Raw genomic sequence first — 271,289 nt, forward strand, 5'->3', positions numbered from 1 at the left:
CTCAACTTGCCTACCTGGTTAAATAAAGGTGAAATAAATAAAAATACATACTACGAGACAACCTCCTGCACTTTAGTCAGGCTTCTGGCTCCACCTCATGGTGGACATGGTCTCTACAACATACTGCTTACTGATGGGAGATACTTTATAAAAAAAAGACTGATAAAGTAACTAGATAATACTTGGGAAAGACTGGCATAATATTTCTGTATCCAATCTATCATCTTTTCCTTTGGATAGAAACAGGATCAACACAAGATCAACTCGATATTTGCGGTATGAAAACATCTCAGAATTATTTTTTTGTGGTTAGTGGACGTTCTCTCTAATGTGATGAGGCACAGTAAGTATCGATGAGAGAGCTGTGACTGAGGAATAGGGTTACAAAACTCTAGAAACTTTCCCGGAAAGTTCGGCAAACCACCAAACTGAGTTTTATTTAAACCCGGGAACTTTGGAAAGGTTTCCGAAATGTTGAAATCCTGCTGAGGATGAGGAGGTAGGATGAAGGTGAGGAGAGAGGATAAAGATGCGTGTGATGCCCTGCTCACCTGGGAACCGCTTGGAGGCCAGTTGACGCAGCGAGCGGAACACGTCACACATGAGCGGGGGACAGCTGGAGCTGGACTGGGTGATGGACGAGAACACCTTCTGAACGTACCCCTGCAGGTTCTCCTGGAGAGAGGACGGACACACATGTTGTGAACACACACGTCGCTTATTAACACTTCATTCTGTATACCAGCCCACCACTACACAATACACTGATAGCAAGCTCGCGATGCACCGGACAAATGTATACTGTACCTTGTTGACCTCAACGTTATCTCCCTCTTTCAGTTTGATCGGGTCAATCTCACAGGTTTTGTTTGATTCACAAATCTACAAAAGAAACTGAAGATGTTATGCTGAGTTTTGAATGCATTTTCAAACATGTTGTTCCTAGGTTAATGATCTTTTATGATGTGGTTCATAGCACGGCTTACTTCTTAGGATCGGTGTTAATCTATGATATAATCAATTTGCTCACATCATTACCTAGGTAATATATGATGTACATTACCTCATCCAATACAGGCTTCAGGGTAACCGTCAAGTAGCTCCGCCCTACAATCTTCATCATTTCGTCGATGCAGCGTGTTGCCAGGGAGTTGCCACGGAAAATGGTGTTGGCCTCCCTAGACAGACAAGACCGGGTTCAGAGGTCAGGATACCTATTCACTATATAGAGCACTACTTTTGTCAAGAGCCCATAGGGCCTAGGAGAAGTGTGTACTACCGTAAATTCCCGGACCATAAGCCGCAACTTTTTTCCCACGCTTTGAACCTCGCGGCTTAAACAATGACGCAGCTAATATATGGATTTTTCCCGCTTACATTTTTTTTTTCTCCAAAAAAACACATTCTGTGACGTGCTCAGTTTTTTGGCGGCATGAAGCTTTCATTAGACCAATGAAATTGCCGAACGGGTTAAGGTAAAACAACTTTTTTATTTACTGTTTAGATTAAATCGAGCGCTCTCAAACTTCCCATCATTCTGATTACAGTAGTCATTTTGTCACCCTCATCATGGCAAAGACACGGAGAAATGCCTATGATGCAGCTTTCAAGTTGAAGGCGATTGATCTGGCTGTTGGAAAAGGAAATAGAGCTGCTGCACGGGAGCTTGGTCTTAATGAGTCGATGATAAGACGTTGGAAACAGCAGCGTGAGGAATTGACTCAGTGCAAAAAGACAACTAAAGCTTACTGCTCATTTTTTATTTTTTGTTAGAAGCCGTGTTTCGTTAAAGCCTGTGTAAAATTAATTTGTTTCAATGTACCGGTAGGCACCTGCGGCTTATAGACATGTGCGGCTTATTTATGTTCAAAATAATAATTGTTTAAAAATTCAGGCTTATATTCAGGTGCGTTCAATAGTCCGGAAATTACGGTACTCACTGAGTGTTCTCCAGCTCCAGGGCAGCGATGGCGGAGACGAAGGACACCAGGCGGCTGTGGTGGAGTAGCAGGCGGACCACGGGCAGCACCGCCTCATACCTCTCCCTGCAGATGTCCCCCAGAATGTGGGCCGCTGACGCCGAGATGGGCTGAGAGGGAGAAGAGAGATAAAGAGAGACAGAGATAAAGGCACCGTACTGTGAGCGATGATTGGTCATCCACTAATGGTTATTGGTTGACTGCAATTCCACTCACGACAAACTACTGGCAACGGTGTGGAATACAATGTGGGGACTGTGGGCAATGTTTGGCCACTGACAGTTTTCACCGATTGACGGCCCTATGCGTCCTCGATTGTACACTCACAACTTTCTTCCTTTAAGGGATACTTCGGGATTTTGGCAATGATGCCCTTTATCTACTTCCCCAGAGTCAGATGAACTTGTGGATAACATTTTTATGTCCAGTATGAAGGAAGTTAGAGGCAGTTTCACGAGCCAATGCTAACTAGCGTTAGTGCAATGACTGGAAGCCTATCAGCTAGCAATTCCTTTAAGTTCCTTAATGAGCATAATGTAACAGACAGACAGACAGACAGACAGACAGACAGACAGACAGACAGACAGACAGACAGACAGACAGACAGACAGACAGACAGACAGACAGGTCTGAGGTTAGTACCTTAATGTCTGGGGACTTGAGCAGCAGCGTGCGGAGCGGTGTGTAGCAGGCGGATGGCAGCACATTGTCCTCTGTGTAGGTTACGTTGAGCCTCAGAGAGCCCAGGTCGTCTGTCTTGGACTTCCCGTTCCCTTTGGGCTGGAGGAGATACCTGTGGACCAGGGGAAAGACACCCAACAAAAACACACCCAGTCATCTATACAGAGTGATGGCCAACCGAAACATTTGTTTTTGACAGTGGTGATTAGGGTTGCACATTTGGGCAAAGTTACCATAATATCACAACCCTAGTGATGCTACACTCATTTCATATGTATATACTGTATTCTAGTCAATGCCACTCCGACATTACTTATCCTAATATTTATACATTTCTTAATTCCATTCTTTTACTTTTAGATGTGTGTATTTTTGTGAATTGTTAGATACTACTGCACTTTTGGAGCTAGGAACACAAGCATTTCACTACACCCGGAATAACATCTGCTAAATATTTGTATAGTTGTGGGTCTGTATGTTACAGTGTGCATGTAACAATCATCCCTCCCCTTCTCTCCCTCGCTCTATACACTAGTCAAGGCCCTCGTGCCAAATGCATAGATCGGTATCTGCATAATCCCTTATCACCTAGATGCGCGCACACACACTGTTTACGGAACACCACCATCGCAGTGTTCAAAGCAGTCTGAGGACACAAAGGAAGGAACCGGTCAGAAAAGTTAACACAGATGTATAGTTGCTAGCCCGGGGGATAGGATCTGGCACAGGTTCATCTCCAGGTGCTACACGGAATTGTTTATCATTTTGAAAACAGCTGTTTGAAACCACTGTTTAAAGCTGGTGGACCAAAACCGAAAGCAACTTTCGGTTTTGGTCTACCAGCTTCAAACAGCTGTAAAAACTATATTTGTTGTGTTACAATTTAGATGGTACAATGATTCCCTACACTATTCAGTGCTTGTTTTCTCAAATAAAATGAAATTGAGCTAACAGTATCGAATTTTAGCAACCAGGGAATGACAGAGCGATTTCCACTAGTTTATTTATTTATTTATTTATTTATTTAACCAGGTAGGTTAGTTGAGAACAAGTTCTCATTTGCAACTGCGACCTGGCCAAGATAAAGCAAAGCAATTCGACACATACAACAACACAGAGTTACACATTGAATAAACAAAACATACAGTCAATAACAGTAGAACAAAAGAAAACAAAAAGTCTATTTACAGTGAGTGCAAATGAGGTAAGTTAAGGCAATAAATAGGCCATGGTGGCAAAGTAATTACAATATAGCAATTAAACACTGGAATGGTAGATGTGCAGAAGATGAATGTGCAAGTAGAGATACTGGGGTGCAAAGGAGCAAGATAAATAAATAAATACAGTATGGGGACGAGGTAGGTAGATAGATGGGCTATGTACAGGTGCAGTGATCTGTGAGCTGCTCTGAGATTTTTGCAGTTCGTTCCAGTCATTGGCAGCAGAGAACTGGAAGGAAAGGCGGCCAAAGGAGGAATTGGCTTTGGGGGTGACCAGTAAGATATACCTGCTGGAGCGTGTGCTGCGGGTGGGTGCTGCTATGGTGACCAGTGAGCTGAGAAAAGGCGGGGCTTTACCTAGCAGAGACTTGTAGATAACCTGTAACCAGTGGGTTTGGCGATGAGTATGAAGCGAGGGCCAACCAACAAGAGCGTACACGTCGCAATGGTGGGTAGCGTATGGGGCTTTGGTGACAAAACGGATGGCACTGTGATAGACTGCATCCAATTTGTTGAGTAGAGTGTTGAAGGCTATTTTATAGATGACATCACCGAAGTCGAGGATCGGTAGGATGGTCAGTTTTACGAGAATATGTTTGGCAGCATGAGTGAAGGATGCTTTGTTGCGATATAGGAAGCCGATTCTAGATTTGATTTTGGATTGGAGATGCTTAATGTGAGTCTGGAAGGAGAGTTTACAGTCTAACCAGACAGCCAGGTATTTGTAGTTGTCCACTAGATAACAAAGCCAGAACAGTTTTCCCAGTTTGACAACAGATTCCGCTCCGGCAGGAGAAATCAATAGGAGAATTTTACAGCCATTCAGTGCTGAGGAGTATTTCTGTCTGTAATAAAGCACTTTAGTGGGGGAAAACTCGTTCTGATTGGCTGGGCCTGGCTCCCCCGTGGGTGGGCCTATGCCCCCCAGTCATGTGAAAGCCATAGATTAGGGACTAATTTATTTATTTTTATATTAATTTCCTTATATGAACTGTAACCAAGTCAAATCTTTGAAATTGTTGCATTTATATTTTTGATCAGTTTAATAATGAATAAGATTATATGGACGGGGGGGGACCTGATCAGCAGTACTCCTACCCAGATTATTTCTGAGTATTGGCCCAGCTCTTTAACAGCCGCCCCACAATGTGCAGATCTGATCTAGCATCCATGGATTAACGCGGAAAGAAACTCAGCACTGTGAGGGGTGTGACGTAGGAGCGTCGGATTCTGGCGGCTGATAAAACGCGGCGAGCAGCAGCGGAGTACGTAAGAGCCTCTGTGTCACGTCCCAGTATCTGTCCTTGTCATCTGCTAATCAGTCCATTCATGTCAGATAGCTAGCTAGCGCTGCAGTCAGATTACATTCTTCAGGTTGGGATCAGCAGCAGCAACAGGCGTGTGGCTGCGTGCAGTGAGTGCACAACGTGTCCATGTGAGAGAAAAGTGTGTAAATTCACCCAATTTTCCTAGCAAACTATGTGGCCCTGGTACAAAGTAGTGCGGTACATAAGGAATAGGGTGCCATTTAGGATGCAATCAGTGCGTTTGAGTGTGTAGTTAGAAGTTAGAGCGGTGGGCTCCTATGGGCACGCAAATGCTACGTGCACCTTTGCATATTGGTGTGTCAGTATGTGAAATCTCCCAAGCTGGTGTGAGAAACCTGGCGCGGAAGCATCAGGAAGACAAATGTGCGAGGTGAACCTGCGATGTCACTGTTCTTACCAGGCCCTGTGAATGTGGTCATTTCGCAGGATCTTGACAGATACCCGCGTCTCCCCAAGAAAAACATCCTGTGCCAAATTCCCATTGTTCCACAAGTCAACTCTGCAGAAGAACACACAGAGAGAGAGAGAGAGAGAGAGATTCAAAATCACACATTCTAATTGAATGTGATATTTGCAAATACACCTAAAAAAAAAAATTAAACAAATTAATAAAAATAAATAAATAAATCTACAAATAAGGGACCAATGCCCCTTCCCTTTCCAAACACACCACTTCACCATTGGCTGACTGACACACTCATGGAAAACACAACCCCATATATATCTTAACACAAACACAAAATACACTGAAGTGTTGGTCTTTACCTGTGTGAAGTATACAAATTGCAGTACACTTGAAAAATACACATGCGATTAAAATCACCTCAAATCCAACCCTGAAAGTCATGCATGCGTGTTTACCTCTCTGCCCAGCCTAGTCTTACCCCACTGTAAACCCAGTGAGCTATGTGTCAGTCCGCTGTGAGTGATGCAAACAGAGACACAGACCCCACAGATCCTTAACCACCATCTTTGCATTACACACTACACCTGTTGTGACAAACACAATTACAATCAAATCTGGTTAAATTCAAAACACACTGAAAACCCTCTCCCGACTACCGATGAGAAGTCGCTCCAGAGAGATGGAGGTATGGTGGTCTGTTTGTCAGTGTGGGGAAAAACCAACCCACAGATGTTCTGTCAAAAGGTCGGAAGGAAAATGGAGGAAAAAAGAGAAGAAAAAGAAAGAAGAGAACAGGGGAAAAAAAGAAAAGAGCGAACATAGCGGAAAGATGAGGGGAAAAAGAAGAGAAAATTGGAGAAAGGAAGAAAGAGGAAAGAGAAGAGAGAAAACAAGAGATGAAGGAAAAGAGGAAACAAGAAGAGACGGCACACTCACTTGATCTCCAGCTTTTCAATGTCTTCCTCCTCTACTTGGAAATGAGACTTTTTTGTGTAACTGTTGGGCCTTGTGACCTGGTGACAACAACAAGATGGAATTTACATCAGTCCTCTCCAGCAAATAACAACTCATGAACCGTCAAAAATCAGCCAGACACGTAAGTTGCGTTCATTAAGGAATGCAACGGAAAATGGTTGAAATGTTTTTGGAATGGAAAACTAATGTGAGCATTTCTTATTGGACAAGTCCTGGTAGTCCCTTCCCATTTTCAGTCAGTTTTCTTCAATTTGGAAGAAAACTGAGATGCCATGAGCTGCCAGATGTAAATTACATTTACCTCAAAGTAAAAAGTTTCTTCAAACTGAGGGTCACTGGTCTTCTTTTTCACCTTTGTTTTCTTCTGGTCAAACCTAAGGAGACAGAAGAGTCAGAAATATACTCAAACCTTTCTCACGGGGGTCTATATGAAAGAATAAAAAATAAAATAATGCCTCAAATTGAAGTGAGCCCATAATAATGTTCCACTGCAGAGGATGGTAGTCGAGTCTTACCTGGCAGGCCCAACGAGCGAGACAGTGGCATACGGGTCACAGTTCTGTCCACTGATCAGAGGCAAGCCCTGGCATTCTATTATCCTGGGGGAGACAAAAGCAACAGAAGATTGACATTAGTGTTTCTCATATCAATATACGGTGTTCTGACTATCTGACCTACCACTCACAATGTGCCACATAGATGAAATATGCATGCTACAGAAACTGTAAACACGCACATGACATTTTTGTATATTCATTAAAAAGGGAAATGTCACAATTTTTAAACTTCCTATTTATCACCTCCAGCACCACCCCAAAAGCAACATGTGAAAATGGCACATTTCTGTGTTTGGTAGTAAAAAAAGATACATTTCCAATGCATCGTGTGATTTCAACCAATTATGAGTAGTCATTATCTATTAATGATCTAATACATCGGTTGAGGAAGTCATTGGAAACACTTATCTTCCTCAATCTTTTTAACTACAAAACATAGAAACGTGCAATTTTCACTTACACTACATGACCAAAAGTATGTGGGCACCTGCTCATTCCAAAATCTGCTCATTCCAAAATCATGGGAATGAATATGGAGTTGGTCCCCCCCTTTGGTGCTATAACAGCCTCCACTCTTCTGGGAAGGCTTTCCACTAGATGTTAAAACATTGCAGCAGGGACTTCCATTCAGCCCCACAAGAGCATTAGTGAGGTCGGGCACTGATTTTGGGCGATCAGGCCTGGCTCGCAGTCGCCGTTCCAATTCATCAAAAACGTGTTTGATGGGGTTGAGGTCAGAGCTCTGTGTAGGCCAGTCAAGTTCTTACACACCGATCTCGACAAATCATTTCCGCATGGACCTCGCTTTGTGCATGGGGGCATTGTCATGCTGAAACAGGAAAAGGCCTTTCCCAAACTGTTGCCACAAAGTTGGAAGCCAGAATCATCTAGAATGTCATTGTATGCTATAGCGTTAAGATTTCCCTTTACTGGAACTAAGGGGCCCGGATCATGAAAAACAGCTCAGACCATTATTCTTCCTCCACCAAACTTTACAGTTGGCACTATGCATTCAGGGAGGTAGCGTTCTCCTTGCATTTGCCAAACCTAGATTGGTCCGTCGGACTGCCAGATGGTGAAGCGTGACTCATCACTCCAGAGAACGTGTTAAAACTGGTCCAGAGTTCAATGGCAGTAAGCTTTACACCACTTCAGCAAATGCTTGGCATTGCGCATTAGGCTTGTGTGCGGCTGCTCGGTCATGGAAACCCATTTCATGAAGCTCTCGACGAACAGTTCTTGTGCTGACGTTGCTTCCAGAGGCAGTTTGGAACTCGGTAGTGAGTGTTGCAACCGAGGACAGATTTTTACAGCACTCAGGGGTCCTGTTCTGTGAGCTTGTGTCGCCTACCACTTTGCAGCTGAGCCGTTGTTGCTCCTAGACGTTTCCACTTCACAATGATAGAACATACAGTCGACCATGGCAGCTCTAGCAGGGCAGAAATTTGACGAACTGACTTGTTGACAAGGTGGCATCCTATGATGGTGCCACATTGAAAAGGTCACTGAGCTCTTCAGTACGGGCCACTCTACTGCCAATGTATGGAGATTGCATGGCTGTGCGCTCGATTTTATACACCTGTCAGCAACAGGTGTTGCTGAAATAGCCAAATCCACTAATTTGAAGGCGAGAGGACAAGTACATTAGAGTGTCTAGTTTGAGAAACAGACGCCTCACAAGTCCTCAACTGGCAGCTTTATTAAATAGTACCCGCAAAACACCAGTCTCAACGTCAACAGTAAGTCCCTCTGTGTTCCTTTGCCCATCTTAATATTTTCTTTTTATTGACCAGTCTGAGATATGGCTTTTTCTTTGCAACTCTGCCATGAAGGCCAGCATCCAAGAGTCACCTCTTCACTGTTGACGTTGAGACTGGTGTTTTGCGAGTACTATTTAATGAAGCTGCCAGTTGGGGACTTGTGAGGCATCTGTTTCTCAAACTAGACACTAATGAACTTGTCCTCTTGCTCAGTTGTGCACCGGTGCCTCCCACTCTTTTTTTCTATTCTGGTTAGAGCCAGTTTGCGCTGTTCTGTGAAGGGAGTAGTACACAGCCTTGTACAAGATCTTCAGTTCCTTGGCAACTTCTCACATGGAATAGCCTTCGTTTCTCAGAACAAGAATAGACTGATGAGTTTCAGATGAAAGTGCATTGTTTCTGGTCATTTTGACCCGGTAATCGATCCCACAAATGCTGATGCTCCAGATGCTCAACTAGTCTAAAGTTTTATTGCTTCTTTAAAATCAGAACAACAGTTTTCAGCTGTGCTAACATAATTGCAAAAGGGTTTCTAATGATCAGTTAGCTAATCCAAGTTTATCATTTTAAAAGGCTAACACCACGTGCCATTGGAACACAGGAGTGATGGTTGCTGATAATGGGCCTCTGTACGCCGATGTAGATATTTAAAAAACATTTTTATATATATATATATATATATATATATATATATATATATATATATATATATATATATATATATATATATATATATATATATATATATATATTTTTTTAATCAGCTGTTTCCAGCTACAATAGTCATTTACAACGTCTACACTGCATTTCTGATCAATTTGATAGAGAGAGAAAAAAAAGTGCTTTTCTTTCAAAAACAAGGACATTTCTAAATGACCCCAAACCTTTGAACGGTAGTGTAAATATTCTGACCCTTTGCTTTGAGACTAGAAATCAGTGATGTAAAGTACCTAAGTAAAAATACTAAGTACTACTTAAATAGTTGTTTAGGTCTGTACTTTACCATTTATTTTTGACAACTTTTACTTTACTACATTCCTAAAGAAACTAAATGTACTTTTTACTCCTTACATTTTCCCCTCACACCCAAAAGTACTCCTTACATTTTGAATACTTGCAAGGACAGAAATGGTCTAATTCACGCACTTATCAAGAGAACACCCCTGATCATCCCTACAGACTCTGATCTGGCAGACTGTTGAACTGTGCCCCTGGCTCTCAAAAAAGTGTTGTCTGGTTTGCTTAATATAAGACATTTTAAATGATTTATACTTTTACACATAAGTACATTTAAAACCAAATACTTTTACTCAAGTAGTATTTTACTGGATGACTTTCACTTGAGTCATTTTCTTTTAAAAAGCTGTTTACTTTTACTCAAGTATGAAAATTGGGTACTTTTCCCACCACTGCTCGAAATTGATCTTAGGCTCATCCTGTTGCCATTGATCATCATTAAGATGTTTCTACAACTTGATTGGAGTCCACCTGTGGTAAATTCAATTGACTGGACATGATTTGGAAAGGCACACACCGGTCTATATAAGATCCCAGTTGACAATGCACGTCAGAGCAAAAACCAAGCCATGAGTTCAAAGGAATTGTCCGTAGAGCTCCGAGACAGGATTTGGTCGAGGCACAGATCTGGGGAAGGGTAACATAAAATGTCTGCACTATTGAAGGTCCCCCAAAACACAGTGGCTTCCATTCTTAAATGGAATAAGTTTGGAACCACCAAGACTCTTCCTAGAGCTGGCCGACCGGCCAAACTGAGCAATCGGGGGAGAAGGGCCTTGTTCAGGGAGGTGACCAAGAACCCGATGGTCACTCTGACAGAGCTCTGGAGTTCCTCTGTGGAGATGGGAGAATCTTCCAGAAGGACAACCATCTCTGCAGCACTCCATCAATCAGGCCTTTATGGTAAAGTGGACAGGCAGAAGCCACGCCACAGTAAAAATAGACATGACAGCCCAGTTGGAGTTTACCAAAAGGCACCTCAGACCATGAGAAACAAGGTTATCTGGTCTGATGAAACCAAGAACTCTTTGGCCTGAATGTAAGTGTCACGTCCGGTGGAAACCTGGCACCATCCCTAGGGTGAAGCATGGTGGTGGCAGCACCATGTGGGGATGTTTTTCAGAGGCAGGGACTGGGAGACTAGTCAGGATCGAGGATACGATGAACGGACCAAAGTACAGAGAGATCCTTGATGAAAACCTGCTCCAGAGTGCTCAGGTCCTCAGACTGGGGTGAAGGTTCACCTTCCAACAGAACAACGTCCCTAAGCACACAGCCAAGACAACTCAGGAGTGGCTTCGGGACAAGTCTCCGAATGTCCATAGCCCGGACTTGAACCAGATCGAACATCTCTGAAGAGACTTAAAAAATAGCTGTGCAGTGACGCTCCCCATCCAACCTGACAGAGCTTGAGAGGATCTGCAGAGAAGAATGGGAGGAACTCCCCAATTACAGGCATGCCAAGCTTGTAGCGTCATACCCAAGAAGACTCGAGGCAGTTACAGCTGCCAAAGATGCTTCAACAAAGTCCAGAGTAAAAGGTCTGAATACTTATGTAAACGTGATCAGTTTATTTTTTATACATTTGTAAAAATTTCTAAAAACATGTTTCTGCTTTACCATTATGGGGTATTGTGTGTAGATTGATGAAGGGGTATTTAATTCATTTTAGAATAAGGCTGTAACGTAGCAAAATGTGGAAAAGGTCAAGGGGTCTGAATGCACTGTATATAGTGTATGTTGATGTTCTGCTGGTGCAGGAGATGTTTAGTTGTCAAGTTATCCCTATTGTTTTTTTATTTTTTAAGTAAGGCTAGTACACTTTTACAACAAGTATCCAACTGACAAAACAAATCTCGATTGAGGGTAGCAGCACATCCTGACTTGGCAGGTCATATTTCCAGAATAAGGGCTAGGTAAACACTAGACAGGATGCAATGCAAATTAGTAGCACAGGACGCAACCAAAAGTGTGAATGAATGAACAAATGAATAACAAATTAGGCAACTGTCAGAGAAGAGACAGGCAGAAAGGCAGGAAGTGTAGGAATGGTTTGTCTAGGGTGTCATGACGATATTCCCTACCCACTCACTCAGCCATGAGACTAATGAACAGCTCTCTATGATGCTGTAAGAATGACGTCGCCATAGCCCAGTCAGTGTGTGTAGCAGTGACACAGACAACAACAGTGCACAAAGTGACGCCAGTGTGTGTGTGTGTGTGTGTCCTCCCTAGGGTTGCAAAGGGAGGGTATATTACTGTAAACTTTCTAAGTTTACCAGTAAACTACCAGAATTTTGTTAACTTGAAAGTTTTGGGGGGGAATTTTATAAAATGACATTTAGTGGCGTTTTTGGGTACTTCAGATTATCACACGTGTGTAATTATCTCTGGCCCTGTGTGGCCTTATCACATGTAAAACAATTAAATAATAAACCCCAAAAAATTGAATGACAATCCTGTAAAACATTCATCCTAAATAAACCATAACCTTTAATAGCATTGGTGTTTAATATATAAAATATATACACTGCTCAAAAAAATAAAGGGAACACTTAAACAACACAATGTAACTCCAAGTCAATCACACTTCTGTGAAATCAAACTGTCCACTTAGGAAGCAACACTGATTGACAATAACTTTCACATGCTGTTGTGCAAATGGAATAGACAACAGGTGGAAATTATAGGCAATTAGCAAGACACCCCCAATAAAGGAGTGGTTCTGCAGGTGGGGACCACAGACCACTTCTCAGTTCCTATGCTTCCTGGCTGATGTTTTGGTCACTTTTGAATGCTGGCGGTGCTTTCACTCTAGTGGTAGCATGATACGGAGTCTACAACCCACACAAGTGGCTCAGGTAGTGCAGCTCATCCAGGATGGCACATCAATGCGAGCTGTGGCAAGAAGGTTTGCAGTGTCTGTCAGCGTAGTGTCCAGAGCATGGAGGCGCTACCAGGAGACAGGCCAGTACATCAGGAGACGTGGAGGAGGCCGTAGGAGGGCAACAACCCAGCAGCAGGACCGCTACCGCCGCCTTTGTGCAAGGAGGAGCAGGAGGAGCACTGCCAGAGCCCTGCAAAATGACCTCCAGCAGGCCACAAATGTGCATGCGTCTGCTCAAACGGTCAGAAACAGACTCCATGAGGGTGGTATGAGGGCCCGATGTCCACAGGTGGGGGTTGTGCTTACAGCCCAACACCGTGCAGGACGTTTGGCATTTGCCAGAGAACACTAAGATTGGCAAATTCGCCACTGGCGCCCTGTGCTCTTCACAGATGAAAGCAGGTTCACACTGAGCACGTGACAGACGTGACAGAGTCTGGAGACGCCGTGGAGAACGTTCTGCTGCCTGCAACATCCTCCAGCATGACCGGTTTGGCGGTGGGTCAGTCATGGTGTGGGGTGGCATTTCTTTGGGGGGCCGCACAGCCCTCCATGTGCTCGCCAGAGGTAGCCTGACTGCCATTAGGTACCAAGATGAGATCCTCAGACCCCTTGTGAGACCATATGCTGGTGCGGTTGGCCCTGGGTTCCTCCTAATGCAAGACAATGCTAGACCTCATGTGGCTGGAGTGTGTCAGCAGTTCCTGCAAGAGGAAGGCATTGATGCCATGGACTGGCCCGCCCGTTCCCCAGACCTGAATCCAATTGAGCACATCTGGGACATCATGTCTCGCTCCATCCACCAACGCCACGTTGCACCACAGACTGTCCAGGAGTTGGCGGATGCTTTAGTCCAGGTCTGGGAGGAGATCCCTCAGGAGACCATCCGCCACCTCATCAGGAGCATGCCCAGGCGTTGTAGGGAGGTCATACAGGCACGTGGAGGCCACACACACTACTGAGCCTCATTTTGACTTGTTTTAAGGACATTACATCAAAGTGGAATCAGCCTGTAGTGTGGTTTTCCACTTTAATTTTGAGTGCGACTCCAAATCCAGACCTCCATGGGTTGATAAATTGGATTTCCATTGATTATTTTTGTGTGATTTTGTTGTCAGCACATTCAACTATGTAAAGAAAAAAGTATTTAATAAGATTATTTCTTTCATTCAGATCTAGGATGTGTTGTTTAAGTGTTCCCTTTATTTTTTTGAGCAGTATATTTTACACACTTATTTCACTATGTCAATATGTATTTGTTTAGTACATTTTTTGCCATCAAACTGGTGGCAGTTGTGAAAAAAGTCAAAAGCTGGAAGAGTTGCAGAGTACATTGAAAATAATGCCATAGTTGATTAGATGCTTTTCAGTGATTAGGCAATATTCTCTTGAACCATGTGGTCTATCCACTAGAAACTCATGGACACACACGGAGTGTAAAAACGTTAAAAACACCTTCCTAATATTGAGTTGCACCCCCCCCCCTCAATTCGTCAGTGAATGGACTCTACAAGGTGCTAAAAAGCATTCCACAGGGATGCTTCCCACAGTTGTGTGAAGTTGGGTGGATGTCCTTTGGATGGTGGACCATTCTTGATACACACAGGAAACTGTTGAGCGTGAAAAACCCAGCAGCGTTGCAGTTCTTGACACAAACCCATGCGCCCTGGCACCAAATACCATACCCCGCTCAAAGTATAGGAGGTTGTTGTCTCATCTTAATTGAGGAGGACGGGCTCGTGGTAATGGCTGGAGGGGAATATGTGGAATGGTATCAAATACATCAAACACAATGGTTTCCATGTGTTTGACGCCATTCCATTCTCACCGTACCAACACTGCTGGGAAAAATTAGAATGGCGCCGAAGGAGATGGCTGCCATTTTGCGATCCTGTAACCAATTGTGCATGTTTTTTTTTGCATTATTTGTAACTTATTTTGAACATAATGTTTCTGCCACTGTGTCTTATGACTGAAAAGAGCTTCTAGATATCAGGACAGTGATTATTCACACCGTACTGGAGGAACACCTTTTCTTCAACGAGTCAGACGGGAAGGACTTACTTCAGATGTACGACAAGGCCCTCATCCAAGTCATTCGCAGGAGAAAGAGGTATCGAGGATGAAGGTCCGGGTGCCTTGTAAGGATCCGTCGCCGAGAGGGTAGTCTACCTCTACCATTCACATGTGACAAATACAATTTGATTTGATCGTTATGAGCCGTCCTCCCCTTCACAACCTCCACTGATTCAAAGGCACTTAAATATTTTGTCTTGACCATTCACCCTCTGAATGGCACACATACACAATCCATGTCTCAATTGTTTCAAGGCTTAAAAATCCTTATTTAACCCGTCTCCTCCCCTTCATCTACACTGATTTAAGTGGATTTAACAAGTGACATCAATAAAGGATTATAGCTTTCACCTGGATTCACCTGGTCAGTCTGTCATGGAAAGAGCAGGTATTCTGAATGTTTTGTACACTCAGTGTATATTAGCAATGAATACTTAAAAATAAAAAGTTATTCAAGTATAAATTGCCCAAGTTACCATAGATTAACAGAAAATACATGGCAATTACCAAAGATTCTGGTAACTTTGGTAAATGAGCGTTAGCTTTGCAACCCTAATCCTCCCACAGTGACAGGGCAGGGTAGAGAGGGCCATTAACAGTGAAGAGGTATCGGTGACACACCGTGGTTCTGAGACACCAGCGGCCACAGAGGTGGGAGCAGTGCTAGAGCAGTTTCCTGTCGAGATGCCATCACTTCCTCCTCATTAACCTGCTCACCGCGGTTTGAATGAGTGCCGACGAGCAACAACATCATCCACTGTCACACACACACACACACACACACACACACACACACACACACACACACACACACCAGATGACGATCTCTTGGAAATGCACAAACATACACGCAATGCCAAAGGTAGTGCTCAGGGACAGCACTACAGTAGGATGCAGCGTCAAACTCCGACAGAGGAGACACAGGTTGTTTGTGAGAGCTGTGGGTCTGTACAGTGTGTGTATGTGTGGACTGGAGGATGTTGGAAATGAACACAGCAGAGGTGAATTCCAGAGTAGGAGAAAACAGCTGCGGTAAGGGAAGGGAAGAGAGGGTAAACCGTGGTTGGGTCTCTGGGCTCTGGCTCCTTAGAGCCTGTTGGTGCCTGACTGGGAGGCTTTATGGCGTTGGGTGATCTAGCCCAGACAAAGCCAGAAACAAAAGGCTATATTGACAGCAAATAAGACTGCATAGAGAAAGTCCACATATGTTTATGTACTTGGGTTAAAGTCCTCCAATGCTTCTTGAGGTAGTAGGTGCCCCTAACCACAGATCTAGGATCAGATTATATTACCCCCCCCATCCTAACCTTACCCACTAGGGAGAAGAAACCAATCTGACCCTGGATCAGTATACTCACCGGACCAGTAGCTGCTGGCACATGGAGCCGTTCTCTATGATCAGTTCATTCAGACGCATCTCCAGGTGGACCTTTCCCTAGGAGAGGAGAGACGTCACGATATCAGAGCATACTAAAAGTCAACAGGATTTCGTCAGTGTTTCTCCTATCAACATTGGTGATAAATGCCAGATCCTATGCAAATGAGTACTGTATGAAAAAAATAAATAAAAAAATATTTAAAGAAAATGGGGAAAAAAAGGTGAGTAGGTGTGTCCCATTCCTTCATTCACTCACAGAGGGAGAGGTACAGGTGGAGCACAGTATTTTGCAAGTCAAAGTTACCAAATGAGTAAAATTAATCTATTATATTAATCTATTCACAAGACATTCTAAATAAGCCATGGCTGCTGTAACAACGGGTACTACAAAAGAGAGGCCTGGTTTAAAGGTGTCCTCTCTGAACATATGTTTAGAATTGACTTTTAGAGGTTAGGTTACATTCATAGTGCAGCCTACTCTATGAATGAGTTAAACGTTCATTCTAAAGTGGTGGATATGAGTAAGGCTGACTCCTCTAACCTCCCCAGTGTTTCTCTATGGTGGCTTCAGGTTAGTAGTGGTTGTGTGTGCATCAGGGTGTGTGATAAGCCACAGCTTGCTGTCATGTGAACCAACGCTCAAAGTCTTTATCAGGTCGGATGTGGTGAAGGCTGCTGCCTAGCCTTCGGAAGTGTCAGAGAGAGGCAGAGAGAACAAAAACAAACAAAAAAATACCAGCGAGCACTCACTCTCCCCTCCGCAGTACATTACGAGTTGAGCTCAGATAGTGATTGTTGTCGCTTACGTGGTCGCTAATGGAAGATAAGCCTTGGCCAACATGGTGAGAATTACCCTGGCATGCCTGCTGAGCTAATGTCACCAGGGTCATGTTTATTAGACACCAAAACGAAGGAACTGTAACAGGGAAGAACTACCTGGACTAAGAACTATCTGGACAAAGGGGTTTTTCACACATGCCCTAATGAAAGCAACCAAAATCACTGCCACTCACCTTCAAAACATGTCTTGGCCTGTATTGTACTGTACTATCAGGTCCACGTACAAGTAGCCACTTGGCTCAGATCTAGGAACAGATTACCCTCCCCAAGCCCTAAACTTAAGCATTAGGCCGGGAAACCCATAAACGGGCGACTTCTACATACTCCAATCTGTACCAACAACCGCACAGGAGATACCAGCTCTAACCCACTCCTGCTCTTCTCACTGATTGCCAACTGCACTCACAGTTGCTGCATCAATTTCAACCCCTTTCTCAGAGAGAGAACACAAGCGCACACACATTGCAGTCCATCACTGATGTAACAAGACTTAGAACACCTACTTCGGAGTGAGTCACTGTAGCAAACACTCATGACAGCCTAGACTAGGGCCACTCCACTACAATTGTTTTCACACATGACAACTTTGTACAACGTGACAGCGGCAGGAGGTAACAACCTTGGGATTCTGCAGAGAGAGAGAAAGACCAGTTAGAGAGAGAGAGATAAAGAGAAAAGTAAAGAAAGGGGTAGAGAGCGAATGAGAGAGAGCAAAAGAATGAGAGACAGGGGAGAGTGTGGGAGGATACACTTCCTTAGACACTGTAAAAGGAGCCCTTTGAACGGCGGGTTTGCAACAGTAAATAAAAATGCTGTGCGTTGTGAAATACCTAGAGAAGACGAGCACCGTGTTTACAGTGAGATGAGCGAGACTGGAACCAGAAACATTAGGTTCTACCCATGTCCATCTCTCCCACACATCTCTCTGAATGGGGAGCTTGTAAGCAGCATAGTTCATTTCAAATCAAATATGGCTGCTCTCTTTGTAGAGGATTTAGCCTAGCTAACAGTGTCCTCGTCTGGTGTTGCCCAACTGACACTACGCCCACAGACACACACAGCCAACTCGGCTCAGTGTCCTTCCGTTCTTCCTGGACTCAAGCTGTGTCTCTAGTTGGGGAGGCAGCCCTGGTCATCTTCAGAGTGAGTTACTGTAGAAAAACACTCCTCAGAATAGCCCAGACTAGGACACCCGCTATGAAATGCTACAACTGGAGTGAAATAGGGTTACATGGAAGTGTCCTATACAGCCTACAGTGATTGGGTAACATGTCTGCTGGCTTAGGTCAGTTCAGGATGCTGTGGCAGTAGGACACAGGGTTATTTCAGCCCGTTCTCCGACAGATTTCAGTGTCCTAAAATCTTCTCATTACTCAAGAACAAAAAAACAACAAAAAAAAAACACTCACCACCAGGTTAAAAGACACCATTATGTAACCGAGAGGCATCTGTAGCTTTTCAGCCAGGGCAGACGCTTAAAGAGAGCCTCAGATCAAGTCAATTTGAGTGTAAGAAGACCAGCAAATGGATACATCTCGGAGAGCAGAAGTCCTATTTTTTTTCAGTCTTTCCGTATCCCCCCCAACCCTCACTTTGAGCCAGAAGTCCTGACATCAGAAAAACTTTTTCTCAATTTTCTAAAAAGTTCATCCTCATCACTGATATCAAAGAACTGACTAGGTGAAAGCCAAACAACGAGCTTCCACCATATTGTTTTCACCAGTCAAGTATTTTCTAATCAGTGCAGATGAAGGGGAGGAGATGATGTGAGAACTGATTTTTAAATCAATTGAGCTAGAGCCTCAGTGAGCCTTCCTCCAAGAGAGATATATATATATATTTTCTTCGCATATCTTTTTATACATTTTCTTTCTAAAAACTCAACTTCAAAACACTCTCCTGCAACCCGCCTCACCAATTGTTTTAAAAAAGTATTATTCACCTCAAATCTGAAATCCACAACAGAAGCTAGCCAGTTCACTGGCTAGCGTTGGAGTTCAGCTAGCCACGTTAGTATACAGCTAACCCGAGGGAGTTATCCAACTGGCCCCTCCGTCGCAACATAACCTGAACGCCCATCTGCGGCCCGCTAATCGTTAGCTGTCTTATTGGCTACTATCTGAATAGGTCTAATCGGACAATTTTCTTGGGCCACTAACTATTTTGCCAATTGGATTGGTCCCCTCTACCACACGGAACCCCACTAATCTACCGACGGAAACGCACGAGGTGGCTAAAAACAGACCATCTTCTGCCAGCTTGCTACCCATGGCCCGGCTAGCTGTCTGAATCGCTGTGGCCCCAACCAACCTCACTATTCAATGGACCCTTATGATCACTCGGCTAAGCATGCCTCTCCTTAATGTCAATATGCCTTGTCCATTTCTGTTCTGGTTAGTGTTTATTGGCTTATTTCACTGTAGAGCCTATTGCCCTGCTCATTATCCCTTATCCAACCTTTAGTTCCACCACCCACACATGCGATGACATCACCTGGTTTCAATGATGTTTCTAGAGACAATATCTCTCTCATCATCACTCAATGCCTAGGTTTACCTCCACTGTATTCACATCCTACCATACCTTTGTCTGTACATTATACCTTAAAGCAATTTTATCACCCCCAGAAATCTGCTCCTTTTACTCTCTGTTCCGGACGTCCTAGACGACCAATTCTCATAGCTTTTAGCCGTACCCTTATCCTACTCCTCCTTTGTTCCTCTGGCGATGTAGAGGTGAATCCAGGCCCTGCTGTGCCTAGCTCCACTCCTATTCCCCAGGCGCTCTCTTTTGATGACTTCTGTAACCGTAACAGCCTTGGTTTCATGCATGTTAACCTGTTGGGGCTAGGGGGCAGTATTTGCACGGCCGGATAAAAATGTACCCGATTTAAACTGGTTACTACTCTTGCCCAGAAACGAGAATATGCATATAATTAGTAGATTTGGATAGAAAACACTCTAAAGTTTCTAAAACTGTTTGAATGGTGTCTGTGAGTATAACAGAACTCATATGGCAGGCCAAAACCTGAGAAGATTCCATACAGGAAGTGCCCTGTCTGACAATTTGTTGTCCTTCAGTTCCATCTCTATCGAAAATACAGCATCTCTGCTGTAACGTGACATTTTCTAAGGCTTCCATTGGCTCTCAGAAGGCGCCAGAAAGTGTAATGGGGTGTCTGCTGTCTCTGGGTGAAGAAGAGCATGAGAATTTGTGAGTGGTCAGCCTGGGAACAGTGACACTGGAGATGCGTGTTCATGAGAATTCTCAATTTTTTTCTTTCAGCCTTTGAATGAATATAACGTCGCCCGGTTGGAATATTATCGCTATTTTACGAGAAAAATAGCATAAAAATTGATTTTAAACAGCGTTTGACATGCTTCGAAGTACGGTAATGGAATATTTTGAAATTTTTTGTCACGAAATGCGCTCGCGCGTCACCCTTCGGATAGTGACCTGAACGCACGAACAAAACGGAGGTATTTGGATATAACTATGGATTATTTGGAACCAAAACAACATTTGTTGTTGAAGTAGAAGTCCTGGGAGTGCATTCTGACAAAGAACAGCAAAGGTAATCCAATTTTTCTAATAGTAATTCTGAGTTTGGTGAGGGCAAAACTTGGTGGGTGTCAAAATAGCTAGCCGTGATGGCCGGGCTATGTACTCAGAATATTGCAAAATGTGCTTTCACCGAAAAGCCATTTTAAAATCTGACACCGCGATTGCATAAAGGAGTTCTGTATTTATAATTCTTAAAATAATTGTTATGTATTTTGTGAACGTTAATCATGAGTAATTTAGTAAATTCACTGGAAGTTTGCGGTGGGTATGCTAGTTCTGAACATCACATGCTAATGTAAAAAGCTGTTTTTTGATATAAATATGAACTTGATTGAACAAAACATGCATGTATTGTATAACATAATGTCCTAGGAGTGTCATCTGATGAAGATCAAAGGTTAGTGCTGCATTTAGCTGTGGTTTTGGTTTTTGTGACATATATGCTTGCTTTGAAAATGGCTGTGTGATTATTTTTGGCAGGGTACTCTCCTGACATAATCTAATGTTTTGCTTTCGCTGTAAAGCCTTTTTGAAATCGGACAATGTGGTTAGATTAACGAGAGTCTTGTCTTTAAAATGGTGTAAAATTGTCATATGTTGAGAAATTGAAGTCATAGCATTTTTGAGGTATTTGTATTTCGCGCCACGCGAAATGGCTGTTGACTAGCGTCCCATCCTGGCTGTTGACTAGGGTGGGATGCAAGCGTCCCACCTAGCCCAGGGAAGTTAACATTAGAACCCTCCTCCCTAAGTTTGTTTTATTCACTGCTTTAGCACACTCTGCCAACCCGGATGTCCTAGCTGTGTCTGAATGCTGGCTTAGGAAGACCACCAAAAACTCTGAAATCTCCATCCCTAACTACAACATTTTTCTGACAAGATAGAATGGCCAAAGGGGGCGGTGTTGCAATCTACTGCAGAGATAGCCTGCAGAGTTCTGTCCTACTATCCAGGTCTGTACCCAAACAATTTGAACTTCTACTTTTAAAAATCAACCTCTCTAAAAACCAAGTCTCTCACCGTTGCCGCCTGCTATAGACCGCCCCCAGCTGTGCTCTGGACACCATATGTGAACTGATTGCCCCCCCATCTATCTTCAGAGCTCGTGCTGCTAGGTGACCTAAACTGGGACATGCTTAACACCGCAGCCATCCTACAATCTAAGCTTGATGCCCTCAATCTCACACAAATTATCAATGAACCTACCAGGTACCACCCCAAAGCCGTAAACACGGGCACCCTCATAGATATCATCCTAATCAACTTGCCCTCTAAATACACCTCTGCTGTTTTCAACCAAGATCTCAGCGATCACTGCCTCATTGCCTGCATCTGTAATGAGTCAGCGGTCAAATGACCTCCACTCATCACTGTCAAACGCTCCCTGAAACACTTCAGCGAGCAGGCCTTTCTAGTCGACCTGGCCCGGGTATCCTGGAAGGATATTGACCTCATCCCGTCAGTAGAGGATGCCTGGTTATTTTTTTTAAATGCCTTCCTCACCATCTTAAATAAGTATGCCCCATTCAAGAAATTTAGAACCAGGAACAGATATAGCCCTTGGTTCTCTCCAGACCTGACTGCCCTTAACCAACACAAAAACATCCTGTGGCATTCTGCATTAGCATCGAACAGCCCCCGTGATATGCAACTTTTCAGGGAAGTTAGAAACCAATATACACAGGCAGTTAGAAAAGCCAAAGCTAGCTTTTTCAAGCAGAAATTTGCTTCCTGCAACACAAACTCAAAAAAGTTCTGGGACGCTGTAAAGTCCATGGAGAATAAGAGCACCTCCTCCCAGCTGCCCACTGCACTGAGGATAGGAAACTCTGTCACGACCGATAAATCCACTCTATAATTGAGAATTTCAATAAGCATTTTTCTACGGCTGGCCATGCTTTCTACCTGGCTACCCCTACCCCGGTCAACAGCAACTCACCCAAGCCTTCCCCATTTCTCCTTCTCCCAAATCCAGTCAGCTGATGTTCTGAAAGAGCTGCAAAATCTGGACCCCTACAAATCAGCCGGGCTAGACAATCTGGACCCTTTCTTTCTAAAATTATCAGCCGAAATTGTTGCAACCCCTATTACTAGCCTGTTCAACCTCTCTTTCGTGTCATCTGAGATTCCCAAAGATTGGAAAGTAGCTGCAGTCATCCCCCCAAACTGCTACAGACCTATATCTATCCTACCCTGCCTTTCTAAGGTCTTCGAAAGCCAAGTCAACAAACAGATTACCGACCATTTCGAACCCCACCGCACCTTCTCCGCTATGCAATCTGGTTTCAGAGCTGGTCATGGGTGCACCTCAGCCACGCTCAAGGTCCTAAACGATATCTTAACCGCCATCGATAAGAAAAAAATACTGTGCAGCCGTATTCATTGACCTGGCCAAGTCTTTCGACTCTGTCAATCACCACATCCTCATCGGCAGACTCAATAGTCTTGGTTTCTCAAATGATTGCCTCGCCTGGTTCACCAACTACTTCTCTGATAGAGTTCAGTGTGTCAAATCGGAGGGCCTGTTGTCTGGACCTCTGGCAGTCTCTATGGGGGTGCCACAGGGTTCAATTCCTGGGCCGACTCTCTTCTCTGTATACTTCAATGATGTCGCTCTTGCTCCTGGTAAGTCTCTGATCCACCTCTACGCAGACGACACCATTCTGTATACTTCTGGCCCTTCTTTGGACACTGTGCTAACTAACCTCCAGGCGAGTTTCAATGCTATACAACTCTCCTTCCGTGGCCTCCAACTGCTCTTAAATACAAGAAAAACTAAATGCATGCTCTTCAACCGATCGCTGCCCGCACCTGCCCGCCCGTCCAGCATCACTACTTTGGACGGTTCTGTCTTAGGTATTTGTAGTTGTCCACATATTCCTAGGTGTCTGGTTAGACTGTAAACTCTCCTTCCAGACTCACATCAAACATCTCCAATCCAAAGTTAAATCTAGAATTGGCTTCCTATTTCGCAACAAAGCATCCTTCACTCATGCTGCCAAACATACCCTCGTAAAACTGACCATCCTACCGATCCTCGACGATGTCATTTACAAAATAGCCTCCAACACCCTACTCAATAAATTGGATGCAGTCTATCACAGTGCCATCTGTTTTGTCACCAAAGCCCCATACACTACCCACCACTGCGACCTGTACGCTCTCGTTGGCTGGCCCTCGCTTCATACTCGTCGCCAAACCCACTGGCTCCAGGTCATCTACAAGACCCTGCTAGGTAAAGTCCCCCCTTATCTCAACCATAGCAGCACCCACCTGTAGCACGCGCTCCCACAGGTATATCTCACTGGTCACCCCCAAAGCCAATTCCTACTTCGGCCGCCTCTCTTTCCAGTTCTCTGCTGCCAATGACGAACGAACTACAAAAATCTCTGAAACTGGAAACACTTATCTCCCTCACTAGCTTTAAGCACCAGCTGTCAGAGCAGCTCACAGATTACTGCACCTGTACACAGCCCATCTATAATTTAGCACAAATAACTACCTCTTCCCCTACTGCATTTATTTATTTTGCTCCTTTGCACCCCATTATTTCTATTTCTACTTCGCACTTTCTACCATTCCAGTGTTTTACTTTTATTGTATGTACTTCGCCACCATGGCCTTTTTTTTGCCTTTACCTCCCTCATGTCACCTCATTTGATCACACTGTATATAGACTTATTTTCTACTGTATGTTTGTTTTACTCCATGTGTAACTCTGTGTTGTTGTATGTGTCAAACTGCTTTGCCTTATCTTGGCCAGGTCGCAATTGTAAATGAGAACTTGTTCTCAACTTGCCTACCTGGTTAAATAAAGTAGATTTTTTTTTTTTAATAAACAAAAAAGTATCAGCCCGGTTACCAAGCCTCTCAGCATAGAGAGAATACAACAACAGGATGTGAGGAGGTGGTGTCTGCTGCAGAGACAGTTGGATCAAGCCAAAATGTCTGACTGGTGACTAACTACAATCAATACCATTGGACAGCCTTATGGTGGCTGAATGACCGCATACAAGAACTAGCACAATGACTAGAAGGTGAACTTTTCTCCCCAGACCAACTGGGTACACATAAAGATGTCTGAACACTGTCTGACTGACACCCACCTGGACTTCAGAGTTAGGGTCCACGGGCTGCAGGCCAAACCAGTGCTCCTTCCCACTGAATTTACACAGTTCCTCCTTCCGGATGGACACTTTCCCTGAAACCACACATGGACAGACAGACGTCAACTTACTTGGAAATCATCCAGCTGAAAGCACAGGGTAGCTGTGTGTGTGTGTGATATATATATAAGTGTGTCAGTTCCTACTCACCGACAGGCAGGTCCCTTTGAAAAACACCCTTGGCGAATACGTAGAAGGACAAACACTGAAATGGTCGTGGGATCTCAAAGTAGAAGTCCTCGCCGTAGAAAGGGCTGAAAAACAACCACACAGGAAATCGTTTTAGTGAAGCGCAAAACGCCATCTTTAGGCTACGTTCAGAGAACACGCTGACCTCTGTGGAAAGGGAACACTTACTGAAAACTTTGTTGGCTTTTGATTGAGAAGGGTTTATGACTGATTAGCATGATCCTAGAGCTGTTATTGCAGTCTTGCCAAACAACTCGTGACAAGGAGCTGGCAAGACAAAAAGATCTGGGACCAGGCTACTATTTGAAGGGCCAGAAGACAACACACCGATGACAACACAAACCAGCACAAACCTTATGCATAGACCGCCCTCCATCAGCAATCATTAAACAGCAGGTGCTAAATATAGCCTAGCGCTGTGATGGCCAGGCCTCCTAGGACTGACTGACCAGCATACAAGTGGCTTGGAAGAGCAGACCGAGATGGAGAGGGTGCCAAGCAGCTGTACCATCCAGCTCTGACCGGGGTCATTTGTGTTCAGTACAAGGCATGGGCTGACAGGAGAGAATATTTTGAAAAGGAGCTGTTGCAACCTAACCTTGTCCAATTAGATTTTATTTTTTAGATTGGGTTAAGTGTCTCGCTTTCAGACCTGAGCCCAATCTCAACTACTTAAATCTATTCTCTCCTCCCCATCAATTTCACAGATGGGAAAAGAGTTGCTAGGTGAAAACAATATGGTGGAAGTGCATCACTAGGCTGGCTTCACCTGGTCAGTTCTTTCAGATACTTACAATGAAGGAGGCGAGGACAGATGTTTTAAGACAATTGAGCGAGAGCCCTTCTGAGCCTAACAGACAGTTACATACTTGCCACTTATATTTTCCAAGAAAATACAATTATGGTAATGTACCATAACTGCATAGTTACTAGCCTGTTACATAGTTATTATGCTACATTGTTACCTTGGTATGAGGCCTATTTTATGTAAAGCCAGAATGGCTGTTAGCTACACCATTATGCAGCCTTCTAAAAACAGTAGAAGCTAAGCAGGTTTAAGTGTCGCTAGCAGGTGTAAGAGACTAGTATGAAAACAGGACAACTGACAGACATTTGTTACATTATCTTAATAAAGTGAAACGGTGCTAATAACATTATGATCTGTTCATAAAAGCAGTGTTCAAGTAAGGCTACCCTCTATGCAGTATTGCATTGTTGGTGAAATGTTTTGCCTGTCATTTCCACAGTGAGGGTTTGGCAACACTTCCAGGCTGCAGACACCCACGCATCCTCCAGTTTGTGCACATAATCACATGGAATTACGCACTTGTAGCCTCCACACACATACACAGTACCTCCTCTTTCGATCACACACACACTCTCCTCTTTCGATCTCCCGTTCCGTCCCTCTCAGACAGAACACGGGTGTAAGCATTAGTCCAAACAGTTGGGTTTTTCAAAGAAAATGAGTTTTCTATTGGACAAATTCAGGTAGGTAGGTCCCTCCCCATTTTGCTTAGTTTGCTTTCATTTAAGAAACGTTTTGCAACAGAATTGGCATAATGAATAAGCCCTAGATTCAACAGAACACATCCTATCCTTAAAGAAAAATTCCACTCAAAATATTTTGGTATTTTCTTCATTAGTCCACTTTTGATATAGTCCCAAATGATTTGCTTTTCAGCAATCAAGATCTAGAACTTCCAAAATGCAGAAAGTGTCATAGTATCATCGTACAGTCCCTCTTTCTGTATTTTGAAAAGTTTGATATAGTTTGGGTGGTATTTTCCTTTAACCTCCCCATAAATATAGAGTAATGTGGTACCGGTATAGCCACTCCACTACAATTGTTTTCACATGACAACTTTGTGCAACATGACAGTGGCAGGAGGCAACATCCTTGGGATTCTGCAAAGAGAGAAAGAAAGAGATTCTACAAGTCTTAAAGCCATATGAAAGGCCATGCATCGAGAGAGAGAGAGAGAGAGGAGAGCGTGGGAGGATACACTTCCTTAGACACTGTAAAAGGAGCCCTTTGAACGGCGGGTTCGCAACGGTAGAGGAAAGAAAAAACGCTGTCCGTTGTGAAATACCTAGAGAAGACGAGCACCGTGTGTTTACAGTGAGATGAAGGAGACTGGAAGTAGAAACATTAGGGTTCTACCCGTGTCCATCTCTCCCACACACCTCTCTGAATTAGGAGCTTGTAAGCAGCATAGTTCATTTCAAATCAAATATGGCTGCTCTCTTCGTAGAGGACTTAGCCTAGCTAATATTGTCCTCGCCTGGTGTTGCCCAACTGACACTACGCCCACACAAACAACTCAGTCCTTCTGTTCTTCCTGGACTCAAGCTGTGTCTCTAGTTGGGGAGGCAGTCCTGGTCGTCGCCAGGTTACAATAAACATATTGGCTAAAGTGTTAAGTTTTCAATGGTGTTACATGACACCACATCGATCGTGAAGAACATTTCAACGTAAGGAGAGATGGTAAGGAAAGGATACTGTTATTGCCCTGCCTGATGACATCTGACACAAAATGATCAAAGCAAAAAGATCTGGGCCCTGCAGGAAGAGGATGTTACACATCAAATGATATCACCTCATGCCAGCAACCATGACAGTAGTGCAACATAGGCAAACATGACAAGAGCAACATCTTCACTGCCCTGTTCTTGCAGGGTGTGCTGTGAGGTACTTTTGAACATAGTGTTCAGAAAGTATTCAGACCCTTTGACTTTTTAAACATTTTGTTACATTACAGCCCTATTCTAAAATTGATTAAATAAATTGTTTTCCTCATCAATCCACACACAATACCCCATAATGACAAAACAAAAACAGGTTTTTAGAAATCTTTGCAAATGTATTAACATGTAAAAAACAGAAATACCTTATTTACATAAGTATTCAGACCCTTTGCTATGAGACTCGAAATTCAGCTCGGTGTATCCTGTTTTCATTGATCATCATTGAGATGTTTCTACAACTTGATTGGAGTCAACCTGTGGTAAATTCAATTGATTGGACATGATTTGGAAAGGCACACACACACACACCAGTCTATATAAGATCCCAGTTGACAGTGCATGTCAGAGCAAAAACCAAGCCATGAGGTCGAAGGAATTGTCCGTAGAGCTCCGTGAAAGGATTGTGTCGAGGCACAGATCTGGGAAAGTGTACCAAAACATTTCTGGAGCATTGAAGGTTCAAGAACAAAGTGGCCTCCATCATTCTTAAATGGAAGAAGTTTGGGACCACCAAGACTCTTCCTTGAGCTGGCCACCCGGCCAAACTGAGCAATCGAGGGAGAAGGGCCTTGGTCAGGGAGGTGACCAAAAACCCGATAGTCACTCTGACAGAGCTCCAGAGTTCCTCTGTGGAGATGGGAGAACCTTCCAGAACAACAACCATCTCTGCAGCACTCCACCAATCAAGCCTTTATGGTAGTGGCCAAGCGGAAGCCACTCCTCAGTAAAAGGCACATGACAGTCTGCTTGGAGTCTGCCAAAAAGCACCTAAATGACTCTCAGACCATGACAAACAAGATTCTCTGGTCTGATGAAACCAAGATTCAACTCTTTGGCCTGAACGCCAAGCGTCACGTCTGGAGGAAACCTGGCCATCATGCTGTGGGGATGTTTTTCAGTGGCAGGGACTGGGAGACAAGTCAGGATCAAAGGAAAGATGAATGGAGCAAAGTACAGAGAGATCCTTGATGAAAACCTGCTCCAGAGCGCTCAGGACCTCAGACTGGGGTGAAGGTTCACCTTCCAACAGGACAACGTCCCTAAGCACACAGCCAAGACAACGCAGGAGTGGCTTCGGGACAAGCCTCTGAATGTCCTTGAGTGTCCTTGCCAGAGCCCGGACTTGAACCCGAACGAACATCTCAAGAGACCTGAAAATAGCAATACAATGATGCTCCCCATCCAACCTGACAGAGCTTGAGAGGATCTGCAGAGAAGAATGGGAGAAACTCCCCAAATACAGGTGAGCCAAGCTTCTAGCGTAATACCCAAGAAGACTTGAGGCTGTAAACGGTGCCAAAGGTTCTTCAACAAAGTACTGAGTAAAGGGTCTAAATACTTATGTACATTTTAGAATAAGGCTGTAACATAACAAAATGTGTAAAAATTGAGAGGTTTTGAATACTTAACGAATGCACTGTATGAAGGTAGCCTACATGTGCCCTTTAAAGAGATCACTAGATGGCCATGCTAGAAAGAATCAAAAATTGGCTAGATTATTGGTACTAATAAGCAAGTACATGAATAGTTTATTCTTTATTTAGGTGTAAGGTTAAGGGTTATGGGTTAAAAATCAGATTTTATGAGAGAAAGTCATACTTCAGAGTTCTGACCCTTTATAACATGGCCAGATAGTTACTACCTTCAGTCTGAGGATGATGATGGAGGGAGATTGTGGCTCAGTTGGTAGAGCATCGCCATAGCAACGCCAGGGTTGTGGGTTTGATCCCTGGGCGACCCATACGTAACATGTATACACACGGCTGTGTCGCTTTGGAAAAAAGAATCTGCTAAATGGCATAGGCTATATAATACTACTATACGGTTGTTACCTGAGGCTCTTGTCAAACACCTTGGTCCGGAACACCTCCTCCTGGTCCAGGCTGATGGTGCAGAAGGTGCAGAGGTCCCGCTGTCGGTTGGGCCCTGAACACGGACCCAGGTTCTTGCCTTCACCTGCAGGATATGGAGGAGAGGGTCAGAGAGGCAGGTGGGGCTAACGTGGAAAACAGACTTATGAGACCTTGGCAATTATGTATATTTCTATCAACCTGCTGTTACTATGGTTGATAATACTAAATGTGAACATTTAAAATCAGGACTGTTCAATTCCAGTCCTGGAAGGCCTAACACTTCTGGATTTTGTTTTTCTACCTGGTAGTTCATTGCACTCACCTGGTGTCCCAGGTCTGAAATAGTCCCTTATTAGGAGAGGATGAAAACCAGAAGTGTTTTTTATGTCTCTCCAGGGCTGACATTGAACAGCCCTGATTTAAATAATAAAAAACACCCTAATGTTTCAACTGAAGTGTGTTCAGTTAGGCCTTCTTTGAGGATTTGTTTTTTGATTTCAACAACTTCATGATGTGGCATGTAGAGGCCTAGTAATTTCATTTATGTATTCAGCCAGGATACTGAGGATAATCCACTCAGGGAGTCCTGGGTTCCATAAAATCGATTGTGTCAGTGACAGTAAGCCTGGTTGGGGTGGCAAGGTGCGGGGCGCACAGGGCGGATGTGGCCTAAATTGAGAGTTGAGCATCACGTAAGATGTGGTCAAAGACACATCACATCAACTTCCTCCCAGCATGCTCCTGGCTCTGACAGTGGAGTACTGATTCACAAATGTGAAACACCTCAGAAATCTCCTGCCAGGTAAACTGCTTGCACCTGGATCAACAGCACAGCAGCAAATGCCCTCTAAAATGGATATCCTACAGCACCATGAGGACTGCACACTATCTGTAATAGAGCTCTGTGTCTACATCTGCTCTATAGAGCACTACCAGGTTCATGTTTGCATGAATTTACAATAACACGGTACTTTCATTCAACTCCAAAAAGACTATGACATACAGTAATAAATAGTTTCACACATTAAATGACTAAATCAAAACAATATTAGCTTGTCTCTCACAACTTTCACTGAGTCCAATGTGTGAAGTTCTGAACCACAAGATTATTCAGTGTGAAGTGGTTGACAGCAGTCTAAATTTGTCTGTGAGGTCGGGAGGGATATGTAAGGGTGAGCAAACTTTAATGGGGAAAAGCCAGAGTCAGGGATCAGGCTCTTTAACAGGCTATTAATATGTCTAATCCCAGAAAAGGGCTGTGAAAACCTACAGCAGAGCCCTGAGCTTCCACTAAGCCCCGGTGAGCCCGACATGCAGGGGAGTTCAAGCCCTCGCTAACCCCCATCCTCCTCAATGCCATCCTCACAAAAAAAAGCACTGGTCGCCGTGGAAACGGAGGCAAGAGGTCAAAGAGCAAACGCCACGCTACTACAAACTTCTGTTTGTACTGACTAGACTACAACTTCCATTGACACTTTTTTGTTTAAGACAAACAGACACCCAAAGAGGAAGAAGAAAGGTTTCGTAAGATGGCAAACAGTTTCTTACCAAGGGTAGTTCCTCAATTTTTTTGTATTTTTTTTATCTTGCTTCCTGGGTGCTCATCAATGCATGGTAGTGAATCTTTAATTTGTTTTGCAGCCGTTGTGTGTGCACACGCGAGTGCATAATGCGTTCATTTATTTTGCTTATATGCACACCTATGATGACTTTATGCTGGTGTGCATGTCAATGTGCGTGCTTGTTTGTACATGCATGATAGCATCTGCAGAAGTGAGCATCAAATCCAGAGAGAGGGGGAGTAGTGGTGCTGGTACAGTAGTCTATAACCAATGGCTTCTCATGATACAGGTACTACGATTAGTGCTTTTTAAAATTGTCCAAGTGAGAACACTGATCAAATGAAAAGAGACATCTATCAGACCATTGAGATAACCTCAGATATGTTTGCAAAATTCATACTTTACTAGACTTCCTGAAATCAAGATAGGTTTATGTATGCAATGCTTAGTGTGTTTTCTCATTTTGCAGTAGATGGACAGTGTGAATGGTCTTGTTCTCTCTCACAGCTACCCTTACAAAGCTGACAGTATTGTTTGTGTGCCAGTAACATTCCATCAAAAGATCCTGTTGCGGTACTGTGCTTATTCAAAACTAACAAACTGCCTGCATAAAAGCCAGGTGCGTGTTTAGGAACTCAAGCAAATTCTTTTCAAATGGACTTTGACAAAGTTACTTAAATATTATCTGCCTATAGGCTAGCTGTTAATCACAGATGCAAGTCATGAAATTACATCCTTTACAGAGGATAATGATGGATGACCATTTGGAATTGTGTTTAGGACCTCAAGAAGTCTCTTAATTGCAACAAAAATGCATGCACCCGACTTTCATGTGAAAGAAGCCATTTCAGTTATCCATCTGTCTTTATGATTATTACTTTTTGCACAGAACTCAAGAAATTACTAAGGAACTTTTATTAATTCATTGAAATTAATGTTATTTTCCTGCTAAAAGAATGATGGACGAGGATATTTGTGACCAAATATATCCTGAAAGTGTAAAAGTTCCACTCGAAGTAATTTTTTAAAATTCTGTGTAAATTAATGTTTTTTCTTAGAAATATGAAAGCAACACAAACCAGCAATTAGCTAGTTAGCTAACCCTGCTGGAGAATAGTGTGGCTTAAAATTCTAAAATGATTTATCAAGTGATGATTAATCTGGAAGAGTGTAATTTCGAAACTAGTTAGCTATTTCAACACAATTAATTTCAGCAGCTAACCAACACACGGAGACAACTTCCTGCCACGAGCGTTTCGCAAAATGAGAACAGAGACGCAAGGTAACTAACGTTAACTAGCTAGTGTGGACTAGCTATGAATTACACATTCTGATTCGATAGCTATCTAGGTAAAATAGAAACAAATTATCTGTATAGGGAGTGGCACAATTTCACTGAAAGCACTTTACGTTTGCTAGTAATATACACAGCTAGCTTAGCTATGTAGCTAACACTTATCTAGCCAGTTCATGTGTTTTGATGCGTGTATATGGAGAGCTAGCCACTGACTGTACTAGCTAGCCCGTCTTTGCCTATGCTTTTGTCTGGAGCTGGCCTAGCTCTATCAAAGATGACGTCGGATGAGGAACTGATTAAAATAACTAGCTACATTGCGACAGCGTTTTCTGCAAATATAAAACACGTTTGATAGAGGCCCGGGCAACATTCATTCACAACAATGTCTCATATCTTCATGAAGTGCCTGTGTTGATTGTACCGCGCCCCTTTTTTTCCCCCACGTCGTTCACTTTGTTAGCCCCCCTCAATTGAAGAATGCTGATACAATAAAGACATTGTTCGCACTTACATATCTTTCCCCGCAGGCTTTGTAAAATCCGAATTCTCGTGTCGGCTTCTTCCGCCATGGTCCGACTTGACTGTGTATATGTAGCTACAGTAGTACATTCAACGCTTAGCTATCATATCCGTTTATGAATGCAAGCGAAGGGCCAACCTACTGCAGCGTCACTACGAGCGCTATTGGCCGTATGCTGACATTAGAATTGCTGGAGAGACTTGTGAATATTCTTCACTGCACGGGCTCTTACAGTTGGTAAAACAAACGGAAGCTCTGTGCAGGATTTACAAAAAAATATATAAAGGATGAGAGGATGCTCCTCTTTCTCTCCTGTCTCTGATGCTAATATTTTGGTACCTGACCTTCAGACAGACAGCTTGCACAGACAATTTAAATGTTTATGCTTGCACTAGGAGCATTTCTTGATATTTTGTTATTTGAAAGTTAAAAATGTTCAGGCCTGCTGCTGATATAGTTTTGTAAAGTCGGATTGTTTTTTTCTTCTCAGTAATACAGGGAACTGGCTATGTTCACTTCTCATCTTTCTTATTTCAAGGTAGTCACAGTTTGGATGGTGGATTGCTTATCCAAGACTATTGAGGACATTCACAGGGACAGAGGGAATACAGGTATGCACATCTGCCTGTCCAAGGCAAGCATAAATTAAGGTGCCTTGTGCCTGTCTATTCGGGTGCCAATCTTCTTTACAACACAGGAACAGCACCCTAGACCCAACCTTATACTAACTTTAGAAAACCATAGCCCCAGCCTGATCTTCACCCATTTTTTTAAAACTGTAACCCATGTCCTTATAACCCCTAACCATAATCCTAACCCTGACCTTATTTCCATACGTGTTGTCTTGATGTAAACAAAGTCCGATCCGCGGTCCTGCTGGGAAGTCTCTCACTGTCTGTGAGTTTTGCGGTAGGATTGGATAGAGTGCCATTGAAATTGAAATCACCGCAGCTGGTGAGCATTGTCGAAATCAAAACCCTACGCTCAGTTAAGTTATGACGAACTTACTTACAGGACTGACTTTATAACCAAAATTATCCTATTTACACCTTGTAGTCAATTTTGACACTAGAATACATTTTTCTGACTAATGTTGATGCCACAGGCCTGTTTTCTATCAGAGAAGTTGTCTATTGCCTTCAGTTGTACTTTAAAGCATAATTGAGAAATAATTAAAGTTGGAACATTTGTGACATTTTGTCCTTACCCAGGCCTCCTTTAAGGCTCCATAATGTTTCATATCTGGGTGCTACAAAGCAAAAATGTGTCATTTGAAGCTTTACCGCTTGCTCTGTAATATTAGTATTTTCATTAACAATTGTCTTATTACAGAGCAAGCGGTTTCATATGACAATTTCTGCTTTGTAGCACCCACATATTAAACATTATGGAGTCTTAAAGGAGGCCTGGGTAAATGTCACATTCCAGGTTCAATGAATTATTTCTCAATTATGCTTTTAAGATACAAATGTCAAGTATGTCAACAATCCTTCCACCAAAGGACTCTTATATAGACGACATTTTGTGGAAATCCCTCAAATCTGGTCATTTTGTTTTGTTCTAGTTTTGTGAGGAATCACCCATATGGATGTTTTATCTGTGACCACTTACCACATTGAAGGAAGTAGATTAGATGACCAGATGCTTGTCAGGAGAGGAGACCAGTGTGATTCAATATGCCGTTTTTATAAACCAGAGAAGTTTCAATGTATAAACCTAACCTCCTTTGCATTTGGTTATAGGTATACATGTGTTCCTTATAGGTATCAGCCATGATGACTATGCTTTGAATTGTCAAATATGTGTTATTCATCAATAACTATTTAGACTGTGTAGCTAATTGTAAATAGTCAAACTCTCATGGCCTGTGACTAACAGCTACCTCAATGGTTTATCTTCATTAACACAGTAAACTTACTAATTGAAGGAGCAGAGAGTAGTAGTTAAGGTTTATCCAGAAGCTGGTAGCATTGGGTAACAAGGGGGTTGTGGAGGATAAGGTAAGTACCCTAGTACCTAATAAAACTGTTACCAGATCAGAGCCAGTCCCGACTCCAGGGGCATGGAGAGAGGGGAACATCTGGATATTGTGTCATGTGGGCCAGACTAAAATGTTGAGGGATGATGGGAAAGGAATTAACTTCTCAGATTGGCTGACCCCGAGGCCACCAAGTGACTGTCCAACAGAGCACCAGAGTAAACAGACAGTCAAGATTTACTAAGCATTTGCACTTTTGCAAAGTCTACACACTCTTTATTTACCAAAGGTAATACAACTGAGAAGTTAGGTAAAACATTTAACACAAAGGTAAAAAGAAGCATTCAGTAAAGAAAACCGTAAAAATATTTGATGGCTTAGATTTGTTTTTATTTCTAATTGCCTTATGCAAGTAACAGCTGCAAACTCTGCATCAGTGCAAGGACTTACCAATTATGGCCTCCTGTTATGGAGCCAGATAGCTGCCAAAAGGTTGAATGTATGTATAATTAGGATCATAAGAAAATCCATACGTAAATTGTTAGGATCAAAAGAAAAGCCATGCGTGAAACATGAAACCTAACCGTTAGAATTTGTACATTTACAGATCTAATTTATGTTACGACTATGAATTAACATTTATACGTTCAATTCTTACTTTAAGTCTCCCTTTACTCGGTTACAGATATTTTTTTATACCTATTAACTTTTGTCAGGAATGTGGCATCTGCAAAGGACATGAACCGAACGTAGCTAGTCGAAGTTAGCTAGTCAATCATGCAACTCTAGCCCAGACGTTAGAGTTGCTTTACAGCTTCCGGTTTCATTTCCAAAGTCTAAAGCTTGTTTTAGAACAGCATTCGATAACGACGTTATACCAGTAGATGGCGTCGTATAGGCTTGGGCCTTCAGCAAAGGACTTGTGTGAGAAGGATACTATAAAGATGCAGAAGAGCCTTGTCTAGAATAACCACATGAGCTGCAAAATAGAAAGTAAATATGATTTGGGCTAAGCCTATTCCGCTATCTAAATATGCCATGCTGTTGTGTGTTATTTAATGGCCTTATAATTGCATAATTTATTTTTATAGCCATGTGCGGCTACTGTGGTGATCATTTAACCTAATGAATCAGACTTTTTCCACTATTTGGGAGCACGGACTGTAGGCCTTAGGCGATTCCACTATTTTATTTAACATTTATTTAGTGGCCTGTGAGTTAGTGTCTGATCTTAAGGGGAGGCCTATAATTAAAAACAGTTATAAAATTCTAATAGTTCTACAATTATTCCACAAGACACCAGTACCTGAAATGATAGCCTAAATTGCAATGCCTTCAAGTTGAAGGCCTATTTTAATATATATATATTTTTTTTTTGTGTGGATTGGCCTAAATTTAAGCATTGAATTATTAAAGTGATAGGGTAAATAACTTTTGGAGAATTTAGATCATTTTGAATACACACATGGATTTCAATAAACAAATGGATAAGACTGTTCTATTCTCTTTGATTTAGTTCCTATTGGAACTCAGACAAATGACTGAATGGATGACATATTGACTGAATGAAATGATTTAAGGTGAATGAAGGATAACTTAAATGTTCAAATATGTTGGCATTTAACATATGCTCTGGCTACTAGGCAAATAGGCCTACATTAGAGTATAATGACTATGGCTGCATGCCTCCAGAAGGGCATCTCCTGAGGTTGAGGGGTGCTTTTCTGAAGGTGCATGGTGCTGCATGGAGATCACAAGCTCTTCAACTGGGCAGCAGTGTTGTGATGGAGGGAATAGCCTATAAGGAGACTATCTAAGACCACTGCAACAGAGTTATTGTAAAGTGTGGGAATAAGCTTATGCCAGACTCCGCCTACGTTTAACCTCTCCCTTGTTCATTTCAAAGTCCATATGTCCATGACCCGATTCATATAAATCATGTCAAATTATAAACCCTTCCTACAGAATACGCTTTGGCAAGATTTTGAGTGAAATACATTTCATAATACCACTCCAGTGATCATATATAATTAATAGATTCACCAAACAGCTATTATTATTCTGTGTTTCATTATTCCTGGTATATACTACTGGTTATGATTTCAGACAGAGCCCAGAGAATTGCATGGTGCAATATTGTATTAGTCATATGTTGATAAGGTGCATGCATGGGGATGTCCACGTCACCCAGAGATATGTCCATGCTGTAGAGATACACCTAGCGGACTGAAACTTCACTGTTGTAGGAATAATACAGCTAGTGCTATCTAGACTTGCGCTGGCAAACAAATCCATTACATTAGCTACATAAATGTGAACTCAACTGAGGAGTAATAGAGAATGGATACTTTTAACTTGAAATCGTGCAGGATACCTCTTTCCTGTTTCTCTGACTTACGTTTTTTTTATACTGTGTTATACTTGTTCGCGTAGCACTTCTTACAAGCCGTGAGATGAAACTTCCAAAACTCTGAAAGATATTATTGTATGTCAGAATTACAACACAAGATTTGTTCAAGCCTAAAATGTTAGTCCATAATTAACATAGTATTTTGTATGTTCACAGATTAAATTTCACGTTTGCGTTTCACGCATGGCTTTTCTTACGATCCGAACAAATTCCGTCTGGATTTTGTCACGATCCTAACGATACGTACGTTCAACCTTTTGGCAGCTATCTGGCTCCATATCCTGTGTACGTATATAATCCAACAACAGGAGGGTCTGTGTGTGCCATGCAATAATTTGTCCTCTTAATTCCAGAATGTAGCATAACAGCTCTTCTTTGCAATTCCAGACAGGTTGATTGTTTATTTATCTAAATAACCCAAGACCCATGAATATCAAAACAGGCATGTGTGTTCTCCTCTTGTCATCATCTACTAGTTCATTAATTAGTTATTCCCTCTGACACACAAACTGCATTTTGTCAACTTTGTATCACGTCATGTATATTATTTTAAAAGACACATTCATTTTGATGGTGCACGTGGTGCTGTCAGTGGTAATGACACTACCAAAGTGGTGGACAGTCTATTTATATGAATGGTAGCCTATACAGTCAAAAATTCTAATTATTATAAAGTGCAAATAACTATGCACAGTTAGCATATGTATAGAATATGGACAGCACAATAATTATGAAATAGCCTCAAAAAGCAAAGAAAAAAAGTACAAAAATAAATCCCCTTTTTTAAAAAGATTTGTGTTATAAGAATGAAGAAAATGCAATTTACATAGATGTCAGTTAGGTCTTCATATTCAATATCTGCTGTTCATTGGCAACTTATTATATCTGTTTTCCAGACCCGGGTCAAAAACATAATAATCCAATGATGTTTTCAAAGTACTTGAGGAGCCCTTGATTTAGTTTGGGTCCATTATTTCGGGCAAACGAACCTATATCAAGCACAGCATATTGACATATGTATTTTACTGTTGGTCTGCAACTTACTGCATAGGCATATAGTCACTTAAAAGTATTTCCCTCCTGAATGATAAGTATTATCTTTGTAAAGAGGACTCCTCTTTACACTGTGTGTACACTTCTCTGACTTTGGCGAGGAGCGAGTGGTTCCCCTAGTGACTGAATCTCGTTTCAGATGTGTAGAAGAAGACTGCCCATAGCTAAAATGACTGTCTTCTCCTGGTGTGGTCAGAGGGGCCTTATGACTGGGTGTTTCTCTATCCATAAAGTCTACTTGCTTCTGCCTTTTGGAAGTGAGGCTTTTCTGATGTTGCTGTTTGTGTTCAAAACGCTTTTTAGACTTTCTATACTGCTTTTCTGAAGGGGAAAGCTTTCTATACTGCATCTCTGAAGGGGAAAGAGAAAAGGTGTCAGTGCAGGAGGGTGACATTGGAGTTTTCATGTTGGAGTTTCTCTCTTTCTGATAGTGTCCATCACTGTTTATTCTAAATGGATGCTCTCTTTTGTGCGCCACTGACATGTAGTCACCTGTGTCCTCCCATTCCTTGTGCTTAGGCTCTATCTTCTCTGTTGAAAAACTGCCTAGTGATCCCGCTGGCACTTTGCTCTCCTTGTCGATGCTATATTGATCCTCCCCTTCCTCTGTTTTGATGACAAGCCTTTTCAGATTTAGGCCTAAGTCCAAAGTTGCTGGCCGTTTTGGGACTGTGGGGTAGTCGTCGTTGCTGTACCCCTTTCCTGCTGTCTCCTTGTGTTTTTTTTCATGGCTCTTCTTGGTTGCGAGGTAGAGGAAGCGCTGTGGGCAGAAGGAGCAGCGATACCGCTTCTCTGTGCTGGGGCTGCGGGCACAATTGTCAAAGCAGGAGCCATTTTCCATACAGCTCTTGCATATGTAATCCCTGCTGTCCTCAGCGGTCTCGCAGCTGGCACTGGAGGTTTCCCTGGGGGGACACTGCTTTGCACAGGTTCGACAGAAAGTTGGGTGGCAGCCAATGACATGTGCTCTCAGACCCGATGCCGTTATGAAGGTGCTTGCACAGATGTCACAGGTGTACGTCGTCTTTGGGCTGGTGTTTCTGAGACGTTGTTTCAGCTCTGTGCCCTCGATGGAGATGCTATCTTCAGCGCTTCTGCATCCTTTATCCAGGTAGTCTTTTCTGGCCCTGGGCACTATTGAGGATGTCATGGAATAGCGTAGACGACGTCTCTCTTTTCTGTGTTTGGATCTCAGTTTCTTACTCTTCTTCTTGGGTTTGTAAGAGTAATAGGGACGCCAGAGCTTGTCAGCTGTGTCACGGTCAGTGTGGTCATCGCATGGCTCTGGCTCTATGACAGAAGTGACCTCTGTCCTGAAGCGGAGGCTGGAGCTCTCCATGCTGCCCTCTGCAGGCCGGCCCTGGTCCCGACACCTCTCCTCTACCTGGCTCCCGCTGCTTCTTTTCCTCTTCCTGGGGAACAGCTTAGAGCCCTTGATTCTCCGGCGAATAATGGCCTCGTTGCCAATTTTCACTGTGATCTGGCAGAGTGGCAGAACGTGACCATCCACGGAGGGACCTGGACACGCAGGTGTGGCAATGTACGTTTCAGTTTCCCCCCCTGCAGTCTTGCTAGGCGCCAGGCTCTCAGCCCCTGGCATAAAAAGCTGACTGGTCATGGCTTCAATTCTCTGTGCTGCAGCTGAGAGCTCACATAGCCTGTTCAGAGAGCTGGATGGGTTGATTTTTAGGAACGGTATATTATGACTGTTGCCCTCCAGGTTCTTAATCCCTTGGAATGCGGCACCATCTCCATAGTCCAGTGCAGGGGACTCCCCACCTGCCTGCATTATGGCCAAGGGGGTTGTATAGCTATATGGAGGCCCATTAAGTTCGGAGTGAGAGGCCTGTTTTCCTGTGCCTGCATCTTGGTCTACATCTTGGTCACAGGGCTGATCAAAACTGATGCGTGGCATTACTGATGCTACCACTTTTGGAGTGGCCATGAATGTCACAGGCATTGAGAATAAAGCAGCATCTTGCTTACCCATAGCGCCAACATCTTCAAATGGAAGGATGGGAGAGCTGCAGCCCAACGGGGCCTGCTCGCTGCCCTCCAGCTCCTCTGAATAGGTCTGACTGTAAGTCTTATAGCGTCTCTTTCTAAACTTCATAGGCAGAAGCCTGTAGAGTTTAATGGGGTAAACGCTGCCCTTAAATCCACCATTTGCTGACTTCTTACTCACAGACAATCTGGGATCGATTCCGTGGAAGGCCTTCTGGTGGTTCTTTAGGATGTAGTAGGTCATGAAGGTCTCTAAGCAGAAGATGCACTGGTAGCGGCGCTCACCTGTGTGCCAGATCTCGTGTTTGGTGCGATACTCGGCTAGGGCAAACACTTTATTGCAGTAGTGACAGGGGTACGCCCTCTGCCAGGAGTGCACATTCTCGTGGCGCTTCAGACTGGAGACGGTCACATATGCCCGTTTACACACACTGCAGTTATAGACCCTCTGGCCTCTACTAGGTTTCACTAACCTATCTAAAGCCTGCAGTGTTTTTGAGGTGGGGTTCATTTGGAGGCTGGTTGGAAGGAAAGGGTCAGGGAGTTCAGGAGGAGATAACTGGACATCAGTTGCTGTATTGTCCATGCTTGGCATGCTGTCTGAATAATGGTCTGCCCCGTCCTCTTTGCCTTGGGGCTCGTGTTCAGGCGAGCCCCTCTGTGCTTTCGGGCACACCGTCTCGTGGTTCCGCAACCGCTTCAAATGCATGAACTTCCTGCGACAAAACTTGCAAAACAAATGACTGACAAACCTTTTTTTGTGTATTTCTGTATGTACGGTGAGAAGTGCTTTATTGGTGAATATCTCTGGACAGTGCTCACAGCCATAGATTGATATGCTATCTTCCGTGTGGGGTGAAAGTGGAGGTGGGTCCAGCTCCCTGTAGCCATTATCCATGGCTAGAGGAAGCTCATTGGCCCTGCTTGTATGCACATCTGTCTGCGGGTATAATGACGGGGGTGACGTTCCCACAGGTTGTACAGTGGGCTTTATTAATGCCGGGCTGCTTCCAGTAGGATGCACAGGTTCAAGTGCTACAGCCAGTGTTGGAGGTGTGCTTTTACTCAAGGCGGCTCGCAGTCTGTGGCGCTTTTTGAGTGGGCCACTGTTCCTGTTGGCCAGTTGCCTTGATTGGGACTGTGTGGGTTTGGTGCCCTTCTTGTTGTCCTCCTGGTTGCCAGCCCTGTGCTCAGGGGCCCTGGGTCCCTGGCTGATGACTGCGTAGGAGTGCTCTGACAGCGCCTGCATGGGCTCATTGTCCATCGCGAGGGGGCAGGGGGCAGGGCAGGCTGCTGGGGTCTGTCCAAGGTCAGGTGACTGCCTCTCCCCACTGTGCAGGTCTAGTGGGGTGAAAAGGTTATTCCCGGGACCCACCTCAGTGATAGAGAAAGCATTGGTGATCCGCGGGCCTCTTGCACTGTCTGGCTGATCTGGCCTGGAGGTCTCCTTCTTCGCTTTACGGGGCCCACAGACCTTACTACGGCCTGTGGTCTTAGCAGGGTTGGTTGAGGTCTGGATCTTTGGTCCACCTGAGCCCTGCCTGTCTTGTTCCACCAGTTTCTCTAAGAAGGGAATGCCCAGTCTTTTTCCAGCTGCCATCAGGCATCTAGTGTTCTCTGTGCTAGGTGAGGATGTGATCTTGGAACAGTAGATGAGGTTGAGGATGCTGGCGAACACCTCAGACCTCAGGTCCATGAGCTCCAGCACCTGGCTGGAAGTCCACACCTCAGGGGAGGTGAAGGCGCTGCGGAAGTATCCGCTGCAGGCAGCCAGGATGTTCCGGTGGGCCCGGAACTTGACATCCTCCACCACGATGGTGACATCACAGAAGAGGCCCTGGGAGCGCTGCTCGTTGAGCCTGCTGAGGAGCGCCTGGGGATGGGAGCTGTCCACCAGGCCCTGGGTGCAGGGAGACGCCACCGTCATCTGCAGAGAGGACATAAAGGAAACAGCCATTCTAATTGGCTTCAAAACATTGATAGTCAATTGCTAATGCACGTTGCTTATATTCACAATATAAAATATGAACACATTCATTACATTTAGATGGCACTTGCAACGTCAGGGTTGTGGGCTCGATTCCCACGGGCGAGAAGTATGCACTTACAGTACTACTGTAAGTCGCTTTGGGTAAGAGTGTCTGCTAAATAACTAAAATGTAAAAAATATGAAATGACTTTCTGGAATATAAAAAGAAAAAAACATGAAAGGTGTGCATACATTCTCTTATGTGGAATTGAAAATGGTGTTATTCTGCATTTTGATTCTTTGGTATTTCAAATAATTTAGGCTATAGTTGTGCAAACAGTAACAATTCCTTCCATACAGAGATAATCTAAGGAATATGATTTAATAAATTACTTTGATTAAGCATGGGCTGGATTTGGCAGTAATGGCCTTATGGAAATCAAGTGGAATGTGTCAGTTTTATAGGAAAGCAATCCAGCTGTTCTTACTTTGTCACACTAGATGGCAGTAAAGTTTAAGGAGATGATGCTGGCATACCATATCTTGAAGAACTGTGGGCCATATGTTGCTTTCCACAAGCCTATTCAAATAGATTAACCAGAACAATATCTAGTTCTCATGAGAATATACTAATGTAATACTTCTGTAAAAAGTTACAACAGCACAAAGATGTCCTCTTGACATTACCTTTAAATGTTTACAGTGCTTGGAATAACCATTGTACATGAAGAATTTATGATGATTCTCTTTTGTAAAAATAAAAAAACGCCTGGAAATAAGCACTCACCATTGTTTGAAAACCAATTCAATTAAACTCCTTGCTTACAGACACTTCTATTTTACATTTTGAATAATTGCCTCGAATGTGATAGAAATATATATTTGTAACCTATTCCTGAAGACTTATTGCTTCCTGGTGACTCTTGTTTTGTTGTTGCCCAAGCTGATGAGGCACATTAGGCTACTTAATGCAGAATGACTACAGTCTGGAGGCTTAATAAACCCTGACTAAACGTGCACTAGTGAAGTGCCTGAAGCAAAATGTCTTGTACCTGGCAAGTGTTACAGCTGGTGGAGTAGAAACTACAGTGAGGGCAAACATGTTGTGATTCAGCCAGGATGTGGACTCGTTCTATCTACTTCAGTCAGTCGTTTAATGCGGTTCCAGGTGACCAGCCATGCTAGAGTCATTGCCCTCACTGGCTGGCAGGTACATCAGCATATTTCATAAGGAGAAGCACACTGGGTTCAGGTTGATGGCAGTATATGAGATGGGAAGATTGTCTCCCCTGACTCATTTGTCCTTTCTGCCCCTAGCATTAGTTAATTATTCGTAAGCACTGGAGGAATGTTTTGACCCACACACAGCTTAGTCAGAGCTAATACAGGGATACGTAACCAACACCTTATAATTGAGACGGGGTAGCTGCACTGGGCTATAGAGCCACTGTAGAGGAACGACCACCATGTTGACTCCTGCTGAGACCATTTAGCTCTTTTTAGAGCAGAATTCAGTTGCTAATCCAGTCACGGCTCGCACATGCAGCTTACACAAAACGCCATCTGTTTCACTATATGCATCTATAGACATCTGTAGAGCATTCCCACTGGGCTCACGCTCGTTGCTTCCACGTTGTTTCCACATTGTTTCCACGTCATTTCAATGAAATTACATTGAACCAAATGTGGAATAGATGTTGAATTGGCATCTGCTTCCAGGGGGGTTGTTTTATGTTTGTGTGTAAAGGCAATAATATCCTGAGTCTTCCGACGCTGTTGCATGTGGTTCAATGGGATTTCCATGTCTCTTATCGTTCTGTCTAACCTGAGAGAAAATGTAAAGAGCACAGCACTTCCTGTGTATTCCTCCCAGGGGTGTGCATAAGTCACTGTGTGAACTGGTCTGAGGCAACACCTCTGTCAGACTCTCACACAGGATGATGCTTAGGTTACACGCAAAGGCAAGTAGCTTCTGCAGTTAGCCTAAATGTAGCCTAATGGTATCAGCATTTCATTATTTTTTTTGCTTTCTGTTTGCATGACTTATTAACATGATTCTGCTGAAGCATAGGCGACATAGTTCTATTTTTATGAGCATCCTGTGATTTTTGTCCCTGACTTCTATCCAAAGAGGTCTCTGGACACTTCTTTATTTTAAGATCAGCGTCATAACATACTTCCTAATGCAACATTTCTTCTTTCCATGTCAGACATCAAAGATGTAATCCACAAGCACTTTGGACAGCACCACAGCTTTGCTTACAGAGAGAACAAGGCTATCTGATGGTATAGGTCGGCTCTGCAATTGTGGCATTGTTGTTATGCATATATTACGACTGGTTATACATATGTGCAACAAAATGCTGTTACTGTAATTTTCCATGGCATGGTGGCCATTTTCTATTTTCTTCTTTATCCTCGTTGTTGGTGAGCTGTTGGGGTAGGTTAAAATGGCTGCCCGTTTATGGGGTACCGTTTGTCCCTGCTCCAGATTGCCATTAGACCATGATGTTGAGATGAGACCCCTTCTTCTTAACAAAAAGATCACTTTCCATATACCCTCGGTTGAGTACTTCCCGAGAGGCATTCTTATTGCACCCAGTTGCTTGTTTACATACATTACACCTATGTGTGTAATAATATCATTGAAACTGTTCTCATTTTCAGGTCTCTGTTTCAACTGACTGTCCTAAGCATTACGTGCTACATATTATTCAGAAGAGGCAGGGAAGAATGAATAACCTAATGACAGATTTACATAATTGCACAGCAATAAACCATACATTCAGCCCCAGGCCATAAACACTTTAATTAGACTTAACATGTCCGTATTGAAACATAAAAATTGAGGGGTTTTTTTGTAACTTAACTTATTAAAGTGATCACGCAACCATGTTTGAAATAAAAAATAAAAAAAATCTTAATAAAATACATATTTTTGCTAATGTTTTCTCTAGGTGCCACGATTACAATATGGCTGGCAGCTGACCGAGAGAAGAACCCTCGCCGTATCGTTGGGAAACAGCCTCCTGCCTCCCCGTCTGACAGGCCTCTGTTGTCACGGCAACATGCTGTGGCGCAGCGCTTATTGGGATTCAGATTCAGATGGATGGCGGGGCAGGCGGGTGACTGCATTAGCTGTCTGGGGATTTGGTTTGGTCCTTCCTCACAGCGAGCCGTGCCTGTCTGAGAGCCCCAGCACTGCAGATCTCTCATGCTCCAACGCCACCGCAATGGAGGCTTTCCGCCCTTTGTTTCCACTCTGGATATGTGTCGGTCGGTGTGTGTGAGAGTCTGCAGCAGAAATGCAGCAGTCCGATGGACTTTCTCTCTCTTCCGCTTACGGCAGGCGATGTGCTTCAGCCTTGATGCTGATTTCCCCTGGTTTGTGTCGCTTTCCATGCATTTTCATCTGGAAATTGCCTGCATGTCTGCGGTTTCAGTTGATTCTTTTCAATAAGGGCTGATATGACCAATTCTCTCATCTTGATGTGGTTTACTCTGTTCACATATTGAGCGGAAATGTTGAATTAGTCAAAGGATGTCTCTTTGCCACACCCTAGTTCACTGTGCCTTAGAATATCATTCGATGTGCATTTCAAAACCTGAAAAATGTAAATACCCTAATTGCTGTGAACCACAAGGCGAGAAAAAAACAGTCTCGAATGCAAGCTGTCTAGTCAAACAAAGAGCGAAAATGTCATAGCCTTACCCACACTCAAGCCACCCCGTGCAATATGTGTATTTCTGTTAAAAAGCGGTTGTAGATTGGGTGGAAACGTGCAGAACATACCTTTGCGAATCAGAGAAAATGACACAGAAGGCGAACAGCTGACACAGAAGACGAACAGCCAAAAACATTACACAGTGTCCCCTCTACTGTACAGAAGAATTAAAAAAAACTTTGAAAGGAAGGCGAAAGTATACACTTTTTTTTTCTAGACTTGTCGCTGCCCAGTGGTGCCGTTAGAGGCAGAGCTTTCGCTGTTGTCTTTCTTGCCTCTCCCTCTCTCACTCCCTCCCTCTCTCTTTCTACGCTGCTCACTCCAGCTCCAACGTCCACGTCCTTTGCCTAGGTCCTGGTTGAGTACTCCGCTCTCTCCTATTCCACCCAGTCCTTTCCTGGCTTGCCCCAGCTCTCAGACCATTGACCACAGGATTCCCACATTAACGTTTAAAAATAGCTAGATTGGACTATGGGTCTGTCTGCTGCCTCTGTGCTGCCCGGGCAACTTGAGTCCAGCGGCATCTACTCTGCAGTCGCCAAGCAGGAAACGGCAACTTTATTAAGCATGGCTGAGGACGGTAAGACAGAGCGGCTCAGTGCTACATCACACACTCCTACGCCGTGCTGCACAGATCAGAGAAAACGCCGAGGCTGCATGCCTGCTAGCGCGGTTACGGCGATACAACTTCAACCATACTACAAAGCACACCCACAATCACATTTCTGCTCGACCTCCACACCGACACCATTCATACTGTATCTTACAGGGAAGCTGGATCTGTAGCTCACTTTCAAACACGTCATATCACACTTGCCATCTATCTCATGCCTATGCACACAGGCGCTTTGTGCTACTGTGTACACTCAAACCCTCTCTCGCTCTTTGTCAGCACATCTGTGTACGTTGCCTCATGAACACAATTAGCCTGCTTTGCTCTTGTTTGTATATAGCAGCATGATCAATGAGATATCGGCGACTATTTTTTAAAATTTTATTTTACCTTTATTTAACTAGGTAAGTCAGTTAAGAATAAATTCTTATTTTCAATGACGGCCTAGGAACAGTGGGTTAACTGCCTTGTTCAGGGGCAGAACGACAGATTTGTACCTTGTCAGCTCGGGGATTCGAACTTGCAACCTTTCGGGTTACTAGTCCAACGCTCTAACCACTAGGCTATGCTGCCAACTATATATAGCTTATTTATCTCGCCTGCTTCTGTGCACTTTCAAAGTAAGAAAAAAGGACTGAGGAGAGAGCTGGAGGACAGTGGGTTCGTCTTTGTAGAGGCTGCTGATGGATGGGAACACAGAGGGATGCCTCAGCACTGCAAAGTGCAGGGGGGAGGGGCTAAACCAGGCAGGCAGGGCACTGCTAGCCCCTCCAGCTGCTGTAGACGCAGACAGTCGCTTTATACGTATGAAGACCGAGGTTTTATCACAAGTGTTTTTGAATTTGTATAACGTGTCTCCGCTATCTTTCCGGGCTTAGGGATACAGCTTCTGCACCCGAATGTGAAAACCATGCACATTTTATATTTGACTTGGTGTCAGAACAGATTGGCCTCATGAAACAAATGGGAGACATTCGCTGTGCAAGTCCTGCCAGTGTTAGTTCAGCTTATCATGACAATCCCCATGCCTCTGTCCCCTTCTGCTCTCTGTGCTTTCTCTGTCTGCTCAGCCGTCTGCCAGCTATTTCTGGTGCAGGCCTACCCGGCTTGATTGTTGACGTTACCTGAGTGCAATCAAGGCCCCTGTCTGCTTGCGTTGGCCTGGGGAAGCAGTACACCAGCCTGGCACCACGCCAGCCTTCACACTTCTGTAAGCTGCTACACTTTGGCATGACCTTGTTGCTATGGCAACCGTCTAAGAAAACAGTGCTACCTTAAAAGCATGCTGTTATGGAACATTAAAGGTTGCAAACCTTACAAGGTCTGGGAGGGAGCCTCGTAAAGCCAGAGGAAATATGATTTGCCATGTTTGGGTTGCCACTATCATGCCTCCATATTGCAATTTCTATTTATCTCAGTTTTTCCTCTGGTGTCTTTCCGTTCTCTTCCTCCATGCCTGCTATGTATGGTTAATGGTCTTGCCTGCTTCCTCACCCTTTCCTGTATTCGTAGTCTTGCCTGCACAAATCGATTTCCACTGGTACACTGCAGGCGAACACGACATCCCAAAACAAATAAGCCTAGCTCTCCTTTACCATCCATGCTCTTTGTTCTTTACAGTTTTGAGAATTGCAAATGAAGTGTCTGCAGTACCTACCGTTTGTCTTGCTCACTACAACCCCTCTCCCACATTATTTGTTAGTACTTCAAATGTTTTGCAAACTAAGAGTACAGAAAGAGCAGTTGAAATTTGAACAAATCATTTTGACAAATTATATTGCTATGAACAGATTTATTATTTGTGGAAATTGGAGAAATTAAAAGGATCCAACCTGCTGATTCATTGTTGCCATTTTCTGTGACGAATTCTTCTTTCACTCTTGAATAATTGCTTGGAGATTCTTCCCTGTCAGACAGATCACATATCAACAATGTTTGATGTGACTTTACCATTTACTTTTCACATTTCATTTAGTTTTAATAGAAATTGTGTATTTGTTTTCCTTTATTCTGACATCCTCGATTTGTTTGGCACACCCATCCATTAAATGCATTACAGCTGGGATATTTTCAAAACCACAACAAAAGAAGGCATGCCTTTACTGCCTCAGTCTGTCTGTAGCCACTTGCTGGGGCCTAGACTAGAGGAACATTGATCGTCAGGGAAACCAAGCCCAGCTGGGGCCTAGATGAGAGGAACATTGATCGGCAGGGAAACAGAGCCCATAGTGCAAGCCTGACTAGGCCTTGTTTTCTCTCTTTCAAAACACACACACTGCGTACATAAACACCATGATCCTCATAACTGTTGCGCTTGCATATCCAACTCACACTTGCTCAGATGCCGACCAACATTTTTCCTCCCGGATGGTCCTACATGCCCGTTCGCTGTCGCTATGGAAGTGAGCAGTCCCTCTGTGGAGTGTGTGTGTGTGTGTGGGGGAAAGAGAGCTCTAGCTAGCCAGCTCCAGGCCCGCTCTCTGGGCCTAGTCATGTAATTTACCTTCCGCCTTCTCCTCTGTTGACTGGTGTCTGGCTGCTGGTGTGTGTCTGGGCCCAGCCTGGGCACACTGATTCTCTCTCCAGTCCACTCCTGAGACGCTGCCCGTCTGGAGGCTGATGAGGCCCTGACACTGCTGCGTCACTCCTGCTGCATCACTGACCCAAAAAGAAGAATTGAGGAGGAGGAGGGGTAGTGGGAATGTGTTGCAAGGGATAAACGAAAGAGGGTGAGCTCTGCCCGAACACACAAATAGAGAGTGAGGCTTCCGGGCTGGTCGGCTGTCGCAGGCCTAGCCACTGTGGTATTCAGGAAGTGGAGCCAGAGACCGATCTCTTATTGTTACGTAATGAATATTTTTCCTCCCAGACCCAGCTGAGGAGGCGGTGTTTAGCGACTGACTCAGGCTAATAATAGAGCTCAGTACCATTCAGCGCTGTGTGTGTGAGGGAGACTGATCCATTTCGCTCCCCTAGGTGAGGTATTTGGACACAGTTGGTTGATTGAATGATTGGTTGATTTTTATAACTTAAAGACACACGTTTTGAAACAACAATACATGCATTAAAAACTATCTCCATCGTCTCCTTTGTGACGTTGCAATGTAAAGAGACAGATTTTTTTTTTTTATCAATAAACATGTTCTCTGTTTTACATTACTCTCCCCTTATAATGTAAAGGGCGAATATTAGTTATTTTATTTAAACAAATTAAGTGGGGTTAATGGCATATCTTATTGATTTATACTACAAACATTTTTTACAAATCCCCAGACAATCTTACCTTGCAGTCAGAGGGTTCACACCCTTTTCTGTGACACATGCTAAGTAGGCCTACCTTCGATGACATTCAAACTCATGCCAGTGTGGTTACAGTTCAACAGTAACGATTACGTTTGTCTGACTGGTAGCGGTTGTTTTGCACACGTGACCTTTGTTTTATTCAATCCACCTCCTGACGTAAGGATGTGCATATCTCTGCCACTTTGCTCCCTCTGCTGGCTACAGGGTTTCTATCAGACTCTCCTCCTCACACAGCTCCTTCAGTACAGCTGGTTTTCAGCAGAGGGCATAAGAATGCTAAATCGTTTCTCTCAAACAGGAAATGCATCTCCAGCATTATCTCTGACCCATGATCTCATAAGTAGCTGAATCTGTTTTAGGCCTAGTCTTTTTTATAACAGGCATGCATGTAACAATATGTTTAACACAATTGAAAACACCATACCAATGTGTTCTTACTGTTATTGAGTGGGATTGAACACTACCAAGTATCATTTCAACTGAAAAACATCATCCACAGTCACACCCAGAGAGTAGCATACTTATTTGTGTTTGGCAAATAAACTCATTTAATAAACACCTCAACAATTCCTTCGGAACATGCATTAATTCAGTAATATTATGGCTTTACTTGTAAATAGTACATACAACATACTGGATTAGAAATCAAATGCAATGACAGAAACCAACATTTGGCACTTTTTGTTTTTGCAGAGAGAATTAAAAAAGCCCTGAAATACACATTCACATAACATAGATCAATTGATAGTGCATTTTAAACACAGAGACAATACACTATTCAAATAAATAACTCTCTTGTGCTACTGGCAGAGAAAGTTACATTTCCTCAAATCTTTATTATGAGAGGAGTAACACTGTCTTGTTTAAGTGTCTAGCTACCTCCCTGTGCATACTGCTGGTGCTCTTTGGTGTTGAAGAAGGCAAAGAATATCTTCCTCCAGCCCATGGCGTTGGCTAGGGCCTCCATGTCAGGTGTGAGCTCATCACAGCGACCCCTCACAGTCTGTTCCCAGAACTCTGGCGAGTTGCAGAGCTGGGATAACCCATTCCGTATTGAAATACAACACACACACACACACACACACACACACAGAGAAACACTAGCTCACTAACTAAACCCAGATTATATTTTCCTGACCGTGTTGTAGCCTAACTAGGGCCCTGAGGTTTTCCTTGTCCGTTCAAAAAACTCAGGGCCCTTAATGAAATAATGTGCATATGAAAGAAATGTGCTTTTGCAAATGATTTGGCTACACACTATGCACTGGTTTCCTGGACACATATTACACCTAGTCCTGGATTTAAAAGCAATTTCAATGGAAATTCTCCTTAGATTACACTTTTTAGTCCAGGAGCAGATTACATTTGTATCTGGGAAACTTGCCCTTTGGGTTTGTAAAGCCCAGGCTCACCTTGTGGAACCTCTTTGTGGTCTGTGCCAGCTGTGCTACGTCTTCCAGTTCCAGGAAGGCCAGGATTTGGAACAGTAGGTCATTGGGCAGGCGCTCCAGGTAGTCAAAGTTCCCTTGGCACAGTGCTTGGGTGTACTGTAGGATCTGCTGGCCAAACACCACACCTACTTGTTCTAGAGATGGGGAGTACACACCTACTCAGGGCAGTGCACTTTTCAAGACCCCCAACAGAACCATGTGCATCTACACCAAAACAAATAGAGTAGGTGATGTAGGCTTAATATTTCATGGCAGAGACTTGTAATGGAAACCTTACGCTGCATGCGGGCATCATGCAAAAAGTCATCGTGGGTCATCTTATTTTCTCCAGGTGCAGCACCCTTGAATTCAATCCGTAAAGAAATCTTCCACGATCTCCATATCACCTGAAGAGAAATTCAAAAATACATAGGCCTGTTATACAACTCAGTTCTCTCAAATCATCAGAGCCTTGTAATTAAACTATATCCAAAGCATGTTGAAAGAGAAAAGTTACTTGCAGAAACAAATGTCTGATACATGAGGTTGATATGTAGCACTTTAAAGTACAATCATGTCAATGGAGAGCAACACTACCAAATCCAGTGCTGTCTACCATGCCTGCTGTGCTAATGTGTAGCCTTTATCCACAGCCACAGTCCAGCATTGTGCACTTTATCCGTTTTTAACTCCCTGCAATCCGAAGATACATATCAGATGGATGATCAAATATAAGAATTTACCTCAGTTTTAGTGACAGTAAGCTGAAAAAAGTCTTTTGTCGGAGGGGGACCCTGACCATTTATTTCAAACACTTTCTTCCCAAGTAGAGACGCCATTTTAGACGCTAAATAGTTACCATGACAACGGAGAGAACAGCGAAATATTTTGTGTGATAATGAGAGCGATTATGTTCGCAATTGTATACATTGAGTGATTGCTAATAATTTAAGTATATAAATAAAATAATTATCAACCCACAATGTCATGTATATTTTCGAGAAACAGCTGTTGGATTAGGGGGTCACGACCCAGCGGATTAATATTTCGCAGCTATCCTACTGTGAGATATATCATTTTAAATTCTCTAAACACAACTGTAGACAATATTAAATACATTCGCTAAATTGTTATTGAATACATGCATTTATTTGGATCAGGTTCTGTTCAGTGTCGACTTTAACAACTCGAAAGTAGTTCCTAGCGGAAGAATGGGGCACTTTAGAGCGGAGGTATATTGCAGTTGCAGGTCCCTCAGCTGATGTGAAGGCTGAGAGAGTGAAGCTGGTGCACTGTCTGTTACAACTACAACACTGGAACAAATAGGTAATAACATAATATATATAACGTTCAGTGGCATCTTATTCAATAGTTTGAGGGGCTCATTGAGCATTTAAGACTGAAATACTTGTGAGGAATGGAGAATCCGTCTCGCGAAAAAAATATGGTTTCCAATTGTCATCTCTCGAATCCTGTTCCTGCTTTCCTGTTTTTTTGTGTCTGTGTGTGATGCAAGCAGCAAAGAAGGTTCAGAGGCCATTTCGTTTTGTAACTTGTTTTGCCATAAACATACATTAGGTAGCTAGCGAAACAAAATAAGCTCGCTAACCAAACAACTCTTGAATTGGAAATCGCATAAGGTTAGCCTGTCGGCGAAACAAACATTTTAGCTAGTTAGTTGACTACCAGCTAGCTAACGTTAGCTAGCTCGCTATGTAGCTAACGTTAGCAATTATCTTAGTTAGCAGACTGCTTTCAGTTAGCGACATTTGTTAGCCGGTTAACACTCTTTTTAGCTACATAACCCGAATCATATCGGGTTAAGGTCAACATGTAACGTTAGCTACCTAGCTAATATTAAAAAGCGGCTAACTAACGTCAGCTGCCTACCACCTTTTAAAAAGTTAAGAACGTGTAATTTAATATTGCATTCTCCATTAATAAATCTAACGTTCTAACAACTATGGTTGTTTGCCAACACTGTTAGCCAGCCAGCTAACGTTAGATAGCTAGGTAACATCACGTCAGGCTAGAGAGAACCGTAAGCAGCCAACTAACTTAACAAAGCTAACTAGCAGCAAGAAAAACGTTAGCTTCCTATTTGGCTAGGATAGCTAATCAAGTAAACGTTTGTTTAGCTAGCTAACTTAGGTAGCTAACGTTACTTTGTTAAATCTTGCGTTTATTACACGTCGACAGCTGTTAAATTACTGAGGCGATACAATAATTATCAACTAGCCAGCGAACTACCGTTAGCTATTTAGCTAGATTATGGAAACGTTCGTTTTGTAATTAGTTACTGTTCGCTAGTTAACGTTAACATATTGGATAATGCCGTGTGAATGTCGTTGGTTGAGGTTTCCGACATTCCCTTTGAATACACTATTGCATTAGCGTAGCTATCCTGTCCTAACAAGAAAGCTTGCTAGCTAAAGGTTAGCAAGCTTGTTAGCTAGTACAGCTGAATCCTCTGGTGCGAAGTTAATAATAGTCCGACCGATGCTGTCATTTTCGATGGATAGCTCAGGTAATTGTTATTTAGAGGACATTTGCCTGCCAATCCATTTGAGGTGATTTCCATGCAAAATGTTTTATTTAGCTACACATTTTTGTGCTGTTGTCTTGATAACGTTCGTTGAACGTTTTTACGACAACAGACCACCAACTACGCATTTTCATGCCACATAGCTAACGTTACATTCATACATAGCTAGCTGATATGTTATTTGCGGACTAGTCCGCATTTTTACATTAATAACCAGACATCTTAAGTAATTGTAACGCGATAACGTTTGAATCTGAAAGGTACCATACTAGGTTCTTTGTCTATTGCTAGCTAGCTAACGTTACTGTCAAATTGAAATTCCGGGACCGGGTTTGCTAACCACCTAGCTGGTGCTAACTACGTCAGATGAAGGCCTGTTTGTAAAACGAGATCGAAATAAATTAGTGTAGGCTAATAAAAGCTGGTTATAGTGAAAGTTATTATATTAACCCAAGTAGTGAACTGTGGATTGTACAGGACTACAGTGGAACATGGTAAAACACCAATTGTCAGTGTTGGGACGAATAAATAAACAAAGACTAGGATGTACAGTCAGAGAAGGCCTGGCTAAAATGGCCTTGCAAGCTTGCCAATTGTTCTTATTTTGTGATCAATATCGCAGTTCATTGGGTCTTAACATGAGTGATGGCATGAAGAATATGTAGCTAGTTTATCAGATTTTAAATGTTTTAACACGTGCATCATAATGAACTCCCTAAATGTTCACATACCACCTTTGAGACCCTTCGACTCTTAACATGAGCATTTTTGCAATGCGTAATTAAAGATCATACCTCTTCATCATGATAATCTGATCATACATATCGGACTAATATTTACATAAACTCGCGTGTTTATTATAGTTTAGCTACTGTAACGTTACATGGTGAAGGCCCTTTACTGTTATGTAGCATAGGATTTTGACTTGCTGTATTTTGAGTGCTAGGCCTGAAATATTAATTTGTCTTTGTGCCATATTTCACTGGATATTACTGAAGTGGATTTGCACAGGAACTTTAGTGATTTAATTGATGGGGATATTTTTCTTAAAGAAATGCATAGCTAATTAATGGCAGAAATGTAGATTTCTTTGCAAATCATCTTGTTTGTTTACCTACCAACTTACTGTGTTGACTCTAGGGCTGGGATTTGCCACGGACCTGATGATATTATCATGATACTTATATGATATGTATTGCGACTCTAACAATTCTATGTGTTGTGATTCGATACTGAGATTTTATTGCGATTTGATCTTCCAAAAATGTTGGTCACTATATGTCTGCTGCAGAGTGACAAGAGATGCATGAGAACGGGTTTTGGTCAGTCATGGAAATAAGTGTTAAACTAATTGGCTCCCTATTTAAAAAGATGGAGAACAAGCTATGATGGAAAAATACTGGAGTTTTGGTGTGGGTACAGCAAACAAGCACTAAAATAATGCGATATATAATTTGTCCTGCATATTTTTTGTACATCAATTAAACAAGAGTCAGCTTTTAAGTTATTTCACTACATAGCCTATTTGTTTGATAAAATACACGTTAGAAAAATATAAACGCAACACCCAACAATTTAAAAGATTCTGAGTTACAGGTCATAAGGAAATCAGTCAATAGAAATAAATTAATTAGGCCCTAATCTATGGATTTCACATGAATGGTCTTTACCTTTTAGAAAAATCTACAGGTGTGGATCAGAAAACCAGTCAGTATGTGGTGTGACCATCATTTGCCTCATGCAGCGCGACACATCTCCTTCGCATAGAATTGATCAGACTGTTGATTGTGGCCTGTGGAATGTTGTTCCACTCCTCTTCAATGGCTGTGCAAAGTTGCTGGATATTGGCAGGAACTGGAACATGGTGTGGTATATGTTGATCCAGAGCATCCCAAACATGCTCGGTGGGTGAAATGTCTGAGTATGCAGGCCATGGAAGAACTGGGACATTTTCAGCGTACAGGAATTGTGTACAGATCCTTGCATTTGCGACATGATTGGCACGACAATGGGCCTCAGGATCTCGTCACGGTATCTATGTGCATTGAAATTGCCATCGATAAAATGCAGTTGTTTGTTGTCCTTATCTTATGCCTGCCCATACCATAATCCCACCACTACAACGGGGCAATCTGTTCACAATGTTGACATCAGCAAACCGCTCGCCCACACGATGACATGTCTGCCATCTGCCTTGTACAGTTGAAACCGGGATTAATCCATGAAGAGCATCCTTCCCCAGCGTGCCGGGGGCCATCAAAGGTGAGCATTTGCCCACTCAAGTCAGTTACAATGCCGAACCACTGTCATGTCAAGACCCTGGTGTGGATGACAAGCAAACCGATCTTCCCTGAGACGGTTTCTTACAGTTTGTGCAGAAATTCTTCAGTTGTGCAAACCCACAGTTTCATCAGCTGTCCGCTGGACTCGGACGTACCCACAGATGAAGAAGTCGGATGTGGAGGTCCTGGGCTGGCGTGGTTACATGTGGTCTGCAGTTGTGAGGCCAATTGGACTTACTGCCAAATTCTCTGAAACTGCATTGGAGGTGGCTTATTGGTGGCCAATTGTGCTCTCCCTCAACTTGAGACATCTGTGGCATTGTGTTGTCTGTCAACTGCATATTTTTGTGACTTTTTATTGTCCACAGCACAAGGTGCAACTGTAATAATGATGCTGTTTAATCAGCTTCTTGATATGCCACACCTGTCAGGTGGATGCATTATATTGGCAAAGGAGAAATGCTCACTAACAGGGATGTAAACAAATTTGTGCACTGAGGCACTTTTTGTGCATATGGAACATTTCTGGGATCTTTTGATTTCAGCTCATGATACATGGGATTAACACTTAAATGTTGCATTTATATTTTTGTTCACTATAGAATAGGGAATCTTGAAGTTGCCTGTTGCAGAAACAATTTTTTTTTGTGTGCACATGATCATCACACACCATATCACGTGCATTATTGAATGTCAGCCATAATATAAGACATTGTCTTGTATCCTGATTTTTACTTGATGTAGACCCTATTTCCCAATGTGATTGTCTCCCTTTCCTTCCAATTAGGACTTTTACTCGAGGCTGTTAAGTTCCCCTGTAATATGTTTCAGTGGAAGTAGGCCTACATTGCATTGTCAAAATAAAGGTTAAATAAATTAAATTGGGAACTCCGCTAACCTGTTACTTTGAGCCTCTGGCATTCTCACCTCCATTCTGTCTGGTAGAAGACAAATGGGAATTTCTAGTTTTCCAAATAATATCATTTGGTGAATTTATTCATTTCAAACTGCACCATTTATCTTATGAAATCTAGCGTTTTTAAAATTCTATTCTGGGTTGAATTGAGTCTTGCGCAACAAAGAACACGCCATTGGTATCTCAATAATATCAAGGTTGTAGGGAACTGTCAGTTATCCTACCCATGATTTGAATTCATGCCCTGTACGATATCACAATCATTCTCCTCCAATATAACTTGGCTGTAGATGCGTGGGTTGTTTAGTAACAAAATCGATGCATGCGCATCTTCTGGGCAAACAAAAGTCAATTCCAAAGGATTAATGAGGTGAAATGTATATTTTTTTATATAACCTTTATTTAACTAGGCAAGTCCAGCTAAGAACATTCTTATTTACAATGACTCAATGTTCATTTGAAAACATAGCTAACCAAAAACTATAGATGTAGTTATCTAGTGAATTTTAGCTATATTATCATAGAGGTCAAATAAGTCCAAATATGACATGCTATCAAGTAGAGGTCGACTGATTTAATCGGAATGGCCGATTTAATTAGGGCCGAGTTCAAGTTTTAATAACAATTGCCGACTATGGCCGATTTACATTGCATTCCACGAGGAGACTGTGGCAGGCTGACCACCTTGATACGCGAGTGCAGCAAGGAGCCAAGGTAAGTTGCTAGCTAGCATTAAACTTATCTTATAAAAAAACAATCAATCTTCACATAACTAGTGATTTAACTACACATGTTTGATGTTTACTAGTTTAACTAGCTTGTCCTGCGTTGCATATAATCAATGCGGTGTCTGTTAATTTATCATCGAATCACAGCCTACTTCGCCAAATGGGTGATGATTTAACAAAAGCGCATACGCGAAAAAAGCACAATCGTAGCAAATCAAATGTATTTATATAGCCCTTCTTACATCAGCTGATATACCAAAGTGCTTCTGGCTGTGCCGGGTAGCACCAATGTACCTAACATAAACATCAATGCCTTTATTAAAATCAATACACAAGTATATTTTTTAAAACCTGCATATTTAGTTAACATTAATTTATTTTACCAGGCATTATTAACTAGGGAAATTGTGTCACTTCTCTTGCGTTCAGTGCAAGCAGAGTCAGGGTATATGCAGCAGTTTGGGCCGCCTGGCTCGTTGCGAACTGTGAAGACCATTTCTTCCTAACAAAGACCGTAATTAATTTGCCAGAATTTTACATAATTATGACATAACATTGAAGGTTGTGCAATGTAACAGCAACATTTAGACTTAGGGTTGCGACCCGTTCGATAAAATACGGAACGCTTCCATATTTCACTGAAAGAATAAACGTTTTTGAAATGATTGTTTCCGGATTTGACCATATTAATGACCAAAGGCTCGTATTTCTGTGTGTTTATTATAATTAAGTCTACGATTTGATAGAGCAGTCTGACTGAGCTTTGGTAGGCAGCACCAGGCTCGTAATCATTCATTCAAACAACACTTTCCTGCATTTGCCAGCAGCTCTTCGCAATGCTTGAAGCACGGCGCTGTTTATGACTTCAAGCCTATCGACTCCCGAGATTAGGCTGGCAATACTAAAGTGCCTATAAGAACATCTAATAGTCAAAGGTATATGAAATACAAATCGTATAGAGAGAAATAGTCCTATAATTCCTACAACCTAAAACTTCTTACCTGGGAATATTGAAGACTCATGTTAAAAGGAACCACCAGCTTTCATTTGTTCTGAGCAAGGAACTTAAACGTTAGCTTTTTTTACATGCCACATATTGCACTTTTACTTTCTTGTGATTTTGCATTATTTAAACGAAATTGAACGTTTCATTTTATTTGAGTCTAAATAGATTTTATGTCTTACATTTTAAAATAAGTGATCATTCAGTATTGTTGTAATTGTCATTATTACAAATATAAAAATCGGCCTATATAAATGTTTTTAAATCTGTATCGGATTTTTTTGGTCCTCCAATAATCGGTATCGGCATTAAAATCATAATCGGTTGACCTCTACTATCAAGAACAAGACACAACTAGCTGAAACAAGCCACCTACATTTCCCCACATGGCACATTCTTGCTATTGAACGGTCCAATATCCAGAAACCATTGTCAAACAGTCTTTTCCCCATAGATGTGCATTTTCATGACGCTGTCAGGCAACACGTCTACAGCTGGTCATATTCACCACTGCAGGGGGGAGGGCGAAAGTATGCTTATTTTTGTGTAATAGTATTAGTGTAATGGTATATGCACCCACTCCATTGTGTATTGTTACCCTCGTATTTCATGACCCTAGTCAACACACCAACCCCACTTTTGTCGAGAAAGCAAATGGTGGCAGTAGGTGCATGGAACACCCTCTGAGTTGGTTCTCCAAAGACTCTGTATGCTTTCTTCAGTGATTGATTGGCTATGACAAGCAAACCCGCAGACTCTTAGTAATGGGTTATCCCCCAGTGACCTGGAGACGATGTAGACTAAAGACAATTGGTGGCTGTTCTCTCTGTTCTAATCTACTGAACAAAAATATAAATGCAACATGCAACAATTTCAAAGTTCTTATAAGGAAGTCAGTCAATTGAAATAAATTAATATGGGTCTAATCTATGGATTTCACATGACTGGGCAGGGGCGCAGGGCGCGGTCAATCAGAATTAGTTTTTCCCCACAAAAGGGCTTTATTGCAGACAAATACTCCTCTGCACCTCTCCTGACAAACCTGTAGGTGAAGGAGCCAGATAAGGAGGTCTTGGGCTGGCGTGGTTACATGTGGTCTGCGGTTGTGAGGCTGGTTGTACGTACTGCCAAATTCTCTAAAATGTTGGAGGCAGCTTATGGTAGAGAAATGGTCATTAAATTCTGTGACACAACTGCACATTTTAGTGGCATATTATTGTCCCCAGCACAAGGTGCACCTCTGCAATGATCATGCTTTTTAATCAGTTAATTTGTCACCCCTGTCTGGATTATCTTGACAAAGGATAAAATGCTCACTAACAGGGATGTAAACAAAATAGTGCACAACATTTTAGAGAAATAAGCTTTTTCTGCATATGGAACATTTCTGGCATCTTTTATTTTAGCTCATGAAACCTGAGACCAGCACTTTACATGTTGCGTTTTATATTTTTGTTCAGTGTAGGTCTCTTCATGTTCCCAGGATAATACTTAGCCTAGATGTGTTGGTTTATGTGATCTTGCGATTTTTAAATCTATCTGCGTCGTTTAGTTTGTTGTGGACAGTCATTTTGGGCCTGTCGTCATTGTCTCTGTTTGGATCAATCCGCCCTCTATATTTGGGCTGATTAGATTTCAGAGCTGTATGTAGCCGTGTGATGCGTTTTGGCTTGAGGCTCATTGATCTCGCTGGCTGCCCTGTGCTGCCTCCAAACAAATGGTAATGTGTAACGTGAGTAATACGATTTTCCACTAATTGGTCTTTTGACTAATCACATGAGATATTTTTCTGATCTGATTGATCCAAAATGATTGGAAAAAAAGATCGGAGTTGGGCTACCTTTTAAATGCAGCCAATGTGGTTTTGAGTGATAATGTGGGGTTGAGGGGCTACTTTAAAAAATATGTATATATTTTTTCCCCCCCAAACTGCAGCATTGATGGCATCAACAGCCACCACCAACACGTTAATTGTATTTTACTTGGTTTTGGAACATGTCACTCACATCCTGATGTCTCACCCACGATCTGATGTGTTTTTGTTTTCTCTCCTCCTCGGTCTAGTGAATGGTAGTGTCTAGAAAGGGTATGTCCCTTCAGGAGAGAGGTGCCAATGTCCAACCGGCCTAATTCCAATCCAGGGGGGTCACTGCGCCGTTCACAGAGGAACACTGCTGCGGCCCAGCCACAAGACCATACAGTCGCGGGAAGGTAAGCCACCCAGCACATTTTAATATCTTTCTCGTTTGTTTGTGTTATGTATTGGAGTCTGCCTGTATGTTTGAACATGTGAGGGCATGCTTGAAGCTGTTCTCTACTGTATAGTCTTCTACTTTTCTCAAAATGGCTGCCATTATTCCTGTTCACCATTGATATTAGAACTTTAAGGGCCTAAACCTTATCAGAGCTGGAGCTGATAACGTTCATTCTGTTTCAAAATATTTCTTAAGCTTTTCCAATGTGTTTAAGTGAAAGGAAAAGCCTTGTGCGGTATTTTAAATTAATCTACCAGTTCACCCACATTTAGGTTGTTTTTGCACAGTGTTGTACAGAGGCATTCCTTGGAGCAGTACAGGATGGGTGAACGATGATAGGGGAATGACTAAGTATTTTATTAATGATATGGAGTGATTTACTCAAAACCCACACTTACTTGCCCTTTAATTCCCAACCTTACAGGTTGCAGTCAGAGCAGGTAAAACATAAAACAAATTCCCCTCCTGAAAGTAGAAGACCTAAATCTAAGGCTTCCAAAGCCGCACCCAGCTCAGCCTCTGGCCAGTCCAGGGGGCACAGCTCAAGAAGGTACCCCTCTCTCCTTAGCACTCACTGTGTGTTTGTGGGGTCTGCTTTTGACAATAGACTATTGCGCTTAAATAAAAATGTGTTTTAAATATGGTTTGTTTTCTATCTATTGCGCCCTTGCCTATTCATTCTAGGCCTAAATTAATTGAATGGAAGCATTGTACTTGATCGCTTTGTCTTTCCAGTTTGGAAACTGCTAAAAGGTTCTCTCTTTCTCCTCTCCTCCACCATCCTGGCAGTAGCAGTCTGTCACTGTCTGTGGCTTCATTTGTGCTGCAAGACGACCCAGAGGCCGCAGGGACATCAGAGCGAGAGCCAACAGGCCACCAATCCAAGAGTGAAGGCACCACCCGAGGGTTGAAGAGAAGTTCTGCACCTGACCTCACCAACATCTACACCCCCACCCCAGCCAAGAAGTCCAAATCCCACCCTCCACCCAGAGACCATACCACTGAGGCCAAGAAAGGCCCTGCCAAGTCCTCCAAGAAGAGACCCCTGGCTCCAGAGTTGCCTGCGCCCACAGGCCGCGGCCAGAGCAGCAAGTGCGGGGCCTCTGGGGCCTCACCGACCCAGAAACGGAAGAAGGCTGACTCCCTCCCCGGTCTGAGCAGCACTGCTGGGTCCCTCCCCAACCGTACCGACGGCAGATCTGCAAAACCCACCAAGCTGGCGTCGAAATCGGCCGCCTCAGCCAAAGCTGGGTGTAGCACCGTGACTGACTCCTCCTCTTCTGCCTCCACCTCTTCCTCCTCCTCCACCGGCGCCAACAGTGCCACCGCCACGCAGGGCGCCAGGCTCAAGCAGGGCAAAGACCAGAACAAGGCACGTCGCTCCCGCTCCGCCTCCAGCCCTTCCCCACGCCGAAGCACCCGCGACAGGGAGCAGGCCAAAGCCGCAGTCTCGTCCAAGTTTGAGTGGGCCTCCCGCTTCAGTCCCAAAGTCAACCTGCCAAAGCCCAAACTGTCCCTACCTGGCTCCTCCAAGACCGAGAGCACCTCCAAACCTGGGCCCTCAGGACTACAAGCCAAACTAGCAAGTGAGTCTGTCCCGCCCTCTCCTCATACCTGTGTACCGTTTCCCTTCAACCAAGGGGGAGTTGTTTGGGGTGCTCATATTTGTAATGGTCAGCCAGCCAGGGTTCGGCATGGGGCTCTGGTAGAGGTTACTCTTCGGGATTAAATGTCACAGGGACAGGACCCCTGTTGCGGCGTCTGTTACAGAAACTCACTCTGTACTGGGACCTGCTGCTGCCGGGATGACTGCTTCTCACGCCAGGCACACTCCACTCCACCACACACACACACACACACACACACACTCTCCAAGCGGGGATTAACCCTGCACAGACAGTTAGTGCTCATAAACATGCATGACATTACCTTGCGGATAAACTCCCACGGACACAAGTGTAACTGATATAGGCAGTCCCAATTCTCTTCTTTGTTCCCTTTTGGCCCTAACCCTTCAATGTTTAGTGTCTGGATTAGCATCACAGGGTAGTGGCTCAACTGTAGCCTGTTGGACTGTGGTGCAAATGGATATTTTGTAAAGGAAGGACACTGATTCACTAGGTGTTGGGTAGGTGGTGAGGGCTAGCTAATGTGCTCGGAGGCATTTAAAATACTTTTGCTGTCAGATCAGACACAATCATCCCTGAGGTTACGGATGTCACACCACAGCGATGCGTTGTGGGAGTTGTAGTGTAGGATGGTCAGACCGCTGCTGTGGTGTGTTTTGAAGAAGTGAATGACTGCATGGCTCCAAATGTCAAGTCTCAAACAGGTTGAGTTTAAAGCTCATAGGTTGGTTCTGGTGAGGTGTCACGAATGTAGTGCATGCGGGCGAGTGGAAGATGATCAGTGTGTTCTGGGTTGGGGATTCTAAGATGGTAACCGAGGCTAGGCACGCTGCCACAGGGCCCAGCTCCAAACATGTGCCCGCTCTGAGAGGTCCTGACCAGACCGCCCTGCCTGCCTGCCTGCCGGTTGACTAGCAAGCATCAGGTTCTCACTGGGGAGGGGAGCAGAGAGTGATTCACCCACTTTTATTAAGTAGGGAGGGGCACAGATTGTCACTTCTAGTGCACGCTGTCACACACACACTCAACATCTATTCTCAGTCTTTGTGGACTCTGCTATAATGGTGAGTAAGCCAGATTGCATTGTGGGGTACGAGGTGTAGCTGTGATGGCGCAACAGGCTTTCTGCTGTAGCAACAATACATTGCCATTTGGATTCTTCTGTTGGGTAACTGGTGGTGTTACTTGGGTTAATGAGTGAGGGGCGTGTGTGATTGCGTTTGTGACTACTTGTCTGCTGACAGCCCCTGTATTGTATGTGTGTTGGGAAAAGGTCAGTCGTCTTCATATCTTTGCACTCTGTGTTGGGATCCTCAGGTTTAGCATGAAGGTTGTTCTGTTCTAGGTCTGTACTAGTGAGAGAGGCTATTTATACTCTCCCAGCGTCTGGCACTGGGCTCTCGACTGAGAAACACCAGAGCTGTCAGTGTTTGACTGTCCTCCCTGGGTGGCTCTTACTGTTATGAGTGACTGGTGCCGACCCCCTCTGAACCAGTCCTTGCTTTTGACCGTTATGTCACTTGTCAAACACTAACTGTATTTAGCCAAGGTGGCTGGCTTCAGTTAAAACCAGGTTTGGGGTAAAAAATAAATAAAAAATGGAGGTATTAAACTGAAATTCCAGTTTATCTACTGGGAAAACACTGGTTATCACTGTCCAAACAGTTCAGTTTGGGTGGAATATCTAAGCCACCAGTTGGTTAGTAATGGTTGTAGACCAAACCAACATTATAGAAAGGTGCGTCTGCGTAGCTTAATCATTTGCAAACAAGTAATTCCTTTTAACTGATGGAAATGGATAAACTGGTTATCCTGATAGCGCAATCTAACACCTCGAGTGGCCCACTATCACTGTGGTTTATCCTCTTTTGTCTTGGCTGTTTACTCATTGGCTCCTTGTTTCTCTCATCAGGTTTGAGGAAGTCCACTAAGAAGCGCAGCGAGTCTCCTCCAGCAGAGCTCCCCAGCTTTCGGCGGAGCACACGTCAGAAGACCACGGGCTCCTGCGCCAGCACCAGGTACTACAGCCTCAAACTGCTCTTAACCTCTATGGGCTAGGTGGGACACTAGCGTCCCCCCCGTGGTGCACTCCATCAACAGCAGGTGCATTTCAAGAGCGGCAAATTTGAATCCAAATAAATGTCAAAATTCAAATTTTTCAAACATACAACTATTTTACACCCTTTGAAAGATAAACATCTCCTTAATCTAACCACGTTTTACGATTTCAAAAAGGTTTTACGGCGAAAGCATAAATTTAGAGTATGTTAGGACAGTACATTTACAAGAGTTGTGTGTAATGTTTTGTCAATTCAAAGACAGGGTCACCAAAACCATAAAACCAGCTAAAATGATGCACTAACCTTTTACAATCTCCATCAGATGACACTCCTAGGACATTATGTTAGACAATGCATGCATTTTTAGTTCTATCAAGTTCATATTTATATCCAAAAACAGCGTTTTACTATGGCATTGATGTTGAGGAAATCGTTTCCCTCCAATAACCGGCAGTCAAGTCAGTACCACAAATTAAATAATTAAAATTAGAAAACATTGGTAAAATATTATATTGTCATTTAAAGAATTACAGATTTACATCTCTTGAACGCAATCAACTTGCCAGATTTAAAAATAACCTTACTGGGAAATCACACTTTGCAATAATCTGAGCACTGCGCCCAGAAAAATACGCGTTGCGATACAGACCAGCCGTCATGTTGGGGAGATCTAAAATCGAAAATACTATGTAAATAATCCATTACCTTTGATTCTCTTCATCAGATGTCACTTCCAGGTATCACAGGTCCATAACGAATGTAGTTTTGTTCAAAAAAGCTCATCATTTATGTCCAAAAATCTCCGTCTTGTTAGCACATGATCTAAGCCCGCCGGACTTCACTTCATGAAAAAATATATTTACGTTCGTTCAAACATGTCAAACGTTGTATAGCATAAATCATTAGGGCCTTTTTTAACCAGAACATGAATCATATTCAAGGTGGACGAATGCATACTCTTTTATAACGTATTGGACCGAGGGTACCCAACGTGAACTCACGCGCCAGGTGTCTAATGGGCCATCATCGTTCCATGGCTCTTGTTCGGTCAGATCTCCCTCCAGAAGACTCAAAACACTTTGTAAAGGCTGGTGACATCTAGTGGAAGCAATAGGAAGTGCCAAAATATTCCTCAGCCCCTGTTTTTCAATGGCATAGGTTTAAAGGTAATACAACACATCAGGTATCCACTTCCTGTCAGAAAATGTCTCAGGGTTTTGCCTGCCAAATGAGTTCTGTTATACTCACAGACACCATTCAAACAGTTTTAGAAAATTTAGGGTGTTTTCTATCCATATATAATAAGTATATGCATATTCTAGTTACTGGGTAGGATTAGTAACCAGATTAAATCGGGTACATTTTTTTATCCAGCCGTGCAAATACTGCCCCCTAGCCCCAACAGGTTAATGTCATCTCTCAACTTCTCCAGTCTAAAGACCCAAGTCAATTGTAGTCGGTTGTATTTCGGTGTGCACAAAAAGTATTTAACAATACATCCAATATTTTATGGAAGTAGGTGGCTTCCTTGGCAATACCTAATGAAATTGTCCCCAAGATGTCAATCTTTCAGTGCATTACGGAAGTGTGTTGTCAGTCATAACATGTTTAAAAGGGAAAATCCACGGCAGACATGAAACACCTGTCAATTTGGCTATAGTCTATGTTCTATGAGTGGGTAAAATAACTATTTTCACCATGTCAACTTAGAAGTGTGAAATCGTGTTGTAATGCATTATCATAAGGTTCTCATCCAGTGCAGATGGGGAATAACACATTTCACAACGCTTTTAAAACAATTACCTGTGCTCCAGATCGCACAATGCACGTTTCTCCGCTCCCTCCTCGCCCATGTCTGTGGGAAAGCGTAGATTCGGTAATGAATCTATGGAATTCGACCAAACCATGGAAATTCTATGTAAACACCACACATGCGTACTTCCCTGGGGAAAAGATTCAGAATCCTCTTATTGCTGCCCTTCAAAATTAGCCTACTTTTAGGCTATTGTTTGTATTTTACACAGTGTTGGGGGAAAAATCTGAGTATAATGCTTGAGTGGATGTCAACACAAATGCATCTTAACGTCATCACCAATCAACTGCATCACAATTAAAACGTCTTCAACTACCACCACCAATTCTATATGGCTAGCTATGCTACCAACTTACACAAATGGGAGTTAGCATTTAGCAGACATTTTTCCAAACCCGAAAATTGTGACCACGTTGTGAGCCTATTAGAACTCCTAAATTGGGACGAATATCCACTTTGTTACACCAGATTCTTTGAATGTTCTCCAAAGACGACATCCTTGCGCTTTCCTCCGTACTACGTTCCATTTACCTTTTCACCACATAGTGCCTTGAAAGAGTAATCATCCCCCTTGGTGTTTTTCCTATTTTGTTGCATTACAACCTGTAATTTAAATATATTTTTATTTGGATTTCATGTAATGGACATAAACAAAATAGTCCAAATTAGTGAAGTGAAATTTCTTTAACTTAAAATTATGTTTAAAAAAAAGAAAAAGTAAAACCTGAATAGTGGTGTGTGCATATGTACACCCCCTTTGCTATGAAGCCCCAAAATAAGATATGGTGCAACCAATTGCCTTCAGTCACATAATTAGTTAGATCGCACACAGGTGGACTTTATATAAGTGTCACATGATCTGTGTGTGTGTAAACTCAGTTTTTCACAATTCCTAACATTTAATCCTAGTAAAAATTCCCTGTCTTAAGTCAGTTAGGATCACTTTATTTTAAGAATGTGAAATCTCAGAATAATAGTGATTTATTTCAGATTTGATTTCTTTCATCACATTCCCAGTGGGTCAGAAGTTTACATGCTACCAAATACTAATTGAGTGTATTGCCTTTAACTTCTCTAGGGTCGGCGGGACGAAATCGTCCCACCTACGTAACAGCCAGTGGAATCCTGTGGCGCGTTATTCAAATGCCTTAGAAATGCTATTACTTCAATTTCTCAAACATATGACTATTTTACACCATTTTAAAGACAAGACTCTCGTTAATCTAACCACACTGTCCGACTTCAAAAAGGCTTTACAACGAAAGCAAAACATTAGATTATGTCAGCAGAGTACCCAGCCAGAAATAATCAGACACCCATTTTTCAAGCTAGCATATAATGTCACAAAAACCCAGAAGACAGCTAAATGCAGCACTAACCTTTGATCTTCATCAGATGACAACCCTAGGACATTATGTTATACAATACATGCATGTTTTGTTCAATCAAGTTCATATTTATATCAATAACCAGCTTTTTACATTAGCATGTGACTAGCATGTGACTAGCATTCCCACCGAACACTGCCGGTGAATTTACTAAATTACTCACGATAAACGTTCACAAAAAGCATAACAATTATTAAGAATTATAGATCCAGAACTCCTCTATGCACTTGATATGTCCGATTTTAAAATAGCTTTTCGGTGAAAGCACATTTTGCAATATTCTGAGTAGATAGCCCGGCATCACAGGGCTAGCTATTTAGACACCCAGCAAGTTTAGCACTCACCAAAGTCAGATTTACTATAAGAAAAATTTTATTACCTTTGGTGTTCTTCGTCAGAATGCACTCCCAGGACTTCTACTTCAATAACAAATGTTGGTTTGGTCCCAAATAATCCATTGTTATATCCAAATAGCGGCGTTTTGTTCGTGCGTTCAAGACTCTATCCGAAAGGGTAAATAAGGGTGACGAGCACGGCGCATTTCGTGACAAAAAAATTCTAAATATTCCATTACCGTACTTCGAAGCATGTCAACCGCTGTTTAAAATCAATTTTTATGCCGTTTTTCTCGTAAAAAAGCGATAATATTCCGACCGGGAAAGCGTGTATACGTACAAAGAGAGAGAAAATAAAAACATCTCGTGCACGAGCCTGAATCTCAGAGTACTCTGACCGGCCACTATCCAAACGCGATAATGTGTTTCAGCCTGGGGCTGCCTCGATATCATTCAGCTTTTTCCCGGGCTCTGAGAGCCTATGGGAGCCGTAGGAAGTGTCACGTTACAGCAAAGATCCTCAGTCTTCAATAAACAGAGACAAGAAGAACAAGATCTTGTCAGAGAGGGCACTTCCTGTAAGGAATCTTCTCAGGTTTTTGCCTGCCATATGAGTTCTGTTATACTCAGACACCATTCAAACAGTTTTAGAAACTTCAGGGTGTTTTCTATCCAAAGCCAATAATTATATGCATATTCTAGTTACTGGGCAGGAGTAGTAACCAGATTAAATCGGGTACGTTTTTTATCCGGCCGTGTCAATACTGCCCCCTAGTCCTAACAGGTTAATGCAACCGCTCTGTCAGATTTCAAAAATACTTTACAGCGAAAGCACACTTTGCAATAATCTGAGTACGGCGCTCAGTCACAAAACCAAACCTGCCATTTTGTGGAGTCAACAAAACTCAGAAATAGCATTATAAATATTCACTTACCTTTGATCTTCATCGGAATGCACTCCCAGGAATCCCAGTTCCACAAATGTTCATTTGTTTCGATAAAGTCCATCCTTTATTTCCAAATACCTCCATTTTGTTCGTGCGTTTAGTCGAGTAATCCAAATCCACTGTGCTCGCTCAGTAAATTCAAAGTCAAAAAATGTATATTACAGTTCGTAGAAACATGTCAAACGATGTATAGAATCAATCTTTAAAATGTTTTTATCATAAATCTTCCATAATATTCCAACCGGACGATTCCTTTGTCTTCAAAAAAGCAAAGGAACACAGCTAACTCTCACGGGAGCGCATGCCAGTGAGCTCATGTCATTTTCTCAGTCATCTGATTCCAAGACCTCTTATTCTCTTCCCATTCACTGTAGAAGCATAAAACAACGTTCTAAAGACTTGACATCTAGTGGAAGCCTTAGGAAGTGCAAAATGACCCCACAGACACTGTATATTGGATAGGGAATCACTTGGAAAAACTACAAACCTCAGATTTCCACACTTCCTGGTGGGATTTTTTCTTGCCTGCCATATGAGTTCTGTTATACTCAGACACCATTCAAACAGTTTTATAAACTTTGGTGTTTTCTATCCAAATCTACTAATAATATGCATATCTTAGCTTCTGGGACTGAGTAGCAGGCAGTTTACTCTGGGCACCTTCTTCATCCAGATGTCAAAATACTGCCCCTTACCCAAGAGAGGTTAACTTCTTGGGGCTATGTGGGACGCTAGCGTGCCACCCGTGGTGCACCCTATCAACAGCAGGTGCATTTCAAGAGCGGCAAATTTGAAACCAAATAAATGTCAAAATTCAAATTTTTCAAACATACAACTATCTTACACCCTTTGAAAGATAAACATCTCCTTAATCTAACCACGTTGTCCGATTTCAAAAAGGTTTTACGGCGAAAGCATAAAGTTAGATTATGTTAGGAGAGTACATTGACAATAGCTGTGTGTAATGTTTTGTCAATTCAAAGACAGGGTCACCAAAACCATAAAACCAGCTAAAATGATGCACTAACCTCTTACAATCTCCATCAGATGACACTCCTAGGACATTATGTTAGACAATGCATGCATTTTTAGTTCTATCAAGTTCATATTTATATCCAAAAACAGCGTTTTACTATGGCATTGATGTTGAGGAAATCGTTTCCCTCCAATAACCGGCAGTCATGTCAGCACCACAAATTAAATAATTAAAATTAGAAAACATTGGTAAAATATTATATTGTCATTTAAAGAATTATAGATTTACATCTCTTGAACGCAATCAACTTGCCAGATTTAAAAATAACCTTACTGGGAAATCACACTTTGCAATAATCTGAGCACTGCGCCCAGAAAAATATGCTTTGCTATACAGACAAACGGCCATGTTGGAGAGATCTAAAATTGAAAATACTATGTAAATAATCCATTACCTTTGATTCTCTTCATCAGATGTCACTTCCCGGTTTCCCAGGTCCATAACGAATGTAGTTTTGTTCAAAAAAGCTCATCATTTATATCCAAAAAGATCCGTGTTGTTAGCACATGATCTAAGCCAGCCGGACTTCTCGTCATGAACGAGGGGAAAAAATATATTTACGTTCGTTCAAACATGTCAAACGTTGTATAGCATAAATCATTAGGGCCTTTTTTAACCAGAACATGAATAATATTCAAGGTGGACGAATGCATTCTCTTTTAAAACGTTTTGGAACGAGGGTACCCAACATGACCTCGCGCCAGAGTCTAATCGGCCATCACCGTTCCAAGGCTCTTGTTCGGTCAGATCTCATAGTAGAAGATTCAAAACACTTTGTAAAGGCTGGTGACATCTAGTGGAAGCAATAGGAAGTGCCAAAACATTAATCAGCCCCTGTGTGTTTCAATGGCATAGGCTTAAAGGTAATTCAACACATCAGGTATCCACTTCCTGTCAGAAAATGTCTCAGGGTTTTGCCTGCCAAATGAGTTCTGTTATACTCACAGACACCATTCAAACAGTTTTAGAAACTTTAGGGTGTTTTCTATCCATATATAAAAGTATATGCATATTCTAGTTACTGGGTAGGATTAGTAACCAGATTAAATCGGGTACGTTTTTTTATCCAGCCGTGAAAATACTGCCCCCTAGCCCCAACAGGTTAAGGTGTATGTAAACTTCTGACTTCAACTGTGTGTGTATATTTCTACACCTAGATAGTGTGTATGTGTGTGTATATACCTGTTCTGAAAGGCCCCAGAGTCTGCAACACCACCAAGCAAGCAGCACCATAAAGACCAAGGAGCTCTCCAAACAGGTCATGGACAAAGTTGTTAAGTACAGATCAGGGTTGGGTTATAAAAAAACATCTGAAACTTTGAACATCCCACAGATCACCATTAAATCCATTATTAAAAAATTGAATGAATATGGCACCACAACAAAACTGCCAAGAGAGGGCCGCCCACCAAAACTCACGGACCAGGCAAGGACGACATTAATCAGAGGCAACAAAGAGACCAAAGATAACCCTGAAGAAGCTGCAAAGCTCCACAGCAGAGATTGGAGTATCTGTCCATAAGACCAAGTACACTCCACAGAGCTGGACTTTACGGAAGAGTAGACAGAAAAAGCCATTGCTTAAAGAAGCAATGGTGTTTGTCATAAGGCATTTCCCGTCGGAGAAGAATGTACTCTGGTCAGATTAGACTAAAATGGAGCTTTTTGGCCATCAAGGAAAACTATGTCTGGCGCAAACCCAACACATCTCATCTCCCGAGAACACCATTCCTACAGTGAATCATGGTGGTGGCAGCATCATGCTGTGGGATGTTTTTCATCGGCAGGGACTGGGAAACTGGTCAGAATTGAAGGAATGATGGATGGTGCTAAATACAGGGCAATTCTTGAGGGAAACCTGTTTCAGTCTTCCAGAGATTTGAGACTGGGATGGAGGTTCACCTTCCAGCAGGACAATGACCCTAAGCTTACTGCTAAAGCAACACGAGTGGTATAAGGGGAACATTTAAATGTCTTGGAATGGCCTAGTCAAAGCCCAGACCTCAATCCAATTGAGAATCTGTGGTATGACTTAAAGATTGCTGTACACCAGCAGAACCCATCCAACTTGAATGAGTTGGAGCAGTTTTGCCTTGAAGAATGGGCAAAAGTCCCAGTGGCTAGATGTGCCAAGCTTCTAGAGACATACCCCAAGAGACTTGCAGCTGGAATTGCTGCAAAAGGTGGCTCTACAATACTCAATACTGACTTTGGGGGGGGTGAATAGTTATGCACACTAAAAAAAAACAATGTTTGTCTTATTTCTTGTTTCACAAGGAAAAATATTTTGCATCTTCAAAGTGGTAGGCATGTTGTGTAAATCAAATGATAGAAACCCCCCAAAAATCTATGTTAATTCCAGATTGTAAGGCAACAAAATAGGGAAAATGTCAAGAGGGTGAATACTTTCGCAAGCCACTGTATACGGGTACATGCCGTTGCGTAGTAACTTCATCCCCCCTCCTTGAAGCAGACGATCTGCAGGTTGAACATGGTAAGAGAGTGCAGTTTGTCAATTTTACAGCTGGCTAGCTACTTCACATGCTAATATTAGCTTTGGTATTATCATGTTTAGCTACATTTGCTTGCTAGCTACATAGACAGCCAAGAGAGAGCGTTGCATTGTGGATTTTGTAGTCGACTTGCGGTACAACAGATTCCTACAACATTTTTTACATGTTGCCCTCATCCAGGCCAAGGTGGCGAGACACGGTAGTGATGACACCATAGGCCTTGTTGATCTCTGCACCAGACAGGATGCTCTTGCCAGCATACTTGGGGTTCAACATGTATGCTGCAGTGTGTATGGGCTTCAGGCAGAAGTCTTCACGCTTTTTGATGTATTTCAGAACTGCAGTTTCCTCTGCCTGGAGCAACAGTGAAGTGGGCAGGACAGTACAGATTTCTTCTCTTACATCTGCAAGCAGAGTCTGAACATCAGACAGGATGGTATTCTCCCTCAATCCGTGCAATGGCTACTGCTATAGGTTTCAGGAGTTTCAGGCTGCTTACCACTCTCTCCCAAAATACATAATCCAGCAGGATCCTATTGATGGGGCTGTCCATATCGGCAGACTGAATATATAGCCATTTCTGGGAGAGACTCCTTCCCCTCCAGGAGACTGTCAAACATGACAACACCACCCCAATGTGTGTGGCTGGGCAGCTTCAATGTAGTGCTCTTCTCGCTTTGTGAGGTAGATTGCTGCTTTAACTTGATGACACTTCACATACCTAACCATTTCCTTGGCTCTCTTGTAGAGTGTATCCATTGTTTTCAGTGCCACGATGTCCTTGACGAGCAGGTTGAATGCATGAGCAGCACAGCCAATGGGTGTGATGTGAGGGTAGGACTCCTCCACTTTAGACCAAGCAGCCTTCATGTTCGCAGCGCTATCTGTCACCAGTGCAAATACTTTCTGTTGTCCAAGGTCATTGATGACTGCCTTCAGCTCTTCTGCAATGTAGAGACCGGTGTGTCTGTTGTCCCTTGTGTCTAGGCTCCTGTAGAATACTGGTTGAGGGGTGGAGATTGTCGTTTTATTCCTTGCCCACCAACATTCGATCACCCATCAGAGATGATTGCAATACAGTCCGCTTTCTCTATGGTTTTCTTGACCTTCACTTGAAATCTGCATCCAGCAAATGCTTAGATGGGGGGTGTATGCTGGGCGAAGAACATTCATAAATCTCTTCCAATACACATTGCCTGTAAGCATCAGAGGTGAACCAGTTGCAAACACAGCTTGAGCAAGACATTCATCAGCATTTCTCGGACTACATTCCTCCATTCAGTCCCAAAAAAATCTGATTCCAGGATGGCCATTAGCTGTTGCTGTCTATAAGGTGTCTGATTCATCATTTTCACCTCGAATAGAAGTAGAGGGACAGAGGTTGCTTGTTGTGAGCGCTGAGGGAACTTTATGCACTTGGCCAGATGATTCTGCATCTTTGTTGCATTCTTCACATATGATTTGGCACAGTATTTGCAAATGTACATGCCTTTTCCTTCTACATTAGCTGTAGTGAAATGTCTCCACACATCAGATAGTGCCCGTGGCATTTTCCTGTAAAGATGAGAAAAGAATGAGAGAACAAAATACAATTCTATGTACAGATAAAAAGTTAAGCAGTTAGATTAAACAACTTCTTTAAGATATTTTAAAATGAAACATGTATGTAAACAAGTGAGTTAACACATCAGTTAGCAGGCTCACGCAAGCTAAAACCCACATGGTAGCAAAAACTAACTAGCAGAAATTGTTAACAAGTTAGAAATGATTTAAACACACCTTGCTGTAGGTTACTATTTACTAGCTAACAAAAAATGTGTTTCATATAAAATATACTGCTCAAAAAAAGAAAGGGAACACTAAAATAACACATCCTAGATCTGAATGAATGAAATAATCTTATTAAATACTTTTTTTCTTTACATAGTTGAATGTGCTGACAACAAAATCACACAAAAATAATCAATGGAAATCCAATTTATCAACCCATGGAGGTCTGGATTTGGAGTCACACTCAAAATTAAAGTGGAAAACCACACTACAGGCTGATCCAACTTTGTAATGTCCTTAAAACAAGTCAAAATGAGCTCAGTAGTGTGTGTGGCCTCCACGTGCCTGTATGACCTCCCTACAATGCCTGGGCATGCTCCTGATGAGGTGGCGGATGGTCTCCTGAGGGATCTCCTCCCAGACCTGGACTATAGCATCCACCAACTCCTGGACAGTCTGTGGCGCAACGTGGTGTTGGTGGATGGAGCGAGACATGATGTCCCAGATGTGCTCAATTGCATGCAGGTCTGGGGAACGGGCGGGCCAGTCCATAGCATCAATGCCTTCCTCTTGCAGGAACTGCTGACACACTCCAGCCACATGAGGTCTAGCATTGTCTTGCATTAGGAGGAACCCAGGGCCAACTGCACCAGCATATGGTCTCACAAGGGGTCTGAGGATCTCATCTCAGTACCTAATGGCAGTCAGGCTACCTCTGGCGAGCACATGGAGGGCTGTGCAGCCCCCCCCAAAAATGCCACCCCACACCATGAATGACCCACCGCCAAACCGGTCATGCTGGAGGATGTTGCAGGCAGCAGAACGTTCTCCACGGCGTCTCCAGACTCTGTCACGTCTGTCACGTGCTCAGTGTGAACCTGCTTTCATCTGTGAAGAGCACAGGGCGCGGCGCCAGTGGCAAATTTGCCAATCTTGGTGTTCTCTGGCAAATGCCAAACGTCCTGCACGGTGTTGGGCTGTAAGCACAACCCCCACCTGTGGACGTCGGGCCCTCATACCACCCTCATGGAGTCTGTTTCTGACCGTTTGAGCAGACGCATGCACATTTGTGGCCTGCTGGAGGTAATTTTGCAGGGCTCTGGCAGTGCTCCTCCTGCTCCTCCTTGCACAAAGGCGGAGGTAGCGGTCCTGCAGCTGGGTTGTTGCTTTCCTACGGCCTCCTCCACGTCTCCTGATGTACTGGCCTGTCTCTTGGTAGCGCCTCCATGCTCTGGACACTATGCTGACAGACACAGCAAACCTTCTTGCCACAGCTCGCATTGATGTGCCATCCTGGATGAGCTGCACTACCTGAGCCACTTGTGTGGGTTGTAGACTCCGTCTCATGCTACCACTAGAGTGAAAGCACCACCAGCATTCAAAAGTGACCAAAACATCAGCCAGGAAGCATAGGAACTGAGAAGTGGTCTGTGGTCCCCACGTGCAGAACCACTCCTTTATTGGGGGTGTCTTGCTAATTGCCTATAATTTCCACCTGTTGTCTATTCCATTTGCAGAACAGCATGTGAAATTTATTGTCAATCAGTGTTGCTTCCTAAGTGAACAGTTTGATTTCACAGAAGTGTGATTGACTTGGAGTTACATTGTGTTGTTTAAGTGTTCCCTTTATTTTTTTGAGCAGGGTATATTCACCCCACCCAGTATTGTAATCAAAACTTACCAGAAAGCATGTAGTCCTTGGCTCAGACAGTGTAGTAGTGTGGGCTCAATAGCATCTCATTAGTGTGCAAGATCTTGAGAATCAGCTGTACATGTGATGGAAGAGTTAGTTTTACCAAAATATGCCACAAGACCTAGAATTGCCTTGTGTATCCCACAAAGAAGATTCACTGTTGTAAGCTAACTATCTTTAAAAAAAAAATGAATTTAAGCAAAATTCCCGTGCTTAACTTCCCATGGAAACTTTCCGGGACAAATTTCCCGAATTTATTGGAAATTTTCCGACACTTTGCAACCCTAGTAGACTTATGTTCACATTGTGAGAGAGCAAGTGTGAGTCAGTGGTGCCTTATGACCAGGAATGTCAGTTGTGTGCTGTCTCGTGTTTGACCGTGGGCTCTGTGTGATCTAGTTTGCTGCGCCGTCACTCACTGTCCCCCTCTGCCTTTTTCTCCCCCCCTGTCTGTGCAGTCGGCGAGGCTCAGGCCTGGGCAAGCGCGGGGCAGCCGACGCTCGCCGACAAGAGAAGATGGCCGACTCGGACAACAACCAGGACGGGGCCAACTCCTCGGCCGCCCGCAATGACGAGGCCCCGCAGGGGGCTTCAGGTACAGGTACCTACTGCTGCTAGGACAGAGTTTTTCCTTCTCACATACACATGGTTAGCAGATTGCGAGTGTAGCGAAATGCTTGTGCTTATGTTTTTGACAGTGCTGCAATATCTAACAAGTAGTCTAACAATTCCACAACTACCTATTACACACATCTAAGTAAAGGAATGGAATAATAATTGTGTGTGTGTGTGTGTGTGTGTGTGTGTGTGTGTGTGTGTGTGTGTGTGTGTGTGTGTGTATACGTGTGTGTGTGTGTATACACGTGTGTGTATACGTGTGTGTGTGTGTGTATACGTGTGTGTGTGTGTGTATACGTGTGTGTATACGTGTGTGTGTATACGTATGTATACGTATGTATGTATACGTATGTATGTATACGTATGTATACGTATGTATGTATATGTACGTATACGTACGTATGTATATGTACGTATACGTACGTATGTATGTATACGTATGTATACGTATGTATATGTACGTATGTATGTATATGTACGTGTACGTATGTATGTATATGTACGTATACGTATGTATATGTATGTATATGTACGTATACGTATGTATATGTATGTATATGTACGTATACGTATGTATATGTATGTATATGTATGTATATATATATATATATATATATATATATATATATATATATATATATATATATATATATATATATATATATATATATATATATATATATATATATATATATATACGTATATGTACATATACATACATATATATACATGTATATATGTACATATATGTGTATGTATCTATATATGTACATATATGTGTATGTATCTATATATGTACATATATGTGTGTGTGTGTGGATGAGCAGTGACTGAGTGGCGTAGGCAAGATATGTAAACATTATTAAAGTGGCATTATTTTAAGTGACTAGTAATCCATTTGTTAAAGTGGCCAGTGATTTCAAGTCTGTGGGCAGCAGCCTCTCTGTGTTAGTGATGGCTGTTTAACACTCTGATGGCCTTGATATAGAAGCTGTTTTTCAGTCTCTCGGTCCCAGCTTTGTTGCACCTGTACTGACCTGGCCTACCTTATGAGAGAAATCGGTTGTTATTCTGATAATGAAAATGGTGATGTAACAGTTATTTTCTCTCTCCAGCTTCTAGTTCAGTGGCCGGCGCTGTAGGGATGACCACATCCGGTGAGAGTGAGTCCGATGACTCTGAAATGGGCAGACTCCAAGGTATGACGATCACAGTTTTCCTTAGATACAGGTTCCAGGGGCCTCCTGAGCGGTGCGGTGTTCTAAGGTACTGCATCGCAGTTGCTAGCTGTGCCACTAGAGATCCTGGTTCAAGTCCAGGCTCTGTCGCAGCTGGCAGCGACCGGGAGACCAATGGGCGGCTCACAATTGGCCCAGCGTCGTCCGGGTTAGGGGAGGGTTTGGCCGGCAGGGATGTCCTTGTCCCATCGCGCTCTAGCGACTCCTGTGGCGGCCGGGCTGACACGGTCACCAGGTTTACGTTGTTTCCTCTGTCACATTGGTGTGGCTGATTTCCGGTTTAAGCAGGCATTGTGTCAGGAAGTAGTGCGGCTTGGTTGGGTCGTGTTTCGGAGGACGCATGGCTCTCGACCTTCGCCTCTCCCGAGTCCGTATGGGAGTTGCAGTGATGCGACACAAGACTGTAACTACCAATTGGATACCATGAAATTTGGGAGAAAAAGGGGTGAAAGTAAACAAATATATATACACACAAATTGATACAGGTGCCAATGTTCCTGTCGAAGTTCCCTGTCAGCCCCTGTTGGTGTTGCTGGGTCTTTGGTTGTTGTCTAACCTGGCTGTTTTCTCCCCACAGCCCTGTTGGAGGCCAGGGGTCTACCCCCACACCTCTTTGGGCCCCTGGGACCCCGTATGTCCCAGCTGTTTCACAGAACCATAGGCAGTGGAGCCAGTAAGTACTACACTTTCCGTGTCCAGAATCCATTTTATTACCACTTAACATCTGTGATCAAGATGTTTATATTCTCTCTCAGGGGAGGTGTTGAGTTCACTTATGTCTGTCTTTATTCTTCTAACCCGCTATTGACTCAACTGTAATCCAAGTGTATGCTTACTGCACTCCTGGCAGGGCCCATATTAAAAACATTTCTCAGAGGAGGAGTGCTGATCTAGGGTCTGATCCCCTCGCCATATAATCTTATTCAGTTTGATTTTAAAGGCTAAACTGATCCTATATCAGCACTCTTGTGAATACTGACCCTGCTGTTTAGTCTCTACTCTGACCTGCTTTATCCCTCTTCTCCCAGGCTCCAAGGCTCAGCAGCTGCTGCAGGGCCTGCAGGCCACCGGTGACGAGTCCCAGCAGCTCCAGGCCGCCATCGAGATGTGCCAGCTACTGGTGATGGGCAACGAGGAGACGCTAGGAGGCTTCCCTGTGAAGAGCGTGGTGCCCGCGCTGGTGAGTCACTCAATGCTTTGTCCACCTTTTTTTGTTTTCAGTCATTTTACACGGTCTTGATTTGCTAAGTCTGTTATTCCCCTCTTCTCTTCCTCACAGATCACGTTGTTGCAGATGGAGCATAATTTTGACATTGTGAGTATCCTGAGCTTCTATCTTTGGGGGGGGGAGTGATAATTGATTTTCACCATGACATTAGGCCTACATTGCAGGTGCTGAAATGTTTCGCAAAGAATGTGCAACACTGCACTCTGTCTCCTAGTTACATTTGGTTGCCTAAAACCATACCTGAGCAGTGTTAACTGTATGGTTCCAGCCAACATGATTGATTTGTGGTTATGCTTGTGACAACTGTATCTTACCCCGTGACTCTGCTCAGATGAACCACGCCTCCCGTGCTCTCACTTACATGATGGAGGCGCTGCCTCGGTCCTCTGCTGTGGTCGTGGACGCCATCCCCGTCTTCCTGGAAAAGGTAGGATGACCCCCTCTGCTCAGGTTCAGAAGGCACTAAACACACGCTTTGAAACGGAAACGTTCTCCTTAAATTTTAAGTACTACCTAGTCCTTTGAAAACATGTTCCACCAATTCATGCCTACTGAATGCACCCCAAGTATTTCTAACCCACACGTTGTTCTTCTCTTGTCTTCCATTTCTGTCATTCTCTCATGTTCTTGTTCCCTCTTCATTCATATGCGGTCATAAACCGGTGGTGGATATGCTAATGCATCTCTCTCGCTCTCTCTCTCTCTCTCTTTGCCTGCAGCTTCAGGTGATCCAATTCATTGATGTGGCGGAGCAGGCCCTGACAGCCTTGGAGATGTTGTCAAGGCGTCACAGCAAAGCCATCCTGCAGGCTGTAAGTGTTTCTCCCTCTCTCCCACCTGTGGCTCAGCTCTCTCTCTCACTCTCTCACTCTCTCACATCATCTCTGCTCCCTACCCAGGTCTCATGGGCTCACCTTAAAATAAGTGTTAACAGTGGTGGCTGTATGATAGCTGCGCAGCAGGTTAGCCGGAAATAGACGGCTTTTAAAAACGACAAATTAAAAATAGTCAATAAATAAAACTGTTGCTGGCCAAAAAGACCGGGAGTAAAAAAATCCCATTGAAAAAGAATGCTTTTTATTAATTGATTGACATACAGTTGACTGTCACGCTAGGTTAACCTCTGTGCTAGGTGGGACGTTTGCGTCGCACCCTAGTCAACAGCCAGTGGAATCGCGTGGCGCGAAATACAAATACTTAAAAAATGCTGTAACTTCAATTTCTCAAACATATGACTATTTTACACCATTTGAAAGATAAGACTCTCGTTAATCCAATCACGTCTGATTTCAAAAAGGCTTTATAGCGAAAGCAAAACATTAGATTATGTCAGGAGAGTACTGTTATTACAGCTGTCATTCACAAGGGAGAATTGTAACTCATGTCTACATTTACATGGTGTTAGGTAAAATTTTTATTGTGATTATGAATAGTCTTATGACGGGGGAGAGCAGTTGTTGTGAAAGAGCTCTTTGTTTTATTGTTGTGATTTTAAATTGTTTTGTAAGAAAGTACTTATATTATTTTTCTTACCAACACAATTGATTTATTGCATGCAGGTCTCAATATGACTGCTTTTATAAGGTTTAGAGCAAAAAAAGTATTTTCAATTTCTTCATCAGATAACACTCCTAGGACATTATGTTATACAATACATGCATGTTTTGTTCAATCAAGTTCATATTTATATCAAAAAACAGCTTTTTACATTAGCATGTGATGTTCAGAACTAGCATACCCACCGCAAACTTCCGGTGAATTTACTAAATTACTCATGATAAACGTTGACAAAATACATAATTATTTTAAGAATTATAGATACCGAACTCCTTTATGCAAACGCTATGTCAGATTTTAAAATAGCTTTTCGGCAAAAGCACATTTTGCAATATTCTGAGTACATAGCTCGGCCATCACAGGCTAGCTAATTTGACACCCACCAAGTTTGGGGCTCACTATACTCAGAATTACTACTAGAAAAATGTGATTACCTTTGCTGTTCTTCATCAGAATGCACTCACAGGACTTCTACTTCAACAACAAATGTTGTTTTGGTTCCAAATAATCCATAGTTATATCCAAATACCTCAGTTTTGTTCGTGCGTTCAGGTCACTATCCGAAGGGTAACGTGCGAGCGCATTTCGTGACAAAAATTTTCGAAATATTCCATTACCGTACTTCGAAGCATGTCAAACGCTGTTTAAAATCTATTTTTATGCTATTTTTCTCGTAAATAGCGATAATATTCCAACCGGGCAACGTTGTATTCATTCAAAGGCTGAAAGAAAAAAATGTAGAAGTCTCGTGTACGCGCATCTCAGTCTCACTGTCCCCAGGCTGACCACTTACAAACTCTGCTGCTGTACTTTTCCCAGAGACAGCAGACACCCATTTTGAACATTTTTGAAACCTGTATGTTTTAGTTCATGAGACATGTCTTACCTGGCTTCAAAGTAGCCTATAGGCAAAATCTGACCGTGGAGGCAATTATTTTCTATAGACTTTATAGGCGGTGTGTGAGTTTCAAGTTTGGGGAGTTTGTATCCTACCGTTCTGCATGCCAGTTATGTTCATATGTGCATTTTTGTGGAACAGTCATGTAAAGAAAAAATGTTTGTTTCTCAATCATTGTCACGTGGTTACTCATAAAAATCTGAATGAATCATTAAGTCAACTAATGCGAGATCACCAGGCTCTACCTTATGAACACTTTGGCTACCACGTGATCCGTCGACAGCTAAAGAACTCATAGCCTAAAGGCCAATGCAGCAGTAGGCCTATAACTTCCATTGTTCTTTCACACAGGGGATTGGTGATTATTGAAGGGGAGATTGTTGGAAAGATTTTTCAAATAGCTTGCTGTGAGGAGAATGAGAATGGTAAATGACTAATACATGCATTTGGAAAGAAGTAGAATGTGCTCAACCAACGTAAGCAGAGGTGCAACCTAAAAATGTCTCGACATCATTGGACAGGAAAAGGCACAATGCTTGCTCACCATAAAAATAAATAAAACAATTTTTTTTTTTTTTTTAGACAAGGTTAAAAGATTGACGTTTCGGTCTTCAATGGCGTGCATTAACAGGAATGTATGGCGACGTAAACTACAAGACCGCGTATGTGGACACCTGCTCGTCGACCATCTCATTCCAAAATCATGGCATTAATATGGAGTTGATTTCCCCTTTGCTCCATCTTTAGATTCCCCCTCTAAGTTTCTAACAGATTTTCCTCTGTCCCATATGGAACTGCTATCAGGGGTGCTTTTTAGAATTGTGTTTGGAAACGTTGTAGTGGCTGCTTCATTACATGAGTTGCATGTTCTGTTAATATGCATTACCATAATGTAAATGAGATTTCTGTCATTCTGAGCAGTGTGGAGGGGTAGCCCTGATGGGTTATGCACCCAATGCATATAGGTCTAGTAAATTCTCAAATGGATGTTTAATTAAAATCGTCACATTGTCCGGTGCCAGATCTTAACTTAACAGAAACCCTGTTGTGTAGTAATTTAAATGTTATGTACAGGGATGGAAAGATGAACGGAAGCCATTTTGAATTCAACAATTTGGTCAGAGATCCCTCAGTGTTGACGGCCAACTTTGTGTCTGAATGATAGTTGTGCAGAATAGGAATATCGCTTTAAGAAATGAAACGGAGTAGAATGGAAGCCATTTTTGTATTCACACATTTTATGGGACCCCTCCGTTTCAATTTATTTTTGAAAGATCTAAATCTGTCCCCATATGTGCCATCTATCCCTATCCTTGTGTATAACTGTGGGGTATTTCCTGTGTCATGCAGGGTGGCCTCGCTGACTGTCTGCTGTACCTGGAGTTCTTTAGCATCAACGCCCAGAGGAACGCCCTGGCCATTGCCGCCAACTGCTGCCAGAGCATCACCCCTGACGAGTTCCACTTTGTCTCTGACTCTCTGCCACTGCTGACCCAGAGACTCACACACCAGGTACACACACGTTCACCTTTTACATGCTCTATGTTGCAGGTGAGGTTGGTGTTGTCTGTGGCATGTTACCTGTGAAGACGCGTCAATTGTCTAATGTGGTTATTCCCCCCCCGTACAGGATAAGAAATCTGTCGAAAGCACTTGTCTCTGTTTTGCCAGACTGGTGGATAACTTTCAACACGAGGAGGTGAGTGAGGCGGTTCTACTCGACACATTTCTATGGCTCTAACATCTCTCACCCTCCCGAGCAGACCCATGATGACGTCATCACTATGACTGACCCTTGACCTCTGTATGGCCATTGTCCACAGAACCTTCTGCAGCAGGTGGCCTCGCGGGATCTGCTGACCAACATCCAGCAGCTGCTGGTGGTCACCCCGCCTGTGCTCAGCTCGGGCATGTTCATCATGGTGGTGCGCATGTTCTCCCTCATGTGCTCCAACTGCCCCTGTCTGGCCGTGCAGCTCATGAAGCAGAGTGAGTGGCTCACAGACCGACCGACACACACACACACACGCGCTTTCTATCGGTGCGTATTTACACTTTTCACTTGAATAAAGCCTAACAATGCAGTTTACAAAATCTTGGGGAAGTGAAATATATAATGGCAGTCTAAATGCCTCCAAGGCTAAAGTAACTGACTGTGTCTAAGCCAGTTTCCTGTGGAAAGAGTGAACTAAGGATGTTGTCTTTGTTCAGATATTGCAGAGACTCTGCGCTTCCTTCTGTGCGGCGCGGCCAACGGTAGCTGCCAGGAGCAGATTGACCTGGTGCCCCGGAGCCCACAGGAGCTCTATGAACTTACCTCACTCATCTGGTAAGGAATCCCCTCTGCTGCTGCTTTCAACGTTACAACAACCTTTTCTGTCCCAATGGTGGACGTACATAAAGATGGCGGCCTCCATGCACTTACCACATGCCTTGTTTGCGAAGTTCACTATTGCACTTTGCTAACTGTCTTTTTGTTGTCCCCACCACCAGCGAGCTAATGCCCTGCCTTCCTAGAGAGGGCATCTTTGCTGTGGACCTCATGCTGAAGAAGGGCAGTGCCCAGGCCACAGAGGGTGCCATCTGGCAGTGGAGGGACGACCGGGGCCTGTGGCACCCCTACAACCGCATCGACAGTCGCATCATTGAGGTAAAGAACAGACATGCTGCTCCATTATAGGGACTTTCTTTTCATCCAGACTTGGGGCCCCGAGTTTTTCCTCTTCAGGTTGTCTGGGAAAACTCTTGGCCCTACCTATACTACAACAAAGTAGACCTTCTTTGTATGTTGTGAGCTGTGTGAATCCCCTGTGCAGCCCAGTGTTACACTAACGTCTGGGGGTGTCTGGTTCTCTCTTCCTCTCCAGACGGCCCACCAGAACGGAGAGGACGAGATCAGCCTGTCCACCCTGGGCCGCGTCTACACAATCGACTTCAACTCTATGCAGCAGATCAACGAGGACACTGGCACAGCACGGGGTATCCAGAGGAAACCCAACCCCTTAGCCAACCCCACTACTGGTGAGAGACACACCACCATTACTTCCAGTGATAGATTATCCCCAAACTGGTGTCAGTTGTATGTAGTATAATGCCCTGATTGGTTCTGAGACTAGCTCTATTCACCTAAATTTATAGCTTGGTCCCAGCCCCAAGTTATTGGTCCTTTGAACAAAGTAGTCCCATTGAGGAAAGATGACCTCTTTCCCAATGGAGAAATGCTCAAGAGAGGCAGCTCTTGAAGCGTCTCTTTGTAAACTTTTGTGAAATTGAACAAGCTACTTAGTTTTTTTTCCTGCGCTAGCTGATGGAATCCAATTTCTCCTTTTGAGTCAAAAGAACTATCAAATCTTACATGAGTTTTCCCCTTTCTGTCCCCCAGGGGGTCACCAGGAGGTGAGGCGGGAGGATGCACGGGCCCAGCTGATGAAGGAGGACCCTGAGCTGGCCAAGTGCTTCATCAAGACCCTGTTCGGGGTGCTGTACGAGGTGTACAGCTCGTCGGCCGGCCCAGCCGTCAGACATAAGTGCCTCCGAGCCATCCTCAGGATCATCTTCTTCGCCGATGCCGAGCTCCTCAAGGACGTGCTGAGGAACCACGCTGTGTCCAGGTGAACTTTTGCCCACAACCTTGGGGTGCTCTTGAGTCAAGATGTCTGTCTCCATGGACACAAAGCAATAGCCAGTACAGCATGTGTCTTTACACTACACCTGAACCTCAGCATTTGTCTGTTTCCTTCTCCCAGTCACATTGCCTCCATGCTGTCCAGCCAAGACCTGAAGATTGTAGTTGGCTCTCTGCAGATGGCTGAGATCCTCATGCAGAAGCTGCCCGACGTATTCAGTGTCTTCTTCAGAAGAGAAGGTAATGGATCCTGTCTACGTCTCCTCCCCAGAGGAGCTGACCTGTAATGATCCAAAACACCGCTGAAACGCAGCTCTTTTCTAGCACCAGGAGAGGACCTGTTATGATGGATCCTCCACTGCTATTTGAGCTTCAATGAATTTTAGCAAAGTCAGAAAATTAATGTCACACCGCAATGTACTTTGTCATGGACCATAGAAAGCTGTTTATCCAGCTAAATGTCATAGATTTTCCATGATTTATTGAATCACAATTTCTTACACCATCCTCTTCAATATCAGAGAATCGTGAAAAGAGGAATTTCAATGTATTCCATCTCCCCTCTCCAGGTGTGATGCACCAGGTGAAGAACCTGGCTGAGTCAGAGGCCTTCCTCACCAGTCCCCCAAAGGCGTGTACCAGCGGCACAGCTAGCTTGTGTACCACCACCATCAGCACTGCGACCACTACGGCGGCCTCCAACGCCACCCCAGACCTGGGCTCGCCTAGCTTCCAGCACAGCATGGACGACTCACTAGACCTCAGTCCACAGGGGTGAGAACGAGTACTAAATACATGTGAATGTGCACGTATGATAGGTCAGATATACCACACAGAAGTACACTCTCACACTCCTCCATAGAACAACATTAATCTGTCCTTCTCTCCTAGGCGATTAAGTGATGTGCTGAAGAGAAAACGTCTGCCTAAGAGAGGGCCCAGAAGGCCCAAGTACTCTCCTCCCAGGGACGACGACAAAGTAGACAATCAGGGTAATTGTTATTGGAACTCTCCTACAATCTCTAAGACTGGATGCAAATGGATCTCACAGGTGACACTAAAGCTAAATGTCACTGATACATTTGTAGCACTAAAGGTAAAATTCCTTGACCAAAAGTATGTGGACACCTGAACACCTCATTCTAAAATCATGGGCATTCATGTGGAGTTGGTCCCCCCTTTGCTGCTATAACAGCCTCCACTCTTTTGGGAAGGCTTCCCGCTAGATGTTGGAACATCCATTCAGCCACGAGCATTGGTGAGGCCGGGCACTGATGTTGGTCGGTTAGGCCCTGGCTCACATTCGGCGTTCCAATTCATCCCAAAGGTGTTTGATGGGGTTGAGGTCGGGGCTCTGTGCAGGCCAGTCAAGTATGGACCTCGTTTTGTGCACGGGGGCATTGTCATGCTGAGACAGGAAAGGGCCTTCCACAAAGTTGAAAGCGCAGAATCGTCTAGAATGTCATTGTATGCTTTAGTGTTAAGATCTCCCTTTACTGGAACTAAGGGGCCTAGCCTGTACCAGGAATAACAGCCCCAGACCATTACTCCTCCACCAAACTTTACAGTTGGCACTAGGCATTGGGGCAGGTAGCGTTGCATCTCCTTGCATCCGCCAAACCCAGATATTGGTCCGTCGGACTGCCAGATGGTGAAGTGTGATTCGTCACTCCAGAGAACGCATTTCCACTGCTCCAATGGTGGCGAGCTTTACGCCACTCCAGCCGACGGTTGGCATAGGGCATGGTGATCTTAGGCTGTTGTGCGGCTGCTCGGCCATGGAAACCCATTTCATGAAGCTCCCGACGAACACTTCTTGTGCTGACGTTGCTTCCAAAGGCAGTTTGCCACCGAGGACAGACTATTTTTACGCGCTTCAGCACTCGACGGTCCGTTTTGTGAGTTTGTGTGGCTTACCACTTCGCGGCTAAGCCGTTGTTACTCTTAGACATTTACACTTTACAATAATAGCACTTACACTTGACTGGGGCAGCTCTAGCAGGGCAGAAGTTTGACGAATTGACTTGTTGAGAAGTTGGCATCCTATGACGGTGCCACGTTGAAAGTCTCTGAGCTCTTCAGTAAGGCCATTCTACTGTCAATGCTTGTCTATGTAGATTGCATGGCTGTGTGCTCGATTTTATACACCTGTTAGCAACGGGTATGGCTGAAATGGACAAATCCACTAATTTTAAGGGATGTCCACACACTTTTTTGTGTAATATGTGTGTACTGAACCAAAATATAAACGCAACATGTAAAGTGTTGGTCCCGTGTTTCATGAGCTGAAATAAAAGATCCCAGAAATAAATAAAAGCTTATTTCTCTCAAATTGAGCACAAATTTGTTTACATCCCTGTTAGTGAACATTTCTCCTTTGCCAAGATAATTCATCCACCTGACAAGTGTGGCATATCAAGAAGCTGATTAAACAGCATGATCATTACACAGGTGGACCTGTGCTGAGGACAATAAAAGGCCACTCTAAAATGTGCAGTTGTCGCAACACAATTAAAAATATATATATTTTACCTTTATTTAAACTAGGCAAGTCGGTTAAGAACAAATTCTTATTTTCAATGACGGCCTAGGAACAGTGGGTTAACTGCCTTGTTCAGGGGCAGAACGACAGATTTGTACCTTGTTAGCTCGGGGATTTGAACTTGCAACCTTTTGGTTACTAGTCCAACGCTCTAACCACTAGGCTACGCTGCCGCCCCGGTCCGTCGGACAATACCACCAATGTTTTGAGGGGGTGTGCAATTAGCATGCTGACTACAGGAATGTCCACCAGAGCTGAATTTAGTGTTCATTCTCTACCGTAAGCCACCTCCAACATCGTTTTAGAGAATGTGGCAGTACATCCAACCAGCCTCACAACCGCAGACCACGTGGAATCACAGCTACCCAGGATCTACACATCCAGGTGGTGGGGGGGGGTGCTGAGGAGTATTTCTGTCTGTAATAAAGCCCTTTTGTGGGGAGAAACTCATTCTGATTGGCTGTCCCTGGCTCCCCAGTGTGTGGCCCTATGCCCTCCTAAGCCCACCCATTGCTGCACCCTTGCCCAGCATGTGAAATTCATAGATTATGGCCTAATGCATTTATTTCAGTAGACTAATTTCCTTATGAACTGTAACTTGGTGAAATACTTGCACTTTGCGTTTTATGTTTTTGTTCAGTAATATAAACGTGTGGGTTTTTTACTATGACATTGTTTTGCGTTCGTTCAAATCAACAAAATTCAACACTGTATGTTATCTGCAGCCAGCCACTACTCTGGCTTGCCTGTTCATTACTAAGTGCAAGAGCAACTCGACATATGGCATCGTTGGTCTCCATGCCTCTTTGTGCCTGGACTCCTGGTATATCGGTCGTGACAGACATTTATGCAGAATGCAAACTGACACCGTGTGATTTTCTTGACCTAAAATAAATAAATGCCTCATGACTAGACTCTGGTGTCTATTTCAAACTACTGTAGCAGTGTTTCCCAAACTTTCCCAAACCAAGGGGTGCAAGTTTTGTTTTTTGCCCTAGCACTACACAGCTGATTCATATAATCAACTAATCATCAAGCTTTTGATTATTTCAATCAGCTGTCTAGTGCTAGGGCAAATACCAAAACGTTCACCCCTTTGGGGTCCCCAGGACCGAGTTTGGGAAACGCTGAACGTTTCATCCTGTGACTAACCGTTTCTGTTTCTACAGCCAAGAGTCCTACCACTACTCAGTCCCCCAAATCCTCCTTCTTGGCCAGTCTGAACCCCAAGACCTGGGGCAAGCTGGGTGCCCAGACCAACAGCACCAACTCTGAGCCCTCTCGCACGGCCGGGGTGAGCGGCCTGGCACGCGCCCCTCCCAAGGACTCAGTCTCCAACAACAGGTACGTCAAAGACTAATGTGGTGGTGGTGATGACAACATTGTTGTTTTTCTAGCAGTGTTGGTAGTACTGATGATAAAGTTGGTAGTTGTGGTGACCTATAATAGTAGTGTTGGTAATTATCATTAGCTCGCTCAGAATGTTATTAGGGTTGCGTTCATTCAGAAAAATGGTGTGAAACGTTAATTTCAACGGAAACGGTGCTGTTCTGAAAGATCAGTTGAAAATCGTGGAGGGGTTGGGTTGTGCAAATATGAGGATTCAAAATGCACCGCTCCCCTTTTTTATATATATATATATATATATTTTTTAATTAGTCACTCATTGCTTCAAGCTACACCCCAACACACAGAGCAAACGTACTGTTCAAGAACATTGAATGTTTTGGGGAAGGTGTCGTTCAGTAAAAACTGTCACGTAATGTAGCAAGTGTTTAATCCAGGGGTGTCAAACTAATTTTGCCCTGCATACGGCATTCCCCGAGGTCCTGAGAGCCGCACTTAAAATTGAATGGGTTCATGGGCCGGATCTGGCACTTGAACGTATGTTTGGCACCCCTGGTTTAATTGATCGTGCTTTCAATTCCTCCTGGATCCAAGCTCTCTCCCTTCGGACAACCTCCTCCAATGGGTTTTGAGAGGGACTTACGGAATTAAGGACTGGAGGAAACAATCTTTTGACGGCTTGTAATATCTTCAGACAACCCTGGTGGTGGTGATGATAATCATAGGGTCCACCCCCCCCCCCACAGGGACAAGATCAAGGCTTGGATTAAAGAACAGGCCTGTAAGTTTGTGGCCCGCTACTTCAACACTGAAAAAATTGATGGCAGCAACCCCGCACTGAATGTACTCCAGAGACTCTGCACCGCCACGGAACAGCTCAGCCTGCAGGTACTGTACTCCACAATAGTCTCCTGTGTTGTAGTGTTGCCGCTTTGAAAGTAAATACATACTCATTAGTTGACATCTTGGAGTCTGCTTTGCTGACCTTGTTCGCTAATACTAATTTGCAAAAACGGTTTGTTATGCTGTGCTGTTTTGATGGTACAGGGTACTATCTACATTGCTAGCTAATGACAAGGTCATTAAGGTACGGTAGTGAGTGACTTGGGATATGATAATAACATTCTTTACTGCTGTCACAACCCCCCCTAGATGGACGGTGGCGTGGAGTGCCTCGTGGAGATCTGCAGCATCGTGTCAGAGTCGGATGTGTCGTCGTTCGAGATCCAGCATAGCGGCCTGGTCAAGCAGCTGCTGCTCTACCTGACCTCCAGCAGTGACCGTGACCTGGTCAGCCGTGACGTCCGCCTCAAGAGGTTCCTGCACGTCTTCTACGGCTGCCCGGTAAGTCTGTGTTCGGCTGGGCAGAAGCACAGAACTTGAATGAGATTCTGTTTCTCTGGTCAGAAGCTCGTCTTTTGCCAGATGAAGACTTTCCTCCTTTCTCAGTATCCAGTGACTGACAAGGGAGCCAACTCTAGTCTATAAGGCCATGTAGACAGAGACTGGAGCTCAAGGCCCTAGTTATTGGCTATACAACTCATGGCTCTAAATACAGTATTAAGCCAGTATGAGGGTTTGCGCTCAGGCTAGAATGGATGGCAGCTGCTGTGTAGGAGTAAAAATATCTAGACTTCAAATGGTACTCACTCAACAAGGCCCCGCCCTCTGAGTTTTGTGACCTACTTGAGTATTGCATGTATCTATTGCTTATTGTATTGTTATGTAGCCTAGACCAGTGTTTCCCAGCTCGGGTCCTCAGGTACCCATAACAGCACACATTTTGGTTGTAGCCCCGGACAAAAACACCTGATTCAACTCATTGAGGGCTTGATGATTAGTTGACAAGTTGAGTTGGGTGTTTTTGTCCGAGGCTACGACAAACATGTTTGAGGGACTGGAGTTGGGGAAACACTGGCCTAGACGTTGTCTGTTATTTTTTTTATTATATGACATTTGAATTGTCCATTTTTTTTTGTTAATGGTCTTCTACATATTCCCTGTTATTATACATTGACTTCGTATTCTCCATTATCTAATGAACTATAGCTGCTTGCTCCAGTTACGCACAGTAGGTGTCTTAAGTACATGTCTCCTTCATTTGTTTGTACAGCACAGATGAAGACATAAGGCTGAAACGTGCTCCTTTTTCATTTATACTGAACAAAAAATATAAAGGCAACATGCAATAATTTCAAATATTTTACTGAGTTACAGTTCATATATAAGGAAATCATTCAATTGAAATCAATTCATAAGGCATTATCTATGGATTTCACATGACTGGGAATACAGATATTCATCTGTTGGTCACAGATACCTTAAAAAAGTAGGGGAGTGGATCACAACCCAGTGACCACCGTTTGCCTCATGCATCGCGACACATCTCCTTCGCATAGAGTTGATCAGGCTGTTGATTGTGGCCTGTGGAATGATGTCCCACTCCTCTTCAATGGCTCTGTGAAGTTGATGGATATTGTCGTACGCCTCGATCCAGAGCATCCCAAACATGCTCAGTGGGTGACATGTCTGAGTATGCAGGCCATGGGATAACTGGGACATTTTCAGCTTACAGGAATTGTGTACAGACACATCCGACATGAGGCTGTGCATTATCATGCTGAAACATAAGGTGATGAGTGGCACGATAATGGGCCTCAGGATCTCGTCACGGTGACTGTGCATTCAAATTGCCATCAATAAAATGCAATTGTGTTTGTTGTCCGTAGCTTAGGCCTACCCATACCATAACCCCATTGCCACCATGGGGCACTCTGTTCACAACGTTGATATCAGCCAACTGCTCACCCACACGACCCCATACATGTGGTGTGCGGTTATGAGGCCGGTTGGACATAATGCCAAATTCTCTAAAACAATGTTGGAGGCGGCTTATGGTAGAGAAATTATCGTTCAATTCTCTGACAACAGCTCTGGTGGACAATTGCACACTCCCTCAACTTGAGACATCAGTGGCATTGTGTTGTGACAAAACTGCACTTTTTCTCTCCCCCCCCAGCACAAGGTGTAATGGTCATGCTGTTTAATCAGCTCCTTGATATGCCATACCTGTCATTATCTTGGCAAAGGAGAAATTGTCTCTAACAGGGATGTAAACAAATTTGTGCCCAAAATGAGATCTTTGTGTATGGATTGTTTTTTTTTATATACAATTTGAATTTTTTTCAAGCATGGATTACACTAAGTGTGTTATTTTTGAGTCTCGGCCTCCTTGGGTTTTTCCTTTTCATGGTTTAGTGCCAGAACCATTTGAACACTAAATACAGCGACACAATTGACTGCTAAACCATGCTTTGTCAGCTTTTTATTTTAATTTTTTTAAACAGTGGAGTTCAACAATGGTTATAGCTGGTAGGAAACAAATGGAATAAAACTGACAAAAGGAGAAACCACCTAAACTTGTCCAATAATAAATGCTTATATTCATTTTCTGTTGCAAAATATTTTTATACGGTGTGCCGTAATGAATGCGACCCTAGTCTTTGCATGTTTGAACCGTGTCCCTGCTGTGTTTTGCCCTTCCAAGATCCCGGGGATGGAGCTGGCAGGCCGCCTGGAGCCGTCTGAGAATGGGCCCCTGCTGTCACTGGTGCACAAGATGAACAACTGCCTAAGCCAGATGGAGCAGTTCCCTGTCAAGGTGCACGACTTCCCCAGTGGCAACGGCAACGGGAGCAGGTTAGTTCATTTACCTAGTCCCAGCTCTTCCTTCAATTTCTTCCTTTTGTTCCACAAACATTCTCTTAATGTCAGTCATTCACTAGTCCATTCATTAACGTGTGATGCCCATTGGCCCTATTGAAGTCTATGGGTATAGCTGAAGGGGACTTGCCAGTATTTACCTCTATCATTGGGATTTTGTCTGTGTGTGTCTCTCCTTCAGAGGGTCTCAGGCCCTGAAGTTCTTCAACACACACCAACTCAAGTGTCAGCTGCAGAGGCACCCGGACTGTACCAATGTGAAGCAGTGGAAGGGGGGCCCGGTGAAGATTGATCCCCTGGCCTTGGTACAGGCCATTGAACGTTACCTGGTCGTCCGAGGTAAGCACTGGGAACTCTCACTTTGCGTTGAGTTACTTACTTAAGCCCTTTCACTCCGTGAGGACATAGGTCACCAACAAATGATCTTCACCCAACTGGGCCACTTTCTCAAGTTCCTTCCCAGAGTATTTCTGTTCTTCCTTCTCTGTTGGCATAATAGAATGTCTCCTTGTATTGCTAACATTAATGGGTAACATGCTGACGTGCTCAATGGGACTTATCTCTAAAGGTTACGGACGAATCAGAGAGGAGGATGAGGACAGTGACGATGATGGTTCAGACGATGAAATTGACGAATCTCTGGTACATGGCTACAATGTCCTTGCAAAATATTCTCAATATTGGATAATACCCCCCCCCCCCCCCACACACACATTTAACTTATTCTGTTACCAGCAACCCTAAATTGACCGTCTATCCTGGTACAGGCGGCCCAGTTCCTGAACTCTGGCAGCGTGCGCCACCGGCTACAATTCTACATCGGCGACCACCTTCTACCCTACAACATGACGGTGTACCAGGCAGTGCGGCAATTCAGCCTGCAGTCCGAGGAGGAGAGAGAGTCCACGGACGACGAGGCCAACCCGCTCGGGCGGGCTGGCATCTGGACCAAAACCCACACCATATGGTATCCCCTTTTGTGCTGGCTGGCCACACACACACACCCGTCTCTATAGGCTGGACTGGTTAACAAACGCAAAGGACTGATTTTTGTAGTGGGTGGCTGTTAGGCTTGTGCAGTGTAGCCACCGTCCCTGAGATGCGTCACACACACACACACACACACACACACGTCTATAGGCGGCTGAGTTGGTGAACGAATGCAACTAACTGACATGGTGATGTAGTCACCTTCCCTGTGATGATTTACACTCTCTCTCTATATCCCATCAGGTATAAGCCAGTGAGGGACGATGAGGATGGTACTAAGGATGCGGTGGGAGGGAAGAGGGGCCGGGCACAGACCGCCCCCACCAAGACCTCGCCTCGCAACGCTAAGAAACAGGACGAGCTGTGGCACGGTAGGAACCACCACCACTCCTTCTGGGCCTAGACTGGTGGGGTGGGGGTCTGTTTTCTCTACGGGCCTGGAGACTGAGAAGGACCAGTTCTGCTCGTGTATTTTGTAGTGGAACTCTAATGTACTATTTACAGTGGGGAGGAAGTAATTTTTTAAAACTGCATTGTTGGTTAGGGGCTCGTAAGTAAGCATTTCACTGTAAGGTCTGTTGTATTCAGCATTTCACTGTAAGGTTGTATTCGGCACATGTGACTAATAAGATTTGATCTGACCTGCTTCTCCTGCTTGAAACAAGTTGTTAATGGACCTTTCGCAAAGCCCCGCCCCACCTTGGTTGGTACTGTTGCAACCTCGGTCAACGTTTTCGCGAGAAACCCAATTCCCCTTTCAAACCACTGGAGAAAACCCCTCACAATGATCTCAAACTGTTTTTAATTCTTAAGTCTCTATTGACGCACCCTTGCGTCAATCTAAGTAACATAATTAAAAAATCTGTCAGTTTAAGCTAGATGTTTTTTGGCCTGGGCTGCATCTGCGGTGGCCGATCTACAGCGGTGCTTGTCAGACCATGAGACATCCCAAAAATCGGTCTTCTCACGAAAACATCTGTAGCGGAAAGATGTTCTCCGTTTCCACAAGAGTCATGGAACTTGTCAAATGGTAACCCATACAAATGTATGGAGGTAGTTTTGTGGCAACTAAAGTAAGTGGTTAAATGTCCCCAAAAAATATATTTCCTGAGCTTTCTTATCACCTAGATATAGGAGAGACACTTCAAAACGTCTTGACAAGTTTTTGGGGGGCAATTTATGACTGTTACTCAATGCGTTTCTATGGTCTCTAGTAGTAAATGCCAGATTCAATATTCAATATTTTTTCTTAGTTGAATAACTAAATGATCCTTGGTATAACCATTCCATATGTTAGCATAGTAGAACCAACCCACCCCCAGCGGCTTAGACTTTTAGAGGTTAATGCTCAATGAAATGAGACAGTTTACCCCTTGCTAATCGGGAGACTCTTGGCAATGTTGTGGTCATTACACGGAACCTGTCAAATTAAGGTTGTAGTATGGCTAGCCACCAGATGGCTCTGAATGCACTGTGCGTGCTGTGAAAGTTGGTAACCACTTTTGGTGCTATCAAATCGTTTGCTATTGTCGACAGCAGATGAGCACTATATTTCTAATATAGCCAATTTATATTAACCCTATATGTAACATTGTCTTTAAACACCTGCTAAAGTGTCTGTACGCAAAGAATACATTAAAGGAAACCACTATATAAACACTTTTGGCACTATATAGTTCTGATCCGTGTAATTACACTGTCGGAGATAGGTGCAAAATAAATAATTAACTTCTGCTCCTCGGAATGGTCTCGTACGTTGCTTGCTAGCTTACAACCACAGTATAATTTTGGATTTGAAAAACACTTCCAACAGGCTCTATTTCATGTATCATAGTGGCATGTACCCTGGTGCACAGTTCAATTAGTTAGCCAATTTTTTTTTATTTAACTGGGAAAGTCAGTTAAGAACAAATTCTTATTTACAATGACAGCCTTCTCCGGCCGAACCCGGGTGAGGCTGGGCCAATTGTGAGCCGCCCTATGGGACTCCCAATCACGGCTGTATGTGATACAGCCCGGATTCGAACCAGGTACTATAATGACGCCTCTTGCACTAAGATGCCGTGCCTTATACCGCTGCTCCACTCGGAAGCCCAGTTAAACAATATATTTTTTTATACTCTTTCTGCCATAGCCATCCATGGCTTCCAAGGGTTTGAAACGTGAGCTTGTCTGAGGTGTCTGACTACGCTTGCTATCCATCAGCATGCCCAAAATTCTGGGGCAGGGCTTATCGAATGGTCAATTGACTTTTTTTAGCGTTAATACATGTGACCTGTGATGACCTGTTAACACAAACCCACAGATATTGGCTGTTTAATCAATTAATCAAATGTATTTTTATATCAGCAGTTGTCCCAAAGTGCTTTTGCGCCAACCCCCTGGCCAAAGGGCTTTCAGTCTCAAATGTCAGCCTATTCTCTACACCGTATTACTTTGAAAGTAGTGCACGCCATAGATCTGACCATTCTATCACCTACACTAAATCTGACCATTCATGTCCTTATCTCATACTAAACATTTTACCATGTCAGTTTAGTTACTACATATCTGGGTCATATTCATTGGGCACAAAACGTAAGAAAATGACTGTAACAGGAAGGGACTACCTGCCGTTGCTCAATAAGAAATGCTTGTTTTTGTTGTCCATTTCAAACAGTTTTTTTGCTACTGTGTGCACTAATGAATATGACCCTGACTTGCTGTCTCTCCCCTCCCAGACGGCGTGTGTCCCAGCGTGGCCAGCCCCTTGGAGATGTACCTCATGTCGGAGCCCCCGGAGAGCATCACCTTCGACGACCCGTCTCTGGACGTCAACCTGCTGCTGAGGGTGCTGCACTCCATTAGTAGTTACTGGTTCTACCTGTACGACGTGAGTAGCCTGTCCTATCCTCCTTCCACCCTGCACATACTGGCTCAAACTTCACTAACTCAACAACATACTGGTCCAATCTCACATAGCACCCTGTAACCTTTTGTAGTGCGCTACTTTTAACCAGTCCACCATGTTGGGAACAAATTGCCATTTGGGACACAACCTGTAGGTCTGCCTCCAACAGATTCCACTTTCTGTGTCATACATGATCTACTTAACCTCTATGGGCAAGGCGGGACGAATTCGTCCCACCTACGTAACAGCCACCTGAATTCAGTGGCGCGATTTTTGAATCGTTTGAAATACTATTACTTCAATTTCTCAAACATATGACTATTTTACAGCTATTTAAAGACAAGACTCTCCTTAATCTAACCACACTGTCCGATTTCAAAAAGGCTTTACAACGAAAGCAAAACATTAGATTATGTCAGGAGAGTGCCCAGCCAGAAATAATCAGACACCCATTTTTCAAGCTAGCATATAATGTCACAAAAACCCAAACCACAGCTAAATGCAGCACTAACCTTTTATGATCTTCATCAGATGACACACCTAGGACATTATGTTATACAATACATGCATGTCTGTTCAATCAAGTTCATATTTATATCAAAAAACAGCTTTTTACAATAGCATGTGACGTTCAGAAAAAGCATACCCCCGCAAACTTCCGGGGAATTTACTAACAGTTTGCTAAATTACTCACGATAAACGTTCACAAAAAGCATAACAATTATTTTAAGAATTATAGATACATTACTCCTCTATGCACTCGATATGTCCGATTTTAAAATAGCTTTTCGGATGAAGCACATTTTGCAATATTCTAAGTACATAGCCCAGCCATCACGGCTAGCTATTTAGACACCCGGCAAGATTAGCCTTCACCAAAATCCTATAAGAAAAATGTTCTTACCTTTCCTGTTCTTCGTCAGAATGCACTCCCAGGACTTCTACTTCAATAACAAATGTAGGTTTGGTCCCAAATAATCCATCATATATCCAAATATCCTCTGTTTTGTTCGTGCGTTCTAGACACTATACGAATGGTAAATAACGGTCGTGCGCATGGCGTGACAAAAAATGTCTAAATATTCCATTACCGTACTTCGAAGCACGTCAACCGCTGTTTAAAACCAATTTTTATGCCATTTATCTCGTAGAAAAGCGATAATATTCCGACCGGGAATCTGCAATAAGCTAAACAGCCGAATGAAATTTCTCCACGGGGGCGAATCGTGCACGCGCCTCATTCAATGGTCCTCTGATCGGCCACTTGGATAAGGCGATAATCTGTTTCAGCCAGAGGCTGCCTCGTCATCGTTCAGGTTTTTCCCGGGTTCTGAGAGCCTATTGGAGCCCTGGGAATTGTCACGTTACAGCTAAGATCCTTACTCTTCAATAAACAGATGCAAGACGCACGACTCCTTGTCAGACAGGCCACTTCCTGCATGAAACCTTGTCAGGTTTTTGCCTGCCATAGGAGTTCTGTTATACTCACAGACACCATTCAAACAGTTTTAGAAACTTTAGGGTGTTTTCTATCCAAACCTGAACAATAATATGCATATTCTAGCTTCTGAGTTGGTGTAGGAGGCAGTTAAAAATGGGCACATATTTTTTCCAAAATTCTCAATACTGCCCCCTAGCCCAAACAGGTTAATGCTAAAAATGTTTTCATTGTCTTTGTGGGCTTATAGGGGGTCAAACACAGCGTACAATCACTATAACTGTCTGCTTGCTAGAGAGACCTCTTAGTGCACACAGTAGCCCCAAATAACTCTCTTATTTTTTTCATTCAAACAATACCTAGCAGCCTGTGTCTGCCTCCCTTTGCGTCAGAGGGGCAGAGGCACTGCGTTGTTGTAGTTCCAGTCGACTGAGGTTGTTGTTTTTTTCAGAATGCTGTGTCTAAGGAGATCATCCCCACCAGTGAGTTCATCAACAGTAAGCTAACTGCCAAGGCCAATCGACAGCTGCAGGACCCTCTGGTCATCATGACCGGCAACATCCCCACCTGGCTCACAGAGCTCGGCAAGACCTGGTAACTCATCAGACTACTTTCCAGCTCATAAACACCCACTGGTTCAGAACACAAAGAAAGCTGCCAAGCTTTTGCTTTTGAATACTAGGCATTACTGGCCTAGTATTCAGTAATGCAATGTCCTCAAACTGCATGTCTAGACCAGGCTTGGGGACAATTTCAAATCAGGAAGTAAATTCCAATTTTCTCTTATAGGCACAAGATAACCCCCACATAAGGAATTGTGTGTGTGTGTACACACACACTAGTTTATTAGGTACTACACACCTTCCACTAAAATGTATCCAGTCACATGGCTAGCTACAATGCATTCAGAAAGTATTCGGACCCCTTGACTTTTTCCACATTTTGTTAAGTTACAGCCTTGTTCTAAAATTGATTAAATAAACAATGAATCTACACACAGTACCCCATACTGACAAAGCAAAAACAGATATTTTTGAAAATTTTTGAAAATTTATAAAAGAAAACGATAACTTATTTACATAAGTATTCAGACCCTTTGCTATGAGACTCGAAATTGAGCTCAGGTGTGTCCTGTTTCCGTTGATCTTCCTTGAGATGTTTGTACAACTTGATTTGGAGTGGTAAATTCAATTGATTGTACATGATTTGGAAAGGCACACACCTGTTTATACAAGGTCCCACAGTTGACAGTGCATTTCTGAGCAAAAACCAAGCCATGAGATCGAAGGAATTGTCCATAGAGCTCCGAGACAGGATTGTGTCTAGGCATAGATCTGGGGAAGGGTACCAAAATATTTCTACAGCATTGAAAGTCCTGAGAACACTGGCCTCCATCATTCTTAAATGGAAGAAGTTTGGAACCACCAAGACTCTTCCTGGAGCTGGCCGGCTGGCCAAACTGAGCAATCAGGGGAGAAGGGCCTTAGTCAGGGACGTGACCAAGAACCCAGTGGTCACTGACAGCACTTCAGAGTTCCTCTGTGGGGATGGGAGAACCTTCCAGAAGGATAACCATCTCTGCAGCACTCCACCAATCAGGCCTTTATGGTAGTGGTGGTGGCAGCATCGTGCTGTGGGGATGTTATTCAGCAGCAGGGACTGGGAGACTAGTCAGGTTTGAGGGAAAGATGAACGGCGCAAAGTACAGAGATCCTTGACGAAAACCTGCTCCAGAGTGCTCAGGACTTCAGACTGGGGTGAAGGTTCACCATCCAGCAGGACATCGACCCTAAGCACACAGCCAAGACAACGCAGGAGTGGCTTCGGGACAAGTCTCTGAATGTCCTTGAGTGGCCCAGCCAGAGCCCTGACTTGAACCCGATTGAACATCCCTGGAGATGTAATATTTCAGTTTGTAATTTTTAATACATTTGCTAAAATTTTTAAGCCTGTTTTTGCTTTGTCATTATGAGGTATTGTGTGAAGATTGTTGAAGGGGAAAAAACGATGTAATACATTTTAGAATAAGGCTGTAACGTAACAAAATGTGGGAAAAGTCAAGGGGTCTGAATACTTTCTGAATGCACTGTATGTATGTAAAGAAGGCATCGAGGCTTTCAGTTACGGTTCGGTTGAATGTTATAATGGGCAAAACGAGTGACCTAAACGACTGAGCGTGGTATGATCGTCTGCACCAGGTGCTCCGATTCAATATCTCAAACTCCCGCACTCCTGGGCTTTTCACACACACGTCATTGTCTAGGGTTTACTGAGAATGGTGTGACAAACAAAAAAAACATTGTCAGCGGCTTTCCTGTGGGCGAAAACCTGATGCGAGAGGTTGAAGGAGAAGGGCAAGAATTGTGCAAACTAACAGGCGGGCCACGAACGGACCAATAACAGCGCAGAACGACATCTCACAATGCACAACTCGTAGATCCTTGTCACGGATGGGCTATTGCAGCAGACGACCACACCAGGTTCCACTCTTGTCTGCAAAAAAACGAGAAGCGGCTCCAGTGGCCACGCGATCATCAACAATGGACAATTGTGGAGTGTAATAGCATGTAACATGACAGCAAGTTCAGTTTTCTTGAGTGGCCTGCGCAGTCCCCTGACCTCAATCCAATTTAGGATGAGATGGAACGGCTGAGCGCTGCATGAATGTATCGCCATCTAATCTGCTGTAACTGCATGATGCTATCACATCAGCATGGACCAACATGTCTGTAGAACGTTTCACCGTGTAGAATTCAGGCAGTTCTGGAGGCTATGGGTGGTCCGACCCGGTACTACACTGAATAAAAAATGTAACGGCAACATGCAGCAATTTCAAAGAGTTACAATTCATATAAGGAAATCAGTCAATTGAGAAATGCATTAGGCCCTAATCTATTGATTTCACATGACTGGGATTACAGATGCAACCATTTTTGGGAATTTTTTATTTTCAGCTCATGAACATGAGACCAACACTGTTGCGTTGTTTATTTTTGTTGAGTGTAGATGGGTGTACCTAATAAACTGGCTGTTGTGTGTGTGTGTGGGTGTGGGTGTATATATGCCATGTATTTTGACCAACTATTTCGTTCACTCTCCCTCCTCCCCAGTCCCTTCTTCTTCCCGTTCGACACACGGCAGATGCTCTTCTATGTAACAGCGTTTGACCGGGACCGGGCCATGCAGCGCCTCCTCGACACCAACCCCGAGATCAACCAATCAGATTCTCAGGACAGCCGTGTGGCGCCCCGCCTCGACAGGAAAAAGGTGTTAAATATGTTAGAATGATGTTGGTTTAATGTCACAATCAGCTCAATGCATGCATTTCAAATGCCTTTCTGGAATAGGTTCAAGTGTAGCCAAGAAGAGTGGATGTCCCCAATTATCCAGCCAGTTCATCTGCTTTTTGTATCCTGCCGACTCCTGTTTGTCTTGTCACTAATTCTTCCTTTCTGCTCGTCCCCCTCTGTCTCCAGCGAACGATAAACCGTGAGGAGCTGCTGAAGCAGGCGGAGTCGGTGATGCAGGACCTCGGCAGCTCCAGAGCCATGCTGGAGATCCAGTATGAGAACGAGGTACAGTATACGCATTCACACCCTCATTACAGAGCACTTCAATCACCACCATTTTGAGTTTGTCCCTCTCATAAAAACTAAGATACCGTGTCATTTGGGGGGGGGAGTACATTTTGAACATGACCCTAGACTTATTGGATAGAAGTTCATCTCTCTTCCCTCTTTTCCTTTTCTCTCTCCTCTTACTCGGTCTCACTCTCTCCCTTTTTCCCTTCTGTCAGGTGGGCACAGGGCTGGGTCCCACCCTGGAGTTCTACGCCCTGGTCTCCCAGGAGCTGCAGAGGGCTGACCTCGGGCTGTGGAGGGGTGAGGAGGTCACCCTGTCCAACCCCAAAGGTAACTTTCTACTCCAACCCTCTGGGGAATAGATTTGTCTCTAAATAGGAGCTCCTAAAAATGTTTTAGTAGTGATTTCTGTAACAAATAAACTACCGTACAGAAATTTGATTTATTTTAGATGTAAAGGCTCTCCTAATATTTTCTAAAATGCGCCTAGGTGGTAACTGTTTAGTCACATCTTTCTGAGATATGGGCTCCTGAAGAGGACTTGGCTTTGACACCCACATTGGAACAACTCTTCCTCTCCCTAAATCTCCTCTCTTCACTATCTTGATTTTTCTCTCTCCCAGGAAGCCAAGAAGGGACCAAGTACATGTTCAGCTCCCGAGGGCTGTTTGCCGTTCCCTTCGGCAGGACAACCAAACCGGCGCACATCGCCAAAATCAAGATGAAGTTCCGCTTCCTGGGCAAGCTGATGGCCAAGGCCATAATGGACTTCAGACTGGTAAACCGTACCACTTTGTTGTACCTTGGACCAGTCTCTAGTCTCCAATGCCAATGCTTCTAGACCTTCTATTTAGTCCTATTGGCGCGGTTTTTACACTTGCATTACTTGACTTAAGCCCCATTTGCTGGGTTTGCAGGAATAAAGTTGGGTGATGTAACTCCCCTCATACATGCTCTCACCTTTCAAGCAGAGTTTTACGTTCACCAGAACCTCTCAGTGGGGAGCCCTCTGCTGACCTAACACCTCTGTCTCCTCTCCACTCCCTCCCAGCTGGACCTGCCCCTGGGGCTGCCCTTCTACAAGTGGATGCTGCGACACGAGACGTCCATCAGCTCCCACGACCTGGTCAACATCGACCCGGGAGTGGCCAAGTCCATCCAGCACCTGGAGGATATCATCCGCCAGAAGAAGAGGCTGGAGCACGACCTCTCCCAGGTCAGTCCCCGATATACACAACCTCCCCAAACGCAGCTAACCTCAGTCATTACAATTTGTCTTGGGAAATGAGAACTTCGACAGTCTAACAGAGGTCTTTCTCAGAGATGGTGTTCATAGTGGTAGCTATAGTAAGGCTAGATTTACACTTCACTAGACATCCCCTTTGTGACTCCTCACCACGCACTGAGCAAAGGGCTTTGCAGTCCGCACATAAGTTCATGCGTGTCAGAATTTTCTGCTTTACTCAAGTGTCAGTGATGTTTTGCTAGCCTAACTTCTGAGTTCAACCAGTATGGCCCCTCTATCAGATTGCTGATGCTCCTCCATGTTATGTTCTCCATATTAATAAAAGGCCTGTTTGCTCTGTGTGTGTCTCCTAGACGAGGGAGACCCTGCAGCAGGCTCTGGAGAGTCTCAACATGAACGGCTGCTCTGTGGAGGACCTGGGCCTGGACTTCACCCTGCCTGGTTTCCCCAACATTGAGCTGAAGAAGGGGGGCAAGGACGTCCCTGTCACCATCTACAACCTGGAGGAGTACCTCAGGGTGGGTAGCTCGCACACACACCTATATGCACGTAGACGTTATACACACAGCGCTCCTACATATAGACTCTCCACACACCACCTAACCATTGGTCCTCTTCTCTCCACAGCTGGTGGTCTACTGGACGATGAACGAAGGCGTGTCCCGGCAGTTTGAGTCTTTCAGGGAAGGGTTTGAGTCGGTCTTCCCCCTGCATCACTTGCAGTATTTCTACCCTGAAGAGGTGAGTACTGCTTATCGCTATTCCCAAGAAACAACTATTTATTTCGCTGTTCTGTTTGTCTTCAGGGTCACATTGCTAACCCCCTCTGTGCTCTCCCATCCGCCTGTAGTTGGATCAGCTGCTTTGTGGCAGCAAGTCCGAGACCTGGGACGTCAAGACCCTGATGGAGTGCTGTCGTCCCGACCACGGCTACACGCATGACAGGTCAGCGACCAGACCTACATTGAGTGTCATGTTTAGGACTTGTCAGAGTGCAGTGGTTTGATGTGTTGTCTGTTTCTCTCCACAGTCGTGCTGTTAGGTTCCTGTTTGATGTGCTCAGCAGTTTTGATGCAGAGCAGCAGAGACTCTTCCTGCAGTTTGTCACAGGAAGCCCCAGACTGCCTGTTGGAGGTGAGTGGTCATGGATACCTACACACACTCACTCACCATACACACTTGAAGAATTGTTGTGCCTCGAAGATATGTGGCCCCGTTCTCTGATTTTGAGGATTGAACAAGCCCATACTTTGGGTGATATTTTTTCTGACTGCGAAGCATTTTAACTGAGGCTGCAGTCATGTCGCGCCCTCATGTACTTAGTAAAAACATGAACAGAACACCGCTCACCCTACTGGAAACCCACACAAATACGCATTAACCCCATAGACCTCAAGGACAGAGAATGGGACGAGGCGAAAGGCATATTAAGTATGTAGACAGACGAATCCAACCATGGCTCAGTTTTGTTCTGAGCATGACACCTCTCTCCTCCAGGTTTCCGTAGTCTGAACCCACCGCTGACCATTGTGCGGAAGACTTTTGAGTCAACGGAGAACCCGGACGACTTCCTGCCCTCGGTTATGACCTGCGTCAACTACCTGAAGCTGCCCGACTACTCCAGCATCGAGATCATGCGCAAGAAACTGTTGATTGCAGCCCGAGAGGGCCAGCAGTCCTTCCACCTGTCCTGATCTCGCGGTCTCCCATTCAAAATGCCTTCTACAGCAAACCGACGTAATCATGACTTCCTTCTAGTTTTTTCTTTTTGTAATCACCTACATCAAGGCAAAATGTGTACAGCCTTCTTGTTAGAGAACGCAGCTTGCAGAAATTAAAAAAGGACTTGATATATATTTGCTGCCCTGTCTCTCCTACAAAGGCGTTACATGACTCGCAGAACAAAAAATAAATAAACCTGCGAAAAAATTATATCAGTAGTTGAGTAATGTTTAAAAAGAAAAAAGAAAAAAATGTGGGTGACATTTTAAATGCATTGCTGTGTGATATTTAAAGGGATGTTTCTTCTCCAGAGTGGTGAATGACATCACTGTGGTGGGGAGGGGAGGTCCATTGAGCAAGCTAGGTTCACTTTAGCTCCAAAGATAATTTGTACAGAAAAATTTGCAGACTTTGCTCATTCTACACATTTGATAGAATAGCTCTTTGTTCTCGTGTCTCCTTTCCCCTTCAGTTTGTCTGTTTGCATTCTGTTCTCGTGTATTATACGGCCCCAATTTGTTGCATTTTGGTTCTGCTTTTCCCCCTGTGTTTTTGCTTATACATTTTTTTGGAAGCGAGTTGCAGTTGGTTGACTGCGGGTAGTGATAAGAGCGTAGTACCTACTCTTTATTTTTTTCCTAAATTGAAATTGTCTTCTGCCCTACAATTACAAAGAGCTTCAGCTCAAACGTTATAAGAGTTATCCAATGTGTTGGATAAGTAAACTTTTATTTTTGCCCTCACTTTGATGGAGTAGTAGTGTGTCTCAGCTGGACCCTGAGGGAGTGCCCTCTGGGAAGACTGATTGGCTAGGCCTTGCTCCGAGCCGCCACCCCCAATCCCTGTTGTAGCTGAGCGCACACATTTGGCTGGACTCATTTCATGGCCAGATTAGCATTTCAAGTTCATTTATGGAATAAGAGTTTATATGCAGTTTCACGCCCGGTTTGAGGTGGATGTCTGCTTTACCTTTTTTTAATTTTCTATTTTTTTTTCTTGCTGTAGTTAATTTTTTGGCTGCTGGCTTGGAACAAACCGTGGTGTGCACCTGCAGTCTGTGGCCAGGGGAGGGCCCCACTCTATGCTCTCCTGGCCCAATCGTTCATGTGCTGGTTTCTAAGATCTGCAATAATTTACTGCATCAGGTTCATGTTTTTACCTGAACATAAAATAAAGTAACTGTTTGACTCATCTGTGTTGTCTTTATTTAATCCATCCTCCTGTTTGTTTTATCCTCCATTCTGTGGTTTTGACAGACAGGTATAATCCTAGAGGTGATCAATGGGAGTAGGAGTTGCTTGATTAAAAACCATACCTGATTATATATTTTATAGGAACAGCTGATTACCACAGACCCTACCAATTTAGATGTCATGGTTTATTAAGAGTAGTACTTGAAGGTTTGATGTTTCCGTGAGTGGTGGACAAAGCCCTTATGTGTCAGCTGAGTGGATTAAGTAAACGCCACAAAATGTACTTTGAAAGGACCGATTCATTCTAAAGAACTCATCACTCTTTTTTTAGAACCATTGTTAATGTTCTGAGAGGGATATGGAATTGGACACGACAACTGAGATGTATAGTTTGGTGGTGCTTATTTGTCCTATTTATTTATATATGTAAAAGTGTGTACTAATAGTGTGAGTTGGAAATGTGTTTTTTGCTTATCTCAACTTTCTCTGAGACACCCTCAGAGTAGGGTCACGGCCAGGGAGATGCTAGGGGACAGGCACAGTCTTGAATGTCTTAAATGTCACCTCTGGAGGAATTTGTTTTCCTTTCCTACCCAAGGAGGCTGTTTAACATCTTCCCTTATAAAAAAAGATTGCAGTCAGCATGCAGTAATACTGCAGAACACTATTGTATATCTGGGGCGGCAGGTAGACTAGTGGTCAGCGTTGGGACAGTAACCGAAAGGTTGCTGGATCGAGTCCCTGAGCTGAAGGTAAAAATCTCGTTCTACCCCTGAACAAGGCAGTTAACCCACTGTTCCCCGGTAGGCCCTCATTGTCAATAAGAATTTGTTCTTAACTGAAAGGTAACAAAGTAACTAGGTAGGGTGCAGTATGCTGCAAATACTGCCTCCAAAATAAATGTTTACTGCAGTGCAGGTCAACTGCAATTACTCTGACCAAAATACCATAGTTGACTGCAGTTACAAAAATCTTTTTGTTGTTGGGGTAAATGGGTAGTGAGGATTTGGAGATACCGCAAAGGCTTATAGGGTTCACTGCTGTGTGCCCCCAGTTTCACATGCAGCGCACAACTAACTCAACTCTGCCATAAGTTCTGCATCATTTCTTACAAAAAGGAAATGATGTAGAAGAAATGTCTTTGTCAAATCAAATTTGATTAGTCACATGCGCTGAATACAACAGGTGTAGGTAGACCTAGAGTGAAATGCTTACTTACAATCCCCTAACCAACAATGCCGTTTAAAAAAAGAAGAAATCAAAGTAAAATAACAGTACCAAGACTATATACAGGGGGTTACCTGTACAGAGTCGATGTGCGGGGGCACCGGTTAGTTGAGGTAAAATGTACATGTAGATAGTTATTAAAGTGACTATGCATAGATAACAGAGTAGCAGCGGTGTAGGGGGGGGGCAATGCAAATAGTCTGGCTAACCATTTGATTAGATGTTTAGGAGTCTTATGGCTTGGGGGGGTAGAAGCTGTTTAGAAGCCTCTTGGACCTAGACTTGGCGCTCCAGTACTGCTTGACGTGCGGTAGCAGAGAGAACAGTCTGACTACGGCGGCTGGAGTCTGACAATTTTTAGGGCCTTCCTCTGACACCGCCTGGTATAGAGGTCCTGGATGGGAGGAAGCTTGGCCCCAGTGATGTACTGGACTGTTTGCACTACCCTCTGTAGTGCCTTGTGGTCGGGGGCGAGCAATTGCCATACCAGTCAGTGATTCAACCAGTCAGGATGCTCTCGATGGTGTAGCTGTAGAACCTTTTGAGAATCTGAGGACCCATGCCAAATCTTTTCAGTCTCCTGAGGGGGAATAGGTTTTTTCGTGCCCTCTTCACGACTGTCTTGGTGTGCTTGGACCATGTTAGTTTGTTGGTGATGTGGACACCAAGGAACTTGAAGCTCTCAACCTGCTCCACTGCAGCCCTGTCAATGAGAATGGGGTTGTGCTCGGTCTTCTTTTTAATGTAGTCCACAATCATCTCCTTTGTCTTGATCACGTTGAGTGAGAGGTTGTTGTCCTGGCACCACACTGCCAGGTCTCTGACCTCCTATAGGCTGTCTCGTTGTTGTCGGTGATCAGGCCTACCATTGTTGTGTCATCAGCAAACTTAATGATGGTGTTGGAGTGCCTGGCCATGCAGTCATGAGTGAACAGGGAGTACAGGAGGGGACTGAGTACACACCCATGAGGGGCCCCTGTGTTGAGGATCAGCGTGGTGGATGTGTTGTTACCTACCCTTACCACCTGAGGGCGGCCCGTCAGGAAGTCCAGGATCCAGTTGCAGAGGGAGGTGTTTAGTCCCAGGGTCCTTAGCTTATGTCAAATGATGTCACTGAATTGCCAAAGCATACTTTTAAAAAGAACCAAACTTTTTCAGATTTTCTAAATGTGTATCCCTGTAACTCCTGCCTGTAATTGCAATGTTTTCATGCACATCCATATTGCACACCCCATCTACATCCTACTTAGGCCCAGTGGATATGTATAGTGTGTGAGGGGCCGAGTCCAGTCAGCTAGCTGATCATTTGGCTACAACACAGTACCTGGCTCTCTGTGACATGAGTAAAGTGATTGAGCTGACAGATTTACTGGCCTGTGTGAAGACCCATCATGGAAATGGGAGAGTTGGGACTCGGGTGGGCTGACGGGCTATTAAGGTTAACGACAACCGTGCTTTATATCGACCACACCGCATGGTCACATGACATGGCGATGGAGACACTTTCGGTGGTAGCTGCCTGCGAAGACGTTTTACTTACCGAAATGAAGGTCATGAATCATACCAACCTTATGAGATTCAATTCAGGTAGTCATGTAGAGGGTATATTTACTGTACTTCCTAAATGGCACCCTATTCCCTACATAGCGCACAACTTTTGACCAGAGCCCATAGGCCACTATAAGTAGTAGGAGGGTGCCATTTGGGACACAACGTTAGTCTTTGGGGAACGGTTCAGTTAGACTTCTAAAACTCCTGATTGAGAGAATGCTCATAACCTGTGTGTTATATTTATTATGCAAACGTATTTATTTCGATTCTTGTAACTTGCTAAGGTTTTATTACTCCTTGAAGATGTTTAGAACCATTCATAGGCAGAGTTTGATGGATGAGCATGGTGAGAGGTACAGTAGTTCATGAACTGACCTCTGGGCTAACCTCTGAAGGTGATGGAGAGATGCAAGAGTGACAGACATTACAGCTATAATGACTCTCAAGTGTTCAGGTACCTAGGGATCGCCATGGAAACTGGTTGCTGAGTAATTGAGAGTATTTGAAGAGAGGGTATAGTTTGGATTTTTGCTCTGATTCCTTTTTTCTGTACACATTTTTTCTTTTCATTTTTCATACAATACAAAACGTAAACCTTCAAAAGACAACATACAGACGAACACAAACATCAATGACATCACACCTGCCCAGACCCACCTGTTCTCCCCCCTATCTCCAGTGCCTGCACTTCTCTCCGCCACATGTCCTCAAATTGCGTTCCTCTCCGTCGCCCACGCTCTTTCAATATTTAGATCATGAAGCATGATTTTTCCATTGTCTTAACGATGGAGGATTGGTTGATTCCCAGTGTTTAAGTATCAGTTTTTTCAGGATAATTGACAAGAAGAGTATCGTTCAACCCATCGGGTATCTCACTGCACCCTCATATGACGTCTTGAAATATGCGGACAGACGGATTAAAAGTACATTTACATTGTAATACTTCTGACAGCCAACTTTCTAGCTCCGCCCATAGCTTTTGGACTTTATAGCATTCCCAGAATGCATGGGTTATTGAGTCATTGTTAGTTTTGCATTTAAAACATGACTGTTGCTGTGCTGTAGAGTTTGTGAATTGTTTCTTGTATAATACTAGATTAAGGGAACATTTTCATTAACTGTCATTTCGTTAGTTATGTTCCAATAATCCCTCCATCTTGTGCCAATATTTGTTATTTTTAAGTCTTGGTTCCAGTAGTTCATATTTTTTGTTTCCGTGATGGATTGTAGCTCTGATTCCAATGTAGCAGATGGGGATGTGTCCCCACTTGGACTGTAGCTCTGATTACAATGTAGCAGATGGGGATGTGTCCCCACTTGGATTGTAGCTCTGATTACAATGTAGCAGATGGGGATGTGTCCCCACTTGGATTGTAGCTCTGATTCCAATGTAGCAGATGGGGATGTGTCCCCACTTGGATTGTAGCTCTGATTCCAATGTAGCAGATGGGGATGTGTCCCCACTTGGATGTAGCTCTGATTCCAATGTAGCAGATGGGGATGTGTCCCCACTTGGATTGTAGCTCTGATTCCAATGTAGCAGATGGGGATGTGTCCCCACTTGGATTGTAGCTCTGATTCCAATGTAGCAGATGGGGATGTGTCCCCACTTGCACTGCTGAATGTCTCTTATGTGGTGCAGTTTTAGTGCTTTGAAAAGGACATACTTTGCAACATTCCAAATGTGAATTGTGACCAGATTTATTTAGCTGAAACTTTGGGGTAAAACTGGTAGAAATGCGCATGCCAGGTCCAAGGAGAGGGTATGAATGATGACACTGTGTGTGTGCGTGCTTCCATGTGCATGTGTGCTCGCAGCTGTGTGTTTGTATGTGTGCGGCTATGTGTGCGTGCGGGAGATAGGGCGAGAGAGAGAGTGTCGTCGTCTGTCGTCACAATGAATCAGAGCGATGGCGGGAGCTAGCCCCCTCCTCCGTCTACTCGTCAGCCAGTCAGCTCGCTTGCTCAGTCGCAGTGCACACAGCCAGTCTACAGCATTCCTACCAGCCTGCCTCTCACACTCACACACTCTCCATTCAGCTCCCTCATCCACAAACACAGATAGCAGAGCGACCAGCAGCTTACTCACTGAGCCAGAGCTAAGAAGAACAGAGAGCGCAGAGAGGGAGAGACAAATAAGGTTTACACGTACATAAGAGAAGATGAGGATGCCTGTGCCCGCGCAGCGCCCCCTCTACCTCCTCCTGCTTCTTCTGAGTGCCGGGGGTGGGGGTTTCTCCTCCCCCCTTGATCTGGAGCCCCCTGCTCCGGAGGCGGCTGCCCCGGCTGAGGCTGACCCCACCCAGGCCACTCCCCTGCCTGACCCCTGCGAGGGATGGCCCTGTCTCAACGGAGGCGCCTGCTCGGCCCAGCCCTCCGACCCGGAGACAGAGGACACTCTGCCCAACACCTGGGCTTACAGCTGCACCTGCACCTCCGGCTTCACCGGACGCAACTGTGAGGTGAGCCCCACCCCCCTGCCTGTACCTGTCTGTCTGTCTGTCTGTCTGTCTGTCTGTCTGTCTGTCTGTCTGATATGAATCTGCTTGGTTCTATTATATTTGGACTGTTGATATCGATACAACATAATGTGCACTTCTCTTCTCTCTTCCCCCTTGGAGATGGTTTTTAATGGGAGCATGTGCTGTGAGCGAGACGTGAAAAGGAGTGTTGCGTTGCTGTGGCAACAGGAGTAGAGAGGAGTAGCGGAGTAGGAGACAACCAAGTGTCACAGGCTGAGCAGGAGTATCATTGAGTTGTTCATAGTTAGAGGCATGTGGTTCATCAGCCTGAAAACTGACGGTGTCAATGAAATACATTGAAATACAATATTCTGTGTATTTGTGTGTGTGTGTTTGGTTCACAAGGATAGTAAAACAAGAAATATTCTGACATTTCACTGTTCCACATAAGGAGACTGTCAATTTTAGGCTTAGGGGTTAAGTTTAGGGTTAGGCTTAGGGATTTGGGGTTAAGGTTAAGGTTAGGGTTATGTTAAGGGTTAGGTTTAAGGTTAGGGGTTAAGGAAAATAGGATTTTGAATGAGAATCAATTTTTTGGTCCCCACAAGGATAGTAAATCAAACATGTGTGTCTTAGGGTTGTGTGTGTGTGTGTGTGTGTGTGTGTGTGTGTGTGTGTGTGTGTGTGTGTGGCCTACAACAATTGGCATTGATTGGGCCATTTATTCTATTATAGAGAACTCTCCTACGATCGGTATGGTTGTCATTCAATAACCATTGACTTTTCCTAGTGAAAATTGGGTTTTGACCCTCTTGAATTTTGTGACGATTCCTTACATCAGCGAGAAAATAACTTGACCAGTTATTCAAACAACTTTACCATCTTTGCCAGTGGTAGAGGCGATGCGCTTGAATAAATGACACGTGTGATGACACGTCTGAGTGAATGACCTGAATGGTTGGCCTTTTTTCCTATGGAAAAGTCCAATGTCCTTGCTTCACATACCACTAGTCAGAATGACCTAAATAGCAGAATGTGTTTGGCATTTCAATCCTACCTAACCCAGTTCTGTGTAGTATTCCTCAAGGAGACTTAGCCTCAGAGTTGACTCAACTATTCACTGCATGTAGTGAATACTGCGGTAGTTACAGTAGCAATAGGATTCAGTCTGTGAGGCCTCTGTCTGACTCATTCTGGTGTAAGAGAGTGCATCCACAAACGACAAACAGCATCAAGTGTCTTTGTATCTCATAATCAAACTACCAAGGTGACTCAGGGACCTTATTACTGTATCCTTGGCTGTCCTTGTTTCCTACTCCTGGAATAGAAATGGAGAGGGCATCAGCTGCCGTTTGTTACTGTCACAACCACTCCGCTCCTCCACGCCACAGGTCCGCCACTGCCAGCCTATGAGAGCAACTCTTTGGGGAGTAATTGATTTTTCTTTCCCTGTCCCACTCATCCCCTCTTTCTCCATGGCAACTTGAGCAGCAGTCAATAGGGATTCGGTAAGCAACCTGTTTTGTCGGCGGGACACACTGGCTGTTTGCGTCCTTCCTCCGTGCGTCAGACTCACACCACAGATGGAGCTGGGGAGAGTGAGAGAAAGCAAGAGAGAGAGAGGGAAAGCGAGAGGGAGGGGAGGGAGATGGAGAAAGAAAAATGTGAAATAGAAAGCGAGAGAGATGGAGAGAGAGGGGGAGATAGAGAAAGCGACTGACAATAAGAAACTGTGAGGGAATCAGTCAAACATCCTATCCTAAAGGAATCGTTTGTCCATTTTATCAAATGAGTTCAAGAGTTTAGGAGACTAAATCCGTGCTGGAGAGTCGGAGAAGAAGGTGAGATTTGGTCTCGGAGGATGTGCCATTGTTCGATAGTGTCAGAGTCTTCCGAGTGGCGCAGCGGTCTAAGGCACTGCATCTCATTGCAAGAGGCATCACTACAGTCCCTGGTTTGAATCCAGGCTGTATCACACCTGGCTGTGATTGGGAGTCCCATAGGGCGGCGCACAATTGGCCCAGCATCATCCGGGTTTGGCCGGGGTAGGCAGTCCATTGTAAATAAGAATTTGTCCTTAACTGACTTGCCTAGTTAAATATATATATATATACATCTATTTAAAACATCATGTATCATCCTGAACTGGTTCAGATGGGAGCTATGGAGAGACTGGGTATCTAATCTAATCTAGTTTAATCTAATTAAACCAGTCTATTTTCACAAATCAAGCACAGAGGAGCTGTGCTGGGCTGGCCAGGATATGCATACACCATAGCCAGCACAGTAAGGTTCAGGTCGGCCATATAGTGGGAATCAAGTGTTGTTGTTTGTTTACCTGAACCTCTACCCACTCTAGTGTGTATCTATAGCTATTAGCTGGTCCTATAGGGTTTGTACCTTGTCGCCAGGTGAGATTTCTCCTGCTTGTGTAAGTTATTTGCCCATGAGTCTCCAGGGCCCAGGCTTATTCATTATTGAAAGACCGGTTGTGCTCTGATAGATGTGCTCTGATAGATGTGCTAAGATCCTCTACAATCAGGTTGTGTGTCAGTGTCAGGGAGTCTGTAGAGTGATTCACTCCCTAAAGACGAGCACACAAACAGCTCTTATTGGATTGTTCAGCCTTTCAGCATTATGAGACGGTGAACAGTGTAGTGTTGAGCTGGGTTCACTTAATCTCATTGCTCCAGTATTTTGTGTTACCATTACAAAGTATACCTCTCAATAAGTATTTTGTGTTACCATTACAAAGTATACCTCTCTATGAGTATTTTGTGTTAGCATTACAAAGTATACCTCTCTATGAGTATTTTGTGTTTACCATTACAAAGTATACCTCTCTATGAGTATTTTGTGTTTACCATTACAAAGTATACCTCTCTATGAGTATTTTGTGTTTACCATTACAAAGTATACCTCTCTATGAGTATTTTGTGTTTGTCATTACAAAGTATACCTCTCTATGAGGTCACTCACTTCCAATGATTCCTAGCGAGGATTTCGTTTGAGCTCTGCACTTTTCTGGAGATTGTGTGGAGGCTTATCATTAATGGAAACTGTTTTAGCTGATTCCAGTGGCAGGTGGCTGGCTCTATTTATCCAGAACCACTAGTTAAGGGTGTTGTGTATCACAGCTTTGAATGTTTTCTGAATCTCGAGGTTGAGAGGAGTTTGTGCACCCTACATTCTTAGAAAAAAGGGTTCCAAAAGGCTTCTTTGGCTGTCCACAAAGGATAACCTTTTTTTGGGGTTCCAGGTAAAAAGAAAATACAGGTTATAGATAGCACTTTTTTTAGCACTCCCCCAACCCTCCCAGCACCCATAACGGTTACCTGCTGCTCCTCAGTCCCCCTCACCACCGGGGGGGGGTCACTCAGTCCAACTCAGTACCCTCTCCTATGCACAGGGTCCTGCAGAATACTAACATGTGGGATACTAGGAGAAGGGACTGTCCCATAGTGAATGGTGGTTGTGATCTGCTTGTGCCTCTCATAGTCTCTGGGCTGCTGCAGATACAGAGCTACGGTGTATTTTCTAGCGTTTCAGCGCCATCCAGTTAAGGAGAGCTCAAGGTGCATCTCCACACAGCCCTTTGGTCTCGGTCTGAGCTGCTTTGATATCCCCTGCTTGTTAGGGGAGGAGAAAGATAGAGGCCACGAGGAATATGGTAATACCCACACAGCTTTTTATCCGAACACTGCAGAGGGAGTACTCATGACAGCATTTACATGATCATTGCACTACCGTCGAGAGACTGTGGCACAGGGAGTGTACGGTGTTGTGTTTTGGGAGACAGCGTCATCTTTATCATCAGATCATAATGTTTGGATTAGAATTGATGTTGTTTTATTCCAGTGGTGATAAACCAGATAAGACTGCTTGCGGTCTGAGAGAGAATCAGCAGGTTGAACAGTAGATGGTCATGCTCACTCTCTCCCCCTGCTGGTCAACTGTGGTCTGTGTGTGTGCGTGCGTGCTTATGTGTAAAGGTTGGATGTGTGGAGAGTCAGTGCAAACAGTCTCTAAACGAGTCAGTACGCTTCAGCTTGGCTGGCACCTAGCCGAAGTCGGATAGGCGAACCGAACAAGAGTGATCGCATACTCCCTTAAAATACCTTTGCTTGGAAAACCAGAGATGCCGTAGCCAGTATACACTAGTCAGAATTAATCTAAGATAATTCAAGAAATCTGTCATTCATTTTGACGTTTTTGCCGAGTATATCTTAGTCGCGCAATTTGACATCTAACGAAGATGTTTGGTGCAGTATTACTCAATGAAGAAATGTTCATGAAAACAAGCCGTCTCTCTTTGAATTACATTATTGAAGAATTCCTACCGTTGACCAATCACTGATGAAAGGGCGAAGACTTTGGCTACCGACTTCTGCTATCGACTTCTGCTATCGACTTCGTATACCGACTTCTGCTTGCCTCTAGAATAAATGTTGTGTGCCCGAACAGCCCAAAAAAAACGTACCATAGTCCAAAACGAACAAAAATGTCACAAAATGTCGCCATAATACATGCACAAACTCTTCCGACCTGCTTTAGCTCGGAAGCATGCGGACAACTTAGGGGGCTGAGCACGCATCTATGGGGGGCCCCCGTGTTGAGGGTCAGCGTGGCGGAAATGTTGTTACCTACCCTCACCACCTGGGGTCTGCCCGTCAGGAAGTCCAGGATCCAGTTGTCCCTGAGCTTAATGACAGTATTCTTCTTCTCCAGGTGGGATGGGGCAGAGTGCTGCGCAATGGTGGTTGCATCACCCGTGGATCTCTTTGGGTGGTATGCAAATTGTAGTGGGTCCACGGTGTCAGGTAAGGTTGATCTATACAGTCCTAGTATCCCCCTGAACATTAGCAGCAGGGAGTATGAGTCCTACTGTCTGCAAGGCAGACAGCTGCAGACTGACAGTTCTGGACTGAAACACCTCGTTCTGCAGCCCTGCAGCTCTGCAGACGGTCTCCTCCTGTCACTCACCCATTTGTCCTACAAGAAATAGAACAGCAGCATGGAACATTCTAGACTACAGCACCCCTTGGGTATTCTACTCTCCTTGTCTCGCTCTCTACATTTTCTTCCTTTCATTTCCTCTCGCCCTCTTGCCCTCTTTATCTGAGTTTATCTCACTCTGAAGTATCATATCCCCTCTTTTTTTCTCTCAGCCGTGTTTGTTTAGTTTGGCATATAGAAGCTCGTATTTTAGCGAGTAATTTCTTTATACATCCTGGTAGCCTAGCGAATGTGCAGATCAGAAAAAATGATGTTGTTAATGCTAATTTCGAAGAACCCAGAAATATACATACCAACAATGCAGTATCTGTCACCGAATACGATGAATGACCTTTTTTTGCCATCATCAATCATCAATAATTTCATATTCAGTTTGATGTCCTCTCGATCTGATGTGGCCCATATTTCTCTGAAGAGGAGAGCGCTCACTCGGCCAATTGCCTTGCTCATTTCCACAACACACATCACCTGCCCTTTTGATCTAGAGGAAACGTTGTGGCTGAGAGTTCTATGCATATAGATGGGGTCAATATGGCCTTCATTGCCAACCTTAATAGGCTCTGTGGTGTTGTGCTACAATAAGCCGAATCCAACCTGGCAACCTCACAACCCATCCCAATATGACCTGGTTGCCAGACTTCTCTATTATTCAATGACAAACGTTAGGGAATTTGGCTAAAAGCTCCAGCTGATCTGAAACTCAAGACACCACCCTATCCTTTCTGATCTCATCCTCTATTGGTTCTGTTGTCAGGTCAATGTCAGTTCGGGTGCGGGATGGAGGAGGACCAAAGAGAAGATTACTCTTTTTGTCTGTTGACACAGAGATTTGTCTTGTTGCTCTGTCCTAGATAGAGAAAGGCTCTTTTGCCTGGTGTGTTTAGGATTCTGCTCTGTCTGTCCTAAGTGCTATTTATATCCTCTACAGCCCTAGGCTTTGCGTCACAAGGCTGGGGGTAAAACGCATGCTGCTCTTACTTAGCACGTACTCACCCTTTACCCTCCGTCCATCATGGTCATTAGTATATATGCCTCCTAATAATCATCAGTCATATTGTGGTTACCTGTGTGTGTGTGTGTGTGTGTGTGTGTGTGTGCGTGCGGAGACTGATACCACCAGCGAGTGTGTGTCATCCTCACCTGTACTTTTGCCCTTCGTTCTTCCCGGGGAGGGTGTCTCTTAGCAACAGTGCAGCCAAATTATGCCTGCCGTCTCCACTGAGTTATAGTTACCACACAAAGAAACATTGACAGGCATGCAGACACACACACACACACACACAGATCTGAGCCGCAGACAGTTTATCAGTCAGCATAACAGCATTTAATGAGGCGGTGTGATGATACCCAGTATGTTCTGTGTATTGGAGTACATCCTGAACAGCTTTGCTGAGTCCCTGAGACACTAAATGGGGGCTTAATCTAAAGGAGGCCTGTTGTTTTACCTCCGATACCAAACACTCCATCTGCGGTGTCGATGGCAGACGATGAAAGAGGCCCCATGAGGAGACAGACAGACACTTTATTATATATATGCCATGTAGCAGATGTTTTTATCCAAAAGGACTTAGTCGTATGTGTCTACATTTTACATATGGATGGCCCTGGGAATTGAACCCACAACCCTGACGTTGCTAATGCCATGAGCTACCAACTGAGCCATACAGGATCACAAGGGCAAGCAGGCAGACATACAGTTGAAGTCTGGAGTTTACATACACCTTAGCCAAACACATTTAAACTCCGTTTTTCACAATTCCTGACATTTAATCCTAGTAAAAATTCCCTGTCAGTTAGGATCACCACTTTGTTTTAAGAATGTGAAATGTCAGAATAATAGTAGAGAGAATGAATTATTTCAGCTTTTATCTCTTTCATCACATTCCCAGTGGGTCAGAAGTTTACATACACTCAGTTAGTATTTGGTAGCATTGCCTTTAAATTGTTTAACTTATGTCAAACGTTTCAGGTAGTCTTCCACAAGCTTCCCACAATATGTTGGGTGAATTTTGGCCCTCCTGACAGAGTTGGTGTAACTGAGTCAGGTTTGTAGGCCTCCTTACTCACACATGCCTTTTCAGTTCTGCCCACAAATTTTCTATAGGATTGAGGTCAGGGTTTTGTGATGGCCACTCCAATACCTTGACTTTGTTGTCCTTAAGCCATTTTGCCACAACTTTGGAAGGATGCTTGGGGTCATTGTCCATTTGGAAGACCCATTTGTGACCAAGCTTTAACTTCTTGACTGATGTCTTGAGATGTTGCTTCAATATATCCACATCATTTTCCTGCCTCATGATGCCATCTATTTTGTAAAGTGCACCAGTCCTTATTTATTGTTATGGAACGAACTTAATATCTTGATTAACAGGAAATTGATTTAATCGCTTGTAACCTGAAGAAATGTGGATAGATAATTCCAAAGTGAAACATCTACTTGAGTTGTGTATATAAAGTACCAGTCAAAAAAATGTACACACCCTTACTCATTCATGGGTTTTTCTTTATTTTTTAAAACTATTTTCTACATTGCAGAATAATAGTGAAGACTTCAACTCTATGAAATAACACATATGGAATCATGTAGTAACCACAAAAGTGTTAAACACTTGGACTTCTATTGGAGGTATTGTATCAAATCTTTTCCATATGTGTTACATTCCCTAAATCCCGTAACCACATTTCAAAGGTAGGTAGTCTCCAATTTCCAAAATTGCTATATGAGCCTTTTGGCTAATAGAGTACAAAGAGAGACAGCCTTCCCCTCCTGGTTATTCCCATCAACTGTACCAAACAGAGCGATCAATGGGTCTGGGGCTAGAACTCTATCGAAGGCATTAGATAAGTAATAAAAAATGAGAGCCCAGTAAGCATGTAACTTAGGACATGTCCAAAATAAGTGTCAACATCCCCTCATCCTGCTTGCACCTCTCACACAGTGGTAAGGTGTCCGGGAATATTTTATGCAGTTTTACTTTTAAATAATCTAACCTGTGTATCACCTTAAACTGTACAAGGTGGTGTCTGATATTCACTGAACTGTGGTTTATATTCCTGAGAGCTTCTACCCAGTCCTCATCTGAGATTTCTGACCAAGTTCTTGTTCCCAAGCCCTTTTAAATAGTGTCTGTGGAAACCTCTATGTGGGCCTGTAGCACATCATACAGTCTAGAGACCGACCCTTTTGAATGGGGTTTGACAAGGATCAGGCTATCTAATGTAGGATTATCTGGCTTAATGCCACACTGTGGATATGTGTCCTTAAGAAATTCCTGATTTGGAGGTATCTAAAAAAATGTGTTGTTGGCATGTTAAACTTACCCTGTAATTCCCCTTCTCCCTCCACTGTGAAAACACCATATCATCCAATGCAGGGTTGAAAGCATTATTCAGGCATATCGGGCTGTCAATGTATACAGTGGGTATGTTAACAAAATACCTAAGAGTGTGACAAATGACTGGATTAGAGTCATAAGTGCCTTTTTTCACACATGATGGACTATTAACAAGTGCAGGGAGTGAGGAACGTTGACAGGAGGCCTGCTCAATCAAAAGCCATGAAGGCATATCATTCTGTCGCATCCCAGGTAAACTTTCCCTCCAGAAAGACACAATGTTCAGATTAGCAGCCCAATAATACAGTTTAAAGTGAGGAAGGCCAAAGCCCACCTCTATCTTGTACTTGCATAAATGCCTCTTTGAAATTCTGGCTGCCTTGTTATCCCATAAAAATGGAATTACTATAGAATCCAGTTTCTTAAAATAGCTTTGTGGTATGAAATTGGGTAGACATTGGAAGAGGTAAAGAAACCTGGGTAGGACAACCATTTTAATTGCGTTTATACAACCAACCAAAGAGATAGGCAGTTTTCCAAAAATCTATATTTTGTTTAAGCTGATAAATGTTCACGTCCCAATTCGCTTTCAATAGCTGATCAAGATCTCTTGTCACTACAATGTCAAGGCTTGTGAACTTGTCTATCACTGTTTTAAATGGAGTAGATAGCAGAAATTGCATATCCACAGGCCGTGATATCGGCATCAATTCGCTTTTTTGCCAGTTTATCTTGTAGCCAGAGAAGGAGCCGAATGTATTTATCAAGTTAAGTAAGGGAGGGACATAAGTTTTAGGCTTGGATAAAAACAAAAGAACATCGTCTGCATATAGGGAAATTTTGTGCTGCGTGTCTTTTATTTTAACCGGAGCTATACGGCACATGCACGAATGCGAGTAGCAAGGCGTTCCATGGCCATAGCAAAGAGAGCAGGCGAAATAGGGCACCCCTGTCGGCAGCCCTTGAACAGGCGGAATGACTGCGACATTTCCTGATTGGTTACCACGGATGCCATTGGGTGTGCATAAATAATTCTTATCCAATTAATACATTCCTTTCCAAACCTGAAATGCTCCAGAACCGACATCATATAATTCCACTCAATCTGATCAAATGCCTTCTCTGCTTCAAGAGCAATTACCACTGCCTCAACTTTATGATCAGGATACATTACGTTGAAAAGGCGTCTCAAATTGTAGTATATATGTCGGCCCAGGATAAAACCTGTCTGGTCAGGGTGTATGATGTCAGAAATATATTATTTCAATCGGTTTGCCAATATCTTTGTCAACACCTTATGGGGAGTAACGACACGGGGCGATAAGACGACATCTCCATGGAATCTCTATATTTTTTCAAGATCAGTGCTATTATAGACTCATACAGTGTTTGCGGGAGTTTGGCATTTTCTTTTGATTGTTTAAACATTCGCAACATAAATGGAGCTAGACTGGCGCAGTACTTCTTTGAGAATTATATTACATATCCATGGGGCCTTGCTGTTTGGAAATGGTGCTATCGATGTGTTAATTTCCTCTAAAGTTATCCCAGCATGGAGTGCAGCAGCTGCCCCCCTGTCTAGTTTAGGAAGTTCACATTCAGCGAGAAAGCGTTCCATAGTTTGTGGATCAGTAGCATCGCATTTTGATTGATATAGCTCTGATTAAAACTGCACAAAGCATTTATTAATATCCTGCGGATCTGTTACTATTTTACCCTTCTTGTCTTTTATTTTGTGAATAGCTCTAGATGCCTGTACATGCCTTAGCTGTCTTGCTAATAATTTATGTGGTTTGTTACCCAGTTCAAAATAACTTTCTAGCAAGTAAAGAGCCCACCCGTTTCGAAAGGATGGTATTGTATTCATATTTCAACTTTGTGATCTTCTCAAGGCCTGCATTCGAGGAATTCGTCCTGAAAACGTTCTCCTGTTCCCCTAACTCTCTTTCAATTTCTCTTAGCCTAGTATTGGCGCGTTTCTTCCTCTGATGTATAAGAAATAATGTAATCTCTAATCACAGCCTTCAGAGATTCCCAAAGGGTGGAGTCGTCAACATCCCCCGTGTCGTTAGCTCCGAGGAAAAAGGTAATCTGCTCCTTCAAATACTAATAAAAGTCTCATCTTTCAACAGGTATGCGTCTAAGCGCCACGGTCGCCGACTTGTAGACATATTGTCGAGTTTCAGGACCATGGACAGAGGAGAGGGGTCCGTAATTAGAATCGGGTGATAGCTAACCGACGCAGCTGCTGAAATTAGTTTGGAGTCCAACAAAAAATAGTCAATTCTGGAATATGATTTATGAACTGATGAAAAGAAAGAATAATCCCTATCTGTTGGGTGTGTCAGTCTCCAAATATCGACAATGTTGCGGTTTGTCATCTAACGTACAGTTAAAGTCACCTCCAACAATAACACTTGTATCCGAGATATTTGGTATGGCCTTAAATACCCTTTGAAAAAATAATAGATAATCGAAGTTGGGTCCATATAAATTCACCAATGTTATTGGTTTCGAATTCAGTGTACCAGCCACAATAGTATACCAACCATCAGGATCTGAAATCGAGGATGAGTAAACAAAAGGAATATTTTTCCTTGCTATCCCTCTCGCTTTTGCATCAAAGTTAGACTGGTATATCTGACCGATCCAGCCGACTCGTAGCTTGGCCTGAGCGGAGCGTTTAATGTGTTAGCGCCCAGCTATGTTAGCGCCCAGTGATTTAAGATGAGAAAAAACCTTAGCTCGTTTCACGATATGCCCTAAACCATTACAGTTCCAGCTGACTATCTTTATTCCACCAGGTCTACTGCTCGGTCACTATGTGGCATTTCTTATTTTAGAGCATATTGTTGCTGTCATGCCACCTGTATTAATAATTGTGAACATAAAACACAGACCCTATCCCCCTCCCGTTCCATTACTCCTTGACTAACACACAAACCTTAGGATGTCTTGAACTAACTCATCATCTATAGATGCTCCGCATATAAACTAATATTAAATAACACTTAACTCTCACGTTAGGGGGTGAGTGGCGCCAAAACATGATAGGCTAAACAATGCTATATAAGCCATAACATCTCACCCATCATATAAGTCCCAATTTCCGATCTTCTGACCAAAAAGACATAGGCAGGAAATTCAAACACATTCCTGGCCTGTATTTGGCCATTTAGCCGGTTGACACAGCCGTTCGGTATCCTCAGCCAGGGAACTTGCTTGACAAGAACAGATTGGCCTCGTTTGGGTTGTCAAACGTACGTGTTGATCCCTCGACTGTCACCTTAAACCGGGCTGGGAAGAGGAATCCATATCAGACTTTGGCCGCCCTGCATTTCTTGCGGAACTCATCATACTCTTTCCGTTGGTTCCTCACCTCCAAAATAAGATCTGGGTAGAAAGACACCCTGGCTCTGTTGTAGTTAAGGGGGAACTTTCGACTAGCCTGCTTGAGGATGAGATCCCTGGTCTGGGGATAGTGCAGCCGTACAATGAATGGCCTTGGTGGCGCCCCCTTGGCCGGATTCGTTGCCTGTGATCTGTGTGCGCGGTCGATCAGGATGGCCGTTTTGAAGTGTTCACTCCCCAGCAATGACGGTATCAGCCCCCGAGACAAATTCAGTGGGTTTCCCTTTCTCAGTGTCCACCTGGATCCAAAATATTCGGATGTTCTGGCGTCTTGAATGCGACTCGAGCATTTCCAATCGGGCTTTCAGGGTTTTCTCTATGTCCTGTAGCCTGGCCTCGTGATCGACTGTCGTCTGCTCAACCTCATGCACCCTGCCCTTAGTTGTCTTCACAGTTTCAGTCAATACTCTTTGAGATATCAGCCAACCTTGTGTCCACCTTCTTGCTTAGTGAGTTTATGGCAGCCAGTAGGTCACTTTGAGTAGGTTCTGTGGAGAACTCTTGGGAGATAGCATCTTCAGCTAACTCCTCGTGGGTCTGCGATGTTGAAATTGGTTCGTTGTCTATCTCATTCAAATTATCTTGTTTAGCGCCCCCTTTCTTGGTGCATTTTCCCTTTGTCATATTGCCAGACAATGTTTGAAGTTATAGGTTGTGAGAGGTTAAGATAAATATTAATTTGTTTCAAAATTGAGCAGAGCTCTAGCAAAGCACGTCTACTCCATAGCACGCTCTCTAGCGCCCCCCGGAAATTGTTTTATTTAATCCATTTTAGAATAAGGCTGTAACGTAACAAAATGTGGAAAAATTCAAGGGGTCTGAATACTTTCCAAAGGCACTGTATAAACACTGAGTGTCCAAAACACTATGAACACCTGCTCTTTCCATGTAGATAAAGGGGAGAGACAGGTCAAATAAGGATTTTTAAGCCTTGAGACAATTGAGACATGGATTGTGCCATTTGGGGTATAATTTAAAAAAACTATTACGCATTCCTAAGCCTGTCTCCCGAATCATTGTTACCAACATGACACAAGCTAAGGCTTAACAGGGCTCTTTTGTGGTATTTTTACTGTCTGTCAGGCAGCAGGGAGGCGTAGGTATATAGGTCAGAGTGAACAGGCACCTCATATATCAATCACTATGGTGCATGAAATAGATCTTCACCCAGGCCAGCTGTGATTGGCTCTCCTCCATTTAGCAGAGGAGCTCTGGGAGGGAGTGACTGGGCATGACGGTGTGTTGACGGTGTGTGGATGTTACATACTGATTAACTGTAGCAAACAGAAACAAGCAAGACACAAAAGTCATTGAAGTCCTTCTGTTCAAATACACACACACACACACACACACACACACACACACACACACACACACACACACACACACACACACACACACACACACACACACACACACACACACACACACACACACACTTCATCCCCAGTCAAAATAGGTTTATTCAACCTCTTGCTATTTAGCTATCCCCAGTATGGTGTGCCTAAAGAGATAGCCAGGTAATGACCTGAGGTCACCACACTATGCCCAGAGAGACACGTCAGACTCTGATATAAATAGACCACTGCTGACAGCCCGCCCCTAAACTCCTCATCTCCTAATTCTCTTCCTCTGTTCTCTCTTCCTCACCCCCTCTTTCTCCCTCTGTCTCTCTCTTACTCTGTTATCTCTCTCTTTTGTTCTCTCTCGTTCTCTCTCTGTACTCTCAATTATCGCTCTTGCTGTCTACCTCTTTCATCCTCTCCCATCTCTCTTTCTCACTTTCTTTCTTGCACGACCTTGCTCCCTTTCTCTCTCCTTCCCCATAGTTATACCTCTTGGTCCTCTCTATTGGCTGGTAATCTACATGTGTGTTGATTGGGTGGGATTGTGACCTAATTTGGGGTGATCTATTAGAGGAGTAAGGGATCCTTACATAAGAATGTCTTACAGTATTCATGTGTTATTTTTAACGAGGGTTGATTGATCATGCTCATGATGCCTTTTTAGTCGTGGTGATGAAACTCTAGAGCACGACAATTGAGGAAAGAGGGGAAGAGATAAAGTGAGGGGGGAAACGAGGAGGGAAGAAGGGAGACAGGACACAAGGGCTGGTATTGCAGTTTTTTCAAATTGCTAACATGCATTGATCAAAACTGAAGTCACATTGTCAAAACTCTTCACACAGTCAGTGAAACAGAAGTGTATGTGGACCAAACTGTGAATCATTTTTCATTGCTTTCACACAAAATGCATTCAATGACCACATTCTCCGAAATCCATGAACTCTTTTCTCATTCATACTCCACCACCTGCAAAACTATATATTTGCAGCACATTTTCAAATGCTAACACACTGTTTCCAAAACTGTTAAAAACACATTAAAAACAGAATGATGGCAAATGTCGTGCATTTATGCAGTAACTAGTTTGAAACATACAGTGGCTTGCGAAAGTATTCACCCCCCTTGGCATTTTCAGATTTTGTTGCCTTACAACCTGGAATTAAAATATATTTTTGGGGGGTTTGTATCATTTGATTTACACAACATGCCTACCACTTTGAAGATGCAAAATATTTTTTATTGTGAAACAAACAAGAAATAAGACAAAAAAACGAAACATTTGAGTGTGCATAACTATTCACCCCCCCAAAGTCAATACTTAGTTAGAAACACCTTTTGCAGCAATTACAGCAATCTTTAAGTCATACCACAGATTCTCAATTGGATTGAGGTCTGGGCTTTGACTAGGCCATTCCAAGACATTTAAACGTTTCCTCTTAAACCACTCGAGTGTTGCTTTAGCAGTATACTTACGGTCATTGTCCTGCTGGAAGGTGAACCTCCGTCCTAGTCTCAAATCTCCTGAAGACTGAAACAGGTTTCCCTCTAGAATTTCCCTGTATTTAGCACCATCCATCATTTCTTCAATTCTGACCAGTTTCCCAGTCCCTGCTGATGAAAAACATCCCCACAGCATGATGCTGCCACCCCCATGCTTCACTGTGGGGATGGTGTTCTTGGGGTGATGAGAGGTGTTGGATTTGTGTCAGACATAGTGTTTTCCTTGATGGCCAAAAAGCTACATTTTTGTCTCATCTGACCATAGTACCTTCTTCCATATGTTTGGGGAGTCTCCCACATGCCTTATGGCGAACACAAAACGTGTTTGCTTATTTTCTTCTTTAAGCAATGGCTTTTTTTTCTGGCCACTCCTCCGTAAAGCCCAGCTCTGTGGAGTGTATGGCTTAAAGTGGTCCTATGGACAGATACTCCAGTCTCCACTGTGGAGCTTTGCAGCTCCTTCAGGATTATCTTTAGTCTCTTTGTTGCCTCTCTGATTAATGCCGTCCTTGCCTGGTCCGTGAGTTTTGGTGGGCGGCCCTCTCTTGGCAGGTTTGTTGTGGTGCCATATTCTTTCCATTTTTTAATAATGGATTTAATGGTGATCTGTGGGATGTTCAAAGTTTCTGATATTTTTTTTAGAACTCAACCCTGATCTGTACTTCTCCACAACTTTGTCCCTGACCTGTTTCGAGAGCTCCTTGGTCTTCATGGTGCCGTTTCCTTGGTGGTGCCCCTTGCTTAGTGGTGTTGCATACTCTGGGGCCTTTCAGAACAGGTGTATATATATACTGAGACCATGTGACACTTAGATTGCACACAGGTGGACGTTATTTAACTAATTATGTGACTTCTGAAGGTAATTGGTCGCACCAGATCTTATTTAGGTACTTCATAGCAAAGGGGGTGAATACATACGCACACACCACTTTTGAGTTGTTATTTTTTTAAACAAGTTTTTTTTTCATTTCACTTCACCAATTTGGACTATTTTGTGTATGTCCATTACATGAAATCCAAATAAAAATCCATTTAAATTAGAGGTTGTAATGCAACAAAATAGGAAAAATGGCAAGGGGGACGAATACTTTTGCAAGGCACTGTATAGAACATCTCAGCAGAATATTTAATCATTCCTAACACAGCTGATTGCAATTTCAGCTGGAAGTCTACCCAAGTGTCCTGTTTTTAGTCTCGTTACCAAACAGACAAAAGAGGACGGCTTCGGAATGGTTTAGTTTGGAAACATGGATCAAGGAAGACAGGTTGGTGGGGAAAGAAGAGTGGCAGGGAGAGGGAGAACGCGTGGAGGACAAAGGAGAGGAAGACCAAGAGCGGTGGTCTCTGATGAGAAAAGGGCCAAAATTATTGACCATGTTGTAAACCATGGTCTCTCTTTGAGAGAGGCCGGTTTAAGGGTGCAACCAAATCTGCAGCGTTCAACAGTTGCATCAATAGTACAAATTTTCCGGCAAAACAACAGGTGAGATGTGCATCCTTCAATGATAATTTAACTACATATTACAGTACAGTATGTTCACATTTTTACATGTACTGACATTTTGAAATATATTGATTGTTTTTCAGTAGGATACAAAGGTTGCCTCCCACAGGAGGGAGAGGCAGAATATTATCAGATGCTCAGGAAATTGCCATTGTTGACATGGTAATTGGCAACAATGCAATAAAACTGTGGGAAATTCGGGACAGAGTGCTGGGAGACATGATCACTTTTAGGAATGTGAATACGGTCAGCACAACAACAATTGCCAGAGTCCTAGAGAAACATAAAATAAGGATGAAGCAGTTGTACACTGTACTCTTTGAGAGAAACGGTGAACGTGTAAAGAACTCCAGTATCAATATGTCTGTTCAATAACCAAACAGAGTACATACACAGCTATGCATAATGTAAAGTACTGTAAAACTGTGGATTTACTGTATTTTAGAGAGTAATGGAGATGGAAGCCAGGCAAACTGAAAATACATTCATCTTTGAGGATGAAGCTGGATTCAACCTGGCATAAACATGCCGCAGGGGAAGAAATGGGATAGGACAGAGAGCAACCGTGGATGTCCCAGGCCAGAGAGGAGCTAACATCACAATGTGTGCAGCACTGTCCAATGATGGTTTGCTGTTACACAAACCACTCATTGGCCCCTACAATACAGAGAGGCTCATTTCTTATCTGGAGGACCTGCATAATCGACTTGTGCCAGCGGAGGAGAGAGGGGCAAGAAACTCCCCTACCTTCGTTGTTGTGTGGGATAATGTGGCATTCCACCACTCTGCTGCAGTCACAGACTGGTTTGCTGCACATCCCAGGATGTCAGTACAGTTCCTGCCGCCATACTCCCCCTTCCTAAACCCCATAGAGGAGTTTTTCTCTGCGTGGAGGTGGAAGGTTTATGACCACCATCGACATGACCAGATGTCCTTACTGGATGCCATGAATGCGGGGTGTGGAGACACTTTTCCTGAAGACTGCCAGGGTTGGATTAGACATTCCAGAAGATACTTTCCAAAATGCATTGCCAGAGAAGACATAAGATGTGATGTTGATGAGAACTTGTGGCCAAATGCAGGAGAGAGGTAGAACTAGAACCCTCAATGTACTGTACAGTATGAGTGATTATACTATACATGTCGATGAGAACTAGAACCCTCACAGTACTGTACAGTATGAGTGATTATACTAGACATGTTGATGAGAACTAGAACCCTCAATGTACTGTAGAGTATGAGTGATTATACTATACATGTTGATGAGAACTAGAACCCTCACAGTACTGTACAGTATAAGTGATTATACTATACATGTTGATGAGAACTAGAACCCTCACAGTACTGTACAGTATGAGTGATTACACTATACATGTCGATGAGAACTAGAACCCTCACAGTACTGTACAGTATGAGTGATTATACTAGACATGTTGATGAGAACTAGAACCCTCACAGTACTGTACAGTATGAGTGATTATACTATACATGTTGATGAGAACTAGAACCCTCACAGTACTGTACAGTATGAGTGATTATACTATACATGTTGATGAGAACTAGAACCCTCACAGTACTGTACAGTATGAGTGATTATACTAGACATGTTGATGAGAACTAGAACTCTCAAAGTACTGTAGAGTATGAGTGATTATACTATACATGTTGATGAGAACTAGAACCCTCACAGTACTGTACAGTATGAGTGATTATATATACATGTTGATGAGAACTAGAACTCTCACAGTACTGTACAGTATGAGTGATTATATATACATGATGATGAGAACTAGAACCCTCACAGTACTGTACAGTATGAGTGATTATACTATACATGATGATGAGAACTAGAACCCTCACAGTACTGTACAGTGTGAGTGATTATACTAGACATGTTGATGAGAACTAGAACCCTCACAGTACTGTACAGTGTGAGTGATTATACTAGACATGTTGATGAGAACTAGAACCCTCACAGTACTGTACAGTATGAGTGATTATACTAGACATGTTGATGAGAACTAGAACCCTCACAGTACTGTACAGTATGAGTGATTATACTATACATGTTGATGAGAACTAGAACCCTCATAGTACTGTACAGTATGAGTGATTATACTATACATGTTGATGAGAACTAGAACCCTCACAGTACTGTACAGTATGAGTGATTATACTATACATGTTGATGAGAACTAGAACCCTCAATGTACTGTACAGTATGAGTGATTATACTAGACATGTTGATGAGAACTAGAACCCTCACAGTACTGTACAGTATGAGTGATTATACTATACATGTTGATGAGAACTAGAACCCTCACAGTACTGTACAGTATGAGTGATTATACTATACATGTTGATGAGAACTAGAACCCTCACAGTACTGTACAGTATGAGTGATTATACTATACATGTTGATGAGAACCAGAACCCTCACAGTACTGTACAGTATGAGTGATTATACTATACATGTCGATGAGAACTAGAACCCTCACAGTACTGTACAGTATGAGTGATTATACTAGACATGTTGATGAGAACTAGAACCCTCACAGTACTGTACAGTATGAGTGATTATACTATACATGATGATGAGAACTAGAACCCTCACAGTACTGTACAGTATGAGTGATTATACATGTTGATGAGAACTAGAACCCTCACAGTACTGTACAGTATGAGTGATTATACTATACATGATGATGAGAACTAGAACCCTCACAGTACTGTACAGTAGGAGTGATTATACTACACATGTTGATGAGAACTAGAACCCTCAATGTACTGTACAGTATGAGTGATTATACTATACATGTTGATGAGAACTAGAACCCTCACAGTACTGTACAGTATGAGTGATTATACTATACATGTTGATGAGAACTAGAACCCTCACAGTACTGTACAGTATGAGTGATTATACTATACATGTTGATGAGAACTAGAACCCTCACAGTACTGTACAGTATGAGTGATTATACTATACATGTTGATGAGAACTAGAACCCTCACAGTACTGTACAGTATGAGTGATTATACTAGACATGTTGATGAGAACTAGAACCCTCACAGTACTGTACAGTATGAGTGATTATACTATACATGTTGATGAGAACTAGAACCCTCACTGTACTGTACAGTATGAGTGATTATACTATACATGTCGATGAGAACTAGAACTCTCACAGTACTGTACAGTATGAGTGATTATACTATACATGATGATGAGAACTAGAACCCTCACAGTACTGTACAGTATGAGTGATTATACTATACATGTTGATGAGAACTAGAACCCTCACAGTACTGTACAGTATGAGTGATTATACTATACATGTTGATGAGAACTAGAACCCTCACAGTACTGTACAGTATGAGTGACTATACTATACATGATGATGAGAACTAGAACCCTCACAGTGCTGTACAGTATGAGTGATTATACTATACATGTTGATGAGAACTAGAACCCTCACAGTACTGTACAGTATGAGTGATTATACATGTTGATGAGAACTAGAACCCTCACAGTACTGTACAGTATGAGTGATTATGCTATACATGTTGATGAGAACTAGAACCCTCACAGTACTGTACAGTATGAGTGATTATACTATACATGTTGATGAGAACTAGAACTCTCACAGTACTGTACAGTATGAGTGATTATACTATACATGTTGATGAGAACTAGAACCCTCACAGTACTGTACAGTATTAGTGATTATACTAGACATGTTGATGAGAACTAGAACCCTCACAGTACTGTACAGTATGAGTGATTATACTATACATGTTGACGAGAACTAGAACCCTCACAGTACTGTACAGTATGAGTGATTATACTATACATGTTGATGAGAACTAGAACCCTCACAGTACTGTACAGTATGAGTGATTATACTATACATGTTGATGAGAACTAGAACCCTCACAGTACTGTACAGTATGAGTGATTATACTATACATGTTGATGAGAACTAGAACCCTCACAGTACTGTACAGTATGAGTGATTATACTATACATGATGATGAGAACTAGAACCCTCAATGTACTGTACAGTATGAGTGATTATACTACACATGTTGATGAGAACTAGAACCCTCACAGTACTGTACAGTATGAGTGATTATACTATACATGATGATGAGAACTAGAACCCTCACAGTACTGTACAGTATGAGTGATTATACTAGACATGTTGTTGAGAACTAGAACCCTCACAGTACTGTACAGTATGAGTGATTATACTATACATGTTGATGAGAACTAGAACCCTCACAGTACTGTACAGTAATGGTGATTATACTATACATGTTGATGAGAACTAGAACTCTCACAGTACTGTACAGTATGAGTGATTATACTATACATGTTGATGAGAACTAGAACCCTCACAGTACTGTACAGTATGAGTGATTATACTATACATGTTGATGAGAACTAGAACCCTCACAGTACTGTACAGTATGAGTGATTATACTATACATGTTGATGAGAACTAGAACCCTCACAGTACTGTACAGTATGAGTGATTATACTATACATGATGATGAGAACTAGAACCCTCACAGTACTGTACAGTATGAGTGATTATACTATACATGATAATGAGAACTAGAACCCTCACAGTACTGTACAGTATGAGTGATTATACTATACATGTTGATGAGAACTAGAACCCTCACAGTACTGTACAGTATGAGTGATTATACTATACATGATGATGAGAACTAGAACCCTCACAGTACTGTACAGTAATGGTGATTATACTAGACATGTTGATGAGAACTAGAACCCTCACAGTACTGTACAGTAATGGTGATTATACTAGACATGTTGATGAGAACTAGAACCCTCACAGTACTGTACAGTATGAGTGATTATACTATACATGTTGATGAGAACTAGAACCCTCACAGTACTGTACAGTATGAGTGATTATACTAGACATGTTGATGAGAACTAGAACCCTCACAGTACTGTACAGTATGAGTGATTATACTAGACATGTTGATGAGAACTAGAACCCTCACAGTACTGTACAGTAATGGTGATTATACTAGACATGTTGATGAGAACTAGAACCCTCACAGTACTGTACAGTATGAGTGATTATACTATACATGTTGATGAGAACTAGAACCCTCACAGTACTGTACAGTATGAGTGATTATACTATACATGTTGATGAGAACTAGAACCCTCACAGTACTGTACAGTATGAGTGATTATACTATACATGTCGATGAGAACTAGAACCCTCACAGTACTGTACAGTATGAGTGATTATACTATACATGTCGATGAGAACTAGAACCCTCACAGTACTGTACAGTATGAGTGATTATACTAGACATGTTGATGAGAACTAGAACCCTCACAGTACTGTACAGTATGAGTGATTATACTATACATGATGATGAGAACTAGAACCCTCACAGTACTGTACAGTATGAGTGATTATACATGTTGATGAGAACTAGAACCCTCACAGTACTGTACAGTATGAGTGATTATACTATACATGTTGATGAGAACTAGAACCCTCACAGTACTGTACAGTATGAGTGATTATACTATACATGTTGATGAGAACTAGAACCCTCACAGTACTGTACAGTAATGGTGATTAAACTATACATGTTGATGAGAACTAGAACCCTCACAGTACTGTACAGTAATGGTGATTATACTATACATGTTGATGAGAACTAGAACCCTCACAGTACTGTACAGTAATGGTGATTATACTATACATGTTGATGAGAACTAGAACCCTCACAGTACTGTACAGTAATGGTGATTATACTAGACATGATGATGAGAACTAGAACCCTCACAGTACTGTACAGTAATGGTGATTATACTAGACATGATGATGAGAACTAGAACCCTCACAGTACTGTACAGTAATGGTGATTATACTAGACATGTTGATGAGAACTAGAACCCTCACAGTACTGTACAGTAATGGTGATTATACTAGACATGTTGATGAGAACTAGAACCCTCACAGTACTGTACAGTAATGGTGATTATACTAGACATGTTGATGAGAACTAGAACCCTCACAGTACTGTACAGTAATGGTGATTATACTAGACATGTTGATGAGAACTAGAACCCTCACAGTACTGTACAGTAATGGTGATTATACTAGACATGTTGATGAGAACTAGAACCCTCACAGTACTGTACAGTAATGGTGATTATACTAGACATGATGATGAGAACTAGAACCCTCACAGTACTGTACAGTAATGGTGATTATACTATACATGATGATGAGAACTAGAACCCTCACAGTACTGTACAGTAATGGTGATTATACTATACATGTTGATGAGAACTAGAACCCTCACAGTACTGTACAGTAATGGTGATTATACTATACATGTTGATGAGAACTAGAACCCTCACAGTACTGTACAGTAATGGTGATTATACTATACATGATGATGAGAACTAGAACCCTCACAGTACTGTACAGTATGAGTGATTATACTATACATGTTGATGAGAACTAGAACCCTCACAGTACTGTACAGTAATGGTGATTATACTATACATGTTGATGAGAACTAGAACCCTCACAGTACTGTACAGTATGAGTGATTATACTATACATGATGATGAGAACTAGAACCCTCACAGTACTGTACAGTAATGGTGATTATACTATACATGATGATGAGAACTAGAACCCTCACAGTACTGTACAGTAATGGTGATTATACTATACATGTTGATGAGAACTAGAACCCTCACAGTACTGTACATTAATGGTGATTATACTATACATGATGATGAGAACTAGAACCCTCACAGTACTGTACAGTAATGGTGATTATACTATACATGATGATGAGAACTAGAACCCTCACAGTACTGTACAGTAATGGTGATTATACTATACATGTTGATGAGAACTAGAACCCTCACAGTACTGTACATTAATGGTGATTATACTATACATGATGATGAGAACTAGAACCCTCACAGTACTGTACAGTAATGGTGATTATACTATACATGATGATGAGAACTAGAACCCTCACAGTACTGTACAGTAATGGTGATTATACTATACATGATGATTTGTTGTAATTATTATTGCAGCCCTGGAATTTGTTTTTCTTTTAACTTTTTATTTTTCACAACTAAATTACTATATGCGAAGATATAGAAAAAAGAAAGGCTATTGAAGCAAATTTCAGATTAATTCTTGTTCCATATACTTTAGTACAGTCAAAGTGATAAGGTGTTATTCTTATTTTATAATGAAATACTTATTTATATGAAAAACCATTCTAACTTCAAAGAGAAAAGTTCCTCATTTATGTAATGCTCCCTGTTAGTGTTTTTTAGGTCACTGTGTTATGAGTGACAATGTATGCTTTCTGAGTGAGAATTGATGCCAGTGTTATGGTCGATCAAGCTTATTTTGAGACATGTATGAATTTTTTTGTTGTTGGTTTGAGTGAGTTTTGGAGGTGAGATTCACTGTTTGGCCAAGATGCATGTTGGTAATGCAGACTGTGTGAAGAGTTTTGAAGAAGTGGCTTCAGTATTGACCGATGCTTGCTAGCAATTGAAGAAAACTGTAATGCAACAAGACTGGTGTTTCCCCCAGTGTTTGAAGGTGTTTATGGGATTTCCATGGATCCGATTTTTAAGCTCGTTCTTTGATGCCACAGACCAGAGGGCTCAGGGGGAAGTGAGTGTGTGAGGGAGGGCCAACTCTTTCATGTGCAGAAATAGAGAACATTAAAAACTAGCTTGTGTCCGCGCGCTCTCCAGCCATTCAGGGAGCCTGATAGGCTGCCCCATAGGGCCCTGGTCAAAGGTAGTGCACAACATAGGGAATAGGTTGCCATTTGGTACACACCCTATGTCTTCCATGATTGGAAGTTGTTAGTTCTGTGTGGTAACCAGGTTATAACCAGGTGAGAGATATGTCTCTACTCGCACCATGGAAGCAAACAATTCAATTGATAGAACCTACAAGCTATCTTCAATACTAAAGCTGATCTACCCCACCTGGTCTACAAGTTTTTTCTAATCGGGTCATGTGGCCGGGAAAAACTCCTGGCCGTATGAGTATTCACCATCCCGCCACCCAGATTGAGTCTGATGCAGCAGCATTACTACAAAAATCTCTGAAACTGGAAACACTTATCTCCTTCACTAGCTTTAAGCACCAGCTGTCAGAGCAGCTCACAGATCACTGCACCTGTACATAGCCCATCTATAATTTAGCCCAAACAACTACCTCTTCCCCTACTGTATTTATTTATTTTATTTATTTTATTTTGCTCCTTTGCACCCCATTATCTCTATTTCTACTTTGCACTTTCTTCTACTACAAATCTACCATTCCAGTGTTTTACTTGCTATATTGTATTTACTTTGCCACCATGGACCTTTTTTGCCTTTACCTCCCTTATCTCACCTCATTTGCTCACATTGTACATAGACTTATTTTTCTACTGTATTATTGACTGTATATTTGTTTTACACCATGTGTAACTCTGTGTTGTTGTATGTTGTCGAACTGCTTTGCTTTATCTTGGCCAGGTCGCAATTGTAAATGAGAACTTGTTCTCAACTTGCCTACCTGGTTAAATAAAGGTGAAATAAAATAAATAAAATAAAATAAATAAAAATTACAGCATGGTAGTTGGTACTGTTGTTGTCATCTCTCTGGGTGGGTTCTCCTCACGATTTGAGATTCTATTTCGGAATGTACTTTTCTACTTGTTCTCACCCAAGTTCTCATAGTCTCTGACAGGTGTCAGTCTCTGTCAATCACCCGGACAAAGACAGACTCTGATGGAGTCTGAAATGATCATGCTTTGATCGCAGACTAACGGAGGTTGACAGGAATCTTTCCCAAAAAGACTTGTTTCTCTGTTAATATTAACTCTGTCTATGTAAAGTGGAATGGCTGTCCATTACAATGGTGATTACTTTCACTAGAGAATGTATGTCTGAGATTCAGATGGGACACGATGTTGGCTGTGTCAATGCAATGGCCGAAAGACATAAAAAGGAACTTGAGTTTCGGTCAGTAGATCTTCAGTCTAGACCTTCATTACCCAAAAAGCACCAATGTTCAGGCTTATTGTGTGTGTGTGTGTGTGTGTGTGTGTGTGTGTGTGTGCCTGCGTGTGTGCATCATTAGTGGTATATTGGCCTGCCGTGTTTCACATCACTCTACTCACTAAGAGTTACTGTCTATCGGAGACAAGATCCAGGTTTGTCGCTAATGAGTAGTTTAACACTCCCTCTGTGTTCCACCTGATGTCTCTAATAAATCTCATCTCCAGTCTGGTCTGGTCTGGATTCTGGAACACTGGCTCCAATAGAAGCAGCTGCTGGACCTCCAACTGTAACGTTTTGGAACGTTGTCTCAATATTTCCTTCCAAAGTTCTCTCACATTTGAGAACATGTGACTGATGCGGTTCAAATCCGGGACTCCTGCACGCCCACAAAAACGTTTTACCCTGCTAAACCACAGCTTATGACATGCTCTCTAAAAAAACATGCTACAGAGGAGAGTATGATGAACTGCATGATGGGAAACACTGAGGCTAACATACACTATGAGGAAGGACATTATTCTGGTGCCATACACGTACTGTAGCTGTTGTGCACAGTGTACTGTAGCCTGTAATGTAGCCTATACTGTAGCCTGTGCTGTAGCCTATACTGTAGCCTCTAACCTGTATTGTAGCCTGTAACCTGTACTGTAGCCTGTAATGTAGCCTATACTGTAGCCTGTAGCCTGTACTGTAGCCTGTAACCTGTACTGTAGCCTGTACTGTAGTCTGTAGCCTGTACTGTAGCCTGTAACCTGTAACCTGTACTGTAGCCTGTACTGTAGCCTGTAACCTGTACTGTAGCCTGTAGCCTGTACTGTAGTCTGTAGCCTGTACTGTAGCCTGTAACCTGTAGCCTGTACTGTAGCCTGTAACCTGTACTGTAGTCTGTAGCCTGTACTGCAGCCTATAACCTGTACTGTAGTCTGTAGCCTGTACTGTAGCCTGTAACCTGTACTGTAGCCTGTAACCTGTACTGTAGTCTGTAGCCTGTACTGTAGCCTGTAACCTGTACTGTAGTCTGTAGCCTGTACTGTAGCTTATAACCTGTACTGTAGCCTGTAGCCTGTACTGTAGCCTGTTCAGTTTTTTTGACCTGCGTCATGAGATGACACCATCCAGAAAGTATCTTTGTCCCCGGTTTGCTAATGCTCCATCCCTGACAGTCTATTATTGAGTCCTTTCCCCCGTCTTTATTTAAGGGAATCCTGTTCATTCTCGGGGTCACTATCCCAATTACACTTATCTGACAGAACAGCTTCATTAGTGTGTGTTTGTTTGTTTGTTTATTTGTGTGAGCAAGCTTGTGCCGTGTGACTGACTAGCGAATTTTAGATGCATGCTGCCTCCATTTCCTAATTATGCTCCATCCCAAAGCAGCCAAAAGGAGTGAATCAACAGATTGGTGTGAAGGTAGTTATCAGATTCCACCATGTTTTGCGGGGGAAGACAGGGAGGAGGAGGAGGGGGAGGAAGGGATGGCGAGCGAGAGCTCTAATGAAGATGGGATAAAACAGCAGTAGTGTGAAGGTGGCAGGGGAGTGCTAGAGTAACAGCACACCAGCTCCTGTGTTGTACTGAATAAAGGTTACATTCATTGGAGAGCCTGCTGTGTGATTACTGGCCATATGGGACCAGTGTTGATGACCGAATAAATCAAATCAAATTTTATTGGTCACATACACATATTTAGCAGATGTTATTGCGGGTGTAGCAAAATGGTCGTGTTCCTAGCTCCAACGGTGCAGAAGTATCTAACAATTTACAACAATACACACATCAGCCTCCTGGATAACAGAAGTGAGTGCTACAGGGCATGATTGTAACTCCTAGAGCTCTGTGATGAATGGTGTATCAGCTCTGTCAATATGAACAGTGAACGCTGGACGACTCTGGTGAATAGTAGATTGGTTTGATAGAGTGGGGTTGTTGTGATGAGAGGCTGTGAAGGGGGTGCCTAACTGGAGACTCTCTCTAGCTTGGACTGTTACTCATTTGTCCATGGCACACCATCACTAGGAGTTACAGTGCATTCGGAAAGTATTCAGACCCCTTTACTTTTTTTTACAGCCTTATTAAATGAATGTTTTTTCCTCATAAATCTACACACAATACCCCATAATGAAAAAGCAAAAACAGGTTTTATAAATTTTAGCAAATGAAAAATCTTTTTAAAATGAAATACCATATTTACATAAGTATTCAGACCCTTTGCTATGAGACTCAAAATTGAGCTCAGGTACATCCTGTTTCCATTGATCATCCTTGAGATGTTTCTACAACTTGATTGGAGTCCACCTGTGGTAAATTTCATTGATTGGACATGATTTGGAAAGGCACAAACCTGTCTATATAAGGTCCCACCGTTGACAGTGCATGTTAGAGCAAAAAACAAGCCATGGGGTTGAAGGAATTGTCAGTAGAGCTCCAAGACAGGATTGTGTCGAGGCACAGATCTGGGGAAGGGTACCAAAACATTTCTGCAGCACCAAGGGCCTTGGTGAGGGAGGTGACCAATAACCCGATGGTCACTCTGACAGAGCTCCAGAGTTCCTCTGTGGAGATGGGAGAACCTTCCAGAAGGACAACCATTTCTGCAGCACTCCACCAATCAGGCCTTTATGGTAGAGTGGCCAGACGGAAGACACTCCTCACTAAAAGGCACATGACAGCCTGCTTGGTTTGCCAAAATACACCTAAATGACTCTCAGACCATGAGAAAAGATTCTCTGGTCTGATGAAACCAAGTTTTAACTTTTTATCCTGAATTCCAGGCATCACGTCTGGAGGAAACCTGGCACCATCCCTAGGGTGAAGCATGGTGGTGGCAGCATCATGCTGTGGGGACGTTTTTCAGCGTCATGGACTGGGAGACTAGTCAGGATCGAGGGAAAGATGAACGGAGCAAAGTACAGAGAGATCCTTGATGAAAACCTGCTCCAGAGTGCCCAGGACATCAGACTGTAGCGAAGGTTCACCTTCCAACAGGACAACAACCCTAAGCACACAGCCAAGACAACACAGGAGTTGTTTCGGGGACTTTGAATGTCAAGTCTTTGAATGTCCTTGAGTGGCCCAGCCAGAGACTGGAATTGACGCTCCCCATCCAACCTGACAGAGCTTGAGCGGATATTTTTGAGGAGGAAGAAAGAGAGGGAAAATATTGGTATTACTTGGCATTTACTTTAAACTATCGTATAAGTAAGAGTTTTGACATGTTAAATTCTCCCAAGGAGTACGATACCAACATTCAGAAGCAGTGATTGAGAATGTTTCAAAGTGGAACCAGGAGATTTATTTGGGGGAGAATAGCTCTCATTCTCAACAGCTGTTTGGAGATATTATAATTGCGTTCGTCCGACTGATCGCTTTACGGCTGATAGAACTATCAGAGAGACAGCCAACTAACTCTCGCTATCAGTGCCTGGGCAGGCACACAAAAACAATAAAATCTTCTCTGGCGTGGAAAATGCGTCTGTGTCCCTGAGGCGGTGTCTGGTGAAACTTTTATGTGACAGTTTCATGTCTTTCTGGGTACTGCTGAGTTATGCTAATAGATGCTAATGTCCTGGGCGCCTCCTCAACAGGAGGATTGTCAGCAGTACCAGGAGGCATTCAGGAAAAGCATCTATTAGCGGTGCCTCAGAGATCAGACAATTTGTCTGATCTCACAGAGACATGTCTCTGTGTCTCTGGCTGTCTCTCTCTGTGTCTGAAGAGTAATTTCAGTGTGACGTGATGGAGCTGGCTGTCTATCAAGGGTTGTCGTTCTTTGTGAAAAACGACCCTCAGATACGTGTGTGTACTCTTACTACTTTACTGTGCTCTCTCTGTGTCTATCTGTCTCTGTCTTTGGCTGTCTCTGTCTCTGTCTGTCTTTCTCTCTGTCTATCTGTCTCTGTTTCTATCTCTCTCTCTCTCTCTGTCTGTCTCTGTATATGTCTGTCTGTCTGTCTGTCTGTCTGTCTGTCTGTCTGTCTGTCTGTCTGTCTGTCTGTCTGTCTGTCTGTCGCTCTCTCTGTCTCTCATGTACACACACACACACACAATGGTTTTTGCACAAAGGCTAATTACTTTCGAGTTATGTAGCTACTGTAGCTATGGCAACACAGATATGTCGTTCTAAAATAGTTTCAAAATAATTTAAGACATCATGTTGAACGGCTATATTGGCTTCACAGATTATCAGATAATAATCATGTTCAAGACAGAATGCTCTTTGTTTTAGAAAAATACTGTTCCAGTATTGCCAGAACTTTACAAGACTATGGTTGGGGCATTGAGTTGTGTTTGTGTGCTCGTAAGCATGTTTTCATATTTGTCACTAAGGCATAGGCTTGCCTTACATCTTCCTAAACATCTTCCATCTTCCTTAGTGTGGCCTGTGGGCGGGTGAACCAGTTTGCCATTAAATCGCCCCCGCCGGCTGCCCCTGCAGGCTCACCCACAGCACAGATGACTCAGCCATAAACATTGACTGGCTGATAAACTGGATAAATGGGCCAGGCCCAATTATCAACCATTACAGGCCTGCTGATCTCACTGGCCATGCTCCAGGCCCACTGTTACACCTCTGTCCAATGTGGTGGCCCCGTGGTGCTAGTCTCAGACCTGAATAAACTTGGCCAGGTGTTGTAGCACCAGGACTAACTGAGAGTTCCTCCAGGTCTTACTATAATGGTGCCAGAGGAGATGGCTGCCGTTTCACGGTCCCCTAACCAATAGTGCAATTTTGTGTCTTTTAAATAAAGGTGAAATAAAAATAAATAAATAACAAATGAAGTGCTTTGAAAGGCTGGTCATGGCTCACATCAACACTATTATCCCAGAAACCCTAGACCCACTCCAATTTGCATACCGCCCCAACAGATCCAGAGATGATGAAATCTCTATTGCACTCCACACTGACCTTTCCCACCTGGACAAAATGAACACCTTTGTGAGAATGCTATTCATTGACTACAGTTCAGCGTTCAACACCATAGTGCACTCAAAGCACATCACCCTGGGACAAAACACCTCCCTTTGCAACTGGATCCTGGACTTCCTGACGGGCCGCCCCCAGGTGGTAAGGGTAGGTAACAACACATCAGCCACGCTGATCCTCAACACGGGGGCCCCTCAGGGGTGCGTGGCTCCCGCTGTACTCCCTATTCACTCATGACTGCATGGCCAGGCAAGACTCCAACACCATCATCAAGTTTGCTGATGACAACAGTGGAAGGCCTGATCACCGACAACGATGAGACAGCCTATAAGGAGGAGGTCAGAGACCTGGCAGTGTGGTGCCAGGACAACAACCTCTCCCTCAACGTGATCAAGATAAAGGAGATGATTGTGGACTACAGCTGCACCATCGAGAGCATCCAGACTGGTTGCATCACTGCCTGGTATGGCAACTGCTCAGCCTCTGACCGCAAGGCACTACAGAAGGTAGTGCGTACGGCCCAGTACATCACTGGGGCCAAGATTCCTGCCATCCAGGACCTCTATACCAGGTGGTGTCAGAGGAAGATCCTAAAAATTGTCAAAGACTCCAGCCACCCTAGTCATGTAGTGTTCTCTCTGCTACCGCACGGCAAGTGGTACCGCAGCGCCAAGCCTAGGTTCAAAAGACTTCTTAACAGCTTCTACCCCCAAGCCATAAGACTCCTGAACAGGTAATCAAATGGCTACCCAGACTATTTGCATAGCCCCCCCCCCCCACACACACGCTGCTGCTACTCTCTGTTATTATCTATGCATAGTCACTTTAACTCTACCTACATGTACAGATAACCTCAATTACCTCGACTAACCAGTGCCCCCGCACATTGACTCTGTACCGGTACCCGCTGATGTAGTCTCGCTATTGTTATTTTACTGCTGCTCTCTAATTACTTAAAACTTTTATTTTTAATTTTTTACTTATCGATTTTTTACTTAAGACTTATTTTTCTTAAAACTGCATTTTTGGTTAAGGGCTTGTAAGTAAGCATTTCATTGTAATCAGTTGTAATCAGCGCATGTGACAAATAACATTTTATTTGATTATCAAATTTTACAAATCCTGACTCCATATATTGTACATTAAAACTTTATTACCGTTATACCCTACATACATTCACTTTCATTTATCTCTATGCCATCTATAATTCAGTATGTTTTACTGAATGAATAAATCACTCAGTAAGAGTGAGCTTGTTCATTTTGGTTACTGTAGTAGTTCTGCTTGGAGACAGCTCTGTCGCTTCTACTCCTGAGCAATTCCATTATAAATGGTGTGTGTGTGTGTGTGTGTGTGTGTGTGTGTGTGTGTGTGTGTGTGTGTGTGTGTGTGTGTGTGTGTGTGTGTGTGTGTGTGTGTGTGTGTGTGTGTGTGTGTGTGTGTGTGTGTGTGTGTGTGTGTGTGTGTGGGAGGGAGGGAGGGAGGGAGGGAGGGAGGGAGGGAGGGAGGGAGGGAGGGAGGGGCTGGAGAATGGCCAGTATCTCATCCCACTTTTTCCACCAACTCAAATTGATGATGCCAGTTGCTTAATGGAGTACTATCTTCTTTCAATAGTATTGATCCTTATTCGCTTCAATTAGCAAGTTGATCATTTCTACTTGTGAAGCATTTTTTCTCCAAAATATCTTTAGATCTTTTTGTTCGTGGCCCATGTGGGAATATACAGTACAGTTGAAGTCAGAAGTTAACATACACTTAGGTTGGAGTCATTAAAAATCATTTTTCAACCACTCCACAAATTTCTTGTTAACAATCAATAGTTTTGGCAAGTCGGTTAGGACATTTTTTCCAACAATTGTTTACAGACAGATTATTTCACTTATAATTCAGAAGTTTACATACACTAAGTTGACTGTGCCTTTAAACAGCTTGGAAAATTACAGAAACGATGTCATGGCTTTAGAAGCTTCTGATAGGCTAATTGACATAATTTGAGTCAATTGGAGGTGTACCTGTGGATGTATTTCAAGGCCTACCTTCAAACTCAGTGCCTCTTTGCTTGACATCATGGGAAAATCAAAAGAAATCAGCCAAGACCGCAGAAAAAACATTGGAGACCTCCACAAGTCTGGTTCATCCTTGGGAGCAATTTCCAAATGCCTGAAGGTACCACGTTCATCTGTACAAACAATAGTACCCAAGTATAAACATCATGGGACCACGCAGCCATCATACCGCTCAGGAAGGAGACGCGTTCTGTCTCCTAGAGATGAACGTACTTTGGTGCGAAAAGTGCAAATCAATTTCAGAACAACAGCAAAGGACCCTGTGAAGATGCTGGAGGAAACAGGTACAACATAATCTATATCCACAGTAAAACGAGTCCTATATCGACATAACCTGAAAGGCCGCTTAGCAAGGAAGAAGCCACTGCTCCAAAACCACCATAAAAAAGTCAGACTACGCTTTGCAACTGAACATGGGGACAAAGATTGTACTTTTTGGAGAAATGTCCTCTGGTCTGATGAAACAAAAATAGAACTGTTTGGCCATAATGGCCATCGTTATGTTTGGAGGAAAAAGGGGGATGCTTGCAAGCCGAAGAACACCACCCCAACCGTGAAGCACGGGGGTGGCAGCATCATGTTGTGCGGGTGCTTTGCTGCAGGAGGGACTGGGGCACTTCACAAAACAGATGGCATCATGAAGAAGGACAATTATGTGGATATATTGAAGCAACATCTCAAGACATCAGTCAGGAAGTTAAAGCTTGGTCGCAAATGGGTCTTCCAAATGGACAATGACCCCAAGCATACTTCCAAAGTTGTGGCAAAATGGCTTAAGGACAACAAAGTCAAGGTATTGGAGTGGCCATCACAAAGCTCTGACCTCAATCCTATAGGGAATTTGTGGGCAGAACTGAAAAAGCGTGTGCGAGCAAGGAGGCCTACAAACCTGACTCAGTTACATCAGGAGTGTCAGGAGGAATGGGCCAAAATTCACCCAACTTATTGTGGGAAGCTTGTGGAAGGCTACCCAAAATGTTTGACCCAAGTTAAACAATTTAAAGGCAATGCTACCAAATACTCATTGAATGTATGTAAACTTCTGACCCACTGGGAATGTGAAATCAAAGCTGAAATAAATCATTCTCTCTACTATTATTCTGACATTTCACATTCTTAAAATAAAGTGGTGATCCTAACTGACCCAAGACAGTGATTTATTTTTTAAACTAGGATTAAATGTCAGGAATTGTGAAAAACTGAGTTTAAATGTATTCAGCTAAGGTGTTCGACTAAGGTGTATGTAAACTTCCGACTTCAACTGTAGTTACAGTGCTTGTTGGTTGTTATTGTTCTGTGCCTCTGTGAGCTAATAGACTCGCTAATTCACACTGTTATCCCTGTCCCTGTGTAGGCAGTGGTTGCCTATCAAGAGAAGTAGGCGAGCCAATTGCACCAACAGCTTTACCATTCATACATCCAGAGAAATTGACTAGTATGTTGGGTGTTTGCTATATGATGTCAGTTCCGTAGGCGACAGTTTGTGACACATTTCTATACTATGTTGATGCTGTGTTGTGTGTGTGGTGCCTTTAGCGATGTTAGCCTACATACTGTATCTAGAGGGAGTGTGGTGCTAGCCGTCAGAGAGACAGCTTTCCTAGTGTGTCTTGGTTGCGGTGGCTAGGTCTGTGGGCCGTGCTACAGCTGTGTGATCAGGTCAGCAGTCTCTCTGAGGGGTTGTGGAGTGGGCTGTTGGGCCACTGTGCTCTTCCTCTTTAGTGCTGTAAGTGTGTCTGCTAGGTCCTCATGAGAAAACACTTGAGAGAGTTTAGTGCTAATGAGCTGTGAGTCAGTCATTGGGAGAGCAGGGCTGTTAATGACGCTCTCACACACAATCTCTCACACACAGACACACACAAACTTGGGGATTCTACATGAGTATCATCAGCATGCTGTTCACACACACTCTTTCCTTTGCTAATAGGAACGGAGTGACACACACGTTTGAACTGTGTGGCTGCCTGGGTTGGCAGATATATGGTGGTTCTAAGATTCTGTGGTGGGTAGCAAGATTACTGACTCATGTAAGAACCGTCTGTCACACTAAACAAAAGCAAGGGTCGTATTCATTAAGGGCACACTGTGACAAAACTTTTTGCAACGGAAACAAGAAGTGTTTATTTTTGGACAAATTCAGGTAGTCTCTCCTTGTTTCAGTCCGTTTTCCATTAGGTGCCTAATGAACAGGGTTGGGTAGGTTACTTTGTAAATGTAATCTGTTACAGTTGCTAGTTACCTGTCCAAAATTGTAATCAGTAACGTAACTTTTGGACAACCCAAACTCAGTAACGTAATCTGATAACAATACTTTTAGATTACTTTTTTTTAAATTATTAAGAGGCTTTTGAGGAAGACAAACATGTAGGTTACCAATTGAATGACATCTATTGCAGGATAAATCAATGTTAAAGTTTACATAGTTGGCCATATGGATGTTACATTTTACTTTATGGGTTGGTTATGTAGGCTTCTTCTAACCCATCACTTTCTACTACAGTACATATAATAATACAATTAAATTATATCCTTAGATAAAAATCTAAGTCTATCAGAATTCCTGTCATTCCAATAAATGTTATACCCCTTGAGCTTCAAGAATAGGACTTGGAAATATGAACGTATAGAAGAGCCAAATTGTTTTACCTGAGCATGAAATTAAGGACTTATTAGCCAGCCCTATGATTTTGTTCTTAATGGAGGACTGATTGGTCTCATTGATTCGAGTTGAAAAATAAATGCTGTGCTCATGGAATGGCGTGCTTTGATCAATATTTAAAAAAAATCTATTGCTAACATGCATTGGTCAAAACTGAAGTCACATTGTCAAAACTCTTCACACAGTCAGTGAAACAGAAGTGTATGTGGACCAAACTAAATAATTTTTCATTGCTTTCACACAAAATGCATTCAATGACCACATTCTCCAAAATCCATGAACCCTTTTCTCATTCATACTCCACCACCTGCAAAACTATATATTTGTAACACGTTTTCAAATGCTAACACACTGTTTCCAAAAATGTTAAAAACAAATTCAAAACAGAATGATGGCAAATGTCGTGCATTTCTGCAGTAACCAGATTGAAACATATAGAACATCTCAGCAGGATATTTAATCATTCCTAACACAGCTGATTGCAATTTCAGCTGGAAGTCTACCCAAGTGTCCTGTTTTTAGTCTCGTTACCAAACAGACAAAAGAGGACGGCTTCGGAATGATTTAGCTTGGAAACATGGATCAAGGAAGACAGGTTGGTGGGGAAAGAAGAGTGGCAGGGAGAGGGAGAACGCGTGGAGGACAAAGGAGAGGAAGACCAAGAGCGGTGGTCTCTGATGAGAAAAGGGCCAAAATTATTGACCATGTTGTAAACCATGGTCTCTCTTTGAGAGAGGCCGGTTTAAGGGTGCAACCAAATCTGCAGCGTTCAACAGTTGCATCAATAGCACAAATTTTCCGGCAAAACAACAGGTGAGATGTGCATCCTTCAATGATAATTTAACTACATATTACAGTACAGTATGTTCACATTTTTACATGTACTGACATTTTGAAATATATTGACTGTTTTGTGTTTTTCAGTAGGATCCAAAGGTTGCCTCCCACAGGAAGGAGAGGCAGAATATTATCAGACGGCAGGAAATTGCCATTGTTGACATGGTAATTGGCAACAATGCAATAAAACTGCGGGAAATTCGGGACAGAGTGCTGGGAGACATGATCACTTTTAGGAATGTGAATACGGTCAGCACAACAACAATTGCCAGAGTCCTAGAGAAACATAAAATAAGGATGAAGCAGTTGTACACTGTACTCTTTGAGAGAAACGGTGAACATGTAAAGAACTCCAGTATCAATATGTCTGTTCAATAACCAAACAGAGTACATACACAGCTATGCATAATGTAAAGTACTGTAAAACTGTGGATTTACTGTATTTTAGAGAGTAATTGAGATGGAAGCCAGGCAAACTGAAAATACATTCATCTTTGAGGATGAAGCAGGATCCCACCTGGCATAAACATGCCGCAGGGGAAGAAATGGGATAGGACAGAGAGCAACCGTGGATGTCCCAGGCCAGAGAGGAGCTAACATTACAATGTGTGCAGCACTGTTCAATGAATGAAATGCAGGAGAGAGAGAGAACTAGATCCCTCAATGTACTGTACATTAATGGTGATTATACTATACATGTTGATGAGAACTAGAACCCTCACAGTACTGTACAGTAATGGTGATTATACTATACATGTTGATGAGAACTAGAACCCTCACAGTACTGTACAGTAATGGTGATTATACTATACATGTTTTTTTGTTGTAATTATTACTGCAGCCCTGGAATTTCTGGAATTCGTTTTGTTTCTAATTTTATTTTTCACAACTAAATTACTATATGCGAAGATATAGAAAAAAGAAAGGCTATTGAAGCAAATTTCAGATTAATTGTTGTTCCATATACTTTAGTACAGTCAAAGTGATAAGGTGTTATTCTTATTTTATAATGAAATACTTATTTATATGAAAAACCATTCTAACTTCAAAGAGAAAAGTTCCTCATTTATGTAATGCTCCCTGTTAGTGTTTTTTAGGTCACTGTGTTATGAGTGACAATGTATGCTTTCTGAGTGAGAATTGATGCCAGTGTTATGGTCGATCAAGCTTATTTTGAGACATGTATGAAGTGTTTTGGTGGTTTGAGTGAGTTTTGGAGGTGAGATTCACTGTTTGTCCAAGATGCATGTTGGTAATGCAGACTGTGTGAAGAGTTTTGAAGAAGTGGCTTCAGTATTGACCGATGCTTGCTAGCATTTGAAGAATACTGTAAGTGATATCCGTATCGCCGTAGACTACACCACTGCTGTCATCCTTACCTTTAAGGTTTTATTCAAATTGGATAATCTTTGGATGCCGACAGCAGTCATACTTTTGGAAGACATAGCTTGGACTGTAGCCTACAGCAGCCTTTTCCCGCGATCCATCAAACACGTTTGGTGTGTCGTCATCCTGGTCTCTGATTTGTGGTCAGACTCGCTCAGGTGGAACAAACTTCAATGTGCGCCTTTTTTCATTACTGATTTGAATGTCATTGAGAAAACAGAAGTGTCAATAATTTTTATCTCTCGCAAACATCCTTTCTGAATGTGAAAGAAATCATCTAGTTTTTCAAAAGTATCTTAATCTGATTACAATATGTTTGCTGGTAACGTAACAGATTACAGTTACCGTTTTTTGTTGTAATCTGTTACTCCACCACCCCTGCTAATGAATATGACCAACGTGTCCTGGACTGGAGTCAACATGGCATGCTTAGCTTTACCTTCTCTCACCTTCAAATGCTTTTGTCACAGCTTTTTTTTCTCTTCAGTGATTTTTTTTCTCTCTCCAAATATGGTGAATTATTAATGGAATAAAGCAGCATGAAAGAGACTGTCACGGTCCAGTCAAGTCATGTGTGCGTGAGGAACCTTGAGCCTCCAGTGATTGAGTATCTGTTTGTAGCTGAGCATTAATGTATATTTTGTTGTGGCCTTTACATACAACAACAAAGCTAGAATGTGACAAGTGGACATATTGGCAACAGGCTTTAGCAAGTAGAGATAGTGAAAAGCAAAGAAGACAAGAAAGAGGGAAAAGAACATGAAAGAAGAGAGATGAGACATGCGGATGACCCAACAATATACACTTCAGCTACTACAGCCACTGAAATGACTGCAACACTTAGCAAAAAGTTGCAGTTAGTTTTAGAGTGGGTGGCAAGGAATAAGTTAGCCCTAAATATTTATAAAACTAAAAGCATTGTATTTGGGACAAACACTCACTAAACCCTAAACCTCAACTAAATCTTGTAATAAATAATGTGGAAATTGAGCAAGTTGAGATGACTAAACTGCTTGGAATTACCCTGGATTGTAAACTGTCATGGTCAAAACATGTTGATACATTAGTAGCTAAGATGAGGAGAAGTCTGTCCATAATAAAGCGATGCTCTGCCTTTTTAACAGCACTATCAACAAGGCAGGTTCCACAGGCCCTAGTTTAGTCGCACCTTGACTACTGTTCAGTCGTGTGGTCAGGTGCCACCATAAAGGACTTAGGAAACTTGCAATTGGCTCAGAACAGGGCAGCACAGCTGGCCCTTGGATGTACACAGAGAGCTAATATTTATAATTTGCATGTCAATCTCTCCTGGCTCAAAGTGGAGGAGAGATTGACTTCATCACTGCTTGTATTTATGAGAGGTATTGACATGTTGAATGCACCGAGCTGTCTGTTTGAACTACTGGCACACAGCTCGGACACCCATGCATACCCCACAATACATGCCACAAGAGGTCTCTTCACAGTCCCCAAGTCCAGAACAGACTATGGGAGGCACACAGTACTACATAGAGCCATGATTATGTGGAACTCTATTCCATATCAAGTAACTGATGCAAGCAGTAAAATTTGATTTAAGAAACAGATTAAAAAACACCTTATGGAACAGCGGGGACTGTGAAGCAACACAAACATAGGCACAGACACATTCATACACACACACACACATGATAACATATGCACTATACACACACATACGCATGGATTTAGTACTGTAGATATGTGGTAGTGGTGGAGTAGGGGTCTGAGGGCACACAGTGTGTTGTGAAATCTGTGAATGTATTGTAATGTTTTAAAAATTGTATAAACTGCCTTAATTTTACTGGACCCCAGGAAGAGTAGCTGCTACCTTGGCAGCAGCTAATGGGGATCTATAATAAATACAAATACAAATAGAAGAAAGTGAGATTTGAGAGTTTAGGCAGGTAGTTCAGCACCTTGTGAACTATCCAAAGTTTAGACTGAGCCCCCTTACATTATATAAATATAGAACTGCCGTATAACATTGCACTTTCTGCTACTGTTGGTTTTGCAGCCTAAGCAGGAAAAGTTGTGATAAAGATCCAGGTGTTAATAATGGACAAAGGGAGAATCCTCTGAGCCAATGGTGATGGCCGTTACAGAATAGTGAGGATACAGGCTGCGTCTCGAATGACACCCTATTCCCTATGTAGTGGACTACTTTTTACCAGAAGTAGTGTTTGTAAAGGGTGTAGTTAGTGGACAGTAAAGAGCTCTGGTCAAAAGGAGTGCACTATGGAGGAAGAGTTGTCATTTCAGATGCATCTATAATATACAGTGGTTTATATACAATGAATATTGAGTCTGAAATTGTCATTTTATTTCCCATGTCATCTAGTCATTTTCCCTCTCCTCTTTGTGTTGTCAGTTTTTCACAGACCCCTGTGCCAGCAGCCCCTGTTTCCATGGCAACTGTAGCCGCAGTGGTGAGGGCGAGGCTTACACCTGCGAGTGCAGCAAGGGGTACAAGGGGGAGAAGTGTGAGCAAGCCACCTTGGACCCTTTGGACCCGCTGCCTGTCTCCAATTGGGACCCTGCCACACCCCCTGCCCCCGAACAGGCCACACCCGCCATGCCCACAACCTCCCCTCAGCCCTCCCAGCCAACCATGGTGTCCACTACAACACAGGCCCCTCCCACGCTGCAGCCGTGGCAGCCTAAGGCTGGACAGAGACTCTTGGTGGTGCAGTGGGAGAAAGAACAGGTCAGAGATGAATGCTACCTGTACTCTATTTGTCACAACAGACCAGCTGATCAGCTAGCTAGGCTCAGAGTTCACAGAACTTCTTTATTTGTCTTATAAAAGAATGACATTTACCCTCTTGCTGCCTCATGTGTGTATTCTTGTGTGTGTGTATGTTGTGTGTGTGTGTGTGTGTGTGTGTGTGTGTGTGTGTGTGTGTGTGTGTGTGTGTGTGTGTGTGTGTGTGTGTGTCTCTGTGTGTTCATGCATGTGTGCGCATGTGTGAACGTTTCTGTGACTGTGTATGCGTGTCTCTGTGTGTCCATGCATGTGTATGTATGTGTGTGTGAGTTCCTGTTGCAGGTGACAGAGGGACTGCATTGTGTGAGTCCTGAGCTGTGTGAGCTGACCTCTGGAACTCTGACTCTCTCTCTAGAGGTGCCTGAGGAGACTGCCATCAAGTAAGAGTACTGGTACTTTCCTGTGTGTGTGTGCGTGTGTGTGTCTCTGTGTGTGTATATATATGTTTGTGTGTGTGTGTGTGTGTGTTTGCATAGTGCTCTCCCTCTCTCCCCTGTGTGCACCAAATCTTCCTTTCCCTCTATCCCTCTCTCCCCTGTTTATCCGAACATCTTCCTCTCTCCCTCTCTCTCCTGTTTATCCTAACCTCTCTCTCTCTCCCCTGTTTATCCTAACCTCTCCCTCTCTCCCCTGTTTATCCTAACCTCTCTCTCTCTCTCCTGTTTATCCTAACCTCTCCCTCTCTCCCCTGTTTATCCTAACCTCTCCCTCTCTCCCCTGTTTATCCTAACCTCTCCCTCTCTCTCCTGTTTATCCTAACCTCTCCCTCTCTCCCTCTCTCCCCTGTTTATCCTAACCTCTCCCTCTCTCCCTCTCTCCCCTGTTTATCCTAACCTCTCCCTCTCTCCCTCTCTCCCCTGTTTATCCTAACCTCTCCCTCTCTCCCCTGTTTATCCTAACCTCTCCCTCTCTCTCCTGTTTATCCTAACCTCTCCCTCTCTCCCTCTCTCTCCTGTTTATCCTAACCTCTCTCTCTCTCCCCTGTTTATCCTAACCTCTCCCTCTCTCCCCTGTTTATCCTAACCTCTCCCTCTCTCCCCTGTTTATCCTAACCTCTCTCTCTCTCTCCTGTTTATCCTAACCTCTCCCTCTCTCCCCTGTTTATCCTAACCTCTCTCTCTCTCCCTTGTTTATCCTAACCTCTCCCTCTCTCCCCTGTTTATCCTAACCTCTCCCTCTCTCCCCTGTTTATCCTAACCTCTTCCTCTCTCCCTCTCTCCCCTGTTTATCCTAACCTCTCTCTCTCTCCCATGTTTATCCTAACCTCTCTCTCTCTCCCTTGTTTATCCTAACCTCTCTCTCTCTCCCCTGTTTATCCTAACCTCTCTCTCTCCCCCTGTTTATCATAACCTCTCCCTCTCTCCCCTGTTTATCCTAACCTCTCTCTCTCTCCCCTGTTTATCCTAACCTCTCCCTCTCTCTCCTGTTTATCCTAACCTCTCTCTCTCCCCTGTTTATCCTAACCTCTCTCTCTCCCCCTGTTTATCCTAACCTCTCCCTCTCTCTCCTGTTTATCCTAACCTCTCCCTCTCTCCCCTGTTTATCCTAACCTCTCCCTCTCTCCCCTGTTTATCCTAACCTCTCCCTCTCTCTCCTGTTTATCCTAACCTCTCCCTCTCTCCCCTGTTTATCCTAACCTCTGTCTCTCCCCCTGTTTATCCTAACCTCTCCCTCTCTCCCCTGTTTATCCTAACCTCTCCCTCTCTCCCCTGTTTATCCTAACCTCTTCCTCTCTCCCCTGTTTATCCTAACCTCTCTCTCTCTCCCCTGTTTATCCTAACCTCTCTCTCTCCCCCTGTTTATCCTAACCTCTCCCTCTCTCTCCTGTTTATCCTAACCTCTCCCTCTCTCCCCTGTTTATCCTAACCTCTCTCTCTCTCCCCCTGTTTATCCTAACCTCTCCCTCTCTCTCTCTCTCCCCTGTTTATCCTAACCTCTCTCTCTCTCCCATGTTTATCCTAACCTCTCCCTCTCTCCCTCTCTCTCCTGTTTATCCTAACCTCTCCCTCTCTCTCCTGTTTATCCTAACCTCTCCCTCTCTCCCCTGTTTATCCTAACCTCTCCCTCTCTCCCCTGTTTATCCTAACCTCTCCCTCTCTCCCCTTGTTTATCCTAACCTCTCTCTCTCTCCCCTGTTTATCCTAACCTCTCTCTCTCTCCCCTGTTTATCCTAACCTCTCTCTCTCCCCCTGTTTATCATAACCTCTCCCTCTCTCCCCTGTTTATCCTAACCTCTCCCTCTCTCTCCTGTTTATCCTAACCTCTCCCTCTCTCCCCTGTTTATCCTAACCTCTCCCTCTCTCTCCTGTTTATCCTAACCTCTCCCTCTCTCCCCCGCTTATCCTAACCTCTCCCTCTCTCTCTCTCTCCCCTGTTTATCCTAACCTCTCTCTCTCTCCCATGTTTATCCTAACCTCTCCCTCTCTCCCCTGTTTATCCTAACCTCTCCCTCTCTCCCCCGTTTATCCTAACCTCTCCCTCTCTCCCCTGTTTATCCTAACCTCTCCCTCTCTCCCCCGTTTATCCTAACCTCTCCCTCTCTCCCCTGTTTATTCTAACCTCTCCCTCTCTCCCCTGTTTATCCTAACCTCTCCCTCTCTCCCCTGTTTATCCTAACCTCTCCCTCTCTCCCTCTCTCCCTCTCTCCCCTGTTTATCCTAATCTCTCCCTCTCTCCCATGTTTATCCTAACCTCTCCCTCTCTCTCCTGTTTATCCTAACCTCTCCCTCTCTCCCCTGTTTATCCTAACCTCTCCCTCTCTCCCCTGTTTATCCTAACCTCTCCCTCTCTCTCCTGTTTATCCTAACCTCTCCCTCTCTCCCCTGTTTATCCTAACCTCTCCCTCTCTCCCCTGTTTATCCTAACCTCTCCCTCTCTCCCCTTGTTTATCCTAACCTCTCTCTCTCTCCCCTGTTTATCCTAACCTCTCCCTCTCTCCCTCTCTCCCCTGTTTATCCTAACCTCTCCCTCTCTCCCTCTCTCCCCTGTTTATCCTAACCTCTCCCTCTCTCCCTCTCTCCCCTGTTTATCCTAACCTCTCTCTCTCTCCCCTGTTTATCCTAACCTCTCCCTCTCTCCCCTGTTTATCCTAACCTCTCCCTCTCTCTCTCTCTCTCTCCCCTGTTTATCCTAACCTCTTCCTCTCTCTCCTGTTTATCCTAACCTCTCTCTCTCTCCCTCTCTCCCCTGTTTATCCTAACCTCTCCCTCTCTCTCTCTCCCCTGTTTATCCTAACCTCTTCCTCTCTCTCCTGTTTATCCTAACCTCTCTCTCTCTCCCTTGTTTATCCTAACCTCTCCCTCTCTCTCCTGTTTATCCTAACCTCTCTCTCTCTCCCTCTCTCCCCTGTTTATCCTAACCTCTCTCTCTCTCCCCTGTTTATCCTAACCTCTCCCTCTCTCCCCTGTTTATCCTAACCTCTCCCTCTCTCTCCTGTTTATCCTAACCTCTCCCTCTCTCCCCTGTTTATCCTAACCTCTCCCTCTCTCCCCTGTTTATCCTAACCTCTCCCTCTCTCCCCTGTTTATCCTAACCTCTCCCTCTCTCCCCTGTTTATCCTAACCTCTTCCTCTCTCTCCTGTTTATCCTAACCTCTCTCTCTCTCCCTCTCTCCCCTGTTTATCCTAACCTCTCCCTGTCTCCCAAGTGAACTGTAGTTCTGCATAAAACCACACTGGAGACTGCACTACATCTGTCTTCCCTTGAGATCATTGTCTTATGATTATCGTCCTGTGTCATTTACATGGAACTTGCAGTCTTTCATTATTTAGTCAGCAACCCGATGGTAGCAAATTACCTCCATTGTGTTGCCCAAGTATTGTGCCTGACTGCAATGTGTTCTGATTTAAGCAAGCATCCTAAATGTCCTTTATTGGTCATGCATAGTGGTAGATGTCCCTTTACAGTGTGTCATTATGAATGACGGGAGAGTGGAGACATAAGAGGTCTTTATCAGCAAAACAGTGTCCGCTCTTGGCTGCAGGCAAATATAGTTTTTGTGTTGTGTTGGTGTGCTGTCTAATTACTGGGGCGGCAGGGTAGCCTAGTGGTTGGGCTAGTAACCGAAAGGTTGCAAGTTCAAATCCCCGAGCTGACAAGGTACAAATCTGTCGTTCTGCCCCTGAACAAGGCAGTTAACCCACCGTTCCTAGGCTGTCATTGAAAATTAGAATTTGTTCTTAACTGACTTACCTAGTTTAAATAAAGGTAAAAAAAAACTACCAAAAAACTGATGGCGCCTGCGCTTGTGCAAGCTCACATGCAGACACACACACAGACACAAACTGAAAGTGACATCAATTTAGGAATGCTAATGAGAAAGAGGCTGAATGGAAGATGGCTACAGAGAGTGAGAGAGAGAGAGAGGGAGAGAGATTGCTTGTTTACTTACTTCAAATTGTAGTCATCACATACACAATTATATAAGGTGCAGTGAAATGCTTGCGTGCTAGCTCCCTCAACAATGCAGCACAATAATCACTGTCAATAGTAAAAAAAGTCTAATAAAAAAGAACAAGTTGTCAGGTCTGTGCAGGGAGTCAGCCAGGGTTAGCTGTTCAGCAGTCTGATGGCCTGGTGGTAGAAGCTGTCTCGGAGCCTGTTGGTTCGAGAACCGATGCTTCGATACTGCTTGCCAGATTGTAACAGAGTGAACAGTCCATGGCTCGGGTAACTGAGTCCTTGGTGATCTTCCAGGCCTTCCTCCGGTACTGCCTGGTGTAAATGTCCTGGAGGGCGGAGAGCTCGCCCCCCAGTGATGTATTGGGCCGTCCGCACCACCCTCTATAGAGCCTTGCGGTTGAAGGCGGTGCAGTTGCAATACCAGGTGGTGATACAGCCGGTCAAGATGCTCTCGATGGTGCAGCTATAGAACTTCTTGAGGATCTGAGGGCCCATGCGAAATTTCTTCAACCACCTGAGGTTGAAGAGGCACTGTTGCGCCTTCTCCAGCACGGTGTCGGTGTAATTGGTCCATTTCAGGTCCTCTGTGATGTGCGCTCCGAAATTGGTGAAATTGGTGACCCTCTCGGCTGCACCCCCATCAATTTTATTGGAAACAAATGATTTTTCAAGTTTGTTTTTCATCAATGAGGACCCCCAAGAATTTTGTGGATTGAACGCGGGATAATCGATTTCCTAATGGAAAATGTAGAATAACGAGCATGTAAAAGCTTTTTAATAATTAAAGTTGGGCTGTCAAATGATTTAACTTATGAATCGAGTTCATGGCATTAGTTAATCGCGATTTGCTCATATGTGGCTCTAAATGAATATTTCTCCATTTAAAAAGCAGTGCAGAGTTACAGGCATATTATGCTTTGATTGTAAGGGACGGAAACACAAAAGGATCTACATCAGAATGTTTAAATAGCATTTTCACCATATACAACACAAATGTCACTGTAACATACAGCTATTAATGCTTCCAATGTTTAAGTAGGCCTACTCCCTCTTATCAATGTTCTGGAAGTTTAGCACTTGCTCACAGCACACACACACGCTATTTTAAAATGGCCCGCGACATGCACACGAATCCGCTGCAGAAAGAAAAAATATAACTCTGGTAAATTGGGCATACCTTTTACATGATTTTGGCTAGAGGCACACGGTCTTCAGCAGTGTTAATGCACAAGCATTGACTGTAGCTGTGTTCCATGTTGTGTTCTGTGCTTAAAAGGGTCTGTTACTAAAACATGTGTTCTTGAAAGTTTCCATGCGGTGAAGAAATGGAGACATGATTTATGGTGTAAAAACATGTACAACGATACACATGTTTTGCATAACTTTGACAGCCCTAGTTTAAAGACACCTTATTTGCTTTAAACCAGTCGTCTAAATTTGTTTAATTACGAATTCATTTTAACGATCAATTTCTGACCATCTTTATCAGACAGAAAGATGTTGGTGTCATCAGCAAACAATATAAAATGTACAATCAATCAAAATTTCAATTAACATAAATTAAAAAAGCTATGGCCCAAGGATCAAACTTTGAGGAACTCCACAGGGCATGTTCTTGAACTCCGATACTGTGCTGTTCCACAAAACAAACTGTTTCCTATAAACCAAGTAGCTGTTAAACCAGTCGAGGTCTCTATTTCGAAGCCCATAAGTTTGTAATTTATGCAACAACAAACAAATTGTCAGCGGTATCGAAGGCTTTTGAAAGGTCAATGCTTTCTTATTTACTTATGTGTGTGTGTTTTATTTATCTGTGAGTGACTCAGCCAGTGGGAAGAGTCTGGAAGTGTAGCTGGTCTTGTGTTGAATTAGAGTGCATCTGCTTTGCTGACACTGTCTGTCTGTGCAGAAAGACTCTCTCTTCCAGTAATTGGCCCAAAGTCAGATGAGTAATGGCCCTTGACCACAGCAGTCATAACTCTACTCCCTGGCCTTCAGGGCTGTACGTACAGTCACCACAGTGAGCAGTATAGTACCTCCACTGAGACAGACAGGACCAGGCATTACTTATGTCCACCATCCCATCCTACTAGCACGGGGTTTTGTGTGTTTTATAAAAACGTATACAGTTCCTTCAGAAGGTATTCATACCCCTTGACTTATTTCCCATTTTGTTGTGTTCTCACGCATCTACACACAATATCCCATAAGGACAAAGTGAAAGCAGATTTATTGAAATTGAAATACAGAAATATCTACTTTACATAAGTGTTCACACCCCTGAGTCGATACTTTGCCGGCGATAACAGCTTTGAGTAATTTTTGGGTATGTTTGTATCAGCTTTGCACATCTGGATTTGTGGATTTTCTCCCATTCTTCCTTGCAGATTTTCTCAAGCTCTGTTAAGTTAGATGGGGAGTGGCAGTGAACAGCAATTTTCACAGATTTCTAGGCTTTGACTCAAGGACTTTCACATTCTTGATCTAAAGCCATTCCAGCATTGCTTGGGCTGTATGCTTGGGGTCAAATCTTCACCCCCAATCCAAGGTTGTTTGCTCTCTGAAGCAGGTTTTCATCAAGGATTTGCTTGTATTTGGCTCCATTAATTGTTCTCTCTACCCTTACCAGTCTCCCAGCCCCTGCTGCTGAAAAGCAACCCCATAGCATGATGCTGCCACCACCATGTTTCACTGTAGGAATGGTGTTAGATGGGTGCTGAGCTGTGCCTGTTTTTTCCCAGACATACCGCTTTGCATTCAGGCCAAAGAGTTCCATTTTTGTCTCATCAGACCACAGAATCTTTTGCCTTATGATCTCAGAGTTCTTCACGTGTGTTTTTGCAAACTCCAGGTGTGTTATGTGGCTTCATTCTGGCCACTTTCCCATAAAGCCCAGATTGTTGAAGTGCTGTAGAGACTGTTGTCCTTCTAGCAGGTTCTCCCATCTCAGCCAAGGAACTCTGTAGATCTGTTAGAGTGGTCATTGGGTCTTTCTTGCATGGTTGCTTAGTTTGGTCGGACAACCAGCTCTAGGCAGAGTCTGGGTAGTTTCACATTCTTTCAATTTCCCAATGATGGAGACCACTGTGCTCTTGGAAACTTTCAACACTCTTGAAATTGTTTCCCAGATATATTCCTCATCACAATTCTATCTCTGAGCTCTACGGACAGTTTCTTGGACTTCATGGTATAGTTTCTGCTCTGACATGCACTGTCAACTGTGGACCCTTCTATAGACGTGTATGTTCCATTCTATATCATGGCCAAACAATTTTATTGGCCACGGGTGGACTCCATCTCAAGGATGATCAAAGAAATTGGATGCACCTGAGTTCAATTTGGAGTGTCATAGCAAAGGTGTGTGAATACTTATGTTAGTTAGATATTTCTGTATATAATTTTTTTTAATCAATTAGCTAAAATGTAAAAAAAAAAAAAAAAAGGTTTTCTCTTGGTTATGATGGGGTGTGTAGATGGGTGAGAATTCTTTTTTCTGTCTGTAACAGAACAAGATGTGGAATAAATCAAGGGGTATGAATACTTTCTGAAAGCACTGTAGCAGGCTCCTCCCCCCTCCCCTTTCTCTCCCTCTCTCTTCAGGATTGTGGTGAATGTGAGTGGAGCTCCCGTCCTGTGGCGTGTTGGCGAGGATGGCTTCCAGCATTCCTCCTTGGTGGACGGGACCATCATGTGGTTCCAGCAGGTCTCAGATGGACTGGTGGTTCCTGACCACTCCCTCCCCCTGGGACACAACTACTTCCTCAGTAAGTAGGAAGCACTTCCACAACTACAATAATACTGCTACAAAAAACAATATGGATTCGGGAGGTGGGGGTGGGGGGGGTTGGCTAAACATGGTTTCCGGGTGGGGAGGGAGGATGCGGGCGGGTAGATGGGGGGGTATCTTTGTATGCATTTCCTTGATAGTGTTTGTACCTGTACCCCCCCCCAATAAAAAAAAAACATTTACTAAATTATAAGTTGGTCACAAACAAAAAAATAATATGGAGGAAGGAACTTTCTCCTGTTCTCTCCTCCTGTCCATCTTGTGGGAAACCTAGACACATGTAGCAAGCACTTGTATACCTACCACTGGTGCATATGTTTTTGGTAAGAGATTACAATCTCCTAAGAAATGAATCCAGTAGCACATCTGATGGTATAGTGCATAAGACACAATGACTTCATCAGTAAGGCCACTCCTCCATCTCAATTTACTTACTTAATAATCCTACTTGTTCCCATGTGTGTGTTATAGCACTATCACTTCCATTTGTCCAAACCTGTCATTGGTGCATACTGTATTTTGGGTTATAGATGGCTATCTTCAACTCCAAGGGAATGGATCCTTGCATAACACATATAGTGATAAAAGTGCATATTATACATATTTATACTTAGAACATACGTGCAGTTAATTGGTATAAGGTTCCTCAAAGTCAGAGCCATGAATAGGATAGTATGGTATTCCATCATGTTTTCAATATTAACATTCACATTCTCTGCAGTGTTCCGAGTTGTCTGGATCAGTAATTTGCATGAAATGTCAATCAAGAACACAATATCCATAAAATCCATAAACAGTATGATAATGGCTCATTTGTATGGGGCAAGCGCACATGAACACTTGGCTCTGGAATTCAGGTTTGTTATCTTTCTGCATATTTTATCGCTAAGTCTTTCTATTTTCAATGAGGAATGTTACAGTAGCGTATGCCCTGAGGGTTCGGTAGATTCCAGCAGGTGTGGCGTTATAATTGGTGTCCTACCCTTTAGTGAATTTTGTACTTGACCCCTGTGCGTGGCCTCCATAACAACACAGCTTTGTTATGTCTCAGCTTGTCTGTCCACTGACCGTGTGCTGGCTGGAGACACTCCGCCTGAGATCCTGCGGCTCTGTCTGAGGAGATGGTGTTTGTGGGGGGAAACATCAAGAGAGAGGGGGGGAGAAGAGAGAGATATAGAGGGAGGATGAGGGGGAGTGAAGGACGGGAGAGAGGAGAGGAAGGGGAGAGAGAATTAAAGAGAGCGAAAGAGAAAGAGTTGTTTTTCTGTCATCGTGTTTGGTTGTTTACCACTCTGGATAATAAATGAGTCACGTCCTTGAGAGCAAGACTGCTGTGGAGCTGTGTTTATGTCTGCTTGTGTGCATCCCACATAATCTGCCTCACATGCAAAAACATGCACTTCCCACTCGTGCATGGATGTGAAGCATGTACGTACATGAGACAGATGGTGTGAATGAAATACTGATGGTGGCATACAGAGTGGACTGTAAAAATATACATGATTCAACGCACAATTGTAAGGCAACCTACTGCAATAGGAGTAAACTCACAACGAAAAGTTTGGGTGTGAAAATTTTGTTGAGCAAACACAATTCTATTGAATCTTTTTTTATTACAGTGGGCGCGTTTAATGCAACGTTTAACCAGGGAGCTCAATTCAGATTTTTCTTTCTCACTAATTGGTCTTTTGACCAATCAGTTCACCACTGAAAAAGATCTGATGTGAAAAGATCTGATGTGATTGGTCAAAAGACCAATTAGTGAAAAAAATATCAGAATTGGGTTGCCTGTCTAAACGCAGCGTGTGTGTGACTGCATGCGAGTGCTGCATCCAAGAGGAGCAGTGACTGTGCATTTGTGAGCTTGTGTTGTGAGGAACAGACGTCATTGGGCTGACCTAACTAGAAAATGGTGAGGTGTTAGGGGACCAGCTTGTACAGACTCCTGATTGGCTGCAGGGCTTTGCTGTGGCAATGACTTATCCTGGCTGTGCTCACACCTCATTGGCTCAGAGTAGGTTCCTAACAATGGCTGTTAATCTTCACTTTGAGTCTATTTTTAAATGGATGCTTCTGTTTTGATTCATATTTGCTCACATGGCCTTTTCTTCAACATTTCTCTAATAGTTGGTCTCTGAGGAATCCATTTTTCTTTTGCAGTGGCAGCTAGAGGTGTCTTTTCCAGGCAATGATCCATATGCAACCCCTCCTAGAACATTTGTCAAACATAAGGTGTTCTGGTCAATGTTGCGCACAATGATGTTCATTTTCTGTTAGTTTAAACATAATCTTCTTTGCAGGGAACCATCACTTCTCTCTGCACATAGCCTCTGTACCTAAGTCCTTGTCGACCCCCCAACCACCATTTTCTCTCTAGTTAAATAGGCAGTTTGTTCAATATTGCTCACATGTAGTCAGCCTTTTCATATTTATCAAGGTGAATCAGCTAGGACCTTAGAATAACTGTTTTTTTAATTATCTAGTTTTTGCTCTGTCCCGTTGTAGGTGTGTTGCGCATGGGCGCCCCCAGTGGCTCGGAGGTCACCCTGCGTCTCAATCTGACAGTGAAGGCCAGCAGCTGTGTGGAGCCTGGCAGCCGCTTCAGCGACCCACAATGCTCTGGGAAGGGGAAGTGCATCACTCAGCCCTCTGTGGTAAGAGGTCAGGGATCAGATATGTGATGTCAGCTGCCCTTGAGTTGGTGAATCAGTCCCTTGTCTTTGGGCTTGATCCTGTGAAAAATATTTCAAGGCTTAACATGTCCCTTTCAATATTCAGAAAACAGGTTTTCCCCTCAATATACTGGAAGGTAATTGCTGTAATTCAGCAGAATATTGTAAGATTACGACACTATTGTCTTGATGATACACTATGCGGTAACATAGCAACAGGACACTGAGAGGAGAAAAAGATAAGCAAGACAGAATAAAGACCATGCCTTATTGCCAGAAAGGTATTGTGGGATGGAGACAGAGTTCTTAAGTCCTGCATCCCTACTACTCCCTGGGGCTCCCGCTCTCGCCAGGTCCCTAGGGGCGTCACTGTTAGCAGACTGATCACTGCTGCACAGAGGAGTAGAGAGAGGAAATGGAGAGAACAAAAGTGAAGAGTAAAAGAAAAGAAAGGGAGAGGAGAGAAGAGAGGAAGGGAGGGAGAGGAGAGGGGAGAGAGGAGGCGCGTGCTAGACTGAGGGCCTGCTAACTCTTTCCCTCCCCCCTACAGGTGCATTGTTACAGGGTGATTTAGCACACCGCACTATGGGGAGCTGGGTAGAAAAGGGCATCGGTGGGGTGTAGAGGACTAACAACAGAGAATCGCAAAGCCCCATGTAGCCCCAGTAATCAGAACCATCCCAGTGATATATAAAGTGTTTTGAGTCAGTATGTGACAGTGACCCCGTGTCCCCTCTGACCTCTAGAGCACCTTCTTCTGTGAGTGTGAGGATGGTTACTCTGGGATATTCTGTGAGGAGTTTGATGCCTGCCACCTCAGGCCCTGCCAGAACTACGCCATCTGTAGTGACCTGAGGCAGGGGGACAAGGGCCGTAACTTCACTTGTATCTGCCCTCCAGGTAACTACTGTGTGTTTGTGTGTGTGTGTGTGTGTGTGTGTGTGTGTGTGTGTGTGTGTGTGTGTGTGTGTGTGTGTGTGTGTGTGTGTGTGTGTGTGTGTGTGTGTGTGTGTGTGTGTGTGTGTGTGTGTGTGTGTGTGTGTGTGTGTGTGTCTGTCTGTCTGTCTGTCTGTCTGTATATGCGTATGAGCGTGCATCACAGGAGGCTGCTGAGAAGAGAACGGCTCATAATAATGGCCGGAACGGTGCAAATGGAATGGCATCAAACACTTGCAAACCATGTGTTTGATGTATTTGACACCATTCCACCTATTCCGCTCAAGCCATTACAAGCCCGCTCTCCCCAACCTCATGTGGAATGCATGCCTGTGTGTGTGTGAGTGTCTCCAAACGAAATAGGGAATGCAGAGAAGAATGCAACCTTTCAACTTATCAACTAGATATATTTGGCGCCTGGACCAGTGAGTGCAGCTCTGATCTACCTGAGAGGTTAATTACCTTGTTATAGAAGCAGTGGCTGTTGTTGATGGCCAGTCACATCTTATTAGAGAAGGGTGATTACAGGACTGTGGTGGTATGTCTGCCTGCCTGATAGACTGAGGGCAGTGGGTTCTCACAGGCTCATCCAGAGCAATGTGGAGGCCGCACTACGTGATTGATGTTAATTGGCTTGATGGGTAGTAAGGTTGGAGGTAATTGGCTAGATTCAGGACTTGTTGACTTGTTCTTGGAAGAGTGAGGGTTCTGTTTTGAATTGACCTAATGAGTTAATGAAGATAGACAGTCATGGGGAAGTGTGCGACGTAGGGTGACCAGTGTCAAATGTGTGTGTGTGATGCGTCCGTGCATGCTTGTTATAGTGGTAGTTGGATGGTTTGCATGTCAATGCGTTAGAGTTGCGTGTGTATATTTGGCTCCTGTGTGTGTTCAGGTTTAATGCTATGTGACACTGTGTTTCGTCTGTGTGCTCCAGGGTTCCAGGGTGATCTTTGCCAGTTGCAGGTGGACCACTGCCTGTCTCAGCCCTGCAGGAACGGGGCTACCTGCTCCAGCAGCCTGGCTGGACCCAGGTGCTACTGCCCTGAGGGTAGGTACTTTATCATAAGTCTGCCCTGAGGGTAGGTACTTTATCATAAGTCTGCCCTGAGGGTAGGTACTTTATCATAAGTCTGCCCTGAAGGTAGGTACTTTATCATAAGTCTGCCCTGAGGGTAGGTACTTTATCATAAGTCTGCCCTGAGGGTAGGTACTTTATCATAAGTCTGCCCTGAGGGTAGGTACTTTATCATAAGTCTGCCCTGAGGGTAGGTACTTTAACATAAGTCTGCCCTGAGGGTAGGTACTTTATCATAAGTCTGCCCTGAGGGTAGGTACTTTATCATAAGTCTGCCCTGAGGGTAGGTACTTTATCATAAGTCTGCCCTGAGGGTAGGTAGTTTATCATAAGTCTGCCCTGAAAGTAGGTACTTTATCATAAGTCTGCCCTGAGGGTAGGTGCTTTATCATAGGTCTGCCCTGAGGGTAGGTACTTTATCATAAGTCTGCCCTGAGGGTAGGTACTTTATCATAAGTCTGCCCTGAGGGTAGGTACTTTATCATAAGTCTGCCCTGAGGGTAGGTACTTTATCATAAGTCTGCCCTGAGGGTAGGTACTTTATCATAAGTCTGCCCTGAGGGTAGTAGGTACCCCAGTACCAATAGCACAGCAATACTCTGAGTGCAGAACAACTCTTGCCATAACATAACATGTACAGATCCACAGCAATGCACAATAGCGAGGATGTACTGCACAATACCACGTTGTTAATCAGTTTTATTTTCAGATCCTCATTAGCTGGTTGTGTGTGTGTTGGACTGTCCTGGTTCTAGGCGTGTGTCTGGTGTTCTTGTGTGCGTGTGTGGTGTGTATATGCGTCAGTGTGTGTGCATGTGAGTCTGAATGTGTGTGTGAGGCTATCATGGTAGCGCTGCTGTTAGTTTCTGTGTCTGCTCTGTGTTTATCTGTGCCAGCCCGTTGCTTAATTTAAACCTTCCTCCACTAGTCTAATTAGTCCTCCTGGCCCTAACGACCTCCTCTCAGCCCCACATGGGAAATCTACGCTAGCCCGCTAAAACTAAATTCTGCCAAACACAGCACTCCTAAATAAGGGCATGCCAATCCACGCTTTTTATGTACACACACACACACACACACACACACACACACACACACACACACACACACACACACACACACACACACACACACACACACACACACACACACACACACACACACACACACACACACACACACACACACACACTCCCATGGAAAACCATCCTGGAACAATCCTCTTCGAACAGATCAACAGAGGTAGAAATGTACAACCTGATCCAGAAAATATGGTACATTGCAGGTACAATTCCCTGCGGTCACGAGTTCTGATTCACAGTCCTGCTAGCAACGCAACTCGGATTAAATTATTCATCTTACACTGTTGGACTAGCGCCAATGCCGACCAGAATTTTTTATCCATCCACAGCAGTTTTTTTCCTTTGGTTGTTTTCGCAGAGAGATTGTGGTTATGGTGGAACAATGGGGGCGGAAACTGCTTCAGCACTTTTTAATTAGTACGACAAGGAGTTGTGTGTGTGCGTGTTTGTGTGTGTGTGTGTGTGTGAGAGAGAGCGCCTCAAAATCTTTAACAGGCTCGTTAGGTAATCCTGCCGTTTGAAGCCTTTCTACTGGATTTCAAGGCAATTAGCCAATCACATTCTCCAGTGAGCATGTGACTGCAGGTCAACACAATCAGCCAGTGGAGGGTGGTGAGGAAGGAACCTCTCACCTCTACCTCTGTTTATACACAACACACTGGGAGTGGGAGCAGACAGCTCCACACTGCAGACTCCAAGCTGTAGTCTCCAAGCCGCAGACTCCTGTCCACCTGATTCCCATCCAGTCATGAGAGACTGAGCAGGAGAGACATAAAGAATGTGTTAGGGTTCACGGTTGTTGTTGTTTTCTTGTTGTTGTTTTCTTGCAGGTGAATGTGAGGGCAAAAGTACAGTACCAGTCTAAAGTTTGGACACACCTACTCATTCAAGGATTTTCTTAATTTTTGTATATTTTCTACATTGTAGAATAATAGTGAAGACATCAAAACCAAGAAATAACACATATGGATTCATGTAGTAACCAAAAAAGTGTTATAAAATATATTTTTATTTGTTTATTCTTCAAAGTAGCCACCCTTTGACTTGATGACAGCTTTGCACACTCTTGGCATTCTCTCAAACAGCTTCACCTGGAATGTTTTTCCAACAGTCTTGAAGGAGTTCCCACATATGCTGAGCACATGTTGGCTGCTTTTCCTTCACTCTGCGGTCCAACTCATCCCAAACCATCTCAATTGGGTTGAGGTTAGGTGATTGTGGAGGCCAGATCATCTGATGTAGCACTCCATCACTCTCCTTTTGGTCAAATAGCCCTTACAAAGCCTGGAGGTGTGTTGGGTCACTGTCCTGTTGAAAAACAAATGATATTCCCACTAAGTGCAAACCAAGTGTGCCTTGAATTCTAAATAAATCACCAACATTGTCATCAGCAGAGCACCCACACACCATCACACCTCCTCCTCCATGCGTCACGGTGGAAACTACACATGCAGAGATCATCCGTTCACCTACTCTGCGTCTCACAAAGACATGGCAGTTGGAACCAAAAATCTCAAATTTGGACTCATCAGACCGAAGGACAGATTTCCACTGGTCTAATGTCCATTGCTCATGTTTCTTGGCCCAAGCAAGTCTCTTCTTCTTATTGCTGTCCTTTAGTAATGGTTTCTTTGCAGCAATTCGACCATGAAGGCCTGATTCACGCTGTATCCTCTGAACAGTTGATGTTGAGATGTGTCTGTTACTTGAACTCTGCGAAACATTTATTTGGGCTGCAATTTCTGAGGCTGGTAACTCTAATGAACTTATCCTCTGCAGCAGAAGTAACTCTGGGTCTTCCTTTCCTGTGGCAGTCCCTATGAGAGCCAGTTTCATCATAGCACTTAACGGTTTAGCAACTGCACTTGAAGAAACTTTAAAAGTTCTTGATATTTTCCGGATTTACTGACCATAATGTCTTAAAGTAATGATGGACTGTCATTTCTCTTTGCTTATTTGGGTTGTTCTTGCCATAATATGGACTTGGTCTTTTACCTAATAGGGCTATCTTCTGTATACCACCCCTACCTTGTCACAACACAACTGATTGGCTCAAACGCATTAAGAAGGAAAGCAATTTGACAAATTAACATTTAACAAGGCACATCTGTTAATTGAAATGCATTCCAGGTGACTACCTCATGAAGCTGGTTGAGGGAATGCCAAGAGTGTGCAAAGCTGTCATCAAGGCAAAGGGTGGCTACTTTGATGAATCTCAAATATAAAATATATTTTGATATGTTTAGTACTTTTTCTGTTACTACATGATTCCATATGTGTTATTTCATAGTTTTGATATCTTCACTATTATTCTAAAACTTTTGAAACTGGTGCTGTATATCATAGTTCTACAAAGCAGGATTATGGAGTTAGTGTCATGCCTGCTCCCGCTCCCCCTCTCTGGCGCTCGAGGGCGCCAGGATGCCCCTCATTACGTACACCTGTCACCATCATTACGCGCATCAGCGCTTCATTGGACTCACCTGGAATCCATCACTTTATTGATTGCCTCCTCTATATCTGTTTATTCCTCAGTTTGATCCCCATGTCAGCGTTAATGTCATTATGTTTCCCCTGTCCAGACGCTGTCCGTGTTTTGTTTCATATCTGTTATTTATTAAATATTCACTCCCTGTACTTGTTTCTCGTCTCCCAGCGTCTGTCCTCACAGATAGCCAGTTAACCTTTCAATATATTCTGATATAACTTTTTATTTTGTAGAATGATAAGCTTGAAATGGGATGGTCTAATTGATTTAACAAACGAATAGACATATCTAAGTTTACCTTTTTTATTTAATTATAAAATCAGTAGTTATTTGTGGTTGCTTATCAAAGTTAGCTGGCTAATTCATTTATCCTGCTTTGTAGCATACCCCTCAGTGCTAGGTACAGAGAAGTTGTGTTGTATGGCATCTCCTTGTTTAACACACAGCAAAAGCTGTGTGTTGTACTGTTGTTTCTTTACCTTTTTACCTTTCCTTTTGGACTAGACGGTCTCTCTTCTTTATTTGGAGAAGAAGTGACAAGTATATTTACTCTAGCTACTCTCTTTTAACTATCACTGGAGACACATGAAGTGAAGAGCTTTCATAAGAATTTGGTTTCTTTTTTTAAAGCATTCTCCCAATGTGCACAGGCACCCATGCATGCACGCACGCACACACACACACACACACACACACACACACACACACACACACACACACACACACACACACACACACACACACACACACACACACACACACACACACACACACACACACACACACACACACACACACACACACAGAAACCTATTTCTGTCAGCTGTTCCCAGTGTTGTATAACTGCCTACCCACACACACATAAATCAGACCAAGTTTATTTAGCACAGATCTTCTCGGCGGAAGTTATCACGCTGTGTATAAAACAAAGTGATGGATGACAGCAGACGACAACAATAGCAGAGGAAATCACGGCTTATGATCACGAAATGCCACTGCTGAAGGCAAATAGCTGCAGTTTTTCCTATGTCTATGAGCAGGTGAATAGTATTACCACAGCAGTATCATAAACATGACACAAGTCCGGTTATTAGGTGTCATGTCCATTCATGACCACTCATGTCAGATGACATACTGCCTACGAGCCCTGGTCAAAAGTAGTGCACTTAATAGGAAATCAATAAGATCTCCCGGTTTTACCAATTTGACTTCAGATTCAGACTTTAATCCACGTTTCTCCAAATGTCAAATTTAGAAAATAAGGGTTGGGATATGGTTAAAAAGTTACGTTTAGGCATTCATTACGAATCATTAAGTTACGGGTTAAAGTCTGATGTCCTCAGGACATGAACAGACGTCAAATTTCAAAGTCAATCTTGAGCGATTTTCCTGACGGAATATGGGTACAATTTCAGACTCAGCCAGAGCCTCTAGAGGTTGTTCCCAGCAGTCCTCCTAGCTCTGTGTCTGTCCTCTGAGGTCTCTCTCTCTCTCCGCTCTGGGACTGACACTGTCTCCAGTGGGGAACAGGAGGGGTGGGGGTGCTATATTTAGACTCCTGACTCGCTCTACAGTATTGGCAAGTAGAAGCGGTACAGCAGCTCTGCAAAAGCTGTTTTCTTTTCATATCAGAGCTCCCCTGGGTATCTGATTAAGTGTGTAGGCTTGGTAAAGTGCGTGTGGTGGTGGTGGGGGGGTCGGTGCATGTGGGGGTGCATGGGCGTGCGTGCGTGTGTGTCTTTACCATGCCTGCTGACCCCCACCCCCTGTGTCATAGTGAATTATGAGCGTGATCATTTGTTAGCATGAGTTGTCAGCATGATCAGAGAGAGAGAGAGAGAGAGAGAGAGAGAGAGAGAGAGAGAGAGAGAGACAAAGACAAAGACAAAGACAAAGATGGGGAGAGAGAATAACAGAGGGCAGAAAGAAAGAGGAAGAAAGAAAATGAGAGAGCATGGGAGATGGGGTCTGATGCTCAGACACCCAGCCAGTCTCCCTGACAACACTGCCCAAGGCAAACACACACACACACAGCAGGGTGTCAAAACTGTTTGGTCACAGAGTGCAGTGCAGGCTTAGCTTTCTACAGAGATAAAGGAATAGAGCTGCGATTTTCCTCCCTCCTATCTTCTTCACATTCTCCTTTTTGGCACCTTGACCTCTCTCTTGTCTTTACCTCTTGTCATGTCTCCTTTTCTACAACATCTGAGAATATGTGCGGTTGTGTGTCTATGTGTGTGTGTGCACATGTCTCCACCCAACAAGATCTCACGGCCACACTTCAGTATCCAACGTTTGTCCGGGGGGTGGTTGAGGTTTGGGATAGGGTTAAAACAGAAAAAAATAACAATGTATGCCTAGCAATGGGATTGAACCCGCAATCCTTTTAGCTGTAGAGCAAAACAGTCAAAATCATGAAATTTGGATGGAACCAAATCAAAGTATGATGGCCAAAGTTTGACAACATTGATACATTTTGATCATTTGATCATAAAGTTACTGGTCCCCTCCCTCATGTCAAACACTTGGATTCAGGAGGCGGATTATTAAGGGAATAGGGTGACCCTAACTCTAATTGTATACACCAATGGTAACTAGTCATCTTCCTCAAATTTGTAGCACTTCTACCCCCCCAAAATATTATGGATAATAAAAGGCTATTTGACATGGGATCTTTTTGTTCAGGAACTTTAAGCCCTTCCTTTATCCCCACCCATAACTCCCTAGCAAGCCGTGAGCCTGCTCGATGGTAATAGGCACTCACGTTGCCCCTAGTGACTGGTATGGAAGGCATCTCCCGATATCCTGGAGACATGGAAAAACATCTAATATTACAGCCTATCTGGTGTGACCTGGCTGCTCCACTCCCACTAGCCTCCTACATCCTGTTGCCTTATGAGAAATACTGATAAATTGGGTCACCCTCAGTCAAACCAGACAAAACAGTCATTTTGTCACACCTTCTGCAATCGCTGCCTCCATCTCTGCCACTCTCAAGGTGCCACCCTTGCCTCTTCCCTCCTCACCTCTCTCCACCTTGACCCTCTGTCCTCCCTCCTCCCTCCTTCCTCAGGAGAATGGTTCCATCACAAGCTGTTTTTATCAGGATCGTTGCCATGGTAGCGCAGAGAGGAGACTGTAGTTTATTGTGATAGGACTGTGCGTGTGTGTGCGTGTGAGTGTGTGTGAGCGTGTGTGAGCATGTGCATGCCTATGTGAGTGTGTTTGTGTCAGCCTATGTGTGTGTGTGTTGGCCTGTGTGTGTGCGTGTGAGCGTGTTACACAGTCAATATAATCTGGGAGCATGTTGATTGCGTCAGTGTGTGTATTTCATCGGGCTAATGAAGAGAGGCTTTCAGGGTCTGCTGATTTGTGTATCCAGATGCAGGGAGGACTCTATATCACCCAGATTGATGGACATTTATTATTTCACTGTCACTGCAGAGAGGGAGGAATAATCTACTGGAGTCAGTGGGTTCTGTGTGGGTCTTCTTTCTTTCTTTCTCATAGATTATGCATGTATGAACTACACATTAACACATCCAGCCCAAAGCAGGAGGTTTAAAAAAAAATGTACTGGAGCATGTCTTTAAGTATGGGCTTTCTGGCTTGGGTTAATTAACAGTGCCTGTTTGTTTGTATGTGTTTGTATGTGGGCGGGGGATGGGGGACGGGGCATGGGTTTGTGTGTGTGTAGACAAAACAGACGCTGTAGGCTACGTCCCAGTGAGTCCACAGACCCACCTCAACACCCACAATGCTGTTCTTCTCAACCCCAGAACCCCACAGCATTCCTGCCACCAGACCAGATGCTCCCCACCCCCTCTCTCGCTCTCTCTCTCTCGCTCTCTCTCTCTCTCTCTCTCTCTCTCTCTTTCTTTCTTTCTTTCTTTCTTTCTTTCTTTCTTTCTTTCTTTCTTTCTTTCTTTCTTTCTTTCTCTCTCTCTCTCTCTCTCTCTCTCTCTTTCATTTTCTTTCCTTCTTCCTCTCTCTTTGTGCTCTCTGTCATTCTCTCTCCCTATCTTTGTCTTTGTCTTTCTCTTTGTCTCTCTCTCTCTTTCTCGCTCCTCTCTCTCACTCTCTTGTACTCCCTTCATCTTTCTCAGGGTATCAGGGCAGTATGTGTGAACAGAGGGTGGACCCATGTGCCTCCAGCCCCTGCCACAACAACGGGAGCTGCTTCCCCCAGGGTCCCGGCCTGGACTTTGGCTGCAGCTGTGCTGCCGGCTTCACCGGCCCAACCTGTGCCCAACTGGTGGACTTCTGTGCCCTCAACCCCTGTGCCCACGGGATCTGCCGCAGTGTGGGCACCAGCTACAGGTGTCTGTGTGTCCCAGGTGAGCCATTAAATAACAGTGCCTGTTTAAATGGGGGGTACTCTTTATCTGATCAACCTTCCATTATCCACACTATAGATAAGCGCTAAGACTATCTAACAGATGGATTCTCCCACAATAAATCAGATATCACAGTAAACCTGCCGCGTATAATATACAGTACATTCAGAAAGTATTCAGACCCCTTCACTTTTTTCACATTTTGTTACGTTACAGCCTTATTCCCCCAAAAATGTTTTCTATCACTCTACACACAATACCCCATAATGACAAAGCAAAAACAGGTTTTTATTATTAAGAATTGTTTTTTGTTTTTTAACAGAAATCTTACATTTTAATCTCACATGTTGAAGCACCTTTAGCAGCCTCAAGTCTTCTTGGGTATGACGCTACAAGCTTGGCACACCTGTATTTGGGGAGTTTCTCCCATTCTTCTCTGCAGATCCTCTCGAGCTCTGTCAGGTTGGATGGGGAGTGTTGCTGTACAGCTATTTTTCAGGTCTCTTCAGAGATGTTCGATCGGGTTCAAGTCCAGGCTCTGGCTGGGCCACTCAAGGACATTCAGAGACTTGTCCCGAAGCCACTCATGCGTTGTCTTGGCTATGTGCTTAGGGTTGTTGTCCTGTTGGAAAGCAAACCTTCCCCCCAGTCCGAGGTCTTGAGCACTCTGGAGCAGGTTTTCATCAAGGATCTCTCTGTACTTTGCTCTGTTCATCTTTCCCTCGATCCTGACTAGTCTCCCTGTCCCTGCCACTGAAAAACATCCCCACAGCATGATGCTGCCACCACCATGCTTCACCGTAGGTATGGTGCCAGGATTCCTCTAGATGTGATGCTTGGCATTAAGGCCAAAGAGTTCAATCTTGGTTTCAAAAGACCAGAGAATCTTGTTTCTCATGGTCTGATAGTCCTTTAGGTGTTTTTTTTACAAACTCCAAGCAGGCTGTCATGTGCCTTTTACTGTGGAGTGTCTTCTGTCTGGCCCCTCTACCATAAAGGCCTGATTGGTGGAGTGCTGCAGAGATGGTTGTCCTTCTGGAAGGTTCTCCCATCACCACAGAGGAACTCTGGAGCTCTGTTAGAGTGACCATCGTGTTCTTGGTCACATCCCTGACCAAGGCCCTTCTCCCCCGATTGCTCAGTTTGGCTTGGCGACCAGTTCTAGGAAGAGTGTTGTTGGTTCCAAACTTCTTCTATTTAAGAATGATGGGGACCTTCTTGGGGACCTTCAATTCTGCAGAAATGTTTTGGTACCCTTCCCCAGATCTGTGCCTCGACACAATCCTGTCTCGGAGCTCTACGGACAATTCCTTCGACCTCAAGGCCTGGTTTTTGCTCGGACATGTACTGTCAACTATGTGACCTTATACAGACAGGTGTGTGCCTTTCCAAATCATGTCCAATCAATTGAATTTACTACAGATGGACTCCAATCAAGTTGTAGAAACATCTCAAGAATGATCAATGGAAACAGGATGCACCTGAGCTCAATTTCGAGTCTCATAGCAAAGGGTCTGAATACTTATAAGTAAGGTATTTCTGATTTTTATTGTTAATACATTTGCAAAAAAAAACAGTTTTTTGTTTTGTCATTATGGGGCATTGTGTGTAGATTGATGAGGGGAATTTTTTTTTAATTCTGTAACAAAATACATCGGGAGTCAGGAAGCAGGTGCAGAAGGTGAGTTTAAAAATGAAACGATTCAGTTGAAAGAACATGAGAAGCGTACAGAACGTGAGAGAAAACAATACTACCATGTGACTGCTGTCTACTGAGGGCTAAATAAAGGGGGGAGTAAAAAGGAGATAATGATAACCAGGTGTGTGTAATGGTTAGTAGACCGGCGTGACAGTACCGCTCTCTGTCCGTACTGCGTGACAGTACCGCTCTCTGTCGTTGTCGTCCCCCCCCCCCGACGTGCGGCTCTAGCCGCAGGACAACGCCGGCGTGGAGCGGGCCGGTCCGGACGGCGGAGATGGTAATCCCTGATGATGTTGGGGTCCAGGATGTCTGCCCCTGGGACCCAAGAGCGCTGCTCAGGACCGTACCCCTCCTAGTCCACCAGGTATTGTAGCCAACCCCCATGATGTCGAGATTCCAGGAGGGACCTAATGGCATAGGTAGGGTTCCACTCGATGTCCAAGGGAGGTGGGGGGGTGTCTCGGGGGGACGGCATCTGCCAGAGGACCAGGAACCACTGGCCTGAGGAGGGAGACATGAAAGGATGGTGAGATCCGGTAGTTGGAGGGGAGTTGTTGACGATAAGTTACCTCATAGACCCCCCGGAGGACCTTGATGGGCCCCACAAACCGGGCCCTCAGCTTCCGGCAGCGCAGGCGGAGTGGGAGATTCCTAGTGGAGAGCCAGACGCGATCACCAAGATGGAACCTCCGCCTCACTGTGGTGGCGGTCCGCCTGATCCTTCTGATGGCGGAACCACTCGTCCACTGCAGGGGCCTCGGTCTGGCTCGGAGTCCATGAAGCCAGGGCCGGATGGTATCCCAGGACGCACTGGAAGTGAGTCAGCCCGGTGGAGGAGTGCCAAAGTGAGTTCTGGGCGTACTCCTCCCAGGGAAGGAACCAGACCTACTCCCCCTGTCGGTCCTGGCAGTGACTCATTAGGAACCTCCCCAGCTCCTGGTTGATCCTCTCCACCTGCCCATTGGACTAAGGCCAGTATGCGGATGTCAGGCTGACCGTGCCCCCAGCTTCTCCATAAAGGCTTTCCATACCCGCGACGTGAATTGGGGACCACGGTTGGAAATGATGTCCTCCGGAAGACCGTAGTGCCGAAAGACCTGCTGGAATAGTGTCTCCGTGACCTGGAGAGTGGTAGGCAGACCAGAGAGAGGCATAAAATGTGAGGATTTAGAGAATCTGTCAACAACCATAATAAGTGGTAAAACCATCAGAAAGGGGGAGATCAGTTCCGAAGTCTACGGACAGAGAGCGGTAGGTAGACCAGAGAGAGGGATAAAATGGCAGGATTTAGAGAATCTGTCAACAACAACCATAATAGTGGTAAAACCATCAGAAAGGAGGAGATCAGTTACAAAGTCTATGGACAGATGTGACCAAGGCCGCTGAGGCACGGGAAGGGAAAGTAGTTTCCCTGCTGGAGCGTCCGGGGGAGATTTGGATTGGCCACATACAGAGCCAAGAGCAAGAGTTGACATATTGGGCGACATCCTGCGAAAAGGTGGGCCACCGGTACTTGTCGGAGAGGAATTGGATGGTGCGGATGATACCTGGGTGTCCAGTGGCGAGGGATGTGTGCCCAGGTCAACAGCCGATCCTTTTACCCCCGTGGGGACGTAGAAGTGTTCTGGAGGGCAGGTAGACGGAGCGGGTTCCCTCTCCAGAGCCTGGCGGATGTCCACATCTACATCCTAAAACATGGGGCTAACGATACGGGAGAACAGATTGATGGGCTGGGGGGCACTCACAGGATCCTCCACCGACATGGAACCACAGGATATGGGATTGCATGTCCTCTGGCATCCTGGTCCCCAGGCAGTGATTGTAATGGTTTTCTTTAGAGAAGTAGAGGAGTCAGGCGCAGGACACAGGGATAAATGTAAACAAACGTGTTTACTAAAAATATCAATAAATCTTCTCATAGGAAAATACATCGTTTGGAGAAACACCTCCAACTACACAAAACAGGAAACAATCACCGACAAGACAAATAGGAAATACAGAGGTTAAATAATGAACATAATTAGGGAAATCAAAAACAGGTGTACACAATAAAGACAAAACCAAACGAACAGTGAAACATCGATCGGTGGCAACTAGTAAGCCGGTGACGTCGACCGCCGAACGCCGCCCGAACAAGGAGAGGGGCCGACTTCGGCGGGAGTCGTGACAGTGATTCTTATCCTCGACCAGGAGATGGTGGGGTTATGACATTGGAGTCATGGGAGGTCGAGGATGACTTTGTGTACGGGTGGGGTGATGATGAGGAAGGCTTTCCTGGTGCATGGGTCCCACGGTGAGCGTGAGTGGTGCTGTGATGTGCGTAATTGTGTTGGATCCCAATGGTCACGCATCCAGGGCTTGAACCGGAAAAGGAGAGGGGACAAAGTTATGGCCAGGGAGGAGGCAAGGGCCTGGTTGATGAAGTTCCCTGCGGCACCAGAGTCCAATAGAGCTGTAGAGACAACACCTGAGGGATAGCCAGCCAGTGAAATGGGAACCAGAAAGGGTTTGGCGGAAAATTATGATGATGAAATACTCATGCCTACCCTGGGAGATGGAAGATCACGGGGCCGCCCCTCTGCTCTAGTGGACCCCGGGTTCGGATGCACCGGACACCACTGAAGCTGGTGTCCATCCTGGCCGCAATAGGGACAGAGCCCCAGGTCTCCGGCGACGCCGCTCTGCCACGGAGAGGTGTATGGCCCCTACCTCCATGGGTTCAGGCTCTGCCTCAGGACAGACAAAGGAGGGAGGCGAGTGCGAGGTGGGCACCGGCGCTCCCGAAGATTGCCACCCTGACAAGCCAACTCCGTCTGGACCTCTTCACGCAGTCCTCTCCAGAATAGAGTGTGGAGCACCGGCTCATTCCATCCGCTGGAGGCTGCCACAGTCCGAAAGGTGAAGGTGTACTCCGCAGCGATCTGGGCACCCTGCTGGAGTTGGAGAAGTCACTCACCTCCCTCTCTGCACTCTGGAGGATGGTCGAAGATCGCCCTGAACAGAGCCATGAACCTCTCATGGGAACCCAGCTCCTCCTTTCCTCTCTCCCAGACGGCTGTAGCCCACTCCAACGCCCACCCTGTCAGCAGGGAAATGACCGTGGCATCCTTGGATCTCTCGGTCGTGGTTGCTCCCATCTGATAGGCGAAATAGAGGGAGCACTGGAGTAGGAAGCCACGGCATTTCGACAGAGTACTGTCATACATCTCCGAAAGGGACAATAAGGCATCGTTGACCTGGGTGGACAGCTGACTAGGCTGGGGGACTGGCTCACTGTGGCCTTCTGATAGGCGTATTGAGAGCCTCACTGGGTTTGTCGAGCCGGTAGATAATGCGTAGGACCTCCTTCATGGTTGTACCCAATTGCGTCAGCTGGTTCGTGGTGTTGGTGGAGTAGATGACCCTGATCCTTGACCATCTGGAAGATGGTTTTATCCTCTGATGCTTCCATGTTGCGAGGTAGTATTCTGTAACTAAATACGCCGGGAGTCAGGAAGCAGGTGCAGTAGGTGAGTTTAATAATAAAACAATGCTGATGAACAGAAAATGAGAAGCGTACAGAACGTGAGAGAAAACAATACTATCTAGTGACTGCTGTCTACTGAGGGCTAAATAAAGGGGGAGTAATCAAGGAGATAATGATAACCAGGTGTGCGTAATGATTGTTGCCAGGGCCGGTGGTTAGTAGACCGGCGACGTCGAGGGCTGGAGAGAGGGAGTGGGAGTAGGAGTGACAAATCCATTTTAGAATAAGGCTGTAAAGTAACAAAATGTGTAAAAAGTGAAGGGGTCTGAATACTTTCCGAATGCACTGTACAACATCATAAATTAGCATTGTTACTACTCATCATTCCACAACCCATTCCCCACCCCAGTGATATCATTGATTACGACACACCGTGGGTAAAGCATGACTGACGTGTCATTACAGGCTCATTGATCATGCCACTGGTTTTTATGGCTCCATGCTCAGATTAATGGTGTGGAATGATGACAAATCATTATCTCTTATTCAGCAATTACCCAGCGTTGTAACCAGACCTGGGTTCAAATAGTATTTGAAATAATTTCAATTACTTTAGCTGGGCTTGATTGAGCTTGCCTGGTACAAGGGAACCAATAGAATAGTTGCAAAATTGCAAACCCTGCCCATTTGGCAGGCTAAAACAAATGGTAGTAATATTGGAAAGATTTAAAATAGTATTTGATCCCTGGTCTGGGTGTGACTGCAGGACCCCATCAGTAGAACCATCAACACAGTCTGTCCTGGAGTTCCCTTTATATATATATCTTTCCATCTTTAAGTTTTCATTTTGATTTCATTTGCAATCTTAGGTTGAGCGTGGAGTGAGATACACTCTAAATTAGTAATGGCCGTTTTTGATTTTTTACCGAAACAACCCACCTTTTTAGATCACTTCACTTAAAATCGTTTCTTTGGTGATCACACTATCTACTCTATTGTCCTCTGTAGCCAGATACTTCTCACTGTGTTCATACTCTCATTAGTATATTATTGTCTCATAACATTGCATTATGTTATTTGTTCTCTCATAGAAACAACCTCCGACCTTGCATTGGTACAGTATGTTCCTTCCCATGTATATACTGACAGTATATTCACACATAATATAATATCTCTTTTCACCTTTCACACTAACATATTCTCTGTTATTCTCCATTGCTCATCATCTCTTTCTCTCTTTGGCTTTCTGTCCCGCTCTCTTTGTCTCTCTTTCCTTACCTCATTTCCCTCTCCCCCTCCTCTGTCATCTGGTTGCCATGGCGATAGATTTGTATTAGGATCTCTTTTTATTAGGTGAAACAGTTGCTTTCCACTTCCTTCCAGACCACTGTCTGTCTGCAACCGTTGTCTGACTACACAAGTTGGGCAGATGATGTCGTCCAATCACACATTTCCGTTCTTACAGCCACCATCTAATGGGAATGATACGATTTGTGATTTGCAATCAGCATTCCAGACGCTTAACTCTCCACACCCAGACTCCACACACACATAGACATACGTATGTTCATGCACACACACATGCAAGAAGGCACACACACAAGCAACCAAAACACACACACACACAAACACACACACACACACACACACACACACACACACACACACACACACACACAACACACACAGACAGACAGACACACACATCAGACTCGCTTATGGAAATAATTGACCTTTTCTCGTGTTCATCAAAATGCCAGCTGGTGTCTGTGTCCTCTACAAGGAGAGGAGGCTGTGGAGGAGCTGATATATACTCTAGTAGTGGATCCCAGACTCCCTGTATCCATATCAGACAGAGGAGAGTCAGACTAGCCAGAGGAAATGGGTCTGGGAGTCTGGGAAAGGCACTTGACATTTCACTGGCTTTTTATGAGAACCTTTGGGATTTATCAAGGCTTACTTTGTATGTAAATGTTTCCTCTCATGGTAAACAACAAACACATGCACACACAAGCAGACAGCCAGACACACACACAGCCCAACACACACTCACACACGCATTACACATACAGACATGTCTATACTCAGTACTGTAGCTTCTGCTTGTAAGCTCTGAAGAAAAGAACACAATGTCCTATGTCAACTCTGAGATTCTGTCAATCACTGTGTTCTGACCTTGGGCTCATATTGCTTCTCTTTTATGGGGAAAAACACCAAGAGCCACTGTTCTCAGTCCCAGTGCAAACCTGCCACCCAGTGGCAACTGGAGTGTACTGCATTTAATAGACCACCAACAGTCACGGCTGAATCATGCCTGTATCGATGTAACCATAGAATTACATCTAGAATTGATTTAATAGGATGTCTGTGGATGTAGCATCCACAAGGTTCAGTCATGTAGGGAAACAAATGCATTGACTTGTTCCGTCTAAGTGATAATCTCTATATAGAAATAAAGGCACATTAAACCACTTTTATCTCACCCATTAAAAACATATCTTAAAACATATGATGTGCTGAGGTGTTTCACTGTGATCTTCTCGTTAGTGATATCTAAACGTAATCATTACTTGAACTGTCGTCTAATATTATGATCAAAGACAGTGTGACTTGATGTGTGTGTGTGTGTCTCTCCCAGGGTACCATGGTCTGTACTGTGAGGAGGAATACAACGAGTGTCTGTCAGCCCCCTGCCAGAACTACGCTACCTGCAGAGATCTCATCAACGCTTACGAATGTGTCTGCACTCCCCAGTATGAAGGTATGTGTGACTGACAACTCAACGGGGACAGTTTTAAGTATGTTATCCTGGGGTGTGCTTGTGTGATGATGCTGATACTGCAATATGTATGCTAATTCAATGAGTTTCTACAACCTGTATTACAAATGTATTCATATAAGTGATTGTATGTTGTCTACAGTTATGTGTTTTTGTAGTAGATTGCGAGATAGTGTGCTGAGTTGGTGTAAACTGTTATATGTAGAGCAGACCTGGATTCAAATACAATTTGTAATCATGTCAGATGCTTATGCTGTGCTTGATTGAGCTTGTCTTGTTGCAATGGAAACAATAGAAAAGTCCCAAAAGTACAAACACAGCCCCCCTGGCACTCAAGACAGGCTAAAGGTAATGCTTAAAGTGTTTGAAATATTTCTAATGTAATTTGAACCCAGGTCTATAGAGAGTACTGTGTGTGCGTCATTAATGGGTCATGTGTGTGTGTCCCTGTGCAGGCAGACACTGCGAGATCTATAGGGATCCTTGTCTGAAGGCTCACTGTCAGAACGGAGGACGCTGTGATAGTGTGGGCCTCAACACCACCTGTGTCTGCCCACCTGGTTACCTGGGTGAGCATTTCAACTCTGCACTGTATGTGTGTGTTTTGTGTGTGCGTGCATGCATGTGGTGTGTGTGTGTGTTGTGTGTGTGTGTGTGTGTGTGTGTGTGTGTGTGTGTGTGTGTGTGTGTGAATACACGTCTGTCACCCAGTCTATCATAATGGGCCTTGGTGACACAGGTGGGAGTAGGCTGTTCTGATTAGGGAGCAAACCCCCTCCGATCACTTTGGAAATATACCTGTACCTGCTGTTCCAGTTAAACATAACCCTCCCCCCACACTATCGGTTCTCTCAGGGGAGGACTGTGAGGTTGATGTCAACGAGTGTGAGAGCAACCCCTGTCATCACGGTGGAACCTGCATCGGCCAATCAAATGCTTACACCTGCCACTGCCCCCCAGGCTGGATAGGGGCCAGCTGTGAGATACGTAAGTACATTACCCAGAATCCCCTGTTTGAAGGAGTTAATTATGATATATGATTACATGTATATGCCTTTCTTATTAAGTTATTCATAACAATCTGTCTGTCTGTCAATCTCTCAGACTTGCAGTGGAAGACGGCCCACCCCGAGGACACCCTGACCAACATGCCACGTCACTCCCTCTACATCATCATCGGTGCCCTGTGCGTGGCCTTCGTCCTCATGCTCATCATCCTCATCGTGGGCATCTGCCGCATCAGCCGCATCGAGTACCAGGGCTCATCTCGCCATGCCTACCAGGAGTTTTACAACTGCCGCAGCATCGACAGCGAGTTTAGCAACGCCATCGCATCCATCCGCCATGCCAGGTGAGACGGCACCATGTTCGCTTACTATAAGAATACAAGTGCCCCAACATTGTTAACATTTAATGTGTTCATTTGATTCAGCCAATACAAACCCCTCCTGTTATAGATTTACTGTTTACCTGGAGATAAAGGCCCGTTCAAGTTTCAGGTTTTTAATGTCACATGCACAAGTACAGTGAAATGCCTTTCTTGCAAACTCAAAACCCAACAATACAATAATCAATAACAATGTAATACTAGAAAAAACACGAGATAAAGGACCGTTCCGGTAGATTTGTGGGGAAATGTGTAATACCTCTCTTACAACACCATATTCATATTACTCTGTTAGTAACATGCAACATATCCTTTATAACATTACACTCACCTGCCACCGGTATTTCATTCTCAACCTAGCAACTCTACACTTGAAACATTTAGAACTGTCTTGTGTGTAGCTAGCTGTCCTACCTGAAGTGATGTTCCATGTATGTGTTTTTGTCCTCTCTCTCAGATTTGGGAAGAAGTCCCGGCCAGCCATGTACGACGCCGCACCCATCACCTACGAGGACTACAGCCCTGACGACAAGCCCCTGGTCACGTTGATCAAAACAAAAGATTTGTAGAAAACACAGAGGCAGCACACCCACCCACACACAGTACCACGCATCACCTGTTCACACATACAACTAACTGGACATGTTCGGATGTGCACCAATACACACAAATTCAGTCAATGCAAACCATTTAGTATTTCTTTACATAAACATTGAAAAAATAAATGTGGACAAAACAATAGTTCCGCGGGAAGAAAAATACAAATCTATTTTACGGTTGGAATATCCATAAAGCTACTGTAGCATAAGAGCGTACCTTGCATTATTTTAGTAGGTGTTGGATGACATTGCCATGTTGGTTGCTTCTTCTTTCCAGTAGAATGTGACTACATTACCCAGGATGCCATTGGGGTCCTAGAGAGGGCGGTTCCTGACGTCCCCCACCAACCCATGAGCTCAGTTTAAAGTGTAGATTCAGCAGAGGCTGCTGATAGGAGTTCTTACAGGTGTGGTAGAAATAGGTGCACTTGTCATAGTGCAGTACGATATATATATATATATCTTTCTATATAAAAAATCTGCAGTAGGTTGCCTTACTTGGTGCATGGGTAGATTTGATGGTTTCTGCATAATTTTGAAACCCTCCGTACATTGTGATTGATTTACTGTATCTTTACCAGGTTTGTGCCAAAATCGTCTCCTTCTTCAGGCAACAACGTGTGGTAGAAGTAGAACAGACGTATAAAACCACTATGGGGGAAGCTTTAAAACAGTGTTCATTTTAAAAAACATTGGTTGTCATGTTTTTGTTATTTACAAGTTCTGTACAAGTAAAGAAGGAGAAATAATTGTATTCACAGTGTTGTATGGTTTCCCTATATGAGGCCAGTGTTTTTCGCAGGAGTGGTCGGAGTAGCCAATGGGCGGGTCTTGTGTGGATGACTGACAGGTGGGGAGGGCGGGTCTTGTGTGGATGATTGACAGGTGGGGTCAGCTGGTGGGTCTGCTCCAGTAACATGTGCTTCTGTGTCCCAGGTATAGGTGTCTCTCTCTGTCTGTGTGCGGTTGTGTTGTTCCACTCAGGGTCAACCCCTGGGTGCATTGGTTTTGGGGCGCCGGATGGGCGGAGCACCGAGTGAGCTCTCCACTTGACTGATGTTTAGCCTACTAGGGTCATTGTCCTTTTTTTAAAAGAGAAGAACCACATGATTATTATCTATGTTCAATGATGTAACAATAAAGGTTTAAGTGAACACAAACCCAGCTGGTGTCTTGTGTGAGTTCCGTGGTGTTTGTCCTTATCATGACACCAGAGGTCTATTTGTGTCTAGGAAAACATTTGACTCACAGGGTTCTGTTGACTCAATGGAAATGTACTATGACAAGACTTGGTCACTGTAATACACGTGTTTAAACATGAGCATTTATATGTAAAACCTCAGCTCACTGACGCACTCATCCCGTCACGCCGGCTCGAGCATTGGGCAGCAACAAAGGATCGCCACTTCCTTCGGTCTTTGGCCATCTTCTCCGCTGTGCTCCAGCTCTACTGGTGTCTACTGTCTACTGGAAAATAATACTGAAGTCGCAAACGTGATTTATCACGACATGACAACTGGATTTGGATAACCTCCAAAGCACAAGGCTAAGTACTCTTTTTGGACAAAGCACAAGGCTAAGTACTCTTTTTGGACAAAGCACAAGGCTAAGTACTCTTTTTGGACAAAGCACAAGGCTAAGTACTCTTTTTGGACAAAGCACAAGGCTAAGTACTCGTTTTGGACAAAGCACAAGGCTAAGTACTCGTTTTGGACAAAGCACAAGGCTAAGTGAAACACTAAGACCTCGCCTCACTTAGACTAGTGCTTTGAAAACCAACTCAAAATTATATCATATCAATATTGTGCATTTCACAACTCCTGAGAACCTTATCAATCTTATCAACTGAAGGAAAAACAGGTAAAAACCAGAGGTTTTGTCAGCACTGGCGTTATCTATCATCAAGCCACTAAAAGACACAACAGACTATATGACCTCAACAACACTGGCCAGACTGTTTTCAGAATTAACTCAACACCCACTACTATAGGACAATGGGCAACATGTTTCCACTAATAGACAGTCTCTCCATGCCTAGTTTCTCCAGACAACATGTCAGCAGTGGGAAATACCCTTGTTGTTAGCCCTGTGTGTGGCCTTGGTGACCTCCTGCTTGATCCAGATGTTCCCAGAGTAAACATCTGTAAATACAGGCTAGCTGTGATGTTGTCTCGACACTCACCGCGCCTAAAAACACACACACGGACACACACACACACACACACAAACACACCCAGTGCCACACACGTAAGCATGCACAGACACACACACACACACACACACACACACACACACACACACACACACACACACAGACACAGAGACAGACTGAGTGGAGATGAGAGGAACCAGTGGTAATTGATGCGTTTCACCCTACACTGCAGTCTGAGTGGGGGACTTTCGTTGACCCCCTTTCCCCTTTCCATGACCTCCAGGGTCACGGGCACTGTTTGGCCTCCGCAGGGAACCATTGGTGGGCATAGCTCCTATAAACTGAGTCATGGCCAGATCTGATGGAGCCATTTCACTGGAGCCAGAAGGCTGGAATGTAGAAGTGGGCCATCAACCATCAAAACCATGGGCAAACCATAACAGGACAAAGCGATTAGTAAACCAAGCTGTGGAGTAACACTGACCAAAATTGCTTGAAATACTAGCAATATTTTTATGTGAGCCTTTAATATGCAGTCAATGGAATTATTTTGCGACATTCCAGCAGGAAAGTTTGTTTCTGTTCTCGGTGATGTCTGGCTGGCTATAGGACTCGTCCTGTCGTTACTTGCTGCTGTCGCTACCGCTCCCTGCAGACCAGTCTCGGAACTGCTCGCAGGCGGAGCTTCATCACGCTTCATTGGAATTCACTGTCTGCTTCTCTAGATTGCAGAAGAGGAGAAGCAAGCGCCGAGAACGAGCAGATGTGAGCTGGACTACACAGAGAATAACCAGCTTCAGTAGAGACGGAAACCTTTGATTCTTCTAAAATGTGGCAGCCAGCGACAGAGCGATTGCAGGTATGGATTGATTAGTATTCCAGACCAGCGCATATTTAGGGATATTATTGTCTGTCTGTCAGATGTTTAACGGTATGAAAACACATCGTGCATATTAGCATGGTCTCTGTGCTTTTTTGTTGGTCAGATGCAAAACACAGTCTTCGGATGTGTTGTGTGTTTCAGTCCTATCATTGCACAAAGGATTGTTTTATTACGCAGGTGGCCGCCTGCGCGATGGTAGGCTCGTTTCTCTGAATTCAAACCCTCTCTCTTTCGTCTTGCCTCCTCTCTGGAGTAGCCCCATTACCCAACTCGTTCTAGGCTACGTTGTATCGCGGTCATACACGTTACGCAAGCCTGCTAGGTTACAGTGTAAACTATAGGTTTATCAGACTCCTGGAACTTCGCTTGAATATGGCCATCCCTTTTTCATCATGATAAACCATTCTGAGAATGTGCTATATTGTGTAACATCTACTTGCTGGACCCCATTTCTGTCAAGCTGTTTTTTAGTTTGAGTAATGTTGCAGAGGCCATGGATCACCCTATAGTTGGGATCATCAACTAGATTCAGCCGCGGGCATTAACCGGGGTTTGGGAGATTGGGGGCAGAACATTATTGCAAAATATTTGTAGACTGCAAATTGACCGATAGAAGCCCAAACTGATAAAATATTTGATTAAAACATAATCATTTCAAAACTTGCTTACATTTGTATAGGATCACATTCGGAAAGTATTGAGACTTTCAGACCTTCACCTTTCCCCCATTTTACTCTACAGCCTTATTCTAAAATTGATTTAATAATACAAAATAAAAAATGCATTTTTAAATTTTTTTTTTATTTAACCATTATTTAACTAAGCAAGTCAGTTAAGAACAAATTCTTATTTACAATGACGGCCAAACCCGAACGATGCTGGGCCAATTGTGCGCCGCCCGATGGGACTCCCAATCACGGCCGGTTGTGATACAGCCTAGAACTGAACCAGGGTCTGTAGTGACTCCTCTAGCACTGCGATGCAGTGCCTTGGACCGCTGCGCCACTCTGGAGCGACTCATCAATCTATACACAATACCTCATAATGGCAAAGCGAAAACCGTTTTTTTTGTTTTTTAATTGTAAGCAAATATATATCAAAAAACAGAAATACCTTATACATAAGCACTGCCGATTTTAGCATGTAAATCTTGGTGGAGCAAAAGAAACTAAAAGTGGAATGCATGCCAGCAAAGCCACTACACAACACTAAACAGTACATTAGTTGCACTATAATGGTGACAAATGGTGCCTACAAACTGTTAGGGCCTACATAAAGCTGGCCCAACTGCTACACCTGGCTATCAGTAGAGCCTTGTCTGGCAGCGAAACAGTTTGTTCAGCCTCATTTACTGCCTTTAAAAAAACATAGCTGACATGGCTGACTTGCTTAAATAAATGTGGTTTCTAATGACAATTGAGATGTACAAACTATGGCATAAGGGGACGACAAGCGGATAAGAGGCAATCCGTAATTTTGATTAAGACAATGAGCGAGCTAGGACGGACGGAATCAATATAACTATTTGTTTAGCACTTTTGAAGTGTACAGCGACAGAATTCAGAACATGGGCCGTTCTAACAGTGCTCTCCCTGTACACCAAGTTAGAACCGTAGGATAAATAAAGGGGACATATAAGCAGACAATGAAAGCTCTTACAATATTTGACAATTACATTTCTCTAAAACAGGTTATAGGCTACAGTAGAACAGTCAGAACAGTAGGCGAAATGAATAGGGGTAGATATACCAAATTATTAGGGTGAGGCACATTGGCTACTAACATTTTACTACACAACATACACTTAGTATTACTTTCTTAGCTACAGTATACATATCTCCCTGGCATATTACATAATTTATGAAGCTGCATAATACATTTTTGGACTCACATTGTTGTGCTCGGTTAATCGTGCATCTACACCGTGCTTCTACACCTGCATTGCTTGCTGTTTGGGGTTTTAGGCTGGGTTTCTGTACAGCACTTTGTGACATCAGCTGATGTAAGAGGGGCTTTATAAATACATTTGATTGACTTGAATAGAAAGGTGGTGCGGCGGTCCTCCGAGTTAACAGTTGTTTTGACTGCGGCACAAATCATGCTTCATTGATAGCATGGCCAATGTTGACATTTTATAATTTTACATTTGGAAAAGAGTACCTTAATCCCAGATGTGGGGCCACACAGCCACTGTCAGTGATTCCTTCCAAACCACTCGTTGAATATGCGATTTCCAACTTGTTGTGTAATGTTTATGTCCAATGGCCGATGAGCACCGATACGTTTTATCTATAATTTCTCTTCATAATTTCTCTTCATATGACAAGAATTAAAAAGGATTTGCCAGTAGATTGTCGATTTGATTCATGATGATAACTGCTAGCTAAGATTTTGAAAGTATGATGTTGACATGATCAGTCCAATCAAAGCTACTGTACATATAAAGGGATTTGACATCATTTTATCTGTGGCCAATGACCTTTAGCCTTCTTGGATTGGCACTTCTATGGCAGCAGCCAAGGGGCTAGAATTTTCAAGGTCTGCTCTTATAAGGTCCCACAGTTGACAGTGCATGTCAGAGCAAAAACCAAGCCATGTGATTGTAGGAATTGTCCATAGAGCTCTGAGACAGGATTGTGTCGAGGCACAGATCTGGGGAAGGGTACCAAAACATTTCTGCAGCATTAAGGTCCCCAAGAACACAGTGGCCTCCATCATTCTTAAATGGACGAAGTTTGGAACCATCAACACTCTTCCTAGAGCTGACCGCCTGGCCAAACTGAGCAATCAAGGGAGAAGGGCCTTGGTTAGAAAGGTGACCAAGAACCCGATGGTCACTCTAACAGAGCTCCAGAGTTCCTTTGTGGAGATGGGAGAACCTTCCAGAAGGACAACCATCTTTGCAGCACTCCACCAATCAGGCCTTTATGCTAGAGTGGCCAGACAAAGCCACTCCTCAGTAAAAGGCACATGACAGCTCACTTGGTGTTTGCCAAAAGGCACCTAAAGGACACTCAGACCATGAGAAACAAGATTCTCTGGTCTGATGAAACCAAGATTCAACTCTTTGGCCTGAATTCCGAGCGTTACGTCTGGAGTTAACCTGGCACTGCTCATCACCTGGCCAATAGCATTCCTAAGGTGAAGTGTGGTGGTGGTGGTGGCAGCATCATGCTATGGGGATGTTTTTCAGCGGCAGGGACTGGGAGACTAGTCAGGATCGAGGGAAAGATGAACAGAGCAAAGTACAGAGAGATACTTGATGAAAACCTGCTCCAGAGATCTTAGGACCTCAGACTGGGGTGAAGGTTCATCTTCCAACAGGACAACGACCCTAAGCACAGCCAAGACAATGCAGGAGTGGCTTCGGGACAAGTCTCTGAATGTCCTTGAGTGGCCCAGCCAGAGCTGGACTTGAACCCGATCAAACATCTCTGGAGAGAGATGAAAATATCTGTGCAGGGACGCTCCCCATCCAACCTGACAGAGCTTGAGAGGCTCTGCAGAGAAGATTGGGAGAAACTCCCCAAATACAGGTGTGCCAAGCTTGTAGCGTCATACCCAAGAAGACTTGAGGCTGTAATCACTTCCAGAGGGGCTTCAACAAAGTACTGAGTAAACGGTCTAAATACTTATGTAAATGTGATATTTCAGTTTTTTGTGTGTGTGTAGATTGATGAGAAGTATTTATGTTTTTATCCATTTTAGAATAAGGCTATAATGTAACAAATTGTGGAAAAAGTGAAGGGGCCTGAATACTTTCCGAATGCACTGTATATCTCTCTATTATGCATGGGAATACTTTGGAACAGATTTCCCAAATTAAAATCACTTGGACCTGATTTGCTGGTGTTTTTACGGTCTTTTATGTCCAACAATTTAAAAAAAAGTATAAAAATAAAATAACTTTTTTTGGGGGGGTCAGAACTTGGGGTGCCAAATAATATAATATTCAGCCTGCAGGCCGCCAGTTGGGGAACCCTGCCTTATAGTCTAGTCCCACATAGCCAACCGAGGTGTCATTAATCACTGCAATTCAAGTAATTACCACTGATTCTGTGACCTGTTTGGAAGTGGTGAAAAAATGCTTAATGACACGTATTTTGATCTTCAGGGGTGCGGGGCAAGCCGTTCAATGAGGCTGGCTTCACGTCTCCTGTAATGCTATCCAGATATTGCGTGGACTACTTTGCCAAATTAACTTGCACAATCCCTCTCACAGTGCTTGCCCAGGCATCAAGAAGATTGAATCTCGTAGTAAACTTGGGTAAATAGTTTTAAGTGATACTATCTACATATTTTATAACTGCACGCCTTGAAATACTACCACTTTAAGAGGTGAATATTTATCACATTGTAATTGAGTAATTACACCTTACACCAGCCACCAGACCAGAAAGGACCAATTTATTCCCATCACATGTTCTGATATACATAAGGACCTATACACCTATAGGACCTCCATATTTCTGCACAATTATGTTTTCCTACATTAATGTATAGACTATTAAAAACATGATTTAATCCTCATAGGGGCCTCTGAAGTGCTAACCCCCTTAATCTTTTGGTCACAATGCCGGCGTAATGTGACAAATGTGCCTATTCAAGCATTTCTCAAAAATATTTTTGGAGGCTCAGGTTGGTTTCTCAGATTCAGTCTGGCCTTCCCTGATCTGTTCATTGCAGCCTAGTGGTACTAACAGCGTGGCCTGGCCTTAATGTGTTCTGGTGCTGATCTCCATACTCCTTACGCTGGGTTGACTGACTGAGCCTGTCCCAGCCTACTGATCCCAGATTGGTGGGCCTCAGCTCTCCATACCCTGTGATCAATCACGTCCCTGGGGGAAAGTGCTGAAATTACGTATGGTTCTGAGGGAGAGCCATTTATCACATGGTAATGGGGCTGTTCCAGCTCGCTGCTTAGCTGCCTGCACACTAATTTCCCTTGTCATGTGACTTCCATGGATGGAATACCAGGCGGAATGGCAGTTAACTGTGCCTCTAACGATGCTTAGTTGTCGTTTAGTTCTGTATCTGAATGATATGAAGAGACCCAGTAAGAAGGAAGGTTCTGGTTAAAAGGAGGCCTAGTTAGTGACGGCCATTTTTGGTTCTCTCAGCGACTCGCCACTGTACTGTTGCCATGGTGATGCTTGATCGCTCGCTGCTGCACTGATCAGTCACTCTAATCCCTTTGACTATGTTGTTGTCCTTTATTCCTGTTCTGGAACAATCTTGTTCTAGTAGAGTTGCGTCATGTACCCTATACATCCGATAATGTTGTATTTGACTGTTTTGCTCATCGTTACCATGGTATCCTCCTTCCTTCCTTTTCTTCCTTCTCTCTTCTGTTGCCATGGTAACGTCCAGTGTCTTGCTGCATTTTCTCATCTCATGTCAGAGCAGGAAGAAGAGATATGAGCCAATGTTAGAGCAGACACTTTTTCAGGCTGGTATTAAGAATCTACTATATGTGTCAGCTGGAGAGAGGGATGATGGGAACATAAACAACATGACATCGTATTTGTGTCTACAAAATGGCCTCCGTGGTACCAACAGCTTAAAATGTTGAGACATATTTGTGTCCAATGTTAGACTTCTATTTTGCAACACAGGATCTATCATGCAGCATTGTCTACTTCCTCTTCTTCTCTTCCCCCATCCTCCCATTCCTCTCCTAACACGTCCCCCTGAAGAATCAGTTTCAAGAGCCCACTGGCATCGCTCAACGATTTTCAACCAATTTCACAATGTTTGCCATCCTGGTCTGTGCCCAGACAAACACACACACTTCCCTCACAACCATCTCCCAATGTATATATGTTTCTCTTACTCAGCACCCAGTGCTTTCATAGTTGTCATTTTCTACATGGACTACATTCCCATTTCTTTGATATGAGAAACTGGCTGAGCAGACAAAACGTCCTATCCTGACACTGCAGAAATGTGTTCAGCCTCTGGGCCTGTTTGAGGCCACTCATGGTCAGAAGCACCGTTAGGTCTGTCTTCTGGGGCTGCTGTGGTCAGGGTTGGGTTGGTCAGGCCTCTGCTCTGCTAGAAGGAGGAAGTTGTGAAAAAATATATATATATCATATTCCCAAGACATGCTAACCACTCACCATTACAATAATTGGGGAGGTTAGCATTTTTTTTTGTGGGGGGGGGGTGTATGAAACAGTATTTGTGCGTCTAACTTTCTCACTCAGCATTATTCACTATTCATTCTAGATTATCCGTAATCACGGTAGCATCCACATTCATGTAGAAGTGTTTAGAATCATATCCTTTTCTTATTTAGAATAAAAGTGACTCCAAAAATGACACAATGCATTATGACACAAAATGTATTTGTGGGGACGGGTTAACTGGGGTCATTTGCATCAGAAAATGTACAATGTTTTTCCAGCCAGCTGGAGATACAGCCACCACCAGCTGGGGTCTGTGGTTGGCTTCTGTCAATATCCACCTCCCACAACACCATTGACCGACTAATCAGCGCAACGACAGCCCACCTCCCACAGAACCAAGTCACCAATCAGGGCGCAGGACCTCCCACGGTCCTCTCTGGATTTATCCCTCTCAGATGCTTGTGAAACGCGGTGGTTCTACTCATATACTGGTCCCGGATCAGAGGCGGAGGCCGTTAAGTCTGGCAGGACCAGGGTGATACGGCTGGCTCGTACTATGCTGAGGGAGAGGTAGTGCTGAGGGAGAGGTAGAGGGGTCCCACTTGTGGTCTGGGAGCCAACCACTGGATGGGTGTGGGTGGCTTCCTGACTACCTGTCCTCCGCTGCTCCAGCTGTGTTTTTAATGCCTCATTCAGACCGCAGATGGAGTAAGAATGTTTGTGTGTCGTAGTGAGTTTTGTGTGTGTGTGTGTGTGTGTGTGTTTGTCAGAGTGAGTTGAGAGGCCAAGGCTGATGTTGGTTTATGTGAGCGTCTAGCCAGCCAGCCAGCCAGAGAGAGAGCTGGTCTGATAGCAGTCTGAGACCAGGTTGAGATGGCCCACTGTCTCACCCTGACGCCAACACACACCAGCCCTGCTCTCAAACATCTGTTAGTCTGCTCCACTCTGCTCTTTCATCTTCAGACTGGGTGTGTGTCTGTGTGTGTGTGTGCGTGCATGTGTCTGTGAATCTTTGTGTTTGTATCCAGTAGAACATTTTGGAGTCAGTTCTATTGAATGCTATATGTGGATGTTACAGACTAGTGTTTGCAATGGTGTGCTGTATATCAGTCCGTTTGTGTGTTTGAATAAGGTGGTATGTATGTATGTTTCTATGACAAGGCTTGGGCGGTATCCAGATTGTCATACCTTCTTATCGACCTTGTAACATTCCGGGATATTCGGTAATACTGGTACTTAAACCCCACTGAGCCTCTGAGATCCGAAGCTTAGCAATGCTAACAAGTACATGTAAAATCCCATAGCGAATGCTAACTAAATGCTAACAAGTGCATTGTGAACATTTTATACCGTCTCTGACCTAATCTATTTGCAGGACAGACATCGCAGCTCATAAAGTAATACAATTAACTAACAAATGCTACTCACAGTTTGTTGCACTCATAAAATTTATATTAGACAGCAAGGCTCTTGATCCAGGTTGGGGATTCTCTGCTGTTACCAAGCGAAGCTTGAATTTACAAGAAGCTAAGCACTTAGCGAGATAGCTAACTAGCTACTAAATTAGCAAACCAAATGCACAACTGCAGAACATTTAGCACAATTTAAAAAGTTAACTTAATAGTTATATCTAGCTGGCAAACGTTTAGTTGGTAATTCAATACTGTAACTAGATCACCTGGCGCTTGCTGCATAACAGTGAGACTCACAAGGCTCTGGTCTCTCGTTGTTGTAAACAAACACCATGTGACTGGGCAGTAGCAGTGAACTTCATAATGAAAAATTATCTGACAGGTGAAATGAAGAAGGCAATATTTATCTCCTAACGTATTGCACATGTTGACTGCAGGTTTTTACTTAAAAAGTAGCTACAACACTTTGAATAACTCGTTTTGACGGTATTGAAAAACCATCCTGTGGCTGTTTCCAAATAACCCGGTATACGGTATAACGGCCAAGCCTATGTATGACCCCTATATTCTGTGTCTCAGCCGTTTTCAGTGGGTTGTTGTACTGTGGCTTATGCTATGATTGACCTGAGAGCCTGTCTACTCCAACAGGAATGCTCCCTGAGGGCTGGGAGTGTACCATACCATACCATCTATGACCTGCAAACTACACACACACAATCACACGGTCAAAGCGCGCTCACACACGTACGTGCATACACACGCTTGTGTGCACAGACACGAATCACGGTTCACACGCGCACATACACACTCCAGAGGCAATCTAGGCCTACCTGAACGCTGGCTAGTGTTTTGTCAATGTCATTTTGTAAAGGAATGACTGAAAAGGGAACAGTGAGTACATTCTGTAATTTCATGCTTTTACTTTGTTGTGTGTGAGTGCGTTAGTTTTACTTTTCTCAACAACAAGCAGGTTTTTTTTCTGTATCAGCAGACCGCCCAAGGATTTCAATGGCAGCAAAATCCCTGTATGTGTCTCCTCTTATCTCTCACAGAGCTATAGAATCCCCCTTCTCTCACTCCAGAACGGTCACTTCCAAACAGTGTACCATTTCTACTCCCCTCTATTTTCAAATGCTCTCTCACAATCCATAACATTCAGCCAAAAGTTATTTGGGAAAAGTCACGTGCCTTGCTCATGCGTGAAATGTATACCAGTAAAATCCCGGGCTGTTATTGAGAATGTGGCATACCTTTTAAAAACACATTAGAGTATGAAATGCATCTAAAGATTTCAGTGAATGGGCTAGATGGGGACCAGACTGTACAGACAGCCGTGCGTGCGTGCGACCGACCGACCTGTACTGGGTATCCGAGGAGCATATCAATGTCAATTCCTTGGATCCAGAATCAGACACTCATCCCCAACCCAAATCGAGTTCCAAATGTTGTAGATTCTATGAGGCAATTTTTTTTTTATTCAGAGGAATAATGAAAATACAGTGAAAATATTATGAATAGAATTCCAGTTTTAATCTGCGCGGTGCCAGTGTGAGCCTCCCGCCTTCCGATCCGGGCTGACCACAGGAATGCGGAGCACTGTCAAGAAGGCATAACGTTCTGACGCGGAGGTCAGCGAGCGTTTACGCACATGTGGCTTTAGGTTCAAAACTGCCTCTCCTCCACTTCTCTTTTACTCTGTTCTTCTCCTTCTCCTGTTTTTCTCTCCTCGTCATCTTTCCTCCCTGTCTCGTCCACAGGTGGAGTTTGGGTTGTATGATGGAGATGTAGTGGGGTAATGTAGGAGGATGGGTAGTAACTGTAGCCTTACTGGTGCTCTGGTTTGGGGTGACAATCCCTCCTCTCCTATTCTTCAGCTGAAATGTGGACAACAGATGAGGGACCTTCTAACTCTCTATTTCTCTGTTTTTCTCTCTCTCACTCTGCGTGTGAAGTGTCCATCAGAACAGGAGATGAGAGTCTGGGGTTTTGTAAGGCCGACCAGAACCACATGTCCGTTCTGGTCTCCCACCCACAGAGGCAGGGAATGGGATTGTGGAATTTCTGGGTTTCCTTGAAAAAGCCTAAACAAAACCGAGCAGGCTAATGAAATCATGACTCGCACAACTTCAGCAGAATAGAAAGTACTTGGAATGTGGGAACTAAGAATGTGATCTATTAATCTAACATTTTATTCATCAATAACATTATATTAGTGTCATGCGTATAATGTACTACTACAACAAAGTGTTTTATACTATATGGTGCTATACTATTAACCTGTAACAGCTCCCTATATGCTCTCTCTGTCAGTCAGTCTCTCTGTCTGTCAGTCAGTCTCTCTGTCTGTCAGTCAGTCTCTCTGTCTGTCAGTCAGTCTCTCTGTCTGTCAGTCAGTCTCTCTGTCTGTCAGTCAGTCTCTCTGTCTGTCAGTCAGTCAGTCTCTCTGTCTGTCAGTCAGTCAGTCTCTCTGTCTGTCAGTCAGTCAGTCTCTCTGTCTGTCAGTCAGTCAGTCTCTCTGTCTGTCAGTCAGTCAGTCTCTCTGTCTGTCAGTCAGTCAGTCTCTCTGTCTGTCAGTCAGTCTCTCTGTCAGTCAGTCAGTCTCCCTGGATGGATGGATGGATACATTAATGTAAAGGTGGATGGATGGACGGGTGGGTGTGTGGATAGATGGATAGATAGATTGGTTGATTGATTGACCATGACATTATCTCCCCCAGCACTTCCAGACGATGCTGAAGACCAAGCTGAACGTTCTGACACTGAGGAAGGAGCCGTTGCCCACAGTGATATTCCATGAGCCAGAGGCCATCGAGTTGTGCTCTACCACGCCGCTCTTGAAGAAAAGCACCCATAACGGCTACAAGGTACACACACACACACACGGTTATGTGTGTTTCATTGGTGTGTATCACTGGTGAGAACAATGGGCTTGTGTTAGAACTGTAATCCTGGCACATATCGTAGGTGTGTGTTATGGGCACATGTCTTCTATCAGTGTGTGTGTGTGTGTGTGTGTGTGTGTGTGTGTGTGTGTTTGCCTAGCTGTGATAACTGTCTAATTTAGATGTTTATCCTGCGAGCTGTCTGAGTCAAAGTCTATTCTCTGTTCAACCTAAAGCAAACAGTCCTGCAGGTTGAAAAAGCAGGAGAGACACATGTTCTGTTATTACAGACAACACTTCCCTGTGTGTGCACAGGGGGGAACCCAGGAGAGTGGTAGGGGCACAGTGTGTTATGTTGGCTGTAACTAAGACATCCTCCAGTTGTGGGTGAGATGGTGGGAGATGTTTGGCAGGCTTGTTAAGGCTTTGAATATAAACACACACCAAACCAGTGGCTCACTTATGATCTAACTCATTCAATCACAACACACCGAACACAGACAACCACAAGACCACTTATGATCTAACTCATTCAATCACAACACACCGAACACAGACAACCACAAGACCACTTATGATCTAACTCATTCAATCACAACACACCGAACACAGACAACCACAAGACCACTTATGATCTAACTCATTCAATCACAACACACCGAACACAGACAACCACAAGACCACTTGACGTTTCACCATGGACAATGAAGCTCTATTCTTTTTGAGTGACTGGCTATGCTATGTGCTATTAGAAAGAACAGGTCAGGTTGTACCTTTTAAGAGGGGTGCACATGGAGATCACATGACTGACTGATTAGAAGAGCAGACACTATTTAGTGCAGAGGTGCTGATCTCTGTCAGGACAGGACTTGTTCCAGAACACCTGTGAAAATGTTCTGCTGAAATCCAACCAGCCATCCTGTATAACCTTCTGGCAGGACAGAAGAGAAGGGAACAGTGGGGCTTTTGGTCTTTAGGTCTGGGGCTCAGCACAGCCAATGGGAAACTGACAGTCTCCATCCCAAATTCACAATTTTTCCTAAGTAGTGCACTATAAAGGAAACAGGGTGCCATTTGGGATGCATACACTGCCTGGGGTTTTGGTCTCCAGTTTGTGTTGCGGTGCCAGGCTAGCCTAGCCCTTGGTGTTTGTGCATGCCTGTATTTTTCCCAGACTTCTGTCCTCTGCTGAACTGTGAGGTTGAAGCTGATTAGTTGGAGCTCCTCAGTGGACCTCACTGTCCAGTGTGAACTAGTAAGGTCTCAATCTGCCCACAGTCTGTAGTACACACGCAAGCAGAGACACACACAGTCCCTTTTTTCGCCCTCCCTCTTGCCTCAGACGTCTTTTCAAGGTAGCTTTGAGAGAGCTTGGTTTAGTTTCCATGGATACCACTACATCTATTTATCAGGGAATGCCAGCTACAAAAGAAGATTATATTTTTTTTAACTTATTTACTTACTCACCCTGGCTCTATGCTGTTCCAGGGCTTTCAGTTTATGTAGGAAAGCAGAGGAGAGTAGAGATGATTTCCACACCTAAAGAAGTAGGGCTTTTTAGAGGGGTGGAGATTTGAATACTAACAGCTATATCAGAGGTGTGTGTGTGTGTGTGTGTGTGTGTGTGTGTGTGTGTGTGTGTGTGTGTGTGTGTGTGTGCTGATCATTTTCTCATGGCTCTCTCTTGTCCCTCTGCAGAAGACATATGGTGAGCAATAGGTTTGGAACATCGAAATACAATAAAATCACAGTATCGAATTGCAATAAATATAGAATCGTGAGAATCGCAATGCATATCATATCGACACCTAAGTATGGTGATAATATCCTATCGTGAAGTCCCTGGCAATTCCCAGCCCTAGCCTCCACCTACCCCAACCCGACTACCAACTTTCCCCCTGCCAATGCTAACGGCTGCTGGGATGAAAAGCCATTTCTCAATGTTCCCCTCTCTCTGTCTGGAGACTCTCAGTGTGTTTGACGGGATCAGTTTGAGCAAGGTGAGGTACAAAATTGCTAGTCTTGATCACATAGGCCTAGGTATTTGGGCCTTCGTTAAGGTGATTTGTAGATTAGTGATTCTGCACAGACACTGCCCTGCTCTCTGCTCTCCCAACCCCAGAGCCTTGGATAGGAATAAGCAAAATGGAGAAACTTCTTACTAGCCTGTCAGAGGGCAAGGTGGAGTTATTACCATATTGCTTATACCTGTTCAATCGTCTCAGATCTCAATAAGTTCCTAGGGTGGTATGGGGTTGATTTGGGATTGGGTCTCTCTTTGCCCTACCCTGCTCTCTCTACAACCCATATCCCAATCTCTGCCATGGAGTCCATAGCTGTGGTCCACACGTGTTCCAACCACTCCCCTGTCACTCTGTCAACACTGGTAGGAGCCACCTTGACTTAGAGCAGCTGCAGAGGGGCATCAGTGTGTTACTTACCTTCAGGGAGGCATCTAAGCTTTCACAGTGTGTGTGTGTGTGTGTGTGTGTGTGTGCACTTGGTGGCTCTGAGTTCAACAGCTCCTCCAGGTAAAGAAGCAGGGAGAGGAAAAGGAAAGCTCCTTATTTCAGCTTCTGTAAAAAGCTTGGGAGGGAGCTTTTTCCAGAGCTTTTTCCATTCCGTGTTCCCAGTTTTGAGACAGAACACTGACTAACCAAACAAAGAACCATACAAGCACCCCTGTGAGTGGGTGTGACTTGGATGTGATCCAGAAAGCGAGAGCTAATCGCCTGGCTCTGGTCTGAATCGCTTTGATTATATAACAACCCGGCTGCGGAGGGCAGCAGCGGCACATCGTTTCCATGGAGACAAAGCTGAGGCCAGGTGTGCACGTGTGCTCTGAGGATCTGGGTACTCTGCTGCTCACCATCTCGGCTCGTCAGCTAAAAGCTTCAGCCTCAGTGTTCACAGCACTGTTTACACTAGCCCTCCCTCCCTCCCACTACCTTATGGAATTTGTTTAATTGGTTAGTTGACGACATTGGTCAAAGACGCCATGGAAAACACTGGTTTCCCAGTCACAGTGGGGTCTGTCTGACAGGATGGTGTCTGTTACACCACCAGACCCTCTCATCAGCCCTCTACATCTCCCATGGTCATCCATGTCTCAGCCTTACTGAAAAAACAACTTTTTCTAAACGTTTAGTATTCTGTCCGTGGCTTATATTCATGGATGCCAAGGGAAGCCAGGCTTCCCCAAAAAAGTGAACTCTCACCCAATTTGTTGACATAATTTTCCTTAAGTTTGTAAGTGACTGAATGTATGTCTCAACGGACAAAGAATCCAAGTGAGTGAAACAGCGTCCCTGTAGAAAATAGTACAAATAAAGAAAAACCCTTGAATGAGTAGGTGTATCCAAACTTTTGACTGGTACGATATATACATTTGCAGTACACTGAACAAAAATATAAACGCAATGTGTAAAGTGTTTCTGGTTTTCTGATCCACGCCCCTACCTTTTTTTAAGGTATCTGTGACCAACAGATGCATATCTGTATTCCCAGTCATGTGAAATCCATAGATTAGGGCCTAATGAATTTATTTCAATTGACTGATTGCCTTATATGAACTGTAACTCTGTAAAATCTTTGAAATTGTTAGATTTTATATTTTTGTTCAGTATACATTTGAATTTATTTCGTTTCGGGTAACAGTCATTTTACTCTGACAAATTGGTTTCATGGACATTTTGAAAAGTTTGAGATCTTCCCTGGTCTTTGGTCAACTTGAGATGTAATAATAGACCAGGATAATGGTATTCTCTTTGCAGACAGACCCAGGGAGAGGTAGGAGGATTTTTGTCTGTTTTCAGTTGTTTTTGAGAACAGTGATTTAAAACCATCTGCGTCAGTCGGGAGCTGTGTACTATGTGTAACAGAATCCCTTGAGCTCTTGGAAATTCTTCTCTGGTCCAGGTCCTGTCGCTGTATATTACATTAGCTCTATTTCACTGTGTGATTCTAAGAAAAAGCATTCAAGACAGATTTTCAAGCTTTAGAAGGTTCATTGTGTGTTTATAGTGCGTGATTGTGTTTGACAGATAGGAAGAGAGTAAAAACGAGAGAGAAGCGAGTGTTAGATCATGTGTCTGTCAGTGAGGCCTTTGTTTTCGCTTTGTACTTTGTATTCTAATGTACAGTGCCTTCAGAAAGTATCCAGACCCCTTGACTTCTTCTGCATTTTGTTACGTTACAGCCTTATTCTAAAATTGATTCAATTGTTTTCCCCCCCCACATATATCTACACACAATACCCCATGAATGAAAAAGCAAAAACATTTTTTGAGAAAATTTGGCTAATTTCTCTTTGGAAGTCATTACAGCCTCAAGTCTTCTTGGGTATGATGCTACAAGCTTGGCACACCTGTATTTGGGGAGTTTCTCCCATTCTTCTCTGCAGATCCTCTCAAGCTCTGTCAGGTTGGATGGGGAGCGTTGCTGCACAGCTATTTGTAGGTCTCTCCAGAGATGTTCGATCGGGTTCAAGTCCGGGCTCTGGCTGGGCCACTCTAGGGTATTCAGAGACTTGTTCCAAAGCTTCTATTGCGTTGTCTTGGCTGTGTGCTTAGGGTCGTTGTCCTGTGTGCCCCAGTCTGAGGTCCTGAGTGCTCTGGAGCAGGTTTTCATCAAGGATCTCTCTCTGTACTTTTCTCCGTTCATCTTTGCCTCGATCCTGACTAGTCTCCCAGTCCCTGCTGCTGGAAAAACACCCCACAGCATGATGGTTCCAACACCATGCTTCCTCCAGATGTGACACTTGGCATTCAGGCCAAAGAGTTGAATCTTGGTTTCATCAGACCAGAGAATTTTGTTTCTCATGGTCTGAGAGTCTTTAGGAGCCTTTTGGCAAACCCCAAGCGAGCTGTCATGTGCCTTTTACTGAGGAGTGGCTTCCGTCTGGCCACTCAAGTATAAAGGCCTGATTGGTGAAGTGGTGCAGAGATGGCTGTCCTTCTGGTAGGTTCTCCCATCTCCACAGAGGAACTGTAGAGCTCTGTCGGAGTGACCATCAGTTCTTGGTCACCTCGCTGTCCAAGGCCCTTCTCCACTGATTGCTCAGTTTGGCTTGGCGGCTAGCTCTAGGAAGAGTCTTGGTGATTCCAAACTTCTTCCATTTAAGAACGATGGAGGCCACTGTGTTCTTGGGGACCTTCAATGCTGCAGACATTTTTATGTTATTTAATCCATTTTAGAATAAGGCTGTAACGTAACAAAATGTGCAAAAAGTCAAGGGGTCTGAATACTTTCGAACTCACTAAGTGTGTGAGATGGTGTGTGTGTGTTTGTGTAAGGCAGATGTCTGCTTTAAATTAAGTACTTTCTATTGGCGTGACAATTTTAGCCAGGGCTTCCCTCAGATTGGTCCCTTTGATATAAAATTCACTCTGGTTTGCTTTGAGGCCCTTTTATATACTTCCCCACAGTCAGATTATGTGTCTGCGTCCAGAATGAAGGAAGTTAGAGGTAGTTTTGCCAGACAATGCTAACTGGCGTCATCGCAATGACTGGGAGTCTATAGTATCTGCTAACATGCTAACAGATTCCATAGGCTTCCAGTCATTGTGCTAACTCTAGTTAACAATTGTGTTAGCGCTAGTTAGCAACTTTCTTCAAACAGCATGCAGAGACATAAAAATGGTATCCACGAGTTCATCTGACTCTGGGGAAGTAAATAAAGGGCCTCATGTAAAAATCTTGAAGTATCCCTTTAATAAACCAATAGAAAAGTCCCAAAACATTATAACCTGCCTATTTGGCACTCCAGGCAGACTCAAGCAAACGCTCAGTCTCTGTGACCCCAAGTCTGACCACAAGTCCAGCTTTTCAGCATTATAATCCTATTTATCCTCACCATCTCTCTTCCTGTCTCTGCTTGCATTTCACAACATCACTTAACTTAATTTTAGAGAAGTGTTAGAACAAAGCACTTCTGTATTTTTGTCCATGAAAAGAACAATAAAAATGTTGAATGTGAGAAGGGGATATAAAAACAGGAGTTTATGAAGGAAAGGAGATGTTGAGGGGTGAGTGCAGTACAACAAGCAGTCTTCGACACAGATGGTGGATAGAATCTCACAGAAAGCCACAGGACCCCAGTCCATCAGATAGCTTAAGTTCTGGCATTATGACTGCCTATACCTTCATCACACTAAGAACTAAGGCTAGGAGTGACAAGATCTGTCTGTGAGCTCATGATGTGCTCTTTCTGCTAGCATGGTTAAGCTAGATTGTTAGCTTACCCTCAAGCCATGCTATGCATACCACCCTGCATCCCACTGATGGCTTGCTTCTGAAGCCAAGCAGGGTTGGTCCTGGTTGGGAGACCAGGACTGCTGGAGGGCCAGTAGGAGGCACCCTTTCCTCTGGTCTAAATATCCCAATGCCCCTGGGCAATTAATATATATTTTTAACCTTTTATTTAACTAGGCAATTCAGTTAAAGAACAAATTCTTATTTACAATGACGGCCTACCGGGGAACAGTGCCTTGTTCAGGGGCAGAACAACAGATTTTGTACCTAACCCCAGTGTCCTGGCTAAATTCCCAATCTGGCCCTTATACCATCACAGTCACAAAATCATCCCCAGCTTACAATTGGCTCATTCATCCCCCTCCTCTCCCCTGTAACTATTCCCCAGGTCATTGCTGTAAATGAGAATGTGTTCTCAGTCAACTTACCTGGTAAAACAAGGGTTAAATAAATACATGTTGGCATACTATTACTCAGATCATTTTTGTTGATTGACATGGGGAGAGAGAGGGAGAGAGAGACACGTCTGGTGGCAGGAATTCTGGGGGTGTGAAGGACCCCATTGTGAGTCTGTGGACTCACTGGGATGTAGCCAACAGCATCTGTTTTGTCTACACACACACACACACAAACATGTCCCCCGCCCACACACACACACACAAACAAACAGGCACTGTTATTCAACACAAGCCAGCAAGCTCATACTTAAAAACACTTAAGACTCCTGAACAGCTAATCATATGGCAATCCGGACTATTTGCATTGACCCCCCCAACCCCATTTTACCTACACTACCGTTAAAACAACATCAAGTTGATCAGAAATACAGTGTAGACATTGTTAATGTTGTAAATTACTATTGTAGCTGGAAACGGCTGATTTAAAAAAAAAAAAAAAAAAATTATGGAATATCTGTGTAGGCGTATAGAGGCCCATTATCAGCAACCACCACTCCTGTGTTCCAATAGCACTTTGTGTAAGCTAATCCAAGTTTATTATTTTAAAAGGCTAATTGATCATTAGAAAACCCTTTTGCAATATGTTAGCACAGCGGAAAACTATTGTCCTGATTTAAGGAAGCAATAAAACTGGCCTTCTTTAGACTAGTTGAGTATCTGGAGCATCTGCATTTGTGTGTTCAATTACAGGCTCAAAATAACCAGAAACAAAGAACCTTCTTCTGAAACTCATCAGTCTATTCTTGTTCAGAGAAATGAAGGCTATTCCATGCGAGAAATTGCCAAGAAATTGAAGATCTCGTACAACGCTGTGCACTAGTCCCTTCACAGAACAGCGCAAACTGGCTCTAACCAGAATAGAAAGAGGAGTGGGAGACCCTGGTGCACAACTGAGCAAGAGGACAAGTACATTCGAGTGTCTAGTTTGAGAAACAGATGCCTCACAAGTCCTCAACTGGCAGCCTCATTAAAAACACCAGTCTCAACGTCAACAGTGAAGAGGCGACTCCGGAATGCTGGCCTTCTAGGTAGAGTTCCTCTGTCCAGTGTCTGTGTTCTTTTGCCCATCTTAATCTTTTATTTTTATTGGCCAGTCTGAAATATGGCTTTTTCTTTGCAACTCTGCCTAGAAGGTCAGCATCCCGGAGTCGCCTCTTCCTGTCTTAACTGCATTGTTGGCTAAGGGCTTGTAAGTAAGCATTTCACTGTAAGGTTTACACCTGTTTTATTCGGCGCGTTGGACAAATAACATTAGATTTGATTCTCCAGTAATTTGGTGACTAGTAAGTATTTTTTAAACCTCCTGTTTTGGGCTGAATGTGTCAATATGTGGTTCTCACATGCATAATCTATGAGCAGAATTACTTACCTCAATTAGCTAGCCATGAAATCCCTAGTTTGAAAGCAATGGTTTTCTGAAAGCTGTGCAGTGCTATTTTCCCTACATTTACTCCCCACGTTGGCCAGCCCCTAGCAATTTGAGTTTGTCACTGAGCTTCAGTCCCTCACCATTTGAGTGACAACTAGCAAGATGCACAAACAGTAGAGCGAGAGAAATTACGTGGTGCACATATCCCTACTGGATCGTGGAAATGTATCATGGCGCCGGAGAAGATGGCTGACGTTTTACGTGCTCCTAACCACCTTTTGTTTTTTTGTTCGTTTTTTTTTTCGTTGTTTAACTTATTTTTTTACTTATTCTGTACATAATGTTGCTGCTACGTCTCTTATGACCAAAAATAATTCTGGACATCAGAACAGCGATTACTCTCCACATACTGGCAGAAGCTTTTTTTCTTCCTTTAACGAGTCCAACGTGAAGGACATACTGGGCCGGTTTCCCGGGAACAGGCCCAAATCCCAGTCATTTGTGTGAAGAGAAGACGGAGAAAAACCTGATGGAGGTCGGGCTGCCTTCTGAGAATTCGTAGGCGATCAAATAAACCCCCACTGCCTTCCGTTCTACTAGCTAACATGCAATCATTGGAAAATAAAATCGGTGACCTACGAGGAAGATTAAACTACTAACGGGTCATAAAAATTGTATTATCTTATGCTTCACGGCGTTGTGGCTGAACGGCGACATTATCAACATACAGCTGGCTGGTTATACGCTGTATTGGCAGGATAGAACAGCGGCGTCTGGTAAGACAATTGGGGGCGGACTATCTATATTTGTAAACAACAGCTGGTGCACGATATCTAAGGAAGTCTCAAGATTTTGTGTCTCATGATAAGCTGTAGACCACACTATCTACCTAGATAGTTTATTTGTTATTTTCTTAGCTGTCTACATACCACCATAGACCGATGCTGGCACTAAGACCTCAGTCAATGAGCTTTATTCCGCCATAAGCAAACAGGAAAGGCTCATCCAGAGGCGGTGCTCCTAGTGGCCGGGGACTTAATGCAGGGAAACTTAAATCCGTTTTTCCAAATTTCTATCAGCATGTTAACTGTGCAACCAGAGGGAAAAAAACCTCTAGACCACCTTTTATTCCACACACAGAGATGTGTACAAAGCTCTCCTCGCTCTTCATTTGTCAAATCTGACCATAATTCTATCCTCCTGATTCCTGCTTACAAGCAAAAATTAAAGCAGGAGCACCAGTGACTCGGTCAATAAAAAAGTGGTCGGATGAAGCAGATGCTAAGCTACTGGACTGTTTTGCTAGCACAGACTGGAATATGTTCCAGGATTCTTCTGACGGCATTAAGAAGTACACCACACCAGTCATTGGCTTCATCAGTAAGTGCATCGTCCCCACAGTGACCGTACGTACATACCCCAACCAGAAGCCATGGATTACAGGCAAAATCTGCACTGAGCTAAAGGCTAGAGCTGCTGCTTTCAAGGAGCGGGACTCTAACCCGGAAGCTTATAAGAAATCCCACTATGCCCTCCGACTAACCATAAAACAGGCAAAGCTTCAATACAGAACTAAGATCGAATCGTACTATACCAACATGTTTTAAGCATACCACCATAGTGCCTGTGCCCAAGAACATTAAGGTAACCTGCCTAAATGACTACCGACCCATAGCACTCACGTCTGTCGCCATGAAGTGCTTTGAAAGGCTGGTCATGGCTCACAACACCATTATCCCAGAAACCCTAGACCCACTCCAATTTGCATACCGCCCTAACAGATCCACAGATGATGCAATCTCTATTGCACTCCACACTGCCCTTTCCCACCTGGACAAAATGAACACCTATGTGAGAATGCTATTCATTAACTACTGCTCAGTGTTCAACACCATAGTGCCCTCAAAGCTCATCTATAATCTAAGGACCCTGGGACTAAACACCTCCCTTTGCAACTGGATCCTGGACTTCCTGACGGGCCGCCCCCTGGGCGGTAAGGGTAGGTAACAACACATCCGCCACGCTGATCCTCAACACAGGGGCCCCTCAGGGTTGCATGCTCAGTCCCCTCCTGTACTCCCTGTTCACTCATGACTAGGTAGGTCTGATCACCGACAATGACGAGACAGCCTATAGGGAGGAGGTCAGAGACCTGGCCGTGTGGTGTCAGGACAACAACCTCTCCCTCAATGGGATCAAGACAAAGGAGATGATTGTGGACTACAGGAAAAGGACAACCAAGCACTTCCCCATTCTCATTGACGGTGCTGTAGTGGAGCAGGTTGAGAGCGGTAAGTTCCCTGGTGTCCACATCACCAACAAACTAACATGGTCCAAGCACACCAAGACAGTTGTGAAGAGGGCACGACAACCCCCCCAGGAGACTGAAAAGATTTGGCATGGATCCTCAGATCCTCAAAAAGTTCTACAGCTGCACCATCGAGAGCATCCTGACTGGTTGCATCACTGCCTGGTATGGCAACTGCTCGGCCTCCGACCGCAAGGCACTACAAAGGGTAGTGCGTTCAGCCCAGTACATCACTGGGGCCAAGCTTCCTGCCATCCAGGACATTTATACCAGGCAGTGTCAGAGGAAAGCCCTAAAAATTGTCAAAGACTCCAGCCGCCCTAGTCATAGACTGTTCTCTCTGCTTCTGCACTGCAAGCAGTACTGGAGCACCAAGTCTAGGTCCAAGTTGTTAACAGCTTCAAGCCATAAGACTCCTGAACATCTAATCAAATGGCTACCCAGACTATTTGCATTGCCCCCCCCACCCCTTATTTTACACCGCTGCTACTCTCTGTTATTATCTATGCATAGTCACTTTAATAACTCTACCTACATGTACATATTACCGTGACTAACCGGTGCCCCGGCACATTGACTCTGTACCGTTACCCCCCTGTATATAGTCTCGCTGTTGTTATTTTACTGCTGCTCTTTAATTACTTGTTACTTTTATTTCTTATTTGTATTTTTTAAACTGCATTGTTGGTTAGGGGCTTGTCAGTGAGCATTTCACTAAGGTCAACACCTGTTTTAATTTGGCGCATGTGACTATTAAAATTAGTTTTGATTTGATTTGTGATGTAACACGCAATTTTCTGTGACCACTTTTAGCTTGTGGGTGCTACTTTCAGAACTACTGGCTAAAGAGTATACAAAAGTACTGTAGAATATCTTTAAACAAACTCCCACACTTTCACGTGCAGCTCTGTCCCTAGCCAGCTGTACTGGCTGACTCAGTTAGCGGAGAAGAATGTTAACAACCGCCTCAGGAATGCGGAATTCTCCAGGAGTTCTTTGGTAGTAATGTAAGGGGAGGCCTACAGAGAGGGATCTCAGTAGAGACAAGGTGCAAGTACTACACCCCCCCCCTCCCATTCCTTATATAACACATTACTGTTGGCCATAGCTTTATGAGTGTGTTCTGTAGGGAATAGGGAGACATTTTGGACACAGATACAATGGTGGTATCCAAAATAAGACCAGTATGACCCAGAACATTTTCAAAACCTTCAATGCCAATACAGGAAAGGCTTTCTACTAGAGTACCAAAACCAGGGTTGTCGGGGCGTGTTTTGGTTTTATAGACATGGCTCCCTCTCTCTGTCAGTCAGAGGTTGGTTGCACCTCAATTGGGGAGGATGGGCTCGTGGTAATGACGGGAATGGAATAAATGGTCTGTTATCAAATGCAGTGAGGGGAAAAAAGTATTTGATCCCCTGCTGATTTTTGTACGTTTGCCCACTGACAAAGAAATGATCAGTCTATAATTTTAAGGGTAGGTTTATTTGAACAGTGAGAGACAGAATAACAACAAAAAAATCCAGAAAAACGCATGTCAAAAATGTTATAAATTGATTTGCATTTTAATGAGGGAAATAAGTATTTGACCCCCTCTCAATCAGAAAGATTTCTGGCTCCCAGGTGTCTTTTATACAGGTAACGAGCTGAGATTAGGAGCACACTCTTAAAGGGAGTGCTCCTAATCTCAGCTTGTTACCTGTATAAAAGACACCTGTCCACAGAAGCAATCAATGAGTCAGATTCCAAACTCTCCACCATGGCCAAGACCAAAGAGCTCTCCAAGGATGTCAGGGACAAGATTGTAGACCTACACAAGGCTGGAATGGGCTACAAGACCATCGCCAAGCAGCTTGCTGAGAAGGTGACATCAATTGGTGCGATTATTCGCAAATGGAAGAAACACAAAAGAACTGTCAATCTCTCTCGGCCTGGGGCTCCATGCAAGATCTCACCTCGTGGAGTTGCAATGATCATGAGAACGGTGAGGAATCAGCCCAGAACTACACGGGAGGATCTTGTCAATGATCTCAAGGCAGCTGGGACCATAGTCACCAAGAAAACAATTGGTAACACACTATGCCGTGAAGGACTGAAATCCTGCAGCGCCCGCAAGGTCCCCCTGCTCAAGAAAGCACATATACATGCCGTCTGAAGTTTGCCAATGAACATCTGAATGATTCAGAGGACAACTGGTGAAAGTGTTGTGGTCAGATGAGACCAAAATTGAGCTCTTTGGCATCAACTCAACTCACCGTGTTTGGAGGAGGAGGAATGCTGCCTATGACCCCAAGAACACTATCCCCACCGTCAAACATGGAGGTGGAAACATTATGCTTTGGGGATGTTTTTCTGCTAAGGGGACAGGACAACTTCACCGCATCAAAGGGACAATGGACGGGGCCATGTACTGTCAAATCTTGGGTGAGAACCTCCTTCCCTCAGCCAGGGCATTGAAAATGGGTTGTGGATGGGTATTCCAGCATGACAATGACCCAAAACACACGGCCAAGGCAACAAAGGAGTGGCTCAAGAAGAAGCACATTAAGGTCCTGGAGTGGCCTAGCCAGTCTCCAGACCTTAATCCAATAGAAAATCTGTGGAGGGAGCTGAAGGTTCGAGTTGCCAAACGTCAGCCTCGAAACCTTAATGACTTGGAGAAGATCTGCAAAGAGGAGTGGGACAAAATCCCTCCTGAGATGTGTGCAAACCTGGTGGCCAACTACAAGAAACGTCTGACCTCTGTGATTGCCAATAAGGGTTTTGCCACCAAGTACCAAGTCATGTTTTGTAGAGGGGTCAAATACTTATTTCCCTCATTAAAATGCAAATCAATTTATAACATTTTTGACATGTGTTTTTCTGGACTTTATACTGTTTTCCCTCACTATACATCAAACACGTGGTTTCCATTTGTTTGATTCCATTCGCTCCATTCCAGCCATTATTATGAGCCCTCCCATCAGCAGCCTCCTGGGCTGTCAGTACTCAGAATGGTATGCGAGTTAGTTCAGATTTGGAGTACGTTCAGGGAAAGTGCACAGTGTTTTTATCAGAAGTGTTCCCAACAACAAGTACCTGAACATCAGTCCTTTCCCAAAACTGCACTTCTCCAGCTGGACTCACGTCCTTCACCCTTTCTCATCTTATCTCTTTCTCTTCTCTTCTCCTCTGTTCTCTCCTCTGATACACAAACCAGCTGTGCATCTCCATTCAGTAAACAGTCTGGGATAGAGAGGGAGAGGAGGAGGGGGGTAATGCAGCTGCTGGACATGTCCTACTGCTGCACACGCACGTGTGCACACACTCACTCAGACAGAGACAGCTACCCCCTCCACCCCCATTCACTTGACCCCCCCACCTCCCTCTGGCCCACCTCCCTCTGGCCCACCTCCTACCCCCCACCTTCCCTCTGTCTGGGCCGAGAGGAGAGGAGAGGAGAGGAGCCAGGATGTTCCTGTCAGTGTCTGTCTCCGTGTTGGGTTTAGGAAAGCTGATCTGCGGATGTTTGCTCTTGACTCCCTGGCCTCTCTCTGCCTCTCTCTGCCTCCCTGGCCTCTCTCTGTCTCTCTCTGCCTCCCTGGCCTCTCTCTGCCTCTCTCTGCCTCTATCTCTCTGTCACCACCTCTGTTCTCCCTCCTTTGGTCCTTCTCACCTCGCGCTGGTCTCTACACTTATGTGTTGATCACTCATAATGTGCTGTGATCAGTTATTTCTTTTTCTGGTGATTCAAGGGGAAGAAATGACAGATTATTTCACAAAGAATCATCTGCACAAACATTCTTCTGTACTCTCTTGGCAGTCATGGTTCTGCTTTGTCTTTTGTAAAGTGTATGTGTGCTACGTGCGTGCGTGCGTGCGTGCGTGTGTGTGTGTGTGTGTGCGCGTACGTGCGTGTACGAGAGACCAGGAGATACTGAGTAAAAACAAGGGAAAAAAACGAGACGGAGAGAGGAAAAGAGAGAGGAGACTGTCAGGAGAGAGTGAGACGGAGAGCGAAAAGAGAATCCTCCATAATCCCAGTTCTGGTAATTGTGGCCACATGTTTATCCACACAAGCTAGTGTTTAGCCATGTCCTCTCTCTCGGAGTGTCTGTCTCAAAGCACAACTCTGCAGTCCTAACCAACTATAGCAAAGTAATGTGTCTTGTTTAACTAATAGGAATCATACGTATATTCAGTACCTTTCAGGCCCCTAACCTAACCACTGATACAGGGTCAGATATTACATTAACCCCCTAAAGGTTAAGATTAGGATTGGAGGTAGGCCAATCTGATATTAGATCTGAACCCATCTCCCCCAACCAATCAGTCATCTATGGCTTGTCCCAACTGACTCCCCTATCTTGTACAGTGCAACCTTTGACTCTCCTACTCTACTATTCTGTACCCCTCATCCAGTAACTGCTGCCATAACTGCTGCCTACACTATCACTCCACATCTCCCTCCTCTCTTCACAGTCTCCTCTTCATATCCATGCTTTAACTCTGTTATAGCCACCAACCCGCTGTTCCTGCACCTCACAGCCTGCCTGTCTACCTCTGTCTGTCTGTGTGTCTACTCTGTATGTATGCCTATCCTTGTGTCAGTCTGTCTGTCTGTATGCGAGTGATCCACTCTGGCTCTCTGGCATTCCTCTGCCTCGGGCCCTCAAGGCTTTGGCTTTCCCTGGTCTTTTTTTCTGGTCCGTATGTTCAGATGGAACCAATATGCTGCCTTCATCAGGATCAGCGCTTGGCACTGTTAGCAATTAGCTATGGAGGGAAGACTGGAGGAGGGAGGGGAGGCTGGCTGAGGGAAACACATGGGGAGAAATGAGAGGAATCTGTGCAGACTGTGAAGCTATGTAGAGCCCAGGCTGCATGATTTAGGCCCCCTGGCCACCAGTCAGACTGAGGCCTGCAGCACACAAACAGGGACTGAGATGAGTTATCAGCTCGTCAAAGATGACACACACGCGCGCACACACACAAGCATGTACACGCTATATGCACACACGCGATATGCACACACACACAGATCATCATATCATTACACTTGAGGAGGTGTCAATCCCTCTAGCAGACAGACTGACAAGCCCGGACCCCTTGTCTCTGACACCCCTGCTGGATCGTCACAGACACACACAGCGATAGGGTTGAGCAACACGTCAGCAAGTGTGTGTGTGTCAAACACTTTTCTAAAAGGTAGAGCGGTCTGAAAAGGGATTGCAACACAACAATGCTGCCACTGTCTGTCCGTCTGTCCGTCTGTCTTGGGCGGAATCCAGATTGTCATACCTTCATACAGACCGTGTGACATTCCGGGATATTCGGTAATACCGGCACTGAACACAAGGGCCGCTATTTTTAAACCCCACTGAGCCACTGTAATCCGAAGGTTAGCAATGCGAATGTAACCGATGTGAAATGGCTAGTTAGTTAGCGGTGGTGCACGCTAATAGCGTTTCAATCAGTGACTCACTCGCTCTGAGACTTGAAGTAGGGTTTCCCCTTGCGTTGCAAGGGCCGCGGCTTTTGTGGCGCGATGGGTAACGATGCTTTGTGGGGTGTCAGTTGTTGATGTGTGCAAGGGTCCCTGGTTCGAGCCCGGGTTGGGGCGAAGAAAGGGACGGAACCTACACTGTTACATTGATGCTGTTGACCCGGATCATTGGTTGCTGCGGAAAAGGAGGAGGTCAAAAGGGGGGTGAGTGTAACCGATGTGAAATGGCTAGTTAGTTAGCGGTGGTGCGCACTAATAGCATTTCAATCAGTGACTCACTCGCTCTGAGACTTGAAGTAGGGTTTCCCCTTGTGTTGCAAGGGCCGCGGCTTTTGTGGCGCAATGGGTAACGATGCTTCGTGGGTGTCAGTTGTTGATGTGTGCAAGGGTCCCTGGTTCGAGCCCAGGTTGGGGCGAAGAAAGGGACGGAACCTACACTGTTACACGAACAAGTACATGTAAAATCCCACAGGGAATGCTAACTAAATGCTAATGACCGCATTTTATACAGTTTCTGACTTAAACTATTTTCAGGACAGACGTCCCAGCTCACAAAACAAATATTAGACAGCAAGGCTCTTGTTCCAGGAGGGGATTCTCTGCTACTACCAAGCAAAGCTTGATTTTGGAAGAAGCTAGCCACTTAGCTAGATACAGTTAGCAACTGTAGCTAGCTAAATTAGCAAACCAAATGCACAACTGCGGAGCATTTAGCACATTTTAGAACGTTAACGTAATGGTTATATAGATGCAGTGCCTTCGGAAAGTATTCAGACCCCTTGACTTTTTCCACATTTTGTTACGTTATAGACTTATTTTAAAATGGACTAAAATCCTCAGTAATCTACACACAATACCCAATCATCAAATCAAATCAAATGTATTTATATAGCCCTTCGTACATCAGCTGATATCTCAAAGTGCTGTACAGAAACCCAGCCTAAAACCCCAAACAGCAAGCAATGCATGTGAAAGAAGCACGGTGGCTAGGAAAAACTCCCTAGAAAGGCCAAAAACCTAGGAAGAAACCTAGAGAGGAACCAGGCTATGAGGGGTGGCCAGTCCTCTTCTGGCTGTGCCGGGTGGATATTATAACAGAACATGGTCAAGATGTTAAAATGTTCATAAATGACCAGCATGGTCAAATAATAATAATCATAGTAGTTGTCGAGGGTGCAACAAGCACGTCCGGTGAACAGGTCAGGGTTCCATAGCCGCAGGCAGAACAGTTGAAACTGGAGCAGCAGCACGGCCAGGTGGACTGGGGACAGCAAGGAGTCATCATGCCAGGTAGTCCTGAGGCATGGTCCTAGGGCTCAGGTCCTCCGAAAGAAAGAGAGAAAGAGAGAATTAGAGAGAGCATATTTAAATTCACACAGGACACCGGATAAGACAAGAGAAATACTCCAGATGTAACAGACTGACCCTAGCCCCCCGAGACATAAACTACTGTAGCATAAATACTGGAGGCTGAAAAAGGTTCTCTGGTCTGATGAAACCAAGATTCAACCCTTTGGCATTAATGCCAAGCGTCGCATCTGGAGTAAACCTGGCACCATCACTACGGTGAAGTATGGTGGTGGCAGCATCATGATATGGGATGTTTTTCGGTGACAGGGACTGGGAGACTAGTCAGGATTGAGGCAAAGATGAACTGAGAAAAGTACAGAGAGATCCTTGATAGAAACCTGAAGCGCTTAGGACCTCCGACTGGGGCTAAGGTTCACCGACCCTAAGCACACAACCAAGACAACGCAGTAGTGGCTTCGGGACAAGTCTCTGAATGTCCTTGAGTGGCCCAACCAGAGCCCGGACTTGAACCTGATCGAAGATCTCTGGAGAGACCTGAAAATAGCTGTGCAGCAATGCTCCCCATCCAACCTGACAGAGCTTGAGAGGATCTGCAGAGAATAATGGGAGAAACTCCCCAAATACAGGTGTGCCAAGCTTCATACCCAAGAAGACTCAATGCTGTAATCGCTGCCAAAGATGCTTCAACAAAGTACTGAGTAAAGTGTCTGAATACTTATGTAAATGTGATATTTCAGTTTTTATTTTGAATACATTAGCAAACATTTCGAAACCTGTTGTTGCTTTTTTTAGTAAAGGGTATTGAGTGTAGATTGATGAGGGAAAACATATTTTATACATTTTAGAATAAAGCTGTAACGTAACAAAATGTGAAAAAAGTAAAGGGGTCTAAGTACTTTCCGAAGGCACTATATCTAGCTGGCAAACATTTTAGTTGTGAATTCCATGCTGTAATTAGATCACCTGGTACATGCTGCACAACAGTGTGTGACTCACAAGGCTCCGGTCTCTTATCTCTTGTTGTGTGCTGGTAAACCAACACCACGTGACTGGGGACTATTATCTGACAGTTGTAATGATAGAACGTTTTCTTTATCTCCTAATTTATTGAACAAGTTGACTGCATGTATTTACTTAGAAAGGTAGCTACAAATATTCAAAAGTATTAAAAAAAGTTGAAATACTATTGACCGTTTTGAAAACCATCCCATGGCTATTTCCAAATACCCCGGTATACCGCCCAAGTCTACTGTCCATATGTCTCTGTCTTTCTGTCTGTCTGTCTATGAGGTATATGAGGAGTTTCTGAGCCGCTCTCCTGAGAAGGAATACACCATGGTATATAACTGTCTGTATGATTAATAAACTAGACTCATGTGAAACCCCTACCCACCTGCTTTCTGGTGTTTGCCTGTGAGATTCCGTTGAGCACTGACGTGTGTGTGTGCATGCGTATGTGAGTGCGTACTGGTGCATTCGTGTGTGTGTATCCAAGTATACAGGAAGGTATCAGACCCACCTTCAGATGGGCTGGGCTTATACACACACACACACACACACACACACAGTCTTGTACAACTAACCTTGTGGGGACACACAATTCAGTCCCATTCAAAATCCTATTTTCCCTAACCCGTACCCTAACCTGAAAGCCTAACCCTAAACCTAACCCTAGTTCCTAAATCTAGAACGAACCCTAACAAAATGTACCCAGTTGGTCAAATTTTTGTTTGTTTACTATTCTTGTGGGGACTTCTGGTCCCTATAAGTATAGTTAAACACACACACACACACACACACTACTCCAACATTCCAGTTTCCCAGATGAGGACAGTCACCCCCTCATTCTTTCATCCCTGTAAATCATCAGAGGAGAGGAGGCATTTCCTCCTGTTTTCAAATGTTTACAGCAGACATGAACACAGGCTGCTGTGATGATGTCATGGTGAGGTCACAAATGCACAGTGAGATTCTGTTCAGCAGTCTGTATAAAATGACCTTTGTCTCTGACTGGAACACACACACACACACACACACACCCCTCCATGCTGATAGTATAGCCCTGGGACAAACCCACCTGCACAAACTTCACATAAAGAACAGTCACCGGTAAGTACTGTATCTTATCTTAGCTTGGGTCCAGTCTATTGCTGCAGACAACTTGTCATTCTCAGGTATGACCACTAGAAGGAAGTAGGCTTAAGAAGAAACAGACTGGCACCCAGGCTAATTTAATCTATTTAGGATTATCTAAGCCCAGTTCCTCTATTCCTGTGTATAGTTGTCCTGCTCTACAGAGTCTCTAAGGGTATTTTCACTCTTTCAGTCCCTTTCAGACAATTTTGTGAACTCTGTATGGTTTCATTATTATTATTTTTCTTCAGTGTTAACACTCCAAAGAAACACTCAAAAGAGCACCCGACGCGAACCGAGCTGAGACCATCTCGAGAGGTGGTCTGAGTTCGGTTCGCTTGAATTTAGCAGCCCGGTTCCCTTTTTTTTAGGACAGTGTGAAGGCAAAGCTCCCCAGGTTCGCTTGTCATTCTTCCCCCACCACACACTAGACTACTGCAACACCGTTTCCCTTGCCATAAACCTTTACATTGGTGCCACAAAAGAGAGAAGATTATGTGCAGGTTCACAAACAAAATGTGTGCTGTTTTTGGTTCAGTTTATATCTGATCTATAGGCTAAGAGAGCTGTTTATTGATTTGTGGGGTTTGAATAGTGAGAAGACGATATATTTGGTGACATCACAACACAGGGTACAACATCTATTCCAGCTCTTAAAGGGGCAGTAGCCTACCTTGGGTGTAGAAAGTTTATAATTACTGCGTTATTTATTCTGCAGTTATTCTATTACCAGCTGGAGGTAAATCTAGCTATCTGATAACGCGTTCTGATTGAATGGCTTGTCCTGCACTTTTGTAAAAACCCAGAGTGCATGTTGGAAAAAGATCTTGGTTCCTTTCTAAACCTAGCAATGTGAATGCAAAGAGGACTCGGTCCACAAAATAGTTGACGTGAACTGTCAAGAGTTGAGTCCTCATTCAAAGGCAAGGGCAGTGTGAATACAAAGGGAAAACACCTTGATAGGGTCTCTGGAAAAAGGCAGGTCTTTATTACGTTTACATTTTTTTTAGCAGATGCTCTTATCCAGAGCGACTTACAGTAGTGAATGCATACATTTTTTTTCTCCGTACTGGTCCCCCGTGGGAATCGAACCGACAACCCTGGCGTTGCAAACACCATGCTCTACCAACTGAGCCACACGGGACCTTCTGAATGTCTTCTCCTGACTGAGCCTCCGAGACAAGTAAAAGGAGATTAGTATAGCTCTACATCCTCACTGCACTGATTCCAGCCTACCCCAACCTACCTACCTACCCCTTACCCTCCCTGCCCCTTTCCCTCCATGCCCCCGCCCCCATCTTAGAGCAAACATGTTTAGTCTGTGTGATACTACAAAGACCAAAGAGAACTGCTGTCAATGAGGGGCTTTGAGGACAGAAATACTGCAGAGCCCAGTGAGTGAGACTGAGGAGTGAGGGACTCTTTGTGGAGCGCCAGCCAGCCTCGGAGGAAGAGAGGCGGCCTCTGTTCCCCTGTAGCAACCCCAAACACCTCCCACGTGTGTGTGTGTGTGTGTGTGTGTGTGTGTGTGTGTGTGTGTGTGTGTGTGTGCATACGCACGTGTATGGTGAGGTGTGCTCACTGGTCACCCAGTACAACCGGTAGGCCAGGGGTCTCTAGAATGGGCCAGTTGTCCCTGCTGACCCCTAGCCACTCCCAGATCTGCCAGATCTGCCTGACACAGAGCAGAGTACGACCTGCCTGACATGGGGAAAGATGGGGCAGCAGGGGACAGTGTGATAGTGGATAGTGTCAGAGAATTGAGTTGGACAGATAGATCCAACAGACATATAGATTGGATTTGAATGCTAAGGTCGATTTCAATTATTAGTTTTTAACATGTGTTATTGGCATCAAGCCTTCATCCAAATGCTTTGTGCAGTCTAATAGTAAGATGTCTATATGTCCAGTACATAGGTCCATCCACAGGCCATCATTACCAGCCTGCACTCAAATACTAAGCAGATCTAAAACAAACTCTTTAACCTCAATACAAAATGGAAAAATAAAATAAATCACTCAAAAGACCATAAGAACTAATTATTGCTTGTTTTATACTTTATCTCCACTGTAAATATCCTGGTGAGTGGATGTCAGTTGGCTGAGAGTGCGGTGTCAGTGTGGTCGGCTTGCTTAACCGCCTGGCCTCTGGGGGTGCTCCAGAGGTTTTCACCATGATGGATCTGCTGGAGAACCGTCAGGGGAGAAACGTTGCGGTTGTCCCCTGATGACAACCATACTGCCTAAGGCTGCAGCAGCTGGATGTAGTGACTAGGATTCTCTCTGTACTCTCGTTTTCTCTCTCTGTTCATCTCTCTATTTTGTCTCTCTTGCTTGCCTGTTCTCTCTTTTTTTCTGTCCTATTTTTCTCCATCTCGCTTGCTCTGTCTCCCTCTCTCCGTTTCGCTTGCTCAGTCTCCCTCTCTCCGTTTCGCTTCCAGTCTCCCTCTCTCCGTTTCGCTTGCTCTGTCTCCCTCTCTCCGTTTCGCTTGCTCTGTCTCCCTCTCTCCGTTTCGCTTCCTGTCTCCCTCTCTCCGTTTCGCTTCCTGTCTCCCTCTCTCTGTTTCGCTTCCAGTCTCCCTCTCTCCGTTTCGCTTCCAGTCTCCCTCTCTCCGTTTCGCTTCCAGTCTCCCTCTCTCCGTTTCGCTTCCAGTCTCCCTCTCTCCATTTCGCTTCCAGTCTCCCTCTCTCCGTTTCGCTTCCAGTCTCCTTCTCTCCGTTTCGCTTCCAGTCTCCCTCTCTCCGTTTCGCTTCCAGTCTCCGTTTCGCTTCCAGTCTCCGTTTCGCTTCCAGTCTCCGTTTCGCTTCCAGTCTCCGTTTCGCTTCCAGTCTCCGTTTCGCTTCCAGTCTCCGTTTCGCTTCCAGTCTCCGTTTCGCTTCCAGTCTCCGTTTCGCTTCCAGTCTCCCTCTCTCCGTTTCGCTTCCAGTCTCCCTCTCTCCGTTTCGCTTCCAGTCTCCCTCTCTCCATTTCGCTTGCTCTGTCTCCCTCTTTCCGTTTCGCTTGCTCTGTCTTTGTCTCGCTCACTCCCTGGGTTGCTCTCTGTCCCCTTCTGTCTTTTGCTCGCTTGCTCCTTCTCTCTGTCCTTTCCCTTCTACCCCTCTCTCTCCCACCCCTCCCTCTTAGCGCCTTCCCCTCTCCATCTCTACAGAGGGGTTCAGTTGGTCATGGTAGTGGTAGTCAGGACTGTGGATGTAAAGGGATCTTGGTCTGCCTTGGCTCTGGCTGTGGTTTCTCCATTGGCGGGGCTCTCTGTGGTGTGATGTGGTGAGGACTAGTGTTTCTCACACCAGCCAGCCAGCCTGAAGACTGTTCTCTGTTCTTCCAGGCTTCACCACTACAGGGTTGTAATAGTTTGTGGATGGAATGACTGGAACTGAGAAAAAAAAGTGTCTAAACGGGAAGGAGGGAGGGATGGATTGAGAGGGAGAGAGAGACTGGGGCCAGATATAGTCCTTGTGGTCACAGGCTAAACAAAACTTCCAGATGGAAGAAAAAATTGTCCTTTTTTTTCTCTTGCTTGTCTCCTCCGCATTTCCTGTTTGTCAATATTTCATTGATACTGTTGCACGTCTGTGTGCCCCTGTCCTTGACATATTATCAGATAGCACTATCTTTCAGAGTAACTGTTGTGTTTGTCTACAGTGTTGTGTGGACAGTATGTGTATTTTGTGTCTTCTTAATGATATACCGTTTTGCCCGCTTGGTCTAGGGTCCAGAGATGTACGATGCATTCTGATGTCATATGTTATGCTTCATCTTTTAAAGAAGCACTCCAGCTATTTTTAAACTTTTCCTGTTGAAAAACAACATCCAGAGGGAGAGAGAGAGATGGAAAGTGGTGTTGGGGAAAAACATACGACATTATAAAGTCCTTGTACACCAACAACAAGTGTGCGGTTGGTCACATAACTGTTTCAATTTAAAAATCCTTGCAGAGCTTCGCAAAAATGGATACCGTGAAGGCTGTGAGAAGTTTTACACTTCTAGTTGGATTACTAGGTCATTATAGGTCATGCTCTCTCTCCTGACAATCCTTTTTCTTAGATCACACATTCCACATGCACATGCACGACTTCACACACGCACACACAGTCCGGGTCCTGCAGACTGTTCTAGTGCAGCTTAAGCCCCACCCTCTTCAACATATATATCAACGAATTTGGCGAGGGCACTAGAACAGTCTCCAGCACCCGGCCTCACCCTACTAGAATCTGAAGTCAAATGTCTACTGTTTGCTGATGATCTGGTGCTTCTGTCCCCAACCAAGGAGGGCCTACAGCAGCAAGAAGGGACATACCAATTAGGATCTGGCTAAAAATGCTTGAATCAGTTATATAACCCATTGTCCTTTATGGTTGTGAGGCCTGGGGTCTGCTCACCAACCAAATTGAGACTCTGCATGCAGAATTCTGCAAAAATATCCTCAGTGTACATGCAGATCAGAATTAGCCGATACCCGCTAATTAGCAAAATCCAGGAAAGAGCCGTTAAATTCTACAACCACCTAAATGGAAGCGATTTCCAAACCTTACTTAACAAAGCCATCACCTACACAGAAATTAACTTGGAGAAGAGCCCCCAAAGCAAGCTGGTCCTGGGGCTCTGTTCACAAACAGACTCCACAGAGCCCCAGGACAGCAACACAATTAGACCCAACCAAATCATGAGAAAACAAAAGTTAATTACTTGACACATTGGAAAGAATTTACAAAAAAACTGAGCAAATTAGAATGCTATTTGGCCCTAAACAGAGAGTACACAGTGGCAGAATACCTGACCGCCGTGACTGACCCAAACTTAAGGAAAGCTTTGACTATGTACATACATAGTCTTGCTATTGAGAAGGTCGCTGTAGGCATGTGCCCTCTGCCCACAAAATGAGGTGGAAACTGAACTGCACTTCCTAACCTCCTGCCAATGTATGACCATATTTGAGACACATTTCTCTCAGATTACACAGACCCACAAAGAATTCAAAAACAAATCCAATTTCGATAAACTCCCATATCTATTGGGTGAAATTCCACAGTGTGCAAGATTTGTGGCCTGTTGCCACAAGAAAATGGCAACCAGTTAAAAACAAACACCTTTGTAAATACAACCTGTATTTGTTTATTTATTTTCCCTTTTGTACTTTAACTATTTGCACATTGTTACAACACTGTATATAGACATAATGACATTTGAAATGTCTCTATTTTGGAACTTGTGTGAGTGTAATATTTACTATTCACTTTTTGTTTATGTTGATCCATTTCACTTGCTTTGGCAATGTAAACATATGTTTCCCATGCCAATAAAACCCATTGAATTAGAGGGTGTGAATGCATACATTGATTATAATGTGTGTACATGATCCCTGTGGGAATTGAACCCATGACCTTAGCATTGATAACCTCACACTCTTACCAGTTGAGCCACATAGGTACATAGTTTTGTACCACTAAATGCTGTTAGATGTTTAACAGTCTCTTTCTCTCTCTCTCTCTCTCTCTCTCTCTCTCTCTCTCTCTCTCTCTCTCTCTCTCTCTCTCTCTCTCTCTCTCTGTGTGTTCTCTCCACAGGTGACATACCTTGGCAAGGTGACCATCTCGGGGACCCAGTTCCTGTCGGGCTGCACAGAGTCGGCAGTGGTGGGCCTGTGGGACCGCAGGGCGCTGGCCCAGGAAGAGCACCTCCTTGCCAACTCCCTCCTGGAGATCCGCCCCTTCCAGGTGCGCCTGCACCACCTGGACGGGCGGGGCGAGGCCTCGGTCACCATGGACACGTACCAGGTGGCGCGCATCGCCTACTGTACGGCGGACCACTGCACGAGCCCCAATGTGTTCGCCTGGATCTACCGGGAGATCAACGACGACCTGACCTTCCAGATGGACTGCCACGCCGTGGAGTGTGAGAGCAAGCTGGAGGCCAAGAAGCTGGCCCACTCCATGATGGAAGCCTTCCGCAAGACCTTCCACAGTATGCGCAGCGATGGACGCATCCACAAGAGCGGCTCCTCGGACGAGTTCGCCACCGACGACTCTGCTCCAGACGACTCCACTCCCGAGGAGGACGGCTGAGCGCCAGGGTTTCCGCCGCCCCCCCCTTCCCCGGTCACAAGCCCGTGAGGGGAGGTGCACAGGGGCAACCGGAGCACTCTCTCTACTCTCTGTCTCTCTCTCTCACTCTACTCTGGTTTAAGGAAAAAACATGGAACTAAAACTGCCCGACACACTGACCGCAGACTGAAGGATGACGTGGACGTAGTTTTAAAAAGGGGAAAATAGGAGGACAAAGGAACAACATGAGACCTAACATTTGGGGAAGCGAAACTTAACTAGTGCTGCCTCTGGATAAATCGGTCCTCAAACATTTGGATAGCCATTGACGCGCCTGATCTGCCCATAAGAGATTAGTGAATAATGGTTAGAAGACAGTTACATTCCCATCTGACACTGCGGTCTGTCCGTCCGTCTGTCTGCAATGTGCAGAGAGACTCTGCCTCTTTACACCACCTCTCGCCCCACCCCTTCCCGGCCCAATCAAAAGCCCAGATCACTTCCTAAAAATCCCAGATCACTGCCTCCCGTTCTGATTTTTTAACAACAGCACTATAGAGTAAAGAGTTATGCCTGAAGCGCTGTTAAATGTGTGGTTTCAAAAAGAAAGCCTTGACTAATATATGTGTGGAAGGTTGCCGGGAGAAGGGAGGTCCTGACATATTTATTAGGCCACGAGAGCGTCATCCCTTATCAATCACATTTTATTCCTGTTTTAAAGCATACCAAAAGTGAGTCTTTTAGCTGTGTCTTCTTTGTTGACTTTGTGCCTCACTTCTCACACACCAAGGCTGGTCTCTTAATCCCGCAGTCCCAAACATTGTGCGTGTGTGTAGTCATGCATGTGCATGTGCGTGTGTGTGGAATGTGTGATCTAAGAAAAAGGATTGTCAGGAGAGAGAGCATGACCGATAAGGGCCTAGTAATCCAACTAGAAGTGTAAACCTTATCACAGCCGTCCATAAAGAATGCCTGAAGCCTCTTGGCCTGTGCTGAATGTATTATAGGTATGTTGTACTGCAAGCTCCCTACACCTTTTAGTTACTTTGTTTTTTTAGTACATTTCTTCTACATTGTTATATGTGGATTAGGTGCAGTTTAGCAAGGGCAGTTTTCTGTACAGACACCTTAAGGTAATGATTATGTCTCGTGGGCTGGATGTGTGTTGAGTCCATGAACAGACACACATAGCTCAGTTTCCCTGTGCTGTCGAAGGGTAAGAGCGGCCATTTTGGGGCAACTGGAAGCCCCCATGACACAAGAGCTCCACCCCACCCCCCTTTCTAACAAGACTCTTTTGAATGGACTGGATGCTGGTACTCACAGTGGGGTGGGTCATGTATTTTGTCTGTTGTGTCTAAAGCCAATTTTATTAAGATGGCTCTGGTCAGTACGTACATATATAAATATATACATTGTATTTGAAACTCATTCAATAAGCTTATGTAAATACAAAAATGAAGTATCCGTTTCCAAATATTACAGCATTAAATGTTGATAGCTATTTTAAATAAACAGCGGGAACATCAAAGACAGCACCAGTGTTTTAAAGTCAATTGTGAATATGTAGAGTTCCATAGAACTGGCTGTTAAGAGGGTGTGAGCCCGGGACACAGGGCTTGACATGCCAGGATGACAGGAGGAGAGAATGTTTATAAAGCTGTAGATTACTGTGTCCATGTCTTGTCTGAAGGCTCATGTGCTTTAAATGTCTGGAAATGTTACCATAAGTGTTTTCTATACAGTATTTGCAAAGATAAAGAAACAATCACATATAAACTATTTACCAAGACTGACTGGTGATGCCGACGTGTCTCTTTTCTGTTACGAAAACGTTCATATTGATTCGAGTTGGCTGTGATGTTTTGCCTTCATAACAAATGTTTCTCACAGTACTAGGAATTGTACATGTGGGTGAATATCAATGGCTGTGTATGTATTAGGTTTGTGTACACATACAATATTACAGCCAGAGATTTGCTCCAATCCTACCAATCATTTTGTCTCCATTTCCTACATTCATAGACCGCAAAGCTCTTTCCATTTTTGTGGGGCTCATTCCCTTCAAACACCAGGAATGTGTGGCAGCCATTTTGGTGCCCACATCAGTCTCAAGGTATTTCCATAACGCGGGTGCTTATACCGTTGGCTATCATCACAGAGTTTCTAAACCCAGAGGTGCAACATAACAAGACTTCCGGGGAACGCTTGCGAAGGGTTTGGGTTTGAGAAGTCATTGAGAGAAGTGAGAAAGGATTTCTTAGTTAGTCTAAAGGCACAACCTTGTGAAAGTGACAAACTGACACGTTTTGATTTTCGTCAAAAACAGCTTTAAAATGAAGGAATGGTTTGATTTGACGGCACATGCGCAGTTCGGTGCTAGACGACCGTTGGACCTGATGACGTTTCTCCGCATGAGCTTAGCTAGCCAACGTTGCCATGACATCACCTACAAGCACGATCGGGGATTTCTATTGGAGAAGCAGTTTCTGCCTATCTTTATACTGTACTGTCTTTGCTATCATTTTGCTGCTCAGAAACTGCAGAGAATTGAGAGCAAAATGGATGCTGGAAACAGTCTTGAATGACTGCTGAAAGGGAACACTGCCTCCTTCTGGAAGGTAGAGGAACACCTTCCTCACTTTCCCATTCTGATAAAAGAGCATACCCCACATTGAGAATATATTGAGATATTTGGATAACTTATATTATGGGTTTATTATTTATGAGAAGTGTGCGGTAATGACCATCTCTGGCCCTGTATCGCAACTCGTAAATTGACTAATTCTGAAGGACTTTGTCTGTCTACATACACTTAATGTGTGGACAGTTACATAGTCATTGTATGCTTTTCTGTCTTGGTTGAGGAGCTAACCTGAATCTTTCAAGGTGCTCCACCATTGTGTCTCAGAGATGTGTTGAGTGTTCTCCTGCGCTTCAGTATTCCTCCATGTTTCACCCAGTTCTGGAAGTATAGAACGTCAGTGCTGGGGGCCCAAGGGGCCAAGAATGAGGCCACCCCTGCCAGGGCCTGCCTGCCTGCCTGCTTCTTCCAACGAGGTGTCAGTCAGCCATACAATACCACTCTGTTCCTCCTCCAGCTGGCTGCCGTCCGCTGGGTCCCCACACCGCCTAGCTACCCGCCCAGCGCCAGCAAGCTTGAGGTCCGGTCCTGGGGAACACATAGCACCCAGCTCTCTGATCTGCTCCCCTCTCCCTAATTTATCTTTCTCATTTTTGTTTCTCTCTCTCTCATACAGAGATGGCCGCCTCGCTTCGCGTTCCTATTAGATATCAAATCAATTTGATTTGATATCTCCATCATTTCAGTTACAATTCCTGTGAGTAAAGTATGTGCAGTGAGTGACTTGGGACTGCTGTGAATGTCTGCTCTAAAACAGAGTATGCCGATATCAGAGTAAATACAATGGTTACATTTAAGGTGGGACTTGTGAAGAGCAGATTGCAATCCGATGTGCACTTTAAACTGTGTGGAGTGGACAGTAAATAGTTATGAGGACTCATTTTGACGTTGCTGTGTGCTCTATATAACTTTTGCTCTTCATGACATTCACTAATACCAAATGTCTGCCTAAAACTGTGATCACTTTGAAGTGGAGATTTTCTTTGATGGATATATATACAGTGTCATGACGTTGGCCTGTGGGTAAGGTTTATGACCCCCCCCCCCAAAAATACCTTTCTCCCTTCCCCTCTCTCTCTGACCCTACTGAAGGACTTTTGAATAGCCTTTGTTAAATACAGAGAGTCGGGAACATCAAACAAGTGGGGGGAAAGGAACCATATTTCGGTAATAGAAATATACCAGATACTTGTTGGAAATAGTTGGAAATATACCAGATACTTAATGAGTATGGATGTCAGTTCGGTTGTCATCTGAGACATTATGACTGATGACAGGACGACATAAACTGTACCTGGGAAAGTCTACACATTCTAGTTATCAGATTCACATGGAATTGTTGTGCAATTTAAATGTTTGATATTGAAACTGTTTGTTAGGAGAGTAAATGTAATTTTAGCTTCCAAATGAGAGAATTGGGTTTTCATAAGGAAAGAGCCCTTCTCAATCAGTGGCCCGCCCCTGTGAAGAGACATGGGTTATAAACCATGAAACACACCCTTCTCCCTCGCCACTATATAAGCCAGTGACAAAATGTAACCAGTCTGTTCCGGGTACGTGAGGTCTGCAGCCTCTGCGTTAAAAGGACTCACATGTCAAGTACAGAACTAAGCCAACCTCAGCGTGAGCTTTGGTTGCGAATGGTATGAACTTTGAACTCTTATTCACTACAGAAGTGATACTTCCTAGCCGTTGAGTTAGCAGCGGCCGCTGTAGACGCGGGCTAGTAAAGGACGGACGACGTATCCAGTCTAACACACAACGAAAATACTATAATGTATCCATTTTAACACCAGTGACATTCTTCCGAGGACAGGAAGATATCTGTTGGCCAACACGGCCAGCATCTACGACCAACCTACCGAAGCGCAGCTCAGAGTAAATATTTATTGCATTTTCCTTTTCCAAATGGGCAGTAATTTAGAATGCATACGATACTGTATTTGCGATGGCATAGCTGCTTTCTGTGTTCCTCAGTCTTCCCGCTCTTTCATTCAAGCCCAACCCCCTTTCTTTGTCTAACAAGCCGCCATGCCGGTTTAGCCCAATAGGGCACATTCTATCATTTCCTTGTAACCATATCTGTTTGTGAATTATTTAGTTAGTAAATAAATGATTTTAAGACAATTGATGTATGGATGACTCATAGTGAAGACTGGGTTTGTGCAGATAACCATCCATTTACGACGTTTGGAATGAGATTGGCGTGAGGTAAACGAATACGTCATTAATCAGAAGACTCAGATCAGATAGTATGATATCTGAAAGTTATATTAGGAAAATTATAACTTTGTAATCTGAATATTTTCCTTGGTGCCCGACCTCCTAGTTAATTACAGTTACACGATGAATCAGTTTAAATCGCGTAATAATAATTACAGAGTTATTTGATAAACATGTCTTACATTTTAATGATGCCAAAGACACGACAACAGTGTACAAAACATTAAGAACACCTTCCTAAAATTGAGTTGCACCACCTGCTTTTGCCCTCAGAGCAGCCTAAATTTGTTGGGGCATGGACTCTACAAGGTGTCAAAAGCGTTCCACAATGATACTGGCCCATTTTGACTCCAATGCTTCCCACAGTTGTGTCAAGTTGGCTGGTAGTCCTTTGGGTGGTGGACTATTCTTGATACACATGGGAAACTGTTGAGCAAGAAAAACCCAGTAGCGTTGCAGTTCTTGACACAAACCGGTGCGCCTGGCACCTACTACCATACCCTGTTCAAAATCACTTAAAAACTTCTGTCTTCCCATTGATCCTCTCAAGATGTTCCAAGGCTTAATAATCCTTCTTTAACCTGTCTTCTCCCCTTCATCTACACTGATTTATGTGTATTTAACGATTGACATCAATAAGGGATCATAGCTTTCACCTGGATTTACCTGGTCATAGAAAGAGCAGGTATTCTTAATGTTTTGATTCAGTGTAAAGATGGTGATTAAAGGTACCATAGATGGAAGTGTGTGTGTGTGTGTGAGAGAGAGCGAGCGATATAGAGGTACGTTTATTAAACTTGATGCCTACTGAACCTACATTTCCAAGTCCTGTCTCATCGTGCTCTCAGATCACATGAAATGTCTGAGAATCTCATCCATGAAAACAGGGAATGTCGGGAAGAAGCTCAGAGCAGAGCGTGCCATGGCAATGATTGATCCCAGAAGTGTGTGTGTGAGAGAGAATGAGAAAGCAAGGTAAGTTTAGTAAACCTGATGTCTTTTCCAGAACAGAGGGGATACAAGGTCACTGTGACTTACAGAATGTTTCAGTTATGTCCAAGCTCTTCATCCCTACTCATCCCTCACGTCTGATTGGCTCATAAATCATTCATATGATTTAAATCCTGACCATAAGGAAAGATGGAGTGTCTGAGTAGAGGAGGCCGGTGCCTATCACAACCCTAGGACCCCAGATTCTCTCATCCCTGGAAGTTAAGCCACCAGGATTTCCGGCACACCACTATCCTACTGAGCCTACATTTCCAAGTCCTGTCTCATAGTGCTCTCAGAACACAGGAAATATCTGAGAATCTCATCCATGAAAACAGGGATGTCGGGAAGAAGCTCAGAGCAGAGCGTGCCATGGAAATGATTGGTGTGTGTGTGTGTGTGTGTGTGTGTTAACCCCAGGAGAGTGGAATAAAAAGAATGGAATACATTACTTTCAGGGTGATTCAATGTATAAATGTTCTTTGAGATTTGCAGATTCCTGCGGGCCTACACCGGCATCTTGCTCACAGATGCTGAGAGGAGAGTTGGGCAACACTGCAGAACACAACATACACATGCTGACTGGGCTACAAGAACCGCCTGGAAAGAGAACAGCAGACAAACAAGCAAAGCAGACACACACACACACGTGCGCACACATACAGTGGCAAGAAAAAGTATGTGAACCCTTTGTAATTACTTGGATTTCAGCATAAATTGGTCATACAATTTTATCTGATCTTCATCTAAGTCACAATAGACACACAGTCTGTTTAAACTAATAACGCACAAACAATTATGCGTTTTCATGTCTTTGTTAGATATTACTGCATGGTCGGAACTAGAAGCACAAGCATTTCGCTACACTTGCATTAACACCTGCTAACCATGTGTATGTGACAAATACATTTGATTTGAACACAGCGTGGTAACATTCACAGTGCAGGGTGGAACAAGTAAGTGAACCCTTGAATTTAATAACTGGTTGACCCTCCTTTGGCAGCAATAACCTCAACCAAACAGTTTCTGTAGTTTTCTGCACAATGGTCAGGAGGTATTTTGGACCATTCGTCTTTACAAAACTGTTTCAGTTCAGCAATATTTTTGGGATGTCTGGTGTGAACTGCTCTCTTGAGGTCATGCCACAGCATCTCAATCGGGTTGAGGTCAGGACTCTGACTGAGCCACTCCAGAAGGCGTATTTTCTTCTGTTGAAGCCATTCTGTTGTTGATTTACTTCTGTGTTTTGGGTCGTTGTCCTGTTGCATCACCCAACTTCTGTTGAGCTTCATTTGGTGGACAGATAGCCTTACATTCACCTGCAAAATGTCTTGATAAACATGGGAATTCATTTTTCTGTCGATGACAGGAAGCTGTCCAGGCCCTGAGGCAGCCCCAAACCACGATGTGCCCTCCACCATACTTTACAGTTGGGATGAGGTTTTGATGTTGGTGTGCTGGGCCTTTTTTTCTCCACACACAGTGTTGTGTGTTCCTTCCAAACAACTCAACTTTAGTTTCATCTCTCCACAGAATATTTGGCCAGTAGCACTGTGGAACATCCAGATGCTCTTTTGAGAACTTCAGACGTGCAGCAATGTTTTCTTTGGACAGCAGTGGCTTCTTCCATGGTGTCCTCCCATGAACACTATTCTTGTTTAGTGTTTTATGTATTGTGTACTCGTCAATAGAGATGTTAGCATGTTCCAGAGATTTCTTTTAAATCTTCAGCTGACAGTCTAGGATTCCTCTTAACCTCATTGAGCATTCTGTGCTGTGCTCTTGCGGTTGGTTATCTATGCAGGACGGCCACTCCTAGGGAGAGTAGCAATGGTGCTGAACTTTCTCCATTTATAGACAATTTGTCTTACATTGGACTGACGAACATCAAGGCTTTTAGAGATACTTTTGTAACCCTTTCCAGTTTTATGCAAGTCAACAATTCTTAATCTTAGGTCTTCTGAGCCCTCTTTTGTTCGAGGCATGGTTCACATCAGTATTTTTATAGGACAAAGCAGCCCTAACCAACATCTTCAATCTCGTCTCATTGATTGGACTCCAATTAGCTTTTGGAGAAGTCCTTAGCCTATGGGTTCACATACTTTTTCCAACCTACACTGTGAATGTTTAAATTATGTATTCAATATAGACAAGAAAAATACAATAATGTGTGTGTTATTAGTTTAAGCACACTGTGTTTGTCTATTGTTGTGTTTGTCTATTGTTATTGTTGTGATCAAATTTTTGGACCAATTTATGCAGAAATCCAGGTAATTACAAAGGGTTCACATACTTTTTCTTGCCACTGTACATTTTTTATTTCCCCTTTATTTAACCAGGTAGGCCAGTTGAGAACAAGTTCTGCGACCTGGCCAAGATAAAGCTAAGCAGTGTGGCACAAACAACAGAGTTAAACAAATGTACAGTCAATAACACATTAGAAAAATCTATGTACAGTGTGGGCAAATGTTGAAGAGTAGGGAGGTAAGGCAATAAACAGGCCATAGAGGCAAAATAATTACAATTTAGCATTAACATTGGGGTGATAGATGTAAAATGATGATAGAAATAGTAGAAATACTGGGGTGCAAAAGAGTAAGAGGATAAATAACAATATGGGGATGAGGTAGTTGGGTGTGCTATTTACAGATTGGCTGTGTACAGGTACAGTGATCGGTAAGCTGCTCTGACAGCTGATGCTTAAAGTTAGAGAGGGAGATAAGACTCCAGCTTTAGTGATTTTTGCAATTCGTTCCAGTCATTGACAGCAGAGAACAGGAAGGAAGTGTTGGCTTTGGGGATGACCAGTGAAATATACCTGCTGGAGCGCGTGCTACGGGTGGGTGTGGCTATGGTGACCAGTGAGCTGAGATAAGGCGGGGCTTTACCTAGAAAATACTTATATATGACCTGGAGCCAGTGGGTTTGGTGACGAATATGTAGTGAGTGCCAGCCAACGAGAGCATACAGGTCACAGTGGTGGGAAGTATATGTGGCTTTGGTGACAAAACAGATAGACTGCATCCAGTTTATTGAGTAGAGTTGGAGGCTATTTTGTAAATGACCTAAGTCAAGGATGTGTTGGATAGTCAGTTTTACGAGGGTATGTTTGGCAGCACGAGTGAAGGAGGATTTGTTGCGAAATAGGAAGCCGATTCTAGATTTAATTTTGGATTGGAGATGCTTAATGTGAGTCTGGAAGGAGAGTTTACAGTCTAACCAGACACCTAGGTATTTGTAGTTGTCCACATATTCTAAGTCAGAACCGTCCAGAGTATTGATGCTAGTCGGGCGGGCGGGTGTGGGCAACAAACGGTTGAAGAGCTGCGCTGCGGTCTAAGGTACTGCATCTCAGTGCAAGAGGCGTCACTACAGTTCCTGGTTCAAATCCAGGCTGTATCACATCCGGCCGTGATTGGGAATCCCATAGGGCGGCGCACAATTGGCCTAGCGTCGTCCGGGTTTGGCTGGGGTAAGCCATCATTATAAATAAGAATTTGTTCTTAACTGACTTTACTACTAAAATAAAGGATAAATTAAAATAAATTTAGTTTTACTAGCATTTAAAAGCAGTTGGAGGCCACAGAAGGAGTGTTGTATGGCATTGGAGGTTTGTAAACACAGTGTCCAAAGAAGGGCCAGATGTATACAGAATGGTGTCGTCTTCGTAGAAGTGGATCAAAGAATCACCAGCAGCAAGAGCGACATCACTGACATACACAGAGAAAAGAGTCGGTCTGAGAATTGAACTCTGTGGCACCCTCATAGAGACTGCCAGAGGTCCGGACAACAGGCCCTCCGATATGACACACTGAACTCTATCTGAGAAGTAGTTGGTGAACAATGCGAGGCAGTCATTTGAGAAACCAAGGCTATGGAGTCTGCCGTTAAGAATGCAGTGATTGACAGAGTCGAAAGCCTTGGCCAGGTCGATGAAGACGGCTGCACAGTACTGTCTTTTATCAATGGCGGTTATGATATCGTTTAGGACCTTGAGCGTGGCTGAGGTGCACCCATGACCAGCTCTGAAACCAGATTGCATAGTGGAGAAGGAACGGTGGGATTCGAAATGGTCGGTGATCTGTTTGTTAACTTGGCTTTCGAAGATTTTAGAAAGGTGGAGCTAGCATGTTGGAGTGAACGGCTGTGTGTGAGAGAGGCTCCAGTAACTTTTTCGCCAAACAATCTAACTTAACCTACTTTATGGCGCTTTTTACAACAAACGTCTCTTTCTAATACAATATTGTAACTTTCTATGTGAAAATGCCGAGTAATAAGCGACCAAAGGACAATAAATCCACATCGGAGGCCTACTCCCCACCAAACAACGAGACAAACATGGCGGAAGGCACAGGTAACAACGTGACACTTACAGAACTTACCTGGGCTCTGGGAGAACTACGTGTTGCTATAGCTGAGGATTTTAAGGCTACTATTGCTGAACTGGACACCAAAATTGAGAGCACCGTTCGAACGGTTGCTTCGCAGGGCCAGAGTATTGTGGACCTTGAGAAAGCTTCTGAATTCAACGCTGGTAGGATCGATGATTTAGAGAAGCTATGCACATCCGTGCAGGATAGTGTGCAGAGGCTTTCTGTGAAAGTGGTCGCCCTAGAGGGCCGATCCAGACGTCATAATCTTCACATTGTTGGTCTGGCAGAGGGGGTGGAGGCTGGCTCTCGCCCCACCGACTTCTTCGCCAAGCTATTGAGGGATTCAATGGGATCGGATAGCCTGCGGCTATGGAACCCTGACCTGTTCACCGGACGTGCTACCTGTGAAAGACCTGCTGTTTTCAACTCTCTAGAGACAGCAGGAGCGGTAGAGAGACTCTCAATGATCGGCTATGAAAAGCCAACTGACATTTACTCCTGAGGTGCTGACCTGTTGCACCCTCGACAACTACTGTGATTATTAATATTTGACCATGCTGGTCATTTATGAACATTTGAACATCTTGGCCATGTTCTGTTATAATCTCCACCCGGCACAGTCAGAAGAGGACTGGCCACCCCTCATAGCCTGGTTCCTCTCTAGGTTTCTTCCTAGGTTTTGGCCTTTCTAGGGAGTTTTTCATAGCCACCGTGCTTCTACACCTGCATTGCTTGCTGTTTGGGGTTTTAGGCTGGGTTTCTGTACAGCACTTTGAGATATCAGCTGATGTAAGAAGGGCTATTTAAATTAATTTGATTTGGACCGTGCACATCACACTCTTGTCCCATTGCCTGGACCGGGCCAACGTCCTCGCCCAGTAATCATCTGTTGTCACAGTTTCAAGACCAAGGATCTTATCCTGCGCGAGACTCGAATGAGGGGTAACCTGTTACATAAAGGACACCCCTTCCGTGTCTATGAGGATTATGCGCCCGATGTGGCAAAGCATCGCGCCGGCTACAGAGATGTCATGACCAAACTCTACAAACTCCATCTTCACCCAGCCTTGCTCTTCCCTGCAAGACTCAGAATTACCCCTCCTTCCGGTGAGAAGATTTGGCTCTCCTCGGGTTTTGGACGCAGAGAAGTTTATCCGGGAATATACAGGCTAGAGCGCCTTGTCATTGTGTGTTATGAACTGCTCATGAAACCTTATTAAACTGTCTCAGCAAGGGCTACCAAACATGTAAGACGCTGAGCCGACCAATGGAGCGCTGTCAGAGCTCTCATTTAACGTTAATTTTACTTTCATTCCGGCTGGACGACTGACCTGTCGTTGGAGTTCAGAGGAATGCCTGTTTGAGTGGCCTTCCAGGTTTGATCACTTTCGGATGGATATATTTATATTCCCCCATTTTTGTTTTGTTTCGTTATTTATTTTTCAATTCTTACATTATTCTTATTACCATACCATTTGCAGGGGACTGGGGTGATGGTTGGGGCGGGGCAGACGCAGACACCTGGATAGCAAGTTGGTGTTTTGTGCCGTTCTGCTTCTGTCATAGTCGTGGGCCGCCCTCCTAGTTAGATTCCCACCAGCCTTCTGTGGTGCTTGTGTCTATGTGTAGGTGTGTGTACATATAATTATTATTTGTACTTTATTATTATATATATATTTTTTCCTCTTAGCATTTTTTATTATTATGTATGTGTATATTTTAAATTAGTGTAGATTATTATTTTGGGGTGTGTGTGTGTGTGTGTGTGTGTGTGTGTGTGTGTGTGTGTGTGTGTGTGTGTGTATGTATGTATATAATATATGTATCTTTTTTTATGTATGTGTTATTTATTTATATATATATATATATATGCATTCGTGTGTGTATAATTTTTTTGATCTGTATGTTTAATTTAGCAAAATCTTTGTTCTGATCTCCTAACCCACAATATGTAAATGTACTGCTGTCTATGTCGGTTGCTGATGGTTTATGTTTAGACCGGCATGGCTTAGCAATATAATCTTGCGGTGCTATATCTTGCTTATCTCAGGGATTGACCCAAGATGACGCGTAAGTGCGCAATATGTTTAAGTTGCAACTTATTCTGTTTAGGTTTATTAGATGCTAATTGAACACTTTATTTGCGGGAGCCTCCTCAGTTCATATGTTAGTAGAAGTTCTAGGATTGTGAGAGGTGGACGTATAGTTGGAATTTCATTTTTGTTTTACCTCTCGTTCGAGGCAGTGCATTTTTGGAATCGGCCAGACAATGTGTTTATTATTTGTATCTTTTTTTCTTTCCTATTTGTGTATGCCTGTTAAAGGTGGGTTGATTGGGGGGGGGGGGTAAATGTAGGGGGACAGGGTGGAGAGTAAAGGTGCTTGCCGGGGGGAGGGGTCGGTTGGATACTGCTCGGGTGTAGGTGCTACATGCTGATCGTGATGGTGGGTTGATTGGGGTTACATAACTTTTAACCTTTTTATTGAGTTACATGTTATGCAGGCCACCATAGGAACTACAAACGAGAGGAGGGTGGGGCTTACATTCACTTCCTGGAATGTCAAGGGTTTAAACGAACCAATTAAAAGAGGCAAGGTCCTAGCCCACTTGAAAGCACTCTCGTCTGATATTATATTTTTTTAAGAAACCCATCTGAAAAACAATTCTCATAGCAGACTTAAATGTAGGTGGGTGGTGCAAGTGTATCACTGCCAAAACGAGAGGCACAGCGATTCTGGTACGGAAAGGAATTCCCTTTCTACATAAAACCACTATTACAGATAAAGAGGGTCGTTATGTGCTCGTAATCGGAGAGATCCACTCGGAGAGATCCACTAACTACTAAATATCTATGGGCCAAACATTGATAACCCCTCTTTTTTCAAAAGAGCCCTGATTCCAGATATCTCCCATACTAATTTGGTCATTGGAGGGGACCTTAACTGTCTGCTAGACCAATATTTGGATAGGTCCTCTACCTGGCGTACCCCTACTTCCTATTCAAGCGAATTCTTGAATACCTACATACATTTTTTTAACTTATTTGATATATGGATATGGAGGATCTCTAACACTACGGGTAGGGACTCCTTTCACTCTCATGTTCACAATGTTTATACTCGAATTGACAACTTTTTGGTTGACGCGAAATTACTCCCCTATACCTGTAATGTGAGGTATCATGATATAATCTCTGACCACAGTCCACTCACCTTCTCCCTGAGATTGGGTGACATCGTACCAAATGAGAGGGTCTGGAGGTTGAATCCTCAGCTCCTCACTGAACCAACATTCTGTGAACATCTTAAAGACCAAATTACATTTTTCTTTGATACCAATGACAACAGAGACTTCCCCAGCATTATTGTGGGAAACACTGAAGGCTTATTTGAGAGGCTGTATCATCTCCTTTCAGGCTGCCAGGAGTAGGCAGAACAGAGGAAAATTGGTAGAATTGGAGGGACAAATTCACTTACTGGGTAGGGAGAATGCTAGCCATCCATCTATGGAGAAACACAAACAAATTACCTCTTTAAAATGTGAATATAATCAGATTCTCTCAGCTAAAATTGCTAAATCTTTTCTCTATGCCAAGCAAAAATATTTTGAGTTTTGTGACAAACCACACACATTACTCGCCAGACAACTTAAAAAAAATGTCAGTGACCGAATGATTCACAAAGTTAAATCTGCATCTGGGGAATTACTCTCTTCCCCCAAAGACATAAATGACAGATTCCGTCAGTTTTATGAGACTCTATATACATCTAAAGCGGATCCTAACCCCTTAATTATGCAAAACATTTTGGAGGACTGTAATCTCCCTGCTCTGAACCAGGAAGATTCTAACTTCCTGAATAAGGAAATATCTCTTGGAGAAATTCGAGAAACAATTAAATCTCTAAAGAGTGGCAAGACCCTGGGCCCAGATGGATACCCTGGTGAATTCTATAAAACATTCAGCAACATGCTCTCTCCCTACCTGCACAAAATGTTGGTTCAGGCCAATAGGGATGGAGCTCTCCCACCTACTTTGGATGAGGCGTTCATTACAGTTATACATAAGAAGGGTAAAGATCTGTAAGAGGTAGGGTCAAAGAGATGAAGACAGCTTCGCTGTCGAAACGTTGGTGATTACATTTTTGCATCTGAGCTCTTAGAGTGTGCGGCTTTCCTTTATTTTCTAGTGTTCTACTCCGCTAGCCAGCACCTCGCCTTTAAAGGTGTGCGTTTCTTTTTTCTAGAGGGTCATATAGACCAATATCTCTCCTTAATACAGACAAAAAGATTTTAGCAAAAACTCTGGTTAACAGGCTTAGCACTTTAATTGGCAAATTGGTCCATTCGGACCAGACTGGCTTTATCCCTAACAGAAACTCATTCTTCAATCTCAGACGCCTCTTCAACATTATGTATTCTCAGATGTTACCTAATGTGGACCTTGCCGTTATATCTCTTGACGCCGAAAAGGCCTTTGACCAAGTTGAGTGGTCCTATCTATTCAAGGTCCTACAGAAATGTAATATTGGAGATGGGTTCATAAATTGGATCCAGCTTTTATATAGGAACCCCTGTGCGAGAATACTCACTAACCAATCATTGTCGCCCCGATTTAACCTTTATAGAGGGACAAGGCAGGGTTGTGAGCTGTCGCCTATGCTCTTCACTCTAATTATTGAACCTCTCGCTCAGGCGATCAGATCTCATGCAGCAATACACAGCTATAATACTAAAGATACTCTAAATAAGATTTCCCTATACGCAGATGACATTATCCTCTATGTAACAGAACCCCAAGCTAGTATCCCAGCTATTCTTGATGTGATTCATTTGTTTGGTACCTTCTCGGGATACAGAATAAATTGGAACAAGAGCGAATTAATGCCCATACAGTTGCAAAACACCTCCTGGCTAGAACATCTTCCAGTTAAGTTATCTTCAGAAAAATTTACCTACCTAGGAATTGTAGTTACCAAACAATACTCCTCACTATTTAAAGAGAAGTTCCCCTCTCTGATGCAAAAACTCAAGGCAAACATACAATTTTGGAGAACTCTCCCAATTTCTCTGCTCGGAAGAATTAATGCCATTAAAATGGTCTTCCTCCCACAACTGCTCTACCTATACCAGAACATCCCAGTATTCATACCTAAATCCTTTCATAAACAACTGGACTCAATTATCAATCCTTTCATCTGGGATTATAAAACACACAGGATAGGTAAAAAAACACCTCTGTAAATCTAAGATGGAAGGAGGATTGTCTCTCACAAATTTAATATTTTACTATTGGGCCACTAACCTCCGCGCTGTTACGTTTTTGCTGGATGATGCACCTCCGTCATCCAGCTGGCTTAGTATGGAGCGTGAGGAGTGTCACCCTTTCTCTACTGGAGCTATGATTTTGTCACCTGTCAGTCTGGAGATATCACTTTATCGTAACAATCCTATTATACATAGCATAGTCCAAATCTGGAAGCAAATTAAAGTCCACTTTGATCTTAGACCAATATCATTCATGCTCCCTGTTGCCAGGAATCCCTCCTTTGCCCCCTCTAACCTTGATAACACCTTTGAGCGATGGAGAGAGCTAGGGATAAATACCATAGGTGATCTATATATAGAAGGGACCTTTGCCTCCTTTGAGTTGCTGAGGGAAACTTTTATAATCTTCCCAGAAGTAACTTTTTCAGATACCTACAAATTAGAGACTGTTAGAAAACACCTCCTAACATTTGGGAATGCTAAACCTTCCATGTTTGACGGATGCATAAAAATATGCTCCACCTCAGACAAACTGATATCTCGTATATATGACGCTTTTCAATCTGTTAGCATACCTTCTACAGATGCCATTAAGGCAAAATGGGAGGAAGAACTAGGGACTGATATTTCGGTGGCAGACTGGGAAGATAGATTGGAGTATATCCACACATGCTCCATTAACTCCAGACATCGTCTCATACAATTCAAGGTATTACACAGATTACACTATTCCAAAACCAAACTGCATAGGATATTTCCTGATACATCCCCTATATGTGATAAATGTCAGGCTGAGCAGGGTACACTACTCCACTGCTTTGCCCTATGCTCTAGCTTGTATGGTTATTGGTGTGGAATTTTAGGATCCTCTCTGAAGTTCTGGAGACTTCAATAGACCCAGACCCGCTTCTGATAATCCTGGGCGTGTCTGATTCCCTAAACGGATTAAGCAACCCCCCAAAACAACTCATCTCTTAGTCTCATTTCAGCAAAAAAATGTATCTTGTTGTTTTGGAAAAGGAGGGAAGCTCCTTCTACCAAATTATGGCTCAGCGAATTGGCAAACACTGTACACTTAGAAATAATTAGATATATTCTGAACAATAAATTATCAACATTTGATCAAATCTGGCAGCCTTTCCTCTTACTTGGACCAGTCGGCGCTGTGAATTTGTACATTTTAACGTACTCTCAATTGTAATATTTGAATCTACCTTTGGGCAGCATGTGCTTGCCCCGCCACCCGAGCAGTTGGGAGGGGAATAGGGGGTAATAAGGGGGGGCATAAGGGAGGGGGGGAATAAGGGAGAGACCTGTCCTTGTTCTGTATGTCGTGTTTTGTAATATTTGTTTTATACCTAGAACTCTGGGTCTTCTTGTTTCTGTCTGCTCTTTTATGTTTAGATAAGAATTGCATACTTGTCTTTTATACCTATACACCGTTCTTGTGCGTGTTCAATAAAAAATATTTGAACAAGAAGATTTTTAGAAAGGCAGGGCAGGATGGATATAGGTCTATAACAGTTTGGGTCTAGAGTGTCTCCCCCTTTGAAGAGGGGGATGACCGCGGCAGCTTTCCAATCTTTGGGGATCTCAGACGATACAAAAGAGAGGTTGAACAGGCACATACACTCACACACAAACAGATTCATAATATACTAAAACCTCCCACCCACTCAAAACACACCCAGTCATCGAAAATGCCCTTTCCAATAATGTTTACATTTCTACTGTATCCTGTGTTTCTCCAGAACATTAAACTTAAGGCTTTGTTGACCAATGTAACTCATGATAAACCTTATATTTATTTTGATGACAAGTGTATGGTGCTGTATTGATTCTTAGGGATGTGTAGTTAGACTGGTAGTGTAATCTATGCATTGGCAGTGGGCTTCATGATTCAGCTGATCTTACATCAGTTTCTATTTCTATGAAAAATGTGTCAATTGGCAAAGCAGAAGTCTATTATACGCCACTTGGTGTAATCAGAGTCAAGCTCTTGGAAAGGACTGGTAAACGTATCCTCAATGTTACCTACTGCGGATGACAGGTAAACACAAGGACTGTATGTTCTCTATCTTATATCAACGCATTATAAAAGGTGGTTGTAAAATTACAGTGAGTAATTCCCTTTTTTGGCCATTCATTTCCATTTACTGCAATAGATCTGCTACCACTGTTCTCATTGGAGTCACTAATTTGATGCTACTGCACATTCATTTCCTCAAGAGGGCACTGTAGTTTTTCAAATGAACAGTCTTCAAGTGCCAGGGTGATGCAGTTGTGTTGTTTTCTAGAAAAAACCCATAAATGGTGTTATTGGCTTGTTTATGTTCAAAGTGAAAGATTATCTTGTTAAAAAAACATTTCTGGTTTGGGACAACTTCTTAACAGTCTAAACCTTGAGAACACGGTCATCCAATTGATTTTTTTTTCTTCTAGGCTATTGACTCTGCTGGTTTATACAAGTGAAGGGGGATTGTGTTTGGAAATATATATGTCTGAGTCTGGACCGCTTCTGAGAAGTAATCAAAACGAATCAAACTGACACGTCTTTCTATTGGCTCTGCATGCTAGTTCATTAACATACAACAGGATAGCAAGGCAGCATGAGCAGAGACATCTCACTCACTACATTTCTGGTTCATATACAGTCAATGAACTAAGTAGACCAGAACCAGCTGCTAATGCTTTGATGACTATGGGAGAGACCCCTTAAGCAGACCTGATCTGTGACCATTTTCTTTCAATGGTAAACGACCTGAGTGGGACATCTTTATTTATCCACCATCAGTGGCAGGAGGGACTGCTTTTTCCTCAGTGATCTTCTGGGAGGAGATCCAGGGATCCCAGATGGTTTCCTCCTCTCCCCACAGATGGACCTACACACATGACACCCAGTTGGTTCCTCATATCAAAATAAAAGTTATTGCTTGTTTGTGCACAGATGGCACACGTTCAGGACTTTTATTTTGACACGAGAAAAACAGAGAGGAAGGGTGTCTACAACACACCCACATTTGGAAAGTGTTTAATAATACGGTTCTTTGGATATCTTGACTCAAATTCCATCCCTATATAAGAACCAACCACATAGACAATTGGTAGATTAAGCTCAAATATAATTTTATTCAACATTCGTTACAGACAAGGGATGTTTAGGTTTTCGTATGCATACTGAACAAAAATATAAACGCAACATGTTTTGGTCCCATACTTCATGAGCTTAAATAGAAGATCACAGAAATGTTGCATATGCACAAAAAGCTTATTTCTATCATATTTTGTGCACAAATTTGTTTAAATCCCTGTTAGTGAGGATTTCTCCTTTGCCAAGATAATCCATCCACCTGACAAGTGTGACATATCATATAAACAGCATGATCATTATGCAGGTGCACCTTGTGCTGGGGACAATAAATGGCCACTCTGAAGTGTGCAGTTTTGTCACACAGCACAATGCCACAGATGTCTCAAGTTGAGGGAGCGCGCAACTGGCATGATGATTACAGAGCTGTTGCCAGATAATTATGTTAATTTCTCTGCCATAAGCCGCCTCCAACGTCATTTTAGAGAATTTGGCAGTACATCCAACTGGCCTCACAACAGCAGACTACATTTAACTATGCCAGCCCAGGATCTCCACATCTGGCTTCTTCACCTGCGAGATCGTCTGAGGGGGCCTGGCTCCCCAGTGGGTCGGCCTCAGGCCCAACCATGGCTGCGCCCCTGCCCAGTCGTGAAATCCATAGATTATGGCTTAATTCATTTATTTCATTTGACTGATTTCCTTCTATGAACTGTAACTCAGTAAAATCTTTGAAATGGTTATATTTTTCTTCAGTTTAATAATGCATGGCCCTGCTGTCCAGGGATTGGTTAGAGGGACTATGGATGAGGGAGCGAGGGTAGAACCTAGAAATGACTATGAAGGTTAGCTATGAGCATCCCATTATTTGTCTGGTTTGGGCTCCAGCCAGTAATCTCTAAACGATCACCTAGTAGGCCTACTACCATTGGTACCGGATAGGAAGAATTGATTGAGCCTTCCTTTTAAGTCAAAGTAGTCGTTTAACAAAACCGGTCTTAGCCAGGCAAGGTCATACAGTCAACAAACCCTAGCCCATGTGGGTTGGGTGCACACACCACAGTAATATACTTTCCTAGGGGTCGGCTCAGAACACAGGCCAGCTTCTCAGCATCCTAAAGAAGACCAATCGAAGTCGGGTGTGTTCAATTATGCTTAGCCCCCCTTGACTCCGCCTTCCAAGGGAAATGAATTGAACCAGCAAGCAGGAACATTTACAAGCTCCTTGGCCCTTACATTTCACATGGGCCTTGTAGACAGAAAAAGATGACCAGCAGATACTATGTGAGCAGTTTGCTTAGGATCTCGCTGGAGCTCAGAGCTGAGAGATAGTAGAACAGCTAAGTAGAACAGCAGAGCAGTGGAACCCATATGGTGGAGACCCAATCTGTTCCCGACTGGTCTCAGATAGGGTCTTATCAGAGCATCAAAGATTGAAAGGCTGTGTTTGTCCATCCATCGCTGACCCCAGAGCCTTAATCCCAGACAGTATCTCTGTGGAGAGAAAAAAAAAAAATGGAAATGGCCCGTGATTCATCTGTGATAGGATCTCGCTCACTAATCCATAGTTTTAATATGTTTAGCCCCTTACAAACTCCTTATCAAGAAATTCAAGATTAGACAAGAGGAAAGAGCTCTAGATTTGTCCTTAGAGGATATTTTAGTGTTATGGCCTGTTTTTGTTTGTAGTTCAGTCACCTGCTAGAAACTATTTGCAAAGCCTTCCCCCGTACGGGATTTTTTTTTATTTCAATACATTTAATGTCACAAAAAAAATCTGCTGAAATGCATGTAATGCCTGACAATATTCCAGAAATGCATGGCTAAGCCATCTAGTCTAAAGGGTGGGCAAAGTGGTTCCTAATTCGGTTTCGTAAACCCTCTAAAGTCGATCTCGGTGCCCCCATGGAAATATAATTATAATTTAAAAAAATCCACATACAAATGATTCAATTTAAGCTAGAGATGTTTTTTTGCATTGTATGTGTCTCAATCCTCCACCTCCACCTATGTTGTTGAAGAACAACCTGGCCTTAATGGCCATGCGCTCTTACAATCTCCACCCAGCACAGCCAGAAGAGGACTGGCCACCCCTCAGAGCCTGGTTCCTCTCTAGCTCTCTTCCTAGCCACCGTGCTTCTACATCTGCATTGCTGGCTGTTTGGGGTTTTAGGCTGGGTTTCTGTATAAATCACTTTGACATCTGCTGATGTAAAAAGGGCTTTATAAATACATTTGATTGTGAATGGTGACAGTGCTAGAGCGGTGTTTGTCAGACCATGAGACATCCCTGAAAATGTCTAATGGACTGTCATTTCTCTTTGCTTATTTGAGCTGGTCTTTTACCAAATAAGGCTATCTTCTGTATACCACCCCTACCTTGTCACAACACAACTGATTGGCTCAAATGCATTAAGACGTTCCACAAATGAACTTTTAACAAGGCACACCTGTTAATTGAAATGCATTCCAGGTGACTACCTCATGAAGCTGGTTGAGAGAATGCCAAGAGTGTGCAAAGCTGTCAAGGCAAAGGGTGGCTACTTTGAAGAATCTCAAATATATTTTGCTTTGTTTAACAATTTTTTGGTTACTACATGATTCCATACAGTGGGGGAAAAAAGTATTTGATCCCCTGCTGATTTTGTACGTTTGCCCACTGATATAGAAAGGATCAGTCTATAATTTTAATGGTAGGTTTATTTGAACAGTGAGAGACAGAATAACAACAAAATTATCGAGAAAAACATGTCAAAAATGTTATAAATTTATTTGCATTTTAATGAGGGAAATAAGTATTTGACCCCCTCTCAATCAGAAAGATTTCTGGCTCCCAGGTGTCTTTTATACAGGTAACGAGCTGAGATTAGGAGCACACTCTTAAAGACACCTGTCCACAGAAGCAATCAATCAATCAGATTCCAAACTCTCCACCATGGCCAAGACCAAAGAGCTCTCCAAGGATGAAAGGGACAAGATTGTAGACCTACACAAGGCTGGAATGGGCTACAAGACCATCGCCAAGCAGCTTGGTGAGAAGGTGACAACATTTGGTGTGATTATTCGCAAATGGAAGAAACACAAAAGAACTGTCAATATCCCTCGGCCTGGGGCTCCATGCAAGATCTCACCTCGTGGGGTTGCAATGATCATGAGAACGGTGAGGAATCAGCCCAGAACTACACGTGAGGATCTTGTCAATGATCTCAAGGCAGCTGGGACCATAGTCACCAAGAAAACAATTGGTAGCACACTACGCCGTGAAGGACTGAAATCCTGCAGCACCCGCAAGGTCCCCCTGCTCAAGAAAGCACATATACATGCCCGCCTGAAGTTTGCCAATGAACATCTGAATGATTCAGAGGACAACTGGGGAAAGTGCTGTGGTCAGATGAGACCAAAATGGAGCTCTTTGGCATCAACTCAACTCGCCGTGTTTGGAGGAGGAGGAATGCTGCCTATGACCCCAAGATCACCATCACTGTCAAACATGGAGGTGGAAACATTATGCTTTGGGGGTGTTTTTCTGCTAAGGGGGCAGGACAACTTCACCGCATCATTTGACGGGGCCATGTACTGTCAAATCTTGGGTGAGAACCTCCTTCCCTCAGCCAGGGCATTGACAATGGGTCGTGGATGGGTATTCCAGCATGACAATGACCCAAAACACACGGCCAAGGCAACAAAGGAGTGGCTCAAGAAGAAGCACATTAAGGTCCTGGAGTGGCCTAGCCAGACTCCAGACCTTAATCCCATAGAAAATCTGTGGAGGGAGCTGAAGGTTCGAGTTGCCAAACGTCAGCCTCGAAACCTTAATGACTTGGAGAAGATCTGCAAAGAGGAGTGGGACAAAATCCCTCCTGAGATGTGTGCAAACCTGGTGGCCAACTACAAGAAACATCTGACCTCTGTGAATGCCAACAAGGGTTTTGCCACCAAGTACTAAGTCATGTTTTGCAGAGAGGTCAAATACTTATTTCCCTCATTAAAATGCAAATCATTTTATAACATTTTTGACGTGTTTTTCTGGATTTTTTTGTTGTTACTCTGTCTCTCACTGTTCAAATAAACCTACCATCAAAATTATAGACTGATCATTTCTTTGTAAGTGGGCAAACCTACAAAATCAGCAGGGGATCAAATACTTTTTTCCCCCCACTGTATGTGTTATTTCATAGTTTTGATGCCTTCACTATTATTCTACAATGTAGAACATAGTACAAATAAAAACCCTTGAATGAGTAGGTGTGTCCAAACTTTTGACTGGTACTATATGAGACTGTTTAGTGCCAAAAAACAAGGGGTTAAATACGTCTAAAAAAAACTAAGTATCCTTTCTTACATCTCTCAGATATACGACGAACACTTCAGAACAAACTTCCTTTGGATTTTTTGGGGACTCTTGTGCCATGTAGTGAATCTCTTATGGATGCATTCACTACTGTACGTCGCTCTGGATAAGAGCGTCTGCTAAATGACTAAAATGTAAATGTAAACTTTAAATAGCTGTGCAGGATCTGCAGATAAGAAATGGGAGAAACTCCCAAATATAGGTGTGCCAAGCTTGTAGCATCATCATACCCAAGAAGACTCAAGGCTGTAATTGCTGCCAAACGTGCTTCAAAGTACTGAGTAAAGGTTCTGAATACTTATGTAAATGTCATATTTTTATAAATTAGCAAAAGTCTAAAAAACAGTTTTTGCTTTGTCAGTATTAGGTAGTGTATAGATTGAGGGGGGGAAAACTAGTTATCCGTTTTACAATAAGATTGTAACGTAACAAAATGTGGAAAGTTAAGGGTTCTGAATACTTTCCGAATGCACTGTACATTCCGTAATATGCATTACCAGTAAAAAGTTTGGACACCTCATTCAAGGGTTTTTATTGACTATTTTCTACATTGTAGAAGAGAAGACAACACTATGAAATAACACATATGGAATCATGTTGTAACCCCTCAAAAAATTGTCAAACAAATACAAATGAGATTCTTCAAAGTAGCCACCCTTTGCCTTGATGACAGCTTTGCACACTCCAGCTTCACCTGGAATGTTTTTCAAACAGGCTTGAAGGAGTTCCCACATATCCTGAGCACTTGTTGGCTGCTTTTCCTTCACTCTGTGGTCTGACTCATCTCAAACCTTCTCAATTGGGTTGAGGTCGGGTGATTGTGGAGGCCAGGTCATCTGATGCAGCACTCCATCATTCTCCTTGGTCAAATAGCCCTTACACAACCTGGAGGTGTGATGGGTCATTGTCCTGTTGAAAAACAAATGATAGTCCCACTACGCACAAACCAGATGGGATGGCGTATCGCTGCAGAATGCTGTGGTACCCATGCTGGTTAAGTGTGCCTTGAATTCTAAATAGATCACTGACAGTGTCACCAGCAACGCGCCACCACACCACCATGCTTCACAGTGGGAACCACAAATGCGGAGATCATCCGTTCACCTACTCTGCGTCTCACAAAGACACGGAGGTTGGAACCAAAAATCTCAAATTTGGACTCAAAGGCCAGATTGCCACCTGTCAAATGTCAAATTTCTTGGCCCAAGCAAGTCTCTTTTTCTTGGTGCCAAGTCTCTTCTTATTGGTGCCAAGTCTCTTCTTATTGGTGCCAAGTCTCTTCTTATTGGTGCCAAGTCTCTTCTTATTGGTGTCAAGTCTCTTCTTATTGGTAGCCTTTAGTAATGGTTTCTTTGCAGCAATTTGACCATAAAGGCCTGATTCACGCTGTATCCTCTCAACAGTTGATGTTGAGATGTGTCTGTTACTTGAACTCTAAAGCATTTATTTGGGCTGTGATTTCTGTGGCTGGTATCTAATGAACTTATCCTCTGCAGCAGAGGTAACTCGGTCTTCCTTTCCTGTGGAGGTCCTCATGGGATCCAGTTTCATCATAGTGCTTGATGGTTTTGCGACTGCACTTGAAGAAACTTTCAAAGTTCTTAGTTTTCCGCATTGACTGACCCTCATGTCTTAAAGTAATGGACTGTCGTTTCTCTTTGCTTATTTGAGCTGTTCTTGCCATAATATGGACTTAGTCTTTTACCAAATAGGGATATCTTCTGTATACCACCCCCACCTTGTCACAACTAATGCTCTCAAATGCATTAAGGAGGAAATAAATTCCACAAATTAACTTTACAAGGCACACCTGTTAATTGAAATGCATTCAAGGTGACTACTTCATGAAGCTGGTTGAGAGAATGCCAAGAGTGTGCAAAGTTGTAATCAAGGCAAAGGGTGGATATATTCTGATTTGTTTAACTTGTTACTACATTGTTCCATAGTTTTCACCATTATTTTACAATGTAGAAACTAGTAAAAAAAAGAAAATGTCACATCCTGACCATAGAAAGCTGTTATTTTCTATGGTAGAGTAGGTCAGGGCGTGACAGGGGGGTTTTCTAGTTTAGTTTTTCTATGTTGTTATGTTCTAGTTTTGTATTTCTATGTTGGGTTTTGTTTGGGATGATCTCCAATTAGAGGCAGCTGGTCCTCGTTGTCTCTAATTGGAGATCATACTTAAGTAGGTGTTTTTCCCACCTGGGTTTGAGGGAGATTGTTTTTGAGTTAGTGTATGTTTCAACACTGCGTCACGGGTTTTTTTTTTGTTGTTCTTTAGTTTGTGTTGCATAGTTTCACAGTGAAAATAAAATGTGGAACGATACACACGCTGCACTTTGGTCCGCTCCTTCCTACGACAACCGTGACAGAAAAACCCTGTTATGAGTAGATGTCAACTTTTGACTGGTACTGTATGTCAGAATGAACTTTAATATTTAATGTGTATTCTAAAAAATGTATAAAAAATATTTGAAATGTATTTCCCCCCCATATGGGTTGATGTAAAGAACGCCACAGTCAACCACTCATCTCAGGTGGCAGAACTGGCCCCAAACAACCTGCAATAGTAAACTATAAGGAAGACTATGGAAGGAGCCCTCTGGGCACACCACAATTTCAATGTGGTGAATTGGGTAATATTTGGGAGATAATGAGATTCCAATCTTTTTTCACCCACTCACCAGGCTTTAAACTATCTAAAAGCACAACCAAATTCCAGTGGATTGATTGGGTTTTGATGTCACCTAAATGTCGTATTACTGCACTTTCAGCCATTTAAAAAGCACAACAAAAAGTTCAAATGGGAATACAATTTCAGATATTTTATTTATACAACATGTGTTATCGCTCTGCTTCATCCAATACCACAACCAAATGACCTGGACTGCAGTTGAGATTACATGAAAGTACATGGTGCAAGTGATCAATGAGATTCTGTGCAGATTATAGCAATTGTGAACATTTCCACAGACCTGCAACCCTGAACATGTACGCTTTCTATTATTACATAAGACATTTACTGTTACATTAACCTCAATGTGGCCATGGACGTTACTAATTTTAAGGATGAATAAATACTTATATTAGTTTGTAAGATGGCCTTTGTAATGAACACAATAGGAGACAGAGCTGGTTTCAAGCGCAGGGTGTTTATTTGTAAAGGACCACAGGGGGCGGCAGGTAGCTGGTTCTAGGGGCAGGCAGAAGGTAATACACAGGGGGTCCAAAAAGGCAACAGTACAGGCAGGGAAAAGGCTAGTAACGTCGTCCGGGAGATCAGGCAATAGGTAGATAACAGGAAATCCGATAGGCTAAAGTACAGGCAGGGAATAGGGAAAAGGCATCGTTAGTGAGGCAGGCAAAAACGATCATACACGGGAGGAGTAAATTACAGGAAAACCAGCGCTCTGACTAAAAGTGTGTCACAATACTCACAATGATGGGGTGCAAAGAACTGAACTAAATAGTGTGTGATAATGACATACAGGTGTGTGAACAGGTGATCAGAATTCAGGTGATTGGGATCTGGAGAGTGAGGTGAATCCAACATATAATTTGTTAACTTGTCTACAAGTTAATAAGATATTCGCCGTATCGGAAAAGTGATATTGACTTGTGTTTGGTTGTCAGCGCAACCAAATATCAACTTTTGAAGGAGATGTATCTTCTGATTGGATAGCTCCATCTGTGTCACTGACCCTGGCTTTAACTCCAGTTTTCCTACAAATGAATAATTGATATGTTGGATTCACGTCTCCATTTTAACTAAAAATGTAAGTGAAAGAACGGGACTATATCAAATCAAACTTTAAATGAACTTTGAACTTTGACTTAATCCTATTCTTTAACTTAGATTTTTGGTTGAGACCGAGACGTGAATCCAATATATTTATTATTAACTCGATTTGAAATCAACCAAAGCTTGAAACGCTAGGCCTGTACGTATTGTCTATTATCTGTTGAATCCTAGGCTGAATTTAAACAGCAGCTGTTGATGACATCCCAAATGCTGTATAGGCCTGTATAACATCATTGATGATACATGATTGATAAAGTATGGTTACATTTCATTTGCTCTGTTGAACCTACCCTTTGGAATGACATCGATAGCAACAGTGAATCTATTAAGTGAAGATTTCTCAACAATCATTCTCATGATAGACCATTGGTAATACTCAGTGACTCTGGATGGGAGACTGAAGGGGTAGCTGTAGATCAGGGATAGGGAACATTAATGGGAGTGGGAGCCACACAAACATTTCAACTCATGAATTGCAGCAGTTCCTTGCGGGTCTGCGTACCCACATCTTAATGGCCCCCCTCTTGACAGCAGAGATACATTTTTTACGTTATAGAGAACATTTTGTGCCATTCTACACATTTTGCCATGGGGCGGAGAGAAAAATGTTCTGTTTTACAGCTAATTTCCTGCCTTTCTACACATTTTGCCATAGGGTGGAGGGAAATGTTTGCAGCTTTTAATGTCATATCTGACTAACAAAATCAATGGGGGGCCCCCCGGCCGGTAATTTGACCACGATAACAAGTTTAGTGGATAGTGGATATTACATTGAAGAGCTGACGTTTCAAAGGTACCAAAGGTTTGTCTATGTTGAAATTGCATACTATCATGACATAATCCTGTGGTTTTCATTTTTTATCCTCAAAGCAACAGTTTATGTTGATGACTTTCCTTAAATCCAATGTATTTTCCACATAGATTACAAGTCACAATACATTGACAAATTACATTGAAACAACATTGATTTGTGATCAGTGGGAGGAGTCAAACATTTGAAGGTAAGATGGAAACGAAGTGGGAAGAAAGAGCCATATGGGTATAAAAATATCTGTACATGAGTAAAGAATGAAAGATTAAAGAAAGAAATGAAAGACTACACTCAATTGATATTTAACTCGTTTCATGTCAGAGTTCACTGGAGTCAGTCTCAGTGAGTTTAAATCAATGTCACTCCAGCTTCCATGGGAATGGGGCAGTGAGTCATAGCTGGATCTTATTGAGTGGCCATGTGATGGTGAAGGAAGTGTCTTCCTGAACCTAGCGTGTGAGGATGATGACAGAAGATCCAGAATTATTATACGACGACAGGATGTTTGTTTATAAATATATTCATATGTTACATAAAGCAAGCTAGTTGTTGGCACAGTGTGGCACTTTATATATAGACACCTTCGTTTATTTGTTGTTCGTCCGTGTTGTAGAACATCAACATACTGAATGTTGTCCTGTCAACACGTGTCCCCTCCTTTTGTTATATTTATTTTATTTAACTAGGCAAGTCAGTTAAGAACAAATTGTTATTTACAATGACGGCTTACCAAAAGACCTCCTGTGGGGACGGGGGCTGGGATTAAATATATATATATAGGACAAAACACACATCACGACAAGAGAGACAACACTACATGAAGAGAGACCTAAGACAACAACATAGCAAGGCAGCAACACATGACAACACAGCATGGTAGCAACATGACAACAACATGGCAGCACCACAACATGGTAGCATCACAACATGGTACAAACATTATTGGCTACAGACAACAGCACAAAGGGCAAGAAGGTAGACAATCCATCATGCAATACATCATGCAAAGCAGCCACAAGTGTCAGTAAGAGTGTCCATGATTGAGTCTTTGAATGAAGAGAAACTGTCCAGTTTGAGTGTTTGTTGCAGCTTGTTCCAGTTGCTAGCTGCAGTGAACTGAAAAGACGAGCGACCCAGGGATGTGTGTGCTTTGGGAACCTTTAACAGAATGCAACTGACAGAATGGGTGTTGTATGAGGAGGATGAGGGCTGCAGTAGATATCTCAGATAGTGGGGAGTGAGACAGGCCTAAGAGGGTTTTATAAATAAGTATCAACCAGTGCGTCTTGCGACAGGTATACAGAGATGACCAGTTTACAGAGGAGTATAGAGTGCAGTGATGTGTCCTATAAGGAGCATTGGTGGCAAATCTGATGGCCGAATGGTAAAGAACATCTAGCCGCTCGAGAGCACTCTTACCTGCCGATCTGTAAATTATGTTTCCGGAATCTAGCATGGGTAGGATGGTCATATGAATCAGGGTAAGTTTGGCAGCTGGGGGGAAAGAGGAGCGATTACGATAGAGGAAACCAAGTCTAGATTTAACTTTAGCCTGCAGCTTTGATATGTGCTGAGAGAAGGACAGTGTACCGTCTAGCAATACTCCCAAGTACTTGTATGAGGTGATTACCTCAAGCTCTAAACCCTCAGAGGTAGTAATCACACCTGTGGGGAGAGGGGCATTCTTCTTACCAAACCACATGACCTTTGTTTTGGAGGTGTTCAGAAGAAGGTTAAGAGTAGAGAAAGCTTGTTGGACACTAAGAAAGCTTTGTTGTAGAGCGTTTAACACAAAACCGGGGAGGGGCCAGCTGAGTATAAGACTGTACCATCTGCATATACATGGATGAGAGAGCTTCCTACTGCCTGAGCTATGTTGTTGATGTAAATTGAGAAGAGCGTGGGGCCTAGAATTGAGCCTTGGGGTACTCCCTTGGTGACAGGCAGTGGCTGTTCTGATGTTCTGACTTTATACACTGCACTCTTTGAGAGAGGTAGTTAGCAAACAAGGCCATTTCACTGAGCAGCCATTACAAACACAGGCTGTAAAACAGTGATCACTTAGGTCTTTACAGAAAAAAACAGACTGATACCTATCAGGATTATTTGTGAGGATAACATCAAGAAAAGTAGCCTTTTCTTGGTGTTTGGAGTCATACATTGTGGGATTGGTAATAATCTGAGAAAGATTTAGGGAGTCCCATTGCTTTAGGACTTGGTCAGGTGGTTAAAGCATGTCCCAGTTTAGGTCACCTAGCAGGACAAATTCAGACTTAGTGTAAGGGGCCAGGAGAGAGCTTAGGGCAGGTAGGGTACAGGCCGGTACTGATGGAGGACGATAGCACCCAGCAACAGTCAACGAAGAGCTATTTGAAAGTTTAATACTTAAAACCAGCAAATCTAATTGTTTGGGGACAGACTTGGTGGAGGCAACCGAGCACTGAAGGTGATCCTTGGTAAAGATTGCCACTCCCCAGCCTTTGGGAAATCTGTCTAGCCGAAAAAGGTTAGAACCAGAAAGGTAAACATCAGTATTCAAAACACTCTTCCTTAACCACGTCTCAGTAATGACCAACACATCTGGATTGGAGCTGTGAACCCACACTTTCAATTGATCCATTTTAGGTAATAAACTTCTAGTGTTAACGTGCAGAAAACCCAGGCTTTTACAAAAGCAGAAGTCAGTGAAGCAGATATCAGAGCATAAGTCAGAATTGGGGCTAGCAACAGTAGATGGGCCACGGTGTACATGCACATTTCCAGATATCATCAACAGTAATACAATCAAGGCACGGCAGAGGACAGGGAGAGCTCTACAGTGCTGATTTATGACATCTGAATGTGCATCAGATGGCAACATACCTGTACCAGACAGGGGGAGACATAATGTATGCCAACATGCTAACTGTTGGCTAAAGGCTATAGCTTCCTATCTAGTGTATGCTATGATGTGCTAACTGCTAGCTAATGCTACATTCATAACCAAGTGGGAAGTCATATATACCAGTTGGACCAGTGGCGGTCAGTGCCATTTAAGATGAGGGAGGATGATATTTTTTTTCATGAGCAGGGTGCTACCATGCTGTGTTCTATTACAGCATATTGGATGACTCTCATTCATATTCAATTCACCCAGTTCAATGTAACAGCGATAGGTTTAGGCTAATACATGATACTCTAATTTTCCCTATACTCATCATAGTTTGATAGTTAAACAGTTTTGAACAAGCTGGTTAAAATAATACCAGGTCAAAGGGTGGCTACTTTTTGGTTACTACATGATTCCATATGTATTATTTCGTAGTTTTGATGTCTTCACTACTATTCTACAACGTAGAAAATAGTAAAAATAAAGACAACCCCTGGAATGAGTAGATGTGTTCAAACTTTTGACTGGTACTGTATATATAGTATTTACTATATACATATGTATATTTGTCTCTGTATCTCTAAGTCTTCAAGGAATAGATCAGGATCCCCATTAGCCAACACCAATGGCGACAGCTAGTCTTACTGGGGTCCGACATATAACAAAAAATACATTATAGACAAAAGACATTACAATTTACATACATTTAAAAACATGAACATGCATGGTAGTGTGTGTGTGTGTGTGTGTGTGTGTGTGTGTGTGTGTGTGTGTGTGTGTGTGAGTCTATCAGTTACACATACATGTCAGTACATACACACAACAAGTAGGTCACATGGGGGAGAGGTGTTGTGCTGTGAGGTGTTGCTTTATTTGTTTTTTGAAACCAGGTTTGCTGTTCTCTTGCTCTGTATGAGATGGAAGGGAGTTCCATGCACTCATGACTCTGTATAATACTGTACGTTTCCTTGAATTTGTTCTGGACCTGGGGACTGTGAAAAGACCCTTGGTGGCATGTCTAGTGGAGTAAGTGTGTGTGTCAGCGCTGTGTGTAAGTTGACTACACAAACAATTTGGAATTTCTAACACATTAATGTTTCTTATAAAAACAAAAAGTGACGCAGTCAGTCTTTCCTCAACTCTTAGCCAAGAGAGACTGGCGTGCATAGTATTAATATTAGCCTCCTGATTATCCCTCTAGGGGTTCCCGAGTTGTGCAGCGGTCTAAGGCACTGCATCTCTATGCTAGAGGCGTCACTACAGGCCCTGGTTCAATTCCAGGCTGTATCACAAATCAAATCAAATTTATTTTTATATAGCCCTTCGTACATCAGCTGATATCTCAAAGTGCTGTATAGAAACCCAGCCTAAAACCCCAAACAGCAAGCAAAGCATGTGAAAGAAGCACGGTGGCTAGGAAAAACTCCCTAGGAAAAACTCCCTAGAAAGGCCAAAAACCTAGGAAGAAACCTAGAGAGGAACCAGGCTATGAGGGGTGGCCAGTCCTCTTCTGGCTGTGCAGGGTGGATATTATAACAGAACATGGTCAAGATGTTAAAATGTTCATAAATGACCAGCATGGTCAAATAATAATAATCATAGTAGTTGTCGAGGGTGCAACAAGCACGTCCGGTGAACAGGTCAGGGTTCCATAGCCGCAGGCAGAACAGTTGAAACTGGAGCAGCAGCACGGCCAGGTGGACTGGGGACAGCAAGGAGTCATCATACCAGGTAGTCCTGAGGCATGGTCCTAGGGCTCAGGTCCTCCGAGAGAAAGACAGAAAGAGAGAAGAGAGAATTAGAGAGAGCATATTTAAATTCACACAGGACACCGGATAAGACAAGAGAAATACTCCAGATGTAACAGACTGACCCTAGCCCCCCCGACACATAAACTACTGCAGCATAAATACTGGAGGCTGAGACAGGAGGGATCAGAAGACACTGTGGCCCCATCCGATGATACCCCCGGACAGGGCCAAACAGGCAGGATATAACCCCACCCACTTTGCCAAAGCACAGCCCCCACACCACTAGAGGGATGTCTCCAACCACCAACTTACCGTCCTAAGACAAGGCCGAGTATAGCCCACAGCGATCTCCGCCATGGCACAACCCAAGGGGGGGCGCCAACCCAGACAGAAAGACCACGTCAGTGACTCAACCCACTCAAGTGACGCACCCCTTCCCATGGACGGCATGGGAGGGGTGTGGGGGCTGTGATTGGGAGTCCCATAGGGCGGTGCACAATTGGCCCAGCATCGTCCAGGTTAGGGTTTGGCTGGGGTAGGCCGTCATTGTAAATAAGAATTTGTTCTTAACTGACTTGCCTAGTTAAATAAAGGTAAAATGACAATGAAGAGCAAGACATGCCACTCTCTTCTGGACCAGCTGCAGCCTAACTAGGTCTTTCTTTGCAGCACTCAAACTGGACAGTTTTCTCTCAATTTCTTCATTCAATGACTCAATCATGCACACTCTTAATTACAGTTGTCGCTGCTTTGCATGATGTATTGTTTTCTCTACCTTCTTTCCCTTTGTGCTGTTGTCTGTGCCCAATGATGTTAGTTCCATGTTTTGTCCTGCTACCATGTTGTGTTGCTACCATGTTGTTGTCATGCTGTGATGCTACCATGCTGTGTTGTCATGTGTTGCTGCCTTGCTATGTTGTTGTCTTAGGTCTCTCTTCATGTAGTGTTGTGTTGTCTCTCTTGTCGTGATGTGTGTTTTGTCCTATATATATATATATATATATGTAATCCCAGCCCCCGCGGGGATGAAACCAGGTTGGTAGGCCGTCACTTTAAATAAGAATTTGTTCTTAACTGACTTGCCTAGTTAAATAAAAGGTGAAATAAAATAAAAGGAGGGGACACGTGTTGACAGGACAACATTCAGTATGTAGAAATAGTCGCGAAACACACAGAGACCACAAAGTGTGTTTCAAAAATCGTCAAAGACTAATTATTTTAACCAAAAGCATTTAATAAAGACATTTACAGTACAATAATAGGGGGAATGGGAATGAGAAGGCTACTTACACCGTGTTGGAAAGGGATTACAGCAGTGATTGAATGAGGGTATGAGGCATGAGTTGAGGTGTTCAGAGGCTTGACCAGTGCAGGACAGGATTTTACTGGGAAGACAAAAAACAATAACACAAGACACTACACAGTTCGACAAAAGAGCTAAGAATGAGTTAGTCCACACAAGGAGTAAAATCTCTGATGTGTAATAATGTGATTGTGTATGTGATTGACTCTACATACAGTAATGAGAGAAAATTGATAGGGGTTCTCACAGTGCTTGGAAGGGAAACATTCAATGTGCCAGTGGATGAGCGGGCACATGAGAGGTCATGGCTTCAGTTCATGTCAGGAGAAAGTTGACAATGGTAGTGGAGTGGTCATCACCTCTTAATCATGGAACATGAGGGGACTTAGCTGTAAATACAAATAGCAGCAAATAGCAAATAGTTAAACTCAGACTGCGCATCTTGCCCACATCAAAGTAGCTCAAGAAACATTCCCGAATAAAGCCCTGATCATCCACATACCTGACAACTGCAAGCAGACTGGTGGCACCATATATCCCAGAGCAGTGGGGCAATTTTTACCTCCTGGGGCTTGGAGTTTTTCCTTTATATGATTTTAGTTAACTAGGCAAGTCAGTTAAGAAGAAATTCTTATTTTCAATGACGGCCTAGGAACAGTGGGTTAACTGCCTTGTTCAGGGGCAGAATGACTGCTTTGTACCTTGTCAGCTCAGGGATTTGAACTTGCAACCTTTTGGTTACTAGCCCAACACTCTAACCACTTGGCTACCCTAACACCCCGTTAACCTAACTAGGAAAACTCTGGACCCTATAAGGCATGACAGTGATTAATCAGTTGTAAAAAGGTTTTATATGAGCTATGCTGGGAACAGTTTTCCTAGTCAAGTCACATGGTTTAAAAAAAACTGAAAAAAAAAAACTCCTGGCACTGGGGGCGATGAACCCATTCAAACTGCAGCTAACTTATATTTGTTCATATAAATGATATTTAGACTAGAATAGGAGGGGGATTTCCTCTACCCAGACAACAACTGATAGACAATAGAACTCACAGAAGCGAGCTTGCTTTATGCATGTTTGCATCATGTAGACCTATGCAACTGTAGGCCTTACAAAAAACAATGAAGCACATCTGCCATCACTATTATGTTGATTGATTCATTCCAGTGAATCATTTTGGATTAAAAACGTATAGGCAGTCTAGCCAGCCCAAGCCAGCCCAATTGATTATAATCAAAATTTGATCACATTCTCTTTTTCTCCTGACGTTACCAATTATTTTACCCTGACCAGATGGACAGGGCTCATAGGCTGTATGCAGCTGCTCTTATTAGCAGCCTACAGTTGATCAGACTGAAAAATAGTCTTGTTTTCATCCCATACAGCATGTCAGATTTCTAATGTTTAGGTGTAGCCTAGGCTGCTGCAACATTTATGTCATGAGTTTTTGCTTGTGTCTGTCCGGAGAGATTATGTGTTATCATCTTTGCTAAATAAATCCCGGGGGAAAGTGCAAAGCCTACTTGAGCGCCTGCGAAAAAATGTGCTGCGTCAACCTATCTCTTTAATCTAACTTTTAATGGATGATGCAATGGAAGCTATCAAATCATTCAGAATTGTTTTCGACATCGCAGAAAAGCTGTTCAGCATGTAAAGAATCTTAACCGTGCAATTACAGGCGGCTTGATGATAGGCTCCCTGTTAATCAGCTATACATTTGATACCAGTTGGTATTGAATGCCCTCACCTTTTCATCCTTTTTCATGAAACTGATCTCAGGCAGAGGTCGACCCTCGCTTTTAATTCGCACCTTTTCTGTATACCCCAGAGAATGAAAGAGGTTCTTCAACAAAAAGTTTCCGGCAGCGTTGGTCATTCTACCATTCTGGTGGAGAAAACTGCACACGCGCTGATAGTTAGTGAGCTACCGAAGTTCCCTGTGGCTCAGTTGATAGAGCATGGTGTTTGCAATGCCAGCATGGTGTGTGCAACGCCAGGGTTGTGGGTTCAATTCCCATGGGGGGCCAGTACAATTTTTTATTTTTTTGCATGAAATGAAATGTATGCATTCACTACTGTAAGTCGCTCTGGATAAGAGCGTCTGCTAAATGACTAAAATGTAAAATGTAAATGTAAAGTTAGCAAGGCAAATTTAAATAATTTGCGCTAATAAATTGCACTAAAAATAAAGTTCTACATCCAAGAAAACAATGTATAATATACCTCCTCCATCTCCTGTAATATAAAAAAACAAATTTGAATTGAATAATGTCCCAAAACTGTTCAACTATCACTCTTAATCTCTATCCAACAATGTCACCAAGCTTCTCAACACATAGAACCCCCATAATGCTCTGTGGCACAATCCCAATACAACACACTAGGTTAATTCTCTGATCCTACATCTATGATTGGATGGACAACATGTCAGTTTATACTGCAAAAGCTTTTCTTTCCTCTGGAATTGGTCATAATTACCATGTATGTCTATGGAAGGGGGTGAGGCCTACCAGCCTCCTAGGTTTTGTATTGAAGTCAATGTAGCCAGAGGAGGATGGAAGCTAACTGATGGAAGCTAACTGTCCTCCAGCTATACCATGGTGCTAGCCCAGACTGTGCTAACTAATTATTTGGTGACATATGAATATATTTTGTATAGTTTTATCTAAAAAGGATCACTTTTTTAATGTTTGGCTATTTTTATTTTTATGACTTTCTGGAGTGCACATCAATGGAGTGCAGTGATGTGTCCTATAAGGAGCATTGGTGGCAACTCTGCTGGCCGAATGGTAAAGAACATCTAGCCGCTCGAGAGCACCCTTACCTGCCGATCAATAAATTACGTCTCCATAATTGAGAAGAGCGTGGGGCCTAGGATCGAGCCTTGGGGTACACCCTTGGTGACAGGCAGTGGCTGAGACAGCAGATGTTTTGACTTTATACACTGCACTCTTTGAGAGAGGTAGTTAGCAAACCAGGCCAAAGACCCCTCAGAGACACCAATACTTCTTAACCGGTCCACATAGATGGTGGACAATCTATTCTTAGTTTTTACTGAATGTCTGTCTCTTACCAACTGAATACTGTTGTGAATAGTTTGGCAGTTTTAAATGGTGTACATTGTGAAATAAAATAAGCATGTTTTTTTTCAATTATCTTGTTGATTGATGACCAACCAAGAGCATTGAGCATGACTACAATTTGTTATTTGAGATGACCATGATAAGCAGTTGTCTAGCTGCACCCCTAGTAGTTTGGTTTCTGCCACTTCCTCAATTTCTACTCCCCCATACTTAATTGTATCCCATACTGTGTTGGCCTTTTCCTGGTGGAACAGACCAACATAACCTTGGTTTTCTTGGTGTTCAAAACAAGTTTGTTCCGGCAAACCCACTCCCTGATATTTGTAGGGCTTGCTGTACCTGTTGAACCGATTGTCTTGCTGTATAAATTGTAGTACTGTCTGCAAATATAGTTGCTTGAGTTTCAGATAAGGCATAAGGAAGGTCATTAGTATATATTTAGTAAAGGCAGCTGCCCTGCGGTATTCCACAGTTTAAAGCATGAGGGGAAGAAAACGGCCCATAGGTGGACTAATGCCAGTTTTACTGCTTCTTTAACCAGTACAACAGTTTTCAGCTGTGATAACATAATTGCAAAAGGGTTTTCTAATGATCAATTAGCCTTTTAAAATGATAAACTTGGATTAGCTAACACAACGTGCCATTGGAACCCAGGAGTTATGGTTGTTGTTAATGGGCCTCTGTACGCCTATGTAGATATTCCATAAAACAATCAGCCGTTTCCAGATACAATAGTCATTTACAACATTAACAATGTCTACACTGTATTTCTGATCAATTTGATTATATTTTAATGGACAAAAAAATTGCTTTTCTTTCAAAAACAAGGACATTTCTAAGTGACCCCAAACTTTTGAACGGTAATGTATATACTGTATTCTATACTACTGTATCTCAGTCTATGTCACTCTGGTATTGCTTGTCCATATATTTATATATTCTTCACTTAGATGTGTCTATTAGGTATTTGTTGTGAAATTGTTAAATATTACTTGTTAGATATACTGCACTGTCGGAACTAGAAGCACAAGTATTTCACTATACCCGCAATAACATCTGCTAAACACGTGTATGTGACAAATAACATTTGATTTGAAAGTCTGTTGTTAATTTGTTTAAAGAGAAGTAGGATTGTATTTGGTCAAACACCATTTTTTCCAACAGTTTGCTAAGAGCTGGCAGCAAGCTAATAGTTTGGCTGTTAGAACCAGTAAAGGCCTCTTTACCACACCCTTGAGTAGCGGAATGACTTTGGCTTCCCTCCAGGCCCGAGGACAAAGACTTTCTTCTAAACTCAGATTAAAGATATGGCAGAATGGAGTGGTTACAGAGTAAGCTACCATCCTCAGTATCTCTCCATCTAAGCTGTCAATGCCAAGAGGTTTGTCATTATTGATTGATAACAAAAATAAAATCTTTACAAAATTCTAACTTGCAATGCTTTTCTTTCATTATTTGTTTTTTTTATACATGACTCACTGTTCATTGTTGGCATTTCCTGCCTAAGTTTTCCCACTATGCCAACAAAGTAATAATTCAAATAATTGGAAACATCAAAGGTTTTTGTGATGAATAAGCCATCCGATTCGATGAAAGAAGGAGTTGAATTTGTGTTTCTGCCCATAATTTCATTTAAAGTACTCAAGTTTTAATATAATTAATCTTGTCTTCATAATACAGTTTCTTCTTTTTGTTGAGTTTAGTCACATAATTACTCAATTTGCAGTAAGTCAGCCAGTCAGTGCAGATAGACTTATTAGCTACTCATTTTCCCCATCTCTTTCAACCTTACAGTTTTTCAATTCCTCATCAATCCATGGAGCCTTAACAGTTCTAACAGTTTCTTAACAGGTTCACCAATAATTGGAAGAAACAATTTCATAAATGCATCAAGTGCAGCATCTGGATGCTCCTTATTAATCACATCAGAAAAACAAATATGTTTTTACATCATCCACATAAGACTCACAGCAAAAAAGTATGATCTCTTATATACACTGTTCAAAAAAATAAAGGGAACACTTAAACAACACAATGTAACTCCAAGTCAATCACACTTCTGTGAAATCAAACTGTCCACTTAGGAAGCAACACTGATTGACAATACATTTCACATGCTGTTGTGCAAATGGAATAGACAACAGGTGGAAATTATAGGCAATTAGCAAGACACCCCCAATAAAGGAGTGGTTCTGCAGGTGGGGACAACAGACAACTTCTCAGTTCCTATGCTTCCTGGCTGATGTTTTGGTCACTTTTGAATGCTGGCGGTGCTTTCACTCTAGTGGTAGCATGAGACGGAGACTACAACCCACACAAGTGGCTCAGGTAGTGCAGCTCATCCAGGATGGCACATCAATGCGAGCTGTGGCAAGAAGGTTTGCTGTGTCTCAGCGTAGTGTCCAGAGCATGGAGGCGCTACCAGGAGACAGGCCAGTACACCAGGAGACGTGGAGGAGGCCGTAGGAGGGCAACAACCCAGCAGCAGGACCGCTACCTCCGCCTTTGTGCAAGGAGGAGCAGGAGAAGCACTGCCAGAGCCCTGCAAAATGACCTCCAGCAGGCCACAAATGTGCATGTGTCTGCTCAAACGGTCAGAAACAGACTCCATGAGGGTGGTATGAGGGCCCGACATCCACAGGTGGGGGTTGTGCTTACAGCCCAACACCGTGCAGGACGTTTGGCATTTGCCAGAGAACACCAAGATTGGCAAATTCGCCACTGGCGCCCTGTGCTCTTCACAGATGAAAGCAGGTTCACACTGAGCACATGTGACAGACGTGACAGAGTCTGGAGACGCCGTGGAGAACGTTCTGCTGCCTGCAACATCCTCCAGCATGACCGGTTTGTCGGTGGGTCAGTCATGGTGTGGGGTGGCATTTCTTTGGGGGGCCGCATAGCCCTCCATGTGCTCGCCAGAGGTAGCCTGACTGCCATTAGGTACCGAGATGAGATCCTCAGACCCCTTGTGAGACCATATGCTGGTGCGGTTGGCCCTGGGTTCCTCCTAATGCAAGACAATGCTAGACCTCATGTGGCTGGAGTGTGTCAGCAGTTCCTGCAAGAGGAAGGCATTGATGCTATGGACTGGCCCGCCCGTTCCCCAGACCTGAATCCAATTGAGCACATCTGGGACATCATGTCTCGCTCCATCCACCAACACCACGTTGCACCACAGACTGTCCAGGAGTTGGTGGATGCTTTAGTCCAGGTCTGGGAGGAGATCCCTCAGGAGAGCATCCGCCACCTCATCAGGAGCATGCCCAGGCGTTGTAGGGAGGTCATACAGGCACGTGGAGGCCACACACACTACTGAGGCTCATTTTGACTTGTTTAAAGGACATTACATCAAAGTTGGATCAGCCTGTAGTGTGGTTTTCCACTTTAATTTTGAGTGTGACTCCAAATCCAGATCTCCATGGGTTGATGAATTGGATTTCCATTGATTATTTTTGTGTAATTTTGTTGTCAGCACATTCAACTATGTAAAGAAAAAAGTATTTAATAAGATTATTTCATTTATTCAGATCTAGGATGTGTTATTTTAGTGTTCCCTTTATATTTTGAGCAGTGTACTATTTTAGGCCCATCTTTTGGAACTTTGGCTTTCCTGGATATAGCCACTAAATTGTGAACGAAGGATAAAGAGAAAAGGTTAGAAAAAAATATTCTGGAGTGTAAGGGAAAATATGCTGTATGGACAGGTTAAAGGGCTGGTACATAAACAACAAGAACGTGTTGTTGAAATGTTCAAACCAGTAGTCGATTGTAAAACAAAACAATTCATTTCAAAAATCTGGGTAAATGGTTCTCATATCTTGCGACACTCTAAAACAAAAAAATAATAGTATTTTAACACAGAAAAGATAAGAATTATATATTCTCTGAGGAAGTTGTGCCCCCTGGTGGAGAGTTGTATAACCTACGCTGTGGTTCTGGAGGAGTTCTGTGTGTACAGAACCAGATTGGCCCATTGCTCTCCTCCTACCCTCTCAGCGTTCAGGCTTCAGCCTGAAGCCTCTGCTCCAATTATCTCAGTGGGCCGTGCTGGCTGACAGGGACTGTACCTTCCGGCTGTCTCCCTCTGCTCCTTTCCCCTTCACTGGGCCAGCTCCACCCCCGGCCAAGATGCTCACATTCACACTAATCAGTGCACAAGCGTAAAAAAAAAAATACGTTTTCAGAATAATCAGCTAAATATAGCCCAGAGTTACGTTAATGCCCTCTTGCCCTCACGCCTCACACGCCCACCACTCTGAACAAGAGAGGAATTAACATTATTTTTTCGCTGTTGATTTTATTGGGATCCCCATTAGCCGATGCAATGGCGACAGATAGTCTTCCTAGGGTCCGACATATAATGAAAAGGACATTACTGAAAAAAATACTTTACAATTTTAAAACATTAACATTACAGACTTACTATATATGCCTTAACTAGGTGTGATCATGGCTCTATATACTGTACTACTGTGCATTGCCTTGAATTCATTCTGATTTGGGGGACTATGAAGAGGGAAATGGAAAGTGATAGATAGTCAGTTGCACAACTGAACAAATTCAGCCAAATTAACCCAACCCCTCTGAATCAGAAAGGTGCGGGGAGCTGCCTTAATTGACGTCATCGGCGCCCGGGGAGCAGTTGTTGTTGAGGGTTACATGCCTTGCTCAAGTGTAGAACAGCAGATTTTGGCTACCTGCATCCCCCAGAAACCTCTCATTGCATGTCTGTTGGGGTAAGTATGTCTGTCAGAGCTATATGTAAGTTGATTATACAGACAATTTAACACAATAATATATATAAATATATAATATATATTTAAAAAAATAAAAATATTGATGCACTCAATCGCTCCTCTACTTTGAGCAAGAGAGACTGACATGCATACTGTTGACATTAGCCCTCTGTGTACATTGACGGGCAAGACAGGCTGCTCTGTTCTGGGCCAGCTGCAGCTTTTCTTGGTCCTCTTTGCAGCACTTGACCACTCTTCCCAGTTGCTCCTTGCTCCCCCGATACAAGTCCCCTGAGTCGTCTAATCCTTCTTTCTTATCAGTGCTGGTGTCAAAGGTCACCAGCTCATCTCTGATGCTGGTGTAAAAACCTCACATCTATGGGCTTAGTGAGAAGCAGAAAACAGCCTAGACTGGAGAGAGAAGATATAGAACTGTCCCTTACACCCAGGCTTATGTCCTCTATACAAGGAGGGAGATGACAGAGGGGAGGTCTAAAGCACGATTAGATAAAGACCTGTCCAGACTTAGAACATGGAATAAGCTCTAGTAGTTCCACTAGGATCAAACAGAGTCCTTTAGGTGCCTTTTGGCAAACTCCAAGCGGGCAGCCATGTGCCTTTTACTGAGAAGTGGCTTCCATCTGGCCACTCTACCATAAAGGCCTGATTGGTGGAGTGCTGCAGAGATGGTTGTCCTTCAGTAGCTCTGTCAGAGTGACCATGGGGATCTTGGTCACCTCCCTGACCAAGGCCTTTCTCCCAGCATTGCTCAGTTTGGCCGGTCGGCCAGCTCTAGGTTATAGAGTCTTGGCGGTTCTAAACTTCTTCCATTTAAGAATGAATGAGGCCACTGGGTTCTTGGGAACCTTCAATGCTGCAGAAATGTTTTCATACCCTTCCCCAAGTCTGTGCCTCGACACAATCCTGTCTCGGAGCTCTACGGACAATTCCTTCAACCTCATGGCTTGGTTTATGCTCTGACATGCACTGTCAACTGTGGGAACTTATATAGGCAGGTGTGTGCCTTTCCAAATCATGTCCAATCAAGTACATTTACCACAGATGGACTCCAATCAAGTTGTAGAAACATCTCAAGGATGATCACTGAAAACAGGATGCACCTGAGCTCAATTTCGAGTCTCATAACAAAGGGTCTGAAGGTATTTTTATTTTGCATTTACAATAAATTCGCCAAAATTTCAGGGTCTGAATACTTTCCAAATGTATTTTATACATGTATTTTTAAGTCATTCTCGTTTCCAATTTTGGTGACTGTCAGCTTAATGAAGGGTTTGTTAAATTAATTCAAGTTACAGATTAGATGAAGTGATTTTTGGTAGTTCTATTGGTGCTTGGTCTGTTGTGGTGGGAGACCATGCACTATATTCCACAGAAGGAAGCAAGAACATCCTTGAAAGAAGTGGAGAAAACCGCACCACACCGAGCGTGCTGGAAGAAGTCAGTGTAAGACATATGCTCCCCATGGAATAAAAGGGTTGAACTTGTCGAGTAACCCTTTCACCACGCTCGAATTTGACTCACGATATTACCTTACTTTGAATATCTGAACAGCATGAGATATTAGGTGAGAAGGACATCTCTAATAAGAATCCCTATTGTAAACTCACTAAGGTGATGACAACTAGGGGATTCACTTCAGATAGAATGATTACAGATTTTTGTTATTATGAACTCAGCAAAAAAAGAAACGGCCCTTTTTCAGGACCCTTTCTTTCAAAGATAATTTGTAAAAATCCAAATAACTTCACAGATCTTCATTGTAAATGGTTTAAACACTATTTCCCATGCTTGTTCAATGAACCATAAACAATTAATGAACATGCACATGTGGAACGGTCGTTAAGACACTAACAGCTTACAGACAGTAGGCAATTAAGGTCACAGTTATGAAAACTTAGAGGACACTAAAGAGGCCTTTCTAATGACTCATAAAAACACCAAAAGAAAGATGCCCAGGGTCCCTGCTCATCTGCGTGAACGTGCCTTCGGCATGATGCAAAGAGGCATGAGGACTGCAGATGTGGCCAGGGCAATAAATTGACAGCGCAACAGAGAGACAGGACGGACAGCTGATCGTCCTCGCAGTGGCAGACCACGTGTAACAACACCTGCACAGGATTGGTACATCCGAACATCACACCTGCGGACAGGTACAGGATGGAAACAACTGCCCGAGTTATACCAGGAACGCACAATCCCTCCATCAGTGCTCAGACTGTCCGCAATAGGCTGAGAGTGGCTGGACTGAGGTCTTGTAGGCCTGCTGTAAGGCAGGTCCTCATCAGACATCACCGGCAACAAAGTCGCCTATGGCCAAAACCCACCGTCGCTGGACCAGACAGGACTGGCAAAAAGTGCTCTTCACTGACGGTGTCTCACCAGAGGTGATGGTCGGATTCGCGTTTATCATCGAAGGAATGAGCGTTACACCGAGGCCTGTACTCTGGAGCGGGATCAATTTGGAGGTGGAGGGTCCATCATGGTCTGGGGCGGTGTGTCACAGCATCATCGGACTGAGCTTGTTGTCATTGCAGGCAATCTCAACGCTGTGCATTACAGGGAAGACATCCTCCTCCCTCATGCGGTACCACTCCTGCAGGCTCATCCTGACATAACCCTCTAGTATGACAATGCCACCAGCCATTCTGCTCATTCTGTGCATGATTTCCTGCAAGACAGGAATGTCAGTGTTCTGCCATGGCCAGCGAAGAGCCCGGATCTCAATCCCATTGAGCACATCTGGTTCCTGTTGGATCAGAGGGTGAGGGCTAGGGCCATTCCTCCCAGAAATGTCCGGGAACTTGCAGGTGCCTTAGTGGAAGAGTGGGGTGACATCTCACAGCAAGAACTGGCAAATCTGGTGCAGTCCATGAGGAGGAGATGCACTGCAGCACTTAATGCAACTGGTGGCCACACCAGATACTGACTGTTACTTTTGATTTAGACCCCCCCTTTGTTCAGGGACACATTATTCCATTTCTGTTAGTCACATGTCTGTGGAACTTGTTCAGTTCATGTCTCAGTTGTTGAATCTTGTTATGTTCATACAAATATTTACACGTTAAGTTTGCTGAAAATAAACGCAGTTGACAGTGAGAGGACGTTTCTTTTTTTGCTGAGTTTATAAGAATATGCTTTCCCATGCATTTAAATTAAATGGTAAATGACTCCACCAATGCAACAGACATAAGGTTCAAGATGTATATTATCACATTGTCAATGTACCACATCAAAATAACAAAAAATAATAAACCTCAATGAGTCACGCACACCCCTTGTCCAAATTACTGGCAGGCTTGCTTAAACCTGTTGGCGTGCGTTGGAGCCTAAAATAAATTATGACACACATTAAGTCCCGAAGCACCCCACCGTTGTGGTTACTCACTACTGGTAGATATTTCCTCAGCGAAGTATAGCAGTTCCGTGCAGGTGTCCTCACAAGATCCACAGCTATCAATGTAGTCAGTACACCTTAGCAGCAACAGATATCCCATGGAAACATGAACTCTTCCACAAGCAATTCTTTCCAGGTCACGCACGATGCTAGGCTAACCTCGAGGCTGTCAAATACCTCCACGATGCGACGGTAGTTTCAGTCTCTACTAACTCTTTCTTAACTAAATAATAATAACTCTCTTATGAAATCAAATCAGTATTTCCCTTCAAAACTCAGTAGATATGGGTTTTGTTATACTTTTATCGTTTGATTTTATAGTTTTTCTTCCCCAACACTGATAATGTCTCTCCATCTCTCTTCAATGTCTCTCCCTCTTTTTTCAACGTCTCTTTCTCCCAGGCCTCCTGTTAACCAGGTCAACTCTCCCATTGGCCTCAGCTTAACAAGCTACCTTATTGGTCAAATCTTAAACGCAAACCACTTGTACATTAAATAAATATTTATTCAAAAGAAATGCATTAACGACATTACAATTCAGGAGCAATTCGATCACCTTTTAAATCTAATACCAATTCATTATAACAAATAAACTCTATCCCTGGTTTTAACAAGGGTATTACACACAGAACATCACACTCGGCCTCATGTTGTAAGGTCACCTTCCTGGTAAACCTTTTACTGTTTGCCTTTAGTGGAGCCTCAACGTGGCTTCGCCATTAACTCGCAGTGATGTTTATGTCACAGAGGGTGTGATGCATCCCTTTTTGGTGCTGAGTATAGGAGCAGACAGGTCGGGAACGCTTAAGGCCATCGTCAAGGTCAAGGTCCAGGTCATGCACCCTCGTAGGTGTGATGCGAAAAAGTAGCACAGTGCGCTACAGCTGATTTGCCCTCAGAAGTACATGGTAGACTATGGTCTGTGATGCTCTATTTGCTTTGGTCAGCAGATAGAGCTGCGTCGTCTCTTATACAGGCTGTCTGTATGTACACCACACACACAAGGGGTGATAAATGCCATAAGTGAACCATTGTATGTGTGAATACGTGAATATGTGAATTCAAAAAAATACATGACCATTCAACCAAGTTTATTCATAACAATATGATGCGTAAATGTCTGATTAATTCAGTTCCAAACAGTTTTGTTAATGGAATTTAATCCACAATATAATAGCAATATACTGTAATAGCCACTGTACTAACAGTTTACCAGCTGTCAATGTGGGGGTTTTAATGCCTGTATATAAACACAACTATAATGTGTACGCTAAGAATCGGGAAGCAAGTACAGGGATAGCGTAGTAGCGTACAGACATGAAACACAGGAACAGAAACGATAACGCTTCAGGAAAGAACCAAAGGGAGTGACAGATATAGGGGAGGTAATCAGGAAGGTGATGGAGTCCAGGTGAGTCTCATGAGGCACAGGTGCGCGTAACGATGGTGACAGGTGTGCGTAATAAAGAGTAAACTGGTGACAACGAGCGCCAGAGAGGGGGAGCAGGAGTAGACGTGACAACAACACATTAACCACGTAATACCATTGTCATTGGGTCTATATTAATTAGGTTAAATGTAAAAAAGATAATGACCTGTCAAATCTTTCATGTTAGGCTGTAAGCTGTAAAGCAGGAACATATAGCTAAATTAAATCAGATTTGTAAATTGAAACATGTTTGAATCTTTCTCATTCTTGGTGTCCACTTATTTAGACACAAAAACTTTTCTTACACTGTATTTATCATTGTCCAGAGCATCATAGTCTATGTCTTGAACTAAACAGTTATAGAACATTTTATACTGCTTGGTAAGAAACCTGATTCCAGTTTTTAGTAAGAACCCCTCCACACACACACACACACACACACACACACACACACACACACACACACACACACACACACACACACACACACACACATATACTGAATGTACAAAACATTACGAACTTCTGCTCTTTCCATGACATAGACTGACCAGGTAAATCCTAAATCCACTTCAATCAGTGTAGGTGAAGGGGAGGAGACAGGTTAAAGAAGGATTTTTAGTTTTGAGACAATCGAGAAATGGATTGTGCAGGTGTGCCATTCAGTGGGTGAATGGGCAAGACAAAACATTTAAGTGCCTTTCAATGGGGTATGGTAGTAGGTGCCAGGCACACCGGTTTGTTTCAAGAACTGCAACGTTGCTGGGTTTTTCACACTGAATAGTTTCCTGCGTGTATCAAGAATGGTCCACCATCCAAAGGACATCCAGCCAACTTTACACAACTGTGGGAAGCATTGGAGTCAACATGGGCCAGCAACCCTGTGCAACGCTTTTGACACCTTGTAGTACAAAATACATTTAAAGTGTGTGTTTTATCTATTGAATTATAGCTGGATAGCAGCGGCAATTCAACACCACAGAGATAACCTGCCCTGAGGTGCTGTCCATTCAATAGTGCTGGCCGCAGCCTTTAGAAAATATTTTCTTTCTATGTTAGGCCTACTCTCCTCATTTTCGCCATAGTTTGGTCAAGTTTGCTTTGTTTACCACGCATCCTTGATAATGTAAGTAATTACCTCTGATTTATGCCCTTTATTTCAATGCATTATGTAGATTGATCTGTCATTGCATTTGCTATTCATCTGTTTAGAGTGCCCATTGCTTTGTTTTTCATTATGGTATTTGATTTATCAAGCAAAAATGTCATTTTGATGAATTCTTTTCAGTCATTTCGATTATTGATATGGAAAATTAGTTCAAATCTAACTTTTTCTAATCACAAGAAATTTGTGGAGTGGTTGACTCCAACCTAAGTGTATGTAAACTTCCGACTTCAAATGTATGTGAAATATTATTACATACAGATAAAGAAAGTTAGATTAGTTAGTAACAAACTATAGTTTTGGCAAGTCGGTTAGGACATCTACTTTGTGCATGACACAAGTCATTTATCCAACAATTGTTTACAGACAGATCATTTCACTTATAAATCACTGTATCACAATTCCAGTGGGTCAAAAATGTACATACACTAAGTTGACTGTGCCTTTAAACAGCTTGGAAAATTCCAGAAAATGTGGTCATGGCTTTAGAAGCTTCTGTTAGGCTAATTGACATCACTTGAGTCAATTGGAGGTGTACCTGTGGATGTATCTCAAGGCCTACCTTCAAGCTCAGTGCCTCTTTGCTTGACAGGAAAATCAAAAGAAATCAGCCAAGACCTCAGAAAAAAATGGTAGACCTCCACAAGTCTGGTTCATCCTTGGGAGCAATTTCCAACGCCTGAAGGTACCACGTTCATCTGAACAAACAAGAGTACGCAAGTATAAACACCATGGGACAACGCAGCCGTCATACCGCTCAGGAAGGAGACGCGTTCTGTCTCTTAGAGATGAATGTACTTTGGTGCGAAAAGTGCGAATCAATCCCAGAACAACAGCAAAGGACCTTGTGAAGTAGCTGGAGGCGAACAGGTACAAAATATATCCACAGTAAAACGAGTCCTATATTGACATAACCTGAAAGGCCGCTCAGCAAGGAAGAAGCCACTGCTCCAAAACCGCCATAGAAAAGCCAGGCTACGGTTTGCAACTGCACATGGGGACAAAGATCATACTTTTTGGAGAAATGTCTGGTCTGATGAAACAAAAATAGAACTGTTTGGCCATAATGACCATTGCTATGTTTAGAGGAAAAAGGGGAAGGCTTGCAACCCGAAGAACACCATCCCAACCGTGAAGCACGGGGGTGACAGCATCATGTTGTGGGGGTGCTTTGCTGCAGGAGGGACTGGTGCACTTCACAAAATAGATGGCATCATGAGGCAGGAAAATGATGTGGATATATTGAAGCAACATCTCAAGACATCAGTCAGGAAGTTAAAGCTTGGTTGCAAATGGGTCTTCCAAATGGACAATGACTCCAAGCATACTTCCAAAGTTGTGGCAAAATGGTGTAAGTACAACAAAGTCAAGGTATTGGAGTGGCCAGCACAAAGCCTTGACCTCAATCCTATAGAACATTTGTGGGCAGAACTGAAAAAGCGTGTGCGAGCAAGGAGGCCTAGAAACCTGACTCAGTTACACCAGCTCTGTCAGGAGGAATGGGCCAAAATTCACCCAACCTATTGTGGGAAGCTTGTGGAAGGCTACCTAAAACGTTTGACCCAAGTTAAAGGCAATGCTACCAAATACTAATTGAGTGTATGTAAACTTCTGACCCACTGGGAATGTGATGAAAGAAATAAAAGTTGAAATGAATCATTCTCTCTACTATTATTCTGACATGTCACATTCTTAAAATAAAGTGGTGATCCTAACTGACCTAAGACAGGGAATTTTTACTAGGATTAAATGTCAGGAATTGTGAAAAACTGAGTTTAAATGTATTTGGCTAAGGTGTATGTAAACTTCTGACTTCAACTGTAATAATATTATTATGCGTGTGTGTGTGTGCGAGGGCGGCGTGCGGCGTGCGGTGAACTGGAAGAACGGCCTACTTTCCTAATTATCGCCATAGTTTGAAAATGTTTGAATGTACGTGTCAAAATGCTTGTTTATTTATTTATTTTGAAAAATCGGGTGTTTCTATGTCAAACGGTTTTGTTATATTTCAATAATCTGTGATGTATATAAATTGTAATATTGGTATGCAAACAAAAAATGTCATACATTTCAACACTCTATCTGACATGGTACAGGTGTCTTCTTTTTTTAAGTCCATAACCATGTTTGTGAGGTGTATACTTTTGTTTCAAAGTAGATTTGTTTAAGACTACCAAGAAACACTGATTTAGCCCACTGCAGTAAAAGGTTAACTAGCTATATCCCATAGGTCTCAATTGTGACCACTAAGATATTTTAATTTACCATGAGCATCATGGTTTACATTTATTGAAAATGAAGGCACATATGTAAAATCTAACATTCAACTGTCGAATGCAGACTTCTGGTGCCAAATTTGTTTTTAAAGATACACCACTGAGAAAAAAGCTTGGTTTTGTGACCACTTTGAGAAATTTAATGAAACTTCTCTGAATCATAGTAGACTCCTTATTAATGCATAACATGACACATACACTACCGTTCAAAAGTTTGGGGTCACTTAGAAATGTCCTTGTTTTTGAAAGAAAAGCACATTTTTATCAAATAAAATAACATCAAATTGATCAGAAATACAGTGTAGACATTGTTAATGTTGTAAATAACTATTGTAGCTGGAAACGGCAGATTTTTTATGGACTATCTACATAGGTGTACAGAGGCCCATTATCAGCAACCATCACTCCTGTGTTCCAATGGCACATTGTGTTAGCTAATCCAAGTTTATCATTTTAAAAGGCTAATTGATCATTAGAAAACCCTATTGTAATTATGTTATCACAGCTGAAAACTGTTGTGCTGATCAAAGAAGCAGTAAAACTGGCCTTCTTTAGACTAGTTGAGCATCTGGAGCATCAGCATTTGTGGGTTCAATTACAGGCTCAAAATGGCCAGAAACAAAGAACTCGTCTGTCTATTCTTGTTCTGAGAAATTAAGGCTATTCCATGCAAGAAATTACCAAGAAACTGAAGATCTCGTGTAACGCTGTGTACTACTCCCTTCACAGAATAGTGCAAACTGGCTCTAACCAGAATAGAAAGAGGAGTGGGAGGCCCCGGTGCACAACTGAGCAAGAGGACATTAGAGTGTATAATTTGACAAACA

At 43.5% G+C, this 271,289-nt stretch overlaps 6 protein-coding genes across 21 annotated transcripts; 3 read left to right on the forward strand and 3 right to left on the reverse strand.

Moving 5' to 3' along the window:
• Nucleotides 1-24,501: 24,501 nt before the first annotated feature.
• Nucleotides 24,502-25,776, reverse strand: LOC100196807 (RAS p21 protein activator 2). The gene is given in 2 exon segments (NM_001141829.2): nucleotides 24,502-24,869; nucleotides 24,985-25,776. Coding segments are annotated over 2 exon segments (396 nt in total). The 5' UTR covers nucleotides 25,139-25,776; the 3' UTR covers nucleotides 24,502-24,627.
• Nucleotides 25,777-33,550: 7,774 nt separating this feature from the next.
• Nucleotides 33,551-106,234, forward strand: LOC106612584 (E3 ubiquitin-protein ligase TRIP12). Of its 15 annotated transcripts, none has more exons than XM_045724452.1 (42): nucleotides 33,551-33,614; nucleotides 61,027-61,173; nucleotides 61,642-61,767; nucleotides 62,007-62,803; nucleotides 64,758-64,863; nucleotides 76,850-77,001; nucleotides 78,134-78,217; nucleotides 78,834-78,929; nucleotides 79,285-79,436; nucleotides 79,536-79,571; nucleotides 79,816-79,911; nucleotides 80,204-80,296; nucleotides 83,290-83,451; nucleotides 83,570-83,638; nucleotides 83,763-83,928; nucleotides 84,151-84,268; nucleotides 84,433-84,589; nucleotides 84,807-84,960; nucleotides 85,322-85,550; nucleotides 85,686-85,804; nucleotides 86,134-86,338; nucleotides 86,456-86,556; nucleotides 89,276-89,450; nucleotides 90,200-90,341; nucleotides 90,606-90,797; nucleotides 93,001-93,152; nucleotides 93,358-93,515; nucleotides 93,745-93,818; nucleotides 93,944-94,143; nucleotides 94,410-94,537; nucleotides 96,887-97,038; nucleotides 98,946-99,088; nucleotides 101,605-101,761; nucleotides 101,971-102,069; nucleotides 102,291-102,405; nucleotides 102,699-102,853; nucleotides 103,127-103,291; nucleotides 103,675-103,839; nucleotides 103,949-104,062; nucleotides 104,172-104,266; nucleotides 104,352-104,455; nucleotides 104,819-106,234. In XM_045724452.1, exons 2-42 carry the CDS (start codon nucleotides 61,076-61,078, stop codon nucleotides 105,013-105,015), a joined length of 6,198 nt encoding a protein of 2,065 aa, XP_045580408.1. In that variant the 5' UTR covers nucleotides 33,551-33,614; nucleotides 61,027-61,075; the 3' UTR covers nucleotides 105,016-106,234. The 15 variants fall into 15 exon arrangements, with proteins under 15 accessions (XP_045580408.1, XP_045580407.1, XP_045580413.1 ...); XM_045724451.1 differs by lacking the exon at nucleotides 33,551-33,614 and adding an exon at nucleotides 52,644-52,814; XM_045724457.1 differs by lacking the exon at nucleotides 33,551-33,614 and adding an exon at nucleotides 52,644-52,814 and having other exon boundaries at nucleotides 84,819-84,960.
• LOC106612576 (zinc finger and BTB domain-containing protein 38) lies at nucleotides 35,355-49,844 on the reverse strand. 2 transcript variants are annotated; one of them, XM_014213858.2, is made up of 3 exons: nucleotides 49,259-49,844; nucleotides 48,588-48,661; nucleotides 35,355-42,375 (listed from the first exon to the last, which is right to left on the reverse strand). In XM_014213858.2, the coding sequence occupies exons 2-3, from the start codon at nucleotides 48,606-48,608 to the stop codon at nucleotides 38,455-38,457; spliced, it is 3,942 nt and encodes a 1,313-aa protein (XP_014069333.2). In that variant the 5' UTR covers nucleotides 48,609-48,661; nucleotides 49,259-49,844; the 3' UTR covers nucleotides 35,355-38,454. The 2 variants fall into 2 exon arrangements, with proteins under 2 accessions (XP_014069333.2, XP_014069334.2); XM_014213859.2 differs by lacking the exons at nucleotides 48,588-48,661; nucleotides 49,259-49,844 and adding an exon at nucleotides 46,211-46,583.
• On the reverse strand, nucleotides 50,576-52,362 carry fbxo36a (F-box protein 36a). Its single transcript, XM_014213873.2, has 4 exons — nucleotides 52,232-52,362; nucleotides 51,787-51,895; nucleotides 51,471-51,643; nucleotides 50,576-51,091 (listed from the first exon to the last, which is right to left on the reverse strand). The coding sequence occupies exons 1-4, from the start codon at nucleotides 52,325-52,327 to the stop codon at nucleotides 50,930-50,932; spliced, it is 540 nt and encodes a 179-aa protein (XP_014069348.1). The 5' UTR covers nucleotides 52,328-52,362; the 3' UTR covers nucleotides 50,576-50,929.
• A 4,732-nt stretch (nucleotides 106,235-110,966) lies between the features above and the next one.
• On the forward strand, nucleotides 110,967-183,231 carry LOC100380637 (delta and Notch-like epidermal growth factor-related receptor). Its single transcript, XM_014213856.2, has 13 exons — nucleotides 110,967-111,476; nucleotides 150,962-151,297; nucleotides 151,640-151,737; nucleotides 159,359-159,522; nucleotides 162,051-162,199; nucleotides 162,964-163,117; nucleotides 164,091-164,204; nucleotides 171,908-172,138; nucleotides 179,945-180,067; nucleotides 180,541-180,654; nucleotides 180,941-181,072; nucleotides 181,190-181,436; nucleotides 181,930-183,231. The coding sequence occupies exons 1-13, from the start codon at nucleotides 111,177-111,179 to the stop codon at nucleotides 182,039-182,041; spliced, it is 2,274 nt and encodes a 757-aa protein (XP_014069331.1). The 5' UTR covers nucleotides 110,967-111,176; the 3' UTR covers nucleotides 182,042-183,231.
• Nucleotides 183,232-184,930: 1,699 nt separating this feature from the next.
• On the forward strand, nucleotides 184,931-222,682 carry LOC106612574 (PTB-containing, cubilin and LRP1-interacting protein). The gene is made up of 3 exons (XM_014213855.2): nucleotides 184,931-185,082; nucleotides 195,364-195,510; nucleotides 220,410-222,682. The coding sequence occupies exons 1-3, from the start codon at nucleotides 185,053-185,055 to the stop codon at nucleotides 220,905-220,907; spliced, it is 675 nt and encodes a 224-aa protein (XP_014069330.1). The 5' UTR covers nucleotides 184,931-185,052; the 3' UTR covers nucleotides 220,908-222,682.
• Nucleotides 222,683-271,289: the final 48,607 nt, after the last annotated feature.

Source organism: Salmo salar, chromosome ssa09, assembly GCF_905237065.1.
Source record: "Salmo salar chromosome ssa09, Ssal_v3.1, whole genome shotgun sequence".
Taxonomy (NCBI): domain Eukaryota; kingdom Metazoa; phylum Chordata; class Actinopteri; order Salmoniformes; family Salmonidae; genus Salmo; species Salmo salar.

Bases quoted from the DNA above. Each gene is read 5' to 3' on its own strand.
- LOC106612576 (XM_014213858.2), bottom strand. From the start codon at position 48,608: ATGGCAACAATGAATCAGCAG. The intron at 42,376-48,587 runs GTTGGATCCTTT...TCCTCTCTGCAG, and splicing joins TGGCAACAATGAATCAGCAG to ATGACGGTGGCGTCTCCCTG.
- fbxo36a (XM_014213873.2), bottom strand. From the start codon at position 52,327: ATGGCGTCTCTACTTGGGAAGAAAGTGTTTGAAATAAATGGTCAGGGT. The intron at 51,896-52,231 runs GTAAATTCTTAT...ATTTCTCTTCAG, and splicing joins TTACTGTCACTAAAACTGAG to GTGATATGGAGATCGTGGAA. The intron at 51,092-51,470 runs GTGAGCCTGGGC...GGGTTATCCCAG, and splicing joins CCACAAAGAGGTTCCACAAG to CTCTGCAACTCGCCAGAGTT.
- LOC106612584 (XM_045724452.1), top strand. From the start codon at position 61,076: ATGTCCAACCGGCCTAATTCCAATCCAGGGGGGTCACTGCGCCGTTCA. The intron at 93,153-93,357 runs GTTAGTTCATTT...TCTCTCCTTCAG, and splicing joins GGCAACGGCAACGGGAGCAG to AGGGTCTCAGGCCCTGAAGT. The intron at 104,456-104,818 runs GTGAGTGGTCAT...TCTCTCCTCCAG, and splicing joins CCCCAGACTGCCTGTTGGAG to GTTTCCGTAGTCTGAACCCA.
- LOC100380637 (XM_014213856.2), top strand. From the start codon at position 111,177: ATGAGGATGCCTGTGCCCGCGCAGCGCCCCCTCTACCTCCTCCTGCTT. The intron at 159,523-162,050 runs GTAAGTAGGAAG...GTCCCGTTGTAG, and splicing joins GGGACACAACTACTTCCTCA to GTGTGTTGCGCATGGGCGCC. The intron at 181,073-181,189 runs GTAAGTACATTA...TCAATCTCTCAG, and splicing joins AGGGGCCAGCTGTGAGATAC to ACTTGCAGTGGAAGACGGCC.
- LOC106612574 (XM_014213855.2), top strand. From the start codon at position 185,053: ATGTGGCAGCCAGCGACAGAGCGATTGCAG. The intron at 185,083-195,363 runs GTATGGATTGAT...TATCTCCCCCAG, and splicing joins CAGCGACAGAGCGATTGCAG to CACTTCCAGACGATGCTGAA. The intron at 195,511-220,409 runs GTACACACACAC...TTCTCTCCACAG, and splicing joins GCACCCATAACGGCTACAAG to GTGACATACCTTGGCAAGGT.